General features: G+C 37.5%; 13 protein-coding genes across 14 annotated transcripts; 5 read left to right on the top strand and 8 right to left on the bottom strand.

Moving 5' to 3' along the window:
• Window positions 1–5,442: 5,442 nt before the first annotated feature.
• Window positions 5,443–24,137, bottom strand: LOC134743696 (F-box only protein 28). Its single transcript, XM_063677300.1, has 8 exons — window positions 23,961–24,137; window positions 23,343–23,665; window positions 20,846–21,094; window positions 17,060–17,255; window positions 11,109–11,319; window positions 10,302–10,500; window positions 9,279–9,392; window positions 5,443–8,802 (listed from the first exon to the last, which is right to left on the bottom strand). The coding sequence occupies exons 2-8, from the start codon at window positions 23,628–23,630 to the stop codon at window positions 8,494–8,496; spliced, it is 1,566 nt and encodes a 521-aa protein (XP_063533370.1). The 5' UTR covers window positions 23,631–23,665; window positions 23,961–24,137; the 3' UTR covers window positions 5,443–8,493.
• A 389-nt stretch (window positions 24,138–24,526) lies between these two features.
• LOC134743782 (max-like protein X) lies at window positions 24,527–30,701 on the top strand. Its single transcript, XM_063677437.1, has 5 exons — window positions 24,527–24,847; window positions 24,919–24,995; window positions 25,068–25,178; window positions 27,070–27,267; window positions 30,409–30,701. Exons 1-5 carry the CDS (start codon window positions 24,772–24,774, stop codon window positions 30,574–30,576), a joined length of 630 nt encoding a protein of 209 aa, XP_063533507.1. The 5' UTR covers window positions 24,527–24,771; the 3' UTR covers window positions 30,577–30,701.
• A 34,397-nt stretch (window positions 30,702–65,098) lies between these two features.
• Window positions 65,099–126,645, bottom strand: LOC134743762 (sonic hedgehog protein). The gene is made up of 4 exons (XM_063677409.1): window positions 126,318–126,645; window positions 85,238–85,499; window positions 69,079–69,221; window positions 65,099–67,826 (listed from the first exon to the last, which is right to left on the bottom strand). Exons 1-4 carry the CDS (start codon window positions 126,594–126,596, stop codon window positions 67,362–67,364), a joined length of 1,149 nt encoding a protein of 382 aa, XP_063533479.1. The 5' UTR covers window positions 126,597–126,645; the 3' UTR covers window positions 65,099–67,361.
• Window positions 126,646–141,943: 15,298 nt separating this feature from the next.
• LOC134743778 (uncharacterized) lies at window positions 141,944–142,799 on the bottom strand. Its single transcript, XM_063677432.1, has one exon. The coding sequence runs from the start codon at window positions 142,747–142,749 to the stop codon at window positions 141,979–141,981; it is 771 nt and encodes a 256-aa protein (XP_063533502.1). The 5' UTR covers window positions 142,750–142,799; the 3' UTR covers window positions 141,944–141,978.
• Window positions 142,800–147,552: 4,753 nt separating this feature from the next.
• On the top strand, window positions 147,553–151,217 carry LOC134743776 (dnaJ homolog subfamily C member 9). The gene is made up of 5 exons (XM_063677430.1): window positions 147,553–147,706; window positions 147,784–148,053; window positions 149,008–149,135; window positions 149,531–149,672; window positions 150,937–151,217. The coding sequence occupies exons 1-5, from the start codon at window positions 147,616–147,618 to the stop codon at window positions 151,110–151,112; spliced, it is 807 nt and encodes a 268-aa protein (XP_063533500.1). The 5' UTR covers window positions 147,553–147,615; the 3' UTR covers window positions 151,113–151,217.
• A 590-nt stretch (window positions 151,218–151,807) lies between these two features.
• LOC134743750 (26S proteasome non-ATPase regulatory subunit 5) lies at window positions 151,808–158,536 on the bottom strand. Its single transcript, XM_063677392.1, has 7 exons — window positions 158,276–158,536; window positions 157,560–157,704; window positions 156,136–156,357; window positions 154,730–154,982; window positions 153,589–153,777; window positions 152,668–152,982; window positions 151,808–152,075 (listed from the first exon to the last, which is right to left on the bottom strand). Exons 1-7 carry the CDS (start codon window positions 158,458–158,460, stop codon window positions 151,879–151,881), a joined length of 1,506 nt encoding a protein of 501 aa, XP_063533462.1. The 5' UTR covers window positions 158,461–158,536; the 3' UTR covers window positions 151,808–151,878.
• A 2,147-nt stretch (window positions 158,537–160,683) lies between these two features.
• On the bottom strand, window positions 160,684–168,238 carry LOC134743774 (zinc finger protein 830). Its single transcript, XM_063677428.1, has 4 exons — window positions 167,656–168,238; window positions 164,934–165,055; window positions 161,270–161,439; window positions 160,684–160,852 (listed from the first exon to the last, which is right to left on the bottom strand). The coding sequence occupies exons 1-4, from the start codon at window positions 168,122–168,124 to the stop codon at window positions 160,708–160,710; spliced, it is 906 nt and encodes a 301-aa protein (XP_063533498.1). The 5' UTR covers window positions 168,125–168,238; the 3' UTR covers window positions 160,684–160,707.
• On the top strand, window positions 163,113–164,596 carry LOC134743771 (ATP-dependent (S)-NAD(P)H-hydrate dehydratase). The gene is made up of 2 exons (XM_063677423.1): window positions 163,113–163,377; window positions 163,831–164,596. The coding sequence occupies exons 1-2, from the start codon at window positions 163,147–163,149 to the stop codon at window positions 164,569–164,571; spliced, it is 972 nt and encodes a 323-aa protein (XP_063533493.1). The 5' UTR covers window positions 163,113–163,146; the 3' UTR covers window positions 164,572–164,596.
• A 507-nt stretch (window positions 168,239–168,745) lies between the features above and the next one.
• Window positions 168,746–186,515, top strand: LOC134743694 (uncharacterized). Its single transcript, XM_063677297.1, has 15 exons — window positions 168,746–169,121; window positions 169,314–169,518; window positions 170,199–170,395; window positions 171,392–171,644; window positions 172,547–172,721; window positions 173,333–173,472; window positions 173,864–174,410; window positions 175,066–175,244; window positions 176,142–176,425; window positions 177,976–179,872; window positions 180,212–180,459; window positions 181,432–181,528; window positions 182,631–182,800; window positions 184,888–185,763; window positions 185,951–186,515. The coding sequence occupies exons 1-14, from the start codon at window positions 168,994–168,996 to the stop codon at window positions 185,060–185,062; spliced, it is 4,695 nt and encodes a 1,564-aa protein (XP_063533367.1). The 5' UTR covers window positions 168,746–168,993; the 3' UTR covers window positions 185,063–185,763; window positions 185,951–186,515.
• A 378-nt stretch (window positions 186,516–186,893) lies between these two features.
• Window positions 186,894–188,296, bottom strand: LOC134743695 (tRNA (guanine-N(7)-)-methyltransferase non-catalytic subunit wuho). Its single transcript, XM_063677299.1, has one exon. The coding sequence runs from the start codon at window positions 188,181–188,183 to the stop codon at window positions 187,056–187,058; it is 1,128 nt and encodes a 375-aa protein (XP_063533369.1). The 5' UTR covers window positions 188,184–188,296; the 3' UTR covers window positions 186,894–187,055.
• A 184-nt stretch (window positions 188,297–188,480) lies between these two features.
• On the top strand, window positions 188,481–190,588 carry LOC134743789 (signal recognition particle 19 kDa protein). The gene is made up of 4 exons (XM_063677449.1): window positions 188,481–188,648; window positions 188,730–188,907; window positions 189,891–190,030; window positions 190,461–190,588. Exons 1-4 carry the CDS (start codon window positions 188,593–188,595, stop codon window positions 190,528–190,530), a joined length of 444 nt encoding a protein of 147 aa, XP_063533519.1. The 5' UTR covers window positions 188,481–188,592; the 3' UTR covers window positions 190,531–190,588.
• Window positions 190,589–190,908: 320 nt separating this feature from the next.
• LOC134743737 (uncharacterized) lies at window positions 190,909–210,566 on the bottom strand. Of its 2 annotated transcripts, XM_063677369.1 has the most exons (8): window positions 210,420–210,566; window positions 206,890–206,982; window positions 206,589–206,684; window positions 205,931–206,017; window positions 199,507–199,602; window positions 196,474–196,575; window positions 193,357–193,425; window positions 190,909–192,956 (listed from the first exon to the last, which is right to left on the bottom strand). In XM_063677369.1, the coding sequence occupies exons 1-8, from the start codon at window positions 210,472–210,474 to the stop codon at window positions 191,782–191,784; spliced, it is 1,773 nt and encodes a 590-aa protein (XP_063533439.1). In that variant the 5' UTR covers window positions 210,475–210,566; the 3' UTR covers window positions 190,909–191,781. The 2 variants fall into 2 exon arrangements, with proteins under 2 accessions (XP_063533439.1, XP_063533440.1); XM_063677370.1 differs by lacking the exon at window positions 206,589–206,684 and having other exon boundaries at window positions 190,910–192,956.
• A 27,262-nt stretch (window positions 210,567–237,828) lies between these two features.
• LOC134743361 (uncharacterized) lies at window positions 237,829–238,950 on the bottom strand. The gene is made up of 2 exons (XM_063676753.1): window positions 238,543–238,950; window positions 237,829–238,226 (listed from the first exon to the last, which is right to left on the bottom strand). Exons 1-2 carry the CDS (start codon window positions 238,948–238,950, stop codon window positions 238,188–238,190), a joined length of 447 nt encoding a protein of 148 aa, XP_063532823.1. The 3' UTR covers window positions 237,829–238,187.
• Between the last annotated feature and the right edge of the window lie 8,664 nt (window positions 238,951–247,614).

Below are 247,614 nucleotides of genomic sequence, written 5' to 3'. Positions count from 1 at the left end.
TCACCTCACTCAAGGTAATTTTTCGTGCGTTACTTTAGGAATCACAATTTTTTCACCACACCAGCTGGTAAAGGCACTCTTGATTGTTCAAAAACTGATGAGAAAGTTGCATTTTATCCCAGGGATCGAATACCGGTATATTTTTCATACAAATTAACCGGTATTCAATTTCGGTATCTCGGTTGTTTGCGTATATTTTTCCATTTCATTTAGGTAATCTGATAGTGATAACTCATTGTCCTTACCTAAATACCATTTCTACAATATCAAAGAAATATTTCGAATGCTACGTTATATTTTGATTTTAAGTTATACCGGTAACGATCCTATCCCTGTTTTATCCAGTGGCAAAGTAATCAAATGCAAATTTTGAGTTGTTTTCTTATGTTGGCTTGTAGAATTGGGTAGTTCGACATTTTTTTTATGGTATCAGTCGATCAGGTTTGTTTTAAGGATCAAATGTCTGTATGGGACATTAATACAAAAGTCACAAATGATGGTCAAAGTCTGGTTCCCGCACTTTACTGCGCAAACGCTCTAACAAAATGGTGAGCGTCAGGATGGCGGGTGGACCTCGGCGATTTCAACGAAATATTTTTAAACATGTTGTACCTTTAATAAAAACCGGCCAAGTGCGAGTCGGACTCGCGCACGAAGGGTTCCGTACCATAACGGAAAAAAACAGCAAAAAAATCACGTTTGTTGTATGGGAGCCCCATTTAAATATTTATATTATTATTTTGTGACAGACAGACGGACAGCAGAGTCTTACTAATAGGGTCCCGTTTTTACCCTTTGGGTACGGAACCCTAAAAACCAGTGTACCTCTCTCTAAAACGAGATATTTTATTTAAAAAACCGGACAAGTGCGATTCAGACTCGCCCACCGAGGGTTCCGTACTTTTTAGTATTTGTTGTTATAGCGGCTACAGAAATAAATCATCTGTGAAAATTTCAACTGTTTAGCTATCACGGTTCATGAGATACAGCCTGGTGACAGACAGACGAGACGGGACAGTAGTCTTAGTAATAGGGTCCCGTTTTTACCCTTTGGGTACGGAACCCTAAAAAGGTCCACCCGCCATCCTGACGTCAGAATGGCGGGTGATAAAATATTTCGTTTTAGAGAGAGTACAGTTTTTATTAAAGGTTCACTGAAGGTACAATATGTTTAAAAATATTTCGTTGAAATCGTCGAGGTCCACCCGCAATTCTGATTTTTGGCTCTTATTAAAATTTGAGCAAGCCATTAGATCTTTCGAAGTGCCGCGCTAATACAACTGAACGTAACGTAAAGTCATGAATTTCCTTGGCAGATTCTGAGAAAGAAAATAAAACTATGTTATATTGGACTTCACACATTTATTGTATTTTTGTCTAATAAAAATACTATATAATAATATAACTATTATAAAGAGGATATCTACAGCAATTGACAGTCTTGCTGGTTGTACACACACTCATCAGAGCACAACGTAATAAACTCCCTATTATGCTTTTAGTGCACTTTTTAAGGATCTTCTAACATTAAACTAATTTAAACCTTATTTTACAGCCCTATCATATCTAAGTTTTGAAGAAAAAACTACTAATTTTGCGATTGGATATAAATGTATTGCACTATGGAAAAAGAAATTATATAAATAAAACTGTAGTAGGAAGTATATATAAATTAATTTTATCGGATTTTAAATCCATTCAGGAGTTTAGCGTAAGTTTTAAGTACGCGACATTCGGGCACAATAATATTATAATTTTCATTGTTTCACGCTAGGTACTAATGCCATTAGTGGACCATTTCAGCTTTACAAATATTAAGGCATTCTCAAACGATAACAACTGACAACAAATATTATTTTAGTTCGTATAATACATACATTCGTAAGCGAATAAAGGATACTATTACAGTTAAGTGTCTCGCGTGTAAAGAAGAGAATCTACTTGACACGACACATGCCCGAACGATGCTACAATGGGAAATAACGAATTGAAATAAATACATTCTCACCACCAAGGACCGTACACCCCAAACTAGACCAGTAGGCCACTCATGAGACGCGAAATATGACTTTGAATGACGTCACGTCAAAATTGCTCTCTTTATTCAGGACGAATCTCTAAAGCAGATTTGAAGTTGTATTGATAAATTCCCTTGAATGCATGGAGACCATCCATACTTGAATGAAAATGTTGAGCTGGTTTCAACGGAATGGCCAGGACGAAACATCTAGTGTATTCATCCTTACGTGTCTTATCATGTAAACAACCGTGACGTCAGTATCATTCCAACAATACAATTCATAGACAATCTAGACATCGTAATGTCAGATGTTTTTGAAGTGACCTGTTCGTTACTGACACCCATGGAGCATATATATGCTCCTTGCGTGTCACAATACAGATCCGACACAAATGCTTCCACTGTTTCCACTAGATAAATCGTCAAGTTTAATGTATACAGGTCGGCCTGTTATTCTGCGGCTAAGCATAAAAGGACTTGTTGTTAGCACAACAGGCTACCACACGCTGTTTCATGCATTATTCTAAACTCACACAGAGATGGTTTATATGTCACTTGACATTAGACACACATTAAATATTCAGATAGTGATAGTTTCGCGCTAAGGCATCAATCTGCTGTGCTAGCCTTCAAGCCTTGAATACAACTATTCCGAACACGTTCCGGGATATAGGTACTTATAATGTGATGTAAGCAAAATTGTACATGATTGTAGAACAGTACAGAATTATTGTAATACATAAATATAGACCAGTGACAAAATTGCCATCAAAATCGGAGTAAATATTAAGTAGTGTGCTTCAGACATTGAATTCCTACGCATTCTATTTGCCCAAATATTCGTGTTGTATCTTTTGCCTTAACATCGCAAATGAAAGTGACGACAACAAATTGTGTTGCAGGCATATTTTAAGACATGAAAACGCATATCTTGCGTTAGAGTTTCAAGCTTGGTGAGCCATAAAATGATTTCAAATCGACTACTTAGTCTACGATACAATTATGTACACATGTAAAATATAATAATTAACTAAACTATAATATTAGTTTAAATCATTTGCAACATACACATTTTAAAATGAACCAAAATAAACGAGAATTCTCCGTGCATAGCAGACTTATAAAAGAATTCACATTTTATGTTTAAGTTCATAGCCACGAAGTTGGTTTAATTTTCATGCTTACAAAAGTACACATACATAACGCACTATCATAAAAATAATTTTAGCCTGCAGATTGCAAGATATACCAACATTTTAAATATTTCAGACATTCTGAACAGAGGTAGAAACCAAAGCTTTATCTCTAACAATGTCTAACACAAAGTTTATTGACACTAAAGAAGAAATCTACTCACTCGTATTTGATAATTTGCCTTACAACACTAAAAACGTGAAACATTCTAAGCTAAGGTTCTACACATAGCATACATAGTATGTACAATCAGAAATATTTACACAAACAACTAACGCGGCAAAGATTGGTTGAACACTCATGAGCAATTAATACTTTGTTTTACAAGTGTACCTGCCCTACGTCGGGACAATCATATGTTCGCAATTGTAACAAGTCTTGCGGAAACTGGTAACTCTTATTGTCCATATTACCTACACCTAGATCCTTGCACTTGATTACTTGTCTGAGGTCTTAGATTGATATAAATACAGGCTACGCTACGGGACTTGACATCTAAACAGAACCTATTTTAATTTAATTATTTATGCTGTTACCCTCCCTCGGGCATAGTACCATTAACTACCACACTTTAAAGATTTATTTACTTATAAGTATGCAGTAAAACTATAATTCAATTGTACCTTTTGCCAGTGTTATCTGATAAGAGTTGAGATAAACTACGAGTAGCTCATATGTGAGCTTTATTTCTGAAAATTGCATTTTTCTATTGTCCAGTACCGCTACTACAGTATTGTAATAACATTTTTGATAATTGGTCAAAATGCGGGTACTTCTCAGATCTAAATATTTTGAATTGAACTTCAGATAAAACTAACCACCTAATGCCACAGACAGCTAAATAAATGGACGTGCAAAGTCATAAAGAATCGAGCCATGAAAACCGCTTTATTGGAGTTGGTAAACACGGCGACATACAACTTGTATTGCTAATGATGCAGGTGAAAAGCATTTGTCAACCAGCGAAACAAACTATACCACACAGGATTCACATACTAAGACCATAATCTGCCGAGGTGAGCGGAGCGACCGATTTAACGATGTAAGCAAATACATAATATTAGCAAATACATCAGTTTGTTAAAAATACGCTCAGTGCAATACAATGAGAACGTAATGGCGTGCGAGTCGATATGTCGCCCCGTTTACCGCTGCATTGCAGTGTCAGTGTGTGAAAAATATGGCGCCGAGTCAGTGCTACCTAGATTAGAGCTGTTTAATCAGAACTGTTCTGAAACTTTGCATATCTATTACATCAGTTATCTGTGCTAATGTAGTGTACTATGCTATATGTATTTGTGCGTTTGTTACACGAGCGAGCGGTGAGTGGGGTGGACACTTGATATGTGCGAGTAAAGTGCGGCCGCCACCCACGAACTATTTCGGACAATGACCCGTCTACACGTCTCACTTGCACGCGTACTGCTGTCGCGCCTGTATAAAATTAGAATGCGCGACGCTAGTATGATAGATGAGCAATAAAGATAGAGTAAGGAGAGACGGGAGACACTTAAGTCCTGAGCGAGACAAACTTGTCAAACCAAAAAGCTACAAAGAATTGCCAAAGTACTCGTAATATAGAAATTCTAACCCAACTACTTACTAGCTCTAATGTTTTGATTCTCACTGCACAGTATAGTTAGAATTGCTATTTTAGATCTACTGGCAACCCTTTATCACTTAAGATCATGTTTGAAGTTTTTCGTAGAATCAAATCTTTATCACTAATTTCCACTACGTGAAGGTTAACGTACGAGAATGTTCGTGTCCGGAGTCCGCTCTTAAGAGTGACATGACGCAAGAACTGTGTGAAGCCCTGTGAGCATCTCTTTACGTAACATACTGAAAATAGCTTGCTGCAACTAGATTACTGTCGCTTAACTATACATCATGTCACAAAATATTTATTTCCATGGTTGCATTACTATATTATCATAAATATATTTTATTTGTACACATGTGATTCTTTAAGACTATTTACAGATAAACACATAATTCCGACCTTCACCTATTTACTGCCTAATTCTAACTAAATTAAAGTCAGGGCTGTAAAACCTAGCGCAACTGAATGTTACGAGAACAAAACAAACCGAATATAGTCAAGGCATCGGTTAGGCAATAAACAAATTTACATCTCTACGTTATTAAGCGGGTCCACACAGAAGGAGCCGCCTCGCGAGGAAATAGCCGCGCGGAGGCGCTCGGTCTGTATAGACGTGCCTCGGCCGCATTGTCTCGGGCGAGGCACGTCTCTACCGACCGAGCGGCTCCGCGCGGCTATTTCCTCGCGAGGCGGCTCCTTCTGTGTGGACCCGCCTATTTATTTTTCTCATATTTCATTGCTTGTTCGCTCACCCTATGATATTGAAGACAGTTCAATGGTGGTCCACCGTGGTTGTTTAATTTTGCGTCGTTTTGTAATAAAATAAGAATACAGCGCAACATCGCAATTAAAAATGTACGAAAATACGATACACGTGGGAGACATTTGATTTTGTTGTTTACGTGCCTTCTTTCTGCAGTATACAAGCATTATAAAAATAATTACAACACTTACTCTTCACCATAAAGAAATCTATCTAGCCATTTGGTATTTGAATACTGCCCTGAAATGTTGCCTGCATACAGGCTGAAATTTTAATCACTAGCCAAACTCTGCGTAGTGACTTTATAGGTCATACTGAACAACTTTTATTATGTGACCAATGCCGAAATCGCGGAAAAAATTTGGCTGTCCTATAGAAATCAGCGGTATCACATCAGCCGGAATGTATGAAATAGCCAAATTTTTTTTCGCGATTTCGGCATTGGTCTCTTAATAAAAGTTGTCCAGTATGACCTATAAAGTCACTACGCATAGTATGGCTAATGATTAAAATTTTACCCTGTATAATTTGCTGCAGTGAACAACTTATAGTAATAATGCACATATCTAGAGGAATGCCTCATTCTTCAATGCCCTGGAGGTAAAATATAGGACCGCATTTAATATTTCCTTTATTATCAATTCACTAATTGTGCATTTAGACTAGGTTCACACGGCTTCAATTTTCCCCGTATACTACGGTATTCGATAAAATCCCGTATACGGTATACAGGAAAAATTTACTCCGTGTGAACCTAGCCTTAGTCATTCTTCTGCCTGAACTACTCCATCGAGTGTCCATACTACTGGGTGCCTAGCCAAGATGCCAGACGTTTGAGGAAGAGTAATAGAGACATTACCGTTTCATTAGCAAGCGATTGGCATCGTGGGTAGGCCCTCTGATCTTATCAGAACAATGAATCGATGCAGAACATTAAAATATGTAAGTTTTAAAAGTAAGGACATAAGTTATAAATAAATTAGTTTTTTTTTACATTATTGCAAATATGTTTGAAGTTTCTGAACATAACAGAATTTGATATAGGTAAATATAAAGCATACATATCTACAGAAGTTTTAAGGTGCGAGTCATACGCAGATTTAGGTTCTAAATTGTCTCTTCTGTTCGCAAAAGTAAAAGGATTGATGAAACAAATACTTAATAACAAGATATAGGCAAAAACCACATCGGGGTGGTTTATGCAAAAATAGGTCGAAACAAGGAGGAGTTAGGTTCCTGTAACTTTTGGGAATGAAAGAGAAAATTTTATTATTCCGTGTATGACCTGAGAATAAAATCTTAACTAGAACATAAAAATAAAAGGTAAGTCGTTTGATGATAGTCGTTTTGGAGATGTCTGATAAAATGGAGAAAGAAATAAAATGTTCAGATACAATAGCAATTATTAAACAGACTGTTACAGTACCCATCAGATATATCAGAGCGGCCAAGATGCTTAAAAGTATCTGAACACAAACGCTATGACAATAGAGGCGTGTTCAAATATTAATGAGCACCTTGGCCGCTCCGATATATCTGAAGGCGACTGTACAAATTTGTAGAGGGCCTGCTCTGAGATACATTTCTGATACTTTAATTACGCAAGTAGGTAAAATTGCTGATTCTTGTTTAGAAATAAATAGGCCAGTCTGTGAAATCATAATTTCCAAACTTAACATTTGCATCAGCATTAACATTGTGTTTTATTTTTACTTTAGGCCATAGTGCTGATATAATGCAAAAGCAATAATGCTAATTGTAACATAAATAACGTTAACATTATATGCAAGATTTACATACGAATACGTAAGATACATTCAAAGTATCGTGTTTAGTAAATCAACAAACTTCTTACCAGCTTATTGTATGACAAAATACAAGCTCAGAAATTACCAATAATTAAGTATTCATCTTGAATTTCATATGCTAGTTTTATCATACAATCAGCTTTGAGTTTACTACAACCCTTGCCACAATGTAGTTAAAAGAATATAGGTTATTTTGGACGTAGTTCATAATTTATTTTTGACATGCAATGAAGTAAAATAACTATAGATGAAAATAACATCCAGCAAACGTCTATTCGACCAACCGTATAGCTCTAGAAGTTAAGGTTACGTTCAGACAAAATAATGTATAAACTTTGAGCTCTATAGTATTAGATTTTTTATGTGTCCAACTACTAGTGTAGGGTTATAGAAATTTACAGACCGAGGTCAGCTTTTGTCGAGCTAACACAATAGTTAGAGATAGCAAAGAAAAAATAAAAAACCTCACTTGTCGAGCAAGAATTCGGTCCGGTACTGAATTTTAACTTATAATATTACTCGAGTCGGGAGCACAAACGTTCATATATATATATATATATATATATACAAGGTTATTATTAACGTTACGTTTTCGAGTCAGTACGACATATAGGATGTCAGGATGGATGTTTGCGCAATCAAGTAAACGGAGAGCGGCGGATTCCCGTCAGAACTGTATCAAGATTCGGTCGAACGGACCACTACGGATAGCTCAATTTATATTTGGAACGTCGGGAAGTTCGATGAAAATAGGAGCTCACCGTTTGCCTAGAAGCGATACGGCCCGGTCGTTCCCCCGCGTAGTCAGTCGAGTCAGTGAAAAAAGCACCGAATAACATCGAAAGAAACAACTAAGCTTTCAAAAGTCGACCGCTACCCAGGCCAACGTCGGAACAAGCTGACCATTTCTAAGCCGCAACGCAACGTCATAAGACCTAGAAACGGTCAGCCGACACGCCCACCGCGGGCGGCAACTCATTAAGAATACTTCGGTTCAGGTTTCGGCCCGGGGCCGCGGGGAGCGTGTCAGAGTGCTCGGGCCACTCCTACCTTTCCAGGATATCAGGTGTGCGGCGCGGGTGCGGGTGCGGGTGCGGGGGAGTCCTCACAGCTTGCGCGGGCGCGTGAGGCGGCGCTTCTTGCGGTCGGGCGTGTGCGCGTCGGCGGAGGCGCGGCGCCGGCCCGCGGCGGGGGAGCGCTCGTCGCCGGAGGACTCGGCGCGCTCGGGCCGCGGCGGCCGCACCTTGTCCGCCTTGTGGTCCTTGCCGGGCGGCGCGGGCGCGGGCGTGGGTAAGGGCAAGGGCTCCGGCGCGGCGGGCTCGGGCGGGGGAGGGGGAGGGGGCGGGAGGGCGGGCCCGGCGTCGCTGCCGCCCGCCACCTCCAGCTCCGGCTCCGTACTGCTGCCGGCCGCCCACTGCGATAAGATAAGTAAATAGGCTATTTTTCACGTTGATTTTCACAAAAAATGCACCTATTCATCGCCCGGCTCCGCGCGATCCATGTTTAAGCGTTCGTACTCCGTAAAACCACCGTACGTGAGTTCGTTACGTAATTAAATATCGATACCGACGTTCCGTTTGGTTTTATCTACGTTTTTTTCTGTCATCTACAAAACTATTTGTGGCTTTCCGGCAGCTTTCCGGGGCTTTGCGGCGGGCTTTGCGCTATGCTTTATCTGCAGGAAGGACCTTTTTATCGGAATTTCCTCAAACGTCCTTATTGCCCTTGAAGCATAAGGACCCTTCTTTTATGAAAAGCCACATTTTACAAAAAAAAAAACAAATAATACTCCCACCTTCAATACCCAAGTTAATTTTAAACCATTTGAACTGTATTTGGAAGGTTTCACGGTAATATTTTGAACTAATGTACAGTGTTATATGTATTTACCATGCTAGCGGGCTGCATGAGATGTAACGCGGCGCCGCACTCGGCGCACAGCGGCGGCACGGCGGGCGAGCGCGAGCGCCAGTACTGCAACTCCGTCTTGCACTTGTTCAGCTCCTAGAATTACAATACAATGATATTACCGAGTCCCTTCTATTATACTAGTACTAAACTTCACAATGCCTCATTATGCAGAATAAATGAATCTAAAGGCTTGTAAAAACGACGGGCAGTCTATCATAGTCGACAAGGCACGACATTGCATAGCGCACTGCAGAGGCGGTTTTTAAACGCGGATCTAATCTAAGGTATAACTCGATACGATCGTCCGCATAGGTAGATCGGGAAGATGCCATCTTATCCGGGCACCACGCCGGGCACGGCATCACCGCTCCACGTATAACCTAAAATAATAAAATAAATGTCGATAATCAATCGTTGAAACTTGGGCTACTCGCATTGTCAAAAAGTACTTTTTCTATAAGAGAACACTAACGCGAAAAAAAAAACTCGTACATAACTTGCTAATCACCTGGGACACCTGTCTGAAACTAAATAATAGGCAGATTCACATACAAGAGATGCCTCGCGAGGAATTTGCCGCGCAAGGCAACTCGGTCTGTGTAGACGGCTCGGGCGAGGCACGTCTCCAACGACCGAGCTACCTGGCGCGGCAATTTCCTCGCGAGGCGACTCGTGTGTGGACTCGCCGAATAGAATAAATAGTTTGACCTGCAACAGCGTCTGGAACTTGAGACTTATCTCTTCTTCTTGTCGTAGTCGAGCGTCTGCTTTTGTTGCTCGGCGATCTGCTTTTGTTAGAACGTGGTCTCTCGGTGCTACGCCTGTCTAAACTAAATAACGAATAAAGAAAGTTTGACCTGCAACAGCGTCTGGAACTTGAGACTTATCTCTTCTTCTTGTCGTAGTCGAGCGTCTGCTTCTGCTGTTTGGCGATCTGCTTTTGTTAGACCGCAGTCTCTCGGTACTACGCCTGTCTGAACTAAATAATGAATAAAGTTTGACCTGCAACAGCGTCTGGAACTTGCGACTAGTTTCTTCATTCTTCTTGTCGTAGTCGTCCAGACGGTTGGCGTAATCCAGCGTTTGCTTCTGCTGTTCGGCGATCTGCTTCTGCTGTTCGGCGATCTGCTTTTGTTGTAGTGCGGTCTTGCGTTTGCAGCTGCGCAGATCGCTACGTAAGGCGGATAGTTGGTCGTTGTATCTGAAATAAAGCACACATTTAGTAACAAACATACACTACGTACGTTACCTACTTGATGCGATATGTTCCGATTCCTAGCAGATATCAATTTTAAGAGCAATCGAAGCATAAACCGATAAATTAAAAAATGCGGCCACTATCCATTCTAACGGTAACGTTTCAATTTCATAGCAGCGTTGCGCTTTGTCGAGTTAAATAAATCTGTAAAGGAAAATTCAGCTGAAATTATTAATTAACCTTTATATAAACCTAAATTTACCGTGTCCTTTAAAATTGTTACTTAACTCGACCACGATGCCATGAAATTAAAACTTTTTTTTATCCTTTCCTTTTTCCTGTATTGAGGTTGAACGCATCGGTATAAAACAAAGACATTAAAATGTTTGCACTCACTTCTTCATCCCCTGCTTGATGCGGTGTATCCGTTTCCGCAGCACCATGTTGCTCTGAGGCGGCGCCAGCGACGGCGAGAAACTCTCCCCCATGAATAGGTTGGAGATGGAAACACGACGGCCAGAGACGGCGACTCAAGGCACACTTGACTGCATTACCCACCCATTATAGCAACCACTATTTGTTTCCTGCAGCCTGCAGGCAAAGGCACTCACTTCTTCATCCCCTGCTTGATGCGGTGTATCCGCTTCCGCAGCACCATGTTGCTCTGCGGCGGCGGCGGCGAGGGCGGGAGGCTCTCCTCCATGAACAGGTTGGAGATGGAGACGCGGCGGTCGGAGACGGCGCTGGCGGCCGCGCTGCCGGACTCGAAGCCGCTGGGCGGCGGCGAGTCAAGGCACATGTATGATTTACTGCTCTCGCCGGCTGGAAGTAACAACGACACGTTTCAATTATATTTTTGTACCTAACCCAGATGCTAATCAGATGACGATTTATCCTATAAGGGTCATTTTATTTAAAGTTGTAACTACACTTTTTTCAGATTCGGTAAAAAAAAATCTACCCAGAACAGAATCACGAGTTGTTTCGGTCCAAATAGGAGAAAAAAAGTATCCCGATTTTTATTTCCATACCGTTACTAATTTTCATAGACTATGACGGCAACGGAATTAAAAAAACGAAAAATGTATGGAAATGTTGGGACACTTTTTCTCCTATTCGGATCGAAAGAGCTCCTGATTCTGAGTGGAAGGGCGTTTTCTAAAATAAATATTGAAAACCTGATTCTCACAGATCCTGGTGTTTTTGGGTTCTTTCAACTCACAATCACTAGCATATTCAATCCTGATGATAAATGAAAATGAAAGGTTAAAAAACAAACTTCAATTACCTGCACCAAAACTAGAACTATTCCGAAACAGCCCCCTATACGCCGCCGCAAAATATTATAACAATCTTCCAAACTACATTAGGTCAGAGGAGAGGGACGAAACGTTTGCAAAAAAGTTGAAGGCATTTCTTATTAATAAAAACTATTATGCAGTTGACGATTTTTTAAATGATTCCGATATTTGTACCAACTAATGTTACTGTGTAAATAATTATAATTTTTATTAATTTAATATTTATATTAGCACAAGTCCTAGTTTTAAGTTTTAACTGCCATACCCGTTCCGGGTCCATGAGATACTTTTTACATATTTTTAATATCTTGTAATTACCATGGTGCAATAAAGAAAGAAATAAGAAATAAAAAAGTGTCCCAAAAATTTGTATGAAAATCGTACATTCCACTTAGTCACGCACATACAAGCCAAAAAAATTCACACTAAAACGTGGCGTAATGGAATGGACATTTTGGGAAATCTTTTTTTAATGGCAGGACGGAGAATGCTGTCGATTTTGAGTGGAATGAGCCCATGAATGTCTAGATTTGAATGAATCAGGTTTTCAATATTTATTTTAGAGAACGCCCTTTTATTTCTCATTTACGTGAATGACCTTCCATTTATGGCGGAGCAGTTTTCTAAAATTGTCTTATTTGCTGATGACACGTCACTTATATTTCATGTCAACAGAGATTCCGAAGACATTGCCAGTATAAATCATGCTCTAGAACAAGTACATGAATGGTTTACTGCTAATAACTTAGTTTTAAATGCAAAAAAAACTAAATGTGTACACTTTAAGCTACCTAACGTCAAACAATGCATACAAGGATTGTCCGTTAATAACGAGGTAGTAGATATTACCCAAAAAACTATTTTTTTAGGAATAACGATGGATTCTAGTTTACAATGGGGTCCTCACATTGTGGCACTGTCAAAAAGATTGAGCTCAGCTGTATATGCAGTAAAGAAAATTAGGGAGCTAACCGATGAAGATGCTGCAAAGATGGTCTACTTTTGTTATTTTCATAGCTTAATGTGTTACGGGCTATTACTTTGGGGCAGAGCTGCTGATGTTGAGACTATTTTTATCTTACAAAAACGAGCAATACGTTCGATTTACGGCTTAAAAAGCCATCAATCTGTAAGGGAATTGTTTAAAACAATAAATATTATGACATTGCCTAGTCAATTTATATATGACAATATAATGTATGTGAGAAGGAATCTTTTACAGTTTCGGAAAAAAAGTGATGTACACAATTTTAATACTAGGAATAAGAATAATTTATTAGATATAAGAACTAGGCTAAGCAAAGTACAAAATCATTTTTGGGGCTCTGTACACGTTGCTACAATAAGATACCCGATCATATTGTGAATATGACAGAAAACAAGTTCAAAACTATAATAAAAGATACTTTAATAAAGAAAGGCTATTACAGAGTAGACGATTATTTAACAGACAAACACGTATGGTCGGATACCTTATCTGTACAGCTAAGCGTGGCATAAACGTTATAATTTTATAGACCTATATATTATCTAATTTTAATAGACCTATATATTCAATGTCAACTATTTTTAATTATTTTTAATTATTCTCTACTACAATTTTTTTTTTACTTTCAAAAAGTGTTCTGGTAGAATCTATTTTGAAGAAAAATATTATGATTATGATGATTATGATTATGCCCAGAAATAACATGAAAATAACATGAGAATTCATGAAAGTCTGAAAAAAGTGTAGGGACTAACTAATTTACCTAAATAAAATGTCATCTTAGTTTTAAAGTATTGAGATTGTTTATTTTTGCAATAATTTTAAAATTAGAGTATTTTACGACCTAGGCCAGCCAGTCAGGTCACAAGTTTTTTGTTTTTATGATATATCGTAACAATTTTGCCTATCAAATATAAGACGTCAGTTTTAGGCTGCCATTTCATAGTAATTTTATTGCCAAGAACACTTTCTGAATTTAGCAGATTCTTTGACACGGATCTCTGACCGAGTCTTGCGGCGTAATGCTTTATTAAAAACCTACACGTGCGGCCGACGACATTCGTGCAGAATATGGCAAAAGCCAGAGACATCCTTTCTAGGATATCACATCAATGCGACTTTTTACGAGGTTAGTGGATGAGCTGTTTATGCTAAATAATACTCGTAAGAACTTGACTGCCTCGCATACACGTTCGTTAGAATATTAATCTTGGTAAAAACGGTGAGTTAAGAGTTTAAAATCATGAAATAAAATAAGTAAGTCTCTTTGTAGACGACTTTAATCATCCCTAGATAGGTTTTATTGTCATAATAATATTACCTAGGCAATTTTGTAGCAAATAAAACGAGCGACTGAGAAATTTAGAAAAATAGCTACTCATACTATAATAAAGACGTTTATTTTTCGTTTATACATTTTTAGGATTTTAGTCACTAAATATGGTAAGAAAAGTAGTTATCTATGTGTCGATTTGCATTTTTATGCATTCCTGTATTAACTTATCTTTAAGTTATACAGCACATTACGTTTTATTTATCCACGACTGTACTCCGAAAATATTAACATAAAACATGTATGTCTTATACTTTGCCAGGAAATACATTGATCAATGGAAATGTACCATAATTACGGACCTGTTGTTCAATCTCGTATACCCTCATTGAAATTGCGTAGGATGTAAATACGTTTAACTTATGTATGTGCTTTTTTTGTGGAAGCAATAAAATTATGGACAATGTTTTGTGACTTTCTGGTATTTTGTGTAGAAATCAAAAATGCGGGTCATAGAGTAACTTATACTAGAGCGGTACTGTCATAGTAAATTTTGTAACCCCAGTAAATTCACTGCCATCTGTCGACACACTTTAAAACTAAAAACGAAGATTTATAAAAATACGATAAAATGTATTTAAATATGGATTAATGATTTTTTTCATTTGCATTAATTATTTTTATGATTTTGACCCATGTTCTTTCACTGATATGCGTTAAAATTGTTAAATAACTAACGGAACCGTCAACGCCATCTATACGACAGTAGGCCAAAGCTAGTAGCGCCCTCTGAACGAGAATCAAATTTTCTTGATTTTCGAGGCACGTTTTTCCTTAGACTGTATCCATCTATTACGGAGTTATATCTATCTTTGATGCGGGTCAATGTTACCGGTGTACTTGAAAATTAATGAATACAGTTACAGTAATTTTTTGCCTTATTTTGCCTACTGTTTTTAATACAAGGCAAGTGTATCTTAAATTGTCCAAAACAGACCCCTGTACAAAGGCTTCCGTAAGGACCTCTACAACGACCGGCCTTGCGCTCTCATGCAACTATTCCCACGATTTTAACCAGCCACCTTAGATCCTAACTTAGACTTCGGACCTTAACCATAAAAAAATAGGTATATGTGGGAAGCGTTTTTACAAGCATACAAGTTTTCTAAAAAGGAGTTAGGTATTTGTAAGCGCTAGATTGCCTACTACTAGCATTTTTATAAAGTATGTATACTAGGTATATCATTGTTCTGTGACTGTGTGGCAACACATGTTTTTAAGTAATTATATTAAGAGGCCGTAGTCGATTTTGGAGCAAAAATTTTAAATTGATAGATTTAGTCGTTGAAATTATACACGTTTTGTTACGTAATATCTAAATAACAAGTATTGGTGTCTATTAGCACGTTTTCTCATCTTTCTTGCCTTTTAATAATGAGGTCGCGAGCGTCCGTCACCGGTAATATATGAAGAGAAGGGGCAGTTTTTAAAAATTCATCAAAAAATTATGGTGATAAATTATACAAATTGATGTATAAGAATAGTTTCAGCAAATGTTGTAGATTGTTCATATATCCAAATTACGTTGAAATTAAGTCGATTTTCAGCAAAATTGTAACTTGTTTTAAAGTAATTTCTGGAGAAAATTGAATTCGTTTAACTTTCATTTTCTCGAACTCTAAGTCATATAACAAAAATGTAATCTGATAAAGGTCAAGTACAGAATATGTGTAATACAAATTTACCATTTTTAGCAGTCCAAACTTTACGAAATTTACAAATAAGAGCGACAAAATCAGTGCTTTACGCGCGTTTACCTAAACGTCCTTCAGAAAAAAAATCATTACTAATTTAGTGAGTCTGTTTTCAAAAAATTGATCTGATAAAAGGCAAGATAAGAAGACGTGCTAATAGAAAGCAGTACTTGTTATTTCAATTTGGTAACAAAACGTGTACAATTTCATCGACGAAATCTATCAATTTTACATTTTTGCGACTAAAATCGACACCGGCCTCTTAATTTGGAGATAAACAAACACAAATCACACACAAATCTGGGAAAGGGGGTGTCAAATTTAATGGGGTCAATATTCAATTTATTCGCTTTGCGGATGGCAAACACATCGAGACATTTGGAAGATTTAATTACAGACATGGACACAGTTTTCAAGGATTTTGGACTTAAAATCAATATAAATAAAACTAAAACGCTCGTCACTGCAAAGACAGTTTCAATACCTAGACCAGTCACATTAAATAATTGTAAAATAGATCAAGTTTCCAAATTTAAATACCTTGGTAGCTTCATTACTAACAACTCCAGGTGTACACAAGATATTATCTCAAGAATTGCTATGGCTAAAAAAGCTTTTAATACAAAAAAAATGCCTATTTAAAGCCAGAATATCTCGCCAAATCAGGAAAAGGCTTATCAAAGTGTACATCTGGAGCATAGCGTTATACGGGTGTGAAACGTGGACAATGACACAGAGGGACAGAGAAAGACTTGAAGCCTTTGAAATGTGGTGCTGGCGGCGGATGGAGAAGATTAGTAGGACCGAGAGAAAATCTAACGAGGAAGTTCTTAACCTTGTGCAGGAGAGGAGGTCCCTGTTGCAAATCATTGAGAGCAGAAGAGGGAAGATGGTTGGGCACCCGTTACGACACGACGAATTCATAAAAAATATTGTGGAAGGGAAAGTAGAAGGAAGGCGGAAGAGAGGGAGACCAAGAAGAACATACATGGACCAACTAAAGGAAAAGATAAACGTCGTGACGTATCAGGCGGTCGAACGAAAGGCTCAGGAAAGAGATACATGGAAATTGCTCCACCGACAAGAGCTAGGCTCTTAAATTAATGATGATGATGAAACAAACGCCAATATGTAAATCAACTTGTATACAAAATCAACGTCTATAAAGGCAGATATAGGTTGATAGTAAGGAAAATAACCACAAGTTGGCATAAAACATTACAAATTACAAACAGGAAATACTTACGTGAAAATGCAGTCGTGATGTCGAAGAAATCAGTACCAAAATACGTTATTTCTGGCAAGTTAGGTTCAATGTGTTCCTTAAAGTACTCCATGGCCATGGTGGTCAAATCGAAGAGTTCATCTGTCACTTTGTAAGGCCTCGCTAGTTTTTGTGTTGTTTTCAAGTATGATAGAATACTGTATACTTCATCCAATATCTGTAAACAAAATAAACAATTGAAAACAAATCTTAACGATAACAGGGGTGCGAATCTCCTCGCTTCGGGCAAACTCGGCTCCGTTCGGCTCAGCATCGCTCCGACCAATTATTAGTCGTTACAACTTGACGTCCCTTTGCGTGCTCGTGCGTACTTGAATTTTGACAACCCTAAATAGCCGAAAGGGATAGTACCATATATTAGAAAGGGATAGCATGATTCGACCCTGAACCGCTGTCAAACTTCGGTTTTGTAGGAAGTTTCCTTTCTGTACGGTAGTACTATTATTTATTTTGTGACGATAGTAGGGACCTAATACCTATTAACTACTCTCGTGCTCGTGCTAAACCTATTATTGCCTAATCCAGATTTTTAGGGTTCCGTGCCTCAAAAGGAAACAACGGAACCTTTATAGAATCACTTTGTTGTCTGTCCGTCCGTCTGTTTGTCTGTCAAGACCCTTTATCTCGGGAACGCGTGGAGGTATCGAGTCGAAATTTAAACCATATACCTCAGGTCAACGGTCCCTTGAAGCTGTGAAAAAATCAAACTTCTAAGTTAACGTAAAAAAAAGTTACGGTCGTTTATGCCGCAAAAAACGTATATTTCGACACTCACGGGAATCAAAATTAATAGGGTACGTCCCGATGACCTAGAACTATGAGCTAGCGTCTCCACATAAAATAAACAACAGATATCGACATGCGAAATGCGCTTTGGGGGTCTACTGCGAAATTTTGATTTTAGGTTTTTTCGGTAGGCCATCTGGAATTATTGTTTTGGTTTTTAGACCTGGCGGTCTAGCGTAAGTTGCGTTCTCGCGCGCGAGTCCATACTTGAAGTCGCGCTAAATGTATGGAGTCGCGCGCGAGAATGCAACTTATGCTAGACCGCCTGATTTACGTAAGAGGGAGTGAGTGCACATGTACATACGATAATTATATGATTGTATGCCTATTTAATTAATGTGGAAGGTGTGACGTAGATGATGAATCTAGCACTGTTATAAGAGTGAAATACTACTACTTAATGGCGCAGCGACCCAAAATGAGTCTTGGCCGCCGACACGAGTATACGCCAGTCGTCTCGATCCTGTGCCATTTCCCGCCAGTTATCGGCATGGAGAGCGCTCAAATCTACTCCATCAGCATCGCCCCAGCGATACCTGGGACGTCCGATCGGCCTTCGCCCCACCTGGCGTCCCAAGTACGCCCTTTTAACGCCCTTTTATAAGAGTGAAATAGGTTTAACATTTAAGTAGCTTCAAATATTCTCAAATATTAGCTTAAGGATTTCCTGCCCTTTTGCATGCCCTTATTGTTAAAACTTTATAACACCTTATGTAACCATGTCTCTGGCAAATTAAATCATTTAATTTAGATTTCGGTTAATATCAACTTTTTTTTATATGTGAAAAAATACCTACAGGTCTTTTATAAGTAAATCTACGTAATTTTGTTTACTTTGCTGGAGCACTAGAATGCTGATGTCTCCTTTCGTATTCATTTTAGTGTTTCAGCATTCCATAACCCAAATAAACAGTGGCTAGACGTACTAGTCATACATAAATTCATATGTAGGTAAACAACATTAGCAACACCAAGGTCCAATATTCTACTTTTTAATGTCTAGTTACCATTTTTTCGGCTAAACAGTAATGACGAAATACAAAAATACCTATAAGTGAGTTATTTTATTAGTAACTACTGCCCGCGACTTCGTCTGCCTATAATGATGATTTCTGTGATAAACTATGCTATCACAGTAATTGGGTTATAATTACAATTGCTATACGTGTCACCGTTTACAAGGTTTTTACGGAAAACTATAAGAAGGGACCTATAACCTAACTTTTAGTATGTTGTTTAATACACCATTCCCTACAACGATGCCAAAATACGCTTATTTATTACACGAATTAATTGGACAAGTTTTGTATTTGTGTGACTTGTGCGAGCGTAGTGTCTCTTAAAGAGTCGTTTAAGTGACTCAGAAGGACACAAATCGTGTAATAAAAACATGGCGATCATCAATATTCTATGAAAAGAATAGTGATGAAATTTGTCGTGTATCACAGAATATGATCGATAATTCTGGAGGTCACTTGACGGCGTGGCGTCTCAGAAGTTGGTTTTCATGTAAGATTAAGATCTGACGACATTGGTGATTGAATATTTTGATGATATTTTTGTTTGTAGAGGTCCCTGACCACACCCAAACTAGCAGAAATATAATTTTAAACTAACAAGGGACTTAATCGCGTAAAAACTTACGTTTATTTATGGCCTGACGTTTAGAACGTGACGTTACGTTCGTGTAGCAGAAATATCTAAAGAAATTTTGCGTTCGAACGCCTGGGATATTGATTGACCCATTGACGAAAATCAGAGTAACGCTTAGGACGACTTACACCTTACGATTTTCCTGAGAATGCTAGGAAGCCAAGTTTTGGTTTGACATTGCTTAATTTTTAACCCATGAATAACAGACTTATAATCGATTTCGTAGCATTTTCAGAGCTAAGTATTTTCAAAGTAGCGTTTGTAAGCGAGACTTGTGTAAGCCTCTTAGGCGTTCCAAATCTTACTTTGCCTTTTTAATTCCATATCTCGTGCTATATTATTTCAGTTACGACTAATCTCATTACCATAATGGCATTGGAACAGCGTAAGTGATGCGTGAGCCGTTTCCGCGTCCAAGCCCCTTAGGCCTCGGTTATCATATGACGCGTAGGTAGCAGGTATTATGCAATGCCAGAAACATACGTATTTGCCCAAATATTCTCCTTCCTATTGGCTCCTCTACACGATGACACAACGTAGGCCAATCTAAGGAACGCAGCTATGCGGTGGAACGAGATAGCAATAGTGCTCCCTCTAACGCATAAATGCATCCCTACGTTGGGCCATCGTGTGGAGGAGCCATAAGAAAGTAACACAGCCATAATAGCCATATAACGCGATAACAAACCGCAAAGTTGATTGCTGTCTGGATACAGCTTTCGTCTCTGATGCCTACCGCGAAAAACGAGAATCGAAATTTCTTAATCTGCCTCTCTATCGCTTGAATACGCAAGGTCACGGTCAGGTCAGATTAAAACGCTAATACTAGGCATTATGCTTCAAGCTGCTTGATAGAATCACGGCTCACATAACATGGCTACATCACTTGCATTTGTGATTAAGTAAAGAGGTTATATTTGAGAGGCTAAGCCACAGAATAACTAATATTATCTAAGCTAAGAAGCTTAGACCTAAGGCCGCGGACTGGACGCACGCGACCGGCGGCGCAGACAATGGGGCGGCGCCACCGGCTGCTGTTGTCCACAACTGATTCATTCAAGTCTATAGATTTTGATCGAGTCGCGCGAACCACCCTTGGCTTCGCCTCAAGTCATGGTCTTATAAGTTGTTTTCTACAATAGGCTCCTTAAATGCTTGGCTGGAATGAATTTAAGCATCTATATTTATGTTTGATGGGAAGTCCTGAAATTTGACTTTCAACATGGTGACTAACATTCTCATAAGTTAGCTGTGGAGATAAGACAAAATGATAAATCATTTAGCTTTAGATGAATTTATGAAACTCACCTCTCCAGGGAAAAAACAGCAGTGTTTCCTCTCTATATGTTTACCAAAAGTCATCTGCAGAAGGCTCAGTCGCATGTGCAAAGTCTCGATAATGTCCGACTCGCAGGCCAGAGGGTGGCTCCTCCGTGCCGACTCTCGGCGAGGCATCTTGGCCTTGATGGACTGAAATCTGTGCAACATCTGGTTCTGCAGCCGTTGGAACGTAGAGTTTAATATACTACTACACAATGTATTAAAGTGTCGGTTCACCTGTAACAATGGACGTAGTTGAAAACAAAAATAATATATATACGTCCTATATATCGATAAAATAATTATAACTAGCTGTTAGTATTAAATTCTTTAGCGATAAACAATACAATAATATAACTGGCAATCTATGAAAAGTGCCATCCTGTAAGACAGGCATAGCCTAAACTAATTTTTATCAAGCAGAAAAATCCGAGAGTGATACAACAATTCTTTTTTAGCCGGGTCCACACAGAGCGAGCATACACGCGAGGCAATTTCCTAGCGCACAAAACGGCCAGTGTAGACGTGCCTCACGCGCGTCGCCTACACTGGCCGTTTTGTGAGCGAGGAAATTGCCTCGCGTGTATGCTCGCTCTGTGTGGACCCGGCTATTTCCATGTTTCCTCCATGTTTCCTTTATTATAAAAATTTGTAGTGCAGGTGTCATGGGCAATTTTTATATCTTGCTTTAGCATTTAGCAGTGTTTAACTAACAAGAATGTTGAATGTAACAGCAATACCATCGACTTCCTCAAAATTGCCGACCATGTTCAACATTCCCTGGCTTAAAAACGGTGATTCTTTATAAAACAGTTTTCATTGTCCAATTTCTAATAAATTCTTCCATTATTTGTAATTAGATATAGAGAGCTCAACTCGAATATATAGAAGAATATGTATATTTAGGACAGATAATCTCCCATAAAAATGTGACAACCAAGGAAATTAAAAGACGGATAGCCAATAGTTGGAAGAAGTACTGGTCACTGAAAGAGGTGATGAAATGCACTGACCTCAGTAATAGCACCAAAAAGAAAGTTTTTAACACCTGCATTTTGCCCTGCCTCACCTATGGCTGCGAAACTTGGTCACTCTCAAAACATCATAGAGAAAAGCTTGAGCATTGTCAAAGAGCAATGGAGAGAAGCATGCTGGGAATCAAACGACAAGACAGACACAGAAATACAACTATAAGAGCAAAAACGGGCATAACAGATGTACTCTCAAAGATAGATCAACTGAAATGGAGGTGGACTGGGCATATGCTAAGGAACAGACATGAAAAATGGAGTAAGATAGTAACACATTGGTATCTCAGACGGTAAAAGGAATAGAGGAAGACAGTACAAGAGGTGGGAAGACGAACTCAAACTGACGGCTGGTCCAAACTGGAGAAGAGTAGCGAATGATAGAAAGCAATGGAAGGAGTTAGAGGAGGCCTTTGCCAGGAGGCACACTGAACTTAGAGACATATTATAACAAAAATAGAAAACTACCAAAGAAAGGAAGAAAAATCTGAGTTCAGGATAAAGGGCTTATATAGATAGATATAGATAGAGAGCTATTTGTAAAGAACCACCGTTGTTTAAGCCAGGCAATGTTGGGCATGGTAGGCAATGTTGAGGAAGTTTGCTGTACTCAACCAAACATTGGTGGACCTTATGACTTAGCAATAACCTCTAGCCGCCCAGAGACCTATAAAAAGGCCTCCCGTTCTATTATATTTTGAATCTTTATTTTGATAAATCAAAATTGAATTTGTCTTGGCAAATTTTGATTCTCTAGACTATAAGGTATAGAAATTATCAGTTAAGTGTTGATGATGGTATTCTAGCTCATGTATTCCACCATCATAAGCCAATTAGAGTGGTATCTTAAAACTTAAAATACCATTTTTGATATCATTTGTTTTCAAGATATGACTATTGTGCTTATAAGGGTAATATTATAATGTGTTTTTATGTATTGCAGCTATTAACTACATTTATCACAGCCCAATCATCACTAGTCATGAGAATGACTAAAATAAAAATACTATTACATTATTCAAGAAACGTACACAATATACACATACAAACTTTGGGTACCGAACCCTAAAAAGATTATATTTTTATCTTCAAATGTTTTTGGATAGAGGTTACAGCACTAATTTTGCTTCTTTTGCATTTCACATCCTCATGCATATTCAAATCAGCTAAATGCTTCTGTTCATTCATTGTAAATAAATGAATATATAGTAACTAAATATAAAATTTAAAGATTCTAAAGAATCACCAAACCCCTTCATATATTGTAGCCACCTAAAGAATATAATGTACCCTTTCTAGATACTATATTCAAATATTTTGAGCTATGCTTGTATGTATGTACAAAACTGTAATACTCTGTACATGTACATAATCAACCTATTATAAGTAGTGTTTCACGACTGCCAATGCTCAAGGTTAGGTAAAATGTAAATTATAAAAAAAATACTGAAACTAACCATTCTGATTTGGGACACATATTTAAAGCCCATCATACGAAATATCTTCTCTTGTATTTCAATGGGCAAGTCTAGCAGGCTTGTAGAGTAGGGCTTGGGCGCTGGGACCAGCGCCGAGCAGCGCGCCGGCGGCGCCGAGGAGTGCGGCGACGACCCCCCCGGGAGCTGGGCGCTGGAGTGCCGAGTCACGCGAGACACGGCCGCGGGCTCCGCGTGCGTAGGGCCAGCTCCCTCGCCGCAGCCAGCGCCGCCGCCGCCGACGCTACTCATCTGCCTCGTTGACACCATCTTACCCAGTTTGGTTATCAATTAAAATCTGAAAACTGCACTATCTCCGTTAGACACTCCATTTATCAGACAAATTATACACCATTTCTACAAGCATCCGTAATTCCCGATTATAAAAACAAAAACGTAATGAACAAATGAAACGATTAACATTATTACTGAAGCATTGCATATAATTTCTATTACAAAAATAATTATTTTTGGGCTCCACAGTAAATTCTAAAATGGTGGCCGTGGCTAGATCGGCAATCACTTCTCGCCAATGAATGTATGATTTCTATGGATTTATGGCTGGTTTAATTTATATAGAACTGATTACTAAACACTCACTCAAGAGTTCATGCACATGTTTTGTATATTCAATCTTGATTTTACAAAGAAATCAAATTTCTAAGACGCAATAGTTCCCGATTCCGCTACGCTTTCACAAGAATTATTTTTTTGTTGAATTGGATTGGTTGCCCGACTGGAGAATAGAAAACGTTCAAGCTTCCATAGATGCGCATCTTATTGTCTATTATATTGTACGACTGATGAAAAACTTCCGTTAAATAAAAATTGTGCTTGAAAAAGCTTTTAAATTAAATTTAATTAATTCGTTATCTTATGTCATCAATTTAATAAGATTTTGTAGTGACATTTTTGAAAGAAAATGATAAATTGATTAAACCATCATAGGAAATATAGTTGGTCAAGCAAATCGCGTCAGTAGGAAAGGGCGGCAAATTTAAAAAATGTAGGGGCGAACGGTTATCGTCCCATTAAAAATTTGAATTTCTCGCCTTTTTTTACTGACAAGATTTGCTTGACCAACTATAATTGAAATGTATTTTTTACACTATCTGTGGCATTATGCATAGTGACACTGTGCTTGATAGCTGTCAAAAATTGACATTTCATTTCTATTATCAAATCACATTTTATTATTTATTAATTGCGTAATAGTAATAATTTGCACCACTCGTAGTTAACTGGAACTGCGTCTAATTAAATAATACTGAATAATTCATATATAGATCAAAACTTGTGTAATGAAGTCATGACACGAAGGTTAAATTAGAAAGCTACATGATAGTGATAATGGCTGTAACTGTAAACAATATTAATTAATTACTGATTTTAAGAGAAATAGTCGTCGAGCATGTATTCGAGGTGCGGTAGTAGTGGTTCTATCCAGAACATGCACCAGACGCCGTCGTCATCCAACCATAATTCTGGTAAAGAAAACATCAAAACAATGTTTAACCTTGTGTGCCTTGTGCGTGTTTCTGAATAAATGTTTTTCCAGACGACGAAGATGACAGCGGCGACAACAAAGCTTCCGCGCTCAGTTTTAAGGAGAGAAGAAGAGAGGCCCACACTCAGGTCACCACCAAGTTTTTAAACTATGGTTAAAAGTTTTTAAGCGACCATGCTAAAACAAATTGTTGATTCCAGGCCGAGCAGAAGAGACGGGATGCCATAAAGAAGGGTTACGACTCCCTACAGGAGCTGGTGCCCACCTGCCAGCAGACAGATGCTTCTGGCTACAAACCCAGTAAAGCTGCAGTAAGTTAATTTAGTATGGATAATATACTAACCAGCCAAATCAGCTACTCTTATGAAATATCAAAATGATTTGTTAGATATCATGATGTCAGTATAAGAAATAAATATGGTGACATCACAATCATCGAAGTTTGAACGAATGTGCCTATAACACATTCAGGGCCAGGGCAAGGTACGCGTGTAGCCAATACCTTTGGAAAAACCGTATGTAACAAAATGCGACTATGAACAGAGAACCCTCCTACCAGGTTGCTGGCAGTGAATGCATTAATTGAAATCATTACGTAGAATCCTGAAGTTTCTTAATAATGTTTGAGGTTAAATGAGCTTTTGTTAATTTTTAAATAATTTAAAGTGCACATAACTTGTTTCATCTTGTTTTTTTCTTGTATGTATATGTATTAGTATGTATTTCAGTTGTAATGTGTCATGCCAATGAAAGAATTTATTTTGCCTATAGGAAATAACCCTGTTTCCATATCAATAGGTTTTTTAATGCAGGAACATATTTCTCCCTTTAAAAAAAATTTGTTTCCTTTTTTTTCCTGCGTTTCAAGTCTGGAGTCCTTACTTTGCCAAGGACATTGAGATGCTGGAGAAGGTCCAACGGAGTTTCACGAAACTGCCAAGGCAACTTAAAAAAAAGCCATATGAGGAGAGACTAAAGGAACTGAAACTTACTACCCTAAAGCACCGCAGAGAACGCGGAGACCTAATAGAGAGTTACAAAATACTATCTGGGCACTATGACCTCAAGGATTTTCAAGAGATGTTCAAGCGCAACAACAGCGATCGTCTGAGAGGTCATCACTTAAAGCTAGAAAGGCATAGGTCTCACAGTAACCCTTACAAACACTTTCTGAGCAACCGAGTAGTAAGGGCTTGGAACAAACTCCCGGAAGACGTAGTTTCAGCACAAAATGTGAACCAGTTTAAAAATAAATTAGACAAGCATAACACTACATCTAATACTCGTTCATGATATATATCTTTATGATTACTGGATACAGGCCATATCAGTTGCCATAACTGCCTGCCTGCTTATTAAATAATAATAATAGTATTCACTTATTACTTGGCTGGCGCGATGACCCAAAATGAAATCAAAAATCATTGCATTTATTTGTGATAAACTATAACATACACAAAGGATATAAAACAACAAAGAAATACAAATATAAAAATAAATAAATAGTTTACTTACCACGAAATGATAACCCAAGAGTCAGCGCTGATCTTCTGGCGAAAATGAGTCTTGGCCTCCAACACATTTTGCTTGGTCCGGACCAGATTGATGCCAGCTTTCGCCAACACAGACCTCATGGAGATCTACCTCCATAGTATATTTTACAGTAAACCAAATCATCCAAAAACATTTTTTTACACCTGATGATGTTACAGGGCCAAAAGGTTGTCATTTTTTTTTTCATGCTTTGTTTTGTTAGGTTGCAAGGGTTTTTTTTTAATTTCCTAATTTTTAAGGAGTGTGCCCTGGGGGCCTAGGATGACAGGTAGATTTTAATCAAATATTGTGTGTTATTTATTTGATAACTGCTATAATATTGGAAGCTGTAAATTAAATTTACAACTTTGTATTTATGGCATTTTTCCCTAAGTTGTTTTGACCAAAATTTGTTATATTTGGGGAGGAAGGACATTCATTGTAAAAAATAAAGTTTCAATGTACCCTGTATGTTATTATTTGTAATGGGGAGCACTTGAATTATGAAGCCTCATTTTAGTTATAAAGCCCTCTCAGAGACGACTCAAGATGTCACTATGCCTTCAATTTCCTAACTAATTACTATTGTCTCCGACAGAGCTGACTGAATATTTATTTCACAACATAAAATAAATGTAGCATCTATTTCATGGCCACATTCTGTTGCAGGTTCTTCAAAAATCAATAGACTACATACAATACTTGCTGCAGCAGAGACGTCGACAGGAGGACGAGCGGAACGCGCTCCGGAAGGATGTGGTAGCGCTACGCATCATGCAAGCCAACTATGAGCAGATTGTGAAGGCGCAGCACTCTGTGCCCGGGCATAATGAACAACGGCTCACTGATCAGGATAAGTTTCAAGTTGTAAGTACTGACAAATATCATTTTGACAAATATCATTTTACTCATGAAATACAAAAAACACCGTAATAAACCGGTATTCGTTCCCATCTCTGCTTTTAATACGGCGCTTGACCCTGAGTAGATAAATGAATGCAGTGGTCATAAATATAGTTTATTTACCAAAAAGTGTACAGGACTTTCTTAACCTATGACCGCCACAGTAGACTATCTAGGCCCGTCTCGTGGAGTCAGTTGAAACAATACAATTTTTTTATTACTTAATCATCTTTCATACGAATATTCCTAAATTTCCTAATAGAGTTGTGCGTGCTTGTTCACTGAAAAGATCGCTCCAAACTAGTACAATCTCACTAATTTAGAATCAAGAATCAAATGTTTTATTCGTGATAAACTTAAAACTAAAATTACATACGAAAGTATAATTACTAATATATAATACTTTTTCTAATAAATTATTTATATTTGTATTTGTATAAGCTAAACGCAGTCTGCCTAGCCTAATGTACTAGTTCGGTCTTTTAGTACAGTTCATATACCGAGAGAAACTGAGCATAATAATGTAACGGAATGGTTTGTGCGGACGTTTTCTAAAATTGTAATTGTTGTCTTCCAACTTTTTTACCCAAGGGCTTAGACCAGGCCATCGGCTTTCCACTTTATTACTATAGGCGGGCTTTGGCTCTCGCTTCCTTTCTGCGGGCCAAGAGAGCCGTAATTTGTAGACCCCTGGTTTTCTCTAAGCAGTTCGAAGTTAACAATCTCTTAACCCTTAAAATAAATGCATAGTGTAGGATGCAGCCTACACAACAAAAATATCAAATTATATACATAATTAGATAAAATCTATTTGTTCCTATATATTATTTCAATAGTAAAACGAATCCATTTTCCGATTTTTTACTTAAATTTACGCATTTTAATTTATAAAAATTACATTCGTTTTAACACGATATGTCGGAAAATGTTGAAAAATCTTTGGATTTTGAGTTGATGATTTTTAATGTCTTTTTAACCGACTTCAAGATTTCAAAGGAGGAGGTTCTCAATTCGGTTGTTTTTTTTTTGTTTTTTTTTTTTTTTTTTTTTTTAAATGTTTGTTACTCCATAACTTCGTCATTTCTGGACCGATTTTGAAAATTCTTTTTTTGATTGTAAGTATATACATACAGATTGGTCCCGTTTTTGTCAAAAAGCAGTTCTCATGATGGGATCCATGAGGAATCGAGGGAACTCCTCAAATGTTAAAGGCATATATATAGTGATTTTAGTATTTTCATCAAAAACTCAAGCACTTACATTTAAAAAAATGACATTTGATGAAGTGGAACTGCTGATGATGATCAGAAAGGAACTCTTCAATGACGCATAGTTCACGTTTGGCGATTTGTCCTCTTCGTTATGTTTGTTAAGCAAGTTAGGTTTTCAAGAAACATTTTTGTCAAGCTCGAGTTCTGATGATGGGATCCATGAGGAATCGAGGGAACTCCTCAAATATGAAAGGCATACATATAGTGATTTTTGTATTTTTATAAACAAATCCAGCACTTCCATTTTAAAAAGTGACATTTGATGAAGTGGAACTGCTTATGATGATCAGAACGGAACTCTTCAATGACGCATAGTTCACGTTTGGCGATTTGTCCTCTTCGTTATGTTTGTTAAGCAAGTTAGGTTTTCAAGAAACATTTTTGTCAAGCTCGAGTTCTGATGATGGGATCCATGAGGAATCGAGGGAACTCCTCAAATGTGAAAGGCATACATATAGCGATTTTTGTATTTTTATCAACAAATCCAGCATTTCCATTTTAAAAAGTGACATTTGATGAAGTGGAACTGCTGATGATGATCAGAATGGAACTCTTTAATGACGCATAGTTTACGTTTGGCGATTTGTCCACTTCTTTATGTTTGTTAAGCAACTTAAGTTTTTAAGACATATTTTTGTCAAGCTCGAGTTCTGATGATGAGACCCACGAGGAACCGAGGGAACTCCTCAAATGTGAAAGGCATACATATAGTAATTTTTGTATTTTCATCAACAAATCCAGCATTTACATTTAAAAAAGTGACATTTGATGAAGTGGAACTGCTGATGATGATCAGAATGGAACTATTCAATGACACATAGTTCACGTTTGGCGATTTGTTCTCTTCCTTATGGACCCAAACTCAAACTTGGACCCGGACTCGGACCCGGACCCGGGTCTGAACATGGACCCCAACTCGGACCCGGACCCGGACCGAACTCTGACCCAAACCTGGACCTGGACAGCCGGCCACGGACCCGGACTCGGATCCGGACCCAGACCCGGACCCGGAAATGCTACTAGAAAAGTGGGTTAGGTGGGTGGGTGGGTTTTGAACTGCGATTCTCACAGAACAGAACTGCTATCAGAAAAGTAGGTTAGGTTAGGTTAGAGCTGTGACCCTTACAGAAACGAAATGCTACCAGAAAAGTAGGTTAGGTTAGGTTAGAACTGCGACCCTTACAAAAACGAAATGCTACTAGAAAAGTGGGTCGGTTTACCTCCTTTTCTACATAATTAGGCAAAAGATGCTGTCTTTTTCATTTCATTGTCTGGAATCTAAGAATGCTTTCAGCGGCATCCCCCATTGAAGTCGGTTTTTTTTCTCTTAAAAATTATGAACGTTTTTTTCGAGGTTTGTAATTATTTTATATTTAAAAACTTTATCAGGTGTATCAGAAATAGTAATCCTTTCTGATGGTAGTACATTTTTTCATATATCTCTTACTGAAAATTATATATTAACATAAATATGATTTAGCCTATGCAACTTTTAGCACTGATTTCGCAGTGAAAATCGATGTTATGATTTTTTTACCATTTTTCCCATAATCAACAAATAATTACGTAACACATATACATATATATTAATTTCGGGCAAAAAGAAACAAGTGCAAGATGGACTCGCCCACCGAGGGTTCCGTACTTTTTAGTATTTGTTGTTATAGTGGCAACAGAAATACATCATCTGTGAAAAATTCAACTGTCTAGCTATCACAGTTTATGAGATACAGCCTGCTGACAGACAGACGGACAGTGGAGTCTTAGTAATAGGGTCCCGTTTATACCCTTTGGGTACGGAACCCTAAAAATCATGCGTTTAAGGGTTAAACAGTTTCAGGGTGTAATGGACAAGCTGTACGAGTCGTTCGAGTCAGTGCCGACGAACAACTTCGCGGAGTTCTCGGCGGGCGTGTTTAATTGGCTGGAGGAGTACTGCAAGCCGCAGTCTCTGCGGACCATGGTGCACGGTGTACTGCGCGAGCAGAGCTACACACCATAAACTCATATTATACTGTGAATCTTCTCAAATGATTTTTTGATGAATACGCGCTCAGACACAATGGCCGTCCGCTCGCACAAAAGAAACAATGTTTTTTGTTTAACAGATTAGGGTCTTAGGCGTAAAAATAATTTGAGAAGATTCATACCATAACCTGCCAAACAAAAGCCATTGTCTCTTTTATGCTAGCCGTCGGCCATTGTGTCTGAGCGTGTGGCCATTGTGTCTGTGGCACGCTCTCAGGCACAATGGCCACGCGCTCAGACACAATGGCCGACCGCTCGCATATAAGAAACAATGGCTTTTGTTTAACAGATTAGGGTCTTAGGCGTAAAAATAATTTGAAAAGATTCATACTATACGTCTAAACAGTCGCCGGTTTTGTAGGGAGGCCGATTAACGGGTGCTACCCACCTAGTTAGCATCCTAAATCCTAACATCAGTTTTCCGTTCCACGTTGTGCCAGGACACCGTTACCAATATACTTAAAAGTAGAAATAAATCTACATCCACAATCGACATTTCTAGTTTAATTTAATTATATATACAAAACAATGTATATTTTTGGCATTTCGAGAGGTTTTTTTTTTTACATTTTAACCTATTCTTAAAGTGATTCTGATATTTCGTGAAACTGAAAACTCAACCCGGCCCTTTTACGAAAGTGACTTGAAAAAGTGCTTTAGATTGTTAACATGATGATGGGTTAAAAAGATACTTACGGCAACACAAAAAAATTATCCTAAAGTTTTTTCATACGTTTATGGCATTTCCGATATTTTCCATAAAGGATAAAGTAGAAAAAAACCAATGAGTAACTATCAGAAGTGCACTTAACCGAAATAAATGTTCTTCAATGAAATTGCATTAAAACAAATCTGCATTAGCAAATCTTAGTTAAATAATATGATATATATTTTTTAAAATGTACACGGGCTAGTGTATAAATAAAGGGTACACGGAAAGAACATGTCTAGTCACTTTTTTCGGAAAATGAGATTTTCATTTCAAAATGTAGAGCCACAGAATAACTAATAGTACTACCGTACAGAAAATTCACTACTTCACAAAAGTCAGATTTAGGTATGAAATTATACCTATACTCGCCGCCTGCAAGCAAAATTGAAACTTATAACCGCGCACGAACCGTGAATCTTCTTTGCGCGCCGCAGTTTTATGACCGAGCGGCGAGTGTCGGCACGGGGTTGTCACTTGACAAGTTTTTGTACGTACTGATTTATTATTTTTAAGAAAAATATGTAGGAATTACAAACGTTGATTCTGTAAACATATTTTTTTTATCCGGAGATAGTAAGTATGTCTGATTCTCACGGAAGTAGGTATGCCACAGCCGTTTTCCTTTGAAAATATATCGGTCAGTTCCTAATATTGTTTCTGGGCAACCAATATTTATATTTCCAAGCCATTGCGTATTTTCAATTTTGCGCGAGCGCCACGTGACACGACTATCGTGCGAGCCGAGCGGCAGCCCACTGCCATACACCTGCCCGGGCGGTGCGTCGGCCAAATGTACCTAAACTGCGTAGTGACACCCCCCTGGTAGAGCTCTTAATGAACTATTAGTAATATCTTTTCCTACCACTGTATAATATACACAACTTTTTTTTAGTTAAAAAAGACCTGGTCACGGAATTACCGTACATTTTGACATGGTTCCAAATTTTAAAACCGCGATTACTCAAAATGTTACTAAAGTGACTAGACATGTTCTTTCCGTGTACCCTTCAAATAGTGTTACACCATATGAAATTGTTAAAACGACCTGCCATAATTCCTTAAAGTTTTCACGATAAGGTTCAGTTCATTTTGAACGCATTTTCAGCTAAGCAACTTACGCTTATGTACAGTGAGCTGCAGAGGTAACTGACCCCATGCTAAACTTGTTTGCAGGGGATCAGTTATATCTGCAGCTTAATGTACTTATATATTTTTTTGTTTCCTACATTAGTTACAGCGCGAACACTCGGCACACAGTAGAAATTATTTACGTGCCTTGGGTAGTTGGATAGATACATTAAAATTACTTAGCAGCTCGACATTATACCTCTCGCGTATGATGGTTTCTATGACAGCTCCTTCAAGTCTCTCGTAGTTGGGCTTATTTGAATATATGTGCCATTTTCATCCAAAAGGGTACTTGTCGGTTGTCAATAAGGCGCTATTTCCATATAGCTTCAATTTGAAATCAACCTTAATTTATTTACATACAAGATATAGAGCTGGCGGCTTTCTCGCACAACGTATCAGCATTGCGATACAGCGGGGAAATGCCGCCAGCATCCTTGGTACAATGCCTCAAGGGCCTATTTTAGATTTAAGCTAGTTATTAATTTCGTTTACGTAGTACCACTGTATATATCTTGTAATCAACCTTAACGGCAAGCGACAATGTGGTACCTTTTGGTTGAAAACGTCACATATAATTGGAAAAATATGTGTTTAGAGCTAGACCAAGCTATTATCAGCGATTCAGACGTTCCAATCCAAGTGTTATTTTAAACGTCAAACTGCTATGAAATTATGACGTTTAAATAACACTTGCACCGTCTGGGCTGTCAAAATCGCTGCAAACTTAGCTTGGTCTAACTCTAACATATTTAATGTATAATTTTTTTTAGTTAAATTAAATGTAATTATACTAATTAATAATATTTCAGGGAAAATAACCTTCGTATAAATGTTAGGTTATGTGTCAAACGCTAGCAAAATCTGTCATATTTGTTTACATTATTTGCAAGTTCTATTGACGACGACTTTATCATTCGATGCGAGAGGTATAATCAAATGAAGAAATTTCGCAAAATTTGCCTTCATTGACAATCAATCGTATCTTATGTGTTGTAAATTATAGGAAAATATTATTGACAAATATTTTTATATCTACTAATACAGAATCAATTGTACCTAGATATCATCCATTTAGTTTTATATATTATTATTTTTAGACATAAGTATAATTTTCATTATTGTGATATATTTTCTTACTTCCTTTGTTTTTTTTTGTTAATGATTTTTTCACGTGAAACTTTGTTGCACAGTCAGTATCAATAGTAGCGTATGAAACAACGCGCCAAAAGTATCTGCTATCAATCATTGAACTATTACTAACGTATAGAACCGGCAGACACACAGAGTATTTTGCGTCATAAGGTCCCTCCACACTCGTGCGCGAATCATGGCGCGAAGCCGCGATTCGCACATGAGTGTGGAGGGCCCTATAAGTTGATGTTGCTATGAAAACAAACCATAGAAGCGGCGGAGCGTGAGTCTCGCGCCTTAAACGCGTAAGCGCCATGAATTTTACGACGCTTACGACGTTCTGTTCGCCTGGTACAGGTTGCGATTGTGACAATTTCATTGTTTGTTATGGCTTCTCTATAGTAATAATATCTCAATGCTATCAACGAATACTTTTCCAAATAGATACATATTTCGACAATTCGCGTTTAAAGTATCAAAGCAAAACGTTTAATTATTCTATATTGTCATATCTGTTTTTGTTAAGCTATCAGGCTTAGTCTGATACGCTACTTTTGATGCTACCTGTTTACCTAACTACGTTCGAACAATGTGTTCTTACATAAGTCATACTTTTAATATTAAGTTGTTTTAGGAAAAAAATATACAGGAAAATAAAGGCACGGATTAAAAAAAATTGACAACTAATTTAACGAATTTGTTACTTACCTAATATAAAATTGAAATTTAACAATTTATCATAATTACTGACGACAATCTTAGTGCCTTATAATTTGCATTATTATATCGATGTTATATGAAAATACACAATATGTTGATCATACGTATGCCTTTCATTTTTTACCAACCCAATTTTCATCTGCTTATCTTGTAGAAGTCGTTGAATACCAGATTTTAAACGAGTTTTTTTTATTGTAGTTAAAACAAACCTTTATTGCTGTCTGTGCAGGTTGGCCCAAAAGAGAATAGAAAATGCCCAAAAAAGAATAGAAGACAGTATTATAAATATGAACCATATCTTTTTCATTAAAATACGTTAAATAGGTACTTTACCGTTATACCAGTGGTCGGAGACTCCTCCTTTTGGGCAAACTCTGCTTCTCTCGGCTCAGCATTGCTCCGAGCAATTATTATGGTTGACACAACTTGACGCCCCTTTGCGTGCAAGACCACAGATAACATAATGACTTGAATTTAGACAACCCTAAATAGCCGATAGTGCCATACATTAAAAAGGGACAGCATGATTCGACCCTGAACCGCTGTCAAACTTCGGGTTTGTAGGAAGTGCCCTATCTGAACGGTAGTAATATTACTTATTCTGTTAACCGTAGAAATAATTTATTGATTACCAAATTTTGACAAAATTTTACTATTCCGATTTTGAATGAAACTGAATCGATTTACATTAAAAAGTTTAATCAATTATTTAAAAAAATCGAAACGTCTCACACTTGATAATAAATTTGACCATTCCAAAATTTTCCTCACAAATAACAAGAGAATAGTTTGTAACAGTTTTGCTCTAAGTTTAAATAATTAATTGTTTTAATATAACATCCTGTATATACATGTGGGCGTTTTCTAAAATAAATATTGAAAACTTGATTCTTACAGATCGTGCTGATTTTGGGTTCTTTTATTTCAGAATCACTAGCATATTCAATTCTATTGATAAAAAAATGTCTCAAAAATTAGTATGAAAATTTTACGTTCTACGTCACTCACACTCAAAATTGTTCACATTGAAACGTGACGTAATGGAATGGACATTTTAGGACATCTTTTTTTAATTGTGGGATGCAGAATGCTGTCGATTCTAAGTAGAATGAGCCCAAGAATGTCCAGATTTGAGAGAATCAGGTTTTCAATAGTTATTAAAAAAACGCCCGTGTATACTTCACACGAAAGAGCGAAAAATTATGTAAAAAAAAAACATTTTAGCACAACTCATTTTGGCCATATTTATTGCCCGTTGCCTTGATCCATTCCGCGTCAAGGAGGCGTATTCTAACTTTAATAACCAGGTAGGTAATGAATTTGATATGGATTCTTTATAAATCAGTGTCAAGAGTGACATTTATTCAAAGTTATTACAATCAGAATTAGCTTCCAGGACACTGAAGTGACGCATCTACGCAGCACTTTCGCTACGTTAGTGGGAAAACCATGCTATCAGCTACAACGTCGTAGAGCTACAAGCGTAGCATTGCAGTAAATGGGTCAATTAAACCTACGGCATGGCCTACAATAGTGAAATAGAAAACCTCAAATTTTTTAAATGGGTAAAAAAAACAGGTAAATTTAAAATAAATTAACTGAGCTTTTTTATATGATTAAGTAGGTATATACAGTATCAAGGTATCAAATATCGACACGGACAGAGTACTAAAAGGTACTAACATAATTAAATTATGTACAGTCACGAAATGTAAAAATATGGGTGCACAAATCATACTCAAAAATATGTCCCATAGCACTTATGTCAGCGAATTAATATCTATGGGACATATTTTTGAGTAAGTTGTCTACACCCATATTTTTACATTTGACACACAACCTTAATGTATGCGCGTAAGGTCGTGTATACGTATACATATTTTTGACACTTGGTCGTGTTGATATTTAATACTTACATTTAATACATACAAAATGTATGTGAAAATGCTTTACAAAAGTGACATTTTTTTGGGAACATATTTATTTTCTTTTTAAATCGATAGTCCTCGTGATTCTAAGTAGAAATAACCTAAAAGTTGATGGATTTTCGAAAAAAGTAAATGGTACATTTTAAGTGTAAATGCCCACCTACATAAGGTACAACAGTCTTTTATTAGCGTGGTCGCATTTAAGTGACCATTCGTAGATAAACCTTATTGCAATGAAATAAGGACCATGTTTAATTAACTGTGTCACTGCATGTGTCCTATTTTTCTTGGAAAGGTATATATTTCCTTTGTCCAAGTTTCCACCCTCGCGTAACATTTATATCTAAGTAGCAAGTAGCTGTAAGACAATTTAAACAGTAGGTAATATTTTGTTAAACATCATTATTTCTAATGTAACATTAATAGTAACTTACCTACTCGTAACCATATGTAGTAGGTATACATATTTCATAAATTTTTTTTTTTAATGAATTTATTCATATAATACAGTTACACAGTTACACATATACTATAAATGCGCCAAACTGGAGTAACCAGTTTGTTGGCGCGCCGCGCTCAATTCTTACTTAATTAAATGTTTACATTTGTGACTTATTCTAATGTTAGTAGAAGAGAAGGAAAAGAAAGCATGCATTTATTTATGTTAGAATAATTTTACATTTTATGTACGTTTGTTGTTAATATATTTTAATACGCACATGTTAGGTTTGTACACTGATCTTATACATTTTTAGGTAAGTATGTTTCCAACATCTCGATTTTTAATTTTCTTTTAAACGCTGCTTTGGTAATATTTTCATTTACAGACAGAAATCGTATGTTGTTATAGATTCTAGGAGTTATATAATGTAGTGTTCTTTCCCCATAGTAATTACAACTTTGTGGTTCGAGATATTGTGGTCTTCTGTCCTCTCTTAATGACCTATTGTTTAGCTGTCTAGGTATTTTATGGTCGTTGCACCCATATTGGTCCACGGCCATAAGATACCTAAACTTTTCTTGAACAGGGAGGACCCCACACTTCCCATATAGCTGATCGTAGTCGCCTTTACACTTATTCTTTTCTTTTTTACATACAAGCATTTTTTTAAATCTTATTTGTAACGATTTAATCTTGCTAAGATAGGTAGGAAAAGTCCTCCCATACACACTTAGACCGTAGGTTATTAATGATTCGACTAGCGCATGGTAAACAACAAACAGTGTTTTTTTGCTGACTACGTTTTGAAGGTGGTAAAACTTCCCTATCAGTATTCTAAGTTTATTACATAGGTAGTAAATATGGTTTTTCCAGCTAAAGTTGATATCCACAGTTAGCCCAAGATATTTATACTCATTTACGGATTCTAGTTGCGTACAAGTACATGCAGTTTGTTCATTATGGAGGCAACTGTAGGTATGACCAATAATTGATATTTGTACGAGTAAACCTTTTTTTTGGATGTACGGTGAGCATACGTGCATTATTTTCGTTTTGTTTATGTTTAAGATAATTCCGTTGTCATGTGACCACATTAGAATATTATCAAAATCGATTTGCATTTTTCTTTGGACTTCACGTAGATCCTTGTGTGCGTATATCAGACATGTATCATCAGCATACATGTATGTTTGGCAGTACTGTATGACATTACTTAGGCTGTTGACGTGCATGATGTATCCAACCGGACCATAAACTGACCCAGTCGGCACACCAGACGTCAAATAGTATAAAATGTATCAAACCTAAACAAATCGTGCTTTGTCAGCTGATGTAGATGGTGCTATACGGCTCCATAACTTATGCGATAATTTTGGTAGACAGACGTTCCACAAACCTGTAGGCCTAGCACATGATTGACGCGACAGTATCTCGCCACGAGATAGACTACCCGTCTTTAACTAACTGTATAAATTAAAGGGGGACGGATAGTCTATGTCGCGGCGAGATACTCTCGCGCCAATCATGTGCTAGCCCGGCTGTGACCACAAAACATTATGGTGCAGTACAGCGCCGTCTATTGCAGCTGTCAAATTAGAGAGCACAATTGTTTTTCGCAACTAATAATCATAATGTCGCATCAAAATCTCATTTAAATCAGACACACCATTTAAGTTAGTTCTTACCCCGTGCATTTTTGGGTCATAATACATATAAAGTTATATCTCTCATAGCATAGTTCTTAGTCCTAGCTGTTGCTGCTACCTAGCTGCTTTTTAAAGGTGACGCAAAGCCTTGAATCACACAACGTCTAAATTCCGTCTAATTTTCCTTGACAATAAGTACATATTCGCTCCGTGCATGACTGTGGCTTCGCGTCGCCCTAGTAAATGTGGGAGATATTGCTTATTTGACTTTGTATTTCTTCCACCACCAACTTCGCATATACCCAATACAGTTAGAACATCAAGGAATAAAAACTACCCCATAAAAGAATCTCATATAGAGCAACGTTTTCGTCTTGCTGCTACTTGCTTCTTTCCCTTCCGCTGTCACCGCTGTGGCAAAGTTTTTTGTCAATCACATCACATACATAGTATACAATTTCAGATATCTACTTTTAAACCCGGTGCAGTTTTTGTTGACAACATATTTTAAGCAAATCATTTATTTAATTTTCTGTTGCTTTTTCTGTTAAATCTCAATCACACTAAATGTCAATAATCATCAATGTATGTAATAAGTTTTTTTTTTTCGAGATATTTATTTGCTTTTTGCCACTTACTAGGTACTTTCTTTATATTGAAGCAATGTCTCATGTCAAGCCCGTTCACGTTGGATATTATCATAAATTTATATTCTGTAGAGCCTTCATTTATTTCTGTTACAAGGATCATTCTCCTGCCACTTCAACTTAATCTCATATCAATCGAACACAATATTTCAGTTACATCTTCCTTGGGATAAAAGGTAACTGCACTAAAGAAGGCCCTTTTTTTAAGCTCACTTACTTTCAAAATTTCATACCTACTTTTACAATTTATAAATTATAAGGGTTCCAATTTTTCGTCCATATTCGCCAGTATCATAGACAAAACTGCAAGTTTATATTAAACAGAAGAAATATAAAAATAACGATGGGTCTTCTTTGATTACCGTAGCAAAATCACTTCTTTGTTTTAGTCGTTATACTCGTTCACTTTTCGTCGATTGCGATAACAAAGTTATCTCCCCCATAGGGTAGCCCTCATTCCTTGCTGCCATTTGCTTCCGTTCCCGACTTGTCCCGCAACAGAGTCGCCGAAGCACGCAAGCGTAGCACATGACAAGCGACAACATGAGAATCAAGCCAAGTATCACAGTCACTACTAGGAGAATACTGAGCTCTCCATTTGAATCGTCGTTGTCTTTACTTCGACCCATGATGCTGATTTTTAGTCCCTCGTTACCTGAAAAGAAAAGTAGATTTTAATTAATCTGGAAGAATCGACTGCTTCTCTATTTTTTGTGGTTACGCTAGTAATGGCCGACGATTTCCTATAGGTATACCTGTCAGACGTCCTCAGGGCCGCATCGCACGCATCGGACGCATCGCACGCAACGGATCAGTGGACGCACTTGTGTGCTTTCTATACTAAGAATAGTAAAATCCGTTGCGTGCGATGCGTCAGATCTCCGATGCGTGCGGATCAGTGGACGCACTTACGTGACTTTCTATACAAAGAATACTAAAATCCGTTGCGTGCGATGCGTCCGATGCGTGCAGATCAGTGGACGCACTTATGTGACTTTTTATACAAATAATACTAAAATCCGTTGCGTGCGATGCGTCCGATGCGAGCGAATCAGTGGACGCATTTATGTGACTTTCGATACAAAGAATACTAAAATCCGTTGTGTGCGATGCGTCCGATGCGTGCAGATCAGTGGACGCATTTATGTGACTTTCTATACAAAGAATACTAAAATCCGTTGCGTGCGATGCGTCCGATGCGTGCAGATCAGTGGACGCACTTATGTGACTTTCTATACAAAGAATACTAAAATCCGTTTGGAAAATGGATTTCGACAGTCACATAATGAGAGTGATTGATGATAAAAGCAGGCTGGATTAACTTTAGTCACCTTTACTTATCCATGAGGAACTCCGTCTCGACTGGATTTCATATTGCAAAATATCTTGTTGTCACAATATTTACTTTATCGCTACAAGTTTACAACGGCGCTTTGTCTCGAACTGTCATTAAAAGTAAATAGGAGCGCACTTATTTACTCTGCGCAATAAAGATTAAAATAAACGAGGTTTTTTCTGTTTTTCAATTTTCTCCCCTGGCTTTTTATTACGAATTTTCTAGTTAAATGCTCAGAAAATTCAGATATGACTACAGTAGCCATAGGAATCAATTAAACTTAGTGTTCCTAGGCTTGTCAAAGTTTCCAACATTCCGCCTCTCAAATTTCTCAGTCTCAAACTTTTATTATTAACAGGAACCAAAAATATAATATGTAACTAGTCTAGTCTAAGAAAAAAAAAGTACCTCGATGAATCAAGAAAAAAATATGCTTGAATAGATGGCGCCATAACTTTGGCCTATACTCGTGTAGATGGCGACACCGTTTGATATTTAACAATGTTTACACATATCAAAAAAGACATGGGTCATCATAGTCCTACGGCGTTCTAAAAATCAAAAAATTAAATAATTTATTCATTTTCATGTTTAGTTTTAATCCTGTGTCGAAAGATGGCAGTAAATTTATTATGACAATAAGCCTCTATACACTCTATTCTCTTTGCAGTAGGCCTAGCAATTGATTGGCGCTACACTGTCGCGGTCGCGGCGACAGTATCTCGCCGCAAGATAGACTACCCGTCTTTTACTAACTGTATGAATTAAAGGTGTACGGGTAGTGTACGTCGCGGCGAGATACTCTCGCGCCAATCATGTGCTAGCCCGGCAGGAACTAAGCGGAAGTAGAAACGCTTAAAATTTCTCATTTTCAAAAATAATTCGTGTTAACTACAGTTAAATACCTACTTACTACACTTAAATACCTACTTACTACAATTAAATACCTACTTACTACAATTAAATACCTACTTACTACAATTAAATACCTACTAATAATCATTAGCTATTTGAGGCTTGTAACGCGTTTATGAGTAGGTAAGGGAGTAGTTTCAACTAAATTTGTGGGAACCATAAATATAAAAATCGGTTCCCTGTAAATATATTATGTACCATGGGTTTAATAATGTAATTAATACCTCGGCGCAAAATGCTTCCCCCAGGCAACCGGATAATTAGTTTACGATCCATCGCAATTCCGCCCGAGGATATCTGTTTAATTTCAAATTGTTAAGCTTATCAGCTGATTGTGATCCCATGCATTCCATGCATGACCGTAGTCTGGCTGAAAAAGCTGCATGAAACGGATGAGCTTTCAAACATTAAGTATACAAAAACTGTCTATTAATGAACATGAGTACGTGTAAAGTTTTTTAAAGCGCACATTGTAAATATTTTTACCGACAGTATATAGGTGCCTACGTATAATATATGTGGTTGACAATCAAACTCTAATGTTTGTTCCGTATCTAAGGCTTTACACGGAAACAAAAAAATCATCATCATCATCTTACTCGTATTTGTGCCGGCTTTTAGCCACAGTTCATGGGAGCTCCGCTTGGCAACCAAAGATTTTGCGTAGACACTATAGTTTTTACAAAAATGACTGCCATCTGACCTTCCAACCCCGAGGGGAAACTGGGCCTCAAAAAATATTTGAATAGGGGAACAGAAACAATTTTTTTAGGAAACGGAGCTTTTATATACCTATTATTATTATCAGCCTAAGCCTAGACTGCTTCTACATATATAACTCTAGCAATGCGTGGAATCCGCTGCTGTACGATATTGCTACATTCTGTGCCACATTCTACATATCACACTACGATTGCCGATTCGTGTTTTTCGACGTAGAATACGTTAAAACCTTTGAGATATAATTAATTCCAGTATCTTATTACATACCTACATGTGATACATGTATTAGAACAATGATCTGACCAAGTGACCATACATAATAGTAGGTATTCAGTATTCATTTATTTCTTGCTTCCATGGTACATTTTTGGGTAGTATTTACATATTTCTTATGGTATCACATGGACCCTGAATAGGGTGTAGCAAATACAGATAATTAAATTAAATTACAGTTACTTAACTATATCTAGTGGCTTTTACAAACTTATAACTACGTATATAAACTTTGTATATGATATAACACAAAATTATTACTAGTAACAACAATAATTATAATATATATGTATTACGAGCATATCGATCAATAGGGGACGTAGGGGAGGGGGTAGGTGGGACGACCTATGACTATAATTTCCTTTCTTCCATAAATTCGGTTATTGTATAATATGCTTTTGTTAATAAATGCTGTTTTAATTTCTTTTCAAATGTATTGTTGTTTTCTTCTGATTTGATAAAACTGGGGATATGATTGTAGATTTGTATCGACGTGTAGTATGGGCCTTTTTTATAAATGTCTATTTTTGGTTCTGGTAGAATTAGATCTAAATTACGGCGGGGGTTTGTACTGAAATCGAATAGATGAATATTTTTACGAACAAATATGGCTGACTCTAAAATGCAAATTGAAGGTAAGGTTAAAACTCCTAGTCTAATAAAGTGTGGTTTGCAACTAGTTCTTTGTTTGATATTTACGATTATGCGTATGCATTTCTTCTGCATGACAAAGGCATCATGTGCGTCAGTACTGTGTCCCCACAATAAAACTCCGTATCGTAACAAGGAATGCGCATATCCATAATATGCTGTAAGCGCACATGATTCATTTGTGTTAGACTTAAGTACACTTAAGGCATAAATAAATGAAGCTAGTTTATTTTTAAGTCTTGCTATATGTCTTTTCCAATCGAGATGTGTGTCTATAGTGATGCCCAAAAGCGAACAATCCGATACCTCTTCAATGTTTAATTGTTTTGCTATGTAACTTATGTCTATGGCGCGTTTTTGGTGTGGTCTGAACTGGATAATTTTAGACTTTTTGTTATTGATTACAAGGTTGTGATCTTTTAGCCAGTTTACTATTGTGACGTATGTTTCGGTTATATTTATATAGGCGTCGTTACTCGTGGGGCTTTTGAAGAGTAGTGAAACATCATCGGCAAACATTACGCACTTGTGTTCTGTAATTTTTGGCAGGTCATTAATATATATTACAAAAAGTACACAACCGAGCACGCTGCCCTGTGGAATTGAATTGTTAATGGATATTAAATTAGATTTGTATGTTTGTAACTGACGCGATTGTTGATTGTAATATTCTATTTGGACATACTGTTTTCTGTTATTTAAATATGATTTTAACCAGTTCAGAGCTGGACCACGGATACCTATGTCATTTAGCTTTTGAAGTAAGATGGGATGTGATACTCTGTCATATGCCTTAGACATGTCTAGTAACAATCCAACCCCATAGGTTTTATCACGTAAATGCTCTAATACCGTTTGTATATAGTTATAAACTGCAAGTGTTGTTGAGCTGTTTTTTCGAAAGCCAAACTGGTTTTTATTTATGAGTTGAAATTTCTCTAGATAGTTATATACACGGTTTGCTACACATTTTTCGAATATTTTTGATACAGTGGGGAGTACTGCGATAGGCCTGTATTGGTTGGTATTATCTTTTTCCCCCGATTTTTTATACACAGGTCTAATTTTAGCTATTTTTAGTCTTTCCGGAAAACAACTTTCATCTAGGGATTGGTTAACTAGCCTAGTTAGGGGTGCGGTAAGTTCGTTTACGCATGCTTTGATTAATACAGAAGGTATTTCATCATGGCCACAGCTGAATTTATTAGGTAGGTTAAGGATAATACTACGCACTTCTTGCTCTGTAACTGGATATATGTATATAGAGTTAACTGAACAGGTTGCACTTGCGATGGAAGTGGTTTGTTGTTCACTTATTGACGCAAAATATTCGTTAAAATGATTAGCTACTTGCTGAGGGCAATTTATGTCAGTATTAGATACTCTTAGTTTAATATTATTTGGCTGATTTTTTGAGGCATGTTTCCCTGTTATTTCTTTTATACAATTCCACATAGTTTTTGTCTTATTTTTAGATTTATCTAGGGCTTTTATATACCTCATTCGTTTGGCTTGCTTGACACAGTTTTTAAGTGTTTTTGTTATTATTTTGTAATGTTTTGTTAAAATGATACTGTTTGATTGATTTACTAATATTTTTAGTAACCTTTTGTGCTTGCACGACTTTTTTATTCCAGTTGTAAGCCAGCTGTTGTTTTTTAGTTTTTGTCTGGTGTGTTTATAAGGTATATATTTGTTTAACAGTTGTTGTAATGTATTTTCAAACTCATTATAGTTTTTATTTGTTGTTTGGAAGTTATTGATTAACTTATTCCAATCAATTTGGCTGAGTGAACATTTAAATGACGCTATATTTACGGCATTGAAATTACGTTTTAGGATATACTTGAAAGAGTTTTTGTTGTCAAAGGGTGTCATTTCTTCGAGTTCGTATTGCAAGCATTTGTGGTCTGATATGCCTTTATCCTCGACTGTTAGTTTGTAATTGGTACTATTTGTGAACAAAAAGTCTATGCAAGTAGAACTGGTGCTAGTCTCTCGAGTAGGCTCATTTACAATTTGACGGAGGTTACATTCAAGCATCATGTTTACTAGTCTATTATAATTATTGGAGTTACTAAATTTATTTATGTTAAAATCTCCTGTAATTATAATGTTTTTATGGCAATTCGATTTTAGCTTAGACAATAACCGATTTAATACATTAAAGAAGGTCTCAGTGTCACGGTCTGCTCTATATATAGTTATTATAATGAGATCAGATTTCAATTCTATTGCACAGCATTCAATTACTAATTCTACTGACAAGTCTGCATAGTCGGGTCTCTCCTTGTACGGGATATCTTGTTGTAATAATATTAATACTCCTCCACCTTTGTGATTAAGACGATTGTAGCTTGCTGCAGCCACATATCCTTCTACTTGCACTGCCTCTTTTTGTTGTTCTGAAATCCATGTTTCCGTGAGGCACAATACTTGATATGGGTGGTCTTGAAGGAGAGTTTCTATAACATGGATTTTATTTTTTAGGCTTTGGACATTCTGTACAAATAACTGAAAATTAGTTTCGAAAGGAGTGGTTCCCTGTAGTATATTCTACAGGGCCAGGGGTCGTATTTTGAGGGGATGCAATGTTTTCTTCACCAGTTTTTTGCTGTGTGCATTCTTGTTCAGTTTCAGGTTTAAATACTTTACCATTGATTATTAGCTTATTGTCTCTTATAACTGCATGTTGTCCTGCTTTTCTAGCTTCTCTCAAAGTTTGAATTAGTTTTCGTCTCATTTTAAGGGATACATCATCTAAGTATTCAGTCACTGTCAGCCCAGAATGCCGAAAATAGTTCCTATGTTGTAGTATATATCTAGTCATTTTTTTGCTCAAAAACTCAATGACCAGCGGTCGTTGGTTACCCCTCTTACCGAGCCGGCATAGGTCCTCTATGTGCCCAACAATTTCTATATTCATAATCTCCTTAAATATGTTTCTTAACCGTTCTTCCATGTGCTCCCCGGCTTCGTCCCATTGTTCTTCAAGTCCGTGAATAACTATTTTCTTGCAAGCGTTATGGTAGGTTTCGTTAGTATGTTTATCATTTTTAATTGACTTTTCTATGTCTTTTATTTCATCGCGTAGTTTGTTATTATCTGCTTCTAATGTTTTTATTTTCTGTGTAATCAAATTTATGTCTGTTTTTAATATTGTTTGTTCTTGGTCTAAAACATCGGTACGCTGAACCATTTCTTTTTTAAATTTCTCTATTGCTGTACTAATTTCACTTTGGATAGTTGTCTTGATTTGTGCTATTATTGAGATTCTGTGATTGTTCAGTCGTTCGTCTAGTATTTTTGTGAATTCTTCCACCTGGAGGGCCTGCGTGGTTTGTGAAGGAGCTGGTCCATTTGGTGTGATCAACTGAGGATTGTTTGGTGAGAAGTTCAAGTCTACAATTGTACTCGAGGCTGGCTTATTTGGCGTTATTGTTATGTCAGCTAGAGAGGACTTTGTATCACCTAACTCACTTAGTGCATTGCTTTCCGTGGATGAGTTTGTTACAATCGTGTCGTCAATGTGGGGCTTCTGTACTTTCAGTTGTTGTCTGGAGGTGCTGCGTTTCGTCTGTAGGAATGTTAAGCGAGGCAGCTTTGACGTGCCAGGTTTTGGCAAAGGAGTACTTGATAGTTGTGGTAGCAATTTTTCGCAGCATTTCCGGCACTTCCATTTTTTCTTATCATCCATAGTCATTAATGTGTAACGTTTACCACTCACTCCTATACATTCCAAACAGTCTAAACAGTATCTTACTTGACAAGATGAGCAGTCCAGGGAATGTCTGCTCGAAATTCTCGTGTCACATTGTCTACATTTCGCTGGCAGACCCATTTTGTTGCGATTAACTTTTGGTATTGTTTGGACTAAATAACTCGTATTTTTATTGTAATTGTGTTCTATTGGCTAAGAAAAAATATATGTTTCTTATCAGATGTTAGTTTGCTATGAGTGTTATCGGAATTAAAATCTAGATGGCGTTGTCATTTTACACTCCTTTGCGTATGTTCTACCACTGTGTTAACATTATCTTATCTGTGGTAGTGGTACCTGATTGGTCGAGTCTTCTATGATGTTATTGGGTTATGGTTTGTTTACATTTCATATTTCAATTTTGAACGTCCAACAGAATATTATAATTTATAAGCAGCTTGCTTTTTTATGTTTTAATGTTCTTGGATTTATGTTCCGTCACAGAATATGTAAGTTATTACAATACACTGACACTATATTATTGAGAAAACACAGTTTATTTGCACTATGAGAGTTTTGCTGTGGGGTCATTGACTTCTTGGTGTCGTTTTTGCGGCAGTTAAGTAATTTAAATGTTTTTATTTATTTATAATAGTAATTGCCATCACTTCTAGTTTCTAAATGTTTATACTAACACTGTTCTAAACTTATGCACAGGGGTAGGACGTTTTATTTTGAAACTATTATAAAAAATGTCACTGTGGTAATCCAAATAATTTTAGAGAACACTTTTTGGTCTTATACGGTAACAGTTTATTGAGATAACACTTGTCGTGGGTATTTATGCTATAATCTATTGATTTAAACACATTTGACTACTTTGGAGTAAGTTTAACTATTTTTAGTTAATAAATTACGCGGAATCACGGCGCGAAGCCGCGACCTGACAGCTCTCTTCTATACAACTATCATGAATAGTACCTAATGGAGAATGTAGGTAGGGTCTGCTGTATTTAACATTATATTTTCACGTGTTTAAATATAAGAATTTCGAAGTGTATGCTATCTTGCCTGAAGCCGATTAATCTTCGTATCCATTCTAATGTATAATAATAGACGTGGCCATGACTTTCTGAATGAGGGCTAACGCGTATGAATTCGCCGCTAGGGGCGCTAGTGTAGATGGTGGTCTTTTCCATAGTTCGAAATGTCAAATGTCACTTGTCACTTCAATGACTGACAGCTGTTCTTTAGTCTTTTGGACCACCGTCAACAGAGGCGCCAACTGGTGAGCAAAAAAACGATAGCCCTCATTGTGTAATCTAGTTGAAACACAATGAAAATTGCCGTTGGGCGTTGAGGTCATAGATCCGAACGCTGAACTGTCATGCCTATGAGGTCCTCTGGACTAGGGGATGATCGAAACAGACCGTGTAGGTACGCTAAGTTTATGCTGACTTGGCAGTGTATATGTACCATCACGCAGCGCGGTTGTCGTTGATCCATTTAGGATCCTAGCTAAATTGGTTGCTCAATAATTAATCTATGAAATGTCCAATTTAGCTACTGAGAACCTTAAATGGCTCAACAATCACGGTGCGTGCCTGACTGACCTATCATGACCTATCTTGTGACAGTGTAGCTATGCGAACGCTGTATTTGATGTAGCACTTAACGTGAAATTTTAATTTAATTAAAAAAAAAATTATTGTTTTTTTTTTAATTTGTTTCATTTTTTTTAATTTTTGTTTAAATTAACAACTAACAAAATATGGACCATGTATGTCTGAAGTAAATGAATTTTATTTTATTTTTTATTGATTTTTTAGCGTGATCGGGCTCTATGAGTTATTGTTTTGTCTTTCTTTGTCAAAGTCTCACTTTCCACGTTGGTTAAATTGGCAATGGATCCCCAAGTTCCCCAACCAACAAATGGGTAGGTTTACTGAACTGACGTCAACAGAGCATTTTAATTCTAGTTTTATTAACTTGTCAGAAGTAAGCAGTTGTGAAATAATTTCGCGCGTTAATTTGACGTATTTATAGTTGGTCAAACCAAACTGTCGGTAAATAAGAACAAAAAAAAACTATACTCATCCTTTTCTTTTGAGTGCTAGTACTAGTGAAAGACAAAGATAGTATGATTCTCTCTGTCTATGTTTGAAATGAGACAGTCCTTTAACAAACTATAAAGCGTATTATTTAGTTCATTATGCTGGAATTGTTATTAGTTCGTGTTGGTTCGTGCTAAAAGCAGTTGTATGATAATACAACGTAGCTGGAACTAGAATGAAATTCGAATTAGATTCAGTCAAATATAATACAAGCGTTATTTGCCATCAATGTCTAATATAACCCGAGGTTTTTTATATCTTATTCGACTAACGGCTATAGCAGTTTTCTTGTTTTACGAGGTTGTAAAATAAACGAGGACATTTCTTATGAGCGGATTCTCTTAGATAACTAACTTCACATCTCTGCACTATAAATTGTTATTGTGTAATGATTTAGAAGATGTTATGAGAGGATTTGTTTTTATTAACTATAGATAAAGTTTAGCTATAAATCGAAGTATTAGAATAGAAAAGAATTATTGTGAATCGACCTACTTATTCCGATTTTTGTATTTTTAATTTAGAAGAAAATGGAAAAGGAATGTGCAATTGTGCGTAGGTACTTAGTAGATGTTTTTTGGAATATTCATGGACTTCCGGTTCGAACGCCATCTTGATAGTAGCCTCGTGATTAATTCCTTTGTTTTTTGCTCATTAATATTGTTTAAAGTGTAATATCGATAGCTTTATTATACAATAATCTAATGTGGTAGTGTGCAGTGAATGGAAAATTAATCTCAAAGCGTGTTTAACCACCATTTTGGTTTGGAGTCAACGGCCGGTAGTCCACGTGCTTCTCGTAAAATCCAGCTATCGGTTTTACGAGACAACTACAACAACCACCGAACAGCGTCGTGCTCTAAGAGCATTTATTTTGTTCCTACCCTTTTACGTGACATTGGCTACGGGCAACACCACCCTCAAGTCCATCAAGAAAAGAAGAAAAGAAGATGTTTTTTGCTAGGTAGAAACCCTTTAGTAATAAAATTTCAATTAGTTACGTAGGTTGGTAGATAGGCACCTATAAGTAATTCTTAGTAACAATAAAATTAAGATACTTATTATAGTCTTCTAAAGAAGCCTGGGATCCACCTGGCCACTTTAGCCCGAGAAATCGCACCGGTATTCAATTTTACCAAAGCAACCGCCATCTGACTTTCTCAGAAAGTAAATTAGACCTTATCGTGATTAGTCCAATTTCCGATATTTTGAATAAGTATGTTCCTTCACGAAAGAAATCCTTTAGGGACCGACCTATAGAACCAGTATTTTGCGCCAGGAGTTGCCGCCGTTTTCTCATCAAACCGCGGAGCGTGAATTTCGCGACGTAAATGCGTAAGCGCCATTTTAGGGCGCTGACGACGTTTTGATCGCGTGGTACAGGTTGTGATTGCGACAGTTTCATTGTTTGGTGTGCAGTTGGTTTGTCGTCTCTATAGTAATAATAACTCACTGAGGTGTCATAATGTCCATTGTGGCATATGTATACATGTATATTAACACTTATTTGGTGAGTTGAGTAGCACGTTACCGGTAGAGATAGAGACGCTTCAATCATAAAATAGGTAATATTTTAGAAACTATTGACATGTTTACATTTTTTTTAAATATACTACTGTGAAATAAATTGCTCCTCATCGTACACGTTTCTTACGTGTATGTTTTAGGTCTTTCACCAAAGCACAACTAGTTTTGACTGAAAAATCTCATTCCAAACTTGTTTTTACCAACGCGTTACGGAAAACTAATAGTTTTAACTAGGGAATACGCATTTTCACGGTAGCATATACATACATACATATAATCACGCCTATTTCCCGGAGGGGTAGGCAGAGACCACGGATTTCCACTTGCTACGATCCTGACATACCTCTTTCGCTTCCTTCACTTTCATACCATTCTTCATACACGCTCGCCGGTTTAAGGTGCTTTTGACCTGGCCTTTCTTCAGGATTTCCCCGATCTGATCAGAGAAAGTCCACATCCCGCTTCTACTTCTCCCTTATACACTCTCTTTGTTAGCCTGCTTTCACTCATTCTCTCCACGTGTCCAAACCATCTCAACATACCTTTCTCACCTTTTTGTCACTACATCTTCGTTCAGTCCACACTTTTCCCTTATCACACTGTTTCTAATTCTAGCTTGTAATCTCACACTACACACTTAAACGCTCTCATTTCCACTGCATTCACTTGGCTCTGATGCCTCTTCTGCCATACCCAACTTTTGCTACCATACATAAGTGTAGGCACCAACACCCCTCTATGCACAGCCAACCGTGCTTTTTGCGACACCTTCTGGCTGCTCATAAAAGCGTTAAGTGCCCCATTCACGCGATTTCCAGCATTCACTCTCCTTTCAATGTCAAATACACAGATATAAAAAAGTTACTTGAGCGTTTTTCCAATCTAATCGAAAGAAAATTACATCAAATGGCTCATCAATGACTACTTGTATAAAAATTTGAAGGACTCTCAAAATTAATGAATAAACACAGAAATGGAAATAGCCACGACGTAGCGATGGTCTTGACGTAATAAGTCGCCGGAAAGTCGCATTTTTGTTTCGGATCATTCGTCCGAACTTAATAGGCACTTTCAGGCGTTCGGAGATAAAGTGCCGGTGTAATTGCATTTGTCCCGTCGACTTGGTGGGGAAGAGGGGGGATTATCACGCGTAATGTGCGGAATCTGTTGGAATTTGTGCTGCGGAAACTAAATATTGTACTTAATGTTGTATTTGATCTTGTAAAAACACTCGTTGAGGGTTGTACATGTTAGTAGTGTTTGTTTTTAGGGTTCCGTACCTAAAGGGTAAAACCCTATTACTAAGACTCCGCTGTCCGTCTGTCTGTCCGTCTGTCACCAGGCTGTATCTTATGAACCGTGATAGCTAGACAGTTGAAATTTTCACAAATGATGTATTTCTGTTACCAGGGCAGGGCAATCACAGGGCCTACCGCGAAACACGAAAATCGAAAGTGCGGTTTCTGCCTCTTTATCACTCTTGCTTATTCGATCGATAGAGGGGCAGATAACAAAATTTCGATTTTGATGCATCAATGTCATACTGAAAACTTGTCAAAAAAACTGTTTAAGGCCTAGTATGTATAAGTTACTCTATGGTTTAGTATGTGGACTAGTGCTGATCTCTGGCGGCAGAACATTGCAGCAATACTCCCTATTGTAGAAACCTCACTCAGTAACGTACGTCCCTAATTTAATTTCATAATCAACCGTACTTGTGTGTCAACGTTGTGGCATTCGCATATATGGCGAGAAAAGCACGTAAACCTGTGATAAACGATAATTCTAACACGTGGCTAATGAAATATTTGTAATAATTTATATTAACTACCTCTTTACGCATATATTATCAAAGAATAAACATTTTCCTGCGTACAGTTTAATTTTCCTTTGAATTCGAATTCACGTGGTTGTTGCAGGCCCTGGAAGCTGATTCTAGTTTAACAATTTGATATGGTTTTCATCTCATTTCGATACGATCTATAGTCTTGTTATCAGGCATCTCACGCACACCAATAAGTGCGAGTGAAACGCCTTATGAGAAAACTCCTGAATTCCTGATTGCATTTCGTCCGCACCAATTATCGTGACGTGAGCCGCTAATGCTCAAAGTCAAGGTCGTGTCAAAATAACAAAAACCATATCAAATTATTAAAACAGAATTTGCCTCCTGACGTAATCTTTTCATCGCAAGTTCATTAACAGACTAGTTATAAATTATACAGCGCGTAGATTAAAGCAATTCTACTAGTTTTCCGCTGAAGGAAATTTATTAGGAATTATAACTGTTACTTTTGAAGATATACTTATGAAATGAAATGGAATTCTTTATTTTCAGGCTATTGGCCTATAGATAAATACCTTAAAAATAGCATACATATTATTAGAAAATAAATAAAAAACTAAAACTAAAAACACACAAATTTTATGGCTGCGATACAGTTCGCAACCCCTCAGTGTCAAGGAGACAGCCGCGACACCGCCGGTACTTACCTTTTTTTTTTATGTGATAGTCAGCAGACGAGCCGCCTGATGGGAAGCAGTCATCGTCGCATAAGCATTGCCGACCCTTGAGAACCCTAAATACCCGCTTCTTGAAGAATCCCATGTCGTAGCACAAAGGAAATACCTCAGGAGGCAACTCATTCCACATTCTGCACGTTCTGGGAAGAAACGAGCAGGATGCCCGCTTATTCATGGTGTGCCATGTGTCTAAGAAGTGAGGATGAGCTTTGCTCCTTTGGCGGGAGGTGCGGTGATAGAAACGAGACGATGGCACCAGATCAAAAAGTTCTTCGGAACATTCCCCATTGTACAGACGGTAGAACATGCAAAGAGAGCCAACGTCTCTCCGAAGAGATTCTAAGCCGTCAGTAAGTTCGGGATTGCCGACAATACGAACTGCCCGACGTTGGATGGAGTCAAGGGGAAGGATACTCCATATGGGGTCGAACCTGCGCTGCATATAACAAAAGTCGGTGACCCGGTGTGAAGAACTGTTTGGCTGTTTTGTTCCAGATGACTACGAAACTGGACTTCGTTTACCTATACTATAGTATAATACTAATAACTGAACTAATTACGACAAAGACCTAGGTCCATTATTTGAACGATCCTCCTTCCTCCTTTGTATTTACTATAGACTAATATCGAACGGTTCTATTAGTCCTCATCGTCAAGGTTTTCCATGACAACAGACTGTTAAAAGTTAGCGATGTGATAAATGATAATAGTTTACTGAGAAATCAGTTCCTAATGTTCTCTAGAAACTATTAAAAGGTCTTTATTTATAAATAGTAGTCGCATTTGTAACAAATCGTAGTAGGCTCCAAACTTTTAAATTGATAGGTAAACCCTAAATCAATTAAATTTATTTATTGTACGTTGACGGTACAATCACGATATTATAAGTATAACACATCTCTACACCTGTAGACCTGTAAGCCTAGCCAAAATAACAATCGTATGCAGAAAATTAAACGAAACGATAAGATAAACGTAAATAACGTATGGAAATGATAGCATTTCGTTTCGTTTTCTGCCAACGATGTCATCTTGGCTAGGCCCCCCTGCAGTAAAGTAATAAAGACGTACAGGAGTATAGGTGTAATTGGTTTATTACGCTGCTACTAAGATACCTGCGCCAAAGAAGGCCCGGTTCTTAAGCTTGCCTACTTTCGGTTCTTAATTTCTTTCAATATTTCATACATAAATAAGTGCGAATTGGTTCAAATTTTGCGTCCATGTTCGCTAGTACCATAGATAAAACTGCAAGTTCATATTAAACATTACAAAAATAAAATAACGAACGGCCTATGTGTGTGCTTTACTTTTCTTGACATATTTTTACTTAAATCCTGTGATTGACGGTTGATCTTGTAAGTATTTTCATGGACCCCTGAACCTAATACGCCAAAAGGCGAATGATCGTTTTACTATATTTACCTTCGTCGTAAACATATGTTTATGAAACGGCGTGTCTGACCGAATTTCAACTCGGAGAAACAGAGGATTGAGAAATTATGCTAGTTGTATAATAACATGTAAAAATATTTTGAAATGTTTGTTGTAGTTACCTACTAAACATTTCAAAATAGTTGAGAGTAAATTAATTAATCCATACTTCCATACTAATATTATAAATGCGAATGTCTGTCTGTCTGTGTGTTACCTCTTCACGCTTAAACCGCTGAACCGATTTAGTTGAAATTTGGCGTAGAGATAGTTTGAGTCCCGGGGAAGGACATATGATAGTTTTTATCCCGAAAATCATCCCTAAAGAGGGTGAAAAGCGGGGTGGAATCATGGTGGAATTGAGATAATTAATGAGTTGCCTAATATTTGTGTGCATATTATGCTCAAATTGAATGATTGCTATAAGACTTTCTCCAGGCGCTATTCTTACTCTAGCTGGGGTTACTAAGTACACGCAGACGAAGTCGCGGGCAAAAGCTAGTTATTTAAAATGTCGATCTTTTTCAGAGCAAAATACCATTTCACGTTTTGAAATGAAAGCAAAGTTGACAGCAAGGAGGAGCGGATTGGACCGCTGAATTAATTTATCCATCGCGTTGTTTACACGCTAGATCAAATCTCTCTCATCGCTTGAAACAAAAGTGCAAGATCACCCTTCCGCGGACGCTTCAGCTGTGAAATGTGAGGGGCTACAGTATAGGGTTCTTCAAAAAAGGAATGTACAGGTTTTTAAAAGGTCAGCAACGCGCATATAATACCCCTGGAGTTTCAGGCCTCCATAGGCTACAGTGACCGCTTACTATAAGGCGAGCCGTATGCTTATCTGCCACCGACGTGGTATAAAATAAAAGATTATTGCCACTATATCATCTTCATTTTACAACAATGAAGACAAAGAAAACATAATTTACATGCTAAATTTTTTTTAGATTACAGAACAGTACCCGTGTGCATGTCATAAAATCTCAATGCCCATGTAGAAACTCATAACACAACCCTTTGTAGGAATTAGTTCCACCCCAATCCCCCCATTTCTACTCAACTATACGTCAACTCCAATATGTTTTATTGCATCACTTGATACGCCTTGCAACCCGATACTGTCATTACTGAACTTGTGAACCCAAAGGACCGCACTCAGAAACAAAAATTGAATTTCAATACGTTCACACACACTAGAGATGGGCCGAATATTCGGAAAGTTTTCCGATGTTCGTATTCATCCAAATTATTTGGTTAAAATGCCGAATATTGGGCAAATATTTTTATTGTGTCTATCTTGTTGCAACACTGTAAAAGTTCCTCTATAACTTTACAAGTACTCTCTTCCATCTGTACGGACATGATGGTCGTTCTTGTCTACATGGCAGCGTGATAAAACGGTGTCCGTCACTTTCAATCCTGTGGTGTTAAAAAGTGCCAGTTATTTTATCACGTCGATAAAGCCATCCATAATAAGCCGGCAGGTTACGTTTTCCCGTTGTCGTTAAAACACATGTTGAGACATGTTGAATCCATAGGATTTTTTGAATATTTTGAGTGGTAATATTTGACCCCTATTTGACCTGTTTGTTTCTAGGGAATTTCCTAGGAATCCTTTTACCTTTTGCTGCTAATTGAAGAGTTTTCAAATACACATGTACTTTATTAGAATGATACAGATGAACCGAATAATTTGCTTGAATATTCGGTTCGGTAAAATCTGAACCGAACATTGGGCCAAATTATTCGTATTCGGCAAACTCCACATTCGCCCATCTGCAACACACACAATTTTGCATAATGGGTTTTACTTTGTTTGTACGTTTGATGTGTTGAGACAGAGTCTAGTAAATAAAAAAGAATGACAACCCTCGTACAACGCAACGCCGCGAGAATCGCCAATGTCGTAAATGAATAACATATTATTTTAATATTTTAATTATTCGCCTTAAGTAAAACTGGCCACTCGTATTTAAAATTTTAAAACGTAAAATTGGACTTGACTGACCGCAGTTATTAAAGCATTTTGAGTCTTTCGAATAAGTTTTAAAATACATATTAACAAATTAAACATGGCGTCATGTAATAAGAATATGTCTAAAAAGATTTTTATAGGTTTTAATTGTACTTGTGCATACGAAAGTAGGATGTTACGTTTAAAAGTCATAAATAGCAGTAGGTAATAGAATGTATACGAATAGGTAAAGCTAAAATGGAAAAATTGTAAAAAGGAACACGAGGAGCGCGCTGTTATATGGAAGGTTGTTCTTCTTGAATATTTACTAGTCTCTAGTTGAGCGTAACGCAATTCCAAAACTTTCCATTCGAAATTAGAGATATTTTTAGTTTCCTGCAAAAATGTTGTCCCGGATTTTGCTTTTCGGATTATTCTACATATTAAATTATTTTTTTTAACAAGCAGAAACGTCTGTGAACGATGCTGTTAAGCATCAAGGCAGTAATTGTTTCACTTTTAAATTTATTCTATTCTACATACATATTATCCATCAGACAAGGGTGATGTTTTTATTTTCACAATTAAAAATGCTAACGATACGTACTTATTGCGTAGGTTAGTAGTGTTAGTAATTACACAATAAGAAAAAAAGTTGTCTGTGGGTACAGTCGCCATCAGATATATCGGAGTGGCCAAGGTGCTCAAAAATATCTAAACATTAACGTCTACATAATAGAGGCTTTGTTGAGATATTTGTGAACACCTTGGCTGCTCCGAATCTGATGGAGACTGAACAGTCAGTTATGGCACCATACAAAACAAATGAAATTCCCTCTCATGGACACTAGAGAATAAACCCCCAAGGCACTCAGCCACACTGAATTTTTGAAGGAGACATCGGCCCTTAAAGCTATCAGTAATCGGCAACGTTATCAAATTAAAAGTTATCAAAGGACTTACCATATTTATTTCACCGACTAATCTTCCAGTTTAAACACCAAGATATTTAATAAAGGAATAATATTTTAATCACAGATAGTCTAGTTGTAACTTTCCAAAGTTCGTTAAAATTATTTATATGACTTGAAAAAAGTTACGGCTATAATTCCACTTGATCTAATTCAATATTTTTCTGTTGTACATGTTATATAGTAAATTGTACAGATATATCCCAAGCATGAGCGAAGAGCAAAACGAGCGTTCTTGGCCAAAGCTGAAATAACACTGAACGGGTCGCTCCGCTACGCTACTATACAATCTATAGGTATTAATTCAATATCAGCGAGACCGTTTCCATTTCCGCTTGAGGTTGGAAGCATAATGGAAACGTCTGTAAATAAACGGTAATGGAATAAAAACATGGCTCTAGGAATGTTTTGAAGCCGATATTTTAAGCGGAGAGGAATGTTTTCCAAATCTAAGATAAGGCGAGCTTTTAGATAATCCAATGTGTGCATCAAATTAAATCTAGGTAGGTAGGTAATTTATTAATATTGATTATTGATTGATATACTTAATAGGTTTATTTTGTAATAGCTTTTGTCTTCTACTTTGTATGTATAATGATGATTTCCGTGATTATGTCTAAACTACCGGTCAAAAGACTAAGTTCATCCCTTGTTTTCGTTACAAATGAGTACTTTTGTGCGATATTTTTGCAGGTAGGGTTTCGATTAGAGTTTTGAATGATTCACGGTTAGTTTCACTAGACTTATATTGACCGGGATATAGACCGTGATTACCTTTTGTATTATTTGTGAGCTCCCGATATTTCGACGCAGTTACATGCATCATGTTCACGGGCAATAATACAAAAGGTAATCACGGTCTATATCCCGGTCAATATAAGTCTAGGGTTTCGATATTTATTTCCAACTGATCCGTTATTGTTTCTAGATTTCTAAACAGCTCATTCCCTAAAATCTTATAGTCATGACACTCATGACTCCAAGGCGTGGCCCAAAATACGTTGACAATTTTTCTTACTGCGGCATAGTGTTGATAATTTTAACAATCGTTTGCGTTTGTGTATCAAAGCTAGAGAAGAATATTTTGAATAAAAATAAGAATAAGAAATTTTTTATTGTTCACTGTGTAGGTATACATATAGATGATCTGTACAAAAAAAAGGTAACACGTTTTATTTTAGTTAAATGATTCGGGTTATTCCCACTAGTTACCACCAACTTATTACCAGTGGTAACTACTGGGATTTTTTTCCCAACAAACAAAACGCAAATCAAAACAAAACAGGAAAAATAACATTCTTCATTAGTACAAAGGCGAACTTATCCCTACACATAAACAGTTTAACCGGTACAAGTGCTAAAACTATAAAATATAGTAAAGATAAATTTAATCATCCATTTAAATTATTTTAAGTGATTTTGTTAGGTAAATAAACAGTTTATGTTTTAGTACTTTTGATCATATTCAAGGCAGTTTACTGAAATGAAACACTAATCAATTTATAATAATACGTTAAAGCAAAATTTATGAAGTCAAATAAATTGGATGTGTCATACATTTTGGCGGGTCTGATGTTAATATTTAAATTAAATTAAATTTAAATTTGTTTTCGCGATTTCGGTATTGGTTCCATAGTAATAGTTGTTCTGTATGACCTACATATTCACCCCGTAAATTATTGCAGGTGACTATAAAACACACCCTGTATATTTTAATGTTTTTATCAGTATTAAACTCTAACAAAATTTTGGTGGTTACTACTGGAAAATAAACCACCTTTTACAACAACACAACACACTGGTAACAACTGGAAATTTTTGTTTCAGTGGTAAAAGGTGACAAAAAAATTCCCAGTAGTTACCACTGGTAACAACTTGGTGGAAACTAGTGGGAATAACCCAATGATTCTAATTACAATTAATTACATTCCTAAGAAGGACAACCTTCATACAACAGCGCGTTCCTCGTATTCCTTTATTTATATTTTGTAAAAGGTAAATAAGAAAAATACTTCTAACAATTCTTTGTCAACGTAGGTACCTTTGGGCCTTTTTGGGTACTTAAATCCGTTCAGCGGTTTAAGCCTAAGTGCGATGACATAGTATTTAGATAGGTAGACACACGCAGTTGAGTTACTTCTGCACTTATTAGTACGGATTGTGCCTGTGCGCGGAAAACCTTTTGAAAAAAAAAAAAAAACTTAATTCATGGCGTTGACGAACGTAAATATTTATAGCTTTAATTAAAGTTTGCTTAGATGGTAATAGATACAGAACCTTTTAACCTGAGCTTATAGTATTAACACACACACACACACACACACACACACACACACACACACACACACACACACACACACACACACACACACACACACACACACACACACACACACACACACACACACACACACACACACACACACACACACACACACACTTTCCCGGTTACACTGCGATCTACTTTTACAAATATAGTCATACTCGTATGTTTACAATAATATTTATATTTCGCTTCATTAATCTATCAAAAGAAAATATTACCCAAGCCAAAATTGGATCCTGAAATATTTTTGTAAGAATTACCTAAATCTTTGTAGGATTGGGTTAACGGTTTATCCGCTTAACCCCTGGTTAGTGGGATGGTTCAAGTAACCCTTCGTATTCGGCCGCTTCGTGCGTGCTACGTGCATCTATGTACTGCAACTTCGTGGTACGGTACATACTCAGCATTTAATTTTCACGTGCTCTTTTAATGGGGCGCTTTCGGTGCCCTTATACTAGGATATACTATGTACGTTATATATTATATATGGTACCTATTATCTATGCAATTTCTATTAATACAACTGTACGCAATTTTATTTCCGGCAGACGGTGACTCGCCCTCACAAGATGGGCTGGGCCCCCACAAAAAGTGACATCTATATCTAGGATGGCTCAAGGGCAACACCGGTGTGAGTGGCTCAGGGGTGCGGGGTGTCGAGAGGTGTGCGCCACTTATTTACAATTTTTTTTTTTTTTTACAAATTTATGAAGCAGATCATGGTTTATTTCTTAAATTTACCTTTTTCTTACAATCATAAAAAAACTTGCGAAATGGGTAAATTATTTAACTTTTCAAAATACTGTGTATAGTCTAAGTGCACTATGGTGATTTACTCTCTGACACAGAATAAATAATAGTACTAGGTACACAAGGTTCACTCTCTAACAAAACGCGTCTATTACGACAGCTATGACCGCTAGGTGGCGTAAGCGCAAGCAGCCGTCCGTTCCGTAGCGGTGCGCGGCAACTACTATGGCTAGACACCAAAATTGGTGCCCCTTTTACCTCACCTCTCACTTATGCCTATGTTAACGTTGGTACAGTGGCTGTTAACAGCCACTGTGCCAACTGGCGTCTTATGCATATTTCACTTCCTGGAGCTTATGGCTCTAACGACCACTCTGGCCGGCCGGCCAAGGCAAGCCAGAGGCAGAGAATCCCGTATTATTATATTCATCGCTCAGTGATCTGTTAAATTAATACCAAAGAAAAAGTTTTTGCTATTATAACTGCGAAAGGCGCCGTATTCAGTAGTTGTAACAATACAAATTGATTTAAAATATGTAATATTAACGCAAAATTTCAAAACAAACATTTCATTGAACATGCTAAATCCAATGAAATATAAACCACAGCCTACAGACTTGAGTTCCTGGCAGTTTTTGACCGCATTCAAAATCAAAAAAATCAAAAAATCAAAATCAAAATTTATTTATTTGTAAACATAGGTTAAATATAGTTCTTATACAATAATTTATGTTTCACTATGTTTTGCCATTTGGCATACAAATATAACCAAGAAGAGATGGAGCATGCACTAATTATAACAGATGTCAAACGAAAGTAATATGTTAAATGTCAAACAAAATAAGAGTGTACTAAATTGAAAATTAAATTAATTGAATTATAAACTAAGTGTACTTAAAACTAAAACAACTTAAATTCAAAATATGTCGAGTAAATATTCCATTATCGAATAGTATGCTTTTTGTACCAAAAAGTCATACAGGCATTTCTTAAATTCAGTTACATTATCTATTGCAATAATATGTTTTGGCAACTTATTGTATATTTGGTGCCATCCCAAAGATACTTTTAGCAAGCAAAGCCGAGTTCACGGATTGGATGTAAATTTTTTCGCATCTGCGAGCACTTTTAAACATTGAAAATTGATCGATGTTGTTTCTAATGTAAACCGCAGTTTCAAAAATGTATAGACATGGCAGGGTTAGTATATTGAACCTAATGAAATGTGGTTTACAGGTTTCCATTAATTGTAATCTACAAACTGATCTTAAACATTTTTTTTGCGCCTTAAAAATTCATATAGATTTTAAGATATTTCAATAGGGTTATTAGGGTTGTTTTCACATGTTGAATTTTATAACTAAATCTAGTTAAATAGATATAAAATGAGCAATTTATCCCAATAAATCCTGCCTCGCCTACTTCCTGCCTCGCACAGCTAAACTGTGGAATGAACTGTCGCCTGCGGTATTTCCGGACCGATATGACCTTCAAACCTTCAAGAAAAGAGCGTATTCCCATCTTAAAGGCCGGCAACGCACTTACAACCCCTCTGGTGTTGCGGGTGTCCATGGGCGGCGGTAATCGCTTTCCATCAGGTGATCCGTCTGCTCGTTTGCCTCCTATTTAATAAAAAAAAAACAAAAGTTAAAAAATATATGGGAATAATAAATAAATACAAAACTTCAGTTTAATTTTTTTTTCCAAATAGGAAAAAAATAATGGTACCATTCGATTCCTTACATTTTATTAAAAATATGTATTGTATAGCAACAATATACATAAACGCAATATTTCCCGACAAAATCGCAATTTCCTTGTTTTCCGCGGCTTCTAAGCAATAGCGACGTTACATGCTGACGTCACGATGTAATGCCAATTTGTTAGAAGCGTTTCGTCAGTAAAGTGTGGGTGCCAGACTTTGTGACTTTTGTATCGCTTTAAGTTAAGACAATGGGTCCCATACAGACATTTGATCCTTAAAACAAACCTGATCGACTGATACCTCAATAAAAGTTCGTGGAATACCCTATTCCTTAACTACCGGCGGCTCGGCGGCAGCTGCAGCAGTGCATGTAGCAGAGCGGTAGAGTGTGCGGCTTCCAAGCTGAATGTCGAGGGTCGAACCCGTCTTACTGTACATAACAGTCAAGGACTTTAATTGTCAAGCCATTTATGGTTTACTTTATGTTGGACATTTTACTACAAGTACTGACAACCACATTAGCTTGAACTCTAAATGGATCATCAATTAAAGTCCGTGGCCATACCAATGAGTTTTCTGAAGCAAAGAAGTCGATTCTAATGTAACAATTTGTTATGGTTTTGAACTGGTCTTGACACGACCTTGACGATTTGTTTGGTGATTGGCGTGCGTCTCATGCTCGACTTTCACTTCATTTCGCATGCACCGATCAGCGTGAGCGATCTTCAAGGTAGTATCAAAATTTATCGATTCTGGGTCCCGTTTTGTTTATTTTGTACGTGGCAGACATTACGAGTTGTATAAAGAACTGTCACTATCACATGTATGCAGATGATCTACTATAAAACGATCCATCCACGGGAGACACAAACTGCTTTGGAGCTGTTGAATCAGGATCTTGATCGTATCGACGTATGGTCTGGACAGTGTGACAGTCAAAGTTTCTAGTGCTTGGCACTAAAGGCCAAGTTGACAAAGTAACCAGCTTTGATATTAATGTTATGCTCGGAAGTGATCGCCTCGAGCGAGTCTCTGCAGCCCGGAACCTTGGCCTACTCTTAGACGAGCGCTTGCGTTTTGAACAACATGTGATCGATGTCGCTAAAAATTGCTACTATAGATTGAAAGTACTATACCAGGTTCGTCAATATCTCAGTGTCGACCTTAGAATAAAATTATGCGACACCTTAATATTATCTAAACTCAACTATGTCGATACTGTGATCAACGGTTGCTTACTGGCTCGTTCAAAGGCACTCCTTCAACGCATCCAGAATGCCTGTGCCCGTTTCTGTTTCCCCATACCTCCACGTACTCATGTCACCCCTTATCTTAACACTGGTAAGATGTTGAAAATGGAAGCACGTCGATCGTTGCATTTTGCGACCTTACTTTTCGGTGTAGTAAATTTTCAACAGCCCCAATACCTTTTTAACAAGTTGTCGTACTCCACCCGCCCTATGAGAGATGCTATTCGACTAATCTGTCCGAGACACGGCAGTTCAGCAGCGTTTCGTGGCAGTTTTCGCTACTCTGCTACGAAATGCTGGAACAACATACCCCCTCCAATACGTAACTCTAAAACATTATTCACTTTTAAACTTAAATTTAAACGATATCTTTTCAGCTTGCAACTGCCGTGTTCCTCGCGTTCCATGCATCTTAGCTAGATTATTCCATAGGTGTCTTACTTATTTGCGTGAGTGATATTGAACATAACGGATATTTTTCTGTTAGTTTAAATCGTCGATCGATGCCTTCTCTAAAATCCTATTTACAACTAACTACCAAGTACTAACTCACAAATATTTATTAGTTATTGTATTTTATAAATTTAATCATTATTTATTTATTCCATTTTATATATATATATAAATATATATATATATATATATATATATGTTTCTTTAATATTTTTTGCTCAATACATGATGGTACAATGGCAGATCTAACGCCTTAAGGCATATATGCTCCACTATATATTAAACTAAATACATGCTTGACTTACACCTCTTTATATATATTTTTACATATTCCCAAACCACTCACTTCCACATCCACTTTCAAATTTTTCCTTGTATATTGTTTCTAATTTGTCCTAATTGTTAGTTACTGCCTTTACTGTTCTGAGCTATCTTCTTGCCCTGGGCTCCACGGAAGACCAGCGCTGTAGCATATACCTATATGTTAGAGCATATGCTGAGTGGTGTCCATTTGTAGCCTCTATAGCAGCATCAATATTGTAATTATTGCATGTTAGTATAAGCTACTTGTAATTTTACGTGTTAGTGTATAAGATCTTCTTCTTTTTAAATTTGTATGGTGCTGTATGTAGATTTTTACAATAAACGTTTTCTATTCTATTCTATTCTATTAAAATGAGATCAAAACAACAAACGTTAAAACTTGTAGATTAAAACAAGTAGTTAAATTTGAATCTGGCTTCAAGCAGATTTTAAACGGACATTCACAGAAATAAAATCGGCGGGTTCAAAACTTGCCACAATTCTATAACGATGGTAATAGGGCTACCGTATTTGCTCACCAGTTGGCGCCACTAGCACACGAAGTCACGTCAAGTGTCATATAAGCGTTTACTTAGTAATTTCTATTATACACGAAGGAAATTGATTAGGTAATAGGTTTGTACCTTGTAATTTACAATTTACAGTCGCGTAATTTTATACTTTCTTAGTAAAGTTCTTTTTAGCCGTAATTTATTAAGAAATTAACCATTTATTTTTGCCATAGTTACGTTAAATTTGTCCGAACCGAATCTCAAATAAATACGGACATTATACCTCTCTAGTCGAATGATGGCCCCTATGATAGTTCATTTTTAGGGTTCCGTACCCAAAGGGTAAAAACGGGACCTTGTCGGTCTGTCCGTCTGTCACCAGGCTGTATCTCATGAACCGTGATAGCTAGACAGTTGAAATTTTCACAGATGATGTATTTCTGTTGCCGCTATAACAACAAATATTAAAAACAGAATAAAATAATATTTAAGTGGGGCTAACATACAACAGACGTGATTTTTTTGTCGTTTTTTGCGGAATGGTACGGAACCCTTCGAGTCCGACTCGCACTTGGCTGGTTTTTATATGGGTAGCTGTCACGTAAAACGTTTGTAGACATTTTCAACAAATTGGCTATTTAAAAAATACTTTTATAATGGCTATATATGAAATGATTAGTTTCATATTTAGCAAAATTATTTTAAAAGAAAACACTGAGCCGTTTTCACAAAGCCAACAGTTTATTTTGATTATTATACATAAAGCGTCTATTTTTCAGACCAACCATACTGAAATCTACTCGTCATTTCATATGTTTATGATGTACCTAAAAATATCTAGGGAAATAATAGAACAACTTAAGTTGATTGGAGATTTTTTATATTGTTACGAAATAACAGCAATAAATAAATAATATAAAAAGCACAATACATTTTTGTATTTTATTCCTATACATTGAGTAAATTTACCTAAACTTGTCTACCAAATAATGACATAATAGGTAAAGATATCATACACTTATGAACATGTCAAACATCAAATTATTCCTTGTCAGATATTAATAGACTTGCTTGATAATCTAAATATTTTAATTAAGTTACCTACCTACTTTTTATGCCACAACTTTTCCCTAGTAAAACCAACTTACACAAACGCCACCTTGTCACATTCAAATGTGTACGTTTTAAGATCGGTTTTACCCTAGGTACCTATTTAAGTGTTATATTCACAATATTAAATTATATTTAACTTGTTGTGCTTTTCAAAGTCAAGTTGAACAGTTCAGTTTCTGTTTTTTAAACTAAACTGCTTGTATGGCAACCTTATGGCATTATATTATTGTCAAAATATTAGTTAAAGCTTTCAGATTTACCTGCTACGTAAGTATATTCTTATTATATGAATAAATTTATTGTATAAGTCCTTTTAGGCCATGTCTAGAAACACGTACACTCAAAAAATGGAAGCCTTTCGTATTGTGTATAACGTCACTTAGGCGTAAAAATCAGGTTAATACATGAAATGGTTTTATGTATCTATGTTTCCATTCGGTTGACTGTACAGTGATCATTATGCTCATTGTAAAAAAGTTTGTAACTGCAGTAGAATTTGGAAGCAAGTTTATATTATTTCTAAACGGTGTTGCCAGCCAACGAACAACATTTTACTAAATCAAACTATAGGAACCCAAACATCAGTTCACGATCTTTGATACGATCTGTAGCCATTGTCAAACGGCACTTGCTAACAACGCGTTTGTAACATCAGTTGGCAACGGCTTACTTATACAAAGGAAGCTAAAGCTAAGAATACACCCCTAAATATTTCATAGATTTGACAAGCATGAATTACTCAGACCACATTAAACGTTAAATGTATAAAATAAGGCACAGTCAAACATTTCATTTGAAACGAAAAGTATATAAACAAAAGAGAGGCATAAATTAATGAAGAATCGGGAGAGAAATAAATTAAGAAAGAAAGTGGAAAACATGTCATGCGAAAATAAGTTAAGGTAGGTTTAAGTTAAATCTATTAGTTATCGTCAATTTATAAATAAAAAGCTTATAAATAACAATAAATAAATCTTAAGGCACTGTTTTAGGTACCAAGATCACAATTTTATCATTTTCTAATGATGTTCGTGCATACGGGTTGTAGAAAAACTAAACAACGTCCAACTTCCCTCGAGTTTTAGTTGCGTTGCGTAAGTTGAGTTATACGTTGTTTCAGTTTCCCAAGATAAGGAAACTGAAACTTAACGTAACGTAACGTGCCATCATATTCGCAAATGGTTTATGGGTTGTTAAACTAAACGGACTGATTCCAATTTCTCAACTTAAAGGCGCGGGAAAGAAAAATTGTGTCGCAGGATATCAAACTTGCCGGAATCCACGAAAAATTATGGCGGAGAGGTAATTGTGAGGATTTAGGCAAAATTCATAGGCTACAACACATTTCAAAACCTAAATCTGTAATTGATCCATCTATGTTAGCAAGCCAAACGATTAGAGGCATGGAACACGGTTACAAGAGAGAGTCGGAGAACAGCATCATAACAGTGATGATCGGACGGCCGACTGAACATGCCAAACTATTATAGGGATCTCTAACGAAAAATAACTTTAGTCCGCACCTTACATCTCTAACTCTAACTCGTTCACTTACAGTTATCTGGTAAATACTTAAAAAGACATAAGCGCATACATTTAATTATTTCTGCATTGTGCAGAATAACAATACCGACACAATTTACAAATATTCAAAACTTTGAACTAAATAATACCTATGCGATCTCAATTTACGTCCTAAGACTACTTAATAAATTAATTCCTATCGGATATATATATAAATCGTTGTCGAACATTTCTAGTCGAATATATTTACAGTGGCGGGATATTTACACTGGGTTCTATTTACAGTCGTCCGAGCGGTGCACGACCCGCGTGCGACGCGGCAAGTTCCACTTTCACTTAACAATATCAATGGTAGGAGTACGACGACGGTAACACGACGTCTCCGACGTAGTAGAGCGCGCTGGCGTACCAGTGGACGCCCCGGGGGCTGTCGGCGGAGCTCCAGCCGGCCGTCCAGCGGAGCGGCGCCATGGCGGCGTGCGCCAGCGAGTGGCTCTTGACTACGGCGTAGCAGGACGCTAGCGCGTCGTCGACTATGACCGTGCCCGTTTTCGTAAGCGGCGCGAACACCCCGCGCTTGTGCACGGGTCGGGTGTGCGTGACGCGCGAAGGCCGCATGACGCCGGCGGTGCCGCGCGTGAGCAGCACGTCGCCGGGCCGCACGTCGCCCGCGAACGCCTCCCGCCAGCCGTCCGCGGCCGCCAGCAGGAGCAGATGTGACGGAGTAGCCGTGATCGCTACGCCGTTCTCTGCTGTCACTTCTATAAATCTTCGAGTCGCGTTTGGATCGCGGTCGATGAATGTTACAACCTGAAAACATTGAATATAGGCTTTAGTATTTAGTCCTATAAACTCTTGACGGATTTGTCGAACACCAAATCCAAAGAAAGGGCGCCGCAATAATACCGTAGCTATCGGAGTGAACCCAATTATCCGTTCGCATCCCGTTTCAGTATCTCGTTTCTTAGCTTAAATTATTCTCGGAGGCTTTAGCGATCGATGGGACAAAATGTCTGATGCTTGAGGCCCTTAAGGGATAGTTAATTAATTCCCTTGAAGATTTTCTTTGGGGTTAAGTAGTACCTAAGTAATATTTAATCATCACGTAACTTTTTTTGTGTTTTTTGTATCACGGTGCGAGTATAACCTATGTTATGAGTTGCAACAATGTAAAAAAACTGGTCAAGTGCGAGTTCGTTTACCTCGCGCACCGAGGGTTCCGTACAAACAAACTTTAAATTTTCTCATGTTACTATAATCACGAGACTTTTGACCAGAAGCACAATTGTAATGGCTAAGCATAATTGTTTACAGCGCCATATATCGGCAAATTGGCTAACTAATTTGCGCGACCTGTATGTATGTTGGTTTTTCAGGGATAATTCTTTATGAACCGATTTCAACAATTCTTGTTTTATTTGAAAGAAAACATTTATCAGTATTTATAAATCTCATAGAAATTTCAATTATATTAATTCCCGCAAAGGGGCTTAAATTGAAAATTAATGAGTAAATGTTCTTTGTTAATTAAAACAAAAGTTTTCTAGATAAAAGTGTGATTATATTTTTCCTGTAATATTTATGATAATGACATTATAATGTAGAAATGTTTTTTTTTCACATTTTCCTTCATACCTACCTCCATTTTTTTCCTTACAAAAAAATATGCTTTGTAATGTTCAATTTGAGCTCTTTCAAATGATATCCCACTTGACCTGGTAACTAGAGTTTGAAATCTTGCCCCCTCTTTAAATTGGGTATTTTCCATAATTAATAAAAATTATTAAAAAAAATACACTTCCAAGATGTCTGGGTTAGCGTTTTTCATAACTATTCTAAATTTCAAATCGGTAGCTTAAGTAGTTCTCGAGATATTTAGCAATGTGACAGACGGACAGAGTCGCACCATAAGTGTATCTTTTGTACTTTTTGATACGGAGCCCTAATTATGTATTCCTGCACCCCCTTAATTGAAGAGAATCTTTAAATAATTACATGAAGTATTGCAATGAGCAGTCATTGAGCAGTCGTCATAGATAGATAGATATTGAGCAAGCCTCACCTCCGAGTACACCATCTTTCCGCTGTCATCAGCAGCGAGCACTTGGTCCCCTATCCGCAGGGTGCCGATATCTCGCGCGCCCTCCGGAGTGTGCACCACCGCGCCGCCCGGGAAACAGCCTGCACCCATGCCACTTGACGATTCTGTAAACGATGTATGTTCACTGTTAGAAGGTGTTCATAAAGTCAAAAGAGCTCAACTTTTCCAATAAATGCAAACAAACAGGGCAAGATAAATGGTTTCTTATTCTTATTATAAGTTAAATAAAAGCTTGTAAACTCTGTATATATTAGGTAATTTTATTTACAGTAAACAATCAAATAAAATGAATTTAATATATATATGACAGTAAAATTTAAAAAGGCCTTCAATGCCCAGGGCTGGGGTCGAACTAGCGTTTTCTGCATTCGCGGCTTTTCTTTCGTAAGTAAGTACCTACATGACATCTATTTCAGTTCATATACTTAACTACTATCCACACACAAATTATAATACCTACCTACTTAATTAGGAAATGTATTTTATTCCCTAATTATAGTTAAGTAATAGTCAAGTTTTGTCCTAACGTTTTTATAGAAAAAATATTTTGTTAACAAAGGTTTATAATGCTATTACGAGTAAGCATGTACTTTACTCTCTAGAGAGAGGTCCTTAATAATAGTTATAAATAATAATGTTTGCATGCACCTAATAAATTGACTTTTATTAATTAAATTATGTAAAATTATGATGATAATTGAAATGTTACTAAAATAGTATTAAGGAATAAACAGGGCTTAATTATTAATATGTATGTACTTTGTATTTTAATACACATTCCAAAATGATGAACACAAACTTTGGAACCACAAAGTGAAACTTGTAAGTAACAGTAGGTATGTAAAATTAAACGAAATGTTAGAGAAATTATGGTAAGTCTGTTTCAAGACAAAAACAAAAACAGTGTTTATTCGCGAGGGTAACAATTAATTATCTCCTTCGAAGATATCAACTTGCTACTTTAAAATTAGGACATCAAAGGAATTCATTTGACCGAAAAAACAGAGTACATACCTACTTATAGTCTATATTAATTTGCATTCATATGTCCTTGAGCAATAGGTATTTAAACCACGAATTACTCCTTAAAATGTTTAAGCAACCCAATGAATTAGATTAAATCAAAATTAAATACATAGGTACTGCTGTGCTTTAGCTTTAGGTACCTACAGCTTCTATAAATCGGTTTATTTTTAATCATAATATTATACGCATATCCTTTTTGATCCTTTATACTTTATACATTGATATTCGACGTGGCTTATTCAATTTCACGTCAACCATAAAGCATCAATATGAAACGAACATGCATCGCGTTCGCGTGTCCCGTACACGGCGCGAGTAAAGGCAATAAAATAAACTCGCGAACATAAAATCGTGCAGAGGACGATAGTAAATTAGCTCGGAGCAGTCATATCCCTTTAAGGAATAATGCGCCGGTAATTAAAATCCGATAAGATGCGAAACAAAGCGAATGTGACCGAGCAGGCTATCGGTGGGAGCTCGCAGGTAAGCTGCCTCTCTTGTTACCGCGAGCTTCCCACGGAATTCCGAACCCCTAAGTAATCGCTTACACGAATTTTAGCGGATTTCAATCCGTTTTACTAAATCTTTTTACCATTGTACTTTAAAGAACTAATCAAAAAAGTTTACCTAGCTCAGGTTAACTCCGTTAACATATTTGTTTATAATCTAATATTATTTACCTAAATCTTTATCCAGCTTAAACTGTACTTGTCCGTAATCTCGGATTCCAAAGTATTGCAAAAAGTGTTTACGTGAAGCTAAATGGTATTCCTAAGATTAGGGGAAAGCGGTTGTCCGTAAGCTGCCGCTTGCTTCGCCTTGCACAGGCTACTAAGCAGTAAGGTTGCAAAACCACGTCACTATTGCAAAAGGGTGTAAGAGCAAAGGAAATGGAAACGCGCTTGGCCCTTATTCATTATCGGCAACATTACACAGGGTGTGCAATTACATGCGCAAATGAACAAGAAGAAGCCAATACGTCACTACATGGAAAAGCCGATGGCGTCGTTTGCGTGAGCTCGTTAAATTTTGATTTGTTGTGTAACCGACCGATAAATCCAGGCGATCTCTGCTCACAAAGCCTCGCCCCTCCGGACGCGTTATACAATAACCGCACAAATTAGATTTCGTTCAAAGTCAAGCGCTTATTGTCGATATTTGTTTGTTGTTCAACGCATCACACGAATCATTGAATAGGCGTCGGCCACCTTTGCGTTTTTTTTTCGCATCGGGATGCAATTCATCTTACAGATAATATATTAACAGACACCATGACCGCTAAAGAACTTGGTAATAGATGTGGGGTAGTAAAAAATATGTCAGCGTTTCTGCTGGATATTTAATTGACCATTGTTACCATTTATATAATGATATGATTATAATTTTGGGTGCAAAAACGACTAACCTAACCTATTTAGTTAGATGGAATGGATACCTAGGCTTCTGCCTAATAATAGAATTAGGAATCAGTTTCCGTGAACCGACCAACAGTCAAAGTACGGTATGACGTGAGACGAGTAACGTTCGACGGCTAAAGATGTTGCGATAAGGACTTGGTTCAACGGTCTGAGAAGGTTGCGCATTACAAGATAACACCAAAACAAACCAGCCTTACTTGCCTATTCGTTTATAACGAATTTCGTTACTAGTTTTGAAATCAAATGTTTACTTAAAACAGGCATGGGCGGGATATGCGTTTTTGTTAATCAACTTGGGAATTGAATTACCTAATAAAAGGAGCGTGTTAAGTGATCAAATCATCGTTTGCGTAATCTATTTATAAGTAGGTATATTTGACATTGCAAATCGGGCATTAATCTTTATGAGTAGATAAAGCGGATATAATAAACGTACCTAAGTATATAGGTACATACAAAAACTCTCAAAGAATTTAAATTTATATTACTTTCTGCGTCGTAATACTACTTAAAACATATTCTTATCTACTTGATTAATGCATAATTATGCGGTCGAATTAGCCATTATACCTAGTTTCATTTAAAAATCCACTAAACAATCACAATGCTTCAGAGCACCTATTTACTTCAAAATTTCCCAGTCAAAACCTCATTTCCATCTGTATGTGAACGCCGCTATCCATAAAGTGCGTGAACAGATAACATACTTTAACCGAAGATGTGCCGATAAGTGGAGCTCCCCTCCCCTCCGCCTAGCGGGGCGGCGGCGCGGGCGCCGCGAGTGGCCGCGGAGACCCCGCCCCGCGAGGACCACCGGGAGAGCGGGCGGACCTTACCCGGTGAACACACGTGACACACTTCATAATTCATCTACGTTTTTGTTTTCCATGCGCGTGAAAGTTTGTAATTGGTCGTCTATTTTGAAGTCAAGTGTATGTCAGAAATTGATATTACCTTTAGGGAAACTACGGACTTTATTATGTCAAATAGTCCTAAAGCCGCTATGCAATAAATATTATTATTCTTATAATTATTAGAACAAGCGTTACAGAGCGAAATTGCCTGGTAATTAACATTTTTTTGGAATTTAAAAAACATAAAAACTCAAAAATGCGCTTTTTCCCAGAGATAAGACCTAGCGAGCAACTAAACGAGCAATTCATGTATATATATATTTATTTATTTCGAGGATCTCGGAAACGGCTCTAACGATTTCGAGGAAATTTGCTATACGGGGATTTTCGGGGGCGAAAAATCGATCTAGCTAGGTCTTATCTCTGGAAAAACGCGCATTTTTGACTTTTTATATGTCTCCCTAATATTTATACCTAACTATCAACAGTATTGAATTACTATAAAATATTCAATCAACTCATTTTACCTGATTTAACCAGATGAATCATACGTTGATGTCGTTGCTACAAATTGTGAATGGGAAAATGTGCCTAAGTAAGATAAGCGACGACTTTTCAATAAAATATGCAAATCGTGTCAGCTCTTATTACCATAAGTTACGAGCTATGGCACCGAGACCTCATTATAACTTTATATCGAATAGAGTATTGACTGGTAGTTGCTGATATATGATGAGTCTCGCATAAAATACAAATAAATAGAGATCACTCGTTAGAGACGGCAGCGGCCGGTTTATTCAATTATGCAAAACTTTAACTTGATTGTAAGCGATTTCAAGCGACAACTTTTGCTTTTTTTAAACACCTACACAATGTTGCCAAGTTCGATGTCTTATCTAAATTTGCATAGCGGATAGATTGTTTCAAACTTTTAAGTTCATTGCCGAGGTCGTACTTAAGTCATTCTTTGTTCATTTTAGCACTTATTAGTCAACACTTATTTTTAACTATTGACGATAAATAGCCTAATTTAAAGATAAAATTATGCAGTAGCAGTAACATCGTAGTAGTAGTACCCAGGTAGCAAAATGACGTCAGCGACGTCATAATGACGGCATTATTACGTCATTATGACGTCGCTGACGTCATTTGACGTCATTTTGCTACCTGGGTAGTAATATGTAGAGGTAACAGGCCTACCTTTTACTTTATTTGAAAAGAGACCGAAGTGGAGTGGGTTTTCTCTAGGTGGGTATTTTCTCTTCAGAGGATCAACTTTCAGTAACTTAACGCGATATTTGGAGAAAACATTTTTAGAACTGATCTTTAATTCGATAGCCAAAAAATCTCGTGTTTATAATTTTTATCACAACTGCATTTCATTTGGTACACTGTGTTAGTAAGTACATATTCGGAAATACAGCTAGTAGCCAGTAGTAGCGGATCGCACTTCAGGTAGGTACCTACTGTGATTAACCCACGTCATTTCCCATAACGGATAACCTCAATAAAAATGAATGAACCTTAAAAATCCTTCACATCAGCCTTCAACGTGTGGCCCCTAAAATCCTGTGGGAACGTCGCGAAGACCGCAACCTCCGGGATGTGGCGGCTCGGGTGTCGCAGGCGCAGAGCCTTTCGCACGCACGCTCGACCGCCTGCTTCCTACTACGTAATGGATCTTATGAACACGCATTTGTATTCGCGGTGATAGGTGGTTTGTAAAGTCAGAAATAAGATATAAATAAATTTTGATTATAGGTACCTACCTATGTAAGTACTTGGTAACAGCAGCTAACATTTGGCAAAGTTTTCTACTACCACCAGGCTTCTAAAACCACAAAGTAACAAATAAACTGGCATCTGGGTTTATGAATCTTCTGAAGGTTTTTAGTTTCATAATATAACTACACTAGGTATTTAACAAATTAATGTCAAGTTATCGTTTTTCTTTTCCTATTGGATCCATCCAACTATGTCTAAAATATTACTGTCTATGTCCTGACATATTATTGCTACCTAATAGATTTTTTTTGCTCAAGTATATTTGAAATTAGAATTAATTAATTGTATTAGAATAGAATAGAATAATGATTTATTGCCACTCACATAGTTATACACAATACAAGAACATAAAACAGAAAAAATAATAAAAACAAGAAAATAACAAGCAGTGTGACAAAAGGGATGATCCCAGCATTTGCTGTGGCAGCCACAGAGCTAGTTTTCAGTTCACCCCCAATAACTGCGGTATTAATGTTATTGTTGCGGTTATAATGTTAAAAAGTTTTATAAAATAATAGGTGCCCTTAAAGCGATTAAAGCACTTTTGTACAGTAAATATAATATCTTCTATTTGTAAGTAATCTTATGTAGGTACCCATCTGTTGTATTTCTAATAAAATAAAGAACATTTAATGTCTGCGAATATTCTCTGAATCCTTTCATTTAAAACATGTCTGTTAATTAATATGTTTATTAATTAATGGACAATGGCTACATAAAATCAAAGTAAATGGCTGATGAGCATCGATGGTGCCCAAGCCCTTTTTAGTTTCGAAGGGCACCACATAAACGGCATTCGCCGTAACCTCATAACCGGTTGGAATACGGTTACTGGCATTCCACGATTTAAATATCCTAACGTGTTCTGGATTCAAAATTAATAAAACTCAAAATCATTATGACTCTTCACTTCTTGAGTGGCTTTGATAACTTTGGAAAACGTAATTAGCTGTATTTATTTAAGTGTTATTAAAAATGAATACCTAGTGGCAAAATTCACTACCAGATAATATGGTTTTAGGAAATATAACTTCTTAACCTACCTACAGTCAGTAACAAAAGTAACGGGTAAAACAATCAAATGCGAACTGTAGAAATATACCTATATTTCGAGATACTAGGTACCTACCTAGTACCTATCTCTATATGTAAGTATTAAAGGATTGCAGATACTTTTGGCTCTTTATTCTATTTGCTGCTATTGATGCTGACTGTACCAGATAAAATATAAAAATATAAATTGTCATTAAAAATTAATTCAATTTTTTACAAAAAAGAATCAAAATTACTTACATCGTTAAATCTTCACGCAAACTAAAAGGTCTTTCAAAAGCGCATACAATATATCGTTTAAAATGCATTTTTGTGTTTATTTAAGGTCTGTATAACCTTAATTTATATCAATCATCATCATCATCATCATATCAGCCCTTTATCGCCCCATGCTGAGCATAAGCCTCTCTTCCAATACGCCACTCGTCCAGATCCTGAGCTAATCTCATCCAGAAGTAACCATTTTTGACGTAATATCAATATGGACCCTAAACGACACTGAACGGCGATAATGTCATGTAATAGAAATTTTATTCAAATAATTTAAATGTTGTTTACCTTTTATAGTGTCTGCTTCACTGGTACAACATGCACTTTAAAACTTGTCTCATAATCGGTACAAAAATGTCAAGTTAAATGTCATTAGATCAATAAGAACTTGCGACATAAAATACCTAGTATAAAGGTACACTTTTATTGTATAGTGTATGTGTTCATAATTCATATTCAATTTAACGGTGCCAAATTTCCAATATATTTTATAATCTTTTTTATCAAACCGAACAAATAGGCTTATTCTTAATTAGGTTTTTTAAATATCCATTCTAATTTTGTCGTAGTCACTAAGTGCATGTTTATTTATTTTTATGATGGTAAATATGTAACAGGAAATCAAAGATATATATAACTCCGTAATAGATGGATACAGTCTAAGAAAAAAACGTGCCTCGAAAATCACGAAAATTTGATTCTCGATCAGATGGCGCCACTAGTTTTGGCCTACACTCGTATAGAGGGCGTTGACTGTTTCGTTTGTTATTTATAATTTTAACGCATACCAGTGAAAGAACATGGGTCAAAACCATATAAAAATAATTAATGCAAATAAAAAAATCATTTATCCATATTTAAATACATTTTATCGTATTTTTATAAATATTTATTTTTAGTTTTAAAGTGTGTCGACAGATGGCAGTGAATTTACTGGGGTTACAAAATTTACTATGACAGTACCGCTCTAGTATAAGTTACTCTATGCAGGAAATTTATAATCAAATCAAAAACAAATGATTCGACACTTTGTCTTACTTCTACAAATTTAATCTTTTGACCGTCATGTCACAAACCATCATTACAACACCTTGAATAGCGCCCCTGACCAAATCCTCAGTGCACCTAATGACATTCGTCGGTCGTCCTTGAGTCGTCGTGACCCGACGGTCACGCCCCATTTACCAGCCGTGTCAAACCTTAACCCGTTAAACGCTATGATTATTTCAGATAATACGCCATAGTAAACCTTATTTGAATGCGTGTATGATTGACATTCAGTATTTGTGCTCGTCTGTGGCCGTCTTTGACGGTCAAACCTTAACTGCCCATCGCGTTCTTAGAACCACTTATAGAAGACATGCTTGCTGCCCTACCTATAACCACCGTTTGTGACATTCGAAATTTCGTTGGATTTCCATATGTGCAAGTAGCAAAAGGTAAAAAAAAGGAAGGAATTTTCATACGAAACTAAGACCTGCCTGGCCCCCATTCAAATTATTCAAATTAAAATTAATCATGTGATGTTTTCCAGTAAATTTAAGGTACGGCCGATACGCAAAGAAGTATGGTGCGACATAAAATAGTAGAAATTAAATAAAATTAAACTAAAAAAAATCCATACTAAATTGTTGCCATGTTTCAGCATTTTACGTCAAAAATGTGACAGTTAAGTAGGAAGTGGCGCCCTCATTTATTTTCTACAATTTTTTGCCGGACTATACTAAGGTTTTTTTTTAATTATTGGAATACCACAGAACCATAAAGTTATTTCTTCTGTATAATAAAATTATAAATGTCTTGAGTATGGATGGTATAGAAAGGATGCCAATCTCTTATAGCAGAATTGTTGCAAAAGTGACCGCTTTTAGCTTTAAATAATAGTTCCTAATCTCTCCGGTGGCGCTAGTTAGGCTCTGAAACATGAGTATAACATGAACCATATAAGGCAACAAATAACCCGACCAAATTACGTAGGTTGTTTTTGGTAGTATTTCGGTGTATGGTGGCGCCGCCTAATTACTGTTTTTGATGGACACTTTTCATACATAGAGATTTGGCTCCTTTATATACTCTCCATGGTCTTGAGTATCCCCACGCTAAATTTTCATACCAAGTGCTACGTCAAATATGGAGCTTATATTAGAGATATATTAATTCTTGCTGCTAATTTTGTGCAAAGTTACCGTGGTCAGAATCTATTCAATTTGTGACGAAAACACAACAGATCAAACTCAAAAGACACACAACAATACTGACCTGATTTATGGTTATTTAATATACCCAAAAAGGTAAACTCTATTTTGGCTAAATGGCTTTGTTCTCTATTTTGAACAATTTTGAAGCTTATAAGAACGTTTGAGGCTTCATTTGTTGAATCTTATAGACGAATTATATATATTCAGACCTAATTTGACGACTAGTTTCTTAGTAGTAGTATCCAAGTCAAACGAGAGTTAGATTTACTTCCACGTTTACGTCAAATGGTTTTGCTCTGTAGAAAATTCTGTTACGTTTTTCGACGCCTGAGGTGTAATACCATAAAGCTATATTCAAGTTAATTTAATGATAACTTGTAATATTGCTTTAATGAAAATATAACAAAATATCGCTTCGAATAAGTACATTTGGTCATAAACGATAATAAATAAATATTAGATTTTTATTGGATTGTCGTCAATATTTAGTTTGGACTACACTAAGCTTGTACTATAGATACTATTAGGCGGCGATAAACATACTTACATAATGTCACTAGATATGTTTTGCAATCAAATTTGTTATAGACAAATATGATACAAAGATGTGGCCTATCACGTATACTTTTTAATACTATATTTACATAGACAATGATTGGCCGAAAAAATGCTTTTTTTATGTAATTTTTTTTTTGTTAAAATGTATAAAATGTTCGTAAATCGTCCTTAGCCCACGCCGACTTTTTTAAAATTAAAATCTATTATATATAAGTAAATATATCTAGTGACCTATGTATATAGATAAATACATAGGTATTATATGTATATGACTACCATAACTCAAAAACAAATATTCGTGATAAATTCACAAATAAATGCCCTTACCGGGAATAAAACTCGGGACCCCCTGCTTCATAGGTATAAAATTGATTGATTAAATATAAAATTGATATATGGTGAATTTAGTTTTTTATATTTATCATCATCATCATCTGAGGCACTACAGCCGCGGGTGGGCCTGGTCAAGCAAATATCTCCAGTCCGATCTATTTTTGTGGCTTTACTTCGCCAACATTTCACTCCTAATGTCCTGATGTCCTAGTATACGCCGTCCAACCATCTGTACTTAGGCTTGCCTTTACCTCTGCGGCCCTCCGATCTTTATATTACCAAAGATAATAACTCCGTAATAGATGGATACAGTCTAAGGAAAAAACGCGCCTCGAAAATAACGAAAATTTGATTCTCGATCAGATGGCGCCACTAGCTTTGGCCTACTCTTGTATAGAGGGCGTTGACGGTTTCGTTTGTTATTTATAATTTTAACGCATATATATCAGTGAAAGAACATGGGTCAAGATCATATAAAAATAATTAATGCAAATAAAAAATCATTTATCCATATTTAAATACATTTTAACGTATTTTTATAAATCTTCATTTTTAGTTTTAAAGTATGTCGATAGATGGCAGTGAATTTACAGTGGTTACAAAATTTACTATGACAGTACCGCTTTTATTATATCTTATTATATCCTCTTTGATATTACTATGTCATTAAATTAGCGATATATCAAGCTATCATTGAAACGCCTCGAATAGCGCTCATGATCTCTTTTTAAGGAGCGGTTAGTAAGAAACTAAACTAGACACATAACGCCATGTGCGCCAGAACACTTTTTACTGCATTAGACATAAAAGGAGGGACATTTTTTTATCGCCGACGAGTTTTTCTAGAGACAAATTGATGCCGCTTAATAAGTTTTTTATAAAGCATGTGACGCACTGGTGAGCTATAAAAGTATTTAACTTCAAGATAAACATAAGATGATACAGTTTATGTAAAAATTAGTAGGTATCTATTAGTAAGTACTTACAAATAGGGTGTAGAATCTAGGAGTATATATGAATTTCATGCAAAATATAATTTAGTACTAACATTCTTTTACGTATTTACGTATAATTGCGGAAGTAACTCTGTCTGTCAGTTACCTTTTCACGTTTAAACAGCCGAACCGATTTAAATAGATGAAATTTATTATGGAGATAGTTTGGTGCCAAAATAGGAAAGTTTTTAACAGTTTGAAATGATTCACGGTTAGTTTCACTAGACAACAATACAAGAAGTTATCACGGTCTATATTCCGGTCAATATAGGTCTAGGATAGTTTTTATCAATCGTCATCATCATCTAAAGCAGACAAAGTAGCTTAGATGCATAAAGGGGCCCACTAACTAACAGTCCGGCGGACAATATCGGCCTGTCAGTTAGAACAAAAATTTGACAGTTCCGAACAACTGACAGATCGATATCGTCAGACTGATAGTCATTGGGCCCCTTTAGTCATTAGTTGAACTTACATAATAGTATTTATCAGTTAAACAAGAATTATAATATACATCAGTAGCATCGTCATAAAAATCCTTAATTTTTGCATTCCGCTCAAAAATACAAAATAAGTTTGCCAATCAGACTTGAAACGATATCAATACAAAATGGAAGCAAAAAACAATCGCATTACGCATAAAACTGGCGGCTTCTGTCGCCAAGGGTGTTTGACTGTATTTAAAATAAATTATTTTACACCATGCATGAAATAAAGCACCAGAAGATTAATAGAGAATCTTAGACAGCAGTTATTTTTAGACACAATTTCTATTTTAAAATTCGTATAAAACTATAAAGAGTAGGTAATTTGATTGTGCCGTCACATCACATGCTAGTGTTTCATATAAATTCCATAGTAACAAAATCGTTTTGACAATTCGAAAAAAGAAACTGATTTGACTAGTAGTCAACAGATGACATGATCTTCAAAATCTGATTTTTAATAGCTATTTTCTTAATCTATAAAACTGTCGAGTATAAGTAATTTAAATATAATGAAGAATTTATTGTAATTTTTTGTGTATAATGGTGACTCCTCGTATATTAAGAGTTAGAAGAAATTCCCACTCTCATAATAATTTATTTCTTTATAACTCTCATAAGTTGGGATAAAATTACTTTCAGTGCTTTAAAAATGTACTTAAAACAATATTCACGTTGGGGCAGCGTTGATTAACTAGGTACTCAAAATAATCCCAGACAAATTCATTATAAAAATTAATAATATTTCATTAAAATGCCTACAGCAAATTTGAGTACAATTCCCATAATATACTTATTATCACTAAATACCTGCATTTGTAATACATTAATCCTTTAAATATCACAATTTAATTGATACCGTACAATTAACTTACATGTACATTAAAGTTTTAATGTTTTTAGGGTTCCGTACCTCAAAAGGAAAAAACGGAACCCATATAGGATCACTAGTGCGTCTGTCTGTTTGTCTGTCACAGCTTATTTTCTCCGGAACTACTGGTGATATGAATTTTGAATATGGGAGCCACTTTTGGGGGGTAAATGAGAAAATTAGAAAATAAAGTTTGTCAATCTATACCGTGTTACATATCAAATAAAAGAGGTCATTGTGGGAATCTCAAATATTTTTTTTTTATAATTTTAGGATAAACAGTTTAGAAGTTATTCAAGAAAATAGGCAAAAAATTACCATTCCCTCCCTTTATCTCCGAAACTACTGTCTAAAATTTTGAAAAAGAATACACAAAATAGTTCTTTACCTATAGATGACAGGAAAACCTGTTAGAAATGTGCAGTCAAGCGTGAGTCGAACTTAATTACTTAGTTTTTGATCCAACCCTTTTTTTTAAATACATTTCACTCACTTTTCACATAAAAAACACATTGGTTTAATTGTGTAATGTACGGAACCCTTGGACCGCGAGTCCAACTCGCACTTGGCCGGTTTTCTTTATTATCATAAAGGAAATAAAGCCAGTTCACTAAAGTCAGTAAAGGGCATCCTCGCTCGAAGTGCACGAGCGCGTTGAAGTCTTTTATACGACGCCGCGCTTCCTACGTCATTTTACAGAATTTGTCTTCAATGGCGCTATGAACGATAAAATAATATTGTTTCCGTGGAAATTTTTAATAAATATTATACGTTTCATACAACAGTCGTTGATTTTACTTGAAAAACGTGTTTTTATCATTCATTTAGCGTAGAAATGGTTCATTTCAAGTGGCATTACTACCAAATGTGATTTATGATTAATATTGTTAATCTATTGGCTCTGACAACAAATTAGGTATTAGTTTTACAATAAAAATACCCAGTAAATCTTAAAAATAAGTTGACAGTCAGTCAAAAACCGCGATCACGCTTTACATAACTGTATCGACGCTCAAATATATAGTTGAACTTTACAAGAAGAATGCACCTCCGGCCCCCTCCCGCGGCGTCGATCAAACGAGCCTCTTGTTAAGCCTCCGTCCCGCTCGCACGCACGCTGTAACCCTATCCCCGTCTCTTTCACACCGGCCGCATCGCAACCAATCCCCCACTTCTATAATTACGTGATTCAATGGCTACTTGGGCCTTTATTTGACGTACTAAAACGATATCGAAAATGTATCGCTTGTACGCTCTCGCTTGCTCTTAAGCGCATCCAGATATGTTTGAGCGTGACGCATTTATGTTCTTATTGTATTGAATATAATTTTCTGTATATTTTTTTATATGTGTGTGTGTAGATGAATTAATTACATCATAGATGCATAGTTTTATTGTGTCTAATTTTGCGAGTCACCTCGTAAATTAAATGGGTTCATGAATATTATTGGAAGAATTATAAACAGGTTTTTAAAGTAGATTTGATTGGTTAGACTCACGCCTGTTCGGGTGAACGATCGGATGTTCTATAACATCTGCAAATTATTGATGTCTATTCTAAATCGATTATTTAAAATATTTAAATATTCTGATTGTTTTTTACTAATTCGCATATTTATTTGAATATTTCTATGTAGGCCATAAGACCATAAAATATACACTTGCATTAAACTTATAATTCTCGTCCATTTTTAGGGTTCCGTATCCAAAGGGTAAAAACGGGACACTATTACTAAGACTCCGCTGTCTGTCTGTCCGTATGTCACCAGGCTGTATATCATGAACCGTGATAGCTAGACAGTTGAAATTTTCACAGATGATATTATTTCTGTTGCCCCTATAACAACAAATACTAAAAACGGAATAAAATAAATATTTAAGTGGGGCTCCCATACAATAAACGTGATTTTTTGCCGTTTTTTTCGTAATGGTACGGAATCCTCCGTGCGCGAGTCCGATTCGCACTTGGCCGGTTTTATTTAATCTTAGATTGTTATGTGTTATGTCGATAATTAAACATATTTTTTTCGTTTTTTCGAGTCAGTTTTTAAAAACTCTGTCAAACAACAGTTTATTTTCGTATTTTTTCCGACCGCCCCGATCTAATCGGAGAAGCGCGAGACGAGACAAGGAAGAGCGAGACGAAAAGGGAGCACACACTCGTTCTCGGCCTGTCTCAGGGTCTCTCTACGAGTGTGTACAGCCCGCATAAGAGCGTTTTCACAATGTCTGATCCGATATCGGATGTAGGATCCTACTCCCCGTAGTCAGGCGGCGCGGGCGCGCCCGGGCGCCGTCTTTAGCGGTCACGCACACTACCACAAGCATTATGCCTACACATACGCACACAAACAAATATTATCGATCCGACACGGCTGAATTTATCGGAAGCGCCTTTCCGATATCGTATGTCGGAAGGCGCCTATGACAAAAACAGCTGCAAGAGGAGTGCAATTGGCATTCCGCCTTTTTTGCGTTATTTAATGTTTTTTAGTAATAATGAATTATAAATAAATACAGAGAAACACATATATCTTACATTGTACTTCCTTCCGACATCCGATATCGGAATGTGAAAACGCCCTGAGGCTCATAGTGCGCGTCGCTAAAGAAGCAGGTTTTGCTGGCATTGTTTCGCGATGTTCAATTTGTAAATCTTTATTCATTTATGCCATTTATGCCAGCATTATGCCTACACATACGCACACAAACAAATATTATCGATCCGACACGGCTGAATTTATCGGAAGCGCCTTTCCGATATCGTATGTGGAAATACCAAGAATTTGTAATACCTATAAAACCATGGTTGCAATAAATAAATATGAAATATATTAAATATATATGTCGGAAGGCGCCTATGACAAAAACAGCTGCAGGAGGAGTGCAATAGGCAAGTCCGCCTTTTTTGCGTTATTTATCGTTTTTAGTAATAATGAATTATAAATAAATACAGAGAAACACATATATCTTACATTGTACTTCCTTCCGACATCCGATATCGGAATGTGAAAACGCCCTGAGGCTCATAGTGCGCGTCGCTAAAGAAGCAGGTTTCCTGGCATTGTTTCGCGATGTTCAATTTGTAAATCTTTATTCATTTATGCCAATGTTTTGTTGGTCGGTTTTAGCATTAATTTGGCGCATAAATGTTTGCCCGTGACTTCGTTTGGGTATTTTAAACCTAGTTTTGCATTTTATAGTAAGAATATTCTGTGGAAGGTTTGCGGAATATTCTTTGTTTTATTTGTTGAGGTTATCTTGTGGTCAGCTATCCTATGTGGTTTGTTGAAATTTTGTATCATATCAGAAAATATTTAATTGGTTTCAAATAGTATCAATTTAAATATTTCATTATTTACTATTCATATACATATGTTTACAATTTAGGTATATTTAATGGTAGTTTTATGTTTATTTTTATGATTTGATTTGAGTGCGGGACGTTTGTATAAAGGCATATTATTAGAATACAAGAAAATATATATTCATCCCCTAAAAGGGTTAATCCACGCGTACGAAGTCGCGGGCAACAGCTAGCCTACCGGGGTAATAACATGACGATAACGACGACGTAATATAGCGTCTAGTATGTATGCCTGTTGCACATGTATGTGCTTTAAATTTCCTGAATTATTGGAGACTAATTTCAGTTACTCCTGGCTGCGTAGCCAACATGCCAATCGTTTACACTCCGTAGCGAATGAAACGCAACTGTCACTGTCGCACTAATATGGAAGAATGATAGAGATTAGAGACACAAAGTATTTCGTTATCGTAGCGCAAGCGATTGTTACCTCAGCTAGACACCCTGAACAGTTTAAAAGACTTGTAAGGAAATCAATAGGTTAAAGTCCTGCGTTTCGTCCCGACGGCTACGGTTGCTGTCACTTATCGTCACATCTACCGCTCGTCCCTCTTTCTGCAGCTACATAATAAATAATAGTACTACCGTACAGAAACCTCCTACAAAAACGGAGTTTGACAGCTGTTCAGGGTCGAATAATGCTGTCCCTTTCTTATATATATGGCACTATCCCTTTCGGCTATTCAGGGTTGTCAAAATTCAAGTCATTATCTTATCTGTGGTCGTGCACGCGAAAGGGACATCAAGTTGTGCCAACCCTAATAATTGCTCGGAGCAATGCTGAGCCGAACGGAGCCGAGTTTGCCCGAAGCGAGGAGTTTCGCACCCCTGCTGCAGCGATTAATCCAAGTGTAAGCTCTCTCTATTCTACAGTCTAGATTAGTATTTACGAGTACATGACACGCACCTGTCCGAACCGAGCAGTGTATGTACGACCGGCTCTCATAGAACACCCAGTCGAAGCCGGCCTCGTAGGCCAGCCGCGCCAGCATCCCGTACTTGCTGCGGTCTCGGTCGCTCGTCGTCACGTCCACCGCTCGCCCCTCGTAGTGGAGCGAGTGCTCCCAGTGTGAGCCCTCCTCGTCCCAGCCCTCGATCACCCGCAGACGGACGCCCGGCCATTGGTTCATCACGCTGATCGCGAGCGTGTTTAACTTCTCTTTGCATCTCTGAAACATTTTGAAAGTTATGGTTAGTATTAAATATTCGAATTTGGTCGCAGTGGAATCGATGTTATATTTGTTTAAGCGAGAGTAAGAGGATACATCGAATCAGCAGAATATGAAAAAAAAAACATAAACATCAACATCAACCCATGTCTTGATTTATTTTGTTAAGCATCTAAAGACAGAAGAAAACAGGATATGAATTTTGGCAAATATTAATATTAAAATAATTTGTAGGTAAGTAATGCAAGTAATGCAATGGTAATTTAAACTCTTATGTAAGTAAATTTTTATTGTTAAAGGAAAACTTTGAAGCCTACTTAATTTTACATTGGAAAATACCATCGTGTACGTTATAGTATTTAAATATGTAGTTAAAATGTAGGTATTCCTGTTAAGGTAATTCAACTATTGCAAACTATAATAACTCAGCAAGCCCTCGCTAATGGCGAGCACACACATCGTGATAGTATTTGCTCAACAATTCGCGGCAGCGGCCTAAAATATTCTTATGTCGGGCGCTTTCAGTGAACCTCAGAGACAATCCGATGCTCTGAACTCTAAAGACATGCGGTGCGTTTTGTTTGCACCTACTAAAGAAAGCCCCAATAGACGCGCTAACAAATCAACAAACGCAGCCGCCCGGGACAGGATGTCTCACATTTTGTCGTCAAAGAATAAATCAAATTAAAACACGCCTCACAAAGGAATCGACACAATTTGTTTGTGAAATAACTCCGCGAGCTGAATAAAGGAAATGTCACAATATTTATAAAGAGGAGCACACAATGGCGCGCCGCAAGGAGGCTTTGTGCCGCGGTGTCAACTCACTTCATGCGGATTTCGGGGTGGAAAAAACAGAGATTGACGTAACGAATCAGGCGTACGGCGCCCCGCTTGGCCCTCGGCCTCACAACACACCAGCTTTGGAACTCCGAGCACCGTAGATAATTACTTCTACGAATATTTGGACATTTTCGCTCAGCTAATAGAGTTGCGAGAACTTACATACGTCTCGGTACAGTTATTGTGCACCGCTCTAAATTGATTTTATTATTAACGCTCTGTTACAGAATTCATCCTTTTTCGTGTTTACAAATTCCCCAAATATGCCTCAACGTATACTCTAAAAAACATTGTTTGCAATTTTATACATTTGTAGTAATATTCCGTTTTATTTAACCCTAGGCTGTCAATGGCGGGGCGGCGGCGGGTCGGTGGCTCGGGAGCGCAATGTTTGTCCGCGGACTCTCCACTAAAACAATCGAATGCTAATCGTTTAGCCAAACACTGCGCGCACTTTAACGTGGGAAAACATCGGTGGCGCAATTAACTATCTCGCACCTATATTGCATCCACATTCCACAGCAACGTTAACATTATTATTATTGTGTGTTTATTCATATCTTTTGTTACTAATAGATCTAAAAAGCGCAACTTTTTACGACTCAAATGTCTCGTTAACGATTTAAAAATCGATCACATGTATAGGTAATAACGTATTCAGGATTTGGTTGTGATTATGAATTCATGACGCAAGAAGTATTAAAGATTTACCTTCCGAACGTAATGATATTTGTCATCGGCGTGGGTGGAATTAGGTTCTTTTTTCAATTTCAGTAGGTAGGTATATCGATAAGTGAGCTTCGATCGGCGCAAGGGCCGCGGCGACACGCCCGTCGGTCCATTATAAATTCATTATGCATATTTTTGGTAAACAAGCTGTCGATCACAATGGGGCGCGCGGCGGGGCGCCTGCCTCCGACACCTCACATGCATCCTGCACCACGATTATCATCACTCAGGTATGTAACTGCAGCTACAACCAGTCCACCACCAAACCAGTTTACACAAACACGATTTACACTAATCCTTTTTCGCAAATTATCAAATTACAACACATCAAAAGCTCGTATGTGATGAACAAAAAATGAAACGCGTATCGAATACCTAAAAGGTCAAGTTTTGATGTGAAGCCACGCTATCGCTACCTGCACAGATCGAGCACTTGCGGACGCATAATCAAGGCTCGGTGGATGGAGTTGAGGTAAAATGGGAATAAAAACTCTAAGGATCATCGCACCGAGCAGCACCGTACACTGAGGGCAGGAGCATCGTGAGAGCGCGCCGCGAGCTGTGCTCTCTCCCGGGCTTGTGTTACCCGTATACCTAACAATACGACACCGCGACGACGCAATATAACGACATGTCCTAACAGAAGTTTGAAACGTGCGTCATTCACCACCTAGGCCTAGCTCTGTATCTTCGATAATTTATTATCGCCTCCCTCAGCGACCATAACAATATATTAGGATAATTAAATGGCTCTTTACATTCCTTAACACATCGTTTTTTGTACAAGGCCAGGAGTCGAAAAGCACCGACCAATGCTGACTGGTTTTTGATGTTCAATTTTTTGTCTTTTGTGGAAACCACTACAAATAGTTTAAGGGCAGTTTTTTGTATCGCCGCTCATTTTGTTAACGCGAACCGTCGGTCCCGGCCATGTTAGCTTTTAACTATATGCTACACCTCTTTATATACTGAAATGAATTATTTAAACTAACTAGCCGAAATCTTATAAAACTATATAAATATTGTATGTGTAAATCTGAAGAAGGCTGTGTAACAAAACTATTATGCGGACATAATTTTAATATACTTTATACTATTTATCATACATTTAAGCCATAAAGATAACTCAAATGTGTGTGTAAACAGAGCATTTCGATACATGTTTTTTTTTATCTACACATGTGAATACACGAGATGTGGGAACATACCAAGATTTTAAAGTAAATTACCTATATTGACGTTAAAACAACATAAATATAAGTGACTCAACAGACAACCTTAAGACACCTGTAACTATGTACACCTTTTTTGGGCGGTTTCAAGTGACTCAAAGGCAATTTAGTAAATTAGGAGTTCACAAATCAGAACGAGGAGCGCCTGTTCACTAAATAGTTTGGGAAACCGCAAAATATGAGTCACTCTTTCCGCTCGCCATTTTGAATTTACTTTTTATCGTGCTTCCAAATTTAATTCTTTGGGATTTTGTAATTTGCGTCCCGGTGTAGGGCTTAAAATCATACCTTCGAACTTTTTACGATGCAAAAGAAAGATTTCTGTTACTATACCTTTGATAAAATAAAACTGTTTTAACGATACCTACATACAGATAAAAATGTGCATTAATACAACAAATCTTAAACATTCCCTCCTAAAGAATGCCTATCCAAAAGTGTTGTTTTTTTTTTTTTTTTTTATGAAATAGGAGGCAAACGAGCAGACGGATCACCTGATGGAAAGCGATTACCGCCGCCCATGGACACCCGCAACACCAGAGGGGTTGTAAGTGCGTTGCCGGCCTTTAAGATGGGAATACGCTCTTTTCTTGAAGGTTTGAAGGTCATATCGGTCCGGAAATACCGCAGGCGACAGTTCATTCCACAGTTTAGCTGTGCGAGGCAGGAAGTTTCTAGAGAAACGTACAGTTGAGGACTGCCAACCATCTAAGTGGTGAGGATGGTAATGTTTTCGCGTAGGGCGATGGCGAAAAGAAGCTGCAGGGATTAATCCGAACAATTCCTCGGAGCACTCCCCGTTATACACGCGATAGAAAATGCAGAGCGAGGCCACATCTCTACGCAGCGCCAAGGAGTCAAGCCGTTCCGAAGTACGCTGGCAGTCGACAATTCGAGTCGCTCTTCGCTGGATGCGGTCCAGAGGGAGAAGCTGGTATTGGGGTGCCCCTGCCCATAGATGAGAACAGTATTCCATGTGTGGGCGAACCTGCGCTTTATACAGCTGTAGGCGGTGGGCCGGCGTGAAATACTGTCTCGATCTGTTGAGCACACCGAGCTTTTTTGAGGCTAATTTGGCCTTACCCTCTAAATGGCCGCGGAACTGGACTTCACTCGAAATGTCGACGCCGAGGATTCCGATACTGGCTGCGGCAGTCAGGGGAGTGCTCTCAAAACGAGGTGATACGACAAATTCTAACTTTTTTGCGGTAAACGCGCAAACCTGTGTCTTGGCAGGGTTAAAACGGACTAAGTTTAGTCGACCCCATTCAGAGATTTCTTTTAGGGAAGTCTCAATTTCAGACACAAGTTTGTTCCGGCTCTCGATGACGTTTTCCCGAGAGATATTGGTGCGGCCGGTGTAAGAGGCATCACCCGTACTATCATCAGCATAACAATGAATTCCGCTGATTTGCAGCATGTCATTGATATGCAGAAGGAATAGCGTGGGTGATAGCACACAGCCTTGGGGGACACCAGCATTCACAGACATGGAGTCTGAGCATTCGCCGTCAACTACGACCTTTATGCTTCTGTCTGCTAGAAAGCTACTGACCCATACACATAATCTCTCGGGAAGCCCATAAGATGGTAGCTTCGAAAGAAGTGCTTTGTGCCAGACGCGATCGAAGGCCTTCGCTATATCCAAACTAACAGCCAATGCTTCACCCTTTGTCTCGATTGCCTGTGCCCAACGATGTGTCAGGTAGACTAGAAGATCACCAGCCGAGCGGCCTCTACGGAAACCGTATTGTCGGTCACTAAGCAACTGGTGGTCCTCTAGGTACCGAAGGAGCTGGCAGTTGATAATGGACTCCATTATCTTCGAGAAAAGGGAGGTTATAGCTATTGGCCTGTAGTTGGATGGATTTGAGCGGTCGCCTTTTTTAGGGATCGGGTGCACCAAAGCTGACTTCCACGAGGTCGGGACTACGCCGGAAGAGTAAGAGAGCCGAAAAAGACGCGTTAAGACCGGTGCCAACTCGGGAGCACACATCTTCAGCACAACCGCAGGGATTCCATCGGGCCCACTCGACTTATGAGTGTCGAGGGAAAGAAGTGCTTTGCGCACCGAGCTTTGTTTGAACCGGACATCCGGCATATAGCTCTCGCACCGCGGTATGGTCGGCGGCGCGTTTCCCCCGTCATCCAAAGTCGAGTTGGACGCAAAGAGTTTGCCCAGAAGATCGGCTTTGTCTTTTGCGTCGTGGGCCAATGAATCATTCTCCGTGTGCAGAGGTGGAAAAGATGGCGTGCAGAAATTCCCCTGGATAGCTTTGGCAAGAGACCAGAACGCACGAGTTCCCGACGGGAGGCGCTCTAATTTCTCGCCAATGCTACCAATGTGCAGCGACTTTGCTCTGGCAATAACTCTTTTGAAGGACCTGGAGGCAAAGTTAAACTTCTTTTTTAATGCGCTAGTCTTTACATCCCGTACTGCCGCTGCGTCTACCCAGGCCTGGTAACATTCCTGCTTTCGGCGAGAGGCCTCTTTGCAGAAACGACCAAACCAAGGTTGGGATTTGCCACCAACAGGGACCACAGAGGACGGAATGAAAAGCTCCATTCCCTGCAGCACCACGTCAGCAACAGAATCAGCAACGACGTTGGGATCATCCGGCGTGAAGCAAACCTGCCTCCAAGGGTAGGATGCAAAGAAGGACCGCATCCCGTCCCAATCTGCTGACCTATAGTGCCACACACGGCGGCCACAAGCAACTCGCCGACGCGGCGGGTACGCGAGTGGCACCGTACTCCGGATCAAGCAATGATCCGAGGAACCGAGTGGGGCTTCAACGAATACATTGTAGTCAACCGGATGAGAGGTCAGCAGAAGGTCCAACAGGGAAGGTTCATGGCCTTCCACATCTGGGATTCGCGTAGGCGCAGTAACCAATTGTGTCAAGCCATATGCCAGAGCAAAGTTATAAACAGATCTGCCCGCATGATCAGTCTTGCTAGAGCCGAGCCATTCGGCGTTGTGGGCATTAAAATCACCAAGTACAATGATCTCAGCGGAAGGGATCTGCTGCTGCACAGAGTCTGCAGCCGTTTGGATCTGCTCAATGAGTCGGTCAGTTTCGGCATCACCGCTATGGGACCTATATAGGCACGAATAGACACGGGGATGGTGATCGTTGTCTATACGCAGCCATAAGGTGGAGAGGTCCCTACCTTCAAGATTGTTGAGGCGACGAAAACTGATATCGTCTCTAACGTACACGCACACCCCAGCCCTAGGCGAAAAGGAGTGTTCCAGTCCGTACCCAGGGTAGGAGAGGTAAGATGTGTCCGCCGGAGACGCTATCTGCGTCTCGGTCAAAAAGAGCAAGGCCGGCTTTGCTGTCTCGAGGTGTAGGTGGACAGCATTAAGGTTGGAATGTAAACCCCTGATGTTGCAGAAGTCCACGGCCAGCGTGGCAAGGGGTGCCGAAGTTGCTTTGCTCTTGCCTCGGGCAGATGACAGATGGTTGAGCGCGGTTTTGCCCCCCCCAGAGTACGAAACGGGGCGGCCTCGGCGTCCACGCTCAGGCAAAATGTTACCTGAGCATGGAAGCCCAGTGAGGGGTTCTCCAGCGCTAGTGCAGCAACTGGTACCCTCCTGGGGTAACCTCTTTAACTGCGCCATCATCATTAGAAAGGGGGGGTTTGGGGGTTGGAGCTATCTGGGAACCTTACTCACCATCAGGAACACAACACTACATGCCTACAAAGTAGGCAGCAGTGCTATTATGGCTGTGGTCTTCTGTAAGGTGGAGGTACTTCTCCAGTTGGGCTGCTCCAAATTCAAGCGTGATGACATAACGCTGTGCCCTACCTCTCTTAGTGAAAATCCGTTTAATAAACAAACATAATACATGTATACCATTACCAGCCTTCTTAGTACAAAACGCGCGTAGCTAATTAGTACGGCCCAACAGCCACTCAATTATACATTCGGCGACTAAATACTAATCAAATATTGGTACACAGGGCTAGTGTCGCACTACTTGTCGGACATCATGAATATGCACCGCTGCTCGTGTGTACAGAACCCTTCGTTGTTTGTCTACGAAAAATATCATCTTTGTTGTCGACGCCGCTGTCGACGCGCTCCGCTGTATTCATTTGCTTACTACTTACTTTTATAGATAGTGGTGGATGAAACTTTCTTTGGATTAGAGGGTTTATTACTACTAAGCGCTTCGTTATTAAGAGGTGTTAGGAGATATATCTCGGGAAACATTTGGCCTAGATAAATAACATATATACTAAAATAAATAGATTCTGTTAGCTTAAGAAGAATTTACGCAATATGATTTTGTAAGTCCGAAGAAAATATTGGTGGTCGATTCGATATTCTATCAAGCGAACATTATACATATATGTACCTACTAACGGCGTTATAAAATATAAACTGAAATAAATGTCATATACTAAGAAAAAATTACCAAGGCCTCCAGTGCCCTAGGCTGGAATCGAACCAGCGTCCTCTGCTATCGCGGCAGGTGCCTGTGCCATTCGGCCAAAAAACCCGCTAAGTGCGAGTCGGACTCGCGCACCGAAGGTTCCGTACTTTTTAGTATTTGTTGTTATAGCGGCAACAGAAACACATCATCTGCGATAACACCGCCTGTTATCTACCTCTATTCTTAATCAATTGCTTCTCTAAGCTGTATCTTTTACTGAGGTGTGCCAATAAAGAGTATTCTATCTATCTATCTAATATCTGTGAAAATTTCAACTGTCTAGCTATCACGGTTCATGAGATACAGCCTGGTGATAGACAGACAGACGGACAGACGGACAGCGGAGTCTTAGTAATAGGGTCCCGTTTTTACTCTTTGGGTACGGAACCCTAAAAGCGCGCTACAAGCCTCAATTAGCTCTTAATCGTTTGTCTCTAGATGAAACATAAATGAACTAGGTAATTAAAGCTTGTAAACTTTTACGGATATGGGAGTTAATCGTGTAAATTGTTAAAAAATCAAATTTTAGTTCCGGAAGACTATTATCAAGTGTTTAAAGATCTTTGCAAGCACTAAACAAGTAAACATATGTAATTTTTTGAATGAACACTAAACTGCATTTCAAGGCGCGCTAACAAAAATAACCAACAAGGCTTTTAAGGAGACGCGGACGCCTTTCACTCTGTTTAAAAAACCTTTTGAAACAAGACACCGATGTGTTTGCTCGGGGTGTGTTAATGAAACGATACACTTCATTCATTCTGGAGCATGTGTCCTTCTATAATGGAGTTTACTTGGGTACATATGAGAGAAAGAAGCCGTACCTAGTGTTGGTCAACAGTTCAACATGCTTCGCAAGTTGTCACGTTCAAACATGGGATGGGAGTAGTTGAGTTATCCTGAAGGAACAACAGGAAGGAGCAAGTGGAGCAACTACTACTCTTACTGAAGTAAGAGTATATTATTGTAAAACCAACCAATATAATTCACAAGTTCAACCACTTAATTAAGTCTGAATAGCAATGTTATTTTTAGCATTTTCTGGGTGTTTCCGTCACCTATCAAACTAAGTTTCCTCAAAACTAAGTAATTCAAATAATAGTCACATCTGACCCTAAACCAAGATATTAAAGTTAGTTTTTTTAACATAGTTGGATATTTTGGATTATGGTTAGGTGGTTTTACGGTAATTGATTTGAATTTTATAGCCAATCGCCTTTTAAAATAATCTTTTAAAGTAGTGAAGAGTTGAAAACTTGAGAACAAAATTGACAATAAATTTATTCTATTTTTTACCGTAGGTAAAGCTAGTTTAACTAAAGCGAGAATAGCTTAGTTGGTAGCACTAGCATCACATCTCACTCAACGCATATTTTATTCTAAGATTATGATTTCGGTAGCAATCGGTTATGCTTGATTCCGTCAAAACGTAGCGTGATACTTGTAAAAAAAATATCAATGTTGTTCATAAATGTAAACAAGCTATACAATATCGGTACTTGGTAAGACCAGGTGCGAAGTCAGAAACACCCTCCATTCACAAACAGCGTCCCTTGAGACCGATCTGTTATAGGGCTTCGATGTTACAATGTTGTGGTTTTCGCTCAATGCCCAGAGGATGTAAGCCCATTATTTATATTATTGTGATGGCCGACAGGGTCAATGGCGGAGTCAATGAGAGCATGCGCGGACTTGCAAGTCATCCGAGCTTTGGAATCTTCGCTTCCGACAGATCTTCGTATTTATCTTTTGTTTCTTACCGTTTGGATCTATACTGATCGCCCTGATCGGCTTCTAGAATTTTTTTACTAGGAATATGTTGTATCATAAGTTACTCTAAGAAAATTCTGAAATCGGTGATTGAAAATTTTATATAAACTAGGCACTCAATTGTGATAATAAATATAACTGCAATATAATGTACAATTGTAATTATTACGTGCGTTAATTACTTACCTACTAGTTTATATATGATAACAATATGTCAAGACATAAACAAAGTGTCAAGTAAGTAATTTAAAAAAAAGACGTATGCGTATAATGTAGGTAATTATTTCAAATTGTATGTATCATTTTAGGTACCTATCTATATTAGATTCCTTGTAGAATAATCTGCCGCATATTTACACTAATCTTACTGCATAGATTTTCACAGCACATCTACTTAGTAATTTTCCAGGCAGCGTACGTAATAGGTACTCCCCGTTTCGTTAAGTATCCAGCCGCCATAAACATTAAGCGGTGTATCGCTAATTTACTGCGTCAACTCGTCGGCTTGATAACTGGAGATCGATTTGCATCCATAATTACGTTACTTTTGCGCAGGTGATGAAAACGCGACAAGTGCCTCCGTGATTGCAACGCCCCTTCCTCCCGCCGACCGGTCGCGCTTTTACTTGAGGACCGTGTGCCGCCCAGGTTCCATGCGAGCATTTTCCACTGCCTAGTGCCTACGAGACTGTAGGGTTGAATTGCAAATTCTACTGTTTCTATACAGCTTAACCAGCTCTAATTGCGATAATAAGTTTGACAATTGGCAGATATAATGGTTTTCCACTGTTTATAGATACATCGTTGCCTCACCATCAGATATTCTCAAAATAAATCTGTCGCCTGGTGGACAATGAGAGTTTGCGTGATGCATCAAGATTTAGTGCATTGTTATATATATACTATAGAACGCCATTAATAATGGTTTCTTACTCGTTAATCTGTAAGCTACAACTGCGAAAGAACGGTTGAATAATACATTACCGTTAGTCAAATATTAACTAAGTAGATTCGGCAAAAACGCTAAAGATCACTACGATACAATCGAGAATGTTAACTGAAAAAGCTACGTCTAACTATTCCGCTTAATGGACAAAAAGCAAATGAGCTGTACTAGCATGAGTTATTGATTTATCATCGTATCAGAAGTTCACGATTCCAGCTGTCGCATCGCGTTGCGTCCGCGCCAGCGCGCGCTCCGCGGTTTAATCTCGGGTACGGTCTGCGCTCGCCTCACACCTAACCAGCCGCTCTCATCGAAAACTCATCTCCACACAAAAAATAAGACACGTAATCGACGCTATTATTGTTTATCCCCGGCTCAAAGCGAAGTGATCACATCACGTGGGTGTAAAATAAACAGTCGCACACGTATCACACTAAAGGTCCTCTTTTGCTGACGGTCCCGGAGAGCCTCTTGATAGTATTTTATAAGACAAATAACCTGATAAAGATGTTTTGACGTGAACCCGTGTTCATCGCTCACACTAAAATGCGTCCAGTGAACACGTTTAATAAAATATTTATTTACAATGCCGTGCTTTCAGGGAAAAAAGGAATAAAAGCTCTAATTTAATGTCAACTTTATTGGTGGTGAGCGAAGCGTTAAGTTGAGTCGGCGGGGCGAGCGCCGCGCGGCGCTGACAGGACTTAGAGCGGCTCGCTTTGCGCACATCCATTAGCATTGTTTCAAAGGATTAAACACTGTTCAAGGCGCTTTGTGGGGCGACGTGTCGCTTGACACGCATATTTTTATGACACATGTCTTTTATTTTCAAATAATCAGTGTGAAACGACTACCGTGTCGAGAAGAGGCGATAAGTCGCGCCTGTTTTGTTTTTGTTTACATATTTATACTTTTTTGGAGTTTATCGCTCATTTTAAAGGTTAAGATAATGTCGAACTGGGTATATGGAATTTCACTTCGGTAAGGTCGGGGTATGCGTAGCGACGACGCGCCGGCGCGAGCGCGGCCCCTATCGGGTTACATAAAAGGTTCCAAATTTCCAGATCGCTTTCGGTGCTCAAATCAAAATCGATATCTTCAGCAACTTGACAAAATCAACCGATGACAGAGGCCAGGATTTTTTGCGATCGCCAAGTTAACTAAAGCCAATATTTCAAAGATTTTTGGTGAATTTAGGACCGTAACTCTTCGTGATAATTGCTATTGATTTGATTTCGACCGTTCAGTTAAGTTGGCGAACGAGTACATTTTTTTATTACTAACGCAACGCTAACGCGCGTCGAGCATCCCGATATCTTATCGAGAGTATTTGATACAGGATACGCTGCGGTCACTTCCACTTGGTTACGTTCGTCTCGAATACCTATTTGACATTGTTTTAAAATAAAACATATGTTGCACTAATGTCATTAACCTATAAGAAAGACTAAGACTGAAACTGAATCATTAATTATTAGAATTATTGTCACCTATAGTAACTTCACCTATGAGGCTATGATTCATTTAAATCACGGTGTAATAAATAACTAACTTATGTGTAACGTCACGTAAGCAATAGAAAATATATACTACAGTATTTACATACACAGGGGGAAAACCCGCAGATTCATTAAACGTTAAAGGGTGTCTAAACTATCTCCAGAAACCTGAATAAAATTAATTTTGATACGTAAATCTCAGAGGTAGTAACTGTTTTTATCAATGGGCGTCCATTAGGTGGAGTCTTTGTCTGTGGACGCGCGGGCGTGGGAAACCCGCTCGGCCCGCGCTGCACATAACTCTTTGATTACGCATCACTTTCCACAACATTTATCTTTATTGCTTTCATTTAATTGACAATGCGGAAAACAATACGTCATAGCTGGTACAAGGAACGATAAAATCAGAGAAAACTGACGCGCAATGTGAATGTGACGCAAAACGTTTACGCTTTAAGCATTCCTTCAATTTTGCGACACAAAAATATTAGGAGAGGTCAGTATGTACAATATGTACATTAAACACAAAAGCTTATTGAAAAAGACGAATGAATTGGCCGCGGTTGTGTTCCAAGGAAATAGACAATAATTCTCGAAGAAGCTACGGCCCGCGGCGTCCATCAGTTGGAGGAGACGATTATTTATACCGCTTATCTGGGAACAATGCATAGCTTCTCTCACTCGAAGCCAAAAAGGAGTATAAACTTTGCAGCGACAAACAGTCATAGTTCGTCTGGGCTTAGCGCGGCTTCCAACTACACATCACTCACAGACCATTGTTGTTGCCTTAGTTGCCTGCCTTCTACGGACCAGTGCAAATTTATTTCAATATCCAAATCGATCAAGGATTTAATTAAATGATAAATTTATTAGGACTTTTGCTTTATAGGCCCGTTTAACGGTAGTCACGGAGCTCGCAAACATCGGGTCGATCAAAGGAATCGGTCTTAAATTAATTATCAATTTGTCGTGGGTGCCAACTGGCAGGACGACATAAATCGATCGGGTGTATCTGCGCGCAGCCACATTAGCCACGCTCCGCGCGAGATAAGGATAACAAATGCTCAGTTTAGGGTTATCTCGGCATCGCGGACACGAGAGAGCTTTTTGCCACCGGGTCTCTTGGGCATTCTTGTTTCATTTTAGGAAGGACATCGCTCTCCAATAAATTTAATTCAACCCAATAAATAACACAACAAGTAAAGCGTTTTATGAATTAGTAACTGGAATAAGTAGTTATGTACAAATGTTTCAGAACTTTTATGGACACATAATTATTCCTAAAAACTAAGTGATAAATATTTATGGTGTTATTACGAATACTTTACCGTTAATTAATAACGACTTTCATAAATTACCAAATATTTTTTAATCGATTACTCTTACTACCTACGAAAAAAACTCCATCAAATGTTACCTACAGCCTGTAGGTAATAAAGAAAATCTACGGTTAATGACCGCGGCCTGCATAATTTCAAACATTTTCCGACTACTTTTATACCTACACATGCAGCACAGCTAGCTGGAAGATAACATCAGCGATAAATAGAACATACCTATTAATATGCATGATTCGCAACAGACGATTACCTGATACATTATATGTACAGGAATATTCTCGACCTATGATTACGACTACTATGTACAAGGCTGGACTCACCTAACAGCAAAAAATCTGTATGCACAGCATGTCGGATACATTTTGTAACTTGTAATAGCCCTAATTTTGCATACGTACCATTTCGAGACCAAGGACGGCTGCGAGAAGGTTAAATTGAATATAAAATGGCGTCCTTTTTCAGCCGTGGCTAGGGTATAATTATCGAGCCACAGGCGTATGCGAAATTGGGGTCTCACCTCGGCTCGGCGGCTAACCCCGCGGCGGGTAATAAATAAAACAAAATGAGCGGCGGCGGTGGGAGGAACACTGCGCTAATGAATAAGCCGGCTGACCCGCGCAGCCGCGCAGCGGGACCCCAGCCTGCGCCGGCGCAGCCTCCACCATTGGCCACACGTCACTAGAGCCGCTCGCACCCGACTGCTCCTCCCGATACCTCGTTAGATCACGTTAACTAGAACACCGCTATAATCGCACTTCAATCTCAATCGACTGGGCAAACACCGATTAATCTCACTTAACATTCAGATCGACTCGAAATCACCGTTCAATCGGCTTACACATTTATTACACAATTGTATATATAAATGTTAGGAATTACGACACGAGAGTCGAATTTGAATATGAATAGTTAGGCGCCATGTAGACAGGTACATGAAAAAACCGGTCCCGAAATGATAATAGTAGACAAATGTCCCGAGACACACAATAAGCGACCTCTGAGCTACTAATATCAATTTCACTTTTGAGAGACGCTAATTTATTTATTCACGTGCACGTCGGGCATCCGTCATCTAAATGACTAATTGCGAGTGATGAAGTGCGATACTGAATAAAGCGGTGCCCCCCCCCCCCTGCCATGTTTTATCATATCTAAATAATAATTTATACCTAGTAGTTGTTTATCTTTTGGTTTTCATACTCACACACTTGGCATACCTACTTGGAACATTGGAAGGCATGAATACATTTTTCCCAAGGTGTGTGAATAATGAGTATAACTGGAGTCTGGATTTTTTTATGATATAGGAGGCAAACGAGCTGATAAATCGCCTGATGGTAAGCGGTTACCGTCGCCCATGGACACCTGCAACACCAGGGGGGTTGAAAGTGTGTTGCCGGCATTTAAGATGGGAGTACACTCTTTTCTTGAAGGTCGTATCGATTGTATTAGAAATTGCTAATTAGTTTGAGATGCTTATATTCTTGTAAAGTACAGTTAGAAGAAAATAAAAACAAGTGTAACTTATTAGTAGGGAGAACATAAAAATCACTCCGGAAAATTCGACTATAAGTAATTCATAACTGTTTTTTTTTTCAGTCCAGTCCGTGCTTTTAAATAACAAGTTAGTATCTGTTTAAAGTATAATTGTACAACCTTAACCTTTTCATTCGTTTATTACTTTGTGCCAATTATCGGCCCTTGTATAATTTTAGCTGACCAAACTTAGGCAATAAATAGCTTGTTAGGATACTTCAACTCAAACTACAGTGTCATCTCGGCCGTTAACAGGATGACATAATTTACGGCGTATGTCAAATTGCAACATTTTCGCACAGTCTGGGCGACCATGCCCTGTTTCACGCTAACTCGACCTTTAAACAAATAGTCATATTTATTTATATTGACATAAGATAACTTAAGAAAATTTACAACAACTAGCGAAGTCGTAATAAAATTATGTAACATCGATCGACATTAAAAACGCCTGCGATAAATAAGGTAGTGTGTGTATTTATACAATATATACTCTAAATCTTTTTTTTTTAAGTCTCAATAGTCAAAGAACATGACTTCGAATGATATAAAAATAGCCCCCGTGACGATAAAACTCGAAGGGTCGTGGTTTCGCAGGTAGGTTGGGGGGCTATTATTTAAATTAATTGGACATAAAACGACGAGTGCGGAACACGAGAGCGTGTCGCCTGCGCTGCGCTGTCGCCACGGCCACGGCCAGCCGCGGTGCTGGACTCAGATCGTTTATCAAAACAATGCTAGCGAGAACAATTGGAGGGCTAAACTTTGGTGTCCACTAGAATAAATCTTTAGACGACCTGTCTAGCCTAGTCGGTAGTGACACTGCCTATGAAGCCGATGGTCCCGGGTTCAAATCCTGGTAAGGGCATTTATTTGTGTCATTATACATATCGTTGTTTATGAACCCACAACACAAGCCTTATTAGCAAGCTTAGTGTTGTGTAATAAAAAAAAAACAGAATTTTGACTTATTAAAACCGGACGGAATTTCAAGCAGAAATCTTTCAGTTCTGACTCATCTGACACAGTGATTTCTGTCACTTCTTAAACCTCTATGTTCTAACTGAAAGAGTTTTGTTTCGGTCACAATTAATAAAGGCAAATATTACGACAGGCAGATTTATGTTATAATAATATTTATTTCTTCTCAATAGATTTCCAGTATTTCATAGTGACCCAATTGTTATTTACAATTGCATAACTAATTCGACTATGTGGCTTACCACAGATCGGAATAGTAACAATAGACAGTAAAATTACAAGTGGTTATTGTCTCATGCCATGTCAAGTGTAATTTAAAGGATTAGCTGGGGAGTGTCGCGGCCGGTCACTAGATCGTTATCGGACGTCGCCGTGTGCCACAATGCCATCTTTTGTGTTCCGACACGATAATTTATTGCCATCAAACACTGCTTACAAACTCACCCAGATAACTCTTAAATTTAATTCGATACCCTGCAGGCGAGTTTGAACCTTAGCTGCTGCGAAATTCCGCGCTGGGAGCAAAAAGTCGACCCGTTTGAGTGGAATCTCTTCCCATCTGTTTAGACAATGCCGATACATTCCATTAGAGAAACATTGTTGAGATATGATAAAAGGGTTTGGATTAATAAATGTAATCCCTGATTGAGAATGAAAACAAATGGTAGGTAAATATTGCTTAATGCATTTCATGACTAATGTTTTGTTACATACCTATCTCAACGTGTCCTCGTTATTATATTATTGTAAACTATCATTGTAATGGTTCGTTATAAGAAGGCATAGGTTAGGACTATCTATGTAACACCATTAAATTATTTATTGATGGTCAAAGATAAAATAATACATAAATAAATTGCATACTAAGTTACATAAGTCTTACTTAGTCACTGCAGTACCTACCCACATTTTAAGTTCTTGTTAAATACCCTTAGTTTTGCGGTTTGCGGTTAATTAATTATTCGCGCAAACTGGCCTTATATGGAACAAACAAATGGGTATGTGGTTTCTGAAAAATGCTAAGTAAAATATATATGAAGGGTACACGAAAAGAACATGTCTAGTCACTTTTTTCGGAAAATGAGATTTTTATCTTATAATGTAGAGCTCTTCATTTATATCTTTTGCTACAACTGTATGATATATGTAACACAGCAATTTAGGTAATAAAAATGCAGACAACGCTTTTCATGAATTTTACTACCTAGGCATTATGCGTTTTAGGAAGTTTGCTACTTAGACGTTTTGCTTTTTAGAACTACACCAACTCTGCCATGCTTGTCTTAAAACGAATTGGTTTATTTATGACAGGACAACGACAGAAGAACGATTCTATCGGCCAACCAACTCTAAATACGGAAGCTCTACTTTCCCGCGACATTTAATAACAATAAGTGCACAATGAAACAAAATCGTGACCGCGAGCGTGTGCCTTATCGGAGGCACGAAGTCGATCGCTCATAGTCAAAATAATGACGCGAACGCACCGAGCGCCGCGCAGAAACAATTACACACATTAGTTTATTAATCGCGGCTGTCGCCCTCATTGTTCTCCTCCGGACAATCGTTTCTAGACCAAATAACGATGGCTTCTACTAAACATCGACGTAATAACAGAGAAAAAACTAAGGCCAGTGTCACGTTACTGAGCTCTGTGGCCGGCGACAATCTCAAGGCGATTCGGTTCAAAACGGTGACCGATTTGACATTTCTTTATGTCGTCCCGCCGAGACCACAATCGGATATTTTAATTACAACTTAACAATTTGTAACAGGAGCCTTTTATTATTTATGGTGACCTTTTCAATGTGTGCAATTAAATTTTCAGGTAGAAACGGGAGTCGTTTAAAGAGAAAAGTACCGATTAACATTCCTGACCTGGAAAGTCGTGAACAGAAGCATTTCATAAATAACGTTGGGCAGTTTCATAAACATGTGTTAGCAGCTAGTGGTTTTGCGTATGTAAATGTGTTCTATAACTAGAGAAGAGAACATTACGACAAACAACCGCTGGTGATGGATAGTTTGTTCTGACTGTATTTACAAATACGACGTTGTTTTCTGTCGTCATTGGGTAGAAATGTACTTATTATTCGTCTCTTACTAAACTTCCTGTAAATGCGAGATGCAACGTGAGGTGTATGTGTAGTATTTCTAACCGCGGGCGTCGTCGCGGTCGAATGCCATTCCATATTACCAACACTCCCATAAAGAAAACCAATTATATGCTCATGAGGCCATGTTAACAACAATGAAAATTCAATGTAAACATGCTTGTGTAGGTATTTTTATTTAATTATGTAGTTTGATTAAATCCTAGTGATTTCAACAAACTTATAATATGCAATAAAAATAAATGACAGGTAATGTTGGACTAAAAGCAAACGTCCACATTACGAATAGAAGTGTTCGTCATTTATAAAATATGATGACATGTATCGTTTATGATCCATCAGATTCGGATAATAGATTTATACCTTTGAACACTGACCAAATTATACCTACTTAGTCAAGAGTTATTGAAAATTAAACGGTCTGTACTGAATTCGTGATTAAACGACACAGTTTTTATATATTTAGTTCCGTCTTATGTGATAAAGACAGCACTTTCTTTCTTGATGAAAGCAATTTATAGTTGTAAAAAAGTTGTAAAAAATACAAATGCAATATGAATTTAGCCACTTCATTCGATCTGAACATCGAACATGCTATGAACATCAAAGACTGAGAAAAAGGAACAATTCATTATCATCCAAGAACCGGTATCCTGTGTTTAGATAACGTAAGACCGAGACGTAAGGCAATGAGCAGTCTAGGTTTTCCTTGAACCTGGCCGCCTCCGAAGGTCCGCCAGTCATTACTCGGATAAATTTACACGCCGCGTAAGTGCTGGACACATTTAGCATTTGCTGAGAATTTAGACATTGTAACGGTTGACAGATATAAGGAATCACTGCAATTTTGTATGTAATGTCGGACTAAACGAAACGACGAATTAATTAATGTAAAAATAGAGTCATAATCGTGTACAAAAATTATCAGTACACTATTTTAAAACGCATGGCCCCAACCCAATGATGTATGAAAAAAGCATTTATGGATTTACACAAATTCAGTATAAAAATAAAACTAATGCTTCCAAATCAAAACTTACGAGGATTTCGACTACATAATAATCATAAGAAGTAGAAGCAATTCAAAGGAAAGATGAAACTTTTTTAATTCAAAGTTCAGTGTTGAAAACCAATTTTCAATTCACTGTGACGTCACGAAAGTAGATGCACAGACAATTTTATAACATATATTTGCTGGGAAACTATTTATATATATTCTAAGTAAAATCTATGAGAAAGTATCAATTCTATGAAGGCGCATTTTCACAAGTAGCGCCAATGCAATGAAGTAGCGATTTAAACGGTTTAAATGTTTACTAGCCATTTACGAGTAGGCACTTCTGGCCTACGCAAATGCTGGTCTAGTTAGGACAGACATAGCTTCTGACTGACTAATCTCGTATCGTATGAGGTAACGAAAGATAACAAACAGTGTTAACCAAAATAGAGAAAATTAAGACTAAATTGATCTTTAAAAACATCGTCTACGCCATTCTTATGATTCTTAAACAGTTGTTAGTTGGCCAAAGATAACATACAATAATAATATACACTTTAAAATTTGTAAGAGAAACAAAACATATGGTTCAAAATTGATGGTCATATAAAAGTAAACAATTGAATCATGCCGGCGCCCACATTTCGTTCAACAAACGCCAAAACGCACATCTTTGTCTTTACAACGATAAAAATCGTATAAAGAGTATATTTGAATGTTATGATATGATGGTTATTTTATATTTTTTTCCATCTCGTAAAACAAAGTGTCACCATAATGCATTGACTGACTCATTGACAAGGTAGCTGTACTTTTTGTACATTTTTGTGTTTGACCCTTCTTTGAACTTCGAGAAGTGAAGAAGCGAAGACGCGCGGGATCGCTAGAGGATGAGACCAAATGTCATATTCATCCTGATCCCTCTCTCATGAGCTTGAAATATATAGATACCTATAGTTACTAGTTCTGTTGAGTCTTTGTGGCTCTTTAGTATGAGGTTTATTAATTAAGTTAGAATAAAGAATTTCAATAAGTTTGGCAATCAGGTGTTATTTTCTGACTAGGCCCTAAATAACTCCAAGTGAACACTTCTTATAGATTTGTGATAAGTGTAAGTTACTATTTACCTTAAATCAATGCCTTAAAATACCAGTGAAAAGCCAAATCCATGGCCACGACGCATTGACGGTTAATCACCGCACAGGCAGCAATCATTCGCACATCCTCGCGAATTGACTGCAAGCAAACTTACACAAGAACGCACTTTATGCACCAAGGTCTCAATCTGCAATTTTTATACGCTAACGAACGAGCAATATTCACAACGGAGATTAATTTCCAAGATGGCAGTTATTTATGATCCGCCATTGTCTTTCATGTGACGTATGCAAGCGACCCGATACTGTCACCCGATCGAATTACACACGTTCCTTTATAAATGGTAAACGTATGGCTATGAGAAATGGTAATGATAGCCGATGATGACTTTATCGTCTTTGGGATCGTGTGTTTCTCACTCATCAATTTGAAGGAGAGATGGAGTATTATTAGCCGTGGCACCTTCGGTTGTTTGGTGGCCGGCGCGCCGCGGTTGCGCCACGAGGCCGCGAGAAACTCCTGCGATCTTCTTGTGTTTCAGCGACCACAACCGCCCGGGCAGCCTCAGTCATCGACCTCCCGTCTATCGCCATACACATACACAAAATGACACGTTTATAGGCGTTGAATCGACCCTTAAAATAGTCCTATAAAGCAGATATTAAGCGATCGTAAAATCGTCGAAGCACTTTGCGGAATGGTCGCATTTGAATTCTTGAGCATTCGGTCCGTTGTGGCGGAAAACAAAGTTCGAGAACCAGTCAATTGAAACTTTAAAGAATAAAGTGCACGTATTAAATGCAAAATTGCTAATAAAGTCTGTGATTAAGGACTTGACATGACAGAACAGCACGTTTTCGTCCGCTGCGAGCGTCGGACCGGTATCCGGACAGCCATCTACGTCACTCAAAAGACAATTATTAGTGCTAAGATTTATAGAAAAACGCTAACTAATATCGCGTTTATGATAAAATATGCATAAATTCAGCACCTACGAGCGTTGCGGCATTTTAAAGACTAATATTTGAAAGTTAAGCATGCGTGGCTTTAGAGGGCTGTCACGTTACAAAGGTCTGTCGGGCAGAACGCCGCTGGGTGGAGCTAATAAACTATTTGAGTAGAGGCCACGTGTTGACACTGTCGTTTCACACCTGAACAATGCTTCTCGTTTGCATTAATGTAAATTAGGTTAGCCCGCCGCTCGACGCCGCGCCTACATTCAATTAGACGTACCCTAAACTAGCCCATATGTGCACTGTGAGCGTAACTAATTACATACATACTAAACTTTTACACGTGTAAAGAGGTACGGCAAAGTTCCTATTTCATTGATTGTGTGAGCAACCGTTGAATCTGATGATATGTCGTAAGCCGCCGCGCCTATAAAAGATATCAACGAGCCCAATCTAATAACAATAAAAAAAGGACTTTCAGTTAATACTTAAACTCGTATTGCTCATCGTTTTGATAATTATGTAGATACGCACAAGTTTACGGCCTTATTTTTTGCCCATTAAAATGTATGTAGGTTAGGTACACACAAAGATTATTTATATAATCGCTGGAGATATTAACGAAAGGGACACCGAAATAAGTGAAATTAAAACAGTAAAAACAATAGCATGTTCGAGGTCGAATATAGCTCGGGGCTGCGAGCGGTGTCAAAGACTGCGCGGGGTGCGCGGTTGTTCTTCATCCGTCAGCGCCCGCCGCGTAAACAACGCCGGCCGCGCGCACCGACTCCCAACGATTTGCGTTTTTACGGGAATCCGCGCCCGCCATTTCCTACCTTGTTTCTAGAAGTCACGTGATAAGATACTGACACGCACTTGGCATTACAATCTATCATAGTTTGACAACTCTCACGCATGTGAAACATCTGTCCTTACTCTATTGTAAGAATTTTATGTGGCCAAGATCTCCAACGTGAAATAGATGACTGGATTAATAAAAGTAAGCTCTCCAAACATTTAAAGCAGATAAGCACACTTCCGCGACAATAGCCAAAAACGCAGCAAAAACGGAAATCCATCTACCAACAAACGTTTCCGAACGTCACAAATCACACCATCGTCGTAAATACTAAACGATAGGTCGCCAAAATGCAAGATCTATAACGAAAAAGGTCTAAGAGATGTTGGGAATGATTTTTTTATTGTGCACGCGGGAGTCGCACGCGCGGCTCGATTGTGGCTGTGTGGTCCTCGCTAGCCACTTTGTAAATAGCGCGGTTTACCTTTTTCAACTTTTGTGTTTTGTTACCTTTTGTGCTGTTGTAGGACCAATATTACCATAGCTATTTAGGCCCGTCGGATATATAAATACGCCATTTATCATGATAACTGACGCGCGCGAACGTCACCGGGCCCCGATGGGGTGTAGATGTGATGGTTAGCCCTGATAAATCGTAGCGATTTACCTTTGCATTGTGTATACTCGTATGAATAACAGGCTATGAAATGATACTACCTACTTACTTACTCATTGTGTCAAATATGAGCGCACGGGTTAACATTTAACAATCACAATAGATGATTAGGAATATTATATAAGGGTTGTAATAATTTATATAGAATTGTGGGATTTCTTTACGTCATAACATAATTGCCATGGATTACGTTTTTTTTCTCGACATTATTAAACTTGATGAGAAATCTCCGTAACAATACAATACACAATGCAAATATTGTAAACCCGTCTGTCTTGATTTTAGCAGTTAACGTAAAATTGATTTATTCATACAACATGTAATGCAGAGCCAACGCATGCAAAATTCTTACAAAAACTGCCATCCCGGAATGTGGCCGTCATCGGAGTCAAAACATCAATTGTAGCGCTATAAATTCACTCAAACCGCAGGCTCTTTCACAATATTTGTATCGGGCCTATTACGGGGCGACAAAAAGGTCCGAAAGGGCGGTCGCTGAATGAAGGGAAGGCAAATAAATATAAATAAAGGTGAGGGATGCGGGGAGGGGCACGGCGTCCCGCGGCGCCTGCGCCGGCGCAAGCGGCCTGCGCGGCCTCTGAATATCTTCCTATGGAATACCCGAATACCACAAAGTGGTAAAATCAGATTTTTATAAGACTTTCAATGTAGTACCTACCAGAGATGCTGAAGAGATAGAATAAAAAATAGGTCATGATAATGTCACTTTGGTAATTCGCAATTTGAAACTAAGGGGTAGACGAGCAGAGCCTTAGCCTTATAATAAAAAATCCAATAGTGGTAGTGTCGTGAAATCTTCAGCGTTTAATAAATAGACCCTTTACTAGAAAAAGAAAAGTTCAATGTCAACCAATCCGCAGTTTATAATAGTTAAACTGTAGTAACTGACAACATACATTGCCGAGGAAATTTATAGTGGAACCTATAACGAAGTTCGGACATAATAGTTTCATATAAGGGCTAAGTGGCCGTAAAAATCGGGCAGAACCGTACTCGCCGTGTCGATTGGCACTTAAATCTTGCACCCAATAAAAGTGCACCTCGCACCGACGTAGTCCGTAATTGGTCCTGCTGCACACGATTATGCGACCGATCGCCGTGGACATGGACATACTTTTACGGGTCTCATTGGTCCCGTTTAATGATGTGTGACAACCCGAGCGGGGAACAATGAACGAGTAATTGGATTTTGACTGGGTAGAAAATTTGCTTTTACAACATTTTTCTACACGGTTGATGCTGTTGCTTACACGGTGGGTGCAGGCTTAACGATTTACAGAATGATATTGTCTTCGGCTACCGCGATAGTTACTCATGAAATAAAACCCACCTCAGTCACCCGTTGACCACGAACGCTGTAAAGAGTTCGAAACGTCGGGATGTATTATAAATTCAATATACGCGATATAATCCGTTTTCATTGTTTTATTTCATGATTTACAGAATGCTTTATTTAAATAGGTAATTAAATAGTTTTAATAACAAAACTTCCATGAGACAGACATAATAAATATATACCTATTAAAACGGGTCACTCACGTATTTTAAGGCGAAGATTGCTCATCAATATGCCAACATCAACCAACGAAGGCGTGCTCCTGTTGAAGCCACTCGTTATGGAGTGAAACATGTCAAGCAATATTCGATTTAAAATGCGTGAATGACTAGTGTTAATATATTTCACTAGAGAGTTACGAATGATTTTACGCCTTTAGGTACATTTCCATAATGACTGAGATATTTAGGCTGCCATAACACTTAACTCGTCTTCCATACCCATTTTAATTTAGTCCCATTTAACTGAAGTAGGTAGTTGATTGCTTGTAGTATTTTACCTATCTATCTCAGGAAATCCTACATTTAGGACAGGTAAAAAGGACAAAGAAAGATTTTTTTAGATCACAACTATCACAAACAAAAGCTTACCTAGAACCATAGAGTAACTTATACTAGAGCGGTACTGTCATAGTAAATTTTGTAACCCCAGTAAATTCACTGCCATCTGTCGACACACTTTAAAACTAAAAATGAAGATTTATAAAAATACGATAAAATGTATTTTTTAATATGGATAAATGACTTTTTTTATTTGCATTAATTATTTTTATGATTTTGACCCATGTTCTTTCACTGATAAGCGTTAAAATTGTTAAATAACAGACGAAACCGTCAACGCTATCTATACGACTGTAGGCCAAAGCTAGTAGCGCCCTCTGAACGAGAATCAAATTTTCTTGATTTCGAGGCACGTTTTTTCCTTAGACTGTATCCATCTATTACGGAGTTATATCTATCTTTGCTAGAACTATCGCAATCTTGATACAGTTTATGAAGATTATTTAGGTACGATAGCTATAAAAAAAACTGTAAGAGATGACGACAGACTTATACTTGGGGTATGTTGCTTGTTATCCGTGTTTATCCACTTCAAACAAAGTCCGTGCGCTATTCGAAATATAATAAACGCTAAAGCGACTTATCATAATCCATTCAACGACTTTACATATCCTATTAGTAGTAAACGTTACGCGCCAGTATTTACACGTACTTCAAAAGCAAAAGCGATAGATCATGTTGCGAAAGTAAGGAAGAGAATGAGCGTTCCATAGCTATAAATTATAAATAGCCATCAATAACCGAAATTGAGAACACTTTGAAACGCATAAACACCGCGTTATTTAGTATCAGGAAATACGATTCCCTGAATAGATCGCAAATTAAATTTCCAGGTACACCTCAAAGATATTTATTATTGATCCGACCTGCAGGGCATTCCTATTTAATCTTGTCAACTTTCCTCAAAAGATCAGGCAAATATTTTTGTATGTTAATGTTTTGCAGAAAAAATTACGTCACGAATGTTTATTTACCTAATGATTTTATATGTCAAATAAATAATTCACGCTCGTTTTCTACCTAAGTACTTAGCTTGTCGATTGTATACTTACTATCGTGTTTTAGGGTTCCGTATCCGTACCTCAAAAGGATAAAACGGAACCCTTATAGGATCACTCGTGCGTCTGTCTGTCTGTCCGTCTGTCACAGCCTATTTTCTCCGAAACAATTTGGTACACATATTTAAGTTTATGACCCAAAGATGGGCATGTAACGTAAACAAATTAATTTTAAACACGGGGGCCGTTTTTGGGGGGTAAATGAGAAAATTAAAAAATAAAGTTTGTCAAACTATATCGTGCTTAACCCCGGGTCAGTGGGACGGTGCAAGTGGGCCTTAATAACAAAAACAAATAAGTACACACTACCTAATAAAAATTATAAAGACTTAATTTCATTTTAATCTTATCCATTGCATTACAATTACAATGTATTCAATAGTACTCAACAAGTTAAAGCCAAATCGCAAAATAACTTCAGCTACACTAAAATTCAAGCATAATGCCAAAGTCATAGAAGCCATTTTTCTGTGATCCAAAATTACGAACTGAAACTGAGATTTGTAAACGAGTAAATTTGTTCTTCCGTGGCCCGTGCCTCTCCAGCATTGACTGGGTTTGGCAGATAAGGTGGAGATAAGCACAACAGCTGAAGAACATCAAATATTTGCATGTGTAATTAAAACAGACGAGTGAAGGAGTCTCTCGCAAACAACGCTTTTTGCGGCGGTGTAGTTTGAACGTTATCTACATTTTGTTAGGCTGCCATTACGTATTGTAAAACTGCCTATTTACATTAACTTATCCATGGAAGGAGATGGAATTCCAGAATTTACTTTGTCTATCTAGGTAGTACCTCCTACGCTAAAGCGTCTACGAAAATGCCGAAAATTAAACTGAATGACAATTACACTCTTAATAATCTGCAAACTAATATAAGGAGAATGTACTAGTAAGGCAGTAATTTGATAAATTATAGATATCCAGCCTATCACAATACATATACACTTTATTAATATATACATGTTCCTAATTTACTGCTAGAAGCATTTTTGAAAAGGTTTTCAAATCTACATGTAAGTACCTATTAATTTGTGCAGAACTCGTTATTTCATTCTGAGTTTTCTGTTAAGTACTTTTGGATTATCAATTTGTGAGTGCCATTGCGAAACTTAGTAATATTAACAGGAAACTTTTAAAACTTATAATTAGGTATGCCTTAACTAACTATGCCCACAATGAGGACGCCGCAAACTTCGCACATGTTTACGTTACTGTTGAGATGCAAATCGTTAATTCATCGCCACCTTCGGCAGCAAACTATATAAACCATACCGCAAACACGGGCTGGGTTCAAAGACCTATCACTGAACTGTTTGCCGCGTATTTGAACAAGTGTTTCCTTTCAACAATCGTAAAACGTATTGCACACCTACCGTGCAGCGCAGGTGGAATTATCAATGCGCTAGGAATAAAGTTTTTGTCTAAACTTACCTACCTGTTACCAGAAACACATACTTCATATACAAAGAGATGAAGCGCAATTGATGGAAAAATTTAGTTCGGACATTTTCTGCAATGTTACAATATAGCAAAAATAGTAGGGAATTTTTCTAATCAGAACACGATACGGAATATGCCCTGTAACGGATCCCCAATATTTTTGTTACAACCTGTAGAATGAGAAATATGATCATCATCAGCAATACCAAAAAAAATATCGCCATTGCCCTTAGCATTGCCACACTAACCGACAGTGGGGCTGGATACTTACATTGCTCGCACAACGGGTAATGTAAGAGGCCGGAAAGTTGAGGAATACACTAACTAGACAAACCGACGATCTGCTAAGATTGAGGGATTACGTAAAATGAGGACAGCCAGAGACCGTATTGTTACAAATGTACATTACTGTAAATAAAAGCACTGCCACGTCCAAATTCAGTTTTGTGAAACTTGATCTCACACGTGACTTGCGTGTATTAAGAAATTATGAAAATTGAAGGTTTAATTCCTATAAGTAGTATAAATATTTGCTAGACTGATTCTATTTATAATATATATCATCGTTAATAACAATCGAATATGAATTGATTGAAACGTTTTATTTCAGTTCCAATCAATTCATATATTAATATATGGTTGAATGAAATGAAAATTGCATTTTAACTCTCGAGTTAGTGAGCAAGGTCCTTTAGCCCCATTTGCACAAGACACAAGAACCTCGCTTAGGTATCGACGGACAATAATTATCCTATAGCTCTTAGTTGAACAATAGCATATAAATAAATATTGAGGGTTATTTTGAAAACCTTGTACTCAACTCAAATTTATTTGATGACCTATTGTTCCGTACAAAGGTGAGAGCAGTTAAGGGAAAGTGTTAAGAATTATTTATAAGATTATTTATTTATATTTTAAGATCTGGTTCCGTTAACATAAAAATTGCAAGAGCCAATAACAAACATAAAAGTATGAGGATTCCATACAAATGTTTGTCTTGCCCCGGTGATAGTCTTACCTCTTACCCCACTTACCTTACCTAGCTTAAGCCTAATAGTTACCCATTAACAGTTTTAAATGATTCACGGTTCGTTTCAAGATGCATGTAACTGCGTCGAAATATCGGGAGCTCGAAAACAATACAAATGGTAATCACGGTCCATGTCTCGGTCAATATAAGTCTAGTTACCCATTGTCCTATTTTAGCAGAGGCCGCTATAAAAACAGGTTTGTCCATATCTTACACATACATACTTGCTCACTGTATATTATTTCAGTGAGTTATTCTTGTTTTCGGGAGCGTAATCTACAACAATTCATAAAGCCAATCGGTGGAGTTTTGTTTATTTTAAAATCCCATAAGTATCATTATTCGTTTTTAAGTTTATAAAACGCATATATATGTTAGTCTGTAAGGTATTTGTAATATGGGCCTTGTTGCCTGACTTAAATTTGTAAATTAAATTAAATTAATATCTGCCCCGCAGGCAAAACCCGCAAATAAAAGTGACACATCTGTCATAACATAAGTGTTTTTATTTTTATTTTTTTATTTTATTTTATTTATTAGGAAAACTTACAGCTGAAGTAACACGTTAGGTAATAACATAGAAGCAGTGAGCCAATTACAAGTCTCCACAGATAGAAACTGCGTAAAGTGCATGGTGTGCGAAATTACAACTAATAATACTTACTAACTTATAAATATACTTTTTCCCCTCACTAGCTCGGAAAGTTGTCTTTTATCCTTTAAAACAAGCGGGGAAAAACGCATTTTATCCACTAGTGGGGAAAGTAATTTGACCTTGGATGGAGCATGTTTAAGTAGCTTGACAGAAAACAAAACGTAAAACGCTTATAATAATGATTTGTTTGATATTAATTATCATTAAACAAATGGTTTGAGAATCTAATAAAAAAAAATACCAAATTTAGCTTTATTTATTGGGTTATGTCATAAACCTTAAAGTTCCATAAGAAACGTTTGTTTTTTAATAATGATGTTAAATATAATTCTGAACGCACAAGTTGAGTCGATGCAATTTCAAAACGCATCATTGACATTTCATACGTCAGAAATGTCAACATTGTCAACAAAATTTTTACTTAAAAACTTCTCACGTAAAAATACAGAATTTCCAGAGTTTTTTGTTATAATATCGTAAAAAAAATTAGTGATTTCAGTGATGAAGATGATCTAACGCCTGTGGATGTTGCACTTTCCTCGCTATAGTGAGGTGAAAAGTTTTGTGTTACACACGGGTGCAAATGTATTTTACTTCTCGTGTGTTGAAACATTTGCTACGCTCAGGATTCTATTTTAGAACCACTCGCTTCGCTCGTGGTTCAACTATAGAATCCTTTCGCTTGCTCGTGTTTCAATTCCACACTCGCGGGTAAAATACAACTTTGCACCCTTGTATAACAAATAACTATACTTATCTTACTAGAGAGGGAAAATTGGTTTAAACAGTTAACAAGAAGAACAAAAGAGAGAAAAAAGAACAGGATAGAGATACAATGTTAACACTTTTTTAACACTTTAGAAGCTGAAGTATTATAAATAAGTAAAATGCTTTCAATCACCTTCCTCACGTTAACCCGGCATTTTGCCACGGCTCATGGGAGCCTGGGGTCCGCTTGACAACTAATCCTAAAAATTGACGTAGGCACTAGTTTTTACAAAAGCGACTGCCATCAGCTGACCTTACAACCCAGAGGGGGAACTAGGCCTTGTTAGGATTAGTCCGGTCTCCTCACGATGTTTTCCTTCACCGAAAAGCGGCTGGTAGTATAAATATCAAATGATATTTCGTACATAAGTTCCGAAAAACTCATTGGTACAAGCCGGGGTTTGAACCCGCGACCTCCGGATTGAAAGTCGCACGCTCTTACCGCTAGGCCACCAGCGCTTCTCAAAATGCTTTCAATAAAAGGTCTAAATATCTATAGTAGATTGAAAATGTATAACTTCGTATTAGGGTGTTCGTTACGTTAAAATCTTCTATGTCTCACCCGCTTAATTTAGTCTCTTCCACTAGAAAACAAATGTGGATTTTTTTCAGAATTTTCAGTTACGTTTTAGGGGTCGCTACCGAATTTAGAAAATATCGACCCTTCATACAAGATTAGAGTTTTGAAGAGTTTAATATAAAGTCTGTTACTCGGAATTTTCTATAATAAACAGATCATATTAAACATATTAAAAACGGGTTAATCACATATTTTAAGTCGAAAACGCTCGACATGTTCACTCCGTACCGAGGAGCGTCATCAGGAGCTTGCGTCGACGGTGACGGACGGACGGTGACAGCCCTCCGCGCCCAATGACTACCCTCGTTTACGGCATGAAACATGTCGAGCGTTTTCGACTTAAAATACGTGAGTGACCCGTTTTTAATAATATATGTTTAATATGTCTGTCTCACGGAAGTTTTGTTATTAAAATAAACAGATCATTTATATTTTTCAGAAGTTTTCACCGCCAGTGTTATAAACCATGCGAGTAAAATTTTATCTCCTTTGAAGTGTTTATTTTACTTTACCGCCGGTACAGATGTTATTTTAGGTGAGGTATCAACAAGTATAATGCGTGTTTACTAGCGGATGATCACAGATTAAACACATTTACTGAAACGAATAGTCTAATCCCAAATGGCATTATTACTATCTAATCCATACTAATTAATATGCATACTAATATTATAAATGCGAAAGTGTGTCTGTGTGTTACCTCTTCACGCTTAAACCGCTGAACCGATTTAGTTGAAATTTCGTATACAGATAGTTTGAGTCCTGGGGCCATCCCTGAGGTCATCCATCATAGGATACTTTTTATCCCAGAAAAGGGGGGTAGAAATTTGTATGAGGAATCAATAACCTAACCGCTGTACCGATTTATATGAAATTTGGTATGGCGATAGTGTCAGTTGTAAGTTAGAAAAGTTTTTGTCCCCGAAATTCCCGTAAGGGTGTAAAAAGAAGGTGCAACATTTGTAATTTATTTAAAAAAGCCCTGTAAGACTTTTTTTCATACGAATTATCTTTACTTCGTATGTAAAAAAGGCCTTAGGACTCAAACTATCTCTATACCAATTTGCCTTCTCTTAAGGGTGTGAAAAGGAGGTGGAATCAATAAAAATCAGATTGAATAAATAAATATGCTACCAAAATTACTTATTTCACGCAGACGAATTCGCGGGCAAAAGCTAGTCCTATATAATATGAATACCTATAGAATCAATTGTAAAATGATTACCTGCATTTTTTTAAAGTATGTTTTGTCATTTGTCACGTAGGTATTATTGAATAATTCTTATACATGTACATAGAGAGATCTAACTTTAATGTTCTGTAAAATTGACAAGGAATAATTTGCAGAAAATAATTATTGTTTTATTTTATTACTAATCAAGGGACTATTGAGAACAATTTATTTACTTAGTTGCCTTTATAGAGGTATTTATTGCATTTTACAACGTTGTAAACCCACCGTAGAATTTTAGGATTAATTTCATTATAGTCAATTATTCACAACGATCGGCGCTCGTTCTGTTTTTTATCCAGCGCTAATAAGCCGAAAAGTATCTAATTTGGACGGCGGTCTCTTTGCTGCTAACAAATTAAACCACTTTAGCGTATCGGTATATTGACTTAATGAAATCTGTATTAACAATCGATAATTAAGTACCTTTATAACAGTTTGTTTTGACTTGTTGATTGATGACATTCGGATTTTGAACATTATTCAATAGGGATTTAAGAGGTATTTAAAAGAACAAAATATTGATAGAATATTAAGAATATGAACTATTTTTTGAATGGGGCTCGGGCGGCGTGCCCCGGTCTCCCGGTAACAACTGGTCGTGCTATCTGCGCGCGGCAGTAAAAGCTCATTGTAACCCGAGCCTCAAATACGAATTTGAATAATGTTGACCTATCCCGCGACCACCTCCGTCATAAATCACCGAGATATTTATGTCCCGCGCCCCCCACCGCCATTCCCCGGGCTTATTCGCGTCCGAAGGATATAAAATATTAAATAAAAACATACATAAAAAGGTAAGTAATTCCGATTGGAATCGGAGAGTGCCGAGGTGCGGTTGTGCCTACTTGCCGGCTGCGGTGCTGCGGTCGCGGCGCGGGCGCTGAGCTACGAATGCTACGATGCTAGCTTATTTCACAATTGAAAAAGGTAAATATGAGCGTTCTTTGAAATCGTAAAAACATGGACTGTCAGCAAAGGTAAGGTATTGTACCCCTGAATAAGATTATATGCAGATGGGAGAGGGATTTGCCAAATGTGACCAAGTGTGACAAGGAGGAGGGGGAAGGTAAAAAAAACCTAGAAATTCGTTTGATGTAATTAATGAATGACCCCTATGGCCCTTTAGATTTTCGACATAGGCACGGCACATTTATAGATTCGAGTTTGCAATATTATTACGCCCCGAGTTACACACAATGTTTTCATCACACTTGCGATACAAAAATGAAGTATAAAGACAAAACTGTTAATTATAATACTAGAAACTTCATAACTCCCTAGGGAAAACGCTTTTTCTATAGTTCCCGCTAAGCCTGCGTGCAATTCCACATTTACCGAGCAAGTGTGATGAAATATATATTTACAGTACATATAGGGGTAATTTACCGCCCTAGTACGATAACTAGCGCTATACGTGCGTATGTGGAAAATTTAAAGGGCCATAATGTACTGTAAAACGTTGTACAATACACGTGCGAAAAGGTAATTCGCAACTCGTGTCGATTTTACACACTCCATTTGGTCTTGTCGTCGATTTATCGCCACTCGTTGCGAATTTCCTATTTTTCGCACTTGTATCGTAATGTACTATTTCCACATCACGTCGTTTAGGACAAAAAGATGCCATAGAAACTCAGACTAGGCAGCATCAGGACCTAATCGTTATGGACCGCGAGCCAGGCGCAAATTTCGTCAGTCATCGCCTCCCGGGTGAAAACTCGTATAGCGGTTAACGGCTATGTATGATGAACCCTCGTGAACGTCAGCTGCCGCTCCGTTGGTGGGTTGAGGAATGGCAGCCACCGAAGCGCGTAACACGGTCTTTCCACCGCGATACAACCGGCTGACGATTTGTTTTATTAACAATAGCATCTAAACTATCATCTAACAAAGTATCAAACGGGAGGCGATGACGCCGATGACTGAAAAGATTTTTCTTTTTTACATGTTCATATGACCAGCTGACGGTCTTTCCACAGCGATACAATCGGCTGACGATTTTGTTTATTTACAATAGCATCTGAACTATCATCTGACAAAGTATCAAGCGGGAGGCGATGACAAAAATTTTTTTATAGACTATTTGCTGCCATTCCTCAACCCACCAACGGAGCGGCAGCTGACGTTCACGAGGGTTCATCATACATAGCCGTTAACCACTATACGAGTTTTCGCCCGGGAGGCGATTGGTCATGAAATCTGTTCCTGGCCCGCGGTCTATTAGTAAATTTAGTAATGTTTCCCTTACGAGTGGAGGCTATATAAATCCAGCTGTCACCAACCCACGAGTTACGCAATCCAACATTCAACGGAAAGAGCATAATGCATTTATCTTCGTAGCATCTGGCATGTAACGTACCGCTTCCCGTGCGCATTAACTTTACTCATACCTATTCCCTCTTATTTATGAGAAATAAATAATACTATTAGACGGAGATACCGATTCCTGATAAAAAGTGAGCCCGAGTTAAATGGGAGGCACAGTGGAAGCAGAAAGAAAGTAATGGAGGCGCATCGAACCGGTTTGGAGATTTTTACGAATGCAAGCCTGGTCGGCTGGCCGGGAGCGGCGGCGCGGCTATGTGCGTTGTGCAGGCACATAACATAACCAACGGCGGATTCGCGCCGCGGCGGCTTGGCCGCTCGCCGCCGCCGCTCGCGCCCCGCACGCACACACTACCGACTGTCTGTAGTCTGTACTCACCGATACACCGATTATTATCTGCACATAACTGGATTCCGCGTATACCTTATAGTCCTTTTAAAATATTTGCCGTATAATCTGCATACTGCATTGAAGCAATTATTTGCATGTTACCGTCAAACAATAGTTTCCTAGAAGGCGGATCGTTATTTCAAGATTTAGGTTCATTTTGATTGAATTGTACGGTCTCAACAGTTCACAGAGCAAATTGATCGTAGAGGAAAATGTAAATACTATACCTAGTGGATGTAGATTATGACCTAGTAAGTCGCCGACTAACTGAAGTAATTGACATTGCAAACTGTAAGCTGAAATAGCTCTGATAAACATGCTTTCAATACCAGATTTCTGCGGAGGCACTTTTGCTCGTGTTTACTTGATAAATGAGCACTGGATTGAATATGGGTTAAATTAATATAATAAGGGTTTAATTAGGCTAGATATAAAATAGGTACAGTTATTTAATTATATTCTCGATTTAGTACTTACGCAGTTATGAGATTTGTATTTTAATAGTTTGAATATTAAATAATGAACTTATGATTAGCGAACCGGTCGCGTTTTAATATAGACTTTTTGTTTTCATATGCTTCTTTAAACTCGATGCTACCTTAATAAAATAATATATGTACTATGTTGCATATTTTACATTATCACATTACCTAAAATTATGATGATGTAAATGTCAATTCAGGTAGGTAAATAGGTAGTAGGTATTCTAGAGTTGATTCTGATAGGTAGGTATTAAAACAATCAACTACGTTAGCAAATACTTTTGAATAGAAATTCTCATGAGTGATTAGTTTCTAACTTTCTAGGTATCAACAGGATAGGTTGATCACCGATTAAAATTAATGATTATTTGGACCTGTGTTCCAAATCTCTGGTATGAAATACAGCAGGTATAGTAGGTACTTATAGGTTATTTGATGCTACTGACACAATCAAGGGCCTGACACTCTTTAATAGAGAAAGATAGTCTAATTACGATTCCTATAAGAGGAAAGAGAAAATAATGCCATGATTTGTCCTTATCACCGACCGGGTGGCATCATAGGTTAAGTACTGATGTCTAATGTAATGTCACTATCTTGAAATATATTGTTCCACACGAAAACTAGTTTCAACTGTCAGCTCCACATCTGCTGAACCAAGAGTAGGGTTCTTCTAATATTAAGAGGGAGGATTAGAGTAGTTAGGTGTTTGATATTATTATGTGTTGTATGTTTTTTAAATGTTTTGTGTTAGGTAATAGAATAATTTTCTAGTTTTTCTTTTTATACGATTTAATTTGTTGGCGGATTTCTACGTTTGTGTACAGCCAGGCACAATAGTTTAGAATATAAAGTTTATTTTATGTACCGAGTACAGACGAGTACAAAAGTCATATATGTCCGTAATAGTTTAAGAGGGCATATTGGAGGTTGCATATGTGTGCTACTGACACAATACCTTATAGTAAATTTATTACGATTATACTGATGTCTAACTAATGTTATGTCAATATCTTAAAATATATTGTTCCACACAAAAACTAGTTTCAACTATCAGCTCCATATCTCTGCTGAACCAAGAGTAGGGTTCTTCTAATAATTTTTACTTTAACGTGCACCCTCCCCCTACCCCCCCGTTATTTGGGGTACCACGCGATCAAAAATTTATTACTTTGATAGATAGGTACGTATTACTACGTATTTTTCATAATTTGAACAATATAGACATATACAACGTATATTAGGTTAATGATTGCGATAATAATTTAGTGTGTTATTATGCATTATGTAATTATTTTATATTTTTAAAGCGGCGCGGGTAGCAGTTTTTGAGGTGTCCCTCGGTAGAATCGACATTTTTACAAGTGGCGACATTTTTATTTTAAATATGAAACGTCATAAAGAAAGATGACGCCTCTAATTTAGATAAGGAAGCCCGTCACACTAAAGTATTTGAAAAATTTTACCTTTGATTATTAATTAAAAACGAATTTTAAATAACGGTACCTAATACTGATGCCACTTGACATTTTTTTTCTTTTCAAATCGTCAGAATAAGGATACTGCTCCACATTATTGTCAGATTAAGGTTTCAAATAACTGGGACATTAATCTGAATCTGTCTGTATAATAATCTGACACGCTCGAGTATTTCAAGATGGGGGTTTTTTTGCAATTTTGTGATTCTGCTGTTTGCTTTGGATCGCTGAAATCGGCAGATTATTTAAATATACACTTTTGTAGGGTCCATTTAACAACCCCTTTAATCTGACGTGCTAGTTTTTTTTTTTAATTTTCCACTGTTCCGTGACCACCCATGTAAACCGGCAGCTTAACATACTCTTGCTATCAGAGACATGTTGCGGGACTGACACTACCAATATCTGATGCGTTCGAGTAACTCAAAATGGTAGTTTTTTTTACATTTTTAAAAATCTGTTCTATTCGGCAAGCAGAAGCTCGCTAAAAAAGAAAATATTATAAAACCTTTTTTTCTTCCTATCATCTAATCTTTTGATTCCATTAGGTCTACGACGCTCGAGAAACTACACATTTAGCATCGCCGCCTCCCCAGCTATGAGGAATGAAATAGTTAAAACAGTACCTACAGAATTATTTCAGTCGTCACATAACTGACAGCGTTTGGCGACTATGTTAGTTAAATAATTTATTATTAAAAAAACTAATCTTTATTGCGTGAAATAAAACACACGAGTATTTTCTTACCTCTGGATATCAACATACCCACAAAAAATGAAAAAAAAGGTAATTTTCGGCATGGTACACGATTCAGTAAAAATACCCATAGACACATTTTTATAGAAGTGACAATACATTTGGAAGCCGAATCAAGTGATATAAGATACATACTCGTAATTATTAAAAATGTGCATCAGAAAATCAAAACATTTTACTGTAAGTAGCCCATAAAAGTCACAACATAACCCAGTTCTATTCTGAACTAACATCCTGCGCACTTAACGTGGTCGATCAGATTCCAAACTGACCCAGTTCGGGCAGTAAAGGCCATCGGCGACTGTTTGTATGCGCGTTTGTTTGTTTGTCAACGCGAGTGTGTTTGCCGACCCATTACAGCGAGGTTTCAGATGCTGAAACATTTATATTTTCTGCCAGTTGGGCCAACCTAATAACCCTGCATGGCATTTGCAATGATAAAGTGTGACAATATCATCGTTATGTCAAATTTTTATGACAATATGTCGTTTATATTGCCACTCCCTGACTGATCTATCTAAATCGGTGCAAAGTTAGCTTATATATCGGGAAAAACTTTATTGCGAACCGAATAGTAAGGCTTGGAACAATTATTACCCTCCGAATTTGTGAACTCTACAAGTGTGAATCAATTTAAAAATAGACTTGACGAACTATCTAAACAGTGAAATAGTGCTAAGTGAACTATGATTTAGACGTACCAGCATCAGCTGCCTGTCTAAAACTAAATATAATATACATATAGGTAATATATAAAGGAAGTACATAGACTGTCAATTACGTACTTATTTTATAAAGGCTGCCAATACAAAGAAATTTGCCTTAATTTCTAAGTAAATTTTTGTCAAACCACAACAGTGGCATTCAAGCATAAGGCCCAACTGACGCCACGTGGACTCCGTAGCCTATGTATGGACGTATGCAGTATCATAACTGTCACATCACATGCGCGTTGCCGAGCCTTAATGCGAACACACTACCAAAAAATAATGACTAGTTTATTAGCGACATTAGCAACATTATTGACAGCGTTGTAATTGGAACGAAATGAAATAATATTAAAATTACACTGAAATCCTATAATCAAACTTATTAAGGAATGACAATATGTACCTATTATAAAATGTATAATTGTCATTCTTACTCATAGTGCCACGGCTGTCCGTACTTGCTGAGATTAAACATTTGCACGAATATATTTGCGAAAACCAAACAACATATTAATAGGCAGACTTTATGCATGGCTAATAAATCCTTATTAAAATTCATTAGGTACAATGGCCGTTTGTGTACTCTGAAAACATTGCGAACGGCGAAATCAAGCGGCCGCTTTGACGAAACGCACGTCAGATTTAAACATATTTGCCTATTACTCACGTAAAGTCTATTGTTTATGCTAATAACTGGGCAAATATTATATTTTATAATCAATAGGTGAAAATAAGTCCATTAGGATTTCTTCATTCTACAACGGGTACCTAGCAAGTAGCAACGGACCTATCGAAGATGACAATCGTTGGTAGAAAAAGCCGATCGAATACAAATTTATATGTAGGTATTATAACATAACACTTCTCATGTAAGTGAATTACTGTTATTCTTTTTGATAAATAAATATCTTTAAACCGAAATAATGTATGGAAATAGTTGTCTTTTTGTAGCTTCTGTCATCCCTATTTTTTAGGGTTCCGTAGTCAACTAGGAACCCTTATAGTTTCGCCATGTCCATCTGCCTGTCTGTCCGAGGCTTTGCTCCGTGGTCGTTAGTGCAAGAACGCTGCAATTTTGCATGGATATGTAAATTAATGAATGCGACAGTGGTAAAAGAAAAACCAAGAAAAAATTTACCACCCCACACCTAAAGTAGGGGTAGTTTTTTCGCTACCTCCCCAGGCTGTGGGGTGTCGTTGGATAGGTCTTTCAAAATGAATAGGGGTCGTATAAACCATTTTTGGATAATTATACATAATTTCGGTAATAATCGCTCCGAAAGAAAAAAAATAGTGTCGCCCTCTAACTTTGGAACCATGGGTAAGCTACTAGAATACTAGTTTTATTTTACTAGAATACTTTCAAAGAAAACCATAGCGAACATGATCGGTTGTAAAAGTGCTGCTATTAAGGTACTTCCTACTGCTTGTCACAATACAGCCAATACCCACAAATATCCCGTTTATGGCAGTCTATTATGACGGACGGGTAACTACGGAACCCTACACTGAGCATGGTCTGACATGCTCTTGGCCGGTTTTTTATTTAATTTGGCGTTTGTCGATGTACGATAGTCATCATGTCTTGGCCCATAATTCAAGTCTACCAACCGCTTCGATACAGACCACTATACATCTAAAGGGGTCCAATGACTATCAGTCCGCCGGACGATATCGGCCTGTCAGTTGTTCGGAACGGTCAAATTTTTGTTCTGACAGGCCGAGGCCGATATCGTCCGACGGACTGATAGTCAGTGGGCCCCTTTACCCTCAAATATCGCACAGGTTATTACGAGTAATCTAGGCGTCACTTTATAATAGGGGTGAACAAGGACGAAGCCGACGAAGTACAGATAACATGTAGATTAAAAATAAGTACCAATTATGCTGTAAGTAACAATTTTAATGATGTAGGTTACATTCGTTTACCTACATGGAAATTCTATCTTTTCTTTTATAGGTTTAAAAAAGCACTTAAAATTTGAGCAACATCACACAATTTAAAACTCCCCAAAAAAATTATAATTTATAAGCGTGATAACCGTGAACCGTGAAAATTATAATTTATAATAAATAGTGTATCACAAATCCTTTTCAGTAAATCGCAAATCGGTCTGACCATTTTGGAAATAATTTGGGAACAATTTGCGTACCTACTACCTACCTAAAAAAGTCACAAACGCACAGCCTCTCTTATCTGTAACGCATATATACCTACCTACGGTCTCCGTTTCCTCTTAGGTTAAATATGTATAAGTGTTTATAAAACAAACTTTGAATCAAAGAAACATTGTTTTTGCCAGCCCTGTCGAGGAGTGTACCCTCTCTCCCAATACCTGGATCCCGTGTTTTTAAACGTGTTTTTCAATATCGGTATTTGTAAAATCAATACTGGGTATTATCAAAAACAAGGAAGATGTGCAATATACACTCTTTATATCCATTATAATGGTCATATTCGGATGTATCAAGAAGTTTACTACACGTCAGACGCATCTAACTGGCATCTAGCACTCATTTTATCGAAACAAGATCGTTGCCTATGCATGCATAAATATTTGGTGGTTGGTAGTGGATGAATGCTGAAGTTTTGTGAGTGATGAAATTAATATAATTAATTCTTAAAATTGTATTAAAAATTAAAAAGAAAAGAGCAAGGAACCGCCAACCAATTTTGGCGGAAATTTATAAAAAAATCTGGCTGGACTAAAAATGTGACTGGTGAAGTCAACAAATTATTGCAGATGGCGACATTGATTGTTTATTGTTCTAAAAAGTTTTAGGAAATATTTGGTGTTACTACGGTGAGCCTTTTTAATAAAACTATAAATTTTTAAGCGATTCTTATTCAATGCCGGGATCCCGGTATTGATAAAGACAGTTTCGGTATTAATACCGGTATTGTGAGAAGTTCGGTATTTGGAAGCCCTAGTACCCTCTAATCCACTTGCACTTAGGTACCTACTCGTACATTAAATTATCTCTGATATGTATTGTAGGTACCTAAGTAGGTACATATACATACATAATCTATAGGTATTATTCTTATAGAAAAGGATCTTTTCTGTTAAAGCTAAATGCTTCGTTTTATAAATAAGGTCCGCAATATCCGTAATATCAATTAAACATATTTATAAAAAAAATATCTATGTAAGGAGATTAGAAAAATTAAGGTTTTCTAACTAAACCAATTTAATATAACTGTTTAATTAAAAAAATACTTACTACCCCAATTAATAATTGTGTCAAAGCATAACTTCTGCTGTAATGCAATGACATAATTCTCTTACCTACCTACCTTCATAATGATTTGGAAAAAAATGTAACAACAGTTCTTATAAACAGATGGTCACTTTTGTTTTTAAAAGGTTTTTTAGTTTTCTGCTACTTATTACGGGTGATAACAAAACGTTTTTTTTCGCAGCCTACTGCACTTGCTTTAAGCTATAATAATATAAATAATGCAACAGACTATATCAAATGAAGTACAATGAAGTAACCGTCAACAATAAGCGAGTTTCCCGTTGTCCGCGTGTTTTCACAAAACATAGTGAATGACAAGGCACGAGTTTGAAAGCCCTCGACACCAACTTTTATGACAGTCGTATATTTCACCCAACCCGGCATCAAGATTGAAAAGAAATCATCATTCATCAATTAGTCACAGTCAAAATATTTGTTGACAAAGCCTGCGTAATTGCAGAGTTACAATCGTAACACTCGCTTCGAAGCTACCGTAACGCCCGCAATTTGTATCCATTGTTCATGTTTACAGCGGGACTGTCTCCGCGCCGCCGGCCGGCGGCTGCAGCGCCCGCGCATTCACGTGTTTTCAAAGCAGACACTTCAGGAAACTCACTCATTATTTCAGTGACAACTTCCCACTACCAAAACAAGTTTTTCACTCCGGAATGTTCGACAACGCTCTAATCGAAACCACGTACGCGCATCACCCTTAGAATCCGGATACATAACTAGCAATTAAGATCCGCTCACCGAAGGAAGGTCCGCCAATGGGAATCGACTCACCTGGGTCATTAGGCGATCTGCGCCCGTACCCTCGTCATCCTTGAAATCGATGTCCGGATTATAATTAGGCACTAAGTCTTTGAACTTTTCATCGTCTCTGATGATGCGACCCTCGGGGGGGCCGCTGGCGCGGCCGTTCTCCTCGCTGATGTTGGGTACGTGCTGATTGAAGACGAGAGGGTAGAGACGGTGCCGCGGCCCCGGGCGGTTGGTGAAGCCTCGGCCCGGGCCGCAGGCGGCCGCCGCGCCCAGCCACAGTAACACCAGAGCCAGCCTCATCTCGTAGACATCACGCGCGCTCGCCGCACGACCACCGCGCGCCGCGAACTGAGCGACACTGAGGAGCGCCCGGCCGCTGGCCACCACCGTGCACCGCGGCGGCGGCGCCCGGTTCGGCCCTGCATCCCTTATCCTTTGCGCCGCACGCACCACCGAACCGAGCGATTCGCCAACCGCCGAGAGCGCCCGCGCCCGCGCCCGCGCCCGCGCCCGCTACCGCCTCCATATTCCAAACCACCTCATTAGCAATCAAAGTTTTTGTTAAGAAGAAAAGGGACGACCGCTTCTTTATACAAACGTAGGTAGTCCCCATTGGCCGCCCTGGATATTGTCACTATGGAAAATATTTTTACATAATTTAATATAGGTTTATAGATAGATAAAAATGAAAAGAACAATTGATTAAATGGTTTATGTACTATATTAAACTTAGCTATGCCCCTTCGTTAGAAGTTTCCTATTTTTTATTATTATAAGGTTATCAAAAATTTTTTCATTGTCTTGTTTTTTGTAATTATTGTATGAATTGAATGAATTGAAGTACAAATAAAAAAACATACCAAACATTTTTTTAATGCTCCTCTTATTATATTTAAAAAATCGAAAAAATCATACGAAGGGGATAACTGTGGTCGATATACACTTATACAGTCATCTAACTTTATCAACATATTTTCAATAATGTTAAAATCTAATGAAAATGAGGAGCACGATAGTATGGACAGGCGATTACACAGTTGTCCACTTTCGTCTTAAAAATAACCACAAAGGCTGACGAAGGCGGTAAAAATGTAGTACATAGATTCACACGACACGACTGAAGTTTGGAATGATTTATTTAAAGTTAATATTAACTTGCTAGATTCTTTAAATAGGTATTAAAATTTATATTCCTTTATAGTAGTAGTGGAACTAGCGGAAATTTTTTCGATCTGCAAATTGCTCATAAATTATTCTTACCTAATCTAAGCCAGAATAATTATTTTATTATTGGGATTGGGAGTTAAAGTAATTAATTAGACTTTTCCTCAGAAATCAATTACAACCTCAGGTAAACCGTAATTCTAACCATATAAAAATAATCTGAGGAAAAAATTATAGGTAACACACATTTAAATACCATATAAACATTCATTAATACATTTTCACAACTATAACCTATGTATTCAATAGTAATAATATAACGCCTCGTAGTAGCAAATACATTTATACAATTAATACAATACAAATATTCTTTATTGCTCACCAATATGAAAAAGAACTTGACATACGAATTAAGCTCATAACTTAAAATATGGTAGGCTACAGGCGGTCTTATCGCTTAAGAGCGATCTCTTTCCAGGCAAACTTTGGGCAGTCGAGACTAGAAAAAAACAAGTACCTACTTAAAGTGATACAGTGAGTGATAGAAGTTGAGAAATAATAATACACATACATAAATAGCAAATAGTACTTATAACGTATACAGATCGTCGTAGAGCAAATCGTAGCATGATTGTCTCGTAGACTTATATCAGCTTGATATAAATATAAAATAATTATATGTATTATTTATTTATATATGCATATCTCTTTGTAAAACCTAGTAACTAATTGTGACCGACGATTTCAACCAAAAAACAATCCATTTTATTTATAATGTTAGTGTACGTACTGATTTCTTTAGCACTATACGTAGTTAATAAAATAGTTCGTGCCTGTAACCATTTAAAAGAATCTGGAAGATTTGGACAGCGCTCCTAAAATTTTCTGTTTTTATTTCTGAGTAAAATTTGTCACTGTTTAACATTACAGAACTCTGTATTAAGGTCCATATTTTACCAGTTTCATTTCCATTGTAACTATGGTTTTCGATCTAAGTGAATTAGTAAACAATAAACAGTCAAAAACCGTTACTTATCGTGACATAGGTTAAGGAAGTCAAACACCAAAACTGCTTCGGTTTTTCCACATGTAAGTTTACTTTTTAGTTAGTTATTCTCTAAAAATGACATAAAAATCCCAATTAGATTAGGTGGTGATGCCGGGTTGTCGGAATCGGATCCATATATGTGATGAGCAAACTAAACGAGTCATTGTCATGTGAGTGTGGCCGTCCTGAACTATGGACGACGGCGACGTATCATTGCCACGAGGTAATGGGGTGATGTCTAACTGTAACTAGGCACTAACACATGGATTATGCTAATAAGGGAGATACGTTATGCAGGAGCTTAACTGCCCTTATCTGTTAGGTATTTGATTCAGACCAAGACTAAGTCTGAATCAAATAACAAATGAGGGTGAAATGACATATCGTATCATTGTATATTGGGACAAGCTAAACATACAAACATATATAGTCTACGTGTAGAACATAACGTTTTGTTTTCTGGCTATATGTATAAAGTGCTCCTAGTTCTCATTATTATCAAGCACTCAAACAACAATACAAAATGTGCAAATGAAACTAACTGCATAGTCTCGATCCCACTCAATATAGTATACACTCGATGCCACTGTCATAGAAACAAATTAGCATATTTTCGATTCTGAACAAAATTCACCGCCTAATTCCTTTCCTTTAGTAGATTTCTTAACACATTTTTACTGTACACATTTTGAAATGACTAACAATATACAAGCAGGTAAATATAGAGGTACTTATACATAAGGTAAATATTATTATACAAAAGGCGCTACACATAGGCAAAATATTATTTACCTAAACAAATAACAGTTAAGTAGTAAAATAAAAGTCTAACAACGGCTAGTATTTAGGACTATTGGGTAGCAGTTATTTGATTGAGACTATTCAAATTCATACCGAGCATCTTGGTAAAAAACATTGCTAAGGTTGTATCTCTTACAGTAATTAATACGTTTCTAGCAAATGTGTATTTGTAGTGATGCGTCACGGGCCGTGAATGAAACCCGACACCCAGCGGCTTGTAATTAGACATCGATGTCGCCGATCGACACCAAAGATTAAAGAGGACGTTATCACTGTCATGTTGTTATACATTACCCTTTGTGAAGCTCAATTAGCAACTTGAATGGTAATATAATTATAAGACGTATATTATATTTGCAAACGTCATTGTGCTAGCTTACTTCATTCACAGTAGGCTTTTTCTTGCCCTGAATTTAGAAACTTACCTACAACATAAATATAATAATTCAGTTCGTTTTGTATTCGATTAGAATATTAACTAGAATGAAATGGTGCTGTTTTGCTGTCGGGTTTACATTTTTTACTTGTATGCAAAGTTTACTTAAGTCCTTTCTTGAATTATTTGAATGAATTTATCAATTAGGTTCCGTCTCCGTCGACGCAAGCTCCTGATGACGCTCCTCGGTACGGAGTGAAACATGTCGAGCGTTTTCGACTTAAAATACGTGATTGACCCGTTATTAATATGTTTAATTAGGTTAGAGTTTAGACCATTTTTTTTTTTGATAAATAAATGAACATTTAAATTTAAAAATCGTGCGATATAGCCTGCATAACTTTACTTCCTTTACAAGCATTTCTTCCGAAAATTGATGGGGTTTGGATTTGACAGAATACAATATGGTCAATTTTATAAAAATAATTTTGATTTAGGGTTCCGTAAAAACGGGACCCTATTACTAAGACTCCTCTGTCCGTCTGTCTGTCTGTCTGTCTGTCTGTCACCAGGCTGTATCTCATGAACCGTGATAGCTAGACAGTTAAAATTTTCACAGATGATGTAATTCTGTTGCCGCTATAACAACAAATACTAAAAAGTACGGAACCCTCGGTGGGCGAGTCCGACTCGCACTTGTCCGGTTTTTTACTTTAACCCTACGTAAGATAGTATAGCATTTCTATTTCCTTTACCTTACGCGCTCTAAACAAGCTAACTCTTGTTGCAACTAGTTAATTTAATCCCTAATTGTTATCTCTCGACGCACGGGCCAAAAATCTACCTCAAAACCTTATCTGTCGATTTAGTCGTGTGAAACGAAAAAAGTCTGGGGCGACCCGTTGCATTCGCAGCCCTTTGTTCAGATTCGATAGGCCGGTTCACAACATTTGAGTTCCAAGTAGTCCCGATAAGGTTGTGTGAAGGCCTGGGCAGGTTCGGAGGTTCCCACTGTTTTATCTACCTATATGAGATAAGAGTTTATAAAAGAAATTGGGTCCATGTACCGTGCGTGTTGGCTATGACAAGTCAAATTAAACGCGAGAAGTATACGTAGTATTTAACTACCTACGTCACCTATACAAGTACCTAGGTAGATTCATTTTCGTATATCGTTTTTTTGTTTTCAGCCGAAATACGTTGCAACTTGCACAAAGGTTTTTGTGTCGAGAAATAGAAAAATATTATAGTAGGTACACTATTTTTGTTGCCCGACTGCCGAAGGAGGACAGATATTATTTTTATAGCAACAAAGGAAAACTCAAAACTCAAAATATCCAAACGTACAACAAACAAAAGGCTCAACAAACCTAAGAAACCTTTCCAACTCATATTTAGGCTACCTATTTACCATAGAGTAACTTATACTAGAGCGGTACTGTCATAGTAAATTTTGTAACCCCAGTAAATTCACTGCCATCTGTCGACACACTTTAAAACTAAAATTGAAGATTTGTAAAAATACGATAAAATGTATTTAAATATAGATAAATGATTTTTTTTATATGCATTAATTATTTTGTTGATTTTGACCCATGTTCTTTCACTGATATGCGTTAAAATTGTTAAATAACAAACGAAACCGTCAACGCCATCTATACGACTGTAGGCCAAAACTAGTAGCGCCCTCTGAACGAGAATCAAATTTTCTTGATTTTCGAGGCACGTTTTTTCCTTTGACTGTATCCATCTATTACGGAGTTATATCTATCTTTGTATTTACTTATTCTAAAAGTAATTGAATTGTAAGTTATTAATAGATTAGATTAATTTATTTCTTATTGGGAATTACATGATATTTAACAATGTCACAATGTATGAACATGAACTCACAAAAAGATCGTCAAATTGTAAAAAATAATAATTCAGTAAAATAATAAAAAAAAACAAACAAATCATAACAAAATAAAAAAATTAAAAGTCAAATACAGTGAGGTAAAGTCAGAAAGTAATGATAGTTATACTAAACACAATGTCAAAAATTATCTCTTCAGAGTATAAATAATAAATAATAATAAAAATAAAAAAAGCCTTTTATTTCTTACAACTACATCAGATTTACATAACTAAAGTACGTATTACTAAATTTTGTCTTATGATTTACATTTATAATTAAGTTATTTGCGATTATAAAAAAGTGCTTAATCTGCAAGAACCCCTCCGCAGGCTCGTGCTACATGTCCGGCCCATTTCCACTTTAGTTTTTGGGCATATTTTAGAGCATCAATAGCTTTTGATATGCTTCTTATTTCAGTGTGCCGTATTTTTTGGATTTTTTTAATATTTAGCCTGCTTCTCTCAAGGCCTCGTTGACACGTGACGATTTTTTTCTTTATTTTTGCTGTGTACTTCCAGGTCTGGCCAGCATATGTTAAGCATAGTAGAAGACAGGACGACATTACTTGTGTTTTAATTTTTATTGGCATTTTAATTTTTACTTTTTTAATTTTTACTTTTAAAAATCTCCTTCAGACTCCAATATTTGTTCCAAGTATTTTAGAGTATAAATAAGCGGTCAATATAAAACGAGAAATAATATACGAGTAGGTAAATATCACTAATTAGACACAAAAGTTTGATCACTTGTTCCTAGTTTAGCTGCGGGTCGCCTTTTGAATAGGGGTATTCAGATTACAAATACGTATTTACTATCAATCTCAATGCATTCCTACTGCATCAATAAATGAACTGCGAGTAGAGCTCGTTTTAATGAGTAATGTACTGATATCGTATTTTTTAATATCTGAATATGCATATGCCTCCAGATATTCATTTATTTCGTGCCATAACGCCCATAACACTCCATAATAAGTTGATCGAAGTGACGCGGACGCGTTGTCACTAGGTAGATATTGAATCACATTTCATCACATCTCAAGTGTGATGTGATGTTATGTAAATAGCCTCCGTGGTCCCGTTGTACCCAACCCCCACCAGAAACGCCGGAAGAAAACAAACAAGCATTGCACACTGACTTATGAGCTGATTATGCGTTCCCGCATTTATTGTACGGGATGTCAGTCTTCGCAATGCGTACAAATTATCCTCAAGAAGCACTTCTGTTATGTAGATGAGTCATAAATCCTCGAAAACAATCCCTTTCTAGGTCAAAATTGAAAGAACCTGCGCGTTGTTTTGTTCGAGAGAGTAAATTAATGAAATGGGTATCTTGACCTCTTCCGTGACTAGATGCGCTCGCCTTGCCTCGGAATTGAACTTCGAGTCCACGTGTTATGACTGGTATTCACTTTTGAAGTGCGGAGTGTTTTAGCATATTGAATGTTGGATTCAGACACAAAGGGACATTATTGATTTTCATTGAAACATTTCTGTTTGTAAGCTGAATTAAAGTAGACAAAAGTGTTCCTTTGTTGGAAACAGCATTGTTTGATTTTGGTATGCTTTCTGGAATAGGCGATGAAGATGTAACAGACAGACAGAGTTAAGATAATTGAATAAATTGAATTAATGAAAATAATTTATTCTTAGGGATTGATGAATACATAGGTACCTTTACGCGTCCATTCGACGGTAAAATATACTACCTAATTTAATAAAAGCAAGCAAGATATTTACAGTAAAAAAATTACAAAAAAAAAGAAAGTATTTCTTTCCTTCTTAGGAAATCCTAGCCATTGACAACACAAATCTATTTTTATTGCCTCTTTGTTAAGTAAAGTACAGAGTTGAGAAGGAAGTGGTTACACAACTTTTATTGCACAGGATGGCGCCAGTGAAAACCATTCAAAAACGTACTATTTCCCACAGGCTAACCCAATAATGATTACCCTGACTACATGTTCATTCATAACTTTACTGGCGTCAAGGAAAGGGAACTTTACAGTTCCATAATCATTGACTGCGTTAAAGATGACTTAGGGCCTCGCCTCGAAATTTGAATATTTTTGTTTATTTTGTGACTAATCTGAAACGCAGGTAAAGATCGTGTCTCTCTAGTCTGAAAGATAACATAATATGAATGGTTAAAGGAGAACAGTAATGTATGGGATATGTAGTAGACAGAATAGAGCCATATTTACTTATTTTGTTGCCGATTCAGCAGTTTATCGTTTTTTTTTCATAATTCAACTACTCAGCTTAGAGCTCGATTCATATTTTAATTTCTTGTTATTAAATAGTTATTATATCCATAACCGTTTCATAACAAGAAATGCAAATCTGAATCAGGCTCCTAGTTGTCTCACGAGCCGTGGTGTGGCAAATTAAGTTATCTATGAGTATGAGTTAGCATTATTTATTTTATGGCAATTACTTATACATATTATTATAGGCACTATTAATTATTTATTTTAAGCATAAGAGAACACGCTATTAGGTACGCTTTGAAGAAATGCAAATCTGAATCAGGCTCCTAGTTGTCTCACGAGCCGTGGTGTGGCAAATTAAGTTGTCTATGAGTATAAGTTAGCATTATTTATTTTATGGCAATTACTTATGCATATTATTATAGGCATTATTAATTATTTATTTTCACACTTATAGGTACGCTTTGACGCAATAAATAAGAATTTTATAAAATTATATATTACAATCTATTACGAGTAGATACTACAGTACTACTCTAATTATTTAGGTACATACTCTTATAAGTAGGGTTAGCAGCTATTAGGGTGACATACCAAGGTTTTTTTTTTGTATGTCAAGTCAAGTTTTTTTCAAAATTCTTTCAACTTAGTCATTCCCGCAGAAACTTACGGCACCTAAAACGTATTAAATTTCCAATCCGATTTGGGTAGCCAAAGTAAACTTCCAACTGGGCGAGTGTCACGGCACCACCGCGAGCAAACATCGTTGGAAGCCCGAGGTGTCGGCCGCGGCCTAATGGACAGAGTGCTGGGCCAACATCGGCTCTGTAGTGTTTTAAACTGTTTACCTTCCATAAAGCGCGCCGGGACACGGCATCACGGTTCCGAATAACTCAACTAAGATGGTTTAGGGTCCCCGGGGAAGCGGGAGCGAAAGGTTTTGTAACGGGCGCGAAATGGGTTAAGATTTCGTCTTGTTGTTTTGCCAGTTGTTTTCCCAGTTGTTCGTGTATGAATAACTAGATTTGTGTTGAAACTTTCCTAGTTCCACATTTCGTGGTCCTTATAGCAAAGACGTGACCACAATAGACCGATGGTCGATGTTAACTGAGTTAGAACAAAAATTTGACAGTTCCGAACAACTGACAGGCCGATATCGTCCGGCGGACTGGTAATCAGTGGGCTTCCACCACTACTACTAGCATACGTCATGAAATCAAATCAACATATGACGCAGTACGTAAGCGAACGGCTCGCGAACTCGAAGCAAAATGCAAGTAGGTAAGTGATGTAAGTAGTTACAATTAGTTACGTTAATAGGACAATTATATATTTGGCTATGGCATTATGTTTTAAATACAAACAGCATGAGGAAAACCCATACGTATGTCAATACGAACACCTATTACCAGGTATCTAACATATTTACTAAAATACCTACATTAAATTTGTTTAAGAACAACGCGTGTCAAGTTCCATGAACTTTAGGTACAGTGAGCAGCAAAAGATTTTTAAGATACTATGTTACTTAAGAAGAATTATTATTTTTTGTCCATTCTTTCGTTTGGCATCATAAAAATGCGGGTGATCTTTTTTTCACATTTAAGTCTGTTTGATTCCCAGACGAAGCAAATAAGTTTTAGAAAATCTTTGAATGCAGTATTGTTAACATTTAAAAATAACATAGTCTTCTTTCAGCAAAATATCCTATCTACGATATTTAAGGTACTTTCCCTTCATGTCCCATAGTTTTGGGACGTCCTGTATACTAATTATTGATTAAAGACCTGAAAACGGTAAGTAAGATTTCTGAGCAGTACTTAGGTAAGTACTTTCGTATGTATAGGTACAGCAAAGGCGCTAAGTAGTGATTTGTAAAAATCTTCCTTATCATATCACTTTACAAACCGTGTGCTAATTGCACTTTTACCGCGAACTATTAACGTTTTATTCCTTTATTGCTTTTTCTTTGTGTCCTTTGTATTCTAAGTGTCGAATGGCCGATCTTTTGTTTCGTGACAATGCGATTACAAAAACTCTCATAATACCTCATTGTAAATAGAAATTAAATTTATTTTTATCTACTTAACAACTTTCCGCTTTTTTCTATTAAATAGTAACAGCAATGAGTCAGGTTGCGGTCAGGTGTAGTGTGTACGCAACTATTAAACAATGTGTTAACAATATCCCATGCTACGTGACGCATCTCCGATAACATGGATTTGTCCGGCGATGCCATCATTATTCAGAAAACAGAATGAAACCCTTCCACTGTCTGATTGCGAAAGGTCTTATGTTCATTTGATATTCTTTCGCACGAAAACGTGTTTGATTTTGAATCGGGTTAAGCAAACTTGCAATAGGTAGGTAAAATAGTAGGTGTTCTACTTAGCTTTTCTTTTAACATTTTTATGTTTACTTTTAAATGTTAACAATTTAGATATACTCGTAGTGCTTGAATTGTAGTACTACTTACTAGGTAACCACTAAAACGATTAGTTTCTAATAATTTGCAATTTTGCACGTTGGTTACAGATTTTTCTGAACTAACCACATTCCTGCCCTTAACATTTTGTGCCAATATATTATTTGAACGTAAGCTTAAGCCCTACAGGCCAATTCGAACGTACACTGAAACCAGAATGATATCTGAATCATGTTATGTAATTATCGTACATTAGTTAGTTTTGCCATCCGTACATGTATTGGTGCGGGCGAAACTCACGATAACTAAATAACATGATTTAATTATCATTCTGATGTCAGTGTACGATCGAATTAGCCTACTAGCCGTAGGTACCTATAGCTCCATCATAGCCATATTCAGGCGCAACCAAATTTGTAAGTTATAAGCAAGACGGTTAAATCTAATTTCAATAGGTAATAGTGGCACTGGCGGGAGTGGCGGGGGTCTTCAAAAAACTGTAAATACATCGACAAACCTTATTTTGTGACAATGGACTTGCACAATAAAATCGCTCCAGCTTGCCCAACTGCAAAGCTCGACTCATCGTATAGCAGGCGCAGGCAGGTTTAGTAGGGGTAATATTTTGGTATCAGATGAACTTTTCGACTTGGAGACCGATTTCGATTAAACAATTTGTCATGGTTTGGATCCTGTTTTGATACGGCCTTTTAACGTCTCAGCGATTGCTGCGCATCTCACGCACGCACGACTTACATACATAGCATTTCGCATGCACAAATCAGCGTCAGCAATCTTAAAGGTCGTATCAAAACAAATCAAAACCGAAACAAACTGTTAAATCAGAACTGGATTGATAACTTTTCTTTGATAACTACGTACTTTTCTAGATAGGATAGAGTAAGTACGCGTATCTTGTTTTGCAAAGTATTCAAATAGGACCACAACTCATTACTTAATCTAGTTGTTATTTCAAATAAGATACGAATCCTACCCAGATTTGTTTCAAATGGGTTTCAGTCTTTAGTTTGGAAGCTGCATAAAGAAGGCAAACGAGTTCTCATGCGTTGGTCCCTAATTGATAAATTGGAATCTTATTAAAGTCCGTCTGAACAGCCTGGTGTTAATCCAATAGCCAACGAGCGGCTCTAGCGAACCAGTACGTAATCACGATCATCGTACGCGTAGTTAATTAGGATCAAAAAAGTCAAAAGCATTAATTTGTTCAACATAGGTAAGGTACATAAGTACAGGTCTCACATAATCATTGTACCACTATCTCGATCTTAAGGTCTAAATACATTAGTTTGACAGAGAATTAGACTCGCCTGTGCTCGTGTCAATTGGAATACATACCCTGATTCTGAGCTCGATGTTCACAGACACGTTCGCGCTGACTCTTTCGATTCGTATACAATGGATGTTTTAGAGAAAGGAGACGGAAAATTCGAGAACTCATCAGTAGGTAGTCTAAGTGAGTATCGTTTAGTAGCCCCCTGATTCAATAGGGTTATTCTTAGTGGTGGCTTTTATGTTGATACCACGTAGAATTTATAATTATTTAGAGACCAATTAACTTAGTAGGTACCTATTTCAGTACATTAATTTTGTTTGATAACAATTTTATTAGGTTATCAAAAAACCTCTTTTCTTGTGAAAAAATTGAGTTAACTAAAAATTATGAACAGCTAAAATGATGAATGAAATTAAACTATTGAATTTCAAATACTCATCAACATTACAATGTAATGCAAATCTAATTTCATAAATATTTATGTAGGTAATACTTATTTAATATGTATCCCCTTACCAGAATTTAAGCCCATGTCCAAGAATCAATACGATTATTTCTAAACTTAAAATCAAATTATCAGAAAACTTAAAAAATTAAATTACGAAAGTATTAGAAACTACTGCTAATGTCCAAGAATCAATCAGAATATTTCTAAAAACATTCAATTATCAAAACACTGTCAAACCACTGAGAATAACCCTCCAAACACGGTCGCAGGCGCATCAGACGCGCTCATGACGTCACCGCCGGAGCCTCCAATCAGCGGGCGGAGAGTGCCGAGCGAACACGAGCGGGCCGGCGCGGCGCAATAAAAAGCTCGGGAGCATTCGAAGCGCGTGCCTCGTCGTGTGTGGTCCTCTGCGGCGGTCCTCCTCGCTTTCTGATTTATTGACTCCGAGTTTCTCACTCTTTATCGGCTAATTTGTATGGTGAAAATGTTTGGATTTAATTAATGAGTTTTGAGGTACGATAAGTAGTCAGTTTGGATTATCGTAATTTAATAATTAAAATTAAGTTAAATATAAGGGAGTTTGTTCTTGCGTACAATGTTATGTTTCTAAAGGTATTCATACATTATCTTAACAGATACGTACTTTTTTGTACTGTATTGTATTGGATCCCGATTTCGTAGCTCTTTTTATTCTCTCACCATCATCATCATGTCAGCCGATAGACGTCCACTGCTGGACATAGGCCTCCCCCAAGGCTCGCCACTCCGACCGATCCTGTTCCGCTCGCAACCACCGAATTCCCGCGACCTTCACCAGGTCGTCGCTCCATCTTGTTGGAGGCCTACCGGCAGTTCGTCTTCCGGTACGCGGACGCCACTCCAGAACCTTCCGGCCCCACCGGCCATCAGTTCTGCGAGCAATGTGCCCCGCCCACTGCCACTTAAGGTTTGCAATTCTGCGAGCTATGTCGGTAACGCTAGTTCTACTGCGGATATCATCATTTCTGACTCTATCACGCAGAGAAACCCCGAGCATAGCTCTCTCCATTGCCCTTTGCGTGACCTTGAGCCTTCTTATGAGGCCCATTGTTAGCGCCCACGTCTCAGATCCGTATGTCATCACTGGCAACACACACTGGTCAAAGACTTTTGACTTAAGACACTGCGGCAATTTGGACGAAAAGATACTGTGGAGCTTCCCGAACGCTGCCCAACCGAGTCGGATTCGACGAGTGACCTCTTTCTCGAAGTTGGACCTACCTAACTGGACTGTTTGTCCTAGGTATACATAATCGTCAACAACTTCGAGCGCAGAGCCTCCGATTAATACGGGAGTTGGCACAACATGGACGTTAGACATGATCTTCGTCTTGTCCATGTTCATTTTCAGACCAACTCGTTCAGATACTCTGCTGAGATCAGCGAGCATCGCACTGAGGTCCTCCATGGTCTCAGCCATGACTACGATCTCATCGGCAAACCGAAGGTGAGTGATGTACTCGCCATTTACAGTGATACCTCGTCCTTTCCAGCTCATTCCCCAGCCCATTCTCTCGCTTATATTAAACATGTTACTAACTTCACAAACTACTTAAAATAATCAAAACACTTAATAGAATAATATGACTTGTAATATGACTATAGTTTTTTTTATTTGTTTTTTTTAGGTAAATCATAAATCATTTATTTGCTTTAAATAAAAGGGTACGGTTACAACAGATGTTCACGTTTGTTATAATTAATTTTCTTGAAATTATATCAGTTCGGCTATTTATTTCGTTATTTATGTACATATATCTATTTTTAACCCCCGATTAAAAATAGGGGTGTTATATGTTTGACGCCAATGTATGTCTGTGGCACCCCTAGGAAACTATTGATACTGGATAGAAATGGAATCTATTGGCATAAAAAAAGCATGTGAAAAATAAAACTACATTTTCATACAAATTGTATGGGAAAAGTTTTCCTTGTGGCTTTTCTAGCCGTAAATTTTTTTTTGGTCCCAAAAAAGCTTATGGATAGGAAAAGGATCGATTGGCATCAAAAAAAAAATTTTTGCCAAAAATGGTCTTTTTCTCGCACTCTGTATGTTTTTCCAAAATGTGTAAACGCCAATCTTCATTCATTTGAAATTGAGGGAAGGTCTTCTAAGACCATTTTCGCGTAGCAGCACGGGATCTGGTAGCTGCCCTCATTGACCCATTAAGAAAATTCACCCTGTACATTTGCTTTTTATCTTATCACTTGTATTTAAAATTGCCTATATTTTAAGGACGTATTCTTGCGTATACTGACAAATTTAGTTTAAAGTAAAAGTTCAACACATTATCGTGTACTGAACCAATCTGGTCCAAAGTTGAAAACATAGTATACAAGAATGGTCCAAAACTTAAAAAACAAAATTAAAATATATAATATATTTACATATTGTTTTGGTAAGTAATGAGCTTTAAACCCTTATTAAAGTCTTATTATCTATATTATAATTCCAAATTTCAATCATAAATGTCATTCTTTACAGAGAAATCTTAGAGTTCCAAATTCGTAGATGTCAAATTTTGGACCATACCTGATTTTACGGTACTCGAATCCCGATATGTTAGGCAATTTTATTTTTAATAAACAATCTCTTGTAGTTTTTATTTTGGTGTCGTAATTTGCGAAGCGCTATTAGTCGGACTTTTCATAAAGGAGATACAATATTAATCTATAATAGGTAGTTACTTACAGCTTTAAGTCTCGTCTTCCTGTTGTGTTCTTCGTGGTAGGGTCGTTAGAGTTCCAAATCACGTGGAAGGTACATTTATGAATCCCTAGCCATCAGCGCGATGAAAGAGCATTTTCGCATTCAAGCTGTCAACACCACAAATCTTTTATCAGTTTAAAGACAAGAGACAAGACAAGACAAGAGACGCCACACCCAGCCAGGAACATGCCTGCTCCGGACTAGCCGGCATACCAGGGGACGTAATTTTATGGGGAGTGACACGCTCTGGGATGGGAAAGGGATAGTTAGGCCAGAAATTCATATGCCATGTTTCGGAATTAGCAAGCGGTCAAACACTTGTGGAATTTGCGAGCAATCAAATAGTCCTGGCGGTTCACCCCGAAATTCAGTAAAATGCTGCAAGTCCAACTATGATTTATATGTAGGTAAATCAATTTGACCCGAAGCACCAAAAAAACAAATAAAAAACTGGCCAAGTGCGAGTCGGACTCGCCCACCGAGGGTTCCGTACTTTTTAGTACTTGTTGTTATAGCGGCAACAGAAATACATCATCTGTGAAAATTTCAACTGTCAAGCTATTACGGTTCATGAAATACAGCCTGGTGACAGACAGACGGACAAACGGCCAGACGGACTGCGGAGTCTTAGTAATAGGGTCCCGTTTTTACCCTTTGGGTAAGGAACCCTAAAAAGGACAGGAGTTATGACGTAGTTCAGAAACCTACTCGGGTCACTAAAAGACGGTGATTGTTTATCAGTCCTATCCTAACACCATGCCTGCCACCATTGCATTGAACAAAGAAACGATTTTTATTTCAGTAGCATAATCTGCTACACGGATCGACATATGAACTTTTAGTATCAATAGCGCGTCAAACCAACCTTCTTCGGGGCCTGTCTACAGAGCAGTAGACATGTGGGTAAGGGTAAGATAATGCATGAATTTGAATACTTGCTCCGCAAATTTTTGTTTATTAGCTAAAATAATTATTAACAGGAATATTTTTTAGAGAAACAGAGGGCCTACCGTCATAATAATAATAAGTAATATAATGCCAAATAGCACGTAAGGTTTATCTGTTAGTGCTGTCTGATTGATATAAATAAATAAACAAACAAATAAACAAATAATTGAAAAATCGTTAAGTATCTGCTAGAGCGGCTGATACTATTTTCGATTATTCGATGTTAGTGGTAGATCCTCTGTTCGGTATCTAACAGACAAAAGAAAACAGTTTTTGCTATATAAGCAGTAAATATTAAAATAATAATTTGAAATCAGGAACTAACAACTCGTATCTAAAGGGTACTCGGATTTATCAAAAATGTTTTCGTTATCCCCTTTCATGGCATTTACGTCACTTCCGGATGTTGCTTTCAACTCGGGATATCTCGGCATCAATACAAAGTTATTAGCATCATAAGTATTGTCTTCCACGGTATTCTTCCATTGATTGACAATCATCTTCAGAGGCTCCAAGCACTGCAGGCTTTGCTTTACTCTCAGCAATTCAATGTTGCACTGATTCTCAACCTCAAGAAGTTTCAACTTGAAAGCCTTAGCCAACATCTGCTTTCTAATGGCATTCTTCTTTTCCATCTGGGCCATGTTAAGAGTAGTCTGATACTTCTGTAACTGCTTTTCGTACTCAATGAGATTCTCATCATAGTTTAATTTAGCGTCAACACACGTGACATACGGGTTTGAGCTGTCTTTGAAACTTTCTTCTAGACTTTGGGAAGTCGAGACGCCGTCATGTGTGTATGAATATGCAGATTTGGTATCTTCAACTACTGAACTATGGGTAATTTTACTCTCCATTTCTAATTTTGACTTCTCTTCGCTGAGCTCAAATTTCAGTGACTCTATTATGCATCGGCATTGGGCAATACGTTCTTTAATTTTTGTCTCGTCGTCAACTTGAGATGCTGACCCTTGGTCAGCTTTAATTACTTGAGCTTCGATTTCTTTCGCATCTTGCTTATTGACTTCGTTTATATTTGAGGGAATATGTTGAGATATGTTGTCTCCTGAAGCTAAATTAGACGAGTCCATATTTAAATAAACAAATTCAAGTAAAAAAATTCACAGTGACAATTAGATGTCAGTAGCAGACAGCAGTGTCGGTGTCACGACTTTGTAGTGTTAAAACTTAACGACAATCAACAGCCAGTACCTATTAATAAAGTTTTCCGTATACGTACATATTTTTTTTAGAACGCCATATGACTTTGACCTATATTCTTTCACTGATATGTGTTAAAATTGCTAAATATCAAACGGTGTCGCCAACGCCATCTACACGAGTATAGGCCAAAGGTATGACGCCATCTACTGGAGCATATTTTTTTCTTGATTTTCCGAGGCACGTTGTTTCCTTAGACTACTTAAGTACTTATGAACAAGTTTGGGAACAAATCAAATTATTTTATTAAATATTTTTTTTTGTGTTTTTTTAAGTAGTCACACTACAAAAAAGCTTGTTTTTTCTTTAATATATGACATCTATTACAGTTTTTTAGACTACTTATCATGGAGACTGTATAAAGGAGCCAAATCTCTATGTATGAAAAGTGTCCATCAAAAAACAGTAATTAGGCGGCGCCACCATACACCGAAATACTACCAAAAACAACCTACGTAATTTGTTCGGGTTATTTGTTGCCTTATATGGTTCATGTTATACTCATGTCCCAGAGCCTAACTAGCGCCACCGGAGAGATTAGGAACTATTATTTAAAGCTTAACGCGGTCACTTTTACAACAATTCTGCCATAAGAGATTGCGATCCTTTCTATACCATCCATACTACTTATCTTATACGGATTTACATATACATATAGTTTGTCAAAGGACTGTCTCATTTCAAACATAGACAGCCGGTCAAGTGCGAGTTCGTTTAACTCGCGCACCGAGGGTTTCGTACAAACTTTCAATTTTCTCATGTCAATAGAATCACGAACGACTTGAACAGAAGTTTTGGCCTACTCTCATATAGATGGCGTTGACGGTTTCGTTTGTTATTTAACAATTTAAACGCATATCAGTAAAAGAGCATGGGTCAAAATAATATAAAAATAATTAATGCAAATATTGCAAATAAAAAAAATCATTTATCGATATATAAATAAATTTTTTGATATTTTTATTTTATTTTAAATCGTGTGTCGATAGATGGCAGTAAATTGACTGTGGCTTCAAAATTTACAATGACAGTACCGCTCTATCCTATTATATCCTCTTTGCCAGAAGTATATAAGTACTAAGCGTAATTGTGTACAGCGCCATCTATCGGCAAATTGGGTAACTAATTTGTCCGACCTGTATTTATGTGTAATGCTTATATATGCTAAATAAATGAAATGTTGGTGTTTCAAAAATACTTACTTAATTCTTTATCAACATATGAACCGATTTCAACAATTTTTGTTTTATTTGAAAGAAGGTATTTTTAGTGTAATCTCATAGACATTTCAAGTATAACAAACACCCGTAAAGGGCTTAAATTGCAAATTAAAAAAATATATATTTTTTGATAAATAGAAAAAAGTTTTTAAGACAGAGTTGTGATTATATTTTTCCTGTAATATTTATAATAATGATGTAAAAATTTCAAAAAACTTCGTTGGCAAACTTCGGAGATAAGGGGGGGAATGGTTTTTTTTTCACATTTTCCTTCATAAGTCAATTTTTTTTCACTATGAAAAAGAAATAAAACATTGTTTTGTAATGTTTAATTCGAGCTCTATCAAATGATATACCACTCAACCTAGTAACTAGACTTTGGATTTTGTCCCCCTTTATACTTGGCATTTTTAAAAATAAAATAAAAAAATTACACTTCCAATGTGTTAATAAGGTTCATAACTATTCCAAATTTCAAATCGATAGCTTCAGAAGTTCTCGAGAGAAATGTGATCAATGTTTAGCAATGTGACAGACAGACAGACAGACGGTCAGAGTCGCACCATAAGGGTTCCTTTTGTACCTTTTTGGTACGGAACCCTAAAAAGGATGAGTATAGTTTTTATTTATTGGTTCTTATTTACTGCCAATTTGGTTTGACCAACTATATCTTTTGACTTTAAAGCCTGACCAGGAATATATGATCATTGTCAAGAGGGCGCTATTATTCTCATTTATATGGCAACAGTTCAGTATAGTCTGAACAATGTGGATTGGCAACTCGTTTGACTTACATCTACTTTTATTTACCGTAATCAAAATCAGAACTTCGTTTCCTCGCTTGTATAACATAACACTACAATAACTAAGTCGTAATAACCAGACTATAATGACATTTTGATTTGTTTACCTGTCAGCTCTGATGTTAATTTGGAAATGTTTCGTAGTGAAATAGTTTAATTTCCCGAACTGTACTTTTCCAGCAGTTTATTATCTACATTATTAACATGTTCCGCTCCGGACTATGTATAGTTTTGGGCATTTTTGTCATTTATTATTTAATATTCAACACTTTTTTTTTGTTATAATGGCTTTTGCTGCTAGGGCACTTTGCCAACGTCAAGTTTTTTGGGGACAAATCGACACTTAAGCATTATTCAAGTAAACCGCCACAATGACACTGACAACAGTGACAAACTATCATTAAAATTATCGGCAGTGTAAGAAATTCATCATCATCATCATCATCATGTCAGCCGATAGACGTCCACTGCTGGACATAGGCCTCCCCCAAGGCTCGCCACTCCGACCGATCCTGTGCCGCTCGCAACCACCGAATTCCCGCGACCTTCACCAGGTCGTCGCTCCATCTTGTTGGAGGTAAGAAATTAGTTCCAATTAAATTCCGCAACATGGCGCATGATCATATATTTCTGGTCAGGCTTTACCTAATAGTACACAATTATAGTGCGGCATAAAATAGAAGAAATGAGGGCTAACGCGTATGAATTCGCCGCTAGGGGCGCTAGTGTGGATGGTGGTCTTCGCAAAGTTCGAAATGTCAAATGTCACTTGTCACTGCAATGACTGACAGCTGTTCTTTAGTCTTTTGTATGGATGGTATAGAAAGGATGCCAATCTCTTAAGGCAGAATTGTTGAAAAACTGACCGCTTTCAGCTTTAAATAATAGTTCCTAATCTCTCCGGTGGCGCTAGGTAGGCTCTGGGACATGAGTATAACATGATACATTAACCATATAAGGCAACAAATAACCCGACCAAATTACGTAGGTTGTTTTTGGTAGTATTCCGGTGTATGGTGGCGCCGCCTAATGAGGGCTAACGCGTATGAATTCGCCGCTAGGGGCGCTAGTGTAGATGGTGGTCTTTTCCATAGTTCGAAATGTCACTTGCCACTTCAATGACTGACAGCTGTTCTTTAGTCTTTTGGACCACCATCAACAGAGGCGCCGAGACTTCCGGTTCGAACGCCATCTTGATAGTAGCCTCGTGATTAATTCCTTTATTTGTTGCTCATTAAAATTGTTTAAAGTGTAATATCGATAGCTTTATTATACAGTAATATAATTTAGTAGTGTGCAGTGAATGGAGAATTAATCTCAAAGCGTGTTTAACCACCATTTTGGAGTCAACGGCCGGTAGTCCACGTGCTTCTCGTAAAATCCAGCTATCGGTTTTACGAGACAATAACAACAATAACTACCGAACAACGTCGTGCTCTAAGAGCATTTGGTATTTCTACCTCTAACCGTGTCTGGCTAGAGCCCTAGAGGCCCATAATTTTATTTACCGTACACTGGCAGAAGAAAATCAAGAAATATGAATTCGATCCCACGTGGATCCCACTTTGACGTTGGCGAAATCATCGACAGTATCGATGGAGCCATACTACTTAAAGATTGATTGATTGATTGAACAGAGGCGCCAACTGGTGAGCAAAATAACGATAGCCCTCATTACTGTTTTTTGATGGACATTTTTCATACATAGAGATTTGGCTCCTTTATATAGTCTCCATGGTCTTTTGGACCACCATCAACAGAGGCGCCAACTGGTGAGCAAAAAAACGATAGCCCTCATATAGAACTAAAGCCCGCTACAGACTACGCGGCGCGAAGCCGCAAACGCGAGTGTGTTGTCGATTTCGCTGATTAACGAACTTAAATAAATAGGGGCTTAAAAAGTTCCATACTAAATTGTTGCCATGTTTAAGCATTTAACCTTTTACCATTTTTACATGGAGACTATATAAAGGAGCCAAATCTCTATGTATGAAAAGTGTCCATCAAAAAACAGTAATTAGGCGGCACCACCATACACCGAAATACTACGAAAAACAACCTACGTAATTTGGTCGGGTTATTTGTTGCCTTATATGGTTCATGTTATACTCATGTCCCAGAGCCTAACTAACGCCACCGGAGAGATTAGGAACTATTATTTAAAGCTGAAAGCGGTCACTTTTGCAACAATTCTGCCATAAGAGATAGTCATCCTTTCTATACCATCCATACATTTTTACTTCAAAAATGTGACAGTAACGTAGGAAGTGGCGCCCTCGATAATTTCCTACAATTTCTCTTAATTATTTTTTCCATAATTTTGCCGGCGAAGTCAACATCAACAACGACGCATATTCTTTACTGAATTTGGCTTTCATTTCATATTTCTTATGGGATATAAAATTCAAAAGTTCTGTCGAGGTTCTGTCTAAGTAATACCATGTCATCCAACATTACAACTAAGATCAGGCTGACCAACGTACAGATATAATGATCATTGACCATAGACAAAAGCTGTTTGAGACAATATCCAAACCATCCAAACCGTTGAAAATACGCGCAATCGTACGTCAGTTTTAAAATGAAGTGTCATTTTAATGTCAATGTCAAAGTCACAATCGAATCAATAGTTTTCCGTTCCGTTGGCGCGTAAATTTCTTTGTTATTTATCCTAGTAGTCTGCATTTGATTTATTTAATCTAATAATCACAAAATGGGTCTTTTGGAGTTGTGTGAAAAATACTTCCAAACCAAAAATCTATACGAAGTTCTTGAAATCACTGAAAAAGCTACGGATAAAGAAGGCAAGTCGATAGTGTACCAAATAACCCTAATCACAATACCGGTATATTGTTTTACTGATCCTGTTGTTTATTTGCAGTTAAAAAAGCGTATCACAAGTTATCTCTCAAAGTGCACCCGGATCGTGTTGATGAAAAAGATAAGTTAGAAGCCACTGAGAAATTCAAGGTCCTTGGAGGTGTTCATGCAATCCTCAGCGACTCGAACAAGAGAGCCACCTACGACGAGACGAAATGCGTTGACGACGATGATGATGTAGTAGTTGACCGCGACTGGACAGTATATTGGAGACTGTTGTTCAAAAAAATAACAGATGACGACATTATTGCCTATGAAAAGGAATACATTGGTGAGTTGTTAATGCTAAGACTCGTTACTTTAATTTAACTTACAACTTTCAGTAGTATAACCAAGGAGCACACAATATATTGACAAGGCACCATGCTAGTGGCAATTAATTCTTAGCTTGTTTTACTTATCTTATTTTGTTTAATTTTTCATTACTGCCTGTCAGCTGATAGTACCTAACCTGAATTCTCAGCTAAGACTTTTTATGTTATGCTTCATGTACCGTCCTCTAAATCAGGAGACTATTGCAAGATAATTTACAGCTCGAAATTTACACGCTACAGGAATTTTTTGAAGACAGAATGTTTCATTAATGTATATATAAGAAATAATTTAATGTAAACCATTGCAGTATAACTAGTTTTATTTTGTTATTTAGTTGTAAGATTGCTGCGCCCTTTCAGGGTCCATATTATGTAATTATGTACGTAATATGTTGGCAATAAATGCTTTGTCTTTGATACAGTTTTTTGTAATACTTGAAGGCTACTAAGTCGTATGTATATAATAGACTTGTTTGGCATCATTGAGTGATATGAGAAGAAACTTTTAATAATTTATTTCAAAACACAAAATAAGAAGTTGTAAATTCTTATGCAATAGCAGCCACAAGGATGATGTAATAATTAAATAAAAAAAAATGTATACACCATGTTTTTTTTTATTAATTTCAAGGGTGCATTCCTGAGCTTAAATCAAATAACTTTCTCGAAGACACCGGTATTTTCATTAACTCCATTTGGGAGATAATCAATAAAAATAAATCTTAAAGGCTCCTACGAGCGTGTACACTTGCCTTAGGGTCTTTATGTTTCCTTTTTCAGACCATAAGTAAGGGCTTGTATGTTATATTATATTATAGAGACTCACGAATAAGGACAGGTGTTTCAAAAATTCTTCTTAGTATATTCATAGCTATAGCTATTACTCAATATTACCTTCAACTTGTTTTCAGGATCTGGAGAGGAACGCAATGATCTCAAAGTAGCTTATTTAGCGGGTAAAGGTGACATGGACTATATTGTTGATCAAGTGCAGTTTGCCAGGAGCGAGCATGAAGACAGACTTAAGGGCATCTTGAGAGTGAGTAAAAATCCTTAGTGACTGCTACTAACCTTTCAACCTGGAGGGAAAATTATGCCTTATTATACTAGCCAGGTTTCCTCAGATTTTCCTGCACTAGAGAGCAAACAGAACTTTAAGATTACATCACTTCCCCAAGAGCTCAGTTTAACTTTGGGAGTATAGGTATAATAATACTATTACTTATTCTGTGGTACAGGGAAAGTTCATTAATCATCTTCAGAGTAATCTTTGCAACAAATTCAGGTAGACAATACTAACTGCCTAAGGGTGCACACCGCGTTTTCATTTGTTTGCGTTGTCTATGACAGTACCGCTCTAGTATAAGTTACTCTATGATACAATACAAACGCGCGTCGACGGCACGTTAAAAAAACGTGGTATTTTTGTTCCAGGATTTGATTGCCAAAGGAGAAATTCCAGCATATAAAAAATTCACTCATGAGCCAGAGAAAAAACGCCAAAGGAGGATTGCGAAAGAAAATCGAGAAGCAGTGGAGGCCGAGGAATTGAAAAAAGAATTGGGAGTTGGTTCAGGTGAGAGGAGAGACTTCACGTACAGACTTTTTTTTTTCTCTCATTTTATCTGCAATCAGCCGTTCTAGCCATAATCAGGTGTTCTGTCTTTTTAAGGGTTTTGAGAGGTCTTCCATTAAATACTCTCTCTTGACTTTTATAGAATAGAATTTATCTTCTAGTGCCTCTGGTCTAGCCGCAGTATTTGCCACCTTTTGAGCCTACTCGGATTGTCATTGGTGTTAACCAAGTCCCTTACAAGTTACAAGTTCGTTTGTATGTTTTTTTAGTCGTTCTTTGTACTTAACACAATATCTGTTAACCTCCTCTTTGATTGTTGGAATCTTTAGGTATTCATGTATCTCTGTATTCTTTGCAAACCATGGTGCACATGTTACAGCCCTTAGGACATTATTCTGAAATCGTTGTAGAATCTCGAGGTTTGAATTACTGGCCGTTCCCCAGAGTTCAATCCCGTATGTCCATATGGGTTTTATTGAAAATATTTCACTCCACGGTATTGGATACACCTAATTTAGCATGGGAGGTAACTTAATGGGCGTGTCCACAGAACAGGCCACATCTCACAAGGAAATGAGGTTGGCAACTGTCAGTCCGCGGCCTCAAAGGTGATGGCCGCTAGCATAGGTTTTTTCCTGTCTCCAGTTTTGTTCTATGAGATTGGACTTAAGCTCTTTAAGGCAATAAAAAATAAGAATTTGACACGTATTCGTAGGACTGATAGGTAAAACCTATGCTAGTGCCATCTGTAAAATACTTCGACCAGCCAACACCACTGCCTATTGGTCTGTGTCATTGTGCCTCTCCCAAAGCATTGTGGCTGCCCGTACATTTCTTTTCTTGTCCACTACTGGATCAAGGCCTCGAGTCCTCACAGCACATGGATGTTCATGAATGGGGTTGGCCGGTGAACTATTTTACAGATGGCGCCAGCACCTTTGACAGTTGCCAACCCCATTGTGTCATAGCACAGAATAAATAATAGTACTACTGTACAGAAAGGAAACTTCCTACAAAACCGAAGTTTGACAGCGGTTCAGGGTCGATTCATGCTATCCCTTTCTAATATATGGCACTATTCCTCTCGGCTATTTAGGGTTGTCAAAATTGAAGTCATTATCTTATCTGTGGTCGTGCACGCAAAGGGACGTCAAGGTGTGCCAACCCTAATAATTGCTCGGAGCAATGCTGAGGCTTCTAATTCAATATTCATCTACTATATCTATCTCATACATCCAGAATAATAAACATATTATTTTTTTAGGTCCCAATAGTCTGGAACTCATGATAAAACAAAAGCAGCAGGCACGGGCGCAACAGATGGACTCGTTAATTGATAGTTTGGCGGCTAAATATGGTGGCGGGAATAAGCCAAAGGCTACGAAGAGGAAGGCCGCCACTAAAACTGAAACTGCTTCAAAGAATAAGAAAAGAAAATGAGATGTAACGGGATCAGCGTAAGGCCGTTTTTACACACGCGGAGCGTTGCGTTGGTTTTAGGCAGCGCAGGGCGCACTAAAGGGTATGGCGATGTGGGAGCATTTTTAGGTTCTTACGAGCGTCCTACTGCATCTAAGAATCGTGCAAGACACGTAGCCTGTAGAATTGAAATTTTTAATATGACCTTGGATAGGCGGGTCCACACAGATCTAGGCATTTCGGCCGAGGCACTTCTACACAGACCGAGCCATTTCCTCGCGAGGCGGCTCGTTCTGTGTGGGTTTACTTTATTCACTATTTGCAATGTGTTGTCTACCCCAAACTTTTTCATACACTTTTCGTCGGGTAGTCACACAAATCTCTGTTTTGACATTTTGCTGGGACGTCAGTTAGCCGCGACCACGACCAGTGAAAGCTGTATCGAAACGTCGGTAAATAAAGGTAACAAAATAAATTCGCAAGACCCGATTATAAATGTGATTTAATATGAATTCAAGATCATATTCCCTTGCCTCAGCTTTATGTCCTACTTGCAAGCTCCAGTGTTTTATGTTCTACGTATCGCAAGTCGCCATACAAATTGAAATCGCAACGCGCCGCGTACGCAAAAACGGCCTAAATTTGTATTGTGATGATGTGTCAGTTCAATTTTATTATTGATTAGGATTTAGTAAATTATTGTAAGAAAAACTGACTAATTTTATAATGTGTTTAATGAATAATGAAGAATAAAATTTACAAAAACATTATTTTAAATCCTCCAAATTTAATCTCCTTCCTCAGTAGCGACTTGCATTTCGGTTTCGGGATAAAATGGACCTTGTTGCACATATACCTGCAGTCTTAAAAGAATACTTTCATCAAACGCAAGTGAATTAGAAAGCCTTCTAATGATGTCATATTTTACTTCTTTCAACTCCTTTGGGTAGGTCACTGAACGGTCGAGTAGATATTCAATAAAACCTGCAAAAAAAGTTTGCAGTTACAGAAATATATCTTAGGATGGTATTCCATCTGTCCAATATCTTGGTCCAATGTGTATTTTGTCTCACATTTTGCTTAATGAGAGAGTGAGGGTAATGGACATTGGACCGATGGAATACCACCCTTAGACATATTAAAAGGCGGGTCCACACAAAGCAAGCCGCCTTGGTAGGAAATTGCCGCGCGGAGCAGTTCGGTCGGTGGAGACGTGCCTCGCCCGAGGCGACAAATTCCTCGCGAGGCGGCTCGTTCTGTGTGGATCCGCCTAATGAATCACGCACAAAGACTATTTATGTTTGTATTTGTTCAAAATCGTGAATCATTTTCTACTCGTAAGAGTGACTATGGTAAAAGCAGCCGACCTTATATCAGCGAACGGGTTTTTACAGATTTTCAACAAAGTAAGAATGTAACTATAGGTGACTGGCTTAAAGTCCTGAACCATTCTCTAGTCATGAGTGACTATGGTCGATGTAATGGAAGTGCTATTAAAATCTGTAAAAATGGAAGGACTACCTACGCGGACAATTACCAGGTTAGATATATGGTAAGTTGTAACTATATAGAATACCTGCGGTCCTTGCAATCAACTCTTCACCCCACTGATGTTGGCAAACCGCATCCAACAGCGAAAAGGCAGCCGACCTTATATCCGGGAACGGATTTTTACATAACTCCAACAATGTAACCATAGGTGACTGGCTTAAGGTCCTGAACCATTCCCTAGTCATGAGAGTGACTCTATGGTCGATGGGACGGGGTAATGGTGAACCGAAGTCGACGCCGATGAGGCTCGCGAAACAATGTAGGGCGCGGACTTTGGTCTCTGTTGAGCCGTTTCGGGTTAACTGCGCGACGGCGTTTATGCCTTGGGTGTACTGGCTACCTGCATTAGAATAAAAATAATATTAATTCGTTACTAATGAGTCTTTCAAACAGCTAAAGTAAAAGAATGGTGCGTAAAAATATAAGAACTTCACAAGATGGCGCTGACACAGCGTCGTATAGATTGTTTTGGTTCCATTCCGTGACGGGCGACTAAAGCTTCGGCATATATATATATATATACCTATAGTTCAGTTGTCTATACCTAGTTAGAGCAGTCAAATTCAGTTCCCCCTCAATAGTCGATCGCACAAAGCCCAGCGTATCCAACGCCAACGCTATATCAGTAAGACCAGGGTATTTCTTGAACCATTCCCGAGTCGTGAGTAACCCTATGGTCTTTTACATGTTCGAATACTTCGGATTCAAAGTGCTAATAACCCGTCGTCATGTAGTAACATTGTCAGTTTGCAACCACCTTTAACACATTCACTGCCAGCGTGAGCTACGAGCCGAGAACACGTGTTTTCCGCTTTGTAGCGAAAATCTTTTACGAACAGACAATCCGCCTAGCGGGTCGCTGGCAATCAATGTATTAAAATTTGTGTTTTATTATCATGTTACGATTTTTAACGTCTAATAGTTAACAGTCCGTGTTACTACGTACCCAAAGCAGCCAAACTCAGTTTTCCCTCAATAGTCGATCCAATGAAACCCAACGTATCCAACGCTATGGGCAGGGTGCCTTGGTCCTGACTTGCGAACGTGTCAAACATCAGATTCATCAGGACAGGGTATTTCTTAAATATTTCCTGCGGGTATTTATGGGCGATAGTGCCAAAGAATTTCATGTAGCCTGAAAAAGAAAACATGTTGATAAAATCATAATTTGAGACAAAACTGCTCGTATTTTGTTCTCTATGTTTGCTAAATTCTAAGTTGCAAAAGGTCACTGTATTTTACGCTGTTCTGCTAGAAGTACGAGTAAATGTACCTACGTTTGGAGGTCAAATTTTTCAGGGTACGCACTCCATGCATCCTCTTCACCCCTTAAGAGGATGCATGGAGTGCGTACCCTGAAAAATTAGACCTCAAAACGTGGCCACCGCCAGACAGACGGTGACCAACCAAACCTCCGACAGTCCAAGGTCATGACCTAGTCTGCATGGTCGGAAACCATTCAGTTCACCTTGGCCAGAAGCTATAACCTCGTAAGACCCACCCTACCACATAAAGTTTTTTAATTTGAACCTGATTCTATAAGTAAATTGGAACGAATTTCGTTTGTTTTACAACGCAGTGAAACAAAAGAAATGCTACTCTATTTGTTTCATCAAAAGGTTCAAATTAGATTGCAATGAATATGTACATTTAGACTCACGAGGATAAGCTTTAGTACAGTTTATAACTTCTGGCCAAGCATAGAAGGCCAGGCCCACCCAAAAGCATAGAAGTTTGTATCCAAAGGTGATTCTGAGTAGGAAAAACGTTAAATTTACCTATTTTGGAAAAAAACTCCAGTGCTCCAGTGCATCATCACTACAGAAAAAATTGCCCAACCCTACGTGGGATTGTTTACATAATAATATGTTACTCTTCGAAGGCCGCAAATATATGTGACACGCTCTTATGGCTCTACAAATAAGATCGTGTCAGCGGCTGTACAGCGAGCAGCAAAAGTGTAATGGAATACATTTATAAAGTGGCCGTTTACTTTTGCAGCTGGTACGTAAGTTAACTTCACTAGTAAATTCAAGGTGCCATACGCCTGCCTTTATTTTAATATTTCAATTATAAACAACTTTTACCTGGTGTGAGTAACGCGCTCAGAGGATTATTAGGAAGCGCAGCCACCAACTCGCTGACTCTCTTCAACACCCCCGTTTTCACAAAGTGGTTGATCCCATGCGGAGCGACCGCGAGACGGGACATCAACTCTAATATGTTCAACTGGTATAGGACATCATCTGTGTCTAGCTCGGAGACCATAACGTCGAAGTATTGGTGGTCGGCGCATAGTTTGAGTAACTCTGGTGATTTTGAAGCGACGTTGACTACCACCTGTCATTATTTAATTATTTATTCGATAATCTTTGATACCTATTAGCCGGGTCCACACAGAGCGAGCATACGCGCGAGGCAATTTCCTCGCGCACAAAACGGCCAGTGTAGACGTGCCTCGGCCGAGGCGGCGCGCGCGGATACGTCTACAGCCAGTCAAAATTGAAAATTGCCTTTGAGTATGCTCGCTCTGTGTGGACCCGGCTATTTAAGCAAGTTCAGCGGCACGTTCGCTCTCTCTATCATGCTCTTTATGACATATAAATCATATACTAAGTATGAATAATACTAAATAATAAGTAAGGCAGCGTCTATCTAAAGACAAAGGAAAGGAAATCTCGGTCTATTTAAATGGCAGCGCTGAACAGAAATGCCCGACTATTGGCGCTAGTACTTAAATATGGAACGTAATAACAGTACAGAAGGTCCACATGGGTGGTTTGAAATTGTGATGTCTACTGTCTACCCCAAACTTATTCATAGACTTTTCGTTGGGTAGTTAAGAAATCTCTTTTAACAAATGCCAAATACTCCGGGTTACAGGGGGCGTACGATTTTGTGCCCGTTGCTGTCGAAACAGTCGGACCATGGTGCAGCGAGGCGTCCGAATTGTTCAGAGAACTGAGTCGGCGGCTGAGAGAGGGGGAGCGATCCCCGATCTGGGTCTTGGCTTGTCCAACAAGTCTCCATCGCCATACAGCGCGGCAACGCTGCGAGTGTGATGGGGACTTTTGGACCAGGCATGCCACAGAACGGGTCTTAGGTTAGTTAAATAGTTTTAAATTTGTGTTTGTAAAATAGTTTTGTAATGTAATTATGATGACATTTAATGTAATGTTTTAATTGTAAACTGATTTTCAATATTTTAAGAATATTATGAATAAATGATTATGCAAATTATGAAAAAAATCTCTGTTTTGACATTTTGCTGGGACATCAGTTTGCCCCGACCTCGACCAGTGAAACCTGTGTCGAAACGTGGGAAAGAAAGGTAACAAAATAAATTCCAATATTTGTTCAAAACGCGAACGTTTTAAATATTATACTGGACTATAGTCGGGTGGTTTCACGGTACTGTAAGACCGGCTTAAAATTATTACTTTTATTTACCAGAATCCATATTCTAAAACAGCATGTAAGTATGTGAAATTACCTCAAAAGCATTACATTTACTGCTGCTATCATACTCAAGTGCGATTTTCATTTCTTCCAAGACTTTCGGGTAAGCTTCATAGGTCAGGTTGGACGTAACAAGGATAGCTTTGTTGGTAATAGACACATCTTTGTCCAGCACCTGCTGTGCTACTGCCACAAACACATCAATGTACTGCGGCACTGGCAGTAGTGAGGGATCAGATGTTACTACTTTTGCCACCTGTGGAAAATACAAGTTATTCATTTATAGTTTCCTGAGGACCAAAGGTATCATATTTATTGCTGGAAAGATATAATGTGTACCTTGTTAGATGTTTATAAAAACCGGTCAAGTGCGAGTCTGACTCGCGAACGAAGGGTTCCGTACCATTACGCAAAAAACGGCAAAAAAATCACGTTTGTTGTATGGGAGCCCCATTTAAATATTTATTTTATTCCGTTTTTAGTATTTGTTGTTATAGCGGCCGACGGAGAGACAGACGGACAGTGGAGTCTTAGTACTAGGGTCCCGTTTTTACCCTTTGGGTACTGAACCGTAAAAAGAGTTTTTTTTTCACATTCATTTTGTATGCTCCATATCATAACAAACACTCATAAACTTATTATGAAAACATCAGTCAAAAGCTTAAAAAAGAATATATATATCACATTTGGTATGACCCTGTTTGTTTTGTTTATAACATTATAACACAAAACAATTAACCTAAACTAAATACAAATCACTCTTACGGCCCGATCACGACATCGCGCGGCGGCGGCGGCAGCGGCGAGCGGCGGCCATAGGTGGGAACGAAAGGTCCGATCGCTGTGTCTCGCTCCAACCTATGGCCGCCGCTCGCCGCTGCCGCCGCCGCGCGATGTCGTGGCCGGGCCGTTAGTGCTTATGAGCAGGAGTCTCCAATCTTTCAGACCCAAGGGTCACAGCAAGATCTTAGACTCCCTCGCTTCGCTTTCACAGGCCATATAGTATGGCATTAGTCCTTCTGTTACTTTTCCACAGGTCATAGTTTGGTGACCCCTGCTCAGAAGAATAAATTCAACAAAGCAACAAAACTGTAACTTTTTTTATGATATAGGAGGCAAACGAGCAGACTAATCCGCCTGTTGCGTAAGCGTACCGTCATCCATGGACACCTGCAACATCAGAGGCGTTATAAGTGCGTACCGGCCTTTAAGATGGGAGTACCCTCTTTTTTTGAAGGTGTGAAGGTTGTATCGGTCCATAAATACTGCAGGGGCCCATTTCTCGAACGATATTAGTCTAATATTATTAGTGTGTTGTCATGACAACCCATACAATTTGACAGTTCGCAGACTAATAATATTAGTCTAATATCGTTTGAGAAATGGGCCCCAGGCAACAGTTCATTCCACAGTTTAACTGGGCGAGGCAGGAAGATCTAAAGTCAACTGTAACTTTACCTCATCAACTGCAATCTGCCGAACACAGGTCTTCTCATGTCTCAACATAAACATAAAATGGCCTGTATAATTTCTGATGATGCCACCGAGCTCAAACTTCTCACAGCACAGCTTCAGCACTTCACATGTTAAGTGGAACTGGGTCCTGAAAATATTCATGTCTTAAATAAAACATACCAAATACTTTTTATAGGTAAGTGGGACTTGGTCTTCACATTGATTTGTGTTTATATCGTTATTATATCTAGGGTTCCCAGATGGTCGGGATTTGGCGGGATTCTCCCGAATTCTGCCGAATTTCAAAATTCCGAAAAATGTAGATTAGGGTTCCATACCCAAAGGGTAAAAACGGGACCCCATTACTAAGACTGTCCATCTGACACTAGGCTGTATCTCATGAACCGTGATAGCTAGACAGTTGAAATTTTCACAGATGATGTATTTATGTTGCCGCTATAACAACAAAATACTAAAAACAGAATAAAATATTTCAACAGAAAGTTTTTTCTTTATTTATACATTAGACATACAATAAAACTGCTTTCACTCTAAGAGTAGTTTGATTTTAAGGACCTAATGTTTGCTTTGGTATGTTTATTAAAAATTTCACAAAATTAAAAAGGAGGGGAATTTTGGTACTTGGTAAGAACTACACCCATGTAAGTATAATCCATTAAACATAACCTAACAAAAAAATAATGTGAAAAGTAGCTTACTTGTCTGGCACATTAAGGCACTGAATAATCTCTTTGATTCCAACATCTCTGATCACGGCTGAAATTTCATTTGCAGGCTTCAACGAAAGTAAGTTTTTGATGTCATTTAGAGCAGCCGGTCGAGATTCATCACGGTGGAGACTATTTAGAAACTGGCGGTATTGATCTGCATCTGATATAACCATTTTGGATGGATGGTAGAATAAAGTAAAATTTTAAACACTAAAAGTAAACAAAATTGTCAACACACTTCAATTCACCGCGGCCTAGTGATGTGCGAATATAAAATAAAATCGATGTTATAAAATGTCAAATCATTTTTATTTTTACATGCCGTTAATCAGGTAACCGGGAATAGAACGGTAATATAACGGTAATATAAAATAGTATGTATTTACATTGTTAAACGCCTTTTGTAATATCCAGTAAAATAGCTTTAAAAGTTTAAAATCAATAAATTGCAAATTAATGTTTTATTCGATACAAATTTGGTTATATCCTCCTAGATACAAATCGTGTTTGCATGTGCAATTACAACACTAGTCGCTAGTCGGTGCAAATATGTCAAGTCATTAATGCTATATCTACGTAGGTGTAACTAAACGTCGCATAGATGGTAGGATCCTATAGATGAGCTATACGCGTGCGTCCGTGAGGGACAGAACATACGCAAACGCAATGCGACAAAATGATTGTGCGACGGTCGATCCGATCGAGTAAGTCGAATCGGTTCGATAGTGTCGCGAAGATCTGACAACATGTGAGGGTAGGGTTTACTGATGTTTCGGCGAAAATTACTTGACAAACTTTCAGTTCCCAAACTATTTATCCCATATTTTTAGTTGGGCGAGATTTCATTTCGCAAATTTACATAATCCAACCTAACCTAACCCAACCTAGTACGTCATTTTCATTTCGCAAGTATGGGGTTGGGAAATGCAATGGTTGCGAAGTAAGGTTATGCCAACGATTGGTAAGATTGGTTTGCCAAATGAAACTTTGGCGAAAAGTTGGTTGCCAAGTGAAATTTGGCGAAATAAATTTCGCCAAAAAGGAAGTACACCGAGAGTGGACTGGGGTAGATGAAAGTTTAAATACTATGAGCGCCAATTGCGCGGCCAATTTGTCGTTCGAGCTTCAAGAGGTTAGATCCATAACCTGTGACAACAAGTGTAAGTAAAGTGAATAGAGGCGACGCCTGGAGTCGGTGACCACTGACCACATGGGCTGGTTTACCAAAAAGCTATAAGTGTTTACCGCTTTGTAGTTTATGTCTTATTATGGTACGATTTACTAATCGATGTTTCTGAGTTGCCATGTGCTTTTCATGGAAGCAGTTATTAAATTAAAAAAATAAAATAAAAATGCCTGCTGTTTGGAGGCCATCTTTGATAAGGTGGACAAGGTTCTCTTAGGAGGGCGGCAGCTTTGACGGCCGGGCGAAGCTGTCGGGTTCTCCGATTTGGCGCGGGGTACTCCCCCATGCAACTGTGGCTACTTATGAGGCCTGGTAAGAGTGTTGCGGCGGCTGGGGTTGCCGTGACTATATACGTGATGCGCAGTGCCCGCTGTACTTGGAGGCACGATAGCTTCAGACGACAGGTATTTATGTAGAAGGAGTGCGGCGCTTCGGCGGCTAGGTACTCCGAGCTTGGCCCATGGGACCCCCATGCAATAGGAGTGTGGCAGCTTCCGCTGCCAGGTACTCCGACCTGGTGTACAGGACTCCCCTGTACTGTTTAGAGGAGTGTGGCAGTTTCTGGTGCCGGGTACTCCGATTTCGTGTAGTTGGTGTACAGGATTTCCCTGTACTGTTTAGAGGTGTCCGACCAGGTGTATAGGCCTCCCCTGTACTGTTTAGTGTCTTTCATCCGGCCGGGTAAGATGGTGCTCATTAGTGTAAGAGTTAACTACTTAACTGATAGATATATGTAACTCTTCGAATTTAATCGAATTTAAACTGTTGTGAGACTTACTAACATTAAATAATTTCACGGTTTAGACTCACTTGCGAGTGACTAAAACAAGTGAGTCTAAACCGTGAAATTATGTAACTCTTATTTATGATCAATGGATTTTAAAAAAATGTGTGTGGTGTGGATGGATGTAAAATGTTGCCAAGACGAAACCATAAGGCTCGCGCTGTCAAAAAGTTATCAGATCTCTTGTAGAGCCAAGCTTCTTACTCTACAAGCCCTAACTGCACAAACTCTACACCTTAGTCAAAATATGTGCCCGTTTGGCAGGCCGTTTCGTTACTACAATAACTATTGTATAATAAAAAATAATGAATAGTGAATAAATCTTTCACCTTACGTCCATCGTCCATGTAACGGTAGCGAAACGGCAAAGCCACATATTTTGACTAAGGTGTTATATGGATTGAAAATTCAAATGAAAGTGGTGGATTTCAAAGTATAAATTTATTATCATTAACTGTATGCTTTCTTAGCTCGCCAATCCAAAAATTCGTCAATATCACCTTCATCATTTGAATCTTCTTCATTTTCACTTTGTTGTTCTGTATCTAATTTGTTTTTCTTTGTTTCTTCTTTCTTCAGTTCTAGTTCTAAGACCCTGCAAAAAATAGGAAATAATATATGTATATAATTAAACGCTTTTCACCATGGCGTATTGTCAATCGCATCCTAGAAAATCTAAGGAAGAGTTTGATTTTACTCAAAACTTATATTGGACGCATATGAATATGACCAATAATATGGCGGTTGTAAGAGCACAGTAATTATCATGCTAATCCTAAATGTATAATTGTTTTAAGGAACCCAAAAAGAAAATTACGGCTTGTTGGAATTACTTAGGCCATATAAATTGAATAAAAACACGTATAATAACACAACGATAAACAACAACCGGAATTACTGGCTTCCTTGCGTCAATTGGCGACGCTGCTAAATGTGCTGAATGTGCACGCTTGCAAGTTAAAGTATAATTTGCCAGGAAACGTATAAAAGTTTTGTAACTACAAGTGCGTACCTGTTCCAATTTCTCATCTGCTCTTCTATTTCATCAATCTGTCGTTCCGCCGTGGCTTCCTCTTGTTCTCCAGCTATTATTTCAGCTGAGGCAGTAGCTTGTTCCTTTATTTCTTTTTGAAACTTTTCCCATTCCTCTTCAACCGGGTCCTTGTACTCTATATTTCGCACCTGAAATAAATATGACGAGCGATTTCTTACGTTAGAGTACCCTACAGTCAGTGCCGGCCCGAGTCCTTGATCAGGGTATAGCGAAATCGGGTTTTGGCGCTCTTCGTTGAAGCTTTTTACCCAAAAGCAAAACGAACCGTATTTTGGGCCCGTCATAGTCATACTCGCGTCTTTTAAAACTTTTTTTTTTCATTTGCCATTTTGGCGCCCCCCTTGCCATCCGGCGCCTAGAGCGGCCGCTCCACTCGCTCTACCCTAGATCCGGCCCTGCCTACAGCACATAGATGGTAGGATCCTATAGATAAATGTGCTATACGCGTGCGTCCGTGAGGGAAAGAATATACGCAATGCGACAATATGATTGGTCGACTTATTTGTTTCCCATGCCCACCATAAACCGTACTAAATTTATTGGGGAAAAAAAAGTGAAAAAAGTGACAAGGACAAACAATAATGCGCTTTCTCTGCTACTCCTACTAAAAGTTCCACAAGTGCATCTCGTTCGGTCATCTGGCCCCTCCCCCATTTCATCTCTGTATTATTGTACCTCTATCATAGACCTAGCATTACAACATACCAAAAACAACCGACGTAATTTGGTCGGGTTCATTAATACCCACCATAAAACGGTGGGCAACAAAAAAACGTCTACGTCACTTAGGACTTTTTTAAAATAGGCAGAAAGGAAAATTGAGACTATGACAAGAAAACAATAATAGCGCTTTCTCGGCTACTCCTACTGACAGTTCCATAAGAGCATCTCGTTCGGTCAAATGGGGAGGGGCCATTTCCTCTCTATATTATTGTATGACCTCTATGCTACAGCCAAGGGCTTATTGCGGTTCCTATAAGAGGAAAGAGAAAATAGTGTCTTTATCACCGACCGGGCATTTTTTTATGGTCGGGTTATGGCATCGTGTGGGCATCATAGCAAGGAGGCTATGGCGAAATACCGAAATTTATAAGAGTGAAAGAAAAAAGACATTGGACATGCAAGCCGGATAAATTGTGTAGTAATAAGTACTAACATTATGCGTCCTACCCGGGTGTCATGTACTGACTACATTCTACATACTAACATCTTCTGTAATAAACATGACTTTTAATGTGAAATAAATGAAATTAAATACATTTCATATGAATATTCTTTCTCTTACCCCCGGTCGCTCGGTGGCGAGTCTATAACTACTTGTATATACTATGTCTATGGCTACAGCATGCCTTGCCAAACATCAACGTTCTGATATTCAATCGAATTGATCAATTTTCAATGTTTTTAAAGCTGGTCAAGCAAATCTTGTCAGTAGAAAAAGGCGCGAAATTCAAATTTTCTATTGGACGATATCCCTTCGCGCCTACATTTTTTAAATTGGCCGCCTTTTTGTACTGACAAGATTTGCTTGACCAGCTATATTTATGTTCAGTTTAATTTATATTTTTTACTATAGTTTTAAATTAGTGTAATATATCGTATAACAAGATATAATATATTTACTTTTCATATAATAGAATATCTAACGGATAGGAAGAAGTGTATATAAATTAGACGTAAATTTTGGTGACTCAGGTAGTATCCGAACGATCCCTGCCAGTGTCATTTGCGAATTGCGAAAACGTCAAATCTTATCAAAACCTCTCAGAATAATCAAAACCTGATCGTCGTTTTATTAATGGTTTATTATTAATTATTATAAACATCGTTTTGGTATGTTGATATCAAGTAATATTTTATCAAAAAAGTTATACAATTGGTGTTTAAAAATTAATACTTGTCGATACAAAGGCACAATGAACGAAACGCTATTGAAATCGGTAAAGGCTTGCATACCAAAACTAGATGGTGGTAAACACAAGGGTCAGGCCGGTAGGATAGGAATAGTTGGAGGATCCTTAGAATACACGGGAGCGCCTTATTTTGCTGGGATAAGTGCTTTGAAAGTAAGTTTGGTCTATTAATATATATGTACTATGGTTTGAATTCCCACTTAGTCCATATTTTAACACACCATATTATTATAGTATTTTATGGAACTTATGTCAAGTATCCGTAAGTACTCTGGACTTTGGCCTAATTTTTAGACTCTAAATGATTTTGAAAACGTAATATAATTGAAGTAACTATAATGTCCTTAGATTTAATTATTAGTTTGTTCTGTAGACGTAGGTATAACACATAAATGGTATAATTTGAGAGCACACGCACAACAAAATATCTTCAGTTGGAAAAAATATTTTATAACTAGATTAAAGTATTTAGAAAAAGAAGGAAATAAAAATACCCAAAGGAAATAAAGGAATAAAAATATAAAATTTTTAAATGTTTGAACTTATAATATCTTGATAAGCCCTGTGTCCTAGATCATACAACAATTCATAATTACAAATTTACAGGTTGGAGCTGATTTGGTGCACATATTTTGTGCATCTTCAGCAGACAGCGTCATTAAGTCGTACAGTCCCGAACTGATAGTACATCCATTACTGGACCACTCTAATGCTACCGCTCAAATTTCTCCGTGGCTTGAAAGACTTCATGCCTTAGTCATTGGTCCAGGACTGGGACGAGAGATGGAAACCTTCAATGTTGTGACAGATTTGATAAACATTATAAAAGAGAAGAAGATACCCTTAGTTATTGATGCAGATGGATTGTTTCTAGTAACTAGCAAACCGGAAGTTATTAAAGATTTCTCATCACCGGTTATATTGACTCCTAATAAAATAGAATTTGAAAGGCTATGCAACAGTCTTGGCGGGGCTTCAGAATTACGAACCCTTGGGGAAAACGTAACAGTTTTCAAAAAAGGAGAAGTAGATCAAGTGTATTCTTCACTTCAGGAAGCAGAGTGGAAGTCTAATGTTTACGGATCTAACCGAAGATGTGGTGGACAAGGGGATCTTTTATCAGGATCAATTGCTACATTTTTAAACTGGACTTTGAGTAATAAGGATAAGATAGAGATTGGTTTGGCTGCTGATCCTCGGACAGCAGCATCCTTAGCCTGCTATTCAGCATCAATTCTTGTAAGGCTATGTAATGAGAAGGCTTTCAAGATCAAAGGCAGAAGTATGCTGGCTGGTGATATGATTGAATACATCCATGAATCTTTTGAAGAGTTATATGGACAATAATATTTTAGGAATGCAAGTACAACCATCATATACTGTCATCAAAGCAAGGTCATTCAGTAGAGTGTTGTTTGTTGTATTTAATATGGGTGTAGTGTAACATAGATTGGCCTGGGTCCTATTAATATTTTAGTTTTAAGAATACAAGAAATAATTATTGCTATGTTAGTTTTTTAAAAGCATCTATAAACCAAAAGGTTTTTGATTTTAGTAATTTTATAACTGAAATATAATATAATTAAGAACAATGTAGTATGTAACGTAGTAGTAGTAGTATTTTTTTGGTTCTTTGGATATGCCAATCTGTCATTGTAAAAAAAAAACATCATTGTCTCATGTAAGTTTATGGATAAAACTAAATTTACCTTGGCATCTAAGATAGGGTCATCAAAGAATCCTTCTGGTATAGGTGCCTCTGGTACAGGTGGAGTTTTATCTTTGCCACTGGAATCCTTGACTTTCATACTGGATCCAGGCTTCTCGTCATCTTTAACATAAAAAAATATCATGATATTACACTGCACAGATGAGCTCCAACTTTACTTATAATTAACGCTTTGACCCCCAAAGACGATAAGTGATGCGCACGGCTACAGCCCAATAGTGTAAATATAAATGCAATATGCAATGGTCCCCCTACTTTAAAAAGGACATCACATTGCTGGAAAAAGTACAGCGAAGAGCAACGAAAATGGTTGCTTCATTGAAGGACAAGCCATATGAAGAACGGCTTCAGGAACTAGGTCTTACAACATTGGAGGACAGAAGGAAGTGAGGCGATCTTATTGAGATATACAAAATCTTGCCTGGACACTACAATGTTCCAAATATTAAAGACCTATACATATCAAGCCAGAATGTAAAGTTGAGAGGACACTCTATGAAACTTGTCAAACCCTCGTGTACTAGCTACCCTAGGAAACACTTCTTGCCAAATCGTGTGGTAAATGTGTGGAACTCTACCAGAAACTGTTAAATTGTTAGTGCACCGTCAGTGAACACTTTCAAAAATAGACTAGATACACATTTTAGAACTTTGAAAAGTGCAAAATAAAATACAAGTGCTCTATATACACGCATCAGCTCCAAGAGCTGCTAGTGTATCAAATAAATAATAAATAAATAAATAGGGGAAGTAATTAAATGATCAGCCATTTTTAAAACTGGGCAACTCTTGTTCAGCAAATAATTCACAAATGGTCAACATTATAACCAATATTTATCGGCTTAATAAATAGTTGAGCTGCAAAATTATTATTTGGTCAGCAAGATTTAAAATAAGATGGGTTGCGTTTGATTTGAAAAATCGGCAGGGTTGCAAGCGGAGCGGAATCGTGTGCCTGCATTTCATTCGATGATTATTAGCAGTCAAATTGCGTGTTCTAACGTATTTGTTGGTGATATATTTATCCGTTTTGGTACTTTGAGAGTATTATAGGTGTAAAATGGAAGATATTAGCTACTAGAAAAGTGGCTTAGGTTAGGTTAGAACTGCGACCTTCACAGAAAACAACTGCTACTAGAAAAGTGGGTTAGGTTAGAACTGCGACATTCACAGACACAAACTGCTACTAGAAAAGTGGGTTAGGTTAGGTTGGAACTGCAACCTTTACAGAAACCAACTGCTACTAGAAAACTAGGTTAGGTTAGTTTAGAACTAATTTTTGCGGATCAGTTAAATTAATCCAAAATGAAATAATCCGCTTACCCACTGACTGCTTAACAAAATTTGATTAATGGTGGATCGCTTACTGCCGATCAAATAATTAATTTGCCAACCAAATCAATTTAGAGCAGCTCATTATGACATTAATTGCGAACTGATTTTGAAATACTTGCTAACCTTAAGTTGCTGATCAAATACACATTTTGGCTGACCAAATATATATTTTTGTTCATCAAAATAGGAATATTCTGCATATCGATTAAATAACACCCAATAAATAGTCCTTAAACAGAAAAAAAGCCCTGCGATACCTTGCAGGGTGTACACGTGTGCCTGTTACTCATAGAGTATTGTTTATAGAGCACAAAATATTAACTGTGATATCTCTTTATCTTTATTGTATTTGTTTATATGTTTTCAAAAACAAAGACCGATTCTAAACAAGTAGACAAAATATATCTAGATCCTTGTGAGCTGAGAATGAATTTTTGACAACTAAATGTAATTTCCAACATTTCGATAACAGTACACAACAACCGCAATTAGTGTTCAATAAATTGGACAATAGTATAAAAACATGTAAGGATCAAAGGACATTTGAAATTAAGTTAAAAGACTAGTTTATGAATAAAACTTATTATTCTATTAAATAATATTTTGCAAATGCTTTAAATTAAAATGTATCATCATTGACATCCATACTATACCTACGTGTAATTCTGACTGACATCAATCTGGTATCTGTGATCCATTATTATTGTTGTGATTGTTTTATTATATTTTTTGTTGATTTTATTGTGTAATATATAATTGTATTTGCATGCATTTAAGTATGTTTTATTGCAAATAAAGTGATTGATTGAATACCAACCTTCATGACTTAAGATTTTTGCAATCATAGGACGTTAAAATCTTAGTTGTTATATGTATGTATGGTATGTTCATGGCATACATACATATAACAACTAGGTTATTTACTCACTTAAAAAAAAGAGAAGCTTATTTTGTATCCATATTGCTGCTTGCAATAATATTTTGAACAATGAAGTATGCATAAAGTATCTAACAATAAAATTGAATTGGCCCGAAACATTTTAATGCTTGCGTGTAGCATAGAACCAAAACATTTGTTTGCAACAAATACATTTGAAATAGTGTACTAGTTTTATGTGACTTTTTATTGCACATAGAAAAGTTACACAGAGATAACAATAAGTATTATAGTAATGCAAATAGGAGTGCATATACAGAAATTGCAGTTAACCATATTGTGCCACACCTAAAGCTACATAATATATAAAAGAGAAATACAAAATGATTTTGTCAAACTTCGAAAAGTAACTAAAATACTTCTTAAACTAATTTTATAATAAGCAGAATTATGTACTTATTAATTATGTATTAGAATACTTGCTATTTACCTCCATTTAGCGTTGACTGCACTAAATCAAGATTCAAAGGTGCCCTTTTAATCTCCTCATTGTGATAAGAAATTACGTTAGGCACGTTACTATTCGGTAATTGTACAGGTTTAACATCACCAGCATTTTTTAGGATGCTCTTCAATTTTTTCTCCGGTGGAGCATCTGATGGTGGAACACCTAACCTTTTGACTTTTTTAGCATCTGTGAAATCATTGGTGATTTTCTTTAACTCTTTAGCTTTCTCGACGTTTTCTTTGTGCTGTTTACTATTAAGATGCACTAGCCATACTGCTTCTGAACGGACCACAGAAGAGCAAAGTAAGCACATGAGCTGGCCCAAGTTGTTGTATTTGGCCAGCGGATTATCTATCTTCGTAGCCTTCACGTCTTTCTTCTTACGTTCTGCCATGAGGCGCCGCATTTCTTCTTGAGCCTTCTTCTTCTCCATTTGCGCGCGGAGCGACATGGTGAACACGTGTGCTACAATATGCAATGCTGGAACTTCTGACGCTCGCTAGAGGTCAACTCTTCGTTACCTGGGACTCTGGAATACTCTGAATTACTATGCAGAGCAGGAATACAAAATCCAAACAAATACATTTGACTATTTGACAGAATTATTATGTCATTATCAAATTGACAGTCATAGACATCTCATAGATACAACATTCTATCAGCGTCTTACTGAGTATCTCAAATAGTATATTAAAATAAAAAACATGCACTTTAAAAACAAATTTAAATATTAAAGAAAACAAGGCATGGTAAAAATCATACACAGAAATTCAAGAGGCTGAAATCCATCTGAAATCTAGTTGTGAATTTTAAAACATTATACTGCTGAAGATGATCTACAGCTAAGCAGCTTTAGAATCAAATACATACTCAAATTGATAAATATATAAATAACAATACATAAACCTACTAAATAATCTGAGAACTATATGTTAATCTTAGTTTTTCGTCATAATATTTAAAAAATCTAAGCTTTTTTAAACACTGGTTTTTAACGGACATATTTTTTATGAAATTTAAATGCTACCATAGACATAAAACTTCTATGTGATTTTGGCAATTTAGTGCTTCTTCAGTTGGTAGCAGTTACCAAGATTTTTCTGATTTTGAAAGCTAAAATTTAGTAATTATAGTTAATTTCGCCGCAAAATATATTTTAATATTAATTTTAAGTGTACATACTTCATGAGTGCGGTATTGTAAATATCAATCGTACGCTTCAAGCCCTAAAATTCTGTGTTCCGATATCACGTATTTGTCGCGAAGTGTGGTGTGTTTATCCCCGATGCTGTGATACTTCAGCTGTATTTTGGCTCTAAAATGGACATCGACGTTAGCAAGGAGAACATCCAGCCGTTGAGAGGGGGCAGAAACTTGGCTCAGCTGGGTACGGCGTTGCAGGCTCAATCAGATGTTGATGCCCAGAGGCAGTTGCAGTTGCAAAAAGAGTAAGCTTTTAACATGCTTTTCAAACATATGAGTCGTTTGTTTGGTAGTTTAAATGAGTATATAAGGCATTCCGCTGTTGTACAGGTCACAGGAACTGTACTGCTTTTATTTTAGACTTGAGACAACACATAGATTGATTTAGGAATATTTCTTCAGATTGAATGTTTAACAAACAATTGTTTTCTATTTAGGGAGCATGAGTCTGCTATCAATAACTATCAGGGGTCTGACCCTTTGGATCCATGGTTCAATTACATACAATGGGTAGAACAGTGCTACCCAAAGCATGGCCATGAGGGACATATTGACAAGTTGATCAAAGATTGCTTGTTATTGTTTGAGAAAGATGAAAGGTATTATCAAGACAGGAGGCTTGTTAAGCTGTGGATCAAATATGTAAGTACCTTTATATTAATACCATTATTTCAGGACCTTTCTTTACAGTTATTTATGTAGTTCTCTAGATTGTAACATTCATATATTCATTGTTAATCCTTCTTTTGATGATGATAAATTTTTAAACCTCAGTTTTTAGGGTTCCGTACCCTAAGGGTAAAAACGGGACCCTATTACTCAGACTCCGCTGTCCGTCTGTCTGTCACCAGGCTGTATCTCATGAACCGTGATAGCTAGACAGTTGAAATTTTTACAGATGATGTATTTCTGTTGCCGCTATAACAACAAATACTAAAAAGTACGGAACCCTCGATGGGCGAGTCCGACTCGCACTTGTCCGGTTTTTTAAGGTCATTAATCCAATAATGATCAATTCAGTGTCGATGTTCTTAATTAATGTTAATCTTTGATATTGTTTTATGCTTGTTGGAATTCTATTTGGTACTTTAACTTTTTCTTTAAGATTTAACTAACAACTGTGTGGCCTGAAAATCTAAAATTATTGGTAACAGAAGTTTCACAGTATATACCTATTATGTTTTTTTTTTCAAAAGCTGTTTCAAATGTTGTATGACTAGACAGCAAGATCATTCCATTGGATTATTTTGTTAAATTACTTGATGACAGATAAACTCAAACATAATTTTGTTTCCCACATTAAAATCCAATGTACCTTTTAGGTTGATTGTCTCTCCAACCCCTTGGAGATATACCAAAGGCTCTACAACACAGGCATAGGAGTAGAATGCTCAGAATTCTACCGAGCCTGGGCCTGCTACTGCGAGGAGTCTGGAGACTTCAAGAAAGCCAACCAGGTGTACATGTTAGGGCTCCAGGCTAAAGCGCAGCCCCTGGATGAGCTTGAACAGGCCCACATGTCAGTAGCTTTTTATATATTTTATATACACAACAAATTTTTGCTCATCCTTTTGTTAACATGAACCTTCGTAAAACCCATAATATTATTATTTAAATTACAACAGGAAAAAAAAACAAATTTATTATTAAATACCTCATTTGATTTGACTTTTTACATATTTACAATGAAAATACTAGATGTCTATAGTGCTTGAGGCTTTTGTAACATTTTCTTGTGTATAATATGAAATCTACAGTTTAGAATTTAAATATTTATAACAAATAACTGTAGTTTGCACTTATACTTGTGTATAATATGAATACTACAGTTTAGAATTTAAATAATTATAACAATAAACTGTAGTTTGCCAAGTTGTTCAGGAATTTCTTGACATTGCATCATTTATAAGTACATGACAGTAGTTTTTATTGCTGACTAAGCAACAGTCAATTTGGCAAGTTAGTAATGAATTGACCTACATTTTTTGGTGAATAATTTATGTAATGTGATGAGTTCGTTTACATTACATGTATTTCAATAAGATTAGTTCAAAACAGAAAATGATGCTGTTAAGTAAAACCTAATACTTATGTTCTAATAATAAATACTAGAGTTAAATTTATTTTGGATATATTCTACATTTCTGGTACAAAAACTTAGTTTTGTAAAGAGGATTTGGGATGTTTTTCTCACCCCAAAATTATTTTCTGTGTCTGTTGTTTTCTGATTTTTGCTTATGTTTATTTGTCAATATTCCACAAAAAGAGCCGTCTGGCGAGTAAATTGTCGCTCGAATCAGCTGGTTTGGTATAGATGTGCTGCTTGAAGTATTGTCGTACGCACATACGTTAGTCGCGTTCAAAGCATGTCTACACGGTAGCAATTTCGTCTCGAGTTTACTTATTCTGTATGGCATACTTGATGTACTTGCCCATTTGGTTGATTTTTAAGAGACTGAGATCTTTTAAACTAAGAGAACACTGAAAACAATTCTAATATAAAATTTCATTTTAGGAACTTCCAACTAGTCTTCGCACAAAGAATGCTCCATGATGATTCACCAACGAAAAGGAAGGCAGCATCAGCCCTAGCTGAGACCAGAAAGGCGCTCACTTCCCTCAAGTCGTTCAAGCGACGGAATATAGCCAATGTGCCCATTCAGAGAGTGGGGGATAGCATAAGGAGTGTAGTTCCTGGAGTTGTGCGGCAACAGCAAGGCTTTGACTCTAGGATGCCTAATTCTAATGTTATGGTCAGCGTTTATGAGGTTAGTGCTTATTTTATTTCTTTATCTCTTAATTCTTATGTACCTCAGAAATCAGATATATAAGGGAACATCTAGAGAGTGATCTTCATGTGCCCAGTCAGAGAGGGGATAACATAATGTGAGTGAAAGCTAGTCTCCTCCTTACCACAATGTGGACAGGAGGTGTCTCTACTAATTTCCATTATTAGTACTTAGTTATTACAACTTTACAACGCATCTCTTAAACTATTGGCGATAGAGTTTTATCTTCACAGGATAGTGTTATTAGAAGAAGTTCTCGCTAGCGTAGTAGTTTTGTTGGTGTTGCCCCCAGTCAAATAACTGCCTAAGAGTTGTCCGGTGCTGGTACTACAGTTTTTAGAATGCCTATCCTTAATGTCGTGCTCACCATTAGCCGGTTCCACACATAGAGAGCATCGGAGGCACGTCTACACTGGCAGTTTTGGGCGCGAGGAAATTGCCTCGCGCGTATGTTCGCTAGGTGTGGACCCGGCTGTTTATGAATGTTGTTTATTTCAAATGACCTTTATTTGACCTTAAAGCTCGCAACAGTCATTCGTTATTCATATTCAAATTTATATCACTTATCAGTTGCTGAAGATCACCCCACATAGATGATGAATTGATGAGTTGGTATCAAAAATTCATGTAAAGTTACAACCCGGGTCGTTTATTTAGGGGGGAGAAGTGTGCTGAGGCCATACTATATCTGTGACCCTACCGCGAACCACTTTGTTCGTAATTGTTCGCAATAACGATTGTCGATATTCGTGGTAGGACCAGGACCTCTGGCCTATCAAACGACAAGTATTTTTATTAACTGACACTACGGGCGCGGGCATCTGGCCAGACTAAGCCTAAAGTATATTTTATCTTATTTTTATTCCTTTATTTTTACTAAGGATGCACCATCAACCTCACATTCTGCCGTACCAATGGCTGACAATCCAGGCCCAGCCTCCATAGTCCAGTCGTGTGGCAACGTAGAGAACGAAAAAGAAGTTGGGATTTGGACCAATGCCAAAACCAAAATGGTACACACCAATGTTGTACCACATCAGCCTTTGCCTTTTACTCGTAAGTACATGTTAATTAGGTTATTATTTACAACTACATATGTAGATATTTAATTTTATGATTAAGGTGTCATGGCAAGGATATTTATTACGCCGTTGAATTGATGAATTGAAAAGTAGCTACAGAAAGGAAATTGTTAAATTATTTCAATTCTCTATGTGTTTGTGTGGCTACCGTGCCTCAATCCACCAACGGAGCGGTAGCTGATTAACGAGGCTGTAAGTTACGTAACCACTTAACTAAATATTGCCTGAGATGAAATGCCTAAAAAAATTTACAAAATTTTAACCTTGAGTAAATACGAAAAAAAAAACGTACGCCGAAAGGTACACCATGGATCATTGACCTATGTATGTATTACCAAACTGACGCCTTATGTAACTCATGATGACGAAATAAATGAATCTTTGAATCTGACATTCCAACCCAGAGGGGAAACTAGGCCTTATTGGGATTAGTCCGGTTTCCTCACGATGTAAAAAAAAATATGTCCAACTCTACACAGAAAACAAATTCTGTAGATTCGGATTTCTTCTTATTGTGTTACACTTTTAAAAAAATTGGTTGATAAAATACTAGAGTAATCATGTAATTTCATCATTTTCCAACAGTCTACATAGATGAAGAAGATGTCCTGAAACTTCCAGCCAACCATTTGCCTTATTGTGTAGACGACCTGACGTTTACCGTACCTTTGAATGTACCTGACCCCGTCGACCCCACGAAAATTCCGTGTTATAATAAGTCTCAGGTATGTTTAATTTTATTTAGTTAACGTTTGAATAATTCGTGCCTTTCATACCTAGATACTATGCCAAACCAAACCAAACCAAACAACCGCCATCGTGTATCAATTTGATTTTACCAACTTGTATTATTCTATATAATTCCGATTGTCTGGTAATTCCGGAAGTGGACTCTAAAATCTTGGAATCATGGGTGATTTTTCGAATTACCCGTATTCACCTTATTCCTTCTCTATTTATAAATTTTAATTTTCATTCAAATGTACCATCATTTTAGAATAACTATTTTTTTTAACGTCAGGGGCTCATATGCTTTTTTTGCTCAAAAAAGAATTACTTAAATAACTTAGTTGTCGCAGTATTTTTTTAAATTCTATTTATATTTCTTCCATTTAGGTATACGTAGATGACACTGAATACAGTTTAGAAGAAATAAGATCAAGAAAATACAACTTAGAAAGGAAATCTAAAGTGGTCTACAACGAAACCGTGGTAGAGGAGCAAAGAAATACTAGCAAAATAAATGAAACTTTGGCGCAGTGCAGTGCGCTTGAAACCTTAGCCAACTGCGCTTTAGACGCCGAGCAGGACCACTTAGGTCAGCTAATGCCTCTAACCATGCCTACCATACAAAATGTTACCAAGGTAACGAACATGCACTCACCCGGAGAACCTAAAGTCTTGGTAAATCTAGATTCTAAAGAACTAAGCCAACTGTCAAACAAGAATGACGAAAACCAGAGACCAGAGAAACAAGACAAGCCAACAGCTTCTAATAGTAACTATGGGAATGAAAATGCTTGTGGAAATTATGGAAAGAATAATTTGATGGAGGAGTTTAATAGGAGTTTGATGGGGAATTTGCTTGGTGACTCGATTACTAATGTCACCATGAATACGAAGGAGGCGCGGTGGGAGCTAAGAAACATTTTTAATGACAATGGTAAGAATTTATCAATTTTTAGGCTTCCATACCCAAAGGGTAAAATGGGACCCTATTACTACTACTCCACTGTCCGTCTGTCTGTCTATCTGTCTGTCTGCCACCAGACTTTTCATGAACCGTGATAGGCAGTTGAAATTTTCACAGTTGATGTATTTCTGTTGCCGCTATAACAACAAATACTAAAAACAGAATAAAATAAATATTTAACAAAAAAATAGGTATGTAGAAAGTGTAGAAACCTTTATGGCATGAGCAGAGTAGTCGGAATATACAATTCGTAATCATATTTAGCTGACTTTGTAACACAATTTAACCTCTTGTTTGCATGATAAAATTAATAAAGAACCACATCGATTTTAGTTATCTCTTCGCCCTTTTTTCGAGAACATTTTCTTCTGCTCTGTACAGTACAACCATAGTTTGTACCCACGATTTTTGACCACCACACACATATGGAAGGTTAATTACAAGCTTTTAGTTAATTTCACCGGTCCCATTGTCTGTCTGTGTGTGCGTTAAACAATTGTGTTTGGGGTTGTTAGAATTGTCTCGATGAGTAATTAGTTGCTTGTGGAAAGTACAGTAAGCGATAAAAGCTAGTATCAAAAATGAGATTTTTGACTAATAAACCTTATTTTCACGCATTTTGTAGAACCATCCATGGTGCAATCAGTCGTGCAACAATTCGACGTGTCCAACATGAAGTTTGACATCCACGAAGACAGGTCTATGACGATGGCTCTCGCTAAGAAGAAACAAGACACCGGAACTCACACCATACCTCAGGACAAGGAGAACGAGAACAAGTTTAACAGCCCCGATGCACGGGATGTAAGTTAATGATTTAGGTCTTAGGGTCGGTTGTACACCAAACCGTCTGTCTCCGTTAAAGCGTTCGCTTAATTTTATTGGATGGGAAGTTACATACCTCACCGCTGATTGACGTTGATCAGTCTAAATGTGGTTGGTGCAACTGGCCCTTAGCACAGAATCACATATTATATAATAGTTCTTACGAACAGATACTTATTTCTCAAAGAAAACGTAAATACCTACCGTTTTGATACCTACACAAAAATACAATGGACTGACCTTCAACGCGCCGCTTCCGCACCGCGCGCGCCGAAACAACGCTAGGGTTGCCGCTTCTTTCAAATAATTAGGTGTCTTAGGTAGATATGTAACTATAAATGTCTCAAAAAACAATACCTACATCTTTAAAACAATTTAATAGTACCTACGTAGCTTGTAATAATCGTAAAAATAATAACAGTAGGTGTAAGTACCTATATTGAGAAAATCTACTTACTTTTCCTTATCTGTCGAAAGAGGAAAAAACGATATATTTTATTTGTTTTGTTGTTTCTGCATCCATCCACACTACAAGCTGTGTTATTTGTTTGTGACGAAGACATCTCTTTGGCATAGCGCGCGGTGACGTGCGTGCGTGTGAGCGCGTGTGGCAACCAACTGGCTACTGGCTAGCTTTAGTACCGCCGGCGGGAAGCGAGTCGTAGGTATAAATCCTCGCTCGCGCGGAGAGTTCCATAGGCCTGACAGAACCCTTAGTATCCGACTTACAGCGTCACCGGCTACCGCAGTGCACAGAACGGCATTATGCGGCGGCATAACGCCATATCTTATCGATACGGTACGGACTACGGAAGTATATTTAAATATATAGTTTAATTTTGTGAAAAGAAGATAAAGACCTATTATATTTTTCAGACGGGAAAAACCATGTATTTCGAAGAAACCCAATTCACTCAAGCATTCAATTTTGACGTAAAAGACGCTAGTACGCCAAACATGTCCCAGTTCAAAAAACCGAACAACATAGACCACGCCAACAAATTATCAACTGTTCCGAAGTTCCATATGGATGAGAGTACTATAGAGTTACAGAGTGGTATTGGTAAAAGGGATGATTCGCGGCAGATGGCGGAACATGCGACCGTGGATACGCAGGGTGCGCTATCAGTTATAATGGAAGCCACGAGGGAATCTAACAGGTAAATTTTAATCATATGTTTCATTGTTTAAGGAAGGCGACTGTGAATTTGATGAGATGAGCAAGTTTTTTTATCTTGGTCGAGTGTTTTCTCGCTGTTAATATTATATAAGTATTTTTAGGTTTCCCTACCTCAAAAGGAAAAAACGGAGTAGTAATAGGGACCCGTTTTTACCCTTTGTGTACGGAACCCTAAAAGAAGATACGGCCCGCAGAAAACGTAGGTGTATTTCGACACTGTCAAGGGAATCAAAATTTATAGGGTACTTCCCGTTGACCTAGAACTATGAAATTTGGCAAATAATATCGTCTCGTCTTAGGCCACAAGCACAGGTAAAAATCTCTAAACTATAAATTTGTAAAAAATAAAAATATGTAAGTAAACAAAATAAGAAATAAAAGTTAAATTGGTACGGAACTCTCCGTGGGCGAGTCCGACTGGCACTTGTCCGGTTTTTTATTTAAACGGAATCAAATAGGTTTTTGACGCGTATTATACGAGCTACGAGTTCAACAATATTTATTGAAGAATTTTAAAAAGTCGACATTATATTTCTTATTGAATAATTATTTAAAGAAATAGGACTAAACTGGATAATTATTTGTTACATTCGACGTTATGGACGTGTAGAAATATATCCCTAAAAAGTTTTTAAATTTTGTGCATTGTTAGAAGACGTGATTATTGACGTAAAAAATGTAAGAATTATACGTGAATAAATCCAGAATATTACGCTAAACTGCGTAAGGGCCTAAGGGGCGCCAGAGCGCCACTACCACAATCTGAGGGTCTATCGTGAAACAAGAATCTCTGTCATTTGCATATTCGAGCGATAAAGAGGGTTTCCCGGTAGGTCCTCTGTAAGCAAACCGCCTTGATGCATCAATGTCATATTTTATTATCTCTGAAAACTTGTCAAAAACCTGTTAAAGGTACAGTATGTATAAACTACTCTATGGTTTACTAAATAGGCTAGTCCTGCACTCTGGTGGCAGAACATTGCAGTAATATCCCCTATTATACGTGATTAGTAGGTACGTCAATCAAAGCGAAATAGCCTTCACGTTTTCTATTTGTAGAAATTGAGTCCACGACACTTTGGGCCACTTGCCAATAAAATGTGTCATATGTGATAGAATTTCACAGAAATTTATGAGATAACTGTATAATGTTCAAATATATCCGTCAAACTCGTCAAAGTAATATTTTAAACTTTTTGAAATCTATAGATAATATAAATACTATTAAATACCTCAGCAATTAACTACGTAGACATCGATTGTTGATATAATACCAATAACAGATACAAGAATGTGTTTTGTTAGATCAAGTTCGTATATTTATTTGTTGAGAAATAATAATTATTTATTTTTGAGCTCTATGAAAAACATGTCAAAAATTTGACTGTTTATTTAAAAAAAAACTTGCATTTTACAAGATTGCTTGCTAAGTTGTTTGTTTATAATAATTTTAGATATTTATTTAATAATAACTTTTCTTCATTGTTAAATACTTACGACTAATATGAAATATAATTTTCACAATTTTAGTAAATCAGGCTCCAGTTCGTCCAGTCAATCTACAAGAAATAACTACACCAATTACACCACTACGCCATTCGATTCTATGTACCATAACGACCAAGGCCCACCAACGGCTTCCAAAAGAAATTCTATATCCACGCAACCACGATTAGCCAACGGGCATTTTGCAAGCAGAGCCTACCCACAGAAGCGAGAGGAGGCAAAAGCCCAGCCTTCACCAGCGACACCATATTTGTCCCACGACCACCAATACCAGAAGCCAGCAGCACAAAACTTCAATGGCTACACTCCGCAAAGACCAGCCGCCCCACAGGTCAACCCATATCAACAATACGGGTACCAACAAGGGTACACAAACAACCAAATCCAACCTCAACAGGGCTATGCAAGCCCTAACCCGAACGTTTACAACAGTCCGCAACACGCGGGCATTCAGAGCCCTCATCAGATGAGCCCCTCCGTCCCTCCCGGCTTCCACAGCCCAACTTATCAATACCAAAACCCGACACAACCCATGATGAGCCCTCAACAGGTATACGCCAGCCGACAAGACTATTACGGTCAGGAGAGACACGTCTACGCCAATCAACAGCAACCAGCTCCCTTCCAAAGCCCGCCCCATCAAGCTCAGTACCAAAACAACCCCTATTACCAGAGAACTAGTCAAGTGAGTCAAGTCCCTCCTTCGCCCAATCAAAGTTATAACCAACAAAATTACCACGGAATGCACAATCAATACGGCAACGCGAACCTGTATCAACAGAATCAAAACTATCAGATGCAGAATTCCTACCGGCAGTCACCGAAACAAATCGAAGATGGACAAGCTGGTTATGGAGCGCCGAATCAGCCGTTTCAAATATATCAAAGCCCTCAACCTCAACGTGCTGCTCACAATAGCAATAATATGAGCCATGAGAGTATTCCTGAGACGCAAGTCAAACAAAGCCCCCATGAACAAAATGTTCTGAATAAAGTAAGCCCTCCTAAACCCCCAGTGCCCCATAAGAGTCCTACATCAGCTTTAAGAAACGTCCGACACGACCAACCAAATGTCAAACTCGGTCAGAATTCCCCCGACATAGGATTCTCAAACCAGTTCCTCAATTTCATATCCAATAGAAATGAACCGAAAGATAATGCCAACACGCCTAAATTCACAAACAGCCCAAGCATATCTCAGAAAATGCATAAAAACCTTTACGTTTCGAGTCCTGAGCAGGCTCAGATTCCTCCTTCCTCTGGGCTTTCGGACTCTGATAGCAAAGACGGTTTAACAGCGCAGACGGGTACACCAATTCAATCGGCGAAGGTTTCACACGCTATTGAGAAACAGAAGGATATATCAAAACGGCAGCTTGACTTCGAGCAGCGAGTCGAGTTCCAATCTGAGGACAGTAGAGACTCTTTAAGCAAGGAAAGCAGAATCTCCTCAGTTTACTCCAGACAGTCAGACTTCCAATCCGATGGATACGGAATGGATGTAGACAGTGAAAACTCCATGGAGTGTGCGGCGTTTAAATCTACGCATTCGATCTCATTAGTAGAAACAACTGACATACCCAGACCGGCAGATATTGAGTTCCCAGACGTAATAGATCCATTTAACAAAAAGATGCTAACTTCATTGTTAGACTATGTTAAGTTCCCTAATAAAACACACGCTGAAGGTTACAATGAGGTACCATCAGTACCCAAGTTGCAAGGGGCAACAACAATAGGAGTCGGAAACAATAGATTCGCCGTCGAAAAGCAACTCGGTAAAGGCAATTATGGCGCCGTGTTTTTGTGCTTAGACGTACATAGCAACCGATCTGTGGCCGTGAAATATCAGAAACCTGCCAGGCCTTGGGAGTTTTATATCTGTCAGGAAATCAAAGCGAGGATAAAAGATCCGTTCATGGTAATATGAAATCTGTTAACTTAAAACAACACACTTGGTCTTATTCGCCCAAAATGTATTAATCCATATTGCATCAGTTTTCTTTGAAATAAATATGCAGTTGTATTTGTGCAAATAAAGTGGTCACCGAACCGGTGTTTAGCTAGAGTCTTGCCCTCTGACTTTGACTTAGCTTAGAGATCAATGGGCTCCAGTCCTTATCTATCTGGGAGGTAACCACGAAAGCGCCAACATAAAGATTTTCTGCGCAAATACGGCCAAGTATATTGCCTAAGAATTCAAAATAATAATTTATAGTATTTATTGGGTAATGGCTGTTAATTTACTGTTTAATTTCAGCTTCCAGGCTACATGGACATCACAACAGCTTTCATCGGAAACAACGCCAGCTTATTTGTGTCCGAATACTCAAAATACGGCTCCCTGTTGGATGTCGCCAACAAAATCCGAATGGCTACCTCAAAGTGTATAAACGAATTCATAGTCTTCCTGCTGACTGCGGAAATGTTGTCAATAGTTCATTACCTGCATAAAGCTCAAATTATCCATGCCGATATAAAACCTGATAACTTCTTGCTGATGAAAATGTAAGTAAAACTTGATATTGAATTATTAGATGTGTCCTTTCAGGGTACCTAGGCCTATTTATACTTTGTCTAAAGATGCTACTGGGTGACCAATCTTTAGATTGTAAATCCAATAAAGAATTGTGTTACTTTTTGTCTGACCATCACGTTGGACGCTCTTTTTTAGGGTTCCGTAGCCAAGTAGCAAAAAACGGAACCCTTGTAGATTCGTCATGTCTGTCTGTCCGTCCGTATGTCACAGCCACTTTTCTCTGAAACTATAAGAACTATACTATACTACGTTGAAACTTGGTAAGTAGATGTATTCTGTGAACCGCATTAAGATTTTCACACAAAAATAGAAAAAAAAAACAATAACTTTTGGGGGTTCCCCATACTTGGAACTGAAACTCAAAAAAAAATTTTTCATAAACCCATACGTGTGGGGTATCTATGGGGGTATCTATGTGGGGTGTCTTCAAAAATGATATTGAGGTTTCTAATATCATTTTTTTCTCCACTTCCAAAGTGGTAAAATATGTGTCCCCCCCCCCCTGTAACTTCTAAAATAAGAGAATGATAAAACTGAAAAAAAAAAAATGATGTACATTACCATGCAAACTTCCACCGAAAATTGGTTTGAACGAGATCTAGTAAGTAGTTTTTTTTTAATACGTCATAAATCGTAAATCGCAATTTACCTTTCACTCACGTTTCATATAAAAAAAAATACATTGTTAAACTTATGTAATGTACTGAACCCTCGGTGCGCGAGTCCGACTGGCACTTGGCCGGTTTTTAGAAACATGTTTTTGTTTAGGTGCTATTAATTGTATGAAAGTTTAAAATTATGTTGATAAAGACGTTCATGCACGACTTAAGTCCCTTTTTGAAAGTATCCACTACTTTTTTAGTTGTTTTTCCTTTCGGAATTACATTAACATTTTGTTACTTATAATTTACAAGAATGATTAAATAAACTAACTCTTTCAGACCTTCGCAAGAATGGAGGACCCCGTCCCTGCAGCTAATTGACCTTGGCTGCTCGATCGACATGTCCTTGTTCCCTGAAGGAACAACGTTTAGAGAGGTAAGTTTCATTTACTAGAAATATCACAATAAATTAAAAAATACACGGACGCGATATTTAGTTAGCAATGACAATCAAAATTCAACTCAAAGCGCCACTTGCATCATCCCACAAACCGGGGGTTAAGCGGTTAAACCATTAAACCAGTGTCAAATTGTACTGGTAAGCACGGTAACTCCAGGTTTAACCGGTTAACCCCGGGTTAGTGAATGGTGTAAGTGGCCCTAAGAGGGATCCCAGACTTGCGTCTCACGAGCTTACGCGTCTATATAGTCAACTCTATGGCTGCTGTTTGACGCAACGTTGGCGCCACTGTGCAACAACACCATTTTCCATAGCGCTAACTAGACGCTGACGCTCAAAAGACGCTAGTGTGTGGTTACTCTGACCTCTCTGTGTTTAAACTTTCAAGGTCATTTTTTGGCAGAAATTAGATAAATTTTATGATATGTGCCCAAGTGCGACCGACCGATCTCAAGGGTCCAATCAGAAAACCAGCGCTAGGCCCTCTGTTTGGAGTGGCCCTGCATATGCTGAGATTGGAGCCCATTGCCACTATAAAAATTTCTAACTAAATTGTACCTATTTTAGTATTTAAGATTTATATTTGTACTTATTTTTTTTCGTGGCAATATAGTTATTTGTGCAACAAGAGAGGAAAGTTGGTTTTTCTTGCGAGTGTTTATTTTGAGTCCCGCGAAAGAGAAAGATTCTAAGTTAAAATCTTGAGCGTAGCGAGGGACTCAAAAACACGAGATGTAAAATAACTTTGCTCTCGTGTTGCACACATAATTTTTCACCTCAGTAGTGAGAACATATAAAAGGTTAAAATGTATTTCGAATTACACAGATTAATTCAGAAAAAAAAAACTTGTAATTAAAGTATGAAGTGGCAGTTCATGGCCTTCACTAAATTAAAAAGCTACTTTGTTTCACTCCCTGGAGTGAGGAAAGTAGCACTTTCTTCACTCCCTGCTCTCCAGGGAGTGACGAAAGTAGGCTTGTTCGAGCTGCTGAGGTGAAAAATTTATTTCTGATTCTGATTCTGAAGTGAGGAAACTGTATATTTAGTAACAAAATGCTCATACACACCCTTTTACAGCTTATAGCAACTGAAGGCTTCACATGCACTGAGATGAGAGAAGGGAAACCTTGGACTTACCAGACAGACCTTTACTGCCTCGCCGGTACTATACATGTTATTCTTATGGGCAGTTATATGAAGGTAGCTAATCGCTTAGGCCAGTGGAATATAGAGAAGAAATTGCCTCGGTAAGTATTGATGTGTTTAGATTAAAATGTAAAATTATCTAATTAAAGCTATACCCTCTATTCTACATTGAGGTGAGTGAGGGAGACAGTGCTATTCACATATGCAGTGACGTCCGTCTCGCACACAATGCATCATATTCGCATCCAATGTGAACTGACTGATTACTGTGAAGTCACCTTACTTAGTAGATTTACCACAGAGATAAGAATATCAAGCAAATCTTGTCATTAGAAAAAGGCGGCAAATTTAAAAAAATGTAGGCGGGAAGGGTTATCGTCCCATAGAAAATTTGAATTTCGCTCCTTTTTCTATTGACAAGATTTGCTTGACCAACTATAGTTTATTTTGAAGTAGGCATATTACAATGCGCTTATGAACGTCAAACAAAGCTACACCGGCTCTGCCTGAGAATATTCAAATCCTTCCTAAAATAGGGTATCCAAATATGGGATCGGCAAGAAACTCGGCGGTACTAATTTTTTCAAAATTAATTTTATAAGTACAATTTACGTAATTTACCTGAACTGTGTCACCTACTATAATCTCCTAGACATAATACAATGATTTAATTGCTAGTCGATTTTTTCAGTGAGTGAAAGTGCAGTCATATATTATTATGTAGCTAGGGTAGGTGCACTTTCTCAGTGTAAGGCAATTGCCTCGCCTGTCTATCTGCATACTGTTTTTCAATCCATCTTATCAAAGGAAATTTTGTGTTTATGCGATAAATACGCTGAAAGAAGTTTTCTAAATTACAATAGGCTACATGCATGAAATAGTATATTGTGTCACAAGGGAGCAAAATGACATATTTACGGCGAGGGCGTACAATTGAATCCTAAACGAAGCGAAGGATTCTATAATAGAATCCTGAGCGTAGCGAGGGATTCTAACATAGAATCCTGAGCGTAGTGAGGGATTCAAGTGTTAACGCCCAAGGTGAAAATAATTTTGCTACCATGTGACACATACTGCTTTTCACATCACCTATGAGGAAATTACATACATATATTAGGTTTCAAAACATTATTATTTTGAGCAAAGATCGATACGGACAGTGCCAAAAATATGTATACACGACCTTAGTATAGGTATTACTTCTGGCACTTTGTCCGTATCGATATTTTCAGACGTGACTGTACTGACAAATTAAAAGTACCTACAGCTCATAATTATGTACCTAATATCTTTTCAAAGACAGCAGCAAACACCTAAAATGATACAATGAAAATCAAGTACATTATTTATGTAGATTTTTCTGGTAACAAATTAGCTCTTACCCCTTTGAACCAAATCTTCGGAAGAACACTATGAAGACTGATATCACTTATATTTATTATTATAAAGTTATTGATTTAAACTAAGTATTTACAAATTTATACACAATACAGAACCGCATAATTATGCTTTGTAAAATATGTGTACAAAACTTTTTAAAAATTAACTTTTTAAATTGCATAGACAAGTATGGCTGCGTTTAAGGAGACCTAAAATGTCAAAATAAAAATTAAATTATTAAACATTTTTTTTTGCGTTTCTTTGTAAATATTACGCTAATTAATTTATTTACTTAATTTAAATATGCTATTAATTAATTTAAAATACGCTAATTACATTTATTGTTTACAATTACAACAAAATATTATTTAAGTTAGAAAAATTGTATGCACGTAATCGATTATAAATAAATTGTAATCGATTATATGCATACTAAATTCATGTCTGTGTGTCAATATTTCATACTGGCAACAAAATGTCCTTGAACAGAAAAGTGCCACTTTGATCCCTCCTAGCAGGGAAGAAAAGTTCCCTTTTCGAATAGGTGATGTGAAAAAGAAATTGTCCATGGGGCGCGCTTTTTTGTGGTGCGTTTTTATTATCGGCGCGCGCGTCACTTTTGTTCCGAACATTGGAAGTTTCTAGGGAACAATCCATAGCAGGTTTATTAGAAACATTCAATAAAAATAAAACTCACTGGAAGTAGAATCGATTGACATCTTCCAAAAGAAATTGACTCGTGAAGCTAATTGACCTAATTGTAATGTATCCGTATTTGGCTGGGATTTATATTCTTTTTTTTTTTCAGATACATGAAGAATTTATGGGACAAAATATTCACGACACTGCTTAATGTCCCAGACTGTAACAATTTGCCGGACCTCATGGCACTGAAGGAAGACATAGACAACCTATTAAGTTCAAGTAGTGATGTTTTAAGCTCCCAGCTCCGTACCTTTGCTAACGTGCTTAAATCTAGGTAAATGCAAATGGTTTAGATTGTATTTATTGCATTTAGATATTATGGCAATTGTAAAAAATATGATATAATTAATTAAATATACAAACTATGTTTAAGTTTTAAATTTTCATGAAATTTCATATGATGTGTATACTATAGGGAAGCGGTCGGCAACCTTTTAGCAGCCAAGGGCCATATATTAGTTAACGAAGTTACGCGGGCCGCACTTTGTTAATATTTTTGACTTTATCAGACATTAAGAGTTTTGAATGATTCACGGTTAGTTTCACTAGACTTGACACGACCGTGAACAATACAAAACAAAAAACAATACAAAAAGTAATCACGGTCTATATCCCGGTATATGTCTAGTTTATCAGACATTGTCGTTTGTCAATATTACATACAAAATGGCCAGGGAGGCTCGCGGGCCGCCTGTTGCCGACCGCTGCTATAGTGTCAAGATACAAAGCCGCGCTTAGTATAGCAAGATCTTGTTTTTTCGGATAATAAAATGACATTGGAACATGTATTCAAATACACATACAACATTGTGTTAAGCGTGGAATAAGTCATTTTTTCAATATTTATTGGCCAGACACGAGTTTGCTCATATACTTAGGAGATGTCAGCAAGATCTATTGATCCTCATTATCTGAGAATGTTACATATGAACATCATTACAATTATAATCACTCAGCATATATAAGGGACATTGGTTTAGTGGTAATATTGTAGTCACAAGAAATTTCGTTCGAAAAGCGTTCGTGGTCAACGTGTGACTGTGTCACCCGTTGACCACGAACGCTGTAAAGAGTTCGAAACGTCGGGATGTATTATAAATTCAATATACGCGATATAATCCGTTTTCATAGTTTTATTTCATGAGTAACTATCGCGGTAACCGAAGACAATATTATTGTAGTCACAAATTTGACAGCAGAAATTGATGGCACTGTATGGCCCTCTGCATTATGCAGTAAGTAACAATCTGGTTACCACAAAATTCGTATGGACACTGGCACATGAACCACTAAAAATAAGTGACATACCAGGTTTTTTATATACTTCATTTTTTGTATGGCGAGACTTTTCAAATCTGTTTTTGAAAAAATGTATGACAAACAAATACATTTTAGTAAACGAATTTAAAACTAAAAAAAATGTGACACAAAATCATCGACAATAACAAAACCTTCATGATCTATATAAAAGCTATAGTCACGTCTCAACTCACACTACTTTTTGCGGTGATAACTTTTTTCACACAAAGATTTGGGACTACCTGCCATAGTAAAAGTTTTACAACTTAGAATAATATATCCGTTTACATACCCTTGCCCTTATTGAGGCTACAATATTTTGCACTACTTTAAGCCCGCTGCAGACGCCGCGTACGGCGCGAACGAGTCGAATACGCTGATTAGCGAACTAGACTCCACACTCGCGGCTTCGCGATATTCCTTTGATTATTACATTATTAATTATTTTAACAATCTATACGAATTTATATTATGATCGTCACTTATTATATACAAATGTCAATACAGATAAAAATTCATCACAGTCAAATAAATATTGGGAAATAAATATATAATAAATGGAATACAATAATGGGAAATAAATATTTGCTTTTGGTGCTTGAAGTAAATAAATATGCTTTTGCTGCCAACTCCTAATTTTATTGAAATTAGGCAGTCACATTTGATGATGGAATATATCAGTATATCACTCCTCTATTAAAAAAGCAATAAGTATTATATCAGACCTAATTACTTATGTCCTTGTTGTGTTTAGTTAAATTGTGATATTGTCATTTTGATTGTTTTCCTAGTATAAAAAATAAAATGAAACTGCTTAGATATTAACTTGTTAGCTTTATTAATGATTGTTCCAACATTACTTATGTTTTAATTATTTTTGTATAAAATGTGCACTTCACATTTCTTTGACTGTACCTACTGAAAATAATAAACTTATCTGGTTGAACTGATAATTGACTGTTTTATATTTATTCATGAGATGGATTTTTCCAATCTTTGTTTTTTCCTTTCTTGGTATTCTTGAACATTGTCAAATTTCCTTTTATACAATAACTTGATAGATTCATTGTTATCTCTGATGTCAATACTTGTATCATCTTTTTCAAACATCTTTATTATTGTATCTGAATGAATATTTATCTTGTCATCCTTATATTCTATTTTTAAAACTTGAACTGTGCATTCCACATCATCATAAACATACAAAGATGAGTTGTATAATTTGATAGCAGCTGGGAACCTCTCTACTGTAATTCTTTCTACAAGTTTATGGCTTAATTGATTATTATTTGATTTTAACCTGTATACTAGTAAAGTATTACAGGTGTGTACAGCCACTACCAATAAACTGGAGTTGTCATCCACGCGAGAGATTGTGTAGTGAACTATAGGCAATTTCTCCACTTCAATTTCATCATCGTTCATGACTTTGACGAAATTCTCCAGCAGCTGAGCATCCTTTATGTCATCATTGGTGTCTATGGTTTGGGCCAGCTTTCCATTTAAATAGTCCCAACATTTTATAGTTCCATCGCCTGAAGCGCTTGTCAAGTAATTTTCATCATTCGGTAGAATTTCAATTTGTTTCACAAATTCTTTGTGTCCCAAACAGTATGTTTGAATGTTGTATGTATTAGGATAACAAGAAACCTTGATTTTCTCATCTCGGTCAGAGGTTATGATATATTTTCCATCATTTGTTTGTAAAACATCCAGCAGTAAGCTTAAGTGTCCCAATAGTTTCGTGCCGCTATCGTTAGGGTTACTGATATTGTATATAAGAACATCCCCCGTTTTATCAGCTACTAATAAATGTTCATTGTTTGAGGTGAATCTTATTTTGCTAGCACTTCTTGGAAGTGTAAAACTTTTATAGTTGCTCCATTCAGGTAATTCAAACACTGTTAACTGCTTTGAAACTGTAGATACTACTGCCAAGTACTTACAGTCAGAGGAAATAACAATATCTGAAATGGAATCGTTTTCCAGAGGTTTACTTATTGGAATATTGATGCAGTCGTGCTTTGCAAAGTCGTATAGGTCAATGCGCAATCCTTTGGTGACAGCAACGTAGTTATCACTTACTTCTATACTACTCATCTTTTATTGTTTGCCGGTAATATTATAAAAATAACAAATTTCTTCAAAATAAATTGTTAAGAATGCCGTTCACATTCACACGTGTGGCATAACCATAACATAATACATTACAAAACTGGTATGGTATAATCAAATTAATGTCAAAAAATATTTGACAGTGACAGATAAAGTATCGTACATACGCGCGGTACACATAACTGAAAGAGCATTATAAATGTTCGACGGTTTCCTTAAGGTCTTGAACGAACTCATATCTTTACTATTTCTACAGGTTATCTTTTTGACGTTGACAAGTGAAGTGATTTTATTGAGAAATAACACCATTCTACTGAACATAGCATACGTGTATGTTTATTATTTCGTGTTTCGTGTGCTTTAGCTATAATCGAAATTATTAATCAAAGCTACCATGGCTGCAATGATAACTTCATGGAACTCAGAAAAAAAACACAGTGAAGTCGAAAGGTAAGGTTGTTGAAGGTATTATATGTTTTGTCCAAATGACGATTTCTTGGGTGTATTTGACTTGGACGTGGTATTTTACAGGTGGATTTGTATTTACCCTGCATATCTGAACAGTAAGAAGACTTTGGCGCAAGGTCGCAGGTTACCGAAGTCTTCTTGTGTCGAGAATCCTACTCACCAGGAGATTAGGGATGTACTCGTAGCGACGGGATTGCCTGTGGGTGTGGAAAACAAGTTATATCCACGGGAGCAAAGCAAGGTTAGAGACAATTGGTATCTAAATATCAAGTAAAGTTTTACTGTAAAACTAAAGCCAACTAACTGAACAAATTGGGTTTGAAATAAAAACTACCCATTATCAAATTTGGCCAATATTCTGACAAGACATTTCTCTGTGTACAAAATACACCTTTATTGTATTTCTTTATAGAGTGTGGAAAGAGAACAGTCGTGAAGACTTCTCATTCCGCACATACTAGTGTTGATACTAATTTTGAAACCAAAATGCACAAAAGTAAGTTGTTTCAGTTTTCAAGTTTTGCAGTAGTTTCATTATAAACTGTGAATGTGTCGCCAGTATAATGAATTGGTATTCAAACACAGAGAAATTGTCACTTTCGACTCACGGCTGGCAGTATTTAGGAGGGAGGTTGTTAGGGTTCTCGGCCATCATCACACTTCCCAATAATATTATGCAATTTGACATGTAATAATTATTTATGAAATTTAGTCATATGTAATTTAGTGTAGTTTTAGGATAGTTTTTGCGCATTTTTATTTTTTCTTGCTGTGCATTCTTACGTAATACAAGTATGAGTCCTACTGATGTGCCGTCAGACAGTAACATCCAAAATTACTAAGTTTCCATGTGTAAAAAATTCGGAAACTTCTCATAGTTCTCATACTTATTTATATGAAACAAAGTTTTCCATTTCCAAAATAAGTTTCCTGTGTTTCTGGTGAAATTTTCCTGAAATTTCCGAGAACTTTCCCAACTTTTTGGAAATCTTCCGCAACTTGGATGACTATTGAAAATCCTTTTTAAAACGATATATCCTGCAATTTCAATTGCGTAGTTTCAGCACAAAATGTGAACCAGTTTAAAAATAAATTAGACAAGCATAACACTACATTTAATACTCGTTCATGATATATATCTTTATGATTACTGGATACAGGCCATATCAGTTGCCATAACTGCCTGCCTGCTTATTAAATAATAATAATAATAATAATTTTCAGGAAATGCTGTTCAGAGGCAGAATAAGGGTTCAAATAAAGAATGATGACGGAACCCCTCTCAAAACAGAGTTCCAGAGCAGAGAATCTGTCATGAAGTATATTGGTGAATCAATACCTAAACTGAAGACCCGTCAAAACAGGTAGGGTATAGTTGGTCAAACCAAATTGTCAGTAAATAAGAACAAAAAAAACTATACTCATCCTTTTCTTTTGGGTGCTAGTACTATTGAAAGACAAATTCTCTCTATGTTTGAAATGCGACAGTCCTATGACAAACTATATTTTAGATGTCTGGTGACCTCTAAAAACATAAAATAGGACTTTTATTTCGAAATTATAAAATGTCACGGTAGGGTCTCATCTCAGTGTTATGCTGATGATTTCCAACACTGATCTTCAGTGGCAAATTTAGGATTTTTATATGGCTGCCCCTTAGGAGGATAGAAACGCTTGCAACAGTGGTAATGCATTGCTCCACTGCCTTAATCATCTAGGATGGTCTGGTGGTCATCCTTAAATCGTTTTACTGTGTTAGTTATTGTCTGATGTTTGTTTTGTTTGTAATTGCAGGCCTGCTGACCAGCAGCCGCAGGCGCAGCAAGTCACCAGCAAGAGCAAGGGGAAGAAGGGCCGCCGATAATAACATAGACATATATTATATACATTATTATTTCTTTATTATATAAAACAAAACAGAATGTCTTAATATTTTACTATACAATGTTTACAATCGTCACAGTAAAACTTGCGACATTCTACAGTGGCGTTAATGACGCCGCTGTATCCTGTCAATTCCTTGATAAAATAATATGTATATAAATGAATTGTAGGTGTAGGTGCCCGAAGCCTTCGTACACCTACACCTACAATTCAGCCGGCCAGCTCCATTGCGTACCATGCAATCGCATCTTCAAAACCAAGTTTGGCTTCGCAAGCCACATTAGAGCGTTCCATGTTTCCCATTAAAAACGGTTGGAGTCGCCGTCGTCGGACACGGCGAGGAGGACATCACTGCGATTATGACTAACAATCAGTACTCATTTATATCAAGGAAATTGACAGATATAGCGGCGCCGGCGGCATTAACACCGCCGCAGTAATGTCGCAATAGTAGTGCAGCTGTAGTTGACAACCGAATGTCACCTTTTAAGATAAACGTCCCACGCTCGACTTGCTAATGCCACCCTGTTGGTGTTGTCATCTCTATTCCTATTGACGTAAATTTAACCTTTTCGACGCCGTGTCAAACACAAAAGCTGTCATTCGGACGCCACGCCACCGAACTCCGAAGTGTCAAAACTGAAATTGAACTTTATACACATGCACGTAGGTCTATGTTGCTCTGCGGTCTGTGACTGATTAATTCGTCTTTGGCGTTGGACCTGCGGTGCCGATATATCCGTCATTACGCGCGACGCGCACTCGGACGTCTTAGGTTTCCACCTGTCCAATATCTTGGTCCAATGTGCATTGTGTCTCACTCTCCCACTAAGCAAAATGTGAGATGCAAATACACATTGGACAAAGAAATTGGACAGGAATCCCTTACGTATCTTCACTTCACCCCATCAAATATTCGTGTTTTAATCTCTTTCTAGCATAGAAAAACTAAAGAAAGGCGAAAATACGGCGATGTGGATTGCATGAAATGTGCTTCACAATACCAAAAAGTATGTGATATTATTTGAGCGAGGTTTAGACTAGCAAGAACTTGCATGCAATTTACGTTACATTGCTGACCACTAAGGTAAACTGCATTTAAAATGTTTAACAGATACCGCAATGTAATGAAAATTGCATACAAGTTCTTGCTAGTCTAAACCTCGCTTAACAGGCTTTTTGCTCACCTAACCTATGAAACATTAAAAATAAACAATCACAAACTTAACTGCTAATTAGGACTAATTCGGATTGATTTTTCGGTAAGTTTATTCCTACCATTAATATCCCTTGCCACGCTATATCCATCGAAAATAGCCACAACATGATTGTCTTGAGTACGTTGTTTCAGAAAATTAGGGTCAAGGATATCGTTTATCGGTATCAATCCTTGAATGACCTGACGAATTCTTTGATCTTCTGCGGGAGCTGTGCTATTCCCGTCAGGCCCTCGTTCAGCACTGGCGTGATCGTGTGCGACATGGACGAAGCTTTCTTCACTAGATTTTTGGGCCGGTACGGGTTCTGCGTCAACAATAAAGACTTTATCGGGTAGTCTCGGTAATCTTCGTACGTCTCTTGGTATTTGTAGCGTTTCCCCTCTAATTTGGAGCGTAGCTTTTGTGTCAGTGTCATTTCTTCGGACGAGGCTGTGGGTTGAGGTTTCTGTTTCCTCTTCTGTTTTGATGTCGGTACGATATCGGGTTGTTCCGTTTCGGTGTCCATCGCGGCATTTATCGATTCGTGTAGGGCTACAGGAATCTTCCTCATTAGGTGGTGAATAGGTTTGGTTTCGTCTACCGGAATTATATTCATCACTTCCATTATGCCGGGCGATATGTCTCTCAGTGTCTCCGTGAAATGGGGTGCTGCTTCTCTCACTGACTCCATTATCGTCTCTCCGATTGCTGCTGGTATTTCTTGTAGATGGTAATGGTAGGTCCGTATCTGGTCGGAAAGTGTAGAAGTCACTAAAGGGAGTAGTATTGGTTGTGGTGTCGGGAGTCTCAGTCGTGGGATTCTCGGTGTCAGGGATCTCCGAGGCGACAGTAGTGGAAGTAACAATTGTCTTTTTCTGCGGCTTAGATTCTGAGGATGCAAGATCGGCGTCTTTTCCTGGTAGCTTTTGATTGCGTCTTGGTTTTCTACGGCGGACGGGTTCGAGAGACTCGCTAGAGTCAGGGGAAAGAATACCATCCACAAGTAAACCAATCCGCTTAATGAGCGGTATGTACCGGTGATTGAATACTGCATTATCATCAGCTTCTCGCTTTGTTGATTGGTTTCTACGCTTGTGACGGGGTGTGAAGGAGTATTTAATCTTTTTTGGCTTCAGAGGAGATCTTATTTCGAACCTCTTTCTGAATTTCAGCGGTGATATTGTCCTGGCCAGTGAGAATATATTTTCTGTAAAGAGAACATTTTGTTAATATCGTGAAAGAGCAGTGAAGTGATTGATTGTGGCCACTCCAGCGCGATAGCTGACTGCATCTTTCGCAGAGAAACGAAACGATTGTTATGTTGTCTAGGCCCCCTGGCCGATCAACAATATGGAGTCCCAGTAGGTACCTTTATCCGCCCGGCTTACGAGCAGTCCCGGCTAGCATGAGTTGCGTTCTCGCGCACGAGTTCATATACTTGAATGTATGAAGTCGCGCGCGAGAACGCAACTGATGCTAGCAGGTTTGGTAACTGCAGTTACCTCGAACATAGAAATTCGAAGATCGTCTATTCTGCGTTTCCACCGCTCGGATAATGCAAGAGTAATGGAGATAATTATTGAATTTCGTCGATGGTAGGTACTTGCCTGCTGACTCGAAGGGTTTATGAGATAAGGTTGGTAGAAATTTGCTACGATGCAACCGAAGCCCCCCGCCTGAAAGAAAATATTGAAGGTGTAGGTATATAGTTAATAGGTAGGTATAGGTTCCATTACATCCATCCGTCTCAGTTACAAGCGTGACATCTATACATATAATAAAGCGGAAGAAGGTCGAAAGTCTGTACATGGAAGATATTAGTAGGCATACTTCTTACGAATTATGTTGTGATTATGTGGCGCTATGCCGTCTTTAATGTAACATACGAGCACAAATGTTGTAACTCACTGAATCAATTTACTTTATATATATAAATACAGCCCGGCAACTTGAACATGTCATGCTCGCTTAAAAGTCTTTGCTTACGGTGGCGTCGTTGATCGGGTCGCCACTTTCCCGAATGAAGGTTGAGGGAGACGATGGCTGAGATACGCGTCATACTCGTGAACGGGTGCTGTTTGTGGAGACCGGTCTGTTTAAGTTTACACGGGCTTCATTTTACCTATGTAACTTTACTTTTGAGTGGCATTAACGTGAGGCACTTCATTCGGTTCTTGTCTGTTTGTCTGATTTAATATCTTGTCTTTTTATTAATTATATAACAATTCAAGTCTTGGAGACCCTTTACATCTCTGGATAATTTTTGATGATCTTTTTTAGTATTATATACATTTTATCTCTGACACCTAGAGACTTTTACATCTCTAAACAATTTTAGTACTTTTGTTGTTTGTATATTTTTTATTAGTTTTTTTTGTGTAATTTGACATTTATATTAATGTAATTGTTTTTTGTAATTTTGGGTTAATTTTATTGTTTGTAAAAATTGACATGTAAAAGTGCCCCTGTGGCCTATTTGCTGAATATGTTTGATGTTTGTTTGATTCGAAAAAAAATTAGCTGGGGATACTTAGAATCGATAACAGAACACGTTCCAACAGTTTTTAGAATTTTTGTCTGTTTGTCTGTTTAATCTGTTTGTCTGTTTATTTGACCGCGCATCAAATGAAAACGGCTAAACGGATTCTGATGCAAACTTTACTAATCTGTCGAAAAAATCCACAGCCAGGTTATAGGCTATAAAAATTTGAGTAATTTCACCCCTAACGGGGTTAAAAAGGGGATGAAAGTTTGTATGGGGTTTAAGATAGAATAGAATAGACATCTTTTAGGTAAGCATGATCCATCCTAGACTGCATCGGCACTTACCATCAGGTGAGATTGCGGTCAAATGCTTGCCTTTTTTTAATAAAAAAAAAAAAGATTTATTTTAAGCTAGCAATTTGAAACTTCGGAAAAAGATATATTATTGAAATACAAGAAAACTAATTTCAGCGATTTTGAAAATTCATCCCCTAAGGTGTGAAAAAAAAGGTTGAAAGTTTGTATGGAGATCATTTTTTTTCGATTGCGTTACTTGAAACTTAGTATATGGGCATATTATTATAATACAGGGAAAGAGATTTCGGCGTTTTTAAAAATTCACCCCCTAACGGGGTTAATAGGGGGTTGAAATTTTGAATCCATTACAAATGCTTTAAAACTTCTTAGAAAGGCATAATAGACAATTACAAAAAAGTAACTTCAACGGTTTTGGAAATTTAACCCCTCAGGGGGTTGAAAAGGGGATGACAGTTTGTCTTGGGGTGCAAATTTTATATTAAGCTAGGAACTTGAAACTTTGCAAAAAGGTATTATATTAAAAAGCAAGAAAACTACTTTCAGCGCTTTTGGAAATTCATCCCTTAAGGTGGTAAAAAAAGGGGTTGAAAGTTTGTATGGAGGTCAAACGTTTTTTGAGAGCGGAACGGTTCGAATTCCAGCGAGGGAACTAACTTCCTTTTTGTATTTTTTGTTTTTTTTTGTTTTTGTTAGGTGATATTTTTAAATTAGCATTTCCTAAATAAATCTATTACATCAAAGTCTGTACATGGAAGATATTTGAAAAAAAAAATTGGCTGGGGATACTTAGAATCGATAACAGAACACGTTCCAACAGTTTTTAGAATTTTTGTCTGTTTGTCTGTCTATCTGTTTATTTAACCGCGCATCACGTGAAAAAGGCTGAACGGATTTTGATGCAAACTTTACTAATCTGTCGAGAAAATCTTCGGCTAGGTTATATGCTATAATAATTCAACCCCTAAAAGGGGGGGTAGTCACTACACTAAATTTAGTCGAAGGTGCAGGTCCTAAAATACGGCGTTGCGTGAAAAAAAGATTTCCTTTGACAGGATTGGTCCTTAGGACCCAAGGATGGATTTAAGAAGTGGAGCCACCAAGATTTGTGATGTAAATATGTAGAGGGGGGGTCTCAATTTTATCTTGATATCTATATCATTTAAGCTACTAGGCCAAGTTTGGTATCATTTTCGTATAAATCAGGGATGCCAAATTCATTTATGGTATCAAAATGATACCATTTCGAAGTAAAAACCCAAAAAATTTGAAAAAAAAAATCTTTTTTTAAATTCCTCTTCACACTTAAACCGCTTAACCAATTTAATTTTGAATAAGGGCGAAAAAAACTGTTGATTTTGGAGTATAGTTTTATTTAGCGGTACCTAATTGTAAAATATTTTATCTGGACTACAGTCCTCTAGCGTATCCATCTGTCAACTTTACTTCAAGTTCCGCCTCCAGGGGAGAGGGAGCGAAATTAGGGGTGAATTAGCCGCTTACTGACACAGACCGTATTCCACGCGGGCGGAGCCGCGGGCACAGCTTGTTTTAAATAATTTTAAGTTTTTGGCAAAAAAAAAAAAGATTTTTGATACAAGGTTTTAGCGCTGACTCATTTCTTTCCACAGGAGACAATTCTAACAAGCCCAAACACATTTAGTTTGCGTTGTTTTGTCAGTTCCCATGGCCACCTCCTGTCTCCATCATCAGATCAGCTCCATATGTCACATAATATTGCATTGGCATTGTCATCCGATATACATATGTACGTATAACTTCAGCTCAATCTGAAATCAAGAAGTGGGAAGTGGGCCAAATTTAGCTTCCAAGATTTGACCCACATCTCAGGGTAAGTTAAAAAAATTAAGGCATGTAGAAATGCAGTTTTTAAATCTTTCTATTCTACATTTACTCAAACGTACCCGGTGTCTTCGATAAAAGGCTTTCTATCCTGTGCTTGGCCGAAGATTTTTGTGTAGCGAATAAATCTTTCAGGGAGAATATTTTTCTCCTCGGTATTTTAGCTGAAAAAAAAACATCACAAACTAGTTCGTAAATCGCAGATACCTAAGTTAAATAAGACACTTTTAGGTAATTATTGGTGAATCAACTTTTAGAACACTTCAATTCACTTTATTTCGTGTCCCCAGACTCCCTAGCAAAGAAAAACCGATTTTTTCAGAAACTTTGTTGTTTTTTTTACTTTTTTTTTACACGGGCATTACTTCTCAGAAAACTATACTTCCTATCTATACTTGATCAGAAAAAAAGTTACATTTTGTATGGTAACGCAGATTTTTGTATGGGAGAAAACTTTTTTCTGCTGCGTTACCGTACAAAATGTAACTTCAATCTGAGAAGTTGTAAATTTTAATTTGTTAAATCAATACTTATGTATCTAATAATGCCTGTGTAAACAAAAAAGTAAAAAAAATCAACATGGTTTTTGAAAAATCTATTTTAATTTCCTAGGGAGTCTAAAACACGAAATCAGTGTTCTAAAAGTTGATTTACCCTTATTATTTGGATCGCTGCGACTGCGACGCCCATTAATATTAATAGAAATTCAGCTCCTAATTTCAGAAGTTGCAAATCCCCGTAGGTTTGTACTTAATCAGTAACTAAACATGCTTCCTTTTGTAAGGACACCCACGCTAAAGCGGTTAACTAGACCGCCAGATTAAAAATAAATGGTAGGCGTTCCTAATAAATAATAAATTAAAAGTTAAATACTAAAAAAAAATTTTACGTATTGAAATTATATTGGAATAGTATTGAGGTCATATCTACCTAATGTTAAAACAATGGTGCGAGCGGCGATCTGGTAATAATCGCAATTGAATTAATAGATGGGGATTGAATTGGTTGTTTCTGAATGGTAGAGGGTTTGATGTCTCAAAACGACGTTTCTATTCCACCGATTTTTGGTTCATAATCCTAGATATTAAACACACGTGCTTTTTCATTATATTATCAGACTGAGTTAAGAAGGTACCTAATAACTGATTGCTAATAATATGCATGGAAACGGAGCCTTCTTTAATTGGTCGATCAGATTTTACCACGCGGACTGGCGGGCACCGGCGCCTCCCGACCGCCTGCCGCGGCCCGGCCGGCCTGCCCGCGGCCGGGGCGAGGGGCGGCCGGCAATATGACAGATACAAGATTAGACATTTTTTCCTCGCAAGTGTGTTGAAAAACGTCGTATGAAACGCGTGTGCATTGGTCATTACAAACATCGGCTTTCTTATTGCGCGCTCGCTTACAGCTCGTGCCCACAATATCGCCTGGTGTGTAATGACCAACTTAGCACACTTGTATCACAATGTACTATTAGAATTCGATTGAAGTAAGCGCTAATAAAACAGTGCTACAGTCACACAATATCCTTGACTATATGATCATTAGCGCAAATATAACTTTGAAAAAGATTCAATAAGTATTCAATATTCCCGACGGTTTAATGCTCCCGAACTCCCCTATATATAATACCCATAACAATAAAGCGGAAATATAATAATTTTACTAAACCTCTGCAATCCATATTTAGCACGGTAAGCGGTAAAATAAATAGGTACATACAACGTTGCTAAACAACAGCAACGCCGGAAGAGAAATTAATTTATGCACAATATTAATTCTGTTCTCAGTTTATGGTGTCTGCGCCAAGCAATTGGCCCCCTGGGGGGGCGATTTTTGAATTTCGATCGCTCGATTTCGTTACTCGGTGGAAAACGGCAAAATGCAAATTTTTGAAATACGAGCGATAAAAATTGGGAATCTAGTGGTATTGACCACCCGTTTTCAATTCTACTAGTAGAATTTAAATGCCTTGTAGCTTGTAGTGGAGGTATTATTATTGAACGAAATACACGAAATCAAGTGGTCGAAATTCAGAATCGGCCCCCTGAACGGTTAACGGTTTGTTTATTGACAGAATGTTGCTGCCCGATAACTTGGGCATATTGCGTTCAATAGTTCGAGAAATCGAGGAGGTACTTTTTGTGATTCGGTTGCTGCCTTATAAATTTATGTTCGGTTGTATAAAATTACCATTTGTTCTGCAATCATTGTGATATTATAATAGTCGTTCATTCATTACATGTAAATAAAAAAAGTCAACAACGAACGAACGAAGATTACATTGTTGATTTGTTGTATAAGAGTTTATTTAATCCACAGTACTTTCTGTAGATTTCGAAAAAAATGATTTAGAATCTATTCAGAAAAAAATGGTACCATTTACTTTTTTTCGAAAAAGTAAATGGTACTTTTGGGTTATTTAGACTCAGAATCACGAGTACTATTGAATGAGACAAATAAAAAAAGTGTCCCCAGTTTTTCATACAAATTTTGGGTGTCAGTTTTGTAACGGTCCATACAAAATGTACCTATGTGAAAATTCGTTACAAAACTGACATTCTTTGGAGACATTTTTTCTTTTTAAATCGATAGTCCTCGTGATGCTGTTAGAAATAACCCAAAAGTTAATGTTTTCTGCCTGACACTCTTTGATAGAGAAAGATAGTCTCATTGCGATCCCTATAAGAGGAAAGAGAAAATAGTGCCATGCTTTGTCCTTATCACCGACCGGGTGGCATCAGAGGTAGGAGGCGATGACGAAATACCGAAATTTATAAGTGAAAGAGAAAAAGTCCTATGCTGCCCAAATTTTATATGAATATTCTTTCTCTTACCTCAGGTCGCTCGGAGGCGCGTCTATAACTACTTACTATGTCTATGGGTCTATATGTGTTTCTTCCCTGTCGCTCTTAGCAGCATGAATAGGAAGATAGCAAGAAAAGTATACGGCGGTCGGCGACTGAATAGATTCTATAAGACCTAAAATAACTTAATGTTAACCTTAGAAATATATTTTGACTTTAGAAATAATTTCTAGAAGTTAGGTAGTTATCGAAATACATACAACAAAAGCATCCTTTGTAATTACTTACCAAATATTTTAGGCAAACGTGTTTTTTCCAAATTTTGTCGTGATTCTGATGGCGAATTTTCTTTTGTGGAAAAGGGCTTTGTCGAGAGCGCTACACCTAATGAATAAAAAAAAACAAGTTAAATAATACATATACCTAACCGTATACTTAGTAGAAATGTAAGTAATAAAAATACGGTAAAAACATATTTCTTAATTTTTTAGGGTTCTGTACCCAAAGGGTAAAAACGGGACCCTATTACTAAGACTTCGCTGTCCGTCTGTCCGTCCGTCTGTCAGTCTGTCTGTCTGTCACCAGGCTGTATCTCATGAACCGTGATAGCTAGACAGTTGAAATTTTCACAGATGATGTATTTCTGTTGCCGCTATAACAACAAATACTAAAAAGTACGGAACTCTCGGTGCGCGAGTCTGACTCGCACTTGGCCGGTTATTTTAATATTAAGCAAAAGAAACTTGAACTGCCACAGGCACCATCATTCAAATTCAAATTCAAATTCAAAATGTTTTATTTGCAAATATAGGTAGTACATACAGTGATGGTAATCTTACAATAAGTGGTGTCTCTATATTTGACCATCAGGCATGCAAAAAACAGTGTCTTAAGTCTAAATTAAAAAATTGTGTAAAAATAAACTGAACAGAAATCAGTATCAAAGAATTAATGACAACAGTTACTATTAAGAAGACTAGTTTTATAATATTAAATACCCGGATGTCAAACAATTAGAATTTATATAGTAAAACTAGGAATACAAATGTCGCAATGTCAAAGTCAAATAATGAAAAAAAAAAAAAAAAAAAAAAAAAAAAAAAAAAAAAAAAAATAGAAATTAAATATTCAAATAATCCGAGAGATAATAGTAGCATTTATCTGTTAAGAATGTCATCAATGCTCGTTTGAATTCAATTGTATCCTTATTTCTAATTGTGTCAGGTAGTTTATTATAAATTTTGCTTCCCAAACAAATCACACTCTTTAGTTTAAGGGCAGTATTAGCTGGTTCTGTATGTAAATCGATTTTTACTCTTTTATTTCGTAAATGCGTTGCTTTTTTAAAAAGTGTGGGATTTGTTTTAACAAAGACAGCAATTTCATAAATAAAGAGCGAAGGTAGAGTAAGCACTTTTAGTCTTTTGAAATGTGGGGCGCAGCTATCGAGTGTTTTTAAGCCACATATTGCTCTTATGCATCTTTTTTGGGCTTTAAAGACTAAATCTCTGTTAGTAGAGTTGCCCCAAAAGATAATTCCATACCTCAAAGTAGACATAACATAACCATGATACGCAGCCATAACCGCATCCCTACTGACTATCTTTGCAAGTCTAGATAGTGCATATGAGAATATATTTAGTTTTCTACAAACTTCTTCGGTATGCGGCTTCCAGGTTAATTGACTGTCTATTTTAATACCTAAGAATTTAGTTGAGTTCACAGTTTCTATCTCAGTTCCTAGGTATTCACATTTGATTGGAAGAGGAATTTTCCGTTGATAAAAGTGCATAATTTTTGTTTTGTTCATATTGATTAATAAATTATTATAAGCAAGCCATTCAATAATATTGCATAATGTCATATTAATTTCAGTTTCATAATTATTATCATTATCACATTCAACAATTACAGTGCTATCATCAGCGAATAAGACCATTGGATATTTTACATGTTTAGGGAGATCATTAATATAGATTAGAAATAAAAGGGGCCCTAGAACACTCCCTTGAGGGACTCCGTAGACTATTTTGCGTCTATTGGACACGAAAGATCTTTCCTTTTTAGTTTTTGGACATATTTGGACCATTTCAGTTACCTGTTCTCGGTCACTAAGGTATGATTTGAGCAGATCAAGAACATTGCCACGTACACCGTAAGAGACCAATTTTTTTGCTAGTAATTTATGGTCAACGTGGTCAAACGCCTTCGTCATATCCATATAAATTGCACAAATACGTTTTCGCTTGTCCATAGATTCGATTACAGGCTTTACTAAATCAAAGATGGCCATGTTAATTGTTTTTTGCTTTCGGAATCCTTTTTGTTCTTTAACCAGTAAATTATATTTCTCAAAGTATGAGTAAAGGGCTTTAGATATTACATTTTCAAAGACCTTCGAAAAAATTGAAACAAGAGCAATTGGCCTGTAATTTTTGGCGTCATCTCTGTCTCCTTGCTTATAGACTGGTTTTACAATTACTGGTTTAAGTTGGGCAGGATAAATTCCAGTTGAAATACTGACATTAATTATATGGCTAAGGGGATGAGCAATAGTGTAAGAAACATGTTTGATCACTTTTGTACATATACCATCATATCCAACACTGTTTTTATTTTTAAGTGATTTTATTATATTAATTACATCTAGGGCGACGGTCGGTGGCATAAACATAGAATGTGGACAATTTGCTTTTGTATCAAATGCTTGCGTAGATTTTTGGTTGTTTCTTTGTATTTGGTCTATAAAATGGTCATTAAATGCATTCGCTATATCGCTTGGGTCGCTTATCATTTGTTTATTTAATTTAAGTTTTCTTATGGGTTCCTTAGGGAAGTTTTGTTTAACACTGTTAATTATTTCCCAAGTCGCTTTGGATTTATTGGCTGAAGATTTAATATGATGATTATTTTGTGATCGTCGGGTAAGCGTAATGATTTTTTTATATCTAGCATTATAATTCAGATAGATGTTTTTATTATTGATATTAGGGTTTAACCTATACTCCCAAAGAAGTTGTCTCCTCTTTTTGCTACAAAGTTTTATGCCTCGAGATATCCACTTAGCTTTTTTGTTAGTTTTTAATTTAATGGTATTCATGGGGAAACACAAGTCATAAAAGCATTTAAAGGTTTCTAAAAAAGCGTTATAAGCCTCATTCGCGTCGTAGGTATTGTAAACTTCTGAAAAAGATAAACTATCGAGGCACTTTTTAAAGCGACTTAGATTTTCAGTGCTGTAGTCTCGGCGTTTTATTTTCCATGATTTTAGTGCGCAAGTTTTTTTCACCGGACACTGTAATAATTGAGCCGTGTGATCCGATAGTGCTAAATCAATAACGGTGCCCTTACAGCCTTTGATATTATGGGCAAAGTTATCAATGCACGTATTACTTACTATTCTGGTCGGTTCCTTAATCTCTAGAAGTAGGTTATGACTCTGCAATAGGTGTTCGAATTCTAGTGAGTTGTTATTTCTATTTAATAAATTGATATTAAAATCTCCGCATAAGATGATTTTCTTTTGTGAGTGGTTACAAACTTTACATAACAAGTCATCTAATTTAGTGAAAAATATTTTAAGATTAGATTGCGGAGTTCTGTAAATACAAATTATAATTATATGATGCTGTAGCAGTTCAATAGCGCAGCATTCTATAGAGCATTTAATAGAAAATTGCTTAACTATATCCAATTCCTTAAATTGGTGCTGATTTTTAACTAAGAGGCAGGCACCTCCTCTTCGTTTGTCCCGAGAGAAGCTGGCTGCCAGGGTGAAGTTCGGTATTGTGACTAAGTCTTCCAGTCCATCCGGGACAAAGTGCTCGGTGATGCAGATAACATCGATTGGGGTGCGGTGCGCGGCTAGTTCATCCAACTGGACCGCTAAAGCATCTGCTTTATTTATAAGCCCCGCTATGTTTTGGTGCAATACGTGGATGGACTTGTACGAAAAAAAGCCGCATCATTGTCGTTTCCTCTTTGTAGGCTGTTTGTGCATTCTGAGAATTTGGAATTATTTGCTTCATCGTTAATTTCACAAAACTCGGTTTGGTATTTTATTGTTGCGACTAATTTACTAACATTGTCGTGTATATTTCTGATTCCTCGTTTCATAATTTTCCCTGTGCGCTGTGAAAACATATCTAGAGTAAGGTCCATGTTGGAATCATAAAAATATGCGTACTTATTTGTGTAGTTATCAAGGTTGAGCATACTATTGAATAGCTCGACACGGCAGTTGTAGATTGGCGCTCCACAAATATATGTAGGTACACAAATGATTATATTTGTGTGCGTAATTTTTGTTAAAGTATCTCTTATAGACAGTACAAGTTCTATGTAATGTTTTGTTGTTTCAAAGTCAGTTTCACCTATGACAATGACACAAAAGTCATTTAATGTGAAATCAATCACCTTTTGCTCTAGATTTTGGAGCATCAGCTGAATTCCGCGTCCTGGGGTGCTATAATGACAGCAGTTAAATTCAGGATAATATGTGTGCATAATGCTGACCATATTGATTTTCTCATCAGTACTTAAAATTATGAGCTTATTTCTTTTGTCTACTGTGTTCTTAATGTTTTGTACATTAACCGTCAGCTGCGGTTCTTTTGGTATGATTAGCGGTTGGGAAATAGCAGGCAATTTTGAATGCTCTGTGACCTGAGAAGGTGTGTCTGAGTTTTGGGTGGAGTCCAAGGTGGACTCATCCAGGGGTCTGGCTTTTTCCGTTTTTTTTTCTTTGGGATTCGGACTCAAACTCCTACGGCGTGAAGCCTTAGAGTTTTTTTTGTGACTAGCTATTTTTGAAGGTGTCGATTTAAGGGGTGAATCCCCCGTAAGTATTCTTTTGTAGGCTTTGGTTTTCTTTTGTTGACTTTGTATGATTTTTTTAAGGTCTTGAACTTCCATATTCAAATTAGCTATTTCATTATGAGCAGTTGTAACTTGCAAGGTAAGATTATTTATTTCCTGTCTAAGCTCTTTTATTTCCGAGCTCTCTAAGTCAGGGATGTTTGGTAGACTCCTAGGCGTGTCACCCCCAAAAGTAGAGTCAAGGAAGTCATTAGAGGTCAGAGAGGTAGAGTCATTAGAGGTATAGTTGGGCAAACCAAATTGTCAGTAAATAAGAACAAAAAAAAACTATAGGTACTCAATTGTACTCATCCTTTTATTTTGGGTGCTAGTACTAGTGTAAGACAAAGATAGTATGATTCTCTCTGTCTATGTTTGAAAAGAGACAGTCCTTTGACAAACTGTACCTATACCTAGGCAGGAATATCCTCTTTCAAAACTCCTCCATCAATTACCTACATTTCTTTCAATTTTTTTACAAGAGGCAAGGTGTATTTCGGATAATTCCGAAAAGGGCTCTTAGTATACCTATATGATGGAATTTTGAGTGGTTTTCATCTGATTTTCGGAATTGTCCGACATACGAAAGTACACAGGTTGATATGTGTAGTAGTGCTACTAGAGCAACTAGCAGGTCCTTAACTTTTTCAGGTTCTAGGCTATAAAATTAAAAAAAAAAACCGGCCAAGTGCGAGTCGGACTTGCGCACGAAGAGTCCCGTACCATTACGCAAAAAACGGAAAAAAATCACGTTTGTTGTATGGGAGCCCCACTTAAATATTTATTTTATTATGATTTTTGTATTTGTTGTTATAGCGGCAACAGAAATACATCATCTGTGAACATTTCAACTATATCACTATTCACGATTCACGGACGGACAGCAGAGTCTTAGTAATAGGGGCCCGTTTTTACCCTTTGGATACGGAACCTAACCCTTTTTCTTTCGGAACGATTATTTTTTGTTTATCATTTTTTTTGTTAAAGTCCCCTATTCGTTTTAAAAGACCTATCCAACGATACTCCGCACTATAGGGTTGATTCGAAAAAAAAATTACATCCCTACTTTACGTGAAGTGAGGTACCTTCCCTGAAAATATTTTTTTTTTAGTTTTAATTTTACTACTGTTGGATTGATCGATTTATACATACTTACATCCATACCAAATTACAGCTTTCTAGCACTAGCAATCACGCAGCAAAGCCTCGGAAAGACAGACAGACAGACGGACATGGCGAAACTACGAGTATAAAGGTTCCTAGTTGACTACGGAACCCTAAAAACAGACGTAATGTCCATTAACAACACCATATCGATCTACTTTAATGCTGACAGTACATTTAACAGTTGTATCTGAATATTAACCGGAATTTAACGACATTCGTGCAACGGCACTGTTACAGGCCCCTAGAGAGTTGTCGGTGTTGGAAAAACTCGTAAAATAGGAGTATTTGTGCAATTTCTAAAAGCGTAGCAGTATCACTCTTGCTAAGTGTGACAGTACGTAAAAAGACCTATCTTTTTCCTATGAAAAAGTGTGACAAGGGTAGAGGGGGGTTTGTCTAAAAAAAATCGAAATTTTGTGTGATGTAAGTGGACGACCTACTCATCCTGTTTTGGCATTGACATAATATTAGCGTCTGTCTAGCTAGCTTTGCACCGATTTCAATAGGTCAAAGCGAGGGAGTGTCGACGACATTTTTATAGAAATATTACATTAATGATGACATTGCCACACTTTGTCATTGCAAAATCCATGCAGAGTTGGCTTGGACCGACTCAAACAGCAGCAAATCCAAGCCATTTCCAATATTTGTGAAAACAGTAATGGTTTGATTGCTATACATTAGGTACCTGATTTAGTATTCAGAGACTTCTTTTCCTGTTTGCTTTCAGCTGCAATGAGTTCATTTAGTGACACGGTCTTTGTGCGCTTGGTTGCTGAGAAAATAAAAAGCAAATAAGAGGTACATCCCAAAATTTATTTAGTTTTTTTTTTGGTATTTCATGTATTATTTTGTGATGTAATTAGTTTTATGCAGTTTTATGTAAAGTGATGGAATTGAATGTATTAATTTTAAGGTATTTAATTATTTCTGGGCATGTTTAAATTATGGATGTATTTTTTGAATAAATTGATTGTTTGAAGATACATAGCATAGGTACTTATACGATACAAACCGAGTACGAATAATATTTGATCAGCCGCGTATCCATTAGAGCAGCAGCCTCAGGCCGAGGCCGAGCAGCCTCGACTTGAAGCAAACAGGCTCAGTTTGAGGCTGCTCGCTCTAAGGTATAGGCTCGAGGCACGTTACGGATCAAGCTGAGGCGTGTCGCAATTCCGCCGGGCGATCCGCCCGTCTACATCAAATGCTCGCGGCGATGAATTTGCCTCGTATCGCGGCGTGCCTCAGGTTGAGGTGAGGTGCCTCCACTTACGCGACCTTCGGAGCGAGGCAGCCGCTCGACCCGAGGCTGCCTCTAGTGGATACGCGGCTTTATATCATACCTGATTTCGTAATTTTAGATGTACTTTCCCGTTGCTGTTGTTTTTTTTCTGCAGTAATAAGTTCATCGAGTGATGAGGTCTTTACGCGCTTGGTTTCTGCGAAAATAAAAGATACATGAAAATATCTGAGGGCCTAAGAAAAACGAAAATTTGTTAGGTACTTCTCTGGAGCGCTGGTAGCCTAGTGGTAAGAGCGTGCGACTTTGAATCCGGAGGTTGCGGATTAAGGGTTATATATCCCTTAAACCCTTATTATCTTTAAAACTTATGTAGGTAAATACATACACTATGTTGGACTTACCTGAGTTACCTGTGGGTTTAGTATGTTGCTCCTGCTTTTGTTTGCTTTCAACGGCGATAAGCTCATTCAGCGAGACGGGCTTAGCTACTAAGTCTGCGGACAAAAAGTTAACTCTATGTTTAGGAAATAATGTTGAGCTAGATCGAAATTGCGGATTTACGAGTATACTCTGGCAAGCCATTTCCGTCAGTAGAAAAGAGCGACAAATTTAAAAAATGTAGGTGTAGAGTTATAGTCCCATAGAAAATTTGAATGCCGTATATATGCCTTTTTCTACCGACAAAGTTGTTTGACCGTCTATATAACTCCATTTCCGATACTCGTAAACTTCGTCTTTATGTAAGTTGTGTGTCGATTAATGTAGGGGCGTTCACTTTGTGTCAATTAGTGAAGGGGCGTTGTTTTTTTTTGCGGGCTTTCATATTAGTAGATGAAGTATTGTGTACAATATTGACATTGCTTTTTAAATCTCGTGCAGTCAGCATCAAATAGATGTGACGGCCAAAGTGCATGTGCATATCGTAACACACCTTTGTTATCACAGAAATAAAACATCTTTATTAGTGGCGCCAACTGGTACTGGTGGATAGTGGCGCCTAATATCGACATATTTAACCATTTTGGACGTCACTATTTATATTTGTTACTAATGAGGGCTACCGTTTTTGTGCTCACCAGTTGGCGCCACTATATATAGATGTAGGTCCAGAAAAACAGATCTCAAAATTCTTCTATGCTTATTTTTATAAAATCAATACGTTCTAATATACACAAAGGGTTTTAACGTCTAAGGGCTAGTTGCACCAACCATACTTAACAGACTGATCAACATTACTCAACCGAGTACTATGAAAATTCCTATACAATAAAATTTAGCGAACACTTTAACGGTGACAGACGGCTTGGAGCAACCGACCCTAAATGAAAATGTGCCATTAGTTGCAACATAAGTCGACACTGTAGTGTATAGACGTCTCGAGCGCTTACGTCATGGTGACGTCACTGACAGGGTCTGTCGATGTCATACCGCGAGCAGAGACGGTCGTACCGCGTGATGTTTGTGTTGGGGAACCGTTGGAAATACATTACATCATATGATATACTGAGGTAAATACAGTACTTTACAGACACCATGTCTAGTCTAGTTGACCACCCGGCCACCCGCTGCCGTTCGCTCCGGTCGCTAGCGTTAGGTGTATTAATTTGAGCTGTGATTAAAATTCTGAACCAAATGCTGTTTGGTGTTTTTGTCCAGTGTGTTACTTGATTCTATATATATATCAAACACTTTCTACATACCTACATACAATCATTTTTGCTGATGGCTGCTTTTTTAGAAATATAAAAAAATAAGTTTCTCTCATTAAAGTTTGTAGAATTTCATATATTAACGCTCGAGTAATGACCTAAAAACCAGTAGGTACGTACAGTCATTAAAGTTATAAGCTTAGTATACCTGTATACAAATATGTATGCAGGGGTGCTAAGCTAATGATATTTTCTGACTGTCGTACCTTGCATCTAGGTGTCTTGCTATTTGCAAAAAACCGTCTAGCTAGAGTAAGGACTGGAATAGATACAACAGAAACAAAAGCACAAAAATACGCGTACAAAAGGCTAACTTACCCCTTTGCGGGATATTTACCGTTTCAAAGTTTCCGGACTTCCTATTTATGTTAAGGCGAAATAGGTTCAAAGGAGTCCTGCAGAAGGTAAAATGGAGCTAGGAAATTTTTACTTCCTTTTACGAAAACTGCAGAAGATAAGATTATTTTTTCGTGTCAATTCCGCGTACTGTACGAACAGCATAAAAAGTAGCGTATCAGAATATGCGGAAAATGTATCTACCATTCTGTTGATAGCTCAATAAAAAGAGATTATGTATAAATAGAACAATAATTTTTTTTCAGATACTTTTGATTTGAACACGAATTGTCGAAATATATCTCTATTAGGAAAAGTAATCGAGTGGCAAATACTTTTTGCGCGTTTTTTCATTCGCTACTATTGGTCACTGTACGACTATCAGGCGCATTCTAATTTTAATTATAGGATATGAATTCTATCTGGATTAGATATTATGGACGGAATTTGTCAGTGTCAAAAGTGAAATTTTTGGTTGAAGAAATGCTATAATAAAATTTACTGTACATATTATTATGGTGCTTCTTTACCGCACTAGTGCGATAATAAGCACATTACGTAACTATCTTGACAATTTAATGGGCCATATATACTGTAAAACGTTGTAAGATACATGTGCGGATAGGTAATTCGCAACTCGTGCCAATTTAATACTCTCCCTTCTGTTTTAATTTATCGCCACTCGTTTCGTATTTCCTAGTTTTCGCACTTGTATCGTAATGTACTATTACTATAGCGCACTAGTGCGATAATTAGCACATTACGTAACTATGTCGAAAATTTCAAGTCAAATGTACTGTAAAACGTTGTACGATACATGTGCAAATAGGTAAGCAATTCCTATTTTTCGCACTTGTATCGTAATGTACTATTAGAATACGCCTGTGTATGACTTTTAATTTAAGAGAGGAACGCCTACGGACGCGGGCCACACAAGATACTGTCCGCGCGCCAATTCCGTGCATTCGGAGGTCGAGGAAGTGGGAGGGTGTGCGCCGCGCCCGTACGTACAAAATGACACCACTCGGTCATGACGCCCAACATTCCTAACATTCCTCAGCCGTGCAAGGAATTCGCGCGCGGACAGAATATGTTTAAATGAGTGACTTTTGACTATTGATGCTGACTGTACTGGCGGCCTAGCCAAGGTGACGATCGATTGCGCTTCGCCATCGAATTGCTTTGTCTCTCTATCACTCTTCTATATAAGTGCGATAGTGACAGTTGCGTTTCGTTCGCTACGTGGCGTTAGCGATTGTCATGTTGTCTACGGGGCCTGGTTATATCACAACAAACACAGTCTTAGGTCGCCTGAGTTAACACTACACTGACTATTTTTGACGGCCTCCTGGCCTAGTCGGTAGTGACCCTGCTAGAAGCAGGTCCCGGGTTCGAATCCTGGTAAGGACATTTGTTTGTGTGTTTATCACAAATAGTTGTTCCTGAGTAATGGATGTTTTCTATGTGTATATTACTATATATTATATTATATGTATCGTTGTCTAGTAGACACATTTACAACATAAGCCTTACCTATTGTGATTACAGATTGACCTAGTCCCATAGAGGGGCTTAGTCGTTCTGTGTAAAATTGTCTTATGATATTTATTTATTGAAGTAAAACTTCTTTAGGCGCGACTAGAGGGTAACTCGGTTTTTTTTCTGACGTAAGTAACGCTTAGTAGTGACACACGTACAATAGGAGACACGTCAAAGTGCCAACATAGCGATAAACGTCATCGTCAAAAAAGTTTTACTTCAATCGCGCGTAAAGATTACACGCACACACTTTTTTAAATTACATTTCATAGGAATCTAACGTTTCTAGTGACACTTCCACACTGTCGCTGCTAACTCTGGATCGAATTTAATATAGCTGTACTCACGCGTTACGATGACACAATTAATAACCACGTAGAGTTGCCATGTTCGGATTTCCATTTTCAAACATTTTTGCACCGATCACTCCCCGAGCCCACTGGTAACGTCGCAACCCGTCTCTCTTCTGACGTTTCGTTTATTTGTTGACAAAAGTTACAAATCAGCGATTTAATCATTACGTGTTCTCTGTCGGCGGTTGACGGTATCACCATTTGCACGAGTCAGAGTTTTCGGGATAACCAGTCAAATGTGACCCAAGATCCGTAATTGTATATAATTACAGAAATTAGTATATCAATTTACAGCTTACGAAGCTATAGCACGAAAAAACGGTAATGTCTCTTTCCAAGAGAAAGCTGTGTCGTCCCTATTGCTCACTAGTCACTGTACGTACAGTCCTATGTTGTTTCGAGTTACATCTGCAGTACGCATACATGTTCGAATAAGTCTCCGATTCGCTTGTTCTCGCTAATGCTATTGGAATATTACCCCTGTTTTAGCATTCGCCTTTGTAAGTAGAAATTGTCACGTAGTTATGCATTGTTTGTTTTGTCGTAATTTACATTTCCGTCTAATTCATGTAGGTCAGGGTGAAGTTTAATAAATTTGCTTACTGAGACATGTGTATTTTGTTTCTTGATGTACTGTATTTATAGGTAGGTATTTCTACTTTTGTTACTTTTTTGATAACTACTCATGCGTCGCTGGTTCGATTCCATAACTTCGAAATTAAAACAAAGCAAAATTTCAGAAACAAATTTTTGTAAGTATAGAGATTGAAAGTATTGAAACTGTTAGTTTACCCGATTCACGATTTCACGAAGGATGTCAATAACCTATTGTTGGTACAGACAATTCTTAAAATAAAATTCGTTTACCGAGCAAAGCTAGGTTTCTGAAGTAGCTATTTTCCTTAATATTCCTGGAGTATTTTATAAAACAGATTGAAGCAGGAATATTACAGACAATTGTTTCAAGTTTGTGCACAATTTTTATTCTAGCGAGGCACGTACGGGCCGATGCTTGCATGCGGAAAATTCGCACATGATTTTTTTTCATGTCGTTAAAACAAAAATTCTCTTATGGAGGGGCTCATAAATGTTTTACGACTTTAATACATTTTATACCACGAGCACGCGCGTCATTTAAGCTAATATTTCAACTTCTTAAACTGCGTAACATTGTCGGTAATTTAACGCTGGTAATAAATTATCACATAAAATAGTAGGTAATGGCACTTTTATATTAAATGTTTCGATAAATAATAAAATAAGGGCAGTAAAACAAAGGAGTCTCCGGGGTTGGGCTATCGTTAAAATATTACGATCGCCCGATATCAGGGGATGAAATCTTTAATCGCACGTCAGTTTTACGCTGAAGTTCTGGGAGGTCTGTGGCGTCTCGGCGAATAGATAAGCCGGCCTTATTCCCTTACTGACCATTTCAACAATTCCCTGCAATTCGTAACAAGTATGCGTAATCAGGGATCTATTTGCTACTGGTTAGACTCAGGTGAACGTTCGGTCGTGAGTGGATTAGTGATATGAACCCCGAACGACTTTCGGACAGCTAAATCATATGCCGTAAAACCAATCGAGCAGACCGTATGCTGGCTCGCTGCTCAATTACCTATCTACTTTAAACTGGAATCGTAAGATATTTTTCATTAACTTTGAGCTAGCTCGGCTTCCCAGGAATAAAATTCTAGGGAAATTCCAAGTCCCATGGAGCGCTTGGGTTTTCAATGCGGGATTCTTTAATTACTTACCTACGTATCTACCTATACACTATTCCAAATTTGGAACTTTGTTCCAGTTTACTATTCGCGTTACATGTAGACAAAGTAAAACGAATATAATGGGACATGTTGCGAGCAGCCTAAAAACCTATAAATAACTTATTTAAACTCATTATGCGTGGGCCGCATCCGTAGGCGTTTCATTCATCCCTCTTGTAAATTACAACTCATATTTATAGTGATCAATAGTAGCGTATGAACTACGCCCCAATAAGTATTTGCCACCCTCGAATATTTTTCCAATTAGAGATATAATCTCGACAGTTTGTATTTAAAGGTACTTATCTGCAACAGTTTAATAGTTCTAAATATGGAAATATATCTCTTTTTGTTAAGCTATCAGAAAATGGTATTAGATAATTTTGACGCATAGTCTGCGCGACGATCGAATAAAAAAAAACTTTGAATGCAGTTTTGTTTCAAAAGAAAAATGAGTAAGTATTAAGCTAACTTAAGATTTTAAAGCACTTTTCCTCCAGGGCCCATAATTTTTTTCCATCCTGTATATGGCGATCTTGGGACGACTACATAGAATAGAGGTCTGTTGTTGGCGAACAGTGGTATTTCAGTCAGTTCCGAGCAATCGTTAAGGCAAAATTTAATGAGCGAGAAACAGAACGCGTGCATGCGGTGCGACTCATGCGAAGTGCTACGCTGTCAAACATTGGTATCGTTAGACGATGAGGATTCTGTACTTATTACGAGTATTTAGTACTGGATCAAAATTGTTTGGGAAAACGAGCGTCTTTTAGTAGTAGCGTTTTGTTAAGGCTTTCATCACACAACTTTAAAGAAGTAGAAAAAATTAACTTGCCTATAGGTTAGTATAAATTAGGAAAATTTGGCTTTACATTCACAGTCCGTTAATTTTATGGCGCCCAGGAAAGGCTAAAAAAGTTTTTAACACTGCTATAATTCTGTGGCCATTTAATTTTGTGTGAGCGAACGCGGGTGCACACGAGCGTTCACGTTCAAATGCAATACCAACCAATACGTGAAAACGTATTCGAGAATTTACAAATTTTCAATATCGCGCAACGATGTCATTGACAAGCGAGTCAATACGCAACAGAAGGAAATGAATCCCATAAGTCGTGGCAACATGGTGACCAGTTCGTTATAGTATATGGCAGACCCGGCCATCTCGTCCCGCGTTACGATCGTCCGATTTGCGTACAAACAAAATTGCTACCGACGTACATGGAAAACTAGATATGACAGACGTAAGATTGCCATACGTCAGGATTTCCCCTGACATTTATTTCAGGATTTTTGGTCCTTTGTCAGGATTGCGGGAGAACTTGGCGTTTTGGGGTTTTTAACACGTTTTTTAGAAAGCTAACCTAACCACTAAAGAAGAAAGTTTGGAGTTGGGTAGAGGTAAGGGGTTTCGGTATAAAGGATTTAATGAGCGCTTTCATATTTTATCGTGGTAATGGTAACGGTAAATCGTGGAAGGGATCTTCCACGATAGTATAAAAGTGACTGCTTACAATATCATGCATTTCTGATTCTCTGCTTTATCGCGATGACAAATCGTGTCATTGCCGTGGACGACCACCATTAAGTATTATTTTATATTAAGTAGTATTTTGAGAAATTACCGTCCAGGAAATATCAGGATTTTCAGCGTGAAGTCTGGACTTTTGTCAGGATATTCAAATTTTTCATATGGCAACCCTGGTCAGGCGGAGCGAAATAGATATAAAATGTGGACTCGCCAGAAGCCATCTCCTGCGGAAATTTGTACTCCCCGCGGTTACTCGTATCATCTGTCGTATACACTACCTCTAGATATGTGTGTAAATAGACTGAATAGTCGTAAATAGTGCCTTTGATCGTAGCTGGCGGTCTCGGGCTTAACAACATAACCAATGAATCGTACGTAAAGCCTAATTTAGAGTAGGACGTAATTTCGGACTAGCTAGGATTAAACACGAGCAGTAATGATTTCCTTTCAATATTATAAACCTTTATTACCTTACTGCAGCTGATAATTAATATCGCATAAATAACGCAATAAATTAGCATCGTGGTTGAGATCTCGAGCAAAACAAATATACTGTATAACCTGCTTGATTGGGTAAAGTCAGTAAGCGAAGTACAGTTAGACCAAGATAAGTCTGCAACGATTTTGCAGTGCAAGTGTTATTTTAAACGCCAAACTCCTATGAGATTATGACACATGTAAGTAGTAGGAGGTAATTGTTAAGAGAGTATACGTGTGAAACAATTTCATTGCAAGAGAGCTTGTGTAGATAGTTTTGGACACTTCGCCTGCTTAGCTACTCTGCTACTGATTATACCTACTTTATAAGTTATAAGCTTTACATACCTAGTGCATGTGAACTACTGGAGGCACTAAATAGTACCTAAGATAGATTCGGTTTTTCTCTTAATGTTCACATACTGACGTGATTGCGTAGTATTTTATCAATCCACCAAGAACAATGTATCCACATCAACATAAATACGGAAAGACCCGTATGATTAAATAATAACATGTCACAAAGAATATGTCCATAACATAAAATCGAATGAAACATCAAAAATAAATCTGAACGGTAAACAATTCAAACACAAATCACACACAAGGCGAAGCTCAAAGGACGATATTGCCAGCCAATTGCGATTAGGTATATCTATTCAGCATCCATAGCTACTCGTACTTTTAGCCGGTAGCGATCTGAGCGGCCGGGGCAGGAGGTTTTATAAGGCATAAACCCTGAGATAGCGGCAGTAAAACTTGGAACTGAGGCAATATGCCAGCTCCCTATTGCGGGTACTGCTTTGTTTTAAAACGACTAGGTGGCTACATTGTCGATATAGTACTCGCACCCCATCCCCGCGAATACAATCATCGTAAATAGGAACCCCCACACTGTTACTGAGTTTTGTCGCCACATGTGAACAGCCCACGCGAAACAAAAGTACGTGGTACATAAAGCTATTGATACCTACACTTAGTTAAATAGGTAATTAACCTTCTACACAAACTAAATTGACTACCCAGTATAAAGACATATAGGTACATGTAGGTACCTACTACCTACGTATCTATCGAGAATATAGCTCTATTCTCGATAGATAGTATTTAGAGACAGTATTTTGTTCGTAATATTCTGATGCCACAAATATGATATCATAATTTTTTATAGCAAAGCCAAATAGTGTCATCAGTTTCCCGAATGGTCCCAAAGAAGTATCACTGTATTACGGCGGAATAATACCGTCTCGCCCAAATCCGTTTATCGCGGCAGTGGTAAGACCCTCAGAGGCGGTTCAGCCTGTTTAGATACATTGCACTCGATATACTTTACTCAACCGGGGAGTTTCGGCCCCCTTTGCACAATTTTGTACGGCCGTTTCGACAACATAAAAACAAATAAATTTTGTACAACAAATTCAAGGGAACTTTGTTGCGAGAATAATGAGGTATTTTCGCTATTCAGAAACACGGTGTTTGTATTTTGTATAGAATAAGTACGAGATGTAGAAAAGTTAGTTCATATTTTAGAGACACAGATAACTCTTTGGTCCGCCCTCCTGAACGTTAATAAAAAAGAGATTCCACGTTTCTCCATTCATCGGCTGAAGCGCTATTCCACATACCTACTTCTTTGACGGGTCGGGTCGGGACATCGCAAAATTCTAGCATTGCCGGCTGAATTGACAGTTTTAGAAAATTATATGAAAACGGAATAATGGCCCCGGAAAAGCCTCGGTTTAGTTATATCGCGCTAGAAGGAACATATGTAGAAAAATAAATTAGTCAGATTCAAATATCTTGGTTTTTTCGTCTTCATTTCGGAAACTTATCACCCCCCCTAGTAGCTATATGGTTCATGTCACGGGCTGTTATGAAAACAGGGCGAATATTTCCGCATCAATTGTATTCCATGCCAAATCAAGTCATGGTCAAAGGACCAATAAAAACAAAAAATATCAAGTCGCCTAACATAATTCAAAGCAAGGATGCTGCGGATGCCGATGTTTTGACATCCATGGATGCGGATGCGGATGCGGATTTATAAAGGCTCACATACGCGGATCCGGATGCGGATGTCGAGATTAGGCATATAAAAAAACGTCAAATATTACACTAGTAATATTTATTTAAAAAAAAGGAACTTTTTATAATATAGGTGCCCCACAATCGCATTACTATACTAAAGTCCAAATAAAACAAACTTTTCACTTCTTGTCGCTGTCCGTCATAGGCTAAAGTGCTCGATCAACGAATCACAAAAATGAAACGAGATTCCTATTGCCTAATGGCGAAATTTCCTAGCACTTACGCCGCCGCTAAGACGTTCCTGTACCTACCTTTTCCACATCCGCATCCGCATTAAGCTCCGGATCGATTTTATGCGGATGTGGATGTTGAAAATAATGCGGAAGTTCCGCGGTTGAGGATGCGGATGCGAATATTCGCAACGTCCCTGATTCAAAGTACAAAAAAGGATAGAATAAACTATCGCGAAATCTAGATTCGCTGCCGTGTATCGGTGGAAGTATATATAAATCGACGTTATACGAAGCGTGACGACAGCGATACTAACTCCCGACTATGGACGGTCGTAAATTCAGGAAGTAACCGACCACCAGCGGACGCCGGGCCTTCGGATTTGCGTACAAATAAAATGGGCACTTTAACAACCGGAAAATAAAATGCTGACCCATTCAGAGCGCAACGATACTGCCAAAATGGATGATATTTTACGCTGATTAAAAATGCTGGAGTCAGTTTAATTAACTCTATTTTTTGTGACTTTGTCATGGAATATGAAAGCGTATATTGTAAGTCTCAATTTAGTACCAAGTTTGGAAAGTAGGGACTCAGCACTTGCATTAACATAAAGAGTTCTAGTCAAGGACATTAATATGACCCTAGATAAGCTTTGTATAGTACATACTTTCTTAAGAACACATAAAGAAAAGATTAACTATAATATGTAGGTTTTTCCTACGGTGGTGCTGCTTTTAGTCCCGCAAAACCAGACGGCAAACTATCTACTAAGAGAATGAAAAAGTAATATAGGTAACTAAACTTTGCTATTACAAGTAGCTAATAAAAATTTGTACAGGCCACTTGCAGGAATAAATCCTTTGGAACTTATTTTTTTGGCTAAGTGATATTCACCCAAGTTTTTTAATAGCCATTTTGGCAGCGCGTTTTCGAGTAAGAGGGTATCGCAATTTGAATAAATTACACGCACAAATAAAGATATGATATGACTGAGCGATACCTAATATGTATCATTTACAGTTAGTAAAGTAGGATAATGTCATTGCCCTTTGTAACAAGTATTTATTTATCGATTTATAGCAAAAATTTCGTAACACTTTGCCGCGGTCGGGTGCATAATTGAAATTGAAATTAAAAACCTTTATTTAATACGCAGTTTTATTAAAAATTTTATGAATGAAAAATGACATGATTTATTTTAAATGACTAAATCTAAAGCGCTGTTTTAATCACATAGTATTAGCGGATATATTCGGATGTGTAGGTATGTATATTAAATTAATATCTGTCTTCGTGTAAAGGCACTTATGTACATAATAAGTACGCAGACGACAGGGACCGCAATAAAATTCCTGTACCCCACTCTTGTACTAGCAAACAAAGATGGGGCCACAATAGAATGTTCTTTCATTGTCTCTGTTCTCATTTTGATTTACCATGCCTTTGTAGCGTTAACCAACCTGAAATTGTGTATCAAGAAAGCCGCCATTTAACGTAATAAATTCACACGTATATTTTAATGGAAACAATGCGGGTAAATTGCATTTTTAGGGCTCCGTACCCAAAGGGTAAAAACGAGACCCTATTACTAAGACTCCGCTGTCCGTCTGTCCGTCTGTCACCAGGCTGTATCTCATGAACCGTGATAGCTAGACAGTTGAAATTTTCACAGATGATGTATTTCTGTTGCCGCTATAACAACAAATACTAAAACAGAATAATATAAATATTTAAGTGGGGCTCCCATACAACAAACGTGATTTTTTTTGCTGTTTTTTTCCGTAATGGTACGGAACCCTTCGTGCGCGAGTCCGACTCGCACTTGCCCGGTTTTTAGATACAAATCACGCTTTTCATGCCAGAATACTTAATTGTTGTTTTACGAGATAACTAGAGAGCGGGTTATATAAGATTAGTATTAAACCAGAAGTATGTGCTATGTAAGATTGTGTGAGCAGCGCCATCCGCGCAGGGCCTTATCTTTCGGTTTATGGGTCCTAACATCGGTTCACGAGGCATGAATCGACCATTACAATCTTCTTAAGGTATTATTCACCTGTTTTTATTTAAATAAACGTCACCTTAACTTGAGATAACGAGTTCGATGGGTTCTTTCTCACATCTCTTATAAAAATTTGATGGAATATCAGAATATCACTATGGGCGGCTTTTAAGATATTGCAGTTCCTGATAGTTTTGTAAGGGTAATAAAGTATGATTTTATATATAGGTTTAATACATTATTATTGCTATGAAATCGGTTGAAAGTCGCTTCCTGGAGCAAGGTTCCATCTCTACAGCGATCTATTGTGCGCCTTGTCGGTAGGTGTAGTATCAAGAACTTTTCTGCCCCAGCACCCATCTGATTTACAATATGCCCCACCCACTACCAATAAAGTCCGGTAACTTTTTGAAATATATCGACGACCTTGGTTCACCTGCGAATCTTCTAATTTCTAATTTCATCAAGAAAACTTCTAGAATTGCTGGCCTCTTTCTCGGCTCAGCGGCGGCGGCGGCTGGAGGCTCGACCACGCCGTTGACACTGTTGATAACTTTATATCACCGATAAAACAGTGCGTGTTGGTAACCTTCGTCTGCACATGCAATCCGTACATTATGTATTCCCATGCGAGTTATAATTTATTTATGTACTCGTATTTATCAGATCATTTTTGTACTGGAGAGTTTTTAACTAGTCCAATCATGTCGAACCCTCTTATTTATTTGGCACGCACGTTTCATTCGAACGCATGTGTCGTCGTAGGCATGTGCGCTTGCAGCGTATTACTTGAACTTTTCTAGCGGTGGCGAGTCCATAGCTCAACTGGACCAGTCTGACTGATTCCGAGATCACTAATAATTATTCCTCCTCGTCTTATAGCTTTCCCTGATAAAAAAAGGAACCCAATTAGCAATTAGCATAGGTTTGAGCACGAGTTAGAAGCACCTTTGAGCAGAGGAAGAAGGAGGATGCCAAGAAACAGGGTTGCGCACCGTGTCGCGCGGGCGGCGTATGAGGGACAAGTGGGGTTTTAATACAAATTCTTGGATTTCATGTGATGCTGAGTCTCAACACGATAGATTTTAATACTTCTGTTAATCTGTGGTTAGAATGTCAACCGAACGTCTACACACGTTCACCACGGAGGAGTTTTGGCCGAGAGCTGTCAAGTTCTGGTCTTTTGTCAACCAGCTGCATGGGGTGGACGGAGAGCAAGGTCCGTCCCACACCAGTGACACCACTTTGCTACTACTATTTATTTTGTGATTTACACAAACTCGCGCAATCCGAACGTTAACGCCCTGGGCAAACGAAGTCCCAACAGTCCCAACATTTGATACTCTTCCTTGCTATACACGACTTAGACTGAGGAAGCGCTAACTAATGAAGCAGTGTACAACACTTAGACAATTTATTTTACCACTTAGCTTGAACGGTCGACTCTCTGAGCACTTTGAACAACGCCCCAGCGCGTACAGCCGCTTAATATTTCACGTGCGACTGGGGCCGGAATGCGAACGGAACAATTTGCCAATAATCCTATCCCAGAGCAATAACTGAGGTGGCGGCCACCAGAAATGGGTGTTATTGCCCATGAATGATTTCTGCACAACTCATAAGACGTTGCCGGATTCCCTTTGCGTCTGCTGGTAAACGGTGCTTATGTGTTGTTGCTGGTCTAACACGTTCGCCTATGAATTTAAGCCTTTACCGTAGTTCGATTATTTATTTTGTGCCTCTATATTCTCGTATCCCGAATAATATTGGAAACTAGTACTACATACATATATATGACGTACTAACGGTCCTGTTTGATTCTTGAGTCCTTGATGAATGTATGAGTCAGTCAATCCTATTGTAGGTAGAAACTTACACCCTGTCTATATTACGTAAGTAACCTGAAGTGCCGATTTAGAGTAAGTAGTTGAACCTTGAGTTCCCTTTCCACAGAGTATTCGCTTTGCTTTGCAGACTGACTGGGCCGGATGCGGGTGAAAATTTAATGCTCCCCGACGGATGGGGACAGAAATAGAATATTTAACTAATCGGTGTTCGCGGTGAATCAAACGGCGCCGCATTGGTGGATTCTTCGCGGATCGATTGAACCATTTTACTACTTTAAAACTACCTTTGTAGGCAATATTATATGAATACCTAATGTTTATTTTGTTGACTAGATATTTAGTAGTCAAGGTACTGGTTAGGAAAAGCAAAGAAGACTTAATCCTCCTAGTCTATATAATGTATTAGACAAAATACAGGAATACTGTTTACGCATTAAAAAAAATTAAAATTTAAACAGTTTATTTCATAAGAGGTTAGGTACAAACATTCGTCTTAACTCAGTTACAATCTCTATATTTTGAGATTAACATTAGCATAAACGGATAGTTTACTATCAAAACTACTATATGTATGTGTATTCAGATTAATGTTATGTGTTGTCTGGATATATTCAGTTCGACTTATTATATTCTTTTCTTTGCAGCACCTATTGCTCATTCTAATTTTATTGTCTTTGCTACCCAAAGGTTGTCCGGAAGAGATCACTCTTAAGCGATAAGATCCTGCCTGTTGTTACCTTTATCTAATTGTCTTTATTTGCAATAAAGAGTATTGTATTGTATATTCAGATAGATTAGTGAATCTACACTACAGTAAAGGACGCTCGACGGTTCCCTAAGCCGTGTAGAATGATGAAGGATTTGTTGGAAATAGAATAATCATAGCACAGTAGTTCAGTTAGTAGAGCCTTGGGCCGGTGAGCGAGTGGGTATTTCGCCCGTGAGGTCATTTTTAGGGTTCCGTACCCAAAGGGGACCCTATTACTAAGACTCCTCTGTCCGTCTCTCTGTCCGTCTGTCTTTCACCAGACTGTATCTCATGAACCGTGATAGCTAGACAGTTGAAATTTTCACAGATGATGTATTTCTGTTGCCGCTATAACAACAAATACTAAAAAGGAACCCTCGGTGGGGGAATCCGACTCCTATTTGTCTGGTTTTTTGTTTTATTGTTTATTTAATTTACCTATTAGAAATATTATTTCTGTAATAAGGTCTTAGTATCTACTAAGTACTTGTCTAATTATTATATTGCTAATTAAATACGTGCTCTAATTGGATGGCATATGTAGTGGTTCATTGATTTACATGCTATTAACGTGTAACTAAATGTGCAGCAGGGCGACGCTAATAATCAGATTGATTGAATATACATACAAATAGGAATTGAATCGATACAAACCAGACACAAACCGTCTTAGTTGACATCCAAAAAACTCGGTGTGCTCAATAAAGAGAGCCGATACTTTACTCCGGGGAAAAGACTGCTGCTATATAAATCGCAAATCAGACCCCATATGGAGTACTGCCACCTTTGGGTAGGAGCCGCAGGAGCACCTGGATGCCAGCTTCTACCCTTCGACTCAGTCCAAAGGCTGTACGAATCGTCGACGATCCCAAACTCACAAGCGGTATTGATCCTTTGAGTCCAAGGAGAGCCTTGCCTCCTTGTGTGTGTTCTATCGTTTGTACAATGGGCTGTGCTCTGAAGAATTGTTAGACATGATGCCAAGGGCCGCTTTCTATCACCGCTTTTTAGAACCTAAATGGTCGCGTACTGTGCAGTTTAAGAGGAATTTCCTTCCGCAGACGCTTCGGCCGTGGAATGAGTTTTCTTTCCCGAGGGGCTACAGTATGGAGTTCTTCAAAAAAGGAGTGTACAGGTTTTTAAAGGGTCGGCAACGCGCATGTAATATCTCTGGTGTTATAGGCGTCCATAGGCTACGGTGACTGCTTACCATCAGGCGAGCCGTATGCTTGTTTACCACCGACGTTGTATAAAAAAAATTGCTCTCAACTAAAATAAAATCGGATCTTAAGTACATAGCCAGTTCGATGTTCTTTTCGCATAAATCTGTTAAAAAAAGGTATGCGTAGTATCGCGCATAAGTTAAATTGACTTATGACGATTTTGTACGTGTTAATGATACGTTAACCTATTCCTTTGCGAAAGATCCCGCTAAAGTATTCAAAAGCAGAATCAAGTAACAAATTTACGAACTGTTTACCAAATTGTTCAAAAGCACAAGATTTCCTTTTGAATGTGAAATACTGAAATTATTGGCGTGATGTGGGGTTTGGTGGTAAAGATACTTCGGCGCGTGTTCCGCTTCTCGATGAGTCGGCCAAGTTGTTGGGCCACAAATTCCTTTTGCCTACAAAACGTGACTTCTATGTTCAAAAACTAGTCTAATCTCGTCTCGAGACCCCTTTAATGTACTAGTAATCTGACAGCGCGATTATACTAGTTCTCTTAGTCGCCTGGCTCTCCAAGTCTTCAAGCAACTATATTAATACTCGTGCATGGTAGGAGCAAGTCAAGTTAAGCCGCAAGTCTTGCAGGAGACGACGTCATGGAGTTTAATACGCGAAACGTGCTAAATTAGTGTTTGAACTTCATTAGCGGTTTTAAATTGTACGAGTACTTAGTTTGCGGACAGATAATTATTAGAAATGAAATAGTATGAGAATATTATCCATAATACTCATTATCCGGGACGTAAAAAGGGGATTACGTTTTGGAATAAACCATATACTGTCCTTATAAGATTAAACTTTAGTAGGTAACGATACTAAAATTTTATCTATTCGAGTAGGTACCTACATAGACCATACTACCTTGAAAACCCTCTATTTTTACGCATTAAATAAAACACTCGTTCACTCTCACTTCGTTCGTTTTATAAACCAACACTCGTATTTTAATGCCTTTCAGCAGTCACATAAACTACTAAATCAGATGACGCAATACACACTAAATGGTACCCGTGCTTACGAACTTGTCACCTGTGTTCTAGGCAACCTACATCTGCAAACAAATTACTAATCAAGTTAGTTCGTAGTTCGTACCGTTCGCGAATTGGGCTGTACTCTGTACTCTGGGGTAACATGAGATTACAAGGTGGCACTTTGGGGCTTTAATTAATATTCTATGTAGCTATTATCTGGGACAATAGAATAGCGACTGGTTTGAATCTGATTATGTAATTATGGTAAATACGTGAATATTTAAATACAAGGAATTCCTGGAATTCTAATTTGTATCAACAATGTCGGCAGAGTTCTTATGTAACATGTAACACTAATTATCTTGGTATGTTGTGGTATTCTGTTTACTGTAAGTTTGAAATTTACAAACCAACGTTTTAAAAATATATAAGCCTTTAAGATTTATATTATTCCTTCATAAAAAGACTGATGGGTATTAAGAGTTTCATATCTAAATTACCGTTTACCTTCAATGTAAGGTTCCAGACACAAAATCAGCCGAAAGACGTCCACTGTTGGACAAAGGCCTCACCCAAGGATCTCCACAACGAACGGTCATTCGCTACCCTCAACCAACGGTTTCCCGCGACTTTAACCAGATCATCGGTCCGTCTAGTCTGGGGCCTTCCCACGCTGCGTCTGTACGCGCGCATGGTCGCCACTCGAGAACCTTTCTGCCCCATCGGCCATCGGTTCTGCGAGCAATGTGGCCCTCCCACTGCCACTTAAGTCTGGCAATTTTCAAGGATTAATCGTATGAAAACAATGTGAAGTACGTACGGCCCGTCGCGCGGCGCTGCGGCGGTGGCGTCGTTACCCGAAAGTGAAAATTTATCCGGCGATATCAAAAGCGCTTTTATCTCGCGAGATGACGTAACATTATCGCAATATCCGTGCGTCGTCGACTGTCCCGTGCCCTGAGAATATCAAGAAGATATATTTTCACGGAACAATGCCTCCCCGGTATCTCAATTTTCATTTCCCCTCGGCGGGACATCCGGTGTGATTTGTAGCGCGAGATAATATACAAAACGGAGGCTTCGCGGCCCGCCTGAACGGAGTCAGCGGAAAATCTAGCCCTCTATCTTTATCTCGGATACTTTAACCGGTTATATTTTCTTTATCGAATATTGCGGTGATCCGCGCCAGCTTTTGTATAAATGGCCATACTCGTAGTTATGGGGCAGGCGGTCTTATTGAGGCTATTTGCGCCGAAACATCAAGTGCTTATCGTTCGTTTATATCGTGCCTCGGGCCACAGACAGTGAATAAACAACAACTACCTGAAATTAGCGTATGAGGTTTCATGTTGTTTTGCCTAGGAATTCACCTTTGTTAGCGATGCAACGATATTGAGTATTTTGATTTAGATTCGGCCACTAACAAGAGGAGTACACATATTACGTCAAAGTGAGTGGAAAATCTAGTCTGTTTTTTAATGCTTATTATGTTTATTCTCTTTATTTATTATTTTCCTTATGTTAGGTTTTTTATAATATGCATATAAAAGTAAAATATAAAAACACTTACAAAACAATACAAAATACATATAAACAAATTATAAAAAACCTAACCTAGGGTGCCGCCAGCAGCGGGGCAGGGTCCAAGCTGCCGGTGGTCAGGGCCGCAGAGAGAGGAACCTGCGGACTATCCGCGCCGTGTCCAAGATCACCGCCTTCTGCATCTGACCCTTGATCCAACCACCTAGCGAGAGTCTCTCAAGGTATTGGTCGAGACTCTTCGCTATGAGACCGTTCGCTGAAACGACTATCGGGACAATGATCGTCGAATCAACATCCCACATGGCGGTTATCTCGTGAGCCAAGTCTAGGTACTTACTGGACTTGTCCTTCTCGGCTTTCACGAGATTATTTATGTTTATTATTATTATGTATGTATGTCAGAACAAATATACACTTGTATAAATCCAGTGGATCTACCCGCAGTGGCCCAGCCCGCAGGTTGCCTATTCTACTCGCTCCTAAATGCAGGCTCGCGAAGTCACGAAAGTTTCTAAATATTATGGGACCAAAGCTTTATAACTCAGTACCGACCGATATAAAAGAATCGAAAAGTGACACAATATTTAACAATAAGCTAAAATCGTTACTTGTAGAGAAGGCTTACTATTACTACTCGATCGACGAATTCATGCTGTCTATGCGAAATGATCATTGATTCCATATCGTAACTTCTTCTAAACATTTATATCAACTTATTATTGTGAATATTAATCTTATTTTTATTTTATTCTTAAGAATTTGAATGACTTGTAAAATGTATTTTATTTTACCAATAAAGATCTGTATATCTGTATTATTTTTTTGTTACCAGAAGTGGCGATGTGCGGACATGGAAATATTAAATTCATCTCTAGGGATAGGGACTTACACTTTTGTGAGCGATGTAAATGGATGTGTAAGATGGTTAGACCACTGCGTTTTAACAGACGAAGCTTGGCAGTCAGTGGACGAGATAATACTCGTATAGTATGTTATGACATGTATTGGTCTGACCATTTCTCACTAGAAATTAGTACTTACGTGTAACTTTAGCACTGCGAAACCAATGCGACAGTTTATTGACAGGTCAGCGAATACTGTTTTTTGGGGTGTGAGCGAGGGCCTGCAGATTGATGAATACACAACCTTATGTAATGAGCGTTTAAAAACTATCGATTTCCCGAGCAGCTTATATGATGTAGCCGTGGTATGTGTTGTGACGTAAAACATATTAAACTAATCATGGAGACTGTATAAAGGAGCCAAATCTCTATGTATGAAAGTGTCCATCAAAAAACAGTAATTAGGCGGCGCCACCATACACCGAAATACTACCAAAAACAACCTACGTAATTTGGTCGGGTTATTTGTTGCCTTATATGGTTCATGTTATACTCATGTCCCAGAGCCTAACTAGCGCCACCGGAGAGATTAGGAACTATTATTTAAAGCTTAACGCGGTCACTTTTACAACAATTCTGCCATAAGAGATTGCGATCCTTTCTATACCATCCATAAAACTAATAGATTAGTTGTTCCTATCACAAAGTTATAGATATTTTGTGTGGGGCAGCATAACGGACAGCCAGGGCAAAACGACGGTCGCAGCAGCGGGTCATCGGGTGGAATAAGCACGTTAAGGACGCTCATGGTGAGGCTAGGCTTTATTTTCAGACATGGGTAATGCATGGTAAGCCTCTGGCGTAGTGGGTAGTGACCCTGCCTGTGAAGCCGATGGATGGTCCTGGTTTCGAATCCCGATAAGGGCATTTATTTGTGTGACGAGCACAGATATTTGTTCCTGAGTCATGGGTATTTTCTATGCATAATTTATATATATATTATATATGTATATCGTTATCTGAGTACCCATAACACAAGCCTCCTTGGTCTTACCGTTAGACTAAAGTCAATCTGTGTAAGAATGTCCTATAATATTTATTTATTTATTTTAAAAGATTTAAAGCCACGCAATGGTTTAAAGCTTTGCCATTTTTCATCATAAACTAACTTGTTGAATTTTAGCGTTTATTACCTCACTCCAGAAAAGTTGTTTTAAAATTCATATTGACACATGTATGTAACACGGGGGCCAACTGAAACGACTCGTAAAACGTCTACAAAGGTAGTTCTGCCAAGCCATAAACACAGCAATAAAGTTTAGTAGCCACTTATGGGTGCGCTCCACTCCAACCCTCATTCTCTGTCGACTTTCCCCTACAAGTCTTTTTCTTCTCTAATTTATCGGTAGTTCATCCGACAAAATAACGCAATAAAAACTACAACGCAGTTAGGGCGACACAAATTAAAAAGGGCCGATTGAATCAACTAAGCCTGCCTGTCTTACGGTGAAATTGTTTCCTTTCATAGCAATTTAATTACTGGAACAATACAATTTAAATCGCATTAAAAAAACACTACTTTTTCAGAATAATAAAAACAATTTACTTTTCCCTGAACAACATTTCTGTTGTAGTGACGGGTGAAATGACTTTGTAATTAAGTACGAAACGCTATCCTCGCTTTCTTGGTTTATTTTCTCAGAAGTTGTATCAATTTTGTCGGAAAAAGTTAAGTCAAGCGGTATATTGGAATTAAGCAAGTCAGTAAAAGTAAAAGTGTAGCAGACGGAGCTTGCGTGATTCATTCGACTCTGCGTAAGAATGTAGGTGACAAACGAAATAAACAAGAATAGGACAGGATAATCCGGCCAATTCCTTACTCAATCTCCTACCAAGCAATAAAAGTATTGGTTAATGGGCCAGCCGACCTATTGGATTGATGGTAGGTACCACAAATTCAATCACATTACTTCCAGTCCATGTTGAAATTTAGAAGCCTAGTTACTTTATTGAAGTCATTTTGCTGATTAAACATTTTCTGCAATAGTCTGTCGATCTTTGATCTAAAAATAAGTTCGAAAATATACTCAATTAATATTGCTGCGTGAAAAATAAAGATAGAATCAGTATTATATTGAAAGCGTATTGGTTTGTTTATACTTTGATAACGAAATCTCGTATCAACAAATAAAATCAGATTGAATTTCAATTAGATCAGGACAAACTGAATGCAGGCTTAAGTAAGTTGCAAAGAGCATGCTATAAATACTTTTAGGCATTTGTAAGAATTTAATTGGCACACAGACTAGACAAAGTGAAACTACATAGTTAAGTGGGACATGTCTGGCAGTGTATATTCCCCTTACTTGGCGAGTCGAACGCTCGAGGTTACAAGCACAGGTGAGGCAGTGACTGAAGCATAGTAGATCTCTGAACGTTTTACTTATTACATATTAATAAGTTTCCCGAAGACGACTTACCGAGTTTGCCGAAACAACAATTTTAAACAGGTAGGTAAATAAATGTGCGTCCAGTACGGCTACCATCAGTGTCAGTACCATTATGTCAGTACCAAACTGATGGTAGCCGTACAGTTCTAGCGAAAACTTCAGATTGTAAACTCGTGCAAGGCTTGCATAATATTTAAAGCGCGAACTCTACACCAAACATGTAGGCGCATTCGTTAGTTCTGGACGCAACTTAAGATTCAAGGTACGAGTTAGGTATCGTGAAATAAGTTTAAGCATAATTTAATTTTCTCGTACGACTTTCTTGCGTTCGCTAAGCGATCTTAACACAACTTCTGTTCTGACCCTTTCGTCGCAGTGACAATTAACGTTTGGCATCTGTATTGCTCCATTTACAACGAACTTAGACTTTCCGCGGACCTTTTAAACTTTGCCTTTGCACGACCTTAATAATGTTTCTGCCTTATTGACTATTCTCAGAGTTTACTAATGTATTGCCAAAAATCGTTTCCCAAAGTATTACTTCCCAAACTATTTTACGCAAATTATCATTTGGCAAAATTTCATTTCGCAAATTTTCATAATCCAACCTAACCTAACCCAACCTAGTACGTCATTTTCATTTCGCAAGTATGGGGTTGGGAAATGAAATGGTTGCGAAGTAAAAAACTTGCTAAAATTTCATTTGGGAAGTGAAACTGATGCCATAAGTTTGTTGGGAAGGGAAATATAGGGAAGGGAAGGGTATCCCCTATTCTCAGTCATCTCAGTGGACTGTATGGGCACTAAACATACCAAAGAAAGGTCAGAAAATTTTAGAATTGAATCATGAATAGGTTGCCGTTTTCAAGACATATGACCCGTGTTGCCATATATAACAACCTATACCTACATATACCTATGATAACATTGATAAAGTTACCTATGATAACTATGATAAGGCTTAATTGATCCTACATTTCGCGCAAATATATTAATATGTTATGCGCTCTTAAACCGCCTTAAGAGGTTAAGTGGCTTTTAATTAGCAGTCATGTAGAAATTCCTCAAAAACGAAAATTAACTACCTCCCTCATTTAATTGTGGTATTAGCTAATCTAAAAATGTATTTATATCAACTGAAACATTTGCAAAACAAACTTTGTTATTTTTAGTAAATATATAGCTTTCGGCAAGAGTCGCTTTTCAGTCGAGCATAGGCAAAGAGAAGATAATCAGCGAGTCGGACTCGCCCACCGAGGGTTCCGTACTTTTTAGTATTTGTTGTTATAGCGGCAACAGAAATACACCAAAATTGTGAAAATTTCAACTGCCTAGCTATCACGGTTCATGAGATACAGCGTGACAGACAGACGGACAGGCAGACAGACGGACAGACGGATAGACGGACAGACGGACAGTGGAGTCTTAGTAATAGGGGTCCCGTTTTTACCCTTTGGGTACGGAACCCTAAAAACCGGTAGCTATAGGTATTTGTTATTCTACTCTTACTGACAAAGTTGGGTTGCCAGACTAGGTACCTATATTTTATTTATAGATAACGTCAAAACCTATAGAATAGGTTATGATAGGCATGAATGAGCCAATTTTTTATTTTAATTTTTTTGAATCGCTGCGAATACCTATTTAAATAGTTATTAGGTAGATGTACTTAACTGCCTTCCGGCTCTAATAAAAACTATTTTTTGCAGCAGAAATAAATGTCCTAAGGACGCGAGGCCGCGAGGACAGCACAATACACTCAGCTAAGAGGTGGCCTTTTTCCCATGTGGTCAAGCACTAAATCAATTAGTATGGGCACAAGCTCGCAGACGTCTGACGTGGCAAATTCAATTTATATTCAGATCTCTCTGAAATAGAATTGAAACTTGGATTGCGGCAGGTGGAGGTGGACAAATGCGGGCCGGATTACCCGTAATAGAAACCAGACCGGCGTGTCTCAGGGGAATGCTGCACAATACAAGTGCCGCGTTATGTTTGAAACAAGGCAAAAGTGGCAACATGCGTTGATTTAATTAATGTTACCAAAATCTTATTACTGTTTACGTGATTGTATTTGAAACAGGTATGATTAGAATTATAGTTTACTCTTTTAGTACAATATCAGCCTCTTCATCGACGTTGTTTTTAACAAAATCTAGGTTATTACTAATTACTTGACTTACAAAGTGAGTTTGTATTGATTTGCTTTGTTAATTTTATGTATTTGTAACGGTACCGTTCGGATTCATACTACGCCCGCTTTACTCCCGCCCCCAAGCGCCGCTGCCAATTTTACAGCTGACTCAAAGTGTCGGGATGCGACGGAGATGGTTTCAAAAAGTTGGAGAGGAGAAAGAAGCCAGCTCGTCAGAATCAGTGCGGTACCGCACCGACTGGACCCAACCATTTGCTTCGTCCTGCAACACCGACGACGCTGCTGTAGGTGTCCCAATCACACTACCTTACGAAGGTCGAGGAGATCGTAATGTATGTACGAGTCAAGTCCGGATTCATCCTGAGGGTCGTGAAGTTGGAATTTTGACACAGTATGAATTTTAATTATTTTGTGGTGAGCGTTCTGAGTAGTTCCGACTGAACATCTAGCGACCTTCACCAAGGAGGAGTTTTGGCAGAAGAGTGTCAAGTTCCGGCGCTTCCGCGGCCGGCTCCCACACTCCGCGGGGTTGCGAACTGCATCGCAGGCAACGCAGCCATAATTGTGTGTTTTTAGTTTCAGGACATGTTTTGTAATAATAATTATGTATGCTAGTTTTAAGGTTTATCTATGGGCCAATAGTTGCCTGAAAATAAATATTTTCATTTCATTGAATGCAGTAGTCAAATCCGAATGGTACATTATGCCTATTTTTTTCTAACGTCGTGCGCAGGTAGGATTTTATCGCCTTTCACTATGCCTGTCACTTTCGCACTTATAGACTTGTTAGAACGTGACAGGGGATAAAAATGCGACCGGCTACAACCGCTGTAGTCAAAACGGCTTGATGAATTTTGACGTAGGTACTAAGTATCAACAGATTCTGTCAGTTGTGAACTTAGGTGGTGAAAGTAATAACGAGCAATATGAATAATATTCAATTTAATAATTCTACGAACTTATAGATGGTTTAAGTAAAAGTTAAACCCTTCACTTGCGCATGATAAGTTTTGAAGTTTAGTACTTGAATTACGATTAGGGTTGCCAGAATTTTTTTGAGTAATATAGTATTTGGCGGTTTTAAAGATAAAAAATAAAATACACACAGAAAAAATAAAGTTAAATAATAAATAAATAAATGTTAGGGGACATCTTACACAGATCAACCTAGCCCTAAACTAAGCAAAGCTTGTACTCGTACTATGGGTGCTAGGCGACAATATTCAAAGGACTATCTCATTTCAAACATAGACAGAGAATCATACTATCTTTGTCTTACATGAGTACTAGCACCCAAAAGAAAGGGATTAATATAGTTTTTTTGTTCTTATTTACTGACAATTTGGTTTGACTAACTATACATACCTACTTATATAAGATAAATACATACTTATATACATAGGAAACACCCATGACTCCATGACTCAGAAACAAATATAAGTGTTCATCACACAAAAAAATCCCCTACTAGGATTCGAATCCAGGACCATCGGCTTCACAAGTAGTGTACCCACTAGGCCAGACCGGACGTCAATCAATAAAGTATTTATTTATTACTTAAGTACATATTTTTTGTTTATTTTAGTTTTAGTTTAAAATAAAGTATTTTAGCGTACTTTATGTGTTTCGTATTTCATAAAGTATACAGAGGCCAAATATAGTACAATACTATATATTATAGTACGTTTGGCAACCCTAATTATGATACTACTCAAGCTAGGCTGATAGCGCTCCGTCTCGTATCGAAGATAATCAATAATTACTCAAATTGCACCAGACACCAGACAGTTGAGAAGGGTGTTGCTAGAATAGGATTATCGTTTCTTACTAACTTAAGTAACAACCAGTGAACATACCGATTTAGTTAAGTAGGTTGTGTCAATGATAATAAGGTGGAGAGGGGTCGATTGGACTATCGGCCATATTTTATAGCCACATCTCAAATGTACATGGTTGTATGGACGAATCAGCTTCTTCTGCTAACTGTTGGTAATGTTGCTATGCACAGCTATTTATAAAATATATACATATACATCCCAGTGCAGGGAACATGCCTTCTCTCATGCAAGACACGCAACTTACAAAAATACATAGGCAGGTACAGGGGATTCGTATTACAAAATTATGGTTATTGAGTACGACACCCGAAAGGAAAGGTTATGATGTTATCAGTCTATGTGGATGTGTGGGGAGATATACAATGTAAGTAAATTGAAATCTAGAAACTAATCTCGAACGTATTACTATAACTTAAATTCTACACTAAAACTTTGAGGACATTTTGGAAATATAGCCGTAATTTTGATTCTAGCGAAAAGAGATCGTATCTGTTCTGCTTTTCCTATTAAAATATGTCTTTTCATTATCGAAAAACAAAATTCCCACAGCTCTAGTACTGTATTCCGTTCGCTTATAAAACGCAGGCGAGCGTTTGTCGCGGGCGTACCAGTTAAGGCGGGATCTGGAATCGTATGTAGAGATCACATTTATACCTAGTGGTTAAGTCAGACACTTACGCAGCGTACTACGTAGGCGAACAACACGCGAACGCGAAGCGAAGCGATGCGGCGCGGGTTGAATCAACCCTTTGATACCTATAGAAGTGTCCTACGTGGGCGATCTCGTTGCGAACGCGAACGCCGTGGCCCGCCACGCCGCGCCGCTTCGCGATCGCGAGTTGTTCGCTTACGTAAGACGCACCGCACTCCTGTCGCATATATCGGGCTTGCTATAGGGCACCCAACAGTTCACGCAACAGTTGGAGAATTTCGGATTTTCCATGTCGTACTACGGCAGTGTGACAAAGGCTAGTCAGTTATTGAAAATTATACCGCAATCGGGCTACACACGTAGCAAACCAGCAGGGCGACAGAGACGATCGAAGATCTAGGGAGCTGGGAAAGTTTCGGACTCTTGCCTTCCGAGGAAACTACCCGTGCTTATCAGCTATGCACATTACGATGAAAGACGGTAGGACGTAGACGGCTTGCGGTAGGTATCTGAGCCTGCTTCAAAGTAACGTTTACCTTCGCTCGGGAAGCGAATAGGAGAACAGTCAGTCTCTGCGGTACCTACGTCCAACTTCAGGTACACGACACGACGGCCGTTACTCCCGCCGCAGCACTTCCTAACTTTTTGCAATTTCCTTAGAAAACCATCTGTGGGAATGGAATTATCTTAGCATGTCTTTGTAGCATGGCTTTTATATTTTTTAGACGGTTGCATTAGGTTTTCACATATTTAAAATACATCCCGATGTTTGAAGTTTGAGTCTCTCATTGGCCACGTCGGGATATATCTCAAATTCATTAAGTGAAATTATCCAAGAGTGAATAGGCTGTTACTGAACCGGTGAGCTCCATCTTAGGCCCTGTCTTCACTTTCCATCAGGTGTGACTAGGGCCAATCGCCGATCAGTTTATAATAATAAAAAAAAACATTTAAATAGTTTTATTTCTCAGTTTTGCCTATTTCTTCAATAACTTCTAAACTGTTTATCCTAAAACTATAAAATATATATATTTGAGATTCTTTTAATAAGCTCTTTCATTTTATATGTAACACGATATAGCTTGAAAAACTTTATTTTTAAATTTTCTCATTTACCCCCCAAATAGCCTCCATTTGTTTACATGACATTACATGTCCGTCTTTGGTACATATGTGAACCAGATTTCAATTACAGTAGTTTCGGAGAAAATAGTCTGTGACAGACGGACAGACAGACAGACAGACGCAACAGTGATCCTATAAGCATTCCGTTTTTTCCTTTTGAGGTACGAAACCCTAAAAAACTAACTGTCGGGTACCTTGGCCCGGACCCGGACCGTTCTAGTGTGAGCCATCCTTTAAATTATAAAGGATATAATAATATTTCGCAAATAAGTTTCGAGAATATTTATGAACAACATTAGTGGCTACCAGTAAATAACCAGTTGATCCACTAGTTGGTTATACATCGCTATAATCCCGGCTACAAGCGGATTACCACGTCCTAAAAGATTACCCATGCCATGCCGCGATGCGATAATGCCCTCCTAATTAAATAGGTATTTAGATGCATATCACTATGCTCATTCGTCCAATGGCACGTAATGGGAGTAATGACTCCCAAACATTTTTAGGTATTTAGTTTTATTAAAAACTATTATTTATATTACAGTTGTAGTGCATAATTATAGTGTAAGCTGATCGCATAAAAAAACCGCAAATCGATGTACAGGTTAGCCGTTTGGCATTTAATTGATTTTATTGTAAGCTAATAGGTTTACTGACTGTAACATTTGTTTGAAAACTATACAAATTGTAAAGGAAAGCACATTCGCGTTGAAATTAGGTGTAAAGTCTCTTCACAGATTAAGTAGATGATCTTATAACAGATATATCACTTTATAAAAATACCGGCCAAGTGCGAGTCAGACTCGCGCACGAAGGGTTCCGTACCATTACGCCAAAAACTGCAAAAAATAATCACGTTTGTTGTATGGGAAATATTTATTTTATTCTGTTTTTAGGATTTGTTGTTATAGCCGCAAAAGAAATACATCATCTGTGATAAATTTCAGCTGTCTAGCTATCACGGTTCATGAGATACAGCTTGGTGACAGACAGACGGACAGAGGGGTCTTAGTAATAGGGTCCCGTTTTTACCCTTTGGGTACGGAACCCTAAAAAGATGTTCCCGAATTAATAACTATTTCATTCCTGTGAGTAGCGCAACGAAGCTAATGATTTCATTTCTCAACATGAGTTACATAGGAAATTAGGCGAAACGGATAAAATAAGTACGAACCTACACCCAGCGGCAAAAGTGCATGGCCACTTTGTGATTTAATTCTATTCATGAATGTGCCCATGTAATTTTGCAGCTCGCTGTAGAAATAAAAATCTTTTCTTAATGAAGTCCGTTTAATGATTAAGACAACCAAATCTAAAGATTCGTAGGAACTTAATAACAATTTTATTCTGTAAGTAAATTTTACACCAACCAATCAATAGACCCGTTGAAACACTTTTAGACACATTCGTTGCTCCGAATCTGATCTTGAAGCAGCGCTTCGTTGACTTGGATAGTAGAATAATTGGTTATTTATTTCATTGAATTGCCAATGGCTTGTTGGCACGAGTTGAACATTAACAAAGGACATATCTTAATTTTTGAAATAAACATTTATAAATCACTGCCTTTGACAGTCAAAGTCGTGACTGGGATACTGACGCTCTACCAACAGAGCTACCGAGACGTACCTACCTGTCTGTGGCAAAATTTTCCACTATGACCTTAATTTTTTTATGCAATAAGTAAGTAGACTGCATAATGAGGTCCTTAGCGATATCTACTACACTTACCTAACGATACAGACCTGTCAAATTGTATTGACAGTCAGTTCGATTCTAAATACTGCTTCTGGTTTTACAAAATAGTGAATATCTGCTGTTCATGGTTTAATCTAATGTGCGATAATGGATGTTAGTGGAGATGAACGCTATGCGAGGTGGGGAGAGTTCCTCGCCTGAGAAGTTACTAGCGATACTATTCCAATCGCTTGCTAAACGACCGCTCTGTCGAACCAGTGGTTTACCCCTGTGGCCGCGTGGTCCTACAGCCTCGTCCGACATGTCGGAGAACAAAAAAATATTAATTCCTCGCTGCTCGACCACTCGGACTATAGGTAAGGAATTTTCTTACCTACATAAGCCTACTTGACGATCACAGGTATACCTACCGCTTTCCCTGACAAGGAAAGGACCACGATGCAGCGGTGGGAGTAGAAAAGGTGACGGCACGGTGGGAGGTTTTGTAACCTACGCCATATTTACGTCGAATAGACACAAGTGCCGTGCGCGCAGTCGCGCACATGTCTTGACCGACCGCGACCTTCATTGTAAAGGAACTTGAGAACCATACATATTTTGATCTACTCAGTTTAACTCTTCGTCACTCAAAAACTGTAATAGATGTCATATATTAAAGAAAAAGTGACGAAGCCCTCCAGTGGTGAAGGCCGGATTCGAACCGGCGTCTTTAGCTATCGCGGCTAACGCCATGAACCCCTAGGCCACCCCGCCACGGCGGTGCCCGTCCGAATTTCTCGACTATATGCCATCTTCCGGCCTTCACCACTGGAGGGCTTCGTCACTTTTTCTTTAATATATGACATCTATTACAGTTTTTAATTTATATATAGTAGTGTGACTACTTAAAAAACACAAATCAAAATATTTAATAAAATAATTTGATTTGTTCCCAAACTTGTTCTTCGTCACTCGTTAATGAGAATACGTTGCTAGCTTACAGGAACTTCGTCAAGCTACAAGTTCATTTAATGTAATGTAGGTATCAACTGCGACGCGGGACAGAGTTGTTCTAATAGGTTAATGCAAAGTTTCTGTTTAGTAGTACTATACTTAATGCGGCACGTTAAGGATGACTCACGTTATACCGGGCCTTGACCGGGCCGGAGCTTCCGGCGCTTACTTTTCTATGACATGACAGGTGATCACGTGATGCTTTCCATAGAAAACGAAGCTCCGGAAGCTCCGGCCCGGTCGCGGCCCGGTGTAACGTGAGTCATCCTTTAAGCTCCGTAATGTGGACATTTGATCTCTTTGTATCTGCTGAATGTCACTGTTGAAATGACTTTGCCCCCTCGTAAGAAGTGTGTGATAATAGTTCAATATATTTTGTAGGTAATAGAAACCCGTCCGTGCCTAATAGATACTCGTACGAGTAGGTATAATAGGTATTCCTTCAAAGCCAAATATGATATCAACGGGACAACGTAATCATATTAATGACTTAACTACCTACATTCCTATAATAATAATTATACTTTTCTTGTTAATTTTGCCTAATGGACAATAATTATACTTTGTTCCTGATCTTATTAACATTGCTATAATGTATCATAACTAGCGACTTCGTCTGTGTGGAGTTAGTAATTTGGGTAGCTTAATTTTTTATCCAATCTGCTTTTTATCGATTCCCCATACAAACTTCCACCCCCCTTTTCACTCCCTTAAAGGATGACTTCTGGGATAAAAACTACCCTATGTCCTTCCCCGAGTCTCAAACTATTTTTTATACCATATTTCAACTAAATCGGTTTAGCGGTTTAAGCGTGAAGAGGTAACAGACAGACAGACAGACGCACTTTTGCATCTATAATATTACTAGATTTTGCCCGCGACTTCGTCTGCGTGGAGTTAGTAATTTGCGTACCTTATTTTTTTTACCCAATCTGCTTTTTATCGATTCCCCATTCAAACTTCCACCGCACTTTTCACCCCCTTAAAGGACGATTTCTGGGATAAAAAACTACCCTATGTCCTTCCCCGGGACTCAAACTATCACTTTAACAAATTTCAACTAAATCGGTTCAGCGGTTTAAGCGTGAAGAGGTAACAGACAGACACACTTTCGCATTTATTATGGATATAGTATATAGTATGGATTACGTTTACTGAATTAAAATAGGTAGATCGAGGTGGGAGCATTGAAACTTAAACTTTAAATATTTATTTATTTATTTAATACTTTTTTATACTTTGCACATACAATGACATGAGGTATATCTAGGTAGGAAATTAGTTTACATGGCTCCAATTTATATAACAAACGAAATGGAGCAAAAACAAGTTTTGTATGAAAAACTTAAATTCGCTGTATATTTTTAACTATGGTATCTGAAGCTACATAAACTAATTACAGACATAGATATACCTTATCCAATTGTAAGAACAAAGTTTCAGAGCTATCTAGCTAGTCGTTTTAAAATGAGAGCGTAACTACGTTTGTATGGAGAACCGAGCTTGCCGAGGATCCTTAAGCAACACATACTCGTACATAACCGCAGTAGTATTTCTTCCAACATTAGTTTGCCAAGCTGATCCCATGAGCCGTGCCAAAAAGCCGGGACAACGAAAGGAGGATGATGATTTCAAGTTGAAGTCTGCAGTATTTTATCCTTGTCTAATTTCTGAAAAAAAAAAAACTTATTGAAGAATAAATACAACAACAAATCACAATACTTTTATTACTATTAAGACCGTTCAACCTAAGTTTGTACAGACAACATTACAGTACTGACTTCAACCTAAGTTGATGTAGTGCCAGACGAGAGATATCAGTGGAGTTATAAATAAATCAGAAAAGTACGAATTATAATTTCAACGAAGGAAATTGAACAATTCAAAGAACAATTATTTTAGTACCAACATAAGACATTTAACTTCTAGCCTTGATAGCTATTCGTTAAAGACTTAAATATTATTTAAATTGCCAACTTCATGTACCTGTATCACTCTCTGCTTGCAGCAATCCGGGCAAAGCCAATCTCCAAGTGGCGGGATTGTGATACCCACACACGAGAAATGGTACCATTGCAACGCGCATTGTGGCCCGTCGCACCCAATCATAGGCGACGCGATATTTTTCCCGCAGTAGCAGTACTCGGTCTCGCGCTCCGAGTAATACTGCGAGTCTTCTGACGACACTGACTCATTATCATCATCATCAATAGGCAGCACGTTGCATTGGTGATCGGCGTACACCCAACGCTTGAGACCGCAGCTACACCAAACGCTTTCCGTACCATGCCGCCAATACAGGTGCTCCAAAAGTTGCTTGTAGCCTTGGTAACATACTTGGCATTTAACGCATGGGTATATGGATGACAATAAAGTGCTTGCGTTTGTACTCATAGCGGATAACTGGGAGACTGGGACGGTGATGGGAAAACACTGAGTTTGTTTCAATATTTATTATCTATAGGTGCTTTGCACCTGATCACCCTTTTGCTTTTTTGATACACTGACACTACAAAGTGAAAAGTTTACTACGTATTGTTTGTATAAAGGGAAGTTCACGTTGCGTTCGTAGTATTTGGATTTTACTTTCGAGGAAAACACTAATTTCGTTTTCAAGATTTATTGGTTACTTTACTTTACTGGTCACTCATTTGTTCGCGTTCAATAGAATACTGATAACAATTTGAGCTTACGGTGGGAAGTCATGGGTATTTATAAGATAATTTTGACAACAAACTCATTTAAGTGGGGGTATTTTGTCTTTTAATCTCATTAGTTAATGCTTCGGGTTAGGGTACATATTTATTTATGAGCGCTTATTCATAAGCGTTAATGAGCTTTTATTAAATTACTAACAGATTTAACGTCATAATAATATGATTGTGTCCCTCATTGTGTCCTGTTTGTCTGACACACTGTGTGAGCGGCCCAGTTCGACTTGAGGTTCCTCTGAATTGCCTTCTGCATTTTACTACGGAGCGTTAGCGATTGACGTGTTGGCAACGGGGCCTGGCCGCGTAGCCAACATGCCAATCGCTTACGCTCCGTAGCGATCGAAACGCAACTGTCACTGTCGCACTAATATGGAAGAGTGATAGAGAGACACAACGCGTTTCGTTGTCGAAGCGATAGCGATTGTCACCTTGGCTAGGCCGGCTGGTTAGAAAACTGCGCAGTACGTTTCACCTATGCAGTTGGCAAAACTGCGCAGGCATACCCTAGTGTATTATGGCCAGGTTTAGTTACTTATTGAGCAAGTAGCGTAGTTGCTAACTACTACAGCTATGTAGGCTACTTATAGTTTCCTCACGGTAAGTCTACTTGACGTAAAAATGTAAGTTTGTAGATTTCGTAGAGGCGCTAACAGGTCCTTCGGGACAGTTTTCTCATTAAGGATCGTTGTTATTGGTTTGATAATATTAAGTAAGTACTGTTCAAGGTTATTATATCCCTCGGGTATAACATTCCAGCGCCATTAATTAATATAATTCAATTTAGTTTTACAGTACATGGAATTAAATTTAGTCAGAAAGTTTTTAACGATTCCGTCAAAATGGTGGTATTAGAGTAGGTACACTCTAAACATCATAATATGTTTCATTCCCAATCAAAAGGGTACTTATTGTCGGTTGTCAGTAAGGCGCTATTTCCATATAGCTTCAGTTTGAAACCAACCTTATTGATAAGCGACAATGTGGTACCTTTTGGTTGAAAATGTCACATATTATTGAAAGTTTCGGGTCGGGAAGAATTTTTGTACAAATTTTACACAACAGCTAAAATTCTCAAAACTTAATTCTGATTCAGTTGAGCTGATATAGGATCCCTAGTATAGGCTTGTACAATGTATAAATGATTGATGAATAAAGGTAAAAAAATAACATTTTGAATTAATAGAATCTTCTGGCAAGTGACGCGGCAATTCATTACGTGGGTGGAGTCAGACTCGCCCGCCGAGGGTTCCGTACAAATTGAACTATTTTAGTTTTGATTTTTTTACAAATTTACAGTTTTCATATTTTTCCCTGTATTTGTAGTATAAGACGTTAATTCTTTTCAAATTTCATAGTTCTAGGTTAACAGGACTCCTATCAATTTTGATTCCCTTGAGTGTGACGAAATATACGTTTTTGCGGCATAAACAGCCGTATCTTTTTTTACGTTAACTTAGAAGTTTAATTTTTTCACAGCTTTAAGGGACCGTAGACCTGAGTAAATGGTTTAAATTTCAACTCGATACCTCCACGCGTTCCCAATATAAAGGGTCTTGACAAACAGACAGACGGACTCCTATGACTATGACTATGTCTATTTTGTTAAGATTATTTTAAAAGTAACTTTAACCTAAGTGTATTTCTGCTAATAATAACCAGGGAATGTAATAGTGTTATGATGTAATAATATATAATGTAAATTAATTAATTATTACGAACTGTGTGTACCTATTTAAGTATGTGACTTATAAATATGTTATTTTAATCAATAAATAAATCTGAATCTGGAGTAATTTGGACAGACGGACGGACAACAAAGTGATTCTATAAAGGTTCCGTTTTTCCTACTCAGGTACGGAACCCTAAAAAATATGTAACACGAATGTGTGTATAAATATACCGATATCAAACCTCGAAGTGAATTAGCAGCATAAAAAGGTTATAAACAAAATATACGCAGGGGAGACCGAGGTAGGTTAACACAAATATAAGTTACACAGCGTCCATATCTCGCAAAGTATAGACGCTAGAAGTATGGCTCCCAAGAAAGAAATGCTTCATTTTCCATTCTAACCAACTTTAGGCCTCAGATGAGCAGTTGAGGTATTACAGCGCGCAGCGGTAAGAGATAAAAAATTGCTAAAAGTAAGTTTCTCGGCATTTTTTTCATGGCCATATCTTTATCAGTTTTGGCAAATTTCCGATATGTTTGAAATATTCTGGCAGTGCTTTTTATCATATATTTGGACTTATCAACGTTTTAAAGTAAAGTCCATGTTTTATAATCTAAAAGTGGAAAGAAGTGTAAACATCTGAAAAATACAACAGTATGTTGAAACTCCTTGTTGCAAAATTGACGAGGTAAGTACCTCGTAATTTTTTTGTTTGAGTTTGGCAAAGGCTGTTCATACCAGACTGTTAAAAACATATTTTTCAGTTTTATTTTAGTAATTTAGTTACCAATTGAAAGCTTATTGAAAAATACCTGTTTTTCATAATGCTTAAGTCAGTAACAACTAGTTTACTCAACATAAATATTGATGAAGTAGCATATTTTGTATTTCTATGTAAGTGAATTGTAATATTCTTTTGGATAAATAAATTCTTAAACCATAAACCATATTTTTCTATTTAAAATTTTAATCAGCTAAAATACGAAATTGAAAACTAAAATTCTAAATCGATCTGGCGGTTACCGGTGAAAATGTTTAACTGACACTCGTTTGCGATTTACTGTTTAAATTCATAAATTATAGATGTGTGTAAACTTACCTCAGTACCTGTTTCAAGTTACCTCGCTATTAGGAGAGTTGAAACAGATCGGAATGATGCAGAAAACAAATGTTTTTAAATAGTTCCAAGTACAATATGGTGTTACTGTTTTGGGTGGTAAATGGTTATAAAATTTGCTATCAGATGATACAGATTTCGTAAATCTAGCTTCTAATACAACAGAGTTCTGACCGAAAAAATAAAATTTGTGTCAAATGTCCTTGGTCTCCCCTATTGTTCTTGGGTTTAAGAAAACCCATTGCCATTTGGCGCCGCGCTCAGCACAGAATATTGTTTAATTTTACCAAAACCTGCAAAGTTAAAGCACCACTTAGTCTACTTTTTATCTCGCTCCGGAGGGAAAAGATAAAACCACGGGCTCGCGGCGGAAGTCGGAAAACGCTTACTTAATGAAACATATCCAGAGTACTTCATATTTTGTTTGGTCTGTTTCTTTAGGTATTATGCTCTAGTTTCCGAGTAAAGAGTATTTACAGAACCAACAAATGAATACGTGCAGATAATCCTTTTTGTCGTCATTGAAATCATTCAGAATCGTCTTACGTAAGTATCGCTGTTCAGGAAATATTACAAAAGTTTTGTGATAAACACACAAAACGGATTTCCATATTAACTAGTTACGTTTTACACTGAAATAAGGTACATTACACTTTACAGGGTACATACAATAACCAGAATTTATCGAATTTAAACTATCGTGAGACATATTAACTTAACCACTTAGCCATAACCAGAATTAATCTTTTTTGGCCTCTTTCTGTGACGATATAGTCTTAACGAATAAAGACAAGGTAAGTATAATCAATAAGAAATAAGGTAAGTTATTTAGAAATACCAGAATTACGGATTTTTAAGATTAAACACATGAATCGAAATATACATAGCAGATAAAGATTAAAACCGTTGGAATGGGACAATTTTTTTTAAATTAGGTAGTTACACTTTTAATTGAAATAATTAATTGAAATAATTATACTCGATTTAAGTAAATATGGAGCCACATAAACCCGGTAAACATAATTAATCAATAGCCAATTTGCTAACGAGGGCTTAATAGGCAAATGTCAATAAAATATCGCGTCGGGCAGCGTTGTTGAGGCTTATTCAGATTTATAAAAACCCTATGAATATCATAATTAGCGAATTTTCGCAAAAGATTGTGTGTATTACTGTTACTATTCACTACACAATGTAGGCACTAATTACTATGTTATTTTCTCAAATAATAATATATTTTTCGAGCATTTTGTAAGATATGTAGAATGTATGTATAAATTAAAACAATTGCGAATTGAGTTTGTAAAACTACTATGTATGCAATGATGTACATTTTTGTGAAAATTTTTGTCAACCCCCGCTTGCCTTCAATAAGTACGAGCAGGATGCATTGAGTTTAGTATTGGGATCACGTTTAAAAAATCTGTATGCGCCTGATTGTAACATAATCCCCCTTTTTCCGCGAACTTGATGGATAGTTAGGTTTTCTGTTAAATAATCCTTCACAGTGAAAGCCTCAATATAAAATGTCATAGAACTCAATCATGTAATTTCAAGGCAAAGTCAAATAAATCAGAAATACTGTAATTTTACGAATTATTCGCGTTGTCACTGTCGTTCTAATGGAGTTCCCACCACGCTCCATTCAGTTCATGTTTAGATCGTTAGTAACAGACCAATTCGAACGTGCACTTACTGACGTCAAACCGATATTAAAATGATATTGGAATCATATCAGTTAGTCGAATTGGCCTATAAGGTTAAGCTTAGCAGTGGCTTAGCAACATAACCTCATCATAATCAATTTTTATTCATAAAACCAGTCATGTCAACATTATAGATCAATTTATAATAATTTTCAATTTATACATACATTATTAAATATATTAATAACGGGTCACTCACGTGTTTTAAGTCGAAAACGCTCGACATGTTTCACTCCGTACCGAGAAGCGTCATCAGGAGGTTGCGTCGACGGTGACGGACCGGCGCAGACTGCGGGCCGCAGCCCTCCGCGCCCGATGACTCGGCGCGGGCGCCGGTGGCGGCAGGGGGGCGAGAAACTACCCTCGTTTATGGCATTATTGTCAAATGATGGGTTGCACACAACATTCACTATTAATATATTTAATATGTCTATGTCTCACGGAAGTTTTGTTATTAAAATTATACATACATTATTAAAAAATATATTATTGTATCGATATCTTAGTTAAATTATGTGAAATTTCGATGTGTAGAAATGTGTTTGCAAAATAAAGGAAATTAAGACCTTGTTTGTTGACGAATCTACGCTTTTTAAATATTTAACAATACCAATATTGTAAAACGCAGGCTTAATAATATTCCGGAAAACGGGCATCTTCCCTGTAGACAATATAATACGTTTCATCATACAGCTTTTAAAGCATTGAAGGTTTGAGCATAGCTATATGTCCACAGGTAAGACGCACAATTCTCACTTATACTAAAAAGTTTTTAACCCAATCCGCAGCGTGTCGACTTGTCCACCGAGTCCCAAAGTATAAAAACTAATAAAAAGGCAATGATTCGCGAACGTAAAACTATTATCTAACCTTCCAATCTCATAGGAAAACTATGCCTTCGGCGCGCCGTTAACGCAAACCTCCAGGATGGTACTTGAAAATAAAGATCCAGACTTTCCAAAACATATAGCGCGAATGACTAGAAAATACTTCAGTTAGTGTGAAACACATAATTTCTCACTAAACCAACGCGACGAGGAAAATACTACCTAACGTAAAAATATTACAAATGAAATCCTAATACTTAAACGCTCACTATTGCTCATTTAAAATAACCAATTCAAAATCATTTGTATCTACTTACTTTTACCACTCATTTAATTATACGTACCGGTCTACCGCGATTCAATTTAATTGTTTTTACCTTAAGACGTTTCAGCTGAGTTGCACTAGCTGAAATTAAATCCCGGTAGACCCGGCCGTTCGGCCGGCCGACCTATAATGTATAATGGAACTTTGTTATAAGTTTGCTGGTGTTTTGATAAATTAATCTAATATTAGTAGGAAAATAACTAAAATTAATTAGGAATGCATGTTAACAAAAATTTAACTAGACTTATCTATAAGTAAAACTAAATTAAAAATACATCTAGAACATTAGGCACCATTGGCATGGTGCCGAGAATGCTAGCAGCATTTTCCTGTTAGGTATTGGAATTTATGATTTACAATAATTCAAATTCGATTAAATAGGCCTAACAATTTTACCAGTCTTTACAACTTGTATCTGATGCTGTTAATAATTGCCTGCCTTGAATGGAGGCGCACTAGTTAAACGAAGAAAAGATGCTTCACAAAGACCCTGTAATGTTACGCCCTTGCTAAGCTAAATCTAGACTATTGTGGCGCTGAATACGTAAATTGATAGTCGTGTAGGAATAAAATCTTCTTACTTGAACCTTTACAAAAGAATCAGGCTATTGTAGTGGCAATGACGCTTGCACACACTACTTTGTTATTATACTATTGTTTTAAAAACCGAATAGGCTAGGAAGCTATCAAAATTAAATATTTCATGTAAAAAAACTTAAATATTTCTTGATAAAGGGAAGGTAAACAAACACAAACGTTGTAGTTAAACCCTAAAGCTCCGGGTCTTCTAGGTTTGATCATTGATTTTATTCAAAGCCTAGAACTAATAACGTGTGTCACCATTAGAATTCCTGAGTCAAATTGGGGACTTCACTCTAATTTGCCTAAGCCCTAATACTTTTTCTACAATGAGAAAAGGTCTGTGCCCACAACACGACAGACATGATGTAGGTATAGGTTGGTGATGACTTCATGAGGAAACGCTGACCGCCGACGCCCAAACGCGGACATCGAAACTGTCAAATCTGGATTGGACTAGTTACTTATACTTCGGGGGGCATATATTTTTCTTTTTTTAATTCAAAAGCAAACTAACGTATATAAATGTCTTTATATCTTACATAAATATCTTTACATATCTTTGATTAAAACAGAGAAATCCATGGAGCCCATGAAACCCCAGTTCTGTCGGTTCTGCAACGTAATAAGTTCTTGCTAATAATAGATAATCCCTAGTAACAGCTTATAATGTTATAATCCTACCCGATGGTCGTCTTTGTGCAATTTGAATGCATTTCCGTTGAATATTAATCTGGTAAGTCCAGCTTTACTGTGATAAGTTAAATCTGTAAATGTGGCACCAAAGTAAGTGTATTTTCTATTGAACTACGTTAACGTTGGTGAATAGGTTTGAGAGAGTTTAAAAAATTGGATTAAATAATTGATTAAAATAATAAGAGTGATGATACTCTCGTTACTTATTTCGATTAAATTTAGAGACAAACAATTTACGTTTAATGAAATCTCACCAAAACATAAATGGAATCAAAATCTTTATTTTCAGGCAACTATTGGCCCATAGATAAATAGGAAGCTTAAAACTAGAATACGTATTGTAAAATATATCTTAAAAACAAAAAAAAACACCCATTGGCTGCGATGCACTAAATATAAATGTAATTTTTTTGCTCATTAATGTTGTATAAAGTGTAATATTGATAGCTTAATATTATGCAAATACAAATACAAATTATTTATTTGCCAGAATACATGTAGATGGTGACATAATTAGAAGTACAACAGTGTACTCTACTCACAATTGAGCATGCAAAAATTATAAATTACCATGTCATGCAATCAAATTAAATAATTAAAATAACAATAATTAACATCACAATAAAATTAATTACAAATCATTAAGTCAATCAAGCTGGATAGCTGGCTGGTGGCATGAAGTCACTTATGGAGTAAAGACATTTATTTAATAGCCATTTAGTTAATGACACTTCGCTCGATACAATTAATTCCAAGATGGCCGCGATTCCTCGAGGTCCCCAAATGTCAAATGGTGTGGACATGAAAAAGGGGCCTTTAATTTATATGTATATAAAAATCAAAATGTGAAAATTCACTTTTCAGTTGTTTTTTTTTCTTTTGTCAAGACACTATTACCTAGCTGGATGCTAAATTTCAACTTTCTATGTTATACTTTTTAAAGTAGTCAAATTTTTTATGAGTGAGTTAGTCGGTCAATCAGTCCGTGGTAAAAAATGTGATTTTCAGACGTCAAAATGTCGTGACCGGTGCGAGGTTTTTATTGAAAAATTCAGGATTTAATAGCTAGAAGGTGGTCTTACAAGACTCGTAAAATTGCAATTGTGTAGGTCCAACAGATAAAAAGTTATTGGGCTGTCAAAAGTGGTCCGAAATGGTTCGTGTAATGTGTAATATAACTTATATAACCCACGGGTAGTGTATCGCCTTTGTAGGGTTCCGTACCCAAAGGGTAAAAACGGGACCCTGTTACTAAGACTCCTCTGTCCGTCTGTCTGTCACCAGGCTCCCTCGGAACCCTCGGTGGGCGAGTCCGACTCGCACTTGTCCGGTTATACACGTTTTAAGGCGCAACACGGCAGACACACATGCGAATGCTAAGAGCGTCGGCGAATTACAAAAATCTGTCAAAACGAGTTGCT

Source organism: Cydia strobilella, chromosome 8, assembly GCF_947568885.1.
Source record: "Cydia strobilella chromosome 8, ilCydStro3.1, whole genome shotgun sequence".
NCBI lineage: Eukaryota > Metazoa > Arthropoda > Insecta > Lepidoptera > Tortricidae > Cydia > Cydia strobilella.
Note: the sequence above shows the minus strand (reverse complement) of the source record. Positions and strands in the feature narration are given on the sequence as shown.

Excerpts from the sequence above, each read along its gene's own strand:
- LOC134743696 (XM_063677300.1), bottom strand. The coding sequence starts at position 23,630 with ATGGTGTCAACGAGGCAGATGAGTAGCGTCGGCGGCGGCGGCGCTGGC. Across the intron at positions 17,256-20,845 it reads GCTGTTTTTTCCCTGGAGAG|ATATTGGATGAAGTATACAG; the intron begins GTGAGTTTCATA and ends TTTTGTTTACAG. Across the intron at positions 8,803-9,278 it reads TCATGCAGCCCGCTAGCATG|TGGGCGGCCGGCAGCAGTAC; the intron begins GTAAATACATAT and ends ATCTTATCGCAG.
- LOC134743782 (XM_063677437.1), top strand. The coding sequence starts at position 24,772 with ATGTATTCGAGGTGCGGTAGTAGTGGTTCTATCCAGAACATGCACCAG. Across the intron at positions 24,848-24,918 it reads GTCATCCAACCATAATTCTG|ACGACGAAGATGACAGCGGC; the intron begins GTAAAGAAAACA and ends ATGTTTTTCCAG. Across the intron at positions 24,996-25,067 it reads GAAGAGAGGCCCACACTCAG|GCCGAGCAGAAGAGACGGGA; the intron begins GTCACCACCAAG and ends TGTTGATTCCAG.
- LOC134743762 (XM_063677409.1), bottom strand. The coding sequence starts at position 126,596 with ATGAGGCTGGCTCTGGTGTTACTGTGGCTGGGCGCGGCGGCCGCCTGC. Across the intron at positions 69,222-85,237 it reads ACACTGCTCGGTTCGGACAG|AATCGTCAAGTGGCATGGGT; the intron begins GTGCGTGTCATG and ends CATCGTTTACAG. Across the intron at positions 67,827-69,078 it reads GAAAGATGGTGTACTCGGAG|GTTGTAACATTCATCGACCG; the intron begins GTGAGGCTTGCT and ends CAATGTTTTCAG.
- LOC134743778 (XM_063677432.1), bottom strand. The coding sequence starts at position 142,749 with ATGGACTCGTCTAATTTAGCTTCAGGAGACAACATATCTCAACATATT.
- LOC134743776 (XM_063677430.1), top strand. The coding sequence starts at position 147,616 with ATGGGTCTTTTGGAGTTGTGTGAAAAATACTTCCAAACCAAAAATCTA. Across the intron at positions 147,707-147,783 it reads AAAAGCTACGGATAAAGAAG|TTAAAAAAGCGTATCACAAG; the intron begins GCAAGTCGATAG and ends GTTTATTTGCAG. Across the intron at positions 148,054-149,007 it reads CTATGAAAAGGAATACATTG|GATCTGGAGAGGAACGCAAT; the intron begins GTGAGTTGTTAA and ends ACTTGTTTTCAG.
- LOC134743750 (XM_063677392.1), bottom strand. The coding sequence starts at position 158,460 with ATGGTTATATCAGATGCAGATCAATACCGCCAGTTTCTAAATAGTCTC. Across the intron at positions 157,705-158,275 it reads TGCCTTAATGTGCCAGACAA|GACCCAGTTCCACTTAACAT; the intron begins GTAAGCTACTTT and ends GAATATTTTCAG. Across the intron at positions 156,358-157,559 it reads GGCAGATTGCAGTTGATGAG|GTGGCAAAAGTAGTAACATC; the intron begins GTAAAGTTACAG and ends TATTTTCCACAG.
- LOC134743771 (XM_063677423.1), top strand. The coding sequence starts at position 163,147 with ATGTTGATATCAAGTAATATTTTATCAAAAAAGTTATACAATTGGTGT. Across the intron at positions 163,378-163,830 it reads CTGGGATAAGTGCTTTGAAA|GTTGGAGCTGATTTGGTGCA; the intron begins GTAAGTTTGGTC and ends ACAAATTTACAG.
- LOC134743774 (XM_063677428.1), bottom strand. The coding sequence starts at position 168,124 with ATGTCGCTCCGCGCGCAAATGGAGAAGAAGAAGGCTCAAGAAGAAATG. Across the intron at positions 161,440-164,933 it reads ACCCTATCTTAGATGCCAAG|GTGCGAAATATAGAGTACAA; the intron begins GTAAATTTAGTT and ends TATTTATTTCAG. Across the intron at positions 160,853-161,269 it reads CAGATGAGAAATTGGAACAG|GGTCTTAGAACTAGAACTGA; the intron begins GTACGCACTTGT and ends TATTTTTTGCAG.
- LOC134743694 (XM_063677297.1), top strand. The coding sequence starts at position 168,994 with ATGGACATCGACGTTAGCAAGGAGAACATCCAGCCGTTGAGAGGGGGC. Across the intron at positions 173,473-173,863 it reads CGTGTTATAATAAGTCTCAG|GTATACGTAGATGACACTGA; the intron begins GTATGTTTAATT and ends TCTTCCATTTAG. Across the intron at positions 175,245-176,141 it reads ACAGCCCCGATGCACGGGAT|ACGGGAAAAACCATGTATTT; the intron begins GTAAGTTAATGA and ends TATATTTTTCAG.
- LOC134743695 (XM_063677299.1), bottom strand. The coding sequence starts at position 188,183 with ATGAGTAGTATAGAAGTAAGTGATAACTACGTTGCTGTCACCAAAGGA.
- LOC134743789 (XM_063677449.1), top strand. The coding sequence starts at position 188,593 with ATGGCTGCAATGATAACTTCATGGAACTCAGAAAAAAAACACAGTGAA. Across the intron at positions 188,908-189,890 it reads ATCCACGGGAGCAAAGCAAG|GAAATGCTGTTCAGAGGCAG; the intron begins GTTAGAGACAAT and ends AATAATTTTCAG. Across the intron at positions 190,031-190,460 it reads CTGAAGACCCGTCAAAACAG|GCCTGCTGACCAGCAGCCGC; the intron begins GTAGGGTATAGT and ends TTGTAATTGCAG.
- LOC134743737 (XM_063677369.1), bottom strand. The coding sequence starts at position 210,474 with ATGGAAATCCGAACATGGCAACTCTACGTGGTTATTAATTGTGTCATC. Across the intron at positions 199,603-205,930 it reads GTCTCTGAATACTAAATCAG|GTGTAGCGCTCTCGACAAAG; the intron begins GTACCTAATGTA and ends TTTATTCATTAG. Across the intron at positions 193,426-196,473 it reads CCTTTTATCGAAGACACCGG|GCGGGGGGCTTCGGTTGCAT; the intron begins GTACGTTTGAGT and ends ATTTTCTTTCAG.
- LOC134743361 (XM_063676753.1), bottom strand. The coding sequence starts at position 238,950 with ATGAGTACAAACGCAAGCACTTTATTGTCATCCATATACCCATGCGTT. Across the intron at positions 238,227-238,542 it reads GCAAGCAGAGAGTGATACAG|AAATTAGACAAGGATAAAAT; the intron begins GTACATGAAGTT and ends TTTTTTTTTCAG.